This window comes from Eulemur rufifrons, chromosome 5 (genome assembly GCF_041146395.1).
Source record: "Eulemur rufifrons isolate Redbay chromosome 5, OSU_ERuf_1, whole genome shotgun sequence".
Lineage (NCBI taxonomy): Eukaryota > Metazoa > Chordata > Mammalia > Primates > Lemuridae > Eulemur > Eulemur rufifrons.
In genome coordinates this window covers 52645180-52933537 of record NC_090987.1, presented here as the reverse complement: position 1 = coordinate 52933537, position 288358 = coordinate 52645180, and the positions used below count along the sequence as shown (strand labels likewise).

At 39.5% G+C, this 288358-nt stretch overlaps 3 protein-coding genes and 2 pseudogenes across 7 annotated transcripts; 3 read left to right on the top strand and 2 right to left on the bottom strand.

Annotated features, from left to right (window-relative positions):
• Window positions 1-6658: 6658 nt before the first annotated feature.
• Window positions 6659-85383, bottom strand: PTPN2 (protein tyrosine phosphatase non-receptor type 2). Of its 3 annotated transcripts, XM_069468289.1 has the most exons (10): window positions 85216-85383; window positions 67397-67487; window positions 49846-49946; window positions 46076-46174; window positions 41512-41646; window positions 32840-33049; window positions 30528-30680; window positions 19438-19619; window positions 14549-14650; window positions 6692-7024 (listed from the first exon to the last, which is right to left on the bottom strand). In XM_069468289.1, the coding sequence occupies exons 1-10, from the start codon at window positions 85282-85284 to the stop codon at window positions 7003-7005; spliced, it is 1164 nt and encodes a 387-aa protein (XP_069324390.1). In that variant the 5' UTR covers window positions 85285-85383; the 3' UTR covers window positions 6692-7002. The 3 variants fall into 3 exon arrangements, with proteins under 3 accessions (XP_069324391.1, XP_069324390.1, XP_069324389.1); XM_069468290.1 differs by lacking the exon at window positions 14549-14650 and having other exon boundaries at window positions 6659-7024; XM_069468288.1 differs by lacking the exon at window positions 6692-7024 and having other exon boundaries at window positions 14087-14650.
• Window positions 85384-122975: 37592 nt separating this feature from the next.
• On the top strand, window positions 122976-123074 carry LOC138383536 (U6 spliceosomal RNA; annotated as a pseudogene).
• A 14099-nt stretch (window positions 123075-137173) lies between these two features.
• LOC138383493 (nucleoporin SEH1) lies at window positions 137174-287245 on the top strand. 3 transcript variants are annotated; one of them, XM_069468555.1, is made up of 53 exons: window positions 137174-137386; window positions 140686-140736; window positions 145592-145738; window positions 149292-149503; window positions 157267-157365; window positions 162201-162341; window positions 163617-163774; window positions 165116-165266; window positions 172900-173070; window positions 179454-179621; window positions 181665-181787; window positions 187455-187630; window positions 190568-190620; window positions 193449-193569; window positions 195392-195543; window positions 196848-196992; window positions 198188-198315; window positions 208956-209316; window positions 210420-210563; window positions 214217-214281; window positions 215003-215197; window positions 217378-217504; window positions 218173-218303; window positions 225441-226272; window positions 226359-226485; window positions 231857-232025; window positions 234464-235385; window positions 236294-236442; window positions 237769-237999; window positions 246095-246220; window positions 246399-246542; window positions 246675-246738; window positions 247172-247311; window positions 247415-247507; window positions 248056-248174; window positions 249146-249322; window positions 250758-250848; window positions 251018-251194; window positions 254608-254868; window positions 255131-255246; window positions 256784-256893; window positions 260023-260173; window positions 263671-263852; window positions 264377-264500; window positions 265978-266083; window positions 267180-267387; window positions 271452-271531; window positions 272469-272564; window positions 276873-276992; window positions 277409-277530; window positions 279684-279810; window positions 280299-280357; window positions 287032-287245. In XM_069468555.1, exons 1-53 carry the CDS (start codon window positions 137276-137278, stop codon window positions 287168-287170), a joined length of 8892 nt encoding a protein of 2963 aa, XP_069324656.1. In that variant the 5' UTR covers window positions 137174-137275; the 3' UTR covers window positions 287171-287245. The 3 variants fall into 3 exon arrangements, with proteins under 3 accessions (XP_069324656.1, XP_069324658.1, XP_069324657.1); XM_069468557.1 differs by lacking the exons at window positions 172900-173070; window positions 179454-179621; window positions 181665-181787; ... (40 more) ...; window positions 280299-280357; window positions 287032-287245 and adding an exon at window positions 166308-168655; XM_069468556.1 differs by lacking the exons at window positions 172900-173070; window positions 179454-179621; window positions 181665-181787; ... (40 more) ...; window positions 280299-280357; window positions 287032-287245 and adding an exon at window positions 167933-168647.
• Window positions 148390-149004, bottom strand: LOC138383408 (large ribosomal subunit protein eL21-like). Its single transcript, XM_069468287.1, has 2 exons — window positions 148555-149004; window positions 148390-148425 (listed from the first exon to the last, which is right to left on the bottom strand). Exons 1-2 carry the CDS (start codon window positions 148999-149001, stop codon window positions 148390-148392), a joined length of 483 nt encoding a protein of 160 aa, XP_069324388.1. The 5' UTR covers window positions 149002-149004.
• On the top strand, window positions 197624-197747 carry LOC138383572 (U2 spliceosomal RNA; annotated as a pseudogene).
• Window positions 287246-288358: the final 1113 nt, after the last annotated feature.

Sequence of the window (288358 nt, the reverse complement as noted above, 5' to 3'; positions counted from 1 at the left end):
TTGCAACTAAGTGCATGCATGTGGCCAAATTCTGGCAGATGAGATGGAAGTGGAAGTGGAACGCCGACTTCAGGAACACCTGCTTAGCGGAGGCCGACTCGGCCAGGAGGGTGCTGCGCTCCCGGAACGTGAAAGTGATATCACAGCGCCCCAGCAGCTATCCTGAAGCGCGTGTGGCTGAGTGGAAAGACAGATCCAGCACGGGGCCCTGACGTGCTCCATGTTTATCCGAATTTCTACCTCGTGCAGGCCATTCTTTTTTCCAGTGTGCCAGTAGTAGACAGAACGTCCCTAATGATCTATTACGTGATCCTCAGCTATCTCCATGTTTCAGATTAACTAACCTCTACAGTGTAGCAGTCCCAACCCCTTCTACTGTCAGTGCCACGAAAGGCCACTAGTTCCCTGGGGCGAGAAGGCTGCGAGACCCGGGTGTCCCCTCAGGGAGTTCAGCTGACCTCCGCGGGGCACGCGTCATTCAGAGCAGCAGCAGATCTAAACTTGCTTCCTGTCTCTCCACGCGGCGGAGCAGGGCCGGGTACCCCCAGCCACGCCGTTTCCCCGAGCTCCCGCCTGGGCGGGCACGTGGCTGCTCCCAGGACCACTCGCGGATGGTGGTCCCCCATGCCCTGAGCCTCCCGCCACAGGGCCTTTCCCTGCTCTGGTTCACTGTCTCAAGTGCTCCTCATAAAATACTCATTTTCCTGAGTTCCCTAACTTCACACAGTCTTACTAATTAATGCCAATAATCCAACAATTTTCCCTCCCAAAATATGATTGATTTTTCCTGTGCTCAGTAACATTACATTCTCCCACTATCTGTCTTCTAGTGTATATCTCCCACACTTGATGTATCTTTTAAATTCTCTGTCTCCCTATAGAAAGAAGTCCACCTCTTTGTTTTAAAGCTGGGTGACAGATAAAAACTTCACTAACAATCCCTCAGTTTGTATGGATCAATACAAATAATTTTTTGGTAGAAAGTAGTAAAAACTCTTATCTGTGTCACAATGACCTTTTACTACGGGTGGGGTTGCCGCTGCTCCTCAGATCAGAAGCCCTGGGCTCAAGTAACGTCTCCACAGAAATGCAAAATACAGATCTCTCCCACCCACCCCAACCCACTCCAACCCCAAGACTAGTGTCCGATCATCTTTCTGTATCTCAGTCGTCTCCAGTACAGCAAAGACCTCTCCTGAGTTAGGCAGGACTGGCTCAGTTTGTGTCACGAGCCATCCCAGCGTGTCAGTGGGTTCTCACTCACCACACCCCATGAAGGCTGGCAGGACGCCACTCCATACGGTCACCTAGGGAGGCAGGCCGGCAGACTCTGCCTCCTCGGATGACTGGGGAGGGGCAGTGAGGGACAACTGTGCGTGGCTGTGCACACCTCATGCCTCACTGTCAGAGGAAGTCATGTGCCCCACCCAGCAGCTGGGAGCCTGGGAAAAGCAGCGACGGAACGGATACCGTTGTCCCTCAGCATCTGCAGGAGATTGGTCCCAGGACCTCCAGCAGGTATGGAAATCCAAGGATGCTCAAGTCGCTGATATAAAATGGCGTATTTGCTCCATCCTCTTGCATACTTTACATCGCCTCTAGATTTACATCACCTCTTATAATACCTAATATAGTATAAATACCATGTAAATAGTTGTTATACTGCATTTTTTATTGTTTCAGAGACAGGGTCTTGCTCTGTTGCCTGGGCTGGAGTGCACAATCACAGCTCACTGCAGCCTTGAACTCCTGGGCTCAAGTGATCTTCCCACCTCAGCCTCCCAAGTAGCTGGGACTACGGGCGTGTGCCCCCACACCCAGCTGATTTTAAATTTTTTGTAGAGACAGGGTCTCACTATGTTGCCTGGGCTGGCCTTGAACTACTAGGCTCAACTGATCCTCCCACCTCAGTCTCCCAAAGAGCTAGGATTATGGGCATGAGTCACCACACCTGACCTGTACTGTATTCTTTATTTGTATTACTTTTTATTGTTGTATTGTTATTTTTCTTTTCTTGAATATTTTCGGTCCATGGTTGGTTGAATCCAGAGGGCCAACCGTATATGGTGAGGAGTAAAGATCTCTCTGTATGTTCCACACAAAACTAGACCAGTCATATTTGTTAACATTAAAACCAAGTCATCTTGCAGTCATTTGAATAAAGAATTCTTAGTTTGCTACTTTATTACCTGTCTTAATACCAATTTCTTTTCATTTTTCTCATTCATTTAATGTGCACAATTTACAGAGCTCTAGACACAGCTTCTTCCAACCTTATCTGTGGGCGCAGCAAGGTTGGTTCACACACACTAATGTAATTAAAAGTAATTCTGGCCGGGCGCGGTGGCTCACGCCTGTAATCCTAGCACTCTGGGAGGCCGAGGCGGGTGGATCGCTCGAGGTCAGGAGTTCAAGACCAGCCTGAGCAAGAGTGAGACCCCGTCTCTACTAAAAAAATAGAAAGAAATTATATGGACAACTAAAACATATATATATATACAAAAAATTAGCCGGGCATGGTGGCGCGTGCCTGTAGTCCCAGCTACTCGGGAGGCTGAGGCAGTAGGATCGCTTGAGCCCAGGAGTTTGAGGTTGCTGTGAGCTAGGCTGACGCCATGGCACTCACTCTAGCCCGGGCAACAAAGTGAGACTCTGTCTCAAAAAAAAAAAAAAAAAAAAAAAAAAAAAAAAAAAAAAAAAAGTAATTCTGAGCCAGGCGTGGTGGCATGTGCCTGTGGTCCCAGCTACTCAGGAGGCTGAGGCAGGAGGATTGCTTGAGCCCAGGAGCTTGAGGCTGCAGTGAGCTGTGATCCAGCCACTGCACTCCAGCCTGGGTGGAGTGTCTCTAAAATATATATTTTTTAATTTTTAAAAGTAATTCTGATCCTCCCCCTGCCCCCGGCAGTCTGCTTCTGTAGCCCGTGGCGCAGTTTTCTCCCTGGTAAGGCAAGTTACCACATTCCCTGACCCCACTCTCTCCCTTCCACACCTAACAGCAGTCATTTGACTTCAGCTGGATGCAACTGTATGTCGGCTAGCGAGGGTGTCCCGGTGGCCTCCCCTATTTCACCAATCACCTTTTTGGGGGAAACCTAAGTGTTCCCACTGCCTTGATTAGTGGAAGGCTGATGTGAGGGATGCCCAGATAGCTGGCAAAGCATTAGTTATTGTCAAGGCTTCAGGAGGCGCTGAGCCCGTCCTCTTCAGCCGAAGGGGAAACGCGGGTGGCTTGGCATTTGATTAGAGAGACTGTGCTGCCCCAGGTGTGTCTGGGAGGGTGTTTGTGGGGGACATGGGATGAGTCTGCGGACTGAGTAGGGAAGATCCACCCTCAGCAAGGGTGGGCACCGCCCAATCAGCTGGACACCTAGATGGAACAAAAAGGCAGAGAAAGGTGAATTCTTGCTTTTCAGGAGCAGGGACACCCGTCTTCCCCTGTCCCTGGACAAGTCCAGGTTGTGGACTCTGGGACTCTCACCAGCAGCCCTCAGGGTCCCAGGCCTTCCACCTCAAACTCAGAGGAAGCCGTGCGCTTCCCCGGCTCTGAGGCCTTCGGACTTGGACTGAACCACCCTGCCGGTTTCCCTGGCCCTCCAGCTTGCAGGTGGCCTGCCGTGGGACTGCTCTACACCGGTAACCAAGTGGCCAGTTCCTCAGCCCCTTCTCATCTCTATGTATTAATATATATTCTACTGGCTCTGTCTCTCTGGAGAACTCTGACTAAAGCACCAGGGAATCGCGCTGGGCTACCTTGCTTTCATCTCAGCTTCCTTAAACAGTCCACCAGGCCACTGAGAAGCACGAGAACAGTCGGTGAGCTCTGCTGTTAGTCTGCTTTTAGAAGGTCCCTCAGCCTCCCAGGCATCTCAAGCCACGCGCGGTCTGGTCTCCATCTGGTAGGCGTCAGCTCAGCGCTCACTCCTTCAGTTCCCCAACTCTACTTCCAAAGTCCAACCACGGTGGTTGGGGTTTTTCACACCAATCCCATTTTGATAATAGCTGCATTTCAAGAGTCTAAGAATCATTGGGAAGAGATCACCCAAACACCAACAAGATTACATTTTCTGGCCGGGCGAGGTGGCTCACACCTGTAATCCTAGCACTCTGGGAGGCCGAGGTGGGTGGATAGCTCGAGGTCAGGAGTTCGAGACCAGCCTGAGCAAGAGTGAGACCCCCCGCCTCTACTAAAAATAGAAAGGGGGGGGGCAAGGGCAATATACGTAACCTAAACTTTTGTACCCCCACAATATGCTGAAATAAAAATAAAAAAAATAAAAAAATAAAAGGAATGATCTAAAAATATATTATATAGAGAAAAAAAAATTAGCCGGGCATGGTGGCACATGCCTGTAGTCCCAGCTACTCGGGAGGCTGAGGCAGGAGGATCGCTTGAGCCCAGGAGTTTGAGGTTGCTGTGAGGTAGGCTGATGCCACGGCCCTCTAGCCTGGGCAACAGAGCGAGACTCTGTCTCAAAAAAAAAGAAAAAAAAGATTACAATTTCTGAATCTGTTGGTAAAGATAAACTTTTATCAAAAGGTGATCACGCAGGGCAGTGGCAGGCCTGCTTACCTCAGAGGAGCCACCCCAGGAGTGCACACCAGCGCACCCTGCAGCCCACAGGCTGGCTTTGTGTTAGATCCGGACAGCTTAATTTTTGCCTTGCCATCCCCCTTTCCAAACTGAGGGCCTACGCTGTCATTCCAAAAGAACATTTACTGCCCAAGTATTCCTATCTCTGCTTCTGATTTCGTAAGTTCTGGAAAGCTCATTCTCCACATCTAGATAGTAGGTACATCTGTTCATTTCCGTCACAGCACTTTAACTGCATATTTGCTTATTTACACGCTTACTGTTTAACCCTCCTAGGACTGTGGTAGCCTACAATCGTGTTTTTCTCCATCACTGGATAACCAGTGTCTTGTATACTGCCGAGCACGAGTGTTTAATAAATATTCATTAAAACAAAAGAGCAATGTTGCAGGAATTCTAAATGGCTCGGTGCAGCTGCAGCTTGAGGTGCCCCCTGAGGAGGAAAGGCAGGTAAGAGCCAGAAGACGAAGGGTGCACACAGCATGCTGAAGCTTTGGGTTGCAAAGGAAGGCAAAGTTGACTGAAATGCCATTAGAGAATTTTAAGGAAGGTGACAGAGCTGTGCAGAGTGGACTGGCACGAACAGGTGCACACTAGGCAGGAAGACTGCTGCTGTGACCCACACACGTAGGAAAGCTTAAATCGCTGCAGGGCAGTGGGAGCGACAGTGTGCAGAATTAACAGGACCTTGTGACCAACTGGATGTGGAGCCCACGTGGAGGCGGGGGGTGCTACCCAGTCAGCTGGAATACAGGGGGAAGATGCGATGGAATGAAGGGCTGAGGGTGACGAATTTTGCAATGACCACTTAAGGGAACTGGACTAGATATGTGGTTTATAACCCTGAAGTGAGACCTGGCCTGGAGTTGAAGAAGTTGCATGTAATCAGCTCGGTATTAAAGATTCGTGCAAAGATGAGATCATCCAAGGTTAAGTGTGTTAAAATCAAAGGAAGGCCCAAAGATGGAGTCCTTGGAAACGCCAATATACAAGAGTCAGGCAGAAGAACTGACATGAAGAAAACCCAGAGAAAGGTCTTACAGAGTTGGAGGAGAAAGCTTCAAAGACAGAGTTCTCAACATTGCAGCCAAGAAGTCATGTAAGGTAAGCATTGAAGAGTGTTAGCTTTATTTGGCTACAGTACCAGCTAAAATGACCTTCTGGGTCGATTTGGGAGGGGTACAGAAGAAAAGTCAGGTAATGGTGGGGTAAAGAGTACAAGGAAAGTGAGGAAACAGAGGTAGCTGAGTGTACAACGCTTTCCAGGAGCTTTGCTGACACATGGGAAGATATCTTCCTGTGCTGCTTTGTATTAAATGGTATAATAAACTCTTCAAGTATCCTTTAGGAAAGATCTAGCAGGAATTAATAAAGTTTACTTACTCCTAAAACAGATGCAGAGAACCTGGCATATAAGGCAAAAAGGAACATTAAGTCATTTAAATTTTTAAAAGATGAAATACATATATTTATGAATGGCGTAAGAATTTCACAGTTGGCAAAACAAACAAATTATGAGTTGTTAATACCCTTAAAATGCTGCTCATGATGCAGAGGCTCGAGTGTCTCTGGACAACAAGAATATTACCATAATCTGGCAAGTGGATACACAGCCCAAACCCATCACTTGACTGGGACACGAGATGGCAAATACACTGAAAGCCTCACTCAGGAAGGAACTTCTGGCTTTCTCATAACAGAAAATACTTGAGGAAAGCATAACATCCAACACAGAAATAACACTGTGATTTTTAAAAACTGCATTGCTGTACTTATTTGAAATTAATTTTGACCTTAAGGCAATACCATTACCTATATTAATATTTTTCCAAGTAAGAAAAGGAACTTTATAACTGTTCTATTGTTGCTTTTACCTAACCAATACTATTAGGATAGAAAGACTACAGAGGGGTAACTAAAAAACCCTAAAAAGCAAGTGGCCGACATTTTGAACCAATTACAATTTAAATATCAATTGCTAGTTATAGAAATTTGAGAGTAAACCCATAAGAAAATATCCACTCGGAGTAGGGCTGTCCTAAGATAATGCACACAAACCAACATAGTCTATTTAATAAAAATATTTAATGCTGCCAAAAAGTATAAAAATACAGTAGGAATGGCAGTACAATACAAAGTCTCTCCTAATTTATTTCTTATACATCTTTCTACATTTCATACACGTATTAAAAAACACTTAACAACACATCAAATTAAAGGTTCTGCAAAGTCTTCTGCTGGTGGGTGCTCTTCATCCCCTGGATGTAAGTTTACTTTGTAAACACACAACTGTGAGGCAACCTACAGGGTCAGCAAGCCTCACTTCAGTTTCCGGAGTGGGCTTCGGGTCTTGCTTTGCACATCAATGGTTCAAAATTTATAGCTGCAGAATATTCTCAAGTCATGAATATTTAGGTGTCTGTCAATCTTGGCCTAAAACATAAAATAAGAAGTCATCTATTCAATTCATATTTACCAAACACGCAGACACACATAGATACACACAACATAGAAGGACGAACAATGAACTAAAAAGGCAACCGAAAATCATTCCAACATATCACATTCAGCCACACTAAGTGCTTCACTGTTATTTTGGTAAAACTGCCGAAATGCTCGATTTTCAAACAGAACTGGTGGTATGAGGTAGACTCATGTTAAAGCACTGTAACTCGTATTCTTCAAGAATTACTATCAACTTTTTAGGTCATCCTGTTTTACTCAAGAAATGACCTCTATGTGAGATACTGACAGACAAACAGGTTAAAAAAAAATGTACCCATAAGGATTTACGAAGACTATAGGGCATATGCTAAACTTACCAACACTTTGGAATTCAATGCAAAAGTATAATCCCATTTGGACCTCCACTGTTTAATACTGATAAAAATATTATCAATGTAATGCTTGAACATGAAGTTGGTTTATATTTTTAAATCACAGACTGTTAGACAGTTTTTGTCTTGAAGGATAATATAGCTACAGAACTGAAATGGCACGATACTTAAGTTACTTACTATCAATATAAAAGAAAACAAAGACATAAAATAATTAACAGATTTATTGTGTTTTAATGCCAAAAAGTAAGACTAAATGAAGAGTTGAAACAAGCAATAGACACATGGAATAACTACTGTAAGGGCAGTTGAGGTTTTGATGTTATTGCACAATATTTGCAAATAACTGAACTTTGGGGAGGTTGATGGTATTTCTATTCTTCCCCCAATTCCCCTCACTATTGCAAGAAAACCCCAAATCTAAATATTTGTCAGTATTTTATCTCCACATATAAAAATAGGAAATATAAACCACATCCACACATTTAGTCCAAACCCCCAAAATACTGAGAATTGGGCTTCTTCCTGTCTACTGGCTCCCTCTTCTAAAGGCAGGCACCTTGGACCAAGCACCTTGGTGTTCTGAAGTCCTTTCTTCTCTGATTTTCCAACGCTTATGGAGAAATGTCAAGTCATCAAGAAACATTCACATCAGATGTCTGTGAGTCAGAAAACGACTATGGAAGCTTATTGCATGAATCTTCAGAACCCTGAACCAAAGTTGATAAAGTAAGGAAAGGTACTTTTTATCAATTCTGACTGCTGTAAAATATATATTTATCTTCCAAGCATTCAGAGGTCTGTTCTTTAAAACAAGAAACAATTCAATCAAAGCCAGTGAAATAATGATTAGGTCTAGAGAATATTCTGATGTTCCAGTCCAAACTGTTGCACAAAGTTTTTTTTTTTTTATTTGCTCCACTTAAAAAACTAAAGAGGACTACTGCAGCCTCCAGCTCCTGGGCTCAAGTGATCCTCCAGCTTTACCCTCCTGAATAGCTGGGACTACAGGTGCCATCACGCCCATCTAATTTTTTCATTTTTGTAGAGACAGGGTCTATGTTGCCCTGGCTGGTCTTGAACTCCTGGCTTCAAGTGATCCTCCTGCCTAGGCCTCCCGAGATGCTGGGATTGTAAGCATGAGCCACAATGCTCAGCCTACTCTGGATTTTATTTCTTATTTTTACCTTGGTTGTCTGTTTTCCCACTTACATATTTGGTGTAAATACTCCATAAAAACAGAATTAGTGTGACATAATGGAAAAAGTATGAGTTATTGGAATTCTACAGATCAGAGTTTGAATCTCAGCTGTCACGTACTAACTAGCTGTGCAATCTTGGGCAAGTTATTCTTTGACTCTGTTTTCTTATGTGAAAACAGGGCTAATGCTATCTACACCCAGAAGAGGTGTTATGTGGGTTAGATTATGGAGTTAAACTGGTTGGCAGAATTGTAGCTGTTCAACATATACTGTAGTCCCCTGTAGTCTGTTAAAGACCTATTTACCAAGAATGAACTATCATTTATATCCACTAAAAAACGGTGTTTTAAAAAATTCACTCATTGTTCCTTTGTAAATATAATTTGGCGGGGGGGGGGGGGCGGGGAGGAAGAAAATAAGATTAAATCATTGGTTAGCTGTTTTAAGAGACTATTTTAGGCCAGGTGCAGGGGCTCACGCCTATAATATTAATAGCTTAAGCTGAGGAGTTCAAAGCTGCCAGGAGCTATGATCTATGATCACACTACTGCACTCAAGCCTGGGCAACAGAGCAAGACCCTGTCTCTATTAAAAAAAAAAAAAAAAAAAAAAAAAAAAAGACTTTTATTTGCAAGACGAAAAAGACAAATGGGCTTCATTTTAGAAAATGCTAATATATTCACTTGAATGAATTTTTGCTATTTTTATTTAATAAGGCAAAATAGTAAAATGGGTCCAAACAAACCAAATGTAATGAGCTGAACTCAGAAGGTGGCCTCGCAGACTGCTCCATGGTGCACAGGCTGGATACAGTGAGGTGATACAAAGTCAAACTGCACCAAAAGCAGTTTTTGCACCAGATATGCAAACTAAGATTCTACCGAATCAAGGGTCATGACAGACTTTTCCATGGTAAGCACAGCACTGCCTTAAAGACGATTTACCTAGGTTTCCTCTCCTGAATTCACTAAACTCAAAAGTAGAGTTTTTTTAATAGTAGTAATTTGAAATATCAACAGCATTATGTATCTGAAAAATATATGCCAAATTAGAGCAACAATAAATAATTTGATGCTTCTTACAAAAATGGTGTGTAGAAAGAAAAAAAAAATTCCCAAGCAATTCTTGTAGCTCCCCAAAACATACTACATAAGGTAAGACCAGACAGTGTCAGACTCTGTAAGTAACATCCTCACTAAATTGTATAATCCCCATATTCTACTCTAAATTGAAAAAACAAAATGTAAACAGTTCAAAAGGTTTAACTTTTCTATCTCTCAAGAGATTGCTCAGAAATCTTCCAAATGTTTTCATTGTTAGGATGTTACTCATAAAATGTCAGCCTCTCAGACCAGTCACTGCTTACACTTGGCAATGGCTCTGTGCTGGGGTAAACAGCACACAAGAGGAGGCAAGGATCAGCAACAACAGTAAAGACAGTAAAGAAAAACGCTCCCCAAAGGACAATGAGTCTTTCCCAAATCCAGCAGGCAAGGGAGAGAGCCGTGTCTCAGAAAGGTGCTGAGAGAAAGCGCCTGTGCAGAACTGCTCAATGCTGTTACCGGAGCAATCTGAATGTCCTAAATATTCAGAAAATTCCTGCTGCTGAGGGAAAGATAAGAGAACCAAACTCATACCATTTTCCTAGAAGTTTTTACTTTAAGAACACTACCCAAAGAAGAGAGAAAAAAACTTAAATTCCTGAATGTGGATGAACAGCAAAATGGCTGTATTTGGACCAGGCACACAGAATACAGCCAATAAGTGCATAGTAATTAAACTGGAGATTCCTCGGTAGGGCAGGGATTGAGGAGGAGTTTACACAACCTGAGTTTCTTGCCACCAAGGCATGTTACCATTTACATGTATACTCAGTGGAACAAAAAATAGCTGTAATCTCCAGTCTATACACTGTTGTAGGGGCTCTTGGTGATGTCGCCCCATAAACACAGCTTTGAAGGTAGGTACAAGGAAAAATGGAATCCAATCCAAACAAACTGCAAAAAAAGATGAATGAAATAGGTCAACTCCAGAGTAAATCATCCAGGTAATAACCAAGAGCTGTATTTTAAGTTATCAGAAGACAATTCTACTACATGGAAAAATACTACCTTCCTATTTTTCAAAATCTTATTTATAAGATTCTTTGCCCCTAACATCCTGATAAGTCAAAGCCACAGAAGGGATTCTTAGCTGTTGATGTATAAATGAGAATGCAGGACGGGCATTTCTGTTATGCCCTTAGCCCCACACTGTGGATATCTGAGTCAAGTACAGCCAAAGGATGACCCCAGAAACACCCCCTGCCGAGTGTACAGCTGTGCCCTGGCTACATACTGAATATTCACTGAGAACCCATGTGCAGACCCACTAGAAGAAAAAATAAACCAATTTTACCGAAGACTTGAACTCTTGCCTGAACATGGAAAGAAACATACTACATACCTAATGACATTTGGCTTATACTATGACTACATTTTTTAAAAAATCTCTTAAAAGATTTGTAACTGAAAAGTAAAAATGAAGGCAGACTAGATTTTTAAATCTGTACAACCACCAGGCAAGCAGTTGGGAAATGTAGTGGTCAATAAAAACATGTTTAATACCACCAGGTTCTGGGCTGTGACTAGACATAGAATCTGGGCAGTGACATTTTTCTAAGAAGGAAATGAACTGCAGTCTTTCTTTGAGAATTATCTAATTCTAAAATATGCTGTTCATCTGAGACTCTTCAATGATAGTACCATGAAAGGATGTAGAAATGCCATGTCTCAGGCTGATTATGGCTGAACAGTAACACCACCTACCTCATACACTTGTGGTGAGGATTAACTAGATAGTATGTAAAATGTGCTTGGCACAGTGCCTGGCACATAGTAAACGATCAATAATTGGTAGCCATCATCACTTTGAATTGATGCTGAAAGCAAAGAAGGAACTGATATAAAAACTGGAAGACTATTCCATGTCAAAACCAATACATAGCGTTTGATTCATATCATTAATTCTAGTTTAAGACAAAGGGGACAAGCACAAGTGCACATAAAATTAGAGTTATAACCTCTGACATACCTGTTGAGCAGAGCTATTTTAAAAGAAAATGATTAACAAGTTTTTTTAAACTTCCTTTCTCTTTTCTTGTTCATTCCTAGGTAGAAATATTAAAACATAGTGAAATCGACCAAAAAGATAGAAGAGAAAAAGGACCGAGAGGTAGAAAACTTGGCAAATATATAAAATTTCCTCTGAACATGAGAAATGGTCTTTATATTGTTCTAAAGTCCTCTATATACTTATTATATATTCCTCAAAACCTTTAAGAATGCAGAAAATGGGTCTGATTTTCATTTTTCAGATGGAGAAATTAAACATGGAGAATTATATTTTTACATTTTATATATGTGCAAGTATAGATAAAAATCACTAGTAGGCTAACATAAAATAATACTTTGCTGAACTTGGAAAGGAACACATAACCAGTTGGTGGAGTGAGAAAACATGCATTAAACCGAAGGTTATTGTCAATTTATTAGCAGGCATAGACATGAATGGGAATGAATTAAAGATTCCTGAAAATAATAAAGCCAGTTTTTTAAAAAAATCTTTTATATTCCTTAACCTATTCAAAAAGCAACACTCTTTCATTGAAGTCAAACTACACATCTGACTTTTAAAATGTGTTAAAATCAGAAAATGTTATGTAACATGCTGCCATGTATTTTCAATAATTAGTACATGGCACCCACCAAAATTATTACTGCTGGTAAAAACTGAATACCATTTATGGTTTCCACTGTCAACACCGTTCTCAAGGATCTGCTTGGAGAAGGAAAGGTGACTAACCTTGGCAGAAGTACGTCGACATGTTCACTACACTGACTGTGATTTTAAAAACGTATCACACCAAACACCACCCACAAAAACAAAAAACAGACAAAAAGCAAAGCTGAAATGCCAAATCCAATGAAGCACATTCACTTAGCAAAGGGGTGAGGTACGTTCTTATCAGCATGTTTCCTTAAGTTTTTACTTTTTGTTTAAAGCAAGGCTATCTTCAATTGGAAGTTTAATAGGTCCTACCCATATCTGACTTACAGAGGAACATGTTGTCTTTTAGCAAAGATAAACCAGTGCAAACCGGGAAGAAAGATTTTAAGCCAATGATGGCCTAAAATGTAAGGGTCTTGATGCCTCCACACAGGTTTAATGCAGACAGATACAGAAAATGCCCCTCTTACCTCCTCTCCATTTCAAGGTTACAGGACACAGTGATACTGAACTAGGACACAGGCACACGTTATGTAAATCTTATTTAATATGTTGTACCACCTATATCCTGCTTTCAGACTTGCAGCATAATTTAACACATTCAAGAAGGCTACTCAAATCAATTAGAAGTACATATCTATACCAGTGGTTTTCAAACCATTTTTAAATTATAATTGCCCCCTTTAAAATAATGAAACCCTATGCAGAAATCTTATGTGGTATATAAAAAGAGACAGAGCCGAGATGCTGTGGTTGGAAGTAACCTCTTGGTGACTCTCCTGGAAATCCAATGAGCACAGTTTGAAAACCACTGAAATAATGCTTACTATCTATGCCTCCTAGCAATTAAATTTATAACAACTATTTCAAATAAAACAAGTTAAACATTGAATGGCAAGTTGGGATCTGGAGAAAGTTAGTACTCAAATGAGCAGTTAAATTCATTAAACATTATGCTTTGAAAATACTCATTAAAAAGTTAAAATGACAATGTAAGGTTTGCACATCATCATACTATTTATTGAAGTAGAAAGAACTTTGAAAAAAATTTTACTTCAAAGCTTCAGTCAAGTAAACTGATATTGTGGATCATAAAATGCTCTTTCTTACTTTTACTCCCTAAATCATGACCTATCCCAATTATAAATTAGGGTAATGACATTGAAATTTTCATGAAAAGTGAACAATATTAGTAAGGGGCTTTACAAAAACCAATTTCTTTACAAAGCCTTGACCAACTGTTGCCTGACTATCCCAATAAGGAGAACTTTCCTTCAAAGATATTTTTAGGAAAAAATTTTTGTTTCTTTATTTTTCTTTTTGAAATGGGAAAAATTGCAAAACAAAAGAAATGCAAATATATAGTAGAAATTGCTTATTCATAGTTTTAACTGCTCATATCAAACTTCTCTTCAGAAAAATGGAAAATGTGTCCAGTACAATTGAATCAACATACAATTTATTTTTTTATGGTAACAGATTTTTCAAATTGAGCTTTCAAAAAGTACAGTTAACTACAAAATTAAGATTAAATACTTATAAAATATATCTACCCTGAAACGGTTCAGAATATAAAGTGTTGCTGCCCATGTCAACAGTACATTATACATTACACACATTATTTGTCATTTTCTTTCCATTAATAATGTAGATAAAACCACAGTATTTATTGCTTATATCAAGTGCAGGTTAAAATCCAGATAGCCTCCCAAAACAAATCCTAGGATAAAGGATTTCTCAACGTCGGTCAGGTGAAATACTACTTTTGACATGTATGAATACAGTTGAAAATGTACCAGTTTTTAACAAACATGAATGCCTTTATTTTAGACGCTGTTTACAGTGTGGGTTTCAGAGGAACCTGCAGTAAGAGTCCTGAGATGTTGGGCTTCTGACTGTGAATACCACTTATCTGGCTGATGTCTATTCTACTGCACCATTTATAGGACACGAGGCATTTGCTGTGAACAGACAAACCCTTATGATTAACGTAGCACTGTCAGCGACTAGTGCAGAAGCTTGCCAAGCAAAATTAATTGTTTATTTATAGGACATTTTGCTGAAAAAACAGTGTCCAGCCAACAAAAGCGCCAACCAAAATGACTGACACAAACCCCATCTTAGTGAGAATAGGTTGCCAATATAACCACCTTTTTCTTTTTCGTTCAGTCTCATTTAGCCTCTGTTTCATCTGCTGCACCTTCTGAGCCGTGGTAGCTTTTCTGTCCTCTCGAATACGTTTCCGTAGAACACTATGAATAAAGACAAATAAAAGGAAATGCACACCCAAAATGATTTAATTACTCTAACACAGAGGACCAAAATGCAAATAAAACCACACATATCTACATATTTTTTTTTTTATCTCATTCCAACACTGGAATAAAAAAGGAGAAAGCCTCAATATTCTAAATGGTTCATAGACGTACTCTGGCAATAATGTCTGGTACAGTTTTATATTAATAAATACTTTTAGTAGGACCTGAAAATAATAATTTGAAAATAAGGTACCTTCTTTCTTGAAACGTGAACTGATGACTTAGTTTTCTGTCCTTCTGTGCTAGTTTAACCAGCCAGCAGAAGCAAGAGTGGGAAGACAAGGGGTCCCGCTGCCATGTGATCTCCTTTCAAGGTGATATTTGATGTTTCACAAAGGCCCTTGATAGAAGCTATCTACTTAATATTTCCATGAATATTCTGTTGTGGGAGTACCTATTTTCTGTTTGCCCACACATACTTCTAGCTCCTCTTTTCCTTTTCAGTACAGAACTTTAGTTTCAATGGAAGCTCTATGACTCCCAAGATACCTGGTCCTAGTACTACATAAAGAATAATGGTCACCCAGGAAGATGACAGGCAGGAGGATCACTTGAGCCCAGGAGCTCAAGTCCAGCTTGGGCAATATAGTGAGACCCCATCTCTTAAAACAAAAAAATAATGGCCAATGGCAATATACAAGTTACTATTAAAAAAAACTCACAAAATCCATCTCCTCTTTTCATTAGTCTATATTACACCCTAACCAGCTTATCTGCCCTCATATTAAACATTATTGCCATGGTAAGTTTTCTAAAGTGTAGCTCTGAACTTGTAGCTTGATTAAAAATCTTGAATGCTTCTTCAATGCCTACTACATTAAGAGAAAACATTTTTTCTGGCTGAAGTGTTTAACCTGAATCTAACTATGAGAAACAATGATTAAAGCCAGATGGTGGAGTATTCCAAAAGACAACTGGTCTAGAAGCTTCAAAAATACAAATGTCAAGCAAGGGGGGAAGAAGTGGGGAACGGTTCCAAATTAAAGGTGACCAAAGAATCACATCAACCAAGCACAATGTATGGTCCTTGATTAGATCCTGAAGTATTTCTTTTAAACAGAGCTGGGATCATGAAAATGTTCTAACGTTAGATTATGGTGTTGGTAACACAACTCTGTGAATACATTAAAATTCACTGAATTGTATACTTTTGATGAGTGAACTTTATGGTATGTAAATTATATCCCCCCAAAAGCTGTTTATTAAAAAAGCTATAAAGCGGATTTTTTAGACAACTAGAGAAATGTGAATATGGACCATATCAAAATATTTTATTTTATCAATGTTACATTTCTTTGGTACAATGGAACCTTCAGAGGTTGCTGGTGGGAACGTAAAACGGTGCAGCTGCTGTAGATAACTACTTGACAGCTCCTCAAAATGTTAAACACAGAGTTACCATATGACCCAGCAATTCCACTTCTAAACATGTACCCAAAAGAACTGAAAACATATGTTCATACAAACACTTGCCAATATTCTCCTGCTATGCATAACTTTGTTCCTGCCCAAACACTCTTTTGCTGTTCTCCAAATTTGTTCCCCACTAAAATAGAAACCTTCTCTTCTCTCTGGTGTCTCATTTCAATTCTACTCTTCAATTCTCCCTCCTTCCATCCCCTATAGCCCTTCCTTCCATTCTTATCTTATGGCATTTAATTTGTAGTAAGTGATTTATAATTTACTAATAATTTGTTAATCTGGGTACTTGTTTTACCCTCATAATACATTAGCAACTTGAGGACTATGCTTTGCTTATATTTGTGCATCCTATGTGCTTTCTTAAGTCTTTTTCACTTTTACTTATCATATATATATACACACATCCCTGGCTATCTGAACTCTAAATATTTGCTATAATGACCTGAAAAAATTGTTACCCAGAATTTACTCTCTGAGTTGAAAATTCACTATGACAAATATGCACATACCTGCTAGTGAAAATATTCAAGTGTGTTCAAGTGCAGAGAAAGCATATGTAAAATACATAAAAGTACAGAGGGGGTTAGCCTTCCATGGGTCCCTGTAGGTGCTTTGGACAGGAGTCTGGGGACATCAGCAACAAGGCTCCAATTCAGATAAAATCTTTAACATATTATATCATTTTTCGTTTTCATTGCAGTACAGAAGGAAATTATAATTTCTATGTTGTATTTTACACTATTGTGATTTACCATATAAACCCAATAATGAGTTCATTAAGTATTATATGATTATATAATTAGTACTTTAAATGCTATATAGGAGTTTCAAAGGGTTTTTATTGTATTTGGGAATAAATTGGTTATAGCTTTTGGTTGGGCTGGGGACACACAGTTTTTCTCATTTAAAATGACAGAATAGAGGTTTTTGCTTTGCACAAATGCACTATATAATTCAGGAATGGACTAGATACAAATAACAAGACATGCCTTCATTTTAGTTTAAGAATACAATTCCAGAGAAGGATGGACTACTCTCAATTTGTGATATAATACAATTTTTTTTCTTTTCTTTTTTTTTTTTTTACTGTGTTGGGCCTAAGGAAATTATGTCCATGTAATAACCTGCCAAGTGGGACCTGGCCAAGTGTTCTCCTATATTTGTACAATTTAGGTCATAAACCAAGAAGGAATGTCTCCAGTGGAACGTTGCCCATGGAAGAGCATGTGGAATTACTCGTGGTAGCACACATAGCAGGCTACTGCCAATACATGCCATGGCAGGCATACTTTATACTATGTGAATACACAGAAGGAGGGTCTGAATGATCACACCTTTCGTATGTCCAAACTGTTCTCCACTCTCAGCGATCTGGGTTTATGGGGTACACTATAACTGAGAATACCACTTTCAAACAGCCTGCAACCTACAGTAAGAAATATCTTACTGCCTCAACAGAGTAACCATATACATGTATATGTAAATATATAGAATTTATACATAACGTACATATCCAAAAAAGATTAAAATATTCATGGTTACTATTTATGATACTTTGATAATTTCTATTTTACTCTATTCTATTTCTTTCTTTAAAAAATGTTTACAACACAATCAACTGATTTCATGACTATGAGATTTGACCTCTAATTTGAAGAACACTGCTTTGGAGGATATTCAATATTGAAAATGAAGAAAAAGAAGGTATTCTTTTGAAACCTGAAATTATTTTGATAAGATTATTTTATTAGGATCTCTAATGCACACCTATCTATCAGTATTCAAATTTACTGGAACTGAGCAATTCAACTGTTAAAGGCAACCTTAAGTCATGTTCCTGAGCCTACCCCCCAGCTTTTACATTTCTGTAATTTTCCTCTCCCAGTCATGGGCTCTGGGCTTAGCATCCTGACTTTTCTGTTGGGACCCTCCTTCTGTTTTCCAACAGTCTGCTCTATCTTGCAGGGAAAGAAAAAAGGAGAAAGAAGAAAACGACATACGCGAATATATGTACAGGTATGTGTACACTTACACATAACCCATAAAACGATCTTTTGTGATCACTCTCTAACTCCTGAGCGGTTTTGTTAATATACTCTGTATTGCCAAACTTGGACAATGAGTAATTTAACTCATTGCAACTGTGTCTTTAAAAATTAAAACTCAACATTTTTGAAATAGTAAGAACATCAATTCAGTCATTAAGCCTGTTTTTCATTTAATTTAACAGATAGTACTACTCAAAAGGAAAAAAACCCCAATACTAGAAATCTGAAATCTCATTACTAAAAAAGATAAGGCAATTTAAAATAATATTATTTCCTTTTTTAAAAGTATTATATTTAAGGTGGAAAAAGGAACAAATAAACAACTTTATGCTTTCATTTGTAGTCTAAAACTACTGGCACCATAAATTAGGAGTAATATTGCTAAGTCACAATAAATTCTTCCAATATAATATATAATAACACCTGTGCTATATATTACATAGGTGTTTACAAAATTTCAGATATGTAATTTTTATATTAGGAAAATACAGAAGTAAAACTATAATGTATGGCAGACCCTGACTTTTTTCAGGGTACATGCTAAGACCCTAACAAATATGACAACATAAAATTCCCTACAATAAAAAGTGTATTTGACAAAAAGAAAAAAAGTCACTTGGAGATACAGGAGAAATAAAATGAGCTCATTCACTTTGCTAAGTGACTTATACCAGATAGTAGCTTCCTAATGTGTGTGAGATAAGTAGAGCCTTAGTAATGTAGCTTTAATTTAAGATTTTGAATAGTTTACACATTCATGTGGGCTCAAAAATCAAAAAAATATGAAAGGGTATTTTATGTAATTTTTTGGGAAAAGACACTCTTTTATTCCTCCAACAATGGAATTAAGTTTAAATATTTAAATATTTTATAAATTCATTAAAAGCATATTATTACATTATAATAATACACTCTATGATTGTACAAATGGAAGGTATTCATACCATTTACTGTCTGTACCATACTATTAATATATATTTTAGCACCCAAGTATATTGATTTTTACACTCAATTAGTATTATTTTAAACAGTTTTTCAACCAATTTCTAAGTATTGGCTTTTTAATAGGACTGAAAACTCCTTGAGAACAATTATGTCATCAGATGCTACCTGAAAACCCTTAGGTAATAAATAAAAGGTTATATGTTATATTAATTCAATAAACAAAGGGCCTGTATCATTTCACATCCACTGAATTTATTAAAATAAAAAAGCCTCATCTTTTTGAGCATGTAATTGTAGAAAGCTTACCTCTCACTGTTCTCTTCCATGGTATCTTGCATTTTAGAGGAAAGTCCTATGCATCGGTCACCTGTCAGTTTTTCTTCTTCTATACCTATTCTGTTCCCATTGTATTTTTCGGTCATTATTTTGTTTGGTAAATGATCAAAAGCAGGAGATAAATCTTCCTTAGATAGTTCTTTCCACCGTTTCTAGGTAGGGAAGAGAAATGACAGACAAATGCAAACACTGTTAGTCACAGTAATAAGACTTTAACACGTGCACCCAGATCCATGGAACTCAATGACCCCTAACAGATTCAGCCCAAAGATGTTCTCTCCAAGGCACACTATCACCCAACTGTCAAAGACAAAGAGAGATTGCTAAAAGCAGCAAGAGAAAAGTGTCAAAAGTCACCTATAGGGGAATCCCCAGCACATTTCTATCAGACGATTTCTTAGCAGAAACCTTGCAGGCCAGGAGAGAATGGGATGACATATTCAAAGTGCTGAAAGGAAAAAAAAAAACTACCAGGAAAGCTTTCCTTCAGAAACGAAAAAGAAATAAAGTCTTTCCCAGACAAGCAAAAGCTGTAAGAATTTATCACCACTACACTGGCCTTACAAGAAATAATTAAGGGAGTTGCTTCAACTGGAACCAAAAGGACAATGATCACTATCAAGAAAACAATGAAAGGGTCACTTCACTGGTAGAGGTAAATACATTATCAAATTCAGTAAACTCCATTACTGTACTGGTGGTATAATCTTTCAAATCTCTAGTATGATGATTAAAAGTCAAAATGGTCAGTAATAAATATAGCCACAATAAGTTGTTAAGGAACACACAATATAAGAAGATATAAATTAAGCAACAAAATTATAAATTGTGTGGGTAGGGTAAAAGTCTAGAATATCTGTGTAAGACCAAAGTTAAGTTATTATCAGTTTAAAATACTCTATTATTAATCTATAAGATTTTTTTATGTAAGCCACATAGTAACCACAAAGAAAAAAAATTATAGCAGATACACAAATAAGACAGAGAAAGAAATCAAAGCTTGTCACTACAGAAAATCACCAAACCACAAAAGAAAACAACAGGAGATGAAAAAGTGAACAAAGTATATATAAAACAAGCAGAATAAGCCAGGCGTGTAGCTCACGCCTGTAATCCTAGCACTCTGGGAGGCTGAGGCGGGTGGATGGTTTGAGCTCAGGAGTTCGAGACCAGCCTGAGCAACAGCGAGATCCCTTCTCTACTAAAAATAGAAAGAAATTATATGGACAACTAAAAATATATATAGAAAAAAAACTAGCCGGGCATGGTGGTGCATGCCTGTAGTCCCTGCTACTCGGGAGGCTGAGGCAGAAGGATTGCTTGAGCCCAGGAGTTGGACGTTGCTGTGAGCTAGGCTGATGCCACGGCACTCTAGCCCAGGCAACAGAGTGAGACTCTGTCTCAAACCCCCCCCCCCCCAAAAAAAGCACACACACAAGCAGAATACAATGAACAAAATGGCAGAAGTAAGTCCTTACCTATCAATAATACCCTTCAATGTGAATGGATTAAATTCCCCAATTAAAAGATGTATAAGGGCTAAAGAATTAAAAAACAAACAAACAAACAAAAAAAAAACTATACGCTGCCTACAACAAGAGATTCACTTCACCTGTAATGACACACATAGACTAAAAGTGAAGGGATGAAAAATGATGATCCATGCAAATGGAAACCAAAAGAGAGCAAGAGTAGCTATACTTCTATCAGATAAAATAAACTTTTTTGGCAAAAACAGTAAGAGATAAAAAAGGTCATTACGTAATGATAAAGGGGTCAGTTCAGCAAGAGAATATAATGATTGCAAATATATATGCACCCAATACCGGAGCACCCAATATATAAAGCAAATATTAGATCTCAAGGGAGAGATAGACTACAATACAATAATAGAAGGAGACCTCAACAACTCACTTTCAGCAATGGACAGATCATCCAGACAGGAAATCAAAAAGAAACATCAAGCCAAGCACAGTGGTGGCAGGGCCTAGCTGCTATAAAGAAGACATGTTTTAGACAATACTCATGTGTATGGGCAAAAAACTTGAGGACTGTATTTGTGACTAATTGTATAACAGGTCATTTTAGTTTCTGTTCTGTGGAAAGTGTAAAGCATTCCAACAAAGGGTTTTAATGTAGATTTTTTTTTTTTTTTGCACCCATGCTGTTGATTGCTAAATGTAATAGTCTGATCATGACGCTGAATAAATATGTCTTTTTTTTTTTTTTAAATGTGCTGTGTAAAGTTAGTCTACTCTGAAGCCATTTTGGTAAACTTCCCCGAAAGTGTGAAGATAGAATTCCTTCAGGGTGATGCCAGGTTCTATTTGAAATTCATTTACAACCTGGTTGGGTGGAGAAGCCATTATCTTCAGAAACCTTGGTGTAGTTGAACTGATGGTTACTGTTGTGACCTGAAGTTCACCATTAAAAGGGGTCATCCAAGGAAAATCATGGAATTATTGGCCATAAAGATGATTGTTGGCATATCCTATGCAATATATCTAAATTGAATAATGGTACCAGATAAAATTATAGATGGGAATGAAGCTTGTGTATCAACCATTATCATGTGTAATCAATAAATGATTTAATTCTCTTGAAAATAATTAATAAAAATTATTAAAAAAAAAAAAAAAGGAAAGAAACAACAGTTTTAAACTGCACTCTAGGCCAAATGGACCTAACAGACATTTACAGAACATTTCATCTAATAGCCACAGAATACACATTCTTCTCAATAGCACATGAAACCTTAGGCCACAAAACAAGTCTTAATAAATTTTAAAAAACCAAAATCATATCAAGTATTTTTTCTGACCACAATGGAATAAAATGAGAAGTCAATGATAGGAGGAACTTTGGAAATTATACAAATACATGGAAATTAAACATGCTCCTGAACAACCAATGGGGTCAATAAAGAAATTAAAAAGAAAATTTAAAAATTTCTTGAGAAAAATGAAAATGGAAACCCAACCTACCAAAACCTATAATAGGCTACAACAAAAGCAGTTCTAAGAGGGAAGTTTATATTATAGCAACAAATGCCTACATTAAAAAAGTAGAAAGATGTCAAATAACCTAATATTGCACCTCAAGAAATTAGAAAAACAAGAATAACAAAGATGTCCATTTTCACCAATTTTATTGGAAACAATACTGGAAGTCCCAGCCAGAGCAATTAGGCAAGAGAAAGAAATAAGGGGTAAAAAGAAATAATGCCACCTGATTTTTGACAAAGGCACCAAGAATGTACATTGGGGAATGGACAGTCTCTTCAACAAATGGTGCTGCATGTCCGTATGGAGAAGAATGACACTAGGCCTGCACCTCTCACCCTGCACAAAAATAAACTCCAAACGTACCAAAGACCTAAACTAAGACCTCAAACTATAAAAGCACTATAAGAAGAGGAAACACTTCAGGACATTGGTCTGAACAAGGATTTTTTGGACAAGACCTCAAAAGCATAAGCAACAAAAATAAAAATAGACAAATGGGATTATATCAAACTAAAAAGCTTCTGCCCAGCAAAAGAAACAATCAAGAGAGTGAAAAGACAACCTACTGAATGGGAGAAAAATATCTGCATCTGACAAGGAGTTAATATCCAGAATATATAAGTAACTCAAATAATTCAATATCAAAAAACCCAAATAATACAATTTAAAAATGGGTAAAAGTCCTCAACAGACAGACATTTCTCGAAAGACAACATACAGAAGCCCCAGGTCATTCATTCAAAGTGCAAAAAACCAAAAAAAGACAACATACAAACAGCCAATAGGTATATGACAAAATGCACCAACATCACCAATCATCAGAATAATGCAAATCAAAACCACAATGCGATATTCACCTCACCCCAATTAGAATGGCTACTATCAAAAACACAAAAAATAACAAATGCTGCTGTGGATGTGGAGAAAGGCGAATTCTATACATTTAGTGGGAGTGTAAGTTAGTATAGCCATTACGGAAACAATATGGAGGTTACTAAAAAAATTAACAATAGAACTACCATATGACCCAGAAATCCTACTTCTGGGTATTTACCCAAAGGAAATAAAATTAGTTTGTTGAAGAGGTATCTCCATTCCCCTGTTTATTGCAGCACTACCCACTATAGCAAAGATACGAAATCAACCTAAGTATTCACCAATGAGTAAAGAGAGAAAGAAAACATGGTACGTATACACAATGGAATAGTATTCAACCATAAAGAAGAATGAAATTCTGTCAATTGTGGCAAAATGGATAAACCTGGAGGGCATTATGTTACGTGAAATAAGCCGGATACAGAATGACAAATACTGCATGATCTCACTCATGTGTGGAAAGTTAATCTCAGAAGGTAGAGAGTAGAATAATGGTTACCAGAGGCTGGGGAAGGTAGAGAGAAGCGGGAATTGAGGGATTCTAGTCAACAGGTACAAAAAGTTACAGTTATCTAACTGTAGAGGAATAAGTTTGGTGTTCTATTGCACAGTAGAATGACTATGGTTAACAATATTTTATTTTATATTTCAAAATAGCTAAAAGAGATGATTTTGAATACTCTCACCACAAAGAAATGATGGACGTATGTGGTGACTGATACACTAAATGCCCAGATTTGATCACTATATAATATATACATGTATCAAAACATTGCACTGTATCCCATAACCATGTACAATTATTATGTCAATTAAAAACAAAATAAATAAAATTCACATTGAACAATAAAAAAGTAAAAATAAACCAAAAAAGAGAAGATTTTAGCCAAAGTTAGATATTGTTTGCCTCTTAATGCAGTCCTAATCCACTGGTTATGTAACACTGGAACAGTGACCAAGATGGCACTTGAATGTCATCTGGTACCTTCCTGGTCCTTGCCACTGTCTAAGGGAGAATGAACCGTGATAACTCCAAGCAGATACTTATGATACCACAGCACTTTAATGTGGTTGTCCGTACCAGGTACACTTGTAGCTCCAGGTAGCTGGCCCACCACTGAGCTAAGGAAATGTCTGCTAGCATGCCTGGACTTCAGAGTAGATGACAACTAAAAGCAGAATTCAGACCAAGATGAAGAGAAATTTCAATTTGTTCTATCAAAAAGGACATTATCACCTACCTTGAGAGACTGTTGTGGTGATGAATGAGATGGCACGTGAAGAGCCTAGCATCATGTTTGGCAAATATTAAGTTTCCCGTGCCCTCACTACCACCATTCCTAGGGAAAAGGGTAGAGAAAGAAGAGGTACAAAGTATATCTGGGCCCCTGGAGATGAAAGCATGACAGCTGCACAGGCCAGAGAAGGAAAAGACATGTATAACCTACACACTTGGGACTATGTTCTCTAAAGTCCTTCAAGGGCTGGGAACACAGTCACCTTCTATCTACCTGCCAAAAACAACAGTGGTCGAGGTAGCAGCAGTGGGAGCCAATGGTTTTAATTACCTGTGACTCTGACACTGGCCCAAATGACTTAGTATGGACAGGGGTGCCCCCTTTGAAGATACTATCATGGAAGCAAGGAGTCTTGGATCTCATTAATAAGGAACACACCACTTGTTGCCTAAGGAGTTTGATGATTTTGCACAGAGATATAATACTGCAGCTTACACTTCTCTGGAACTTATGGAATAATCATTCCCTGGAGTTACTTTTGTGCAAAATGGTACCCTTAAAAGAAGTGCTTATATGTTTAGATTCTTTTTAAAACACCTTGGGAAATCCATACACTAGATAAACTAGTTTCTAATCTGTCTCATTATCATTATACAATAGAGGAATTAAAAAGAAAATGGCATTTTACCACACTCAGCCTTTCCCAGATATGGCTATTTAAATTAGCCACATAATTAATGTATCTCTTTTTGTTTTATAATAGTTTATATACAAAAGAATTAGATAATGAGAAATTCTATAATCTGTTATATTTGAAGGATAATGAGTAGTACATTTTGATACAATGTGACTGGAGGATGGAAAACATGTAGTGCTTGAGCAGGAGAGATTGAAACTACAGGGGAAGCACACCTCAAGGAAAGGAGTCTCTGGATTTAGTGAGAAGCAGTGAGGTGGAACTGAACAATCCTGAGCCCTAACAAGGTTCACACCATGTCCAGGAAGAATACTGTGCCAATAAACTACTGTATAATGGAAGATAAGATGTTCTCACTTTAGATGACTGTGTCAATTTTTCTTTCTTCCCTTGTTGTATTTTTGTTACTTGGTCCAAATAGATTTTATAGCAAAGACAACATGGAGCACTTTTGACACTCCATGCTATGTTCTGACACTTCAAATGTACCAGCTCTTAATCCTCACAATAATCTTAGGAGAGAGGTACTAATACTACAGAGGAGATGGGTGCAAAAAGTTTACATGACTTGCCCAAAGCTATGTAGCTAATAAATAGTTAAGATCAGAATTTTAACCCACACAGTCTGGGATGACTATTCTGGACCACTTCCCAGAATATGCAACAAATTGAGAATATGCCAATAAGGAAAGTGCTCAGCAAAGAGGAAAAAAAGACATATTTAATGCTAGTGAATTAAAACAAAACAACAAGATTATCATCTTGCCACGTCTGTGTTCGGCAAACTCATTCAATTTTGCCCTCCCCATAACATACAAGTGAGCAGGCACTCCCCAGTCACCTGCCTCAGCCTGTCACTGCTGATTGGCAAGAGCCAAGGATTACATCTCAGTAACCACGACCTCACATAAGCTCTCTCTCTTTTTTTTTTTTTTTTTTTTAGAGATGGGTTTCTGCTGGGCATGGTGGCTCACACCTGTAATCCTAGCACTCTGGGAGGCCGAGGTGGGCGGATCGTTTGAGCTCAGGAGTTCGAGACCAGCCTGAGCAAGAGCGAGACCCCGTCTCTACTAAAAATAGAAAGAAATTAGCTGGACAACTAAAAAAATACATATACAGAAAAAATTAGCCGGGCATGGTGGTGCAACCCTGTAGTCCCAGCTACGCGGGAGGCTGAGGCAGAAGGATCACTTGAGCCCAGGAGTTTGAGGTTGCTGTGAGCTAGGCTGATGCCACGGCACTCTAGCCCGGGCAACAGAGCGAGACTCTGTCTCATAAAAAAAAAAAGAGATGGGGTCTCGCTCTTGCTCAGGCTTGTATTGAACTCCTGACCTCGAGTGATCCACTCGCCTCGGCCTCTCAGAGTGCTAGGATTACAGGCGTGAGCCACCACAGCCAGCCATCACATGAGCTCTTGTTCTGAGGCCTGGTACAGTTTCATCTCTCTTTCTAACTCTATACTCACGCTGAATCACAACCGATGTAGCACATGCTACTAGGAACAATGTTCCACACATTGCCTGAAACCCTAACCCCACTCATTTCTGTTCACTGAAGAAAGCAGTAAAGTGATACAATTAAACTTCGAATTTGCCATAATTTGTTAAACCATTTACATTTAATACTTTATTAGTAGTATCAAATTATCAGCTAGAGATTTTTACAACATCAGGTCTGAACTGCCAAACTAGGTATTTACTCTGAGAGGTTTACTGTCGTCATTGATACTGGGGGTTTGCTAATAAATATGTGGTAATAACAGCAATTACTTTATGTATTTATGTCTGACCTTGTGCCAAGACGCAACTACAAATTATCTGTATTTATCTAGGAAGGTCAAGGCCATTGGAAGTGTTCTGTAAATGAATACATACTATATGAATATAATCACATATATGTATTTACTGACTTAAAATGTAATCACTGTAGATGTATAATATTAATAGCTCTCCTTTGTCCCTACAGGGCCTAAATCACTTTATATCCATATGTGCAAAAAATCTTCACAGAAAAACTAACATATAACTGTATCCAATATTGAAAATACCACTCACATCATATAAATCTAAAATAAGACTGAGGGTGAAGGCAGATGTCCCTTTTAGGAAAAAGTACCAGAGGTGAGGAAAAATTACATGGGTTGAGTACCACTGAGCAGGAAGACAGTTCCCCTAAGAAAGGAGAGAAAATGGAATCATACAAAATGCTCAACTAAAACCACAAAAGGCATAAAAGAGCAGAATATAAAAACAAAGAGCAAAGAGAACAACAAATATAGTAAACATTAGTCCAACTTTATCAGTAACCACTTTGAGTGTCAATGGTCTAAATGCAACAATAAAAAAAGATTCTCAAAGCAGATCAAAAAAACAAGACATCTATAAGAAACCCATTTAAAAACACATATAGACTAAAAAATATACCATGCGACACTAATCAAAAGAAATCAAGAGTAGCTATACTAATTACAGACAGCACAGACTTTAAGGAAAGTTATTAGAGAAAAAGAGCATTACATAATGACAAACAGGTTGATTCTCTAAGACACAAAAATCCTTAACATGTATGCACGTAACAACAGAGCCACAAACTACATGAGTCAAAAACAGACAGAACTGCAAGGAGTAATAGATGAATCCACTTTTACAGCTGGGGACTTCAACATTCCTCTATCAGAAATCGACAGATCCCGGAGGCAGAAAATCAGTAGGGACAGTTGAACTCAACAACACCATCAATCAAATGGATGTAACTGAGGTCTATGTGGATGTATACATAGTATCTATAGATGTGTCTAGGTAGATGTATATGTCTATGTGTTCTCAGACCACAATGGAGTTAAACTAGAAATCAGTAACAGAGAGATAACTGGAAAAATCTCAAAATACACTGAGATTAAACAACACACTTCTAAACAGCACATGGATCAAGGAAAGAAATCTCAAGAGAAATTTTAAAATATTTTAAACCAAATCAAAATGAAAACACAACTTATCAAAAGTTGTGGGATGCAGCAAAAGCAGGGTTTACAGTGAAATTTATAGCTTTTAATATATATTACTAGAAAAGAAGTATCTAGGCTGGGTATGGCAGCTCGTGCCTGTAATCCTAGCACTTTGGGAGTTTGAGGTGGGAGGACTGCTTGAACCCACGAGTTAGAGACCTGCCTGAGCAAGAGTAATTCCACATCTCTAACAAAAAAAAAATAAATAAATAAAAGAGAAAAATTAGTCGGGTGTGGTGATGTGGTGGTATGTGCCTGTGGTCCCAGCTACATGGGAGGCTGAGGCAGGAGAATTGCTTGAGCCCAGGAGCTTAAGGTTGCAGTGAGCTATGATGATGCCACTGCACTGTAGCCTGGAAGACAGAGCAAGATCCTGTCCAACTCCCCAAAAAGAAAATATCTAAAATCAATAATCTAAGTTTCCACCTAAAGAAACTAGAAAAAGAACCAATTAAAACCAAAGTTAGCAGAAGAAAATAAATAATAAGAAAAATAGGAAATCAATAGAGAAAATGAAGGAAACCAAAAGCTTATTCTTTGAAAAGATCAATACAATTAATGAACCTGTAGCCAGGCTAAGAAAAAAAGAGGACATAAATAACCAATATCATAAATGAAAGAGGGGACCATCACTACAGATCCCATGGACATTAAAAGAATAATAAAGGAATATTATTATTATTTTTTTTGTTTGAGACAGAGTCTTGCTCTGTTGCCCGGGCTAGAGTGCCATGGCGTCAGCCTAGCTCACAGCAACCTCAGACTCCTGGGCTCAAGCAATCCTCCTGCCTCAGCCTCCCTAGTAGCTGGGACTACAGGCATGCACCACCATGCCCGGCTAATTTTTTCTATATATATTTTAGTTGTCCATATAATTTCTTTCTATTTTTAGTAGAGACGGGGTCTCGCTCTTGCTCAGGCTGGTCTCGAACTCCTGACCTGGAGCAATCCACCCGCCTCGGCCTCCCAGAGTGTTAGGATTACGGGCGTGAGCCACCACGCCCGGCCATAAAGAATATTACTAACAACTCTATGCCGTTAAATTTGATAACCTAGATGAAATGAAGCAATTCCTTGAAAGACACACTTTGCCAAAATTCACACAGGAAGAAACAATCTGAATAGGCCTATGCCTATTTACAGATTTAATCACTAATTAATAACCTTCCAAAACAAAAAGCACCAAGCCCAAATAAGTTCATTGGTGAATTCTACCAAACATTTAAGGAAGACACAACAATTATCTAAAATCTCTTTCAGGCGGTAGAAATAGAGGGAGTGCTTACTAACTCATTCTATGAGGCCATAGTAAACTTGTTCATATATGAGAAACATAATGAAAAGAGACCCTATTTACTTATATTATCTATAATAGTATTAAAAAAAATAAGTAATAGTATCAACTTATGTCCAATAATAAAAGTATCTTCATGAGAATAAAGCCACCAACCAGAAAAATATAACATCTTACTGGTATTTCACTGTACCGCCATAAGCATTTAAGTTGCTCACTGATATAAAGGGAAATATTATATAAACTAAATATTCTATAATCCCATGTTAAGTATTTAATGGGGCAAAAGTACCTAAATTTTCTGGTTTATTTTAATAATTAAATGCTTAAACCCCCCTTACATGAAAAATTCAATTTCTTTAATGAAATCTTTTTTTTTTTTTTTGAGACAGAGTCTCACTTTGTTGCCCAGGCTAGAGTGAGTGCCATGGCGTCAGCCTAGCTCACAGCAACCTCAAACTCCTGAGCTCAAGGGATCCTCCTGTCTCAGCCTCCCGAGTAGTTGGGACTACAGGCATGCACCACCATGCCCGGCTAATTTTTTCTATATATATTTTTAGCTGTCCATATAATTTCTTTCTATTTTTAGTAGAGATGGGGTCTCGCTCTTGCTCAGGCTGGTCTCGAACTCCTGAGCTCAAACGATCCGCCCACCTCGGCCTCCCGGAGTGCTAGGATTACAGGCATGAGCCATCGCGCCCGGCCACTTTAATGAAATCTTGTTCCCACTAGGTCTTTTAAGTAACACACAGCATTTAACCTGAGGCTGAATATATTCAAAGAAGTGAACTTAAATTTTACAATTTTAAAACAGCCAGCTGGATTTACTACATTAATTCAAATATACTTTTTGGAAGGGAGAAGACAAGGGCTAAAGTGGAGTACAGTTATTTGATGCTAAGTGTGTTTAACAAACCAGTATTATTCCTCCCCAAGAAAAGTTTACCTGTATATTAGAATCTCCCTTTATATACTTTGCTCCTTCTATTATAGCCATATATGAGAATCTAAGTTGATCTGGTGTCTGTATAAGTCCCATTCGATATTTTCTCATGCTCAATAACACTTGCTTAATGTTAATATCTTCTCCTTTTTCCATCTGCAAGAAAGGTAAAAGACGTCAAATCAAGCCTTTTGTTTTTAGAGTCCAGGAAACAGAAGCAATACAGGATCATTGCTAAGATTTTTGCTACACATTTGCTCCTCTTTAAGAATAATCGAACACTGTAGCTGTTGTGCACACAACTATCTCAATCCACCCATCCTCCCCTGCTCAAGTAGTAGATGAAGGACTTTTGATTCTTTAGCTGATTCACAATTGATTCTAAACCAATCTAGTAATACCATTCATTTTGGCTAGCAATTGATCAAAGGCAGGATTTACAATCACTTCTGGCTAATGTAAGGGTAAATCTGCTGGGATTAGTTTTTATTTTCAATGGTCTTGGTAGGAGTAAACCTTTTTGCCCATTGCCTTCTGCCTTCTTCATGCCTGCACTACAGACATGATATCTAGATGTCTGCCCTCTAACGATGGTGGAAAAGAAAGTCAGAAAAAGCCTAGATCCACAATAGCACTGCTGAGCTACCACACCCGCTCTGGACTATTGATCTGATATTAGAACTCCACTCCTCCCTTCCGCCAACCAAAAAAGAAAAATATTGTTGAAGTTATGGTTGGTCGGGAAGAGGTATCATTAACAAAACAGACACCAGAGTTTTTAAACACGACAATGTTCACTTTAATGTAACGATCCAATTTTTGATTGAAGTATACTATATATAAGCAAAGTAATACAGTAAGTGTGTTAAGACTCAACGTTTCCTAATTCCCAGCTTTCACTAGACATGCACTATCCAAAATGTTCTACCAAGAGGACCACTTCATTGATCAAGCTCCCTGTTAAAGTACATGTGTTTGCAATGAAAAACATCGTATTTCTTCATCTGATAATCTACTTTGTGCTAGCGGTCATGCTAGAAAGCTTGAGAATGCTGAGATAAGTGCAATGAAGTATAGCTAAGTTGTACAGGACAGAGAAGAGACTAACACAGGAAGGTAGGACTACACAAGGCCTTAAAGTAAAGGTTGAAAACACCAGTCTGCTAAATTGCCCAGGTTGCTGATAATCTTTTTTTTTTTTTTTTTTGAGACAGAGTCTCGCTTTGTTGCCCGGGCTAGAGTGAGTGCCGTGGCGTCAGCCTAGCTCACAGCAACCTCAGACTCCTGGGCTTAAGCGATCCTACTGCCCCAGCCTCTCGAGTAGCTGGGACTATAGGCATGTGCCACCATGCCCAGCTAATTTTTTCTATATATATTTTAGTTGGCCAGATAATTTCTTTCTATTTTTAGTAGAGACGGGGTCTCGCTCTTGCTCAGGCTGGTCTCGAACTCCTGACCTTGAGCGATCCACCCGCCTCGGCCTCCCAGAGTGCTAGGATTACAGGCATGAGCCACTGCGCTCGGCCGCTGATAATCTTAAAACAAGCTCAGGAAAGTAGAAATTAAACTACAGGGAATACTGAAGGAGTAGATGGTATGGAAATCAAGGCAGAAGGTTTTACTTATGGGTTTGATTCTATAATATAATACAAGGAGGGAGAAAGAAGACAGAAGTTGGAAGGGGCATGAGGGTAAACAGAAGCCCCCATTTCCAAGTAAGGAAAAATAAAGGCCCTAAGAAGCGAAGAGAAGGCCTAGGCTGTCTCAGGGCTGGGTATCGGGGTATCAGTGAAGAAAGCAGCAGCCCCTGGCGGGCAGAGATACGAATCTCAGGAGAATAACAATGACACTAACATTTATGGAATGCTTAGGAAACACCAAGGACTCTTCCAAGTGTCCTAAATGTATTAATTCATTGAATTCTCACAGCAGTACTGAGGTAAATCTATCATTATCCCTAGTTTTTAAATAAAGAAAAAGAGATAAAGTGCTTGTCTGAAGAACAAATTCAATATTACATATAATTTTGTATTTGGGGAAAAAAAGGGAGGGGTCTATTATTTCTGTAATCTAAAGATATCAGGAAGAAAAAAGTCTCCTTGGGGCTCTCTAGAATCATCTCGGACACATCCCCACCAGTCATGAACAAGAGGCAGTTGAAAGGGTAGAAACGAGATTTTTAGGTTTTTCCAAAGGAAGGCAGCAGTTTGAGAAACCCAGTTCTGGGATATGACATCAGGGCTTACTCCTTGCCAGTGGAAACAATAAGAAAATCAATGAGACTAAAATGAGATAGTAAGAAGAGAAGCACTTACCAGAACAAGACAGGTATCTACCAGAGAGAAGGTGCCAGAGCGCCCAATCCCTGCACTACAGTGGATCACCGCAGGCCCATGGTCAGGGTTCAAGGAGCCAGATTCTCTCACTTTAAACAAGAAATTGAGAAATGAAGCTGGTGATTCGGGGACTCCGAAATCGGGCCAGGTAGTATAATGAAAGTGAGATATTGTTCTGGTTTCACCACTCTAAAAAGTAAAAATGAAGGGAGAAGAAGTTAGTTCTAATTTTTTTCTTTTAAAATTAAAAACTACTTCAGAAAGATCATGTGTTTTGCATAACGCTTTTAATCCTTATGGACTGTTCATATGATTTTTTCCATTTGGTTTTTGATAGTCACATTCATACAAATTAGGGAAGATTTTCTTTAGAGGAATTTGAAATATATTACTATTATATACTATACTATAATTATTACTATTATATATTACTTACTATTTTGGAGGTCTGGTCTAAGTTCTTTACTTATTAACCCAATCCACACAAGAATCCTATTAAAACCTATTTTCCAGATGAGAAAACTGAAGCAAAGGCTAAGTAATCTGCTCATGGTCACATAGCTAGCAAATGGAAGAGCCAGGATTTGAAGAAGCAGTCCAGTGTAGCATCTGGGTTCTTAACTATCAGCCTATATATCATGCAAGTTACCAATATTTTCTTTAATTCGTACATGATGAGTGGATTCTTTTTTTCTATTTTTAAAAATTCCTGGGCTGGGCGCGGTGGCTCACGCCTGTAATCCTAGCACCCTGGGAGGCCGAGGTGGGCGGATCGTTTGAGCTCAGGAGTTCGAGACCAGCCTGAGCAAGAGCGAGACCCCATCTCTACTAAAAATAGAAAGAAATTATATGGACAGCTAAAAATATATATATAGAAAAAATTAGCCGGGCATGGTGGTGCATGCCTGTAGTCCCAGCTACTCGGGAGGCTGAGACAGGAGGATCGCTTGAGCTCAGGAGTTTGAGGTTGCTGTGAGCTAGGCTAACGCCACGGCACTCACTCTAGCCTGGGCAACAGAGTGAGACTCTGTCTCAAAAAAAAAAAAAAAAAAAAAAAAAAAAATTCCTACCAGTGTAATTTTACATTTTTAATGCCTTCCTGTTTAAGAATTACAGAGTTTATTTTTAAAATATAACCTTCCCTTTATGTGATTTATCTGATAGATTCTACTACAAAGGCACAGAGGAGCAACTCAAGAATTAATTTAAAGGAACAATCTTTATGTTTTTAATCGAAATTGCTCCTCTAATTATTGCCTCTCCCCATGGTAATAATTGCCAATCTGAACGCTGTTCATATGCCTTTGCTGATGTGCTAAAGTGGTTTACCAACATGCTAAATGTTTCCTGTCTTCTAAGCCTGCCTGGCATTCACTACCACTTCCTGGATATGCCTGATGATCTTTATTTCTGACAAACTCATTATAAAAATGTTCCTTAGCCTTTGCCAATTGCCTTTTGCCCCAAGGAGCACTTCTCTGCTTTATACTCTTCATTTCTGTAAATGAAGCAGTGATCTTCTACAAATAGGTCTCTGTACAATTTTTTTAGTTTTAGCATAGGACCTTTTTTGGAGGAGGCATAGAAGCAATATATTTTTTTTTGTTTTTTTTTTGTTGAGACAGAGTCTCACTTTGTTGCCCAGGCTAGAGTGAGTGTCGTGGCGTCAGCTTAGCTCACAGCAACCTCAGACTCCTCGGCTTATGCGATCCTACTGCCTCAGCCTCCCGAGTAGCTGGGACTACAGGCATGCGCCACCATGCCCGGCCAATTTTTTCTATATAGATTTTTAGTTGTCCATATAATGTCTTTCTATTTTTTAGTAGAGACGGGGTCTCGCTCAGGCTGGTCTCGAACTCCTGACCTTGAGCGATCCACCCGCCTCGGCCTCCCAGAGTGTTAGGATTACAGGCGTGAGCCACCGCGCCCGGCCTAGAAGCAATATATTGATGTTTGATGGTTCACAGCTAAAGATTATGATCACAACATCCTCCTCCCAATAAAAATTTTCAAAATTAGAACTTTTATTTTTAAAAATAAATTTTCCTATTTTTCAGTAGAAATTAAGATTCCTAATCCTAGACTCAGTCACAGGAGTCATAACACTGATAAAATATAGTCTAAATTTTTTTTAATTTATGTACTTTTAGGGACCATTTTTTAAAAAACACCCAGCTTTAATAATTTCAAATACATTGTGATGCACAGGTTCTCAATGTACTGAAGGCAGTAGAAGATTTCCCCATTACTAATTAAAATGACAATCATGATTCCTAGATTTTCAAAATATTTCCCTTTAGAGTCTAAATTAATTACGTTAAGTGAACAAAGCCAGACTAAAGGTTATATACTAGATGATTCCATTTATAAGACATTCTGGAAAAGGCAAAATTATAGAAACAGAAACCAGATCGGTGGTTGCTGGGGGCAGAGGATAGGGCTGACTATAAACAGGCAGCATGAGAAAATTTTGGGGAGTGATGGAATCATTCTGTATTTTTATTGTGGGGGACGGTCACACAACTCAATGCATTGTCATAAGTCATACAACTGTACACCATAAAGAGTCAATCTGGGCCAGGCACAGTGGCTCACACCTGTAATCCTAGCGCTTTGGGAGGCTGAGGCTGGAGTATCACTTGAGGTCAGGAACTTGAGACCAGCCTGAGCAAGAGAAAAACCCCTGTCTCCACAAAAAAAAGGAAGAAAAAAGAAAAAAAAGAAAAAAATCAGTGGGGTGTGGTGGCAAACACCTGCAGTCCCAGCTACTCGGGAGGCTGGGGCAAGGGGATCACTTGAGCCCAGGAGTTTGAGGTTGCACTGAGCTATGATGTTGGCACCACTGCACTCCAGCCTAGGTGACAGAGACTCTGTCTCAAAACAAACAAACAAAAAAAGAGTCAGTCTTGCTACAAGTTAAAAAAAGGTGAATTATATTTACTGTATTAAAATAGGGAATTTGAAACATTCCAAATTAAGAAGGCTAAACTATAGTTTCCTTTTACAAAGCAGTAAGTGGGCAGTTAAGAAGGCAATATCCACAAAGGAATGGAGGTTGGTCCTTGATTAGCCCGGGGAATTAGTTAACTCAACGTCATGTTTTCCTTTTAATGGGGTGTAAGATTCCAGTAGGTGTTTTCAACCCCATTTTTTCCTCACTGACAACTGCTCTGCTATGGCCATCAACAGGGTCAGACTCAGTCCTCATGAGCCTAAATCAGGTCCAGCCAAACCCCCAGGCCCCTGCTGCTATGTGAGCGTGTGGGCTCTGCTTGCCAGGCTGTGGCTCAGAACTCCCAGTGTTGTATGCTCCATTACTGCAGCACATCCTGGCGTAAAACGTGTGGTCACCCCACAATCCTGAGCGACTGATTGCTGTTTCTTTGCTTATATGATTTTGGCTCAAGACTAGTGGTCTCTTGATTTTTTTTTCAAATTCAGGTCATGCTGTCTGGGATAGTGGAAGTCAGTTCCCAGAAATACTCATGACTATTTGTATAATATAGTCTTCCCCACTAAAAAGATTTTTGAAAATCAGTGTTTTTCCTTTCCCTACAGAACCAGACTAAAAGACTTTTGAGAGGTTAATTTTGATTAACTTACCCTAAGGAAATAAGATTCAAAGAACATAGCTTTAAAAAATCACATAATTCATGATTACAAAGGAATGAGACCCATATGTTTACTACTCTGGTACAGAACAGTTCATATGTATGACTAGACCCCTTTTCCTCTTTTTCATGTTGGGGAAAAAAATGAGAGGGAAAAAAGGGTTGCTAATGGATAGAGAGCTAAAACAAAACTCATCTTTATTTCAAACAAGCTATATATTTAGACTTTACACTTTTTGGCAAACTCCTTATTTCAAAACTGTGGAAGCATCCTTTCCTTCTCCTCAGTCACCAAGTCATGCTGCTGCTCCTGTGATCCCCAGCCCATGCCTCCCACTGCTTCACCCTGCTCGCCATGCACACCCGGGTGGCACCCACAATTATAGGGCTGTCCCCATCTGCAGCTGTTCCACACACGTCTGCCAAGTTTTCCTTGTAAAACTTTGCATCATGTGTACCACATTCTGCACAAAAATGCCAGTCAGTGATTTAATGTTCTTTTTAAGGCAAAATCCCATTTACATTTTTTGAAAGAAGAGTCTACATTTAAAGTCTTTGAATAAGGATGTCAAACTTGTTATAGATGGAGGCCAGGAAGATAATCTGTGAGTTGAGTAGGTGTAAGACAATGGGGAGTCATTAGGCCTACAGCAATTTAAGGGTATGTCCCATCTAAAGCCAATCAATTTCAAGTTAATAATTATTAAAAATATATAAGATTATAAATTTTCTAATTATCATAAAATCTATAGAGCTCTATGGCCCCAGGCCCAATTATTTTCACACTTTAGGTATATATAGAAGGTATCAAGATGGTTCTAAAAGACTTTCACTAAGTCCCAGTTTTGTCATCTATAAATGTCATTTATAATTTTTACCTTATAAAGCTGTTGTGAGGAATAAATGAAATAATGAATATAAAGTACCTGCCATATGCCCACACATGGTAAATGCTTAACAGATACTGGCTATTTCTAAAGCAATTATACTCACTAACTGCTTATATTATAGCCCCTAAAAAGCTCCAATCCATCATAAAACTCAACACATTTTCAGCCTCTTCAGTGAACATTTCCTCCATACCTAAAGAGTGATAAAGTTTGTTACCTCTATCTCCTAACCTGATGTCAAATCTGTACCCTCACTGTCACTGCCCTAGTTCATCAGTTTTTGCCATTCTGTTGGTGATAAATATTTACAGATTGCAACTCATTTTGAAAGATGGACAGAACATACCAGATCAGGAAGACAGTGGCAGGAATAGCTAGGCACAGACTTGCATTCTACACAGAGAGATCCATATGCAAAGGCTCAGCCTGTAGGAATGAACTATTTGAGAAGTCTGTCTGTGAGCATGAACCAATCCTGCTCCTGAGGGAGAGAAAGGCAGAGGCCAGGACCAAGCTGGGCCGGGTCATGGACTTCTCCACTAGACAGAGACTTTCTTTTGTAACTGATGGGAGCCAAAAAAGGATTTTAGAGCATGGTGGAAGGTCATACCTGTGTTTACAGCAATCACTCAGGTGTAATGTGCTTAAAAATGTACTCGATGTGATGGCAGAGGCGAGCTCCAAGGCAGCAGATAAGGAAGCTACCCATGGGAGTTAAAAACCTTGTTATGGAGTTTAAAAAGTATATATGTGTGTGTGCACACACACGCACACACAAGTATTGAACAAGCCAGTAAAATGATAAAATTTAAATTACATAAAGAAGTGTAAGAACTGTAGCTGCTAGGAATAAGTGAGTCCAGGCATGTTAGAAATGGGCACAAAGGGGCACTGAAGGAAGGCGTGCAGGCAGAGGCAGAGAAGAGAGGAGAACATTCTAGGTGGAATAAATTGTTTAAACTATTTTGAACCAAATCCCAGCTGAGCATCATGATAATTAGACTCTCATCCTGCTCTCAGTAAATCTATAGGGACAGGGAAATAGAAGACAGTCAGCATTATAACAGTATTCCTGGAACTGGCTAAACGTAAAGCTGGCCAACAATATTACAGAAAACAGTGAAGGGCAACTAAATAGAGAAATCTGAACGACAAACAGGTACTTTAGATGATCTTTTATTTTAAAAACTCTTCAAAACTATCTCCATAGCTTAAGCCACAGGCCACTTTGAAAGCAGAGTTGGAATCTCTTCACTCGGGGGCAAGAGTTCAAACTTTTAGCTCCAAGTAAGACACTGAAAAAGGTTCCTGGTATATAGTTTTGCTGTTCTATTAAAAGGTCTCTAAAAGGGCAGGGCCTGCTTAGACACGATCTTTGGCCCCGGACATGTTAACAGATACAAGTCAGACTCCTTTAGAAGCAAAATGGTTCTCTGCAGCCCAGGTACCTCAACAGCCAAAGATCTATAGGTTGAGGCTGGCCATCATTCCCCTACTTCCTCATCGTTTTCTCTAGCTCCCTTGTTCTTTCTTTCTCCCTACACTTATTCTGTTCAACTACCTCTTGCTCCTGTTGTCCCTCTCAATTTATTACTAGTGCAAAGGAAACAGATAAACATAACAAAAAGGTAATCATTGTGTATTATGTCTTAGGCACTGCCATGGTATCAACTCACTTGATGCTTGTAGCAATCCTATTAAGTATGTCATACCCTCATTCATGATAAAACTGAGGCACAGAAGTGAAGTAATGTGATCCAAGTCATTCAGCCAGAGTGGCAGAGTCAGGATTTAAACTCAGACAATCTGGTTCTGGAGTCTATGTGCTTAACTAAATGTAATTCTGCCTCTAAAACGGAAATTCTACTTTATGCTTCTAACATTCCTAATTCTTACTAAATATTATAAAGTAGAACATAAACAAATTATTACTATTTTATTTATGGCAGATTCTAAACCCAGGCCAATGAGAAATCTAGTGATCATTTCATTACACCACACAATTGCTAGCAACTAAAACACAGTGGCTGGCTAACTCCAGGATGGCCTCAACTCCAGAAAGACGCTTTAGAATCAAGAAATCTGCCCATTCTACTAAATGAAGTATCCCAAGAATGGAAAAACAAGCACCACATGTACTCACCATCAAATTGGCATCAACTGATCAACACTTAAGTGCATATTTGTAGTAACATTCATTGGGTGTCGGGCAGATGGGAGGGGCGAGGAGGGCATGGGTATATACACATGTAATGGGTGCGGTGCGCACCGTCTAGGGGATGGACACACTTGAAGATCTGACTCGGGTGGGGCAAGGGTAATATACGTAACCTAAACATTTGTACCCCCATAATATGCTGAAATGAAAAAAAAAAAAAAATCAAGAATCTGCTTTTACAACAATTAGCATCTTTTTAAAAAGACTCATCCCTGTGTCAGAAATTAGAGGACCTGGATTTGAGTTTAGCCTGTGGCTTATTAGCCAAGCAACGTATCTATACAAAAATTCCCATAACCTAATGCATTTTAAGGTTGTTCTTTTAAGAAAATATGGAATATGGGGAGAATAAGAATATTTAGGCTGCCCACATAAAAGGAATACTGTGGGTCTAATGATATGTGAAAATGCTTTGCAACCTGATAAAATATGAAAGTCATTTTATGTTTTTATTATTTGAGGTATAATCAATTCTCAGTTAGGATTATTTCAAAAACAGAGAAACACATTTTACCCTTCATCTAAAGAAATTTTAATGCCATAAGCAGATCAGTCACCTGGAGTAAATACCAAGAAAAGATGATTCAGAGAACTGTAAGAAGCTTGTGGAAATACAGTTCTGTTTCTGGGAATAAGTACGATCCAGTGTCAAATAGTTATTGACGTATCTCGATGCAGTACATGACATATGTAAATGGGACAGTAGGGACAAATACACTAGTGGGAATATATAAATAAATCTAGGCATTATAATTCCTAACCTTGAGCCTCTTCAGGTGACCCAAAAGATCACATAATAAGCTTATTTATGTCATGGGAAGCTGGACAAAAGGAAAATCAGAACCTGGGCCATAAGCACATAGCATGCACCCACGCTTACTCTATGCAGGAAAAACAGACAGTTCTTCCAGAAGATCAACTGTAAAAAGGCATTTTCCACACATCTGAAAAGCGTGTGTGTGTGTGTGTGTATACATATCTCCCTTCTCCTTAAAGCCTTTTTGTGTTGTTAGTGATCGCATGTTAATCACTTAATTCAATTAATGGCTAACTAAAGCAGTGTTCACTTTATAAACTAGATACATTCCTGAAGTCATATTTGGCCAAACATTTTCCTATCTTCTAGCCATCCCAGTTTCTATTAGCATCTCAGAATTACTCTTTTCATATTTTCTAGCTTATTCTAATTATAACACAAAGGCAAAAGAGGCGAGTGGGAAAAGGGGGAGAAATGCCTTGATCACTAGCCTAGCAACAGCAGGTTCATAATCTACCTGAACCAAGGACCAATTCATAGATTTCTGGGGGGAAAATCCAAGTAAATGTTCTTAAGACCATATGCTACATTTATTTCACTGTTTTTCCAACTCAATAAGGACAAATTTCTGTGCTGTGAATGACGTGAGTTAACAATAGTAAGTTCTTTTCATGACTATTTCGCTATTCTCAACAGTAATAAGTACCAGGAGCTATTTATTGGTTACTGGGCATCTATTCTGCATTAGGTGCTTTGCATACACATCTTCATTTGGTCTCTGTGACAGCCCCAGAAGGGAGGTATGAAAACCTCTATTTTAGCTCAGGGAGACTGAGGAACAAATCCAAAGCACGTATCTACTAAGTGCAGAGCTGGGATTTGAACCTAGGTTTGCCTGATTTGAAAGTCCTCCTCTTAATCTCTAACTATTTTTAATAATTAATTTTCAATCCCCAAATATCAACCTCAACTTTGAAATTTGTAGTTAATAGGCTTTCTTGGGAGTCCTCAGAGAACTACTACATATAGGAACATAATCTGAAAACAATGATTATGACTAGATACTATTATGGCTATTATCCAAATGTATGTGCTGCATCAAACTTCAAATCTAATAATGAAGAATTCTTAAACTGTCATATAAAGTCAAAAGTTTTGGGCAAGAAAAATCTTACATTGATATTTTCTAATTGTAGTAGATGTACTGTATAATATGACTTCACATCTTCTGACAGAAGCTTCACACTGAATCCTGTTTCTTTAAACAGCATCTCGCGGTCATCTGTTGGCCAGTACTGTGCACATTTAACCTAAATTTTAAAATATGTATTTTTTTTTAGTTTATAGACATTATGAAACCATAAAAAGTTGAAAAATACAAACAAACCACACACATATTTGCTATAATTTTTTCAACTACCCAACCTAAGAACAGTCACCACTATATTCAACATTTAATGTATTTTAACAGGATTGACATTTTATAAAATAGCTTTTAAAATGTTCCTATAACTTATAAACTAAACAAGCCATAAACAGATATTCATAAAATAAAAATAAATTTATTATTTTTAAAGCATAACCTATACTTTAAACATCACATGGCATTCATTGTTTCTAAAAAAGTATGAAATTCTTGCAAGAATCTTATCTTCAAACAGTATTGAAAAAGCTTTATTTTATAAATACCTATAAATCTGCTACTAAGTACTCCATCTAGAAATAACATTGTATATTTACTTACTCAAGTTAAATCAAGAGAGAGAATTAGAATATAAGCCCCCTTTACCTAGAGTTGTTAACACTTGGCAGAACTACTGAAACAGAATTCAAATTTGTGGCAATAAAAGCATCTTCCCAAAGCCAAATTATGAAGCCAGCAGATTGAGGCAAGGTGAAAAAGAGTCACTACAAAAAAAATCCTTTAAAAATGGCCATTACTATTTTTCCAAATCACAAAAAGCTACAACAATTAAAATGCCTCCAAAACTAATACTAATGAATACTATGAGCTAATACTTCAAAAGGTGCCAAAGGACATTTTAAAAATGATATAAGATAGTATAAATAAGAATTGGAACAACTCAGAAACAAGGCAATGGAAGATAGAAAAGAATTACAAATAACAGAACACATCATTTCAGAAAGGAGTAAACTAGAAGGAAAGAGGAATGAATAAACACAACAGATAATGTCTTAAGAAGAAAAGGAAGAAATTTTTAAAGTAAAAAAGAAATGAAGAGAGAGAGAAATAGGTTTAGAGATAATATGACAAATATAAAAGATATGCAAAGAAAATCCAACGTATGTATAATAGGAAGACCCAAAGAAGAACACCAAAGCAAACAAGGCACAACAAATACTAAGAACTATAATTCAATAAATATTTCTTTAAAAAAAGAAAAAGTAGAGCCAGGTATGATGGCTCACACATGGTGATCCCAGCACTTTGGGAGGCCAAGGTGGGAGGATCACTAGAGGTCAGGAATTCAGGACCAGCCTGAACAACACAGTGAGACCCGTCTCTCTACAAAAAAAAAGTTTTAAAAATTAGCTGTGCGTGGTGGCACGTGCCTATAGTCGTAGGTATTTGGGAAGCTGAGGCAGGATGATCCTTTGAGCCCAGGAGTTTGAGGTTACAGTGAGCTATAATGACACCACTGCCCTCTAGCCCAGGCAACAGAATGAGACCTTGTCTCAAAAAAAAAAAAAAAAAAAAAAAGAGAGAGAGAAGAAAAAGAAAAATACTTAAAAAAAAAAAAAAAACCCAAAAAAGTTATTTCATATAGGAAAAGTAGTTTTCAAAATAGAGTTGATTCCCTAGTGTCCTCAACAGGTGACCAATTAGGGGTATTTTTTGGTGAGGAGTGGCAGGAAGGGTTGATTACTATGGATTTAAACATATTTGATTCATTTTACTCCTTTACAGTTATTCTTACTATTGGTCAAATTAGCTAGGCTAATTTCGGTATTTCGAAACCAAATATCAAAAGAGCACGTCATGTAGCTGCAAAAAACTGACCCAGAATGACCAACCACTAAGAAAAATTTTGATAAAATTAATGATATTTGAAGGAAAAGGGAAAAAAAAATCCTTTGGATAATGTAGGTAAAAAGAACAAGAGACTTACAAAGGAAAAAAAATAAGATGTCCATTTGACTGTGATAGAATGCCAGAAGGAAATGGAGTAATATATTTAAGTTGCTCTAAAAAAAGACATGTGAGCCAAAGATTTTATATCCTGCCAAACTGACTTTCAAGTAGTAAGACAGCAGATAAGCCATCACTGACATGTAAGAAACCAAAGAGTCCTTCCTTAGGATCCACTAGAAAATGAGCTTTAGTCAGAACTATTGGAGAGACATCAACAAAGACTAGCGATGAATATTAAATACATATTTACATGTAAAACTAACTTAAAAAGAGATGTGCAGGAGAGGCTATAGTTTGTTATATCCTCTGACAATGTAAATAAAGTAGAGTAACAATAAAAAAAACCACACACTGGGAAGAAAATGAAAAAAAACGTACATAGATATTAAAAAACTTTAAACCATTTTCAATAATTATTTTGGTGGTAGAGTTGATATTGTTATTATGACTATGTTTTGTGTGTCATCTGGGATGAAGCAATTGAGTCATTAGTAAGATATTCTACATCCCTGAGGTCCCTGAGAACCAGGATTCTTGGTATGGAAAAACGATGCAGCAGATACATGATAGAAGGGGTTAAGCCAACCTCTACAGTTCCAAATTTGAACTGGAAATATCAGTAAGAACTCTTGAAGTATGTTATCTTTTTTTTTTTTTTTGAGACAGAGTCTCACTCTGTTGCCCAGGCTAGAGTGAGTGCCGTGGTGTCAGCCTAGCTCACAGCAACCTCAAACTCCTGAGCTCGAGCGATCCTCCTGTCTCAGCCTCCCGAGTAGCTGGGACTACAGGCATGCACCACCATGCCCGGCTAATTTTTTCTATATATATTTTTAGCTGTCCATATAATTTCTTTCTATTTTTAGTAGAGATGGGGTCTCGCTCTTGCTCAGGCTGGTCTCGAACTCCTGAGCTCAAACGATCCGCCCACCTCGGCCTCCCAGAGTGCTAGGATTACAGGCGTGAGCCATCGCGCCCGGCCTTGAAGTATGTTATCTTAACATGTATTTTTCCTTAGCTCTCTCCACTGGAAAGCCCTAAAAACAATGACCAACTCAGTAGCAATAAATATCCCTATTTTTGTTGTGATCTTGAAATATCATTACCCATTAAAAGAAACCAAGGCTTCCTAGAGAAATGGCTGATTCCAGGTCTGGGGCAGCAAGAATTTAAGATGAGCCTGCAATATTAGTCATTCCAGATAGCAAGAAAGTTACTAAAGGTTTGTGTTCAAAGGACTCAGGACCCAATCTGAAGAGATGCCTGCTAGCCAATGAAGGAATGATTTCACCAACAGTAAAAATAACTGTAAAGGAGTGAAATGAATCAAATATGTTTAAATCGATAGTAATCAACCCCTCCTGCCACTCCTCACTAAAAAATACCCCTAACCGGTCACCTGTTGAGGACACTAGGGAATCAACTCTATTTTGAAAACTGCTTTTCCTATGTAAAAATGGTCAACTAACTAGAATGGGAAATTTCTTTTTATAGAAGTATTCCAACAAAAACTGAAGAAGGAAAGATAGAATATCATCATTTGTAACCCCTAATGAATTAAGGAGCTAAGCACTGACCAATAACAGCTGCTAATATCATAAAACGAAAGATAATGAGACATTATGGGTCTCTTGATGAAGAATATACCACCACCCATGAAGTAATCATCCCCAAAATAACGAAACCTGAATCTTATTAAGCATCCAGATCTAATCCCATAAATAGGATTTCTAAATTCTGGTAGCAGTCTTATCTTATTAACACAGTAATTATACTCCCAAATGAAAGGGATAAAACTTGCAAATCATCTAGTTTGCAATGCTGCTCAAACTGACAATCACTTCATTTTTAAGTGATACTGGAGACCACAAAAAACTACCGTAAATGACTATGCTGACACTGTTGGAAATTCTGGTACATCAATGCCACTTCAGATTAGAAATAGATCAGAACATTTTCACCATCATTGAAAACCAACAACTATTTAGAAAAAAGAACTGGGAATCTGAAGAACCACAGATCTTAAACCTAGAAGAGACCTTATTGACAATAATGTCTAATTTGCTTGCTTGATACATAAGGAATCTTTTAAAGCTGCAGAAGCTAAAAGACTTATCCAAAGGTATACCTCTAACTGGCATTGTGTAATTACATTCTAACTTAAAATTTCAATAAATTTATACTTGCACATATTTATTATCTCATGACCTCTGAGCCAACTATCATTTATAAAGATGAAAAAAAGACTGTTTTAACCAAGTGGAAAATATCCATATTTTTGATAATAATAAATTATGATGATTCTAATAAAGCTTAGGGATTCCAAAGATTTGTGTATCACTACTTGTCAGCATCTGTTTGATTATATTTGTATCTTAGAGACTCATGGTCTGCAACTGTTATATAAATACTTAAGGCAAGAAACGAAAAGGATACATTAATTTTTCTGGTCAGAAACACACTGACCACTGGCCTTTAGCAATTAAAGGCCAAAAATAAGGAATAAATATTCCAAAAAAATATGAAAATCTTTATAAGTTAATGATCACATACAGTGTACTAGACTGTAAATATTAAATATTACTCACCGATTCTTTCTCCACGATGCGGTTTAGCATGACAACTGCTTTGGTCTTTTGCTGCCAAACCATGAGCCAGAAGTGGCAGCACGTGTTAGGAAGTGGACCCTGTGAGAACAGAGCAGAAAGAGTAGATGAGGGAAGGGGACAAGAACGAGCAGGGTCCCAGGGAAAGCCTCTCCAAGGCTGCTTCTGGGATGCTAAAAGACAAGCTCAGTAAACCAAGACTTTCAATCTACTTGAATTCAAAAATAGGTCTGTACTAGTTAGAATTTTTGGTTATAAATGATCAAAACTGACCTTTATTTAATTAGGCAAAAAAGGAATTGTTTAAGATATCAGGTGGCTTTCAGAGTTGGGAGCTGGAGAACCAGGCTTGGGTAGGAACCAAGAGTTAAGCACAGACAAGAGTCTGTCCCAAAGAGTCAACTTGGGACACTGCTCCTGATGCTGGCACTACAACATCTTTCTTTTTTTGGCACTGTCATAGGAAGGTGGCTGGAGTATTCATGCTTACTATAAGCAAAGCAGGGTCAAAAATCATGAGTGGGAGTATCTAATAGGTCATGTTCTAGCTGTAAAGAAGGTAGGCAAAGGAAATTTGTGTCCCCTTCATCTTGTATAGCAGAAAACAGGCTCTGCCTCCCATGGATCATGGAAGATCCATGGCAAGAGAGAGTCTGTGCTGTCACTGGCCAGCCAACTAACCTAAGTCGACTATAAAAAGATTTTCCAGAAAAAGCAGAAATCATGGAAGTACCTGAACCCCTAGAAACTGTTAAATCTACAAAAGCACTACTCTCAAGGGCAGAGTTAAAGGGGCAATAGTCCACATTACAATAATGCCATGGGGAAAGCAAATCATCTATCTTATGATAGCATAGGGAAAAAGAAAAGACAATGAAAAGTCCATGTCCAAATTGCAACTAATTTCAAATGAGTGAACATTAAAATGAAGTTTTATTGTACCTAAAATAACTATGAACATGCATCCAACTCATAGGGCAGTGTGGTAGAGTGGTGAGTTAAGGGCAGTCAGGACGCTGGGGGCCAGGGCCTCCAAGAGCTTCAGCCCCTCGTGCAACAAGGGGATGCAAGTGGTTCTAGAACATAGACTAAACACATCTATAGGGCAGATGTACTCCTTGGTATGTAACAGATGCTCCATATGTATTACTTCAGTGAACAAACTCTAAGGTTAAGTTGTAAAAATGCTAGAAATCTGAGAATCATGAGAAAATCGCAATCTAATGTTTGAAGACAGTTTTCCACACTCAATGTATTTAGCTATTGTTTCATCTACTTCAAAAACAAAACATACATTCTAAAGGTAAAAAGCAATGAGAAAATACCCAGTAAAATGAATGCCCTTTTCTTTAATCTAAAAAATGTGGATGTAGCAATTCACCAGTGAGGTCACTCCTTAGTATGTACACACATAACCCAAATCCATTAGTGGTCCTAAAGACTAAATAATAAATAGGAAAACAGTTGCTATGGTATAAAGAACACAGGTTTTTCTTTTTCTTTTTTGGAGACAGGGACTTACTCTTTTTTTTTTTTTTTTGAGACAGCACAGTTCACTGCAGCCTCAAACTCTCAGGCTCAATGGATCTTCCTGCCTCAGCCTCCTGAGTAGCTGGAACTACAGGCATGTACCACCACACCTCGATAATTTTTAAATGTTTTGTAAAGAAAAGGTCTCACTATGTTGCTCAGGCTGGTCTTGAATTCCTAGGCTCAAGCAGTCCTCCCACCTCAGCTTCCCAAAATGCTAGGATTACAGGCATTGAGCCACCATACCTGGCATAGAATACAGGCTTTTTAAAAAAAAAAAAAAAAAAAAAACAATCACAGGGACAGGGATTTATTTCTCAGCTCTTTCACTTAATAGCAATGCTACCAATTTTCTTCATCTGTAAAATGGATATAATATACTACGGAGCAGATTTTTTAAAAAACTAATTCATAAAACTCTGAGGAAAAGGCAATTAAAATAATAAGTAACTAAAGACAATCAGAAAAGCTCAGGTAATAAACATTTAGCATCTTCAGTTTTCTCTGTCCTTCGAAACACTTTGAGTACTTAACTCTGTTCCAAACAACATACCAGGTACAAGGGCAAAAGCAAAACTGAGATGCAGTCTTACCCTCAAAGAGCTTGCAAAGTTGGCAAGAAGTAGTACTTGTACAACTAATGAACACATCAAGTGCTACAAGAGTAAGGATAAACCATCATGTCTTGAGAGTAGGAAGGACACTACAACAGAGCCTTAATAAAAAGAAGAGAGTCTTGATGCAAAGAGGGCACGGGGAAGGACGGGAGGAAGGCAGGGTCCGTCTCAGGCACTCCAAGCATACGGCAAGGTGTGTGAAAGTTTATGTGCACATTTGGGAGAAGACGAATACATCCGTGAGGTGGAAGTGGGAGTATGCACTAGGAAACTACACCTGTATAGTAGGGACAGTGGCAAGGAGAGACTTTAAAAAGCTGCCACATCAGTACAAGTGATATTTAAGAGAGCTCTGAAAAGGGGCAGGGGCAGCAGAAAATGGGAAAGGACTTGGCAGATGATGAGGACAGGAAGGGAGCTGGCTTGGTAAAAAAGGATATGGAATGTGCAGAATTTGAGATCTAGGTGAAAACATCTAGTACAGACCTGGAAAATACAGGGGGGAATTCATGAGAGAAGAAAAAGCTGGAGACAGGCTTCTGAGTTCTTACACTCTAAATGAATAGGACTCCCTCAGGACACACAAAAATGGTTCAACAGGGAAAAGAGGTTTAAAAACAATCACTAGAGTATTAGCCAGGCATTTTCTTTATCATAATGGGATGTAAGATCTTTAAGGATCTTACTAATAAAAGGATTACTATTACCAGTGTTACTACAACTAATAGCACATGGAGGGCCTACCATACTACCCAGGCACTACAGGAGTTTCTCACAACATCTTCCTATAGATGACTGGCAGACAGACAGACAGATTGACTGACTGATTAGATAGGTAGATGGGTAGATTATGCATACATAGGCTTGGGAAGTTAAGTAACTTGTCCAAGGTCACACGGCAATCACAGGTAGTAGAATAGAATGATCAAGGGCAGGAACCATGGAGCCTATGTGGCTTCGAATTTTGGTTTCATCTTACTTATTGTATAACCTTAAGTTATTTAATGTCTCTGGGTCTCTTTAGATTCCTCATGTATAAAATAAGGGTAATAATATTTACCACAGAGGGTTGCCCTGAGGTTCAAATTATACAAAGCACAAATAATAGAGAACAATGCTTACCACCTGGCCTTGGGGCACCTGGTCTCAGCATCCTCCCCAACCCTGAAGATGGCCAGACAGCATGCAAGGCATGGCACTCTGTGAAAGTATGTGTCAAAGGGGTACAGAAGTGCTGTCAAGGGCCTCTGATGATGCTCCAAGGTATGGAAAGAGAAAGGGAAGAAGCTAAGACAGCATTAACAGAAGCTTGTGTCAAGCATAAAGCAAGGAAGAGAATTTTTGCCTGCAAAGAACTGGCCTCCTAAGCCACTTCATAAAATTTTTCCTTCACAGAATGTATAACATTAAAAATAACTTGACTTTTACCTTAAATATTCAAAGCTTCAAAACTTTATAATGTCCATAATTCATTATATCACCAGAAAAAACTGAAATAACGTTTCATTTCCAAAAGAAATCAAGATATACTTTTAGCTTTGTTTTAAAGCAGAACCACCACAAAAACTTCATTTTCAGGCATCTGCTTGATATTATACTACTTGCCTGTGTTAAGACGTAACTCCTTTGTGCCTCTTCTATGTCAACTAAGCTGGCATTAATATAATCATTTTCGGTATTTTGCAGTTTAACACGACTGTGATCATCTGAAAATAGAGAATGACAAACTGTAACTGTCATTTCAAATTTTTATCATTTCTTTTTTCTTAATATGAATGTTCTAGGTATTCATAAAAGGATAGGAGAAATAAAACAAAAATAAATTAGCACCATAGAGGAGTTGAGACACATTCTAACTTATTCCCTGTTTTTTTAGGAAGCATAAAACGGAATCTTGTTTATTACTGTGGTACTGGAAGGGAAGTGCTTCTTCTTCTTCTTCTTCTTCTTTTTTTGTTTTTGTTAATTTAGTCCATCGGTAAGCTGGAAAGGGAAGTGCTTCTGTTTGTAGTACATTAGCTATTATAATGTGAAAGACTGACCAGAGTGAAATATAGTAAAACGAATAAAGTACTTACCTTCCTATAAGTAAAAAGAACATTTAGATTCTTGGTGCCTAAGAATTGGTCTACCTTAAAAAGATAACTGGGCTCAAAGAGATGAGACTACATTTCCAGGAAATTATGTTTCAGTTTCTTTATTTCTGAATAGATATACATTCGACTACATTTAAATAATTTTTAACCCTTAACTATGTTTAGGTTACGTGCTGAAAATATTTAAAGACAGTTGGAATATTCAAACTGTATTCTTTAAAAGACCACTGAAGATAACTTCATTAGATTGTGTTAACAGTTTAGATATATTTCTAGTTTTTAAAAGTAAAAATCTCACAGATTTAGAATTTATGCTAATTTAAATATGTGAAATACAATACTTGATCTCATACATTTAGATGAGGAAGAAAGAGAAACATGCAACAAGGAGAAAAAGCTAGTGGGTAACCACAGAATTCACTGAGAATCCTAAATGCACAACTGTTGGAAACATATTACTGAATTTTAAACTGAAAACATGAGGTTTGACCGTTTAACTCTGGAGAATACATTCTATTATAAGTTATTCCCCTCAAGGAAATCTATACTAAATATTCACTCTCTGTTTGCTTTTAAACTAAAAAAACTGTTTATATTGTCTCCATATGAAAGAAAATGTTAAATGGTTTTAGTTTCACACATCAATTTATCTGAGATGTTTCTGCTGGACCGAACCCAAGACCTCTGTAAATATTACATGTCATTTGCCAACAGGAAAAACTAAGATCTTGTTATAGTAAATCACATATACTAGTGTTCTCGGAAAGATGATGTCAACAAGCACTTTTTTTTTAAACAGTCACTTTTTTTTTTAACAGTTTAATCACCCTTTAACTGTTATATTATGTGAAATAGTAAAAAGATCAGCAACCTAATTAACAAAGACCATATATCCTTAGATAAAAGAATAATGCGTGCTTTTAGAATGCTATACAAGCCTTAAAATTAAAGTTCCACTAAAATATCACACCAAAGGAATGTATTTCCTCATGCTGTAATCACAGAAAGAACACAAACCCAAACGCTACTCGTATCTATTGCACAACTGAAAACAGACATTTGCCCAATGTGCAATAAGAATCCACAAAAACTAGGAAGGTTTGTCTCACAGGCGCTGGAAATCTGGTTACCCTGCATGGTGCCACCGCAGACCACTGCATAGCTATGGAGGAAATAAGCCTGGAAAAAGACCTTCAGCAGTTCGGTTTTAAGAATATTTGATATCCTGCCCTCAGGACTTTGAACTAGAATTCACTGTCGTTTTCTTTCCATTCTTAAAATCTACAACAGGTGTTCCCCCAACACAGTAAGCACACACCAGCATGAAAGCACAGATCCATCCCTTGGAGCCAGTGTGGAGGAGGTGCCATCTAAAAGGCACCTGGAGCCTTGCAGGGCCCAGTCCCAGGCAGTGGCCTTGCTTCCCACCTAATATTAATTTATACGGAGTCAGCAAAAGCAAAGGAAAGCCGTGAATTTACTCAGGAAAACAATTTTTTTTTAATTTTGCTAACAGATAATACTAAAAGAGGAAGTTGATACTTGGGAAAACTCTATGGCTATTTAGAACTGGCTACAAATGTTGGTTGAACCTATATTTTCTTCTCAGTACTGATTAAAAACAAAACTCTTCAATATACACTTTCATTTCTAAACATTTATTTTAATTCTTCTGTTCTATTAAGAAGATTAACAAAAAATTAAAAGTATAGGTAGAACATTTTTATTCAGAAGAGACTGTAGAGAAAAAACAAGAGTGTTTCTGGTGTTAACTAAAACACATCACCTTAAAATAACTATCTAAAAAGACTGCAAATATATGTTTCAGGAAGTGAAACTATCAAAGCCCTTTTTTATGAGAAACTGTGACCTTAAAATTTATATCCTTTGGCGAAGGATAACAAAGCAGGGCACTGCCTCTTCTTCAATCAAGACTCACTTAAAGTAGAGGTTAGTGTCTAGTGAGACCAGACACCAGCCCCCTTACAACCTGACTCACAGGTCTCCTTTTCCCTGCCCTGTTACTATTAGCCCAAAATCTGTGAACTGATCCTTGCAAACCAAACTTTTAACTTCTGAATTTTAAAAACCCAGAAAAATACATGCTCTTTCTTCTTCCATAGGAACTTCTGGAATGAGAGCATCAAAATGACAGTGTCCCATAACCCTTGGGGTATACGGCTTAAATCCCAAAGCCCAAGTACTTTACCAACATTTTAAGTCTATGGTTATCTTCCCCTTTCCTATCTTTTAAAAGAATTCTGTAAAGGGAGAAAAATGAAGACAGTTCAAACTATATAGCATGAGATACCACAAAAGCAACCAAACCACAATTCCACAGGAAATCTTATTTCTCAACCTATAATAACGCCAGCAGCAAACTATCAAGAACAGACACTTTTTTCTATAGGCATCATCTGTTCTTAATTCTTGTCACTGAGTGAATGCAGAAATGCAATACCCACACAGAACTGTGGTTTATAACTTGGATAAAAAGTAAGCCAACTTCTGATGAACAGTCCCTTCACCTCCTACCCTCAAACTGTGTTTTCTGAGAAACAGTTCAATCTCTCAAGAAATGACTAGCTGTGGCCTCAGCTGACAACACAGATTAGCTTCCTCTTTCAATACTGTCATAATAAGTTTTTTTTTTTTAAACCCCACAGGTTTCACCAAATTTATCATTATTATAAAGGTACCTCCTTTTGGAAAGTTTTGCAGGTCAAACAGGAAGGAGGATTCACATCCATCATAACTATCCTCAAAAGGTTACACCACGTCCAAGCTAAAGAAAACTTACCAACCAGGCCAGAAGAAGACCAATTCTATTAGTACAACATTAACAGCTGACTTTCCCTCTTAGATTTTCCTATTTTCAACCAGGGGTAATCAGTAAGTTTTCAAATACTGATGTCCATACCTATATGGCACTTTTCTGCCAAGAACTCAAAGTCTTTTTTTTTTTTTTATAGATATGTCAACCATCTTAAACCCTACAAGTAAAATAGCTGAAGAACAAATATTATGAATTTTCTTCATAAATTGAGCAATGAGCCAAAAGCAAAGCTTGACTAAAATCCAAGTCACAGTAAACACTACCATATTAATGGAGAAGAAATACAAACCTTATATACATTTCTACTGTTTGCTCTGTAAAGAAAGTTCTATTATATTTCATGAAAGGTTTCTCATTGACCACATAATCAACTAGAACCACAGTGTAGGATTATTTAGTGCCCGCGATGTGTCAGGCCTGTATGACATATCTTACTTGGGTTATCTCTCCCAAATCTTCATAACCCTGTGAAGTAGACATTATCACACCCATTTTACTGTCACTCAGGGAATTAAAGTCATCAGTATACGATAACACACTACGGAAGCTCAAAATAGGAATGTAAGTTAGGTTTGTGTGATTTAAGAAACTCTATATTTCTACATTACACTGTCTCTAACACATCCAAGTTGGTGCCTTTACCATCCTTTCCATAAACCCTGAATTCTACCCAGCACCACCTCTCACACCTCACCTCAGGTGTGATTTCCCCCCCAATCTCTCACACAAATCCCACTTCTGTGACGATCCAGCCTGTGACAAATCTTCTCTACACAGCCTCTCTCATGGAAACTTCTCTGTGACAATCTGTTCCTTACGTTTAATGCCTTCAGCACTCATACAATTTCTTGTCAACAAACATATTGTAAGAGCCAGGCAACAGGGCCATAGAGATAAGACATTACTTGTTGGAAGCTTTTTAAAAGGAAAACAATTCTATGAAGTAGTGACTGCAAGTACTGTGCTTCACTGCAGTAAAGACTGTGGAAAGCAGCCTGATCAGCTGCTGCCTGCACGGGCCTAGTGGAAGGAGAGGCTTGGCTACACAGGCCAGGAAGGAAGCGGAATTCTAGCAGAAGGAACATCCATAAAAGGGAATGGCCTATCAGGAAGGAGTGGTAAATTCAGAATGGCCAAAAAGCTTAGCAGATGAGGGAGAGGTCGCAAAACTTGTCGAGAGCAGGTCCTTGTGGGCTGTGCAACAGGCACAGGCACTGGACGGGACCCCAGTGAAGTTCTCTAAAGGACTGGTACGAGCACATACGATTTCAAGAAAATAACTCCCAGCAGCACAGATGGACTGGAACAAGGAGGAAGGCAATTTCACACACTGATACACTGAAGGTTTAATCAAGAGGTGATGAGAGCCAGGCATGGTGGCTCATGCCTGTAATCCTAGCACTCTGGGAGGCTGAGGCTGAGGATCGCTCGAGGTCAGGAGTTCAAGACCAGCCTGAGCAAGAGCGAGACCTCGTCTCTATTAAAAAATTAGAAAAAATTAGCCGGGTGTGGTGGTTTGGCCCTGTAATCCCAGCTGCTTGGAAGGCTGAGGCAGGATCACTGGAGCCCAGGAGTTTGAGGTTGCAGTGAGCTAGGCTGATGCCACTGCACTCTAGCCAGGGCAACAGAGCAAGACTCTGTCTAAAAAAAAAAAAAAAAAAAAAAAAAAAAGAGGTGACCAGGGCTGAACCAAGTAGTTGCAGTGGGAATGGAGAGAGTTCTACTAATCAAGTATTTCAAAGGTACACATGCACCACCACAGCCTTGCTAATAAAGCATATATTGTTTTGGAAACATCTAGTAGGGTTCAACCTTCTCCAAAAAATAGGCTGATTGTCCTTGAAGTCTTCAGTCTCTTTCAATCCATCATAATTTCAAGTTCTTAAACTTGACAGGACAACGTTATTGATTAAATCCTAATTCCACACATCTCCAAACTGAAAAAGCCCTAACCTGTTGCTGAGAGTCCCTGAAATGCAAAAAATGTCTGGGAAAATATCTTTACAAAATACGTAAACTTCATTAATGTGGTTTGGAAAATGGACAGCTTTCTTGTATTCTTGTATAAAATAAGATATACCAATCTTCACTTCAAATAGCAAAATCAGTAAGTCTCTCACCATGTTCTTTGTGGGCACCTCAGCTACTGAGACACTAGCGCCCTGTGATGGTGAGTGCTCCTGGGTCTGTTTTCCTGTAAGATGGAATGGCTGGACTGGAGCCGTCCTTCTTGATTATTTTCACCAACAGATCTCCTTAATACATGGATATTAAAAGTACAAAATTCCTTGACAATTCCTATTTTATCTTAAAAATTTACAGGAATTTCAAAGTTCTATTTCATCATGTATCTGTACTTTAAGATATAAACAACCACATCCTCCCCGCAATTCTGAGTACAACTGGTGGTCCTGGAAGCAAGGCCATGTTTCCCGTGACACAGTACTCTCCCTGTACGCTCCTGCTGCTCTCCTGCTCCAGCGTGAGTGCTCCAGGCCAGAGCTCCCCACAGGAGAGCTGTGGCTCACACCAGGGGCCTCTGTCAAAAGGCTACTGTTAGGCAAGATGCCAACAGGCTCAGCTCAGCAGAGGCAGGCTCAGCGGAGGGCAGAGGCAAGCTCAGCGGAGGGCAGTGGCAGCACCCAGGGCTCCAGCCAGGAGCAGGCTTCTTATCAGAGGTAAGCTCGTTGCAGCCAGAGACCCTGTCGAGTTCACCATGGAGCCCCCACTCCTAGCAGTGTGCTGCCCAGGACCCAGTTCAAGAAGGCCATGAAATTCAGAAGCAAGGAAAGACACTGGTACAATCCTCAGACCTTATTCCAATTTCCCAGTTTTACAGGCATTCATTTGTGTAAGTGTGTGCAGTTCCATTTTATCATGTGTGGATTCGTGCAACCACCACCACAATCAAGACAATTCCATTATCACAAAGGTCCTGTGCTGCCCCTTGGTGGTCACACCCTTCCCCACCCCAGCCCTAACCACGTACCCACTGAGGGACATGTGGATTGTTTCCAATTTGGGGCTATTACAAGCTGCTAAGAACATTCACGTACGTATTTTTATGTGGACATAAGGTTGCCTTTTTCTGGGATAAATGCCCAGGAGTGCAACTGCTGGATCATATACGATAACTGTATGTTCAGTTTTTTAAGAAACTGCCAAACTATTTTCCAGAGTGGCTACACCATTTGATATTCCTACCAGTCAGGAATACCAAACTGTATGAGATCCAGTTTCTCTGCATTCTTAGAGTATTGTGGCCTCTACATTTTAGCTGTTCTAGTAGATGTCTAGTGATACCCCACCACCATTATTTTATTTTGCATTTTCCTAATGGCTAATGATATTTTTCATATGCTCATGTGCTGCTTATCTACCATCTGTGCTCATATCTTTTGCCCATTTTCTAACTGGAGTGGTTTTTACTGTTAATTTTCTTTTTTTTTTTTTGCCCAGAGAATGTCTACCATAGAACACTGTTAAATTTTGAGAGTTCTACATATATTCCAGATATAAGTTCTTTGTTAGATACGTGGTTTGCATTTTCTCCCAGTCTGTATTCATCTTTTCATTTTCTTTTTTTTTTTTTTTGAGACAGGGTCTCACTCTGTTGCCTGGGCTAGAGTGCAGTAGTGTCGTCGTAGCTCACTGCAGCCTTAAACTCCTGGGTTCATGCAGTCTTCCTGCCTCAGCCTCCCAAGTAGCTGAGACTACAGGCACACACCACCATGCCCAGCTAGTTTTTCTACTTTTTTTTTTTTTTTTAAAGAGACCAGTTGTTGCTTTATTGCTCAGGTTGATCTCAAACTCCTGGCCTCAACTGATCCTCCCAAAGTGCTAGGATTACAGGTCTAAACCACTGCACAGGGCCTCATCTTTTCATTCTCTTAACAGGATCTCTTGCAGAGCAAAAATTTTTAATCATAATTAAGTGCAATTTATTAATTTTTTAAAATTTTATGGATTGTGCTTTTGATATCATTTCTAAGAACCTTTCATCTAGCCTTAGATCCTGAATTTTCTCCAGTTTTCTTCTGAAAGCTTTATATTTTACATTTATGATCCATTGTAAGTTAACTTTTGTATAAGGTGTGAGATTTAGGTAGAGATTCCTTTTTGGGGGCTGTGAATGTCCTATATCTTTCTTCCATTAAATTGCTTTGCATCTTTCTCAAAAATCAGTTTGCCATACTTTTATGAGTCTGTTTCTGGATTCTATTCCATTGACTTATGTGTCCATCCCTCTGCCAACAGTCTTGATCACTGGAGTTACACAGGAAGTCTTAATATCAGGTACAGTGATTCCTCTATTTTTCTTTTTCAAAATCATTTTAGCCATTTTGTAGTTCTTTTGCCTTCCCACATAAATTTTAAAATAAGCTTGTTTATATCTACAAAAAATTTTCCTGAGATTTTGATAAAAATTGTGTTAAATCTATAGAACAATTTGGGGAGAACTGACATCTTCACTATGCTGAGTCTTCCAATCCATGAACACGGTAGTTTCTCCATTTATTTAGATCATCCTTTTATCAGTATTTTGGTGCTTTCAACGTACAGGTTCTATACATATTTTGTTAGATTTGTCCCAAAATGTTTCATTTTCTTAGACCAATTATAAACACTGTGTTTTTAATCTTGGTTTCTATGTGTTCACTGGTAATATACAGAAATACAATTGGTTTTTCTTGGGGAGACAATTATTTTTGTATGCTGATCTTGCATACAGCAACTTGGCTTAACTCACTTATTAGTTCTAGGAAGGTTTGGGGGCAGATTCCTTGGGATTTTCTGCATAGACTATCAATCATGTCATTTGCAAACAGGGACAGTTTTATTTCTTCCTTTCCAATCTGTATGCCTTTTATTTCCTTTTCTTAACTCTATGTGCTAAGATTCAGTACCCCAATATATTTTTTAAAATTCATATGTTGAATTTAAAAACCCACAGAGAAATTCCAAGAGAAACACAAAGAACTTTTTCCCGAATCAAGATGCAAATTGTTAACAATACCTCATTACCAAGTATTGTTTATGTGCATTTTATACAATGACACAGCGCAGCCATCAAAACCACAAAATTAACAGTGATGCTTACTGACTCGGACCCCATTAGAGTTTCACCATCTCAATAATGTCCTTAAAATATCCAAAAAAGGATCCTACCTATAATAACACGTTGCATTTAGATGTCTTATTTCTTTAGTCCCCTTCAATCCAGAACCATTCCTCAGTCTTTCCTAGTCTTTTTTAACCTTTTGAAGACCATATGTCAGTTGTTGTACAGTGTCTCTCCATGTGAGTTGTCTGATATTTCTCCACGAATGAGTTCAGTGTGTGTATTTTTCACAGGTTCATCAGAGTGATCCTCTGTGCTCCTTGCACCTTGTCAGGTGGTTCAGGATTTTCATGTGTGATGTGTCCCATTATTGGTCACTTGTTTAAGGTTAGTGTAAGCCAGACTTCTCCACTGTATAATGTTCCCCTCTTTGTATTTAATAAATATTTTGTAAAGGGATACTTTAAGTCTACATAAATACCTCGTTCCTCATCAAATTTTCACTCACCAAGTTTAGCATCCATTTTAACATTTGGTAGTTGGCAACCCATACAAAGCTAGAACTTCCCCTATTGCCTATTTATTCATTCGTTTCTTTATGTCAATATAGGTTCATGGATTCATATTTTATTCAATAGGTTATAATCATTATTTATTCTGATGCTCAAATAAGCCCAGATTTGGGCCAGTGGATTCAAGCTGGCTTTTGTGTCCTTCTGACATGCCTTCATCATTTTTTGAGCATGTCCTTATGTTCTGGCACTACAAGACATTCCACGCTATTCTTATATTTTCCCTATCCTAGCCCTGGATTCAGCCATTTCTTCAAGGAGCCCTATTTTCCACTTAGTGGAGAATAAAATTTGGATATCAAAAGCTAAGCATGCCCAATGATAACATGGTGTCACTGCTCCCAAACTTTCTCAGTGGACAGAGCTGGGGAATATAAGTATGTATGCACACACTTACATTCATATCTATCTGTATATCCATATTCACTGAAAACCATGCATCTACATAGTGATACACTAATGCTAATCCAATACTACAGGGCCCACTCTGGCTTTCCCCCACTCTTCACACACAGGCCCCCCTTCAAGGACGTCACCACCCTTACTTACATCCCTTCCACATGTGGGTCCCCAACCCCAAGGGCTTTTAGACTGAATTATTTAGGCAGAAAGAAGGGGAAGCTTAATGATACCTTTAATACTTCCTTTACTAAAACTATTATTCAGAGATAACAAAAATTATGCATAATTTTTTTTTTAATATCAGTCCACAAAAAAAGCCTGTACCTGTTAAGGAATCAACTGTGTAAGAAGAAAGGTGAATGGGGGAAGGAGGAGAAAGGGACAAACAGGGGCAAGAAATGAAGCATACAAGAAATATTTCAAAGTCATCTGATGTAGACCTATATAATTCATTCACAAATATTCTCTAGAAGGTCTCTGATAATGAGAAAACCACCTACAATAATGAGTGTACTAGTTCAGAGGGTTAGTTTGTATATTTAAACAGCTCTTAGGAGTAAGAAAGATCAGCTCATACTGACATGAAATTCACCAATGGTATTATTCACTCATGAACACTCCAGTTCTGTTTTGGGTTTAACACAGGATAATGAATTCCTTTTTCCACATAAAAGGACAAGTATCTAAAGTCAGCTATCAATCTGCTCTGTTTAGGTTTCCTCTTTTCCTATCTAATCAATTCTAGCTTCTTCACTAAGACTTCTAGTTCTTATTCCTTGGAAACACTCCAGTGCATCAATGGCCTGTAGAAATAAATTATTAAAAGCACAAATCCAAAGACCAAAGTCCTAACAGCTAATGAGAAAAACTTTAAGTAAAAAAACTGTCAAGAATATATTTTAAGGCCGGGCGTGGTGGCTCACGCCTGCAATCCTAGCACTCTGGGAGGCCGAGACGGGAGGATCGCTGGAGGTCAGGAGTCTGAGGTTGCTGTGAGCTAGGCTGATGCCACGGCACTCTAGCCCAGGCTGTCTCAAAAAAAAAAAAAAAAAAGAATAGATTTTGAGAATGTAAAGTACTAAACTGACAAATGGTTTTTATTTTCAAACTTTAGAAGGGATATCAGCAAATATTTACTTAATATTACATTTACCATAAAATTTATGCTAAATCTATACTTATTCTGATAACTATTATAAGACAGTTTTATTTAATCTTACTAAGAAGGGTAACAACTACTTTCTTGTAATGTATAAATGTTTCTTTTAATATTTGAAGGTCTATTGTCTTATAATTCTGAGACTACCAAAATGTTTCTTAACTTTTTGATTTGTCTGCACATTTTTGGGGATTTATCTGTGAAGAAAATCATAGTATGTATAATTGTGGTGGTTTTGAAACATATTCATAATTCTTTGATACTTCTTCCAACAATCCATAGAATATTAATCCTCTCCCCTTGAATACAGAAGGCCTTGGTGACAGTCCTAAGAGACAGAATGTGGTGGAAGTTATGTGTAACTTCTGAGTCTAGGTCACAAAAGGCAATAAAGGCAGGTATGATAGTTTACACCTGTAATCCCAGCACTTTCAGAGGCCAAGGTGGGAGGATTGATGGAGCCAGGAATTCAAGAGTCTGAGCAATATAGCAAGACCTCATCTCTACAGAAAATTTAAAAATTAGCCAGGCATGGTAATGTGCACCTGTAGTCTCCTCTACTCGGGAGGCTGAGGCAGGAGGATCCCTTGAGTCCAGGAGTTCAAGGCTGCAGCGAGCTATGTTGCTACAGCCTGGGTGACAGAATGAGACCCTGACCCTGTCTTTTAGAGGGAAAAAAAAAAAAAAAAAAAAAAGGCCAATACAGCTGTGCCTGGCTTTTTAAGAATGCTCACCCTTGAAACTTAGCTGCCATGTTGTGGTGAACTCCAGGACACATGCAAGATGCCACGTGTAAGTGTTCCAGCTGACAGCCCCAGTTGAGGTGATAGTCAAGAACAGAGTGAAGAAGCCTTCCAGGTGACTCCAGCCCCAGCTGAACTACAACTGAACAAAAGACCTTGAGCAAAAATCACCTATCTGAGCCCAGACACTCCCCCAGATTTGTGAACATAATAAATAATTTTTATTGTTTTAAGCCACTGTTTTGGGGTGGTTTGTTACATAGCAACAGACAAAATGACAGGTTCCTTTCTTTCTAATCCTTATGCCTTTTATTTCTTATTCCTGCTTACTATACTGGCTCAGATCAAAAACATAATATTAAGTAGAAGTGGTACCAGTGGGCATCCTTATTCTATCACGTCATCATTAAGAGTGATGTTGTTGTAGGTATCTATATCTTATTTTAGGTTACAGAAGTTCTCTTCTATTTTCAGTTTTGCTACATGTAGTTTTTATTAATCACCAGCAAGAACATACTTCAAATAATGTTTCTGTATCAACTGAGATAATTATATGGCTTTTTCTCCTTTACTTTGTTACTGTGTTTATGAGATTTTCTATGAAGCCACCCTTTATTCCTAAAATAAAGTTAACATGGACATGACATATTATCTTTTTGATATATTGCTGTATTCAGTGTGCTAAACTTTTGTTAGGATTTTTACACCTATATTCACGAGGAAGATAGGCTTGGAACTCTCATTCCTGTTAATGAACGGTTTGGCTATCAAAGTTCTATAATGGCCTCACAGAAAGAAATGGGAGCATTCTCTCTTTTTTCCTATTATCTTGGAGAATTTGCTTCATTATAAAATACACCTACAAAACCAACTGGCCCAGTTAATTTCTTTAACTGTAACAGGACTTTTCAGAGTCTCCACTGCTACATGAGTCAGTTTTGATAAATTGTATTTTCCTAGGATTTTGCTCCATTTCTCCTAAATGATCACATTTACTACCATAAAATTGCTTGCAGTATTCAATTCACTTAATTCCTTTTACATCTGTGTTTATGTTCCCCTTTTTCTCTTAATATTGTTTATACACATCCTCTCTCTGTTTGATTGTTCTTGCTCAATCTTGCCAGAGCTTAGTAGTCTTATGAAGGAACTAACATTTGGTTTTGCTGGTTCTTTGTATTGTAACTTTTATCCCTATTTCTGCTTTTTGTTTTAAATTATTTCCTTACTGCTTTGTGCTTATTCTGTTATTTTTTTACTCTAAATTAGGTTAGACAGCATAATGTTTGTTTGTTATATAAACATTTAGGGCAATATATTTTCTTGGCAGTATTGTTTTTGCTGCTTTATGCAAGTTTTGGTAAGTAGCTAAGTTTAAGTTTCCATTATGACTTTGTCTTGACCTCCATATTATTTAGAAATGTTAAAATTTCCAAATTTATGGAATTTTTATCTTATTAATAACTGATTAATTGCATTAAGATCAGAGAATATGGCCTGTAATATAGCAATTCTTAAATTTCAAGATTTACTTTATAGCCTAGTTGATGGTCTTTTTTTTTCTCTTTACACATAGTCCATGTAAGTCCTATAAGAATGTGATTTTCTAATTGTTGGATATAGGATTCTCTATATTTTTCTTATTAACAGTGTTGTACAAATATTCTTCTTCTTTTTTTTTTTTTTTTAAGAGACAGGTTTTCATTCTGTCACCCAGCACAATCATTGCTCACTGTAGCCTCAAAGTCCTGGGCTCAAGCCATCCTCCCACCTTAGCATCACAGATAGCTAAGACTTGAAGTGCACACCACCATGCACCACATCCAGCTAATTTTTAAATTTTTCTGTGGAGACACTATGTTGCCCAGGCTGATCTCCAACTGCTAACTAGCCTCAAGGGATCCTCTTGACTCAGCCTTCAAAAGTGCTGGGATTACAGACATTAGCCACGGTGCCTGGCCTGATCTACTTCTTTACAAATACTTTGTCGTCTTAAGAAGCCCATGAACATGGACTTGTCAATTTCTCCCCATAATTCTATTCATTTTTACTTAATACATGCTGAGGCCACTTTATTAGTTACATACAAATCTCAAGGCTACCATCAACATTTAAATTCAAAGTAGCTATGCCATTTGCTGAGATCATTGAGGGGGAGGCAGGAAGCCTAGAAGTTTTTCTTACTTCTTCCATAGCCAGTAACTCATGTAAAAAAGATATTTATTGAGAATCTTCTTGTTTTGTAGCAACAACAAACTATGGACTATATAACCTGACATGCTACTAGAACCATAAGCCTATGTTAATTTCTTTCAAAATCTGGCTGTTTCACGTGGATGAACCTTGAGGATATTATGTCAAGGGACATAAACCAATCACAAAAAGACAAAACTGCATGATTCCACTTATATATTTGGTATCTAAAGTAATCAAACTCTTAGAAAGTAGAATGGTGGTTGCCAGAGGCTGGGGAGCCAGGGGAGAAGAAAATGCTGGAGAGTTGTTATTCAAGGTGTACAGTCATGCAAGATGGAAAAGTTCTAGAAATCCGTTGTATAACAATGCACACACAGTTAATACTGTAATGTACACCTAAATTGTTAGAAGGGTAAATTTGTGTTATGTACTTACCATGCCCTGCCAATACAGAAATTGACTGTCCAGTGAAAAGAGATGACAGTTCACTAAACTACTGCTGGCACTTCCTTTTAGAACAAACAGTAAACTGGGATTTCTACCTGTACATCAAACAGTAAGGAAGATTTCAAAATTTGGCAATAGTCTCTAATAATATAAAGACATTCCCAAAGTGACCATTAAAACCTACTTCTCTCTTTTCAAACAAGCAAGTTCTAGCCCATCTCGTCTATGCTGTCTCATAGCTAACTGAGGCAACTCTGGGTTGTGGCAATTCTAGGACAATTCTGGATTTCTTCAAATTCTTTCTATTTCAAAATCGGCTTTTCCCTTTAAGTTTCTCATATTCAGACTTCCAAATGTAGTTTCCACATGTCAGTCTGAGGACTGGTGCCAATGTGGGTTTAAAAGAATCATGTAAGACTGTTTAAAAATACGGATTTCCAGACCCGCTAAACCCAAACTTAGAAGAGAAAGATCTGGGACTCTGAATTTAAAAAAAAATTTTTTTTCCATTCCCTTTTATCTGACAGGCTACCATTCATTCTCTCAAAGGCCATCCCTGACTCCTTACGCAGAGCTAAGTGCCCCTTCTCAGCTCCAATACACTGTCATATCTAACAGTACCTATAACATAATTATATATTTATCTCCTCAACCATACTGTAAATTGTTAGAGGACAAAGAGCATATATGCATCATTGTAGTCTCAGCACACAGCATAGCATCAGACATACAGCTAGTTTCCTGAAATGTTTTCTGAACCAAACCAACAACTGTAAAGTATCTATTATGTAAAGAAACACAAGTTTAAATGATATGACGACTACCAGTCAGAAAAGGTGTATCAGTATCATCCCAGGAGCTTTTAAAAAACACACATTCCTGGGCTCACCTGGACTTAGTGAAAAAGAACCACCATCTACCATCTATCTCCATGAACTCCTCTATTCGAAGAGACTACCACTCATGGAAAAGTGGTTGTAGAGTTGATATTTGTAGAAGGGGACTTTGATTGAAATGGGTCAAAAGGAGGGAAGGAGAAGAATATTTCAAAAAGGGAATGACATATTTGAAGACACTGAGGTGTTGAAAAAGTCACAATAAAACTCCAAGTAATTCAGTTTTCCTGAAATGAATAATTTATAGGAAAATGGCTAGAAAAAATTTAGAGGTGTGTTCCCAAAAGGTCTAGTATCACAATGCTAAAAAAGTTTAATTTTTTAATAAAAAGTTGTAGAGCACTATTGGAGGGGGGAGAGGAAAACAGACTTGCATTATACAAAGATTACTCTGGATACTGTGACAATGGACTGAAGCAGGAATGGAAGGGACGCAAAATGAAAAGTTTCTTAAAAAATTAAAGGCAACAAAGCAAGATGTACAACCAGAAAATACTATCTTCAAAACTCATGTTAACAGTGTTAACACTAGAGAATTATTCTCTCTAGTTCAGTGATTCTCAGGCAGTGATTTTGAGGGGATAAAGGAGCACCTCAGTGTCAGAGCTACTGCCCACAGCCCCATTCCCTGAACACACCCGCCACAACTGCTGATGTGATGAGCCCCAAGTGTCAGAGGAAGTCTGTCCTATCCTCAAGGTGCAACTGAAGAAAAGTAGAAAACAACTCTTCTAGCTACTTACCTTTACAAATACTTCTAACTGGTAAGGAAAAAAGTATTTAAGAGAAACATAATATTTAATAGTAATTTATAATAAACACGAAATATTTTAAGAGATTGTTTCTCATTTGATTTGTCCAAAATCAGCCAATACATTCTTCATGGAAATGTACTTTGTTGACAAAGAAAAATATTCTATTCATATAAGAATAAAAGTATGGGTTTTTTCCCTAGTAACTGATGGATTTTCAGTGGTATACGCAAACCCTAAACACCTATAATCATGGACTACGATGTATTATATATAAAGGTATACAGTGTGAGGCCTTGAACAGAGTGAAATTATTCAACCTATACAGGAGGATGTTGGCATGCCAGCACCGTACCCTACAGGGGTGGGAGGGAAGCAAAAACCTGAATGTGATCAATTTGATGCTGTTTAAGTCTCTACTAACAAGTAACCCTAAAGAGAAAACCTATATTAAGCCCACTAAAATCAAACAAGGGGAAGCATGCTGAAGTAGGGAGGCAGTCCAATTTAATATATGAATGAGCCATACCTATCAGAACAAAAAGTAAAATCACTTCATGATGAACACATTTAAAATCCCTAGTATTATGATTGTTTACAAAATTTTATATGGGGGGTGTACACATCATGATCTAAATGTCCAACTACAGGGGAACTGTTATGTAAAAGAATGATATATAACCATCCTCATTAGTATAGTGGTTAGTAATATATTAAAAAAAGAAAAAAGTGGCTGGACATAGGTGGCTCACGCCCATAATCCCAGCACTTTGGGAGACTGAGGCAGGAGGACCACTTGAAGCCAGGAGTTTGAGACTAGCCTGGGCCGCATGGCAAGACCCCATCTTTACAAAGAAATTTTTAAAAAGCTGGGCATGGTGGCGTATGCCTGTAGTCCTAGCTACTTGGGAGGCTGAGGCAGGAGGATCACTTCAGCTGAGGCATTTGAGGTTGCAGTGCTCTATGATCATGCCACTGCATTCCAGCTTGGGCAACAGAGCGACACCCTGTCTTTAAAAACATTTAAAAAGAACAAAACAAAACAAACAAAAACAGAATGGTATATCCAAAGTCACTGTCAAAGCCATTAAAAATTATGTTTTTAAGAGGAAAATGTTTACAATATCTTGCTAAGTAGGAAAAGACCTACAAATTACTATGTGCAAGCTTCTAAGCTAGGCACAGTCATATATACTCCCAGCACTTTGGGAGGCCAAGGCAGAAGGATTGCTTGAGACCAGGAGTTCTAGAGCAGCCCAGGCAACACAGAGACACCCTGTCTTGACAAAAAATTTAAAAATTAGCTGGGCATGATGGTGTATTCCTGTTGTCCCAGCTACTCAGGAGGCTGAAGTGGGAGGAATTCCTGAAGCCCAGGAATTTGAGGCTGCAGAAGGCTATGGTGGTATTAATGCTTGAGTAACAGAGGAAAAAAAAATTTTTAAAGATTCTAAATTTGAATATATGTATGTGTTTATTCAGAAAAACACCCAAAGAATATAGATCCAAAAGTTATTGTTTCTAAATCATGAGTTATTTTTCCTTACACTTTTCTATATTTTACAAGTTTTCTGCAGTGAGTATATACTACTTTTGTAATTTGGGGAAGAAACCAAACTTCACCAATAAATATTTTAAACAATACTTATAAAGGCAATAGAATAATATGAAAAGGAAATATATATACGTATATATTATATACACATATATAATATGATTACAATTAAAGGAAAAAAATTATGCATAAGAAAAAAAGGATGATTGGGAAATACACCAAAATAATGGTACTTGTGTTTGAAAGATGAAGTAATTATGGGTAATTATTTTTTCCTAGTCTATGCCTTGAAATTTTTCTTCAAAAAATGTGCATTATGTACCTAGAAAAAGAATTACCACATTTATCAACCCTGACCCCAAACCCTCCTTTACACTGTATCCTGGCTCCTAAAACAAATCAAAAAATATACACATGCACACAAACCCACAAGTACTTACATGGGCTTACATCTCTGTATCTGTTTCGATTTCTGTTTTCTGGAAACTTGGCCACTCTATGAGGATAGTCATGGGACTCATTTCGAATTTCCTTAAAATAACAAAAATATATTTTAATATCCTCTTTTTTTAATACTGCTCTTAAATTTTATACAGCAAAACATATTTTCCCAGCCAGTATAAAATAAAATGTATTAATCCCTTATGATATGCCAAGTACTATGCAAAAGCACATTGTCTACATGGCCTCATTTAATCCTCACAATACTAACAAATGATTCTCCTCCCATTTTATGTGTAAGGGACAACAGGCTTTACAGGCTTTCAGAGGTTAAACAATCTACCAAAGGTCATAAAGCTCAAAAGTGGCAGCTCCCAGGACTAAACCAAGGTCCTTCAGACACTGAAGTCTTGTGCTCTTGATCTGTTTATTTACTGCTAATTAGGCTCTCTATTCAACAGCTATAAGCAAGCATGAACACCTTATGTGGCAGAACCAATGCAACGGAGGTATCTAAGGTTAGCCGCATCATACTCAAATTCTGATTAAAACTCTTACAACGTCAACCTAAATTGTGGAATTTCTACCTTAAAATTCTGACCTATTTCTTCACCTTTCTGCCATATAATTGTTACTTTATTTTGAAAAACTCTAATTACACCATAAAACCAATACACCCAAACTGAGTATCCAAAGTTTATACCGATGTATAAGTGAATGAAATGTTAACAATACTTTTGCAAGATGTAAAACACTGTTATTAGCCTGCAGTCTGGAAGAAGAATTTAATTTTATTCTTTCCAAATAGAGAGTGAATTGATTTAATACCATTTATTGATTTTTTGCATTTATCAGTAACACCTGATCTTAAACCAAGTTTCCACACATGTTGGGTCTGTTTCTAGGTTCTCATTCTATTTCACAGAATCATTTGTTTACTCTTGAGCAGTATGAAACTTTAGTTACTCTAGCTTTGTAATACGTATCTGGAAAGGCATGCTGTCCCCTATTTATTCTGTCCATTTGCATTGTAGTTCACAATATTTTACTTCACTTTATAATTTTCTTCATAAAGATATGCTAAAGGCTAGCATAAACGTACACCAAAAGTTTATTCTTGGAAACCTAATAGGCTTTGTTACTATTCTACATGGGATTTTTTTTTTTTTTTTAATCTACTGGTCATTACTACTTGTGTTAGGAAACATACTGATTTCTTGGGGAGAAGAGTGTAGGACTCCCTCCATTATACCAGCCCTTCCCGACTTCTGTCATACACGTACACCCATTTACCAGTTAAGTCCATCTGTCGGTTGCTAGTTCCTATTTTTAGACTAGAAAAACACATTGGTGTATACCATAACAAATGGTTACTGATGCTGCAAAAGAGGAGGGCCCCAAGTAGATAGGAGGGAAGAGAATTAAAATTTACAAAATACAATAACACAGACAAGTCCTTGGGGTTAAGAAATATTATCCGTTCATAACATAAATATATTTTATTTTCTCAGCTAATAATAAAAAGAACTCTTGAAGTGAGCCTGTTCTCTCAAATATCCAATGTTACCATTTGTTCTCCTTTAATTTCAGTGAATTTAGCAAGAAAAGAAACCCCAATATTTTAAAAAGCAGCTCCCAGAGATGCATACTAGCTGCCTTACTCCAATATCCTCTCTTTCTTACTAAAGGCATCTGATTTTATTTTCTGACTACAATGAGCCCAACTAAAAACCTATTCTCAGCCTCCTTTACAGCTAAGAGTGGTACCCTGACACCGTCTGGCCAATGGGAATAAGCAGAAATCACTGGGTTGGGTTGTAAGAAAACATTTATAAAGAGGACTGGCCCAGTGAACCCTTGTTCCTCTCACTTTCGCCTGCCTGGTATGGTTTGATATCCAGAGGGTGAGGGCCAGGAAAAGACAGGAGCCATCCTGTGACCACAGGTAAAAAGCACATTCCAAGGAAGGCTAAGCAGAAATAGGGGGACTGCATCTATGGAACCACAGTAACAGCCCTGAACTCTTATCTCCAGAATTCTTGTCACATGAGAAACATCATAAACCCTCATTTGTTAAATCAGCTATTGCTTGATTTTCTTTCCTATGCAGCTAAATCAGATCTCTAACTAATATACATGGCATAACCAAATTTCAACAATAACTACATCTAACACTGATGAGGCATTTTTAGTAATATCCAAGACACAAAAATAGGTAATTTTATAAGCACATTGTATAAGCAATACATAGTGTTTGTCCAAATGGCCTTGGGAAAGCAGACAGCTGGGCTATTCACTAGATCTATGATATATGGCAAAATCAGCTCTACTTATGTTCTGGTGCTAAAACTTTCCCCTTCTATAGCAAAGAGAACACATAAACAGCAGACCTAAAATTGTATCTAGAATGTTTCCCATCAGTAGTAAAACCTGTTAATCCAGGGTTTCTCAGCCTCAGCTCTACTGGCATTTTGGGCTGGATAACTTTTTGCTGTGAGGGTTGTCCTGTGCATTGCAGTGTGTTTAGCAGCAGCATCCCTGGCCGCTACCCATTAGATGTCACTGGCACCCCTCCCTCCAGCTGTAGCAATCAAAAATCTCTCCAGACATTGCCAAATATCCCTGGATAGCAAAATCTACCACAAACATGCTCCCACCAACATACAAGTTGAGAACCACTGTTCTAATCCAATATCAAACCATATCTTTAATTAAAGCTAAATGTAAATGGAAAGGATCTTTGTTTTAAACTGTAATTTAACCAAAAATTTTACATTCAATTTCTTTTTAAAATGATTTTTGCTCAAAAAAGGAATCAAGTCATTAGTTACTTCTTACTGGCAATGGTCCAAAATGTAGGCAACTCATAGCACAAAGATATCTTTCACAGAGTTATTTATAATGTTGAAAGACCAGAAGTAATCAAATGACAAAGAAAAGATTGGTTGAAAAAATCATGGTCTATTAAATTGAATATTATGCAGCCATTTAAAAAGCAGAGCCTCATGTCATGTAGAAGCATAACCTGACAATCTCTCGGAAGGATAACCTATGATAAATAAGAATAATAACTCAGTACATGGAATTGAGCCATTATATGCTACTTGGTAGAAAAATTCACTTAGCTCCTTTGCTGTATTTGAAATTTATATAAACATGTAGATTGGCTATATTAAGACTGCCCAGTACATCCTTTTCCAAAGAAGTCTAATTCTGGGAACATTATGGAATGATCCACTCCAATGAATAGCTTGTCTCCAGGCCAATGATTCTAACTTTAAATTCTGAATATATCTTATTTTCAATGTATCTATTTTCTTCTGTTATTTCACCTAAAATTTTCACAAACATAACATTTAATCCCTCTTGAAATTATTTTGATATATGGCTAGAAGTAAGGAACTAAACTGACCCTACTATAGAAACAATTTCACTGGGCTCAAATAATGCTGGACTGAAAGACATTTTCTTATCCATCCAGCTAGTCTTCATTTCATAAGCAGTGATTGTGCCTACATGGTATTATTAATATTTAAGAATTTAGGGATTCTCAAAAATCTCAGGACTTATGCTTAAATTTCAAAAGTGTACTTCACATAAAGTCGTCAGCATAATTTCAGTTTTTCATTGCAACAATTCTTGTCTGAAGGTCACAGAATTCAGAGGTCCTTTCTTAAACATTCACAGAATCCTGAGAACTTGGTTATAGGATGGTCTTTAAAGAAACTCATCCAGGAAGATTTATCTCAATAGTGTTGTTTTTTTTCTCTCTCTCTAAAAGGCAAAAGCTTTAAAAAGAAAAAAAGCAACGCTCAGTACTAAAGCTAACCAAGTCTATCCTGTGAAGGAAAATAGTGCATAAGTCCACCAAAAAAAGACACGTGTTTATAATGGATTAATTCATAATACAAAACCTGAAGGAGAAAAAAACTAAAACGTGCATGAACATGGATAAACTGTAGAATAGTCACACACTGGAATATCACACAGCAATGTGAAAAGAACAATCCTACTGCTACATGCAGCAACAAGGATGAACTAACAACTTCACAGACAAACTATGGAACAAAAAGAAGCCAGACACAAGAGAGAACACACTTGGAAATTTCCATGTATATGAACAAGTAGCAAAATTATTCAATGGTGACAAAAGTTAGAATAGTGGTTACCTCTAGGAAAGGGCATGAGGGAGCCTCTGTGGTGTGGTACGTTTATATTTTGATTTGGGTGGTGATCATATAGATGTATATGTTGTAAGAATTCATTTCAGCTATTTGCTTACAATTTGTGCACTTTGCCTATGTTATGCCTCAAAAAAATAAAGGTTAAAACGGTGTAGCCACTTTGGAAAACAAATGCTTAAAAAAGAGCATGTGAACAAGCTATTCTACTCCAAGGCACAGACTCAAGAGAAATGAACACATATGTGTACACAAAAACCTGTATCCAAATATTCATAACACCACTATTCATAATAGCAAAAAGTAAAAAAAAACCTAAATGTCCATCAACTGATGAATGGATAAACAAAATGTGGTATGTATCTATACAATGGAATCTTATTTATCTATAAGAAGAAATGAAGTAATGATACACATAACACACAGACAAAACTTGAAAACATTATGCTAAGTAAAACAAACCAGACACAAAAGACCACATATTGTATGATTCTGGTTACATAAAACGACAGAATAGGCAAATCCAGTGACAGAAAGTAGATTAGTGAGAGAACTAGGGTGAAGGTGGGAATGGGGAATAACTATTAATGTGTACACAGTCTCTCTTTGGGGCACTGAAAATATTCTAAAACTAAGATTTGTTTGCACAACTGTGAATACACTAAAACTCACTAAACTGTACCCTTTAAATATTTTTATGGTGTGACATACATCTCAATAAAGCTGAAAAAAATTATGGAGTTGAAGTGGATGCTTTGGTAAAGTACTCTATTTCTTTGCGTTTGGATGCTTTCTAGTCTATGGTTCAATAAAAATAAAAAGATAATATTAACAAAAACAAAACAGGTCATCATTCTACAAAATAAGGCTAACATCCTATGCTCCCACCACACCTACATAACCAGATTCACTTGGCTTCTTCATGTGATGAAGACTTAAAAACTTCACAATGCCAGCTGCAGTGCCTCATGCCTATGATCCCAGCATTTCACTTTCTTACACAATCTTCTTAACTGTGATGGGCTAAACTTTCATTCATCTAGCCTTATCAATAAAATATTCTCTTAAACATAAAATTTCCAGATAACCGATCTTTTTTAAAGTGCAAAATATTTAAATTTTAGTAGAAATATTTCTAAAGTGCATTACATATTTGTCTTCTGAAACAAAAATATACTGAGCATAATTTAACCTTTTCATGAGTCATCACACACATTATTAATAATTTAATGTGCTGTAACACAAGTATAGATAGCCTCAGGGGATTGTTCAAGTAAATACAGCTCTTTATATTAAGTAGCCAAAGTGCTTTGAGTTTTTATATGTGATTTACTTGGAGAGAAAAAAAGTACTTTTACTTTTTAATAAACTAATATATATTCATTGTCAGAACTCAGGACTCTATAGATCAGCCAAAAAGAAAATTAATAGAGTCTACTACCACATAATTCAGAGATAACCTAAATTGTCTGGACTCTTTAGTTTATGGATAAGTTGGTGTAAATAAATATATACTTCAATTTTTTAAAAAACATGGGAGTACACAGGCATATTAATTATATACCTACTTTAATTTCTTAAAATATCATATCATAGATATATTTTCCTGTTAATACATTACCATCATCATCTTTAATGACTACTGTCTTTGTCTGTGGTCTGCTCTAACAAAATATCTTAGACTTATAAACAATAGAAATTTACTTCTCACAGTTCTGGGGCTGGGAAGTCCAAGATCAAAGCACCAGCAGATTTGGTGTCTACTCAAAAGATGGTGTCTTCTTGCTGAGTCCCTTACATGGTAGAAGGGGAAGCAGATTCCTTCAAGGATCTTTTATAAGGATACTAATTCCATTCCTGAGGGCAGAGCCTCATGACTTAATGACCTGCCAAAGACCCCCTCCTCTTAATACTATTATATTGGGGATTTAGGTCTCAACATGTGAATTTTGGGGGACACACACATTTAGACAATGGCAACTATGAAATACAAAACCTTTTGTTATAGGATACATCATCATTTATTTTACCCAACTCCCCAGAGCAGATTTCTAAAATTTCACAAGCACTAAAAACAATGTGATGAATATCCTTAAATATGATTATATACACTTTTCAAAGCATTTCTTGATAACCCTCTAAAAATGGAACTCCTGGCCAGGCACGGTGGCTTACGCCTGTAATCCTAGCACTCTGGGAGGCCAAGGCCAGGGAATCGCTTGAGGTCAGGAGTTTGAGATCAGCCTAAGCAAGAGCGAGATCCCTTCTCTATTAAAAATAGAAAAAATTAGCCAGGCATGATGGTACACACCTGTAGTCCCAGCTACTCTGGAGGCTAAGACAGAAGGATTGCCTGAGCTGAGGAATTTGAGGTTGCTGTGAGCTAGGCTGATGCCACAGCACTCTAGCCAGGATGACAGAGTGAGACTCTGCCTCAAAGAAAAGAAAGAAAGAAATAATGGTGATGGCTGCACAAGACTGTAAAGAAGGCTGGGTGCAGTGGCTCACACTTGTAACCCTAGTACTTTGGGAGGCTGAGGCAGGAGGATCGCTTGAGCCCAGGAGTTCAAGACCAGTCTGAGCAACATAACAAGACCCCATCTCTACGGGAAAAAAAAAAAAAAAAAAAATAGAAAAATTTGCTAGGTGTGGTAGCAGCGCCTATAGTCTCAGCTATTTGGGAGACTGGAGCAAGAGGAACACTTGAGTCCAGGAGTTCGAGGTTTCAGTGAGCTATTATGACATCACTGTATTCTAGCCTGGGCAAGAGTGAGACCCTGTCTCAAAAAAAAAAAAAAAAAAAAAAAAGCCAGGTGTGGTGGCTCACCTGGTAGTCCTAGCACTCTGGGAGGTGAGGTGGGAGGATAGCTTGAGGCCAGGAGTTTGAGACTAGCCTAAGTACAAGCAAGACCTCATCTCTACCAAAAAATAGAAAAAAATAAGCCAGGCATGGTGGGGCTTGCCTGTAGTCCCAGCCACTTGTGAGGCTGAGGCGGAAGGATGGGTTGAGCCCAGGAGTTTGAGGTTGCAGTGAGCTATGATAACGCCACTGCATTCTAGCCCAGGCAACACAGTGAGACTGTCTCAAAAAACCAAAATACAAAAAAAAAGTAAATGGAATCAATGACATTGAATTGTACACTTAAAAATGGTTAAAATGGTAAAATTTTTATATATATATGTCTTACTATAAAAAAGATTTAATTGGATGTCTACCTCATTTCTTATACAAAAATAAAGTCCTGGATGAGCAATGATCTAAACATAAAAGAAATGAAACCATAAAACTGTGTAAGAAAACACTGGAAAAAAAGTAAAAATACAATTTTTTTTTTTTTTTTTTTTTGAGACAGAGTCTCACTCTGTTGCCCAGGCTAGAGTGAGTGCCGTGGCGTCAGCCTAGCTCATAGCAACCTCAAACTCCTGAGCTCAAGCGATCCTCCTGTCTCAGCCTCCCAAGTAGCTGGGACTACAGGCATGCACCACCATGCCCGGCTAATTTTTTCTATATATATATATATATTTTAGCTGTCCATATAATTTCTTTCTATTTTTAGTAGAGATGGGGTCTCGCTCTTGCTCAGGCTGGTCTCGAACTCCTGAGCTCAAACGATCCGCCCACCTCGGCCTCCCAGAGTGCTAGGATTACAGGCGTGAGCCACCGCGCCTGGCCAATTTTTTTTAATTAAAAAAAAAGAAAGCACTGGAGAAGATTTTTTGTAATCATAGAATGGAGGCTTTTTTATATCATGTCACAAAAACCTAGAAAAGGCTGATAAATTTGATTTGATAAGTTTTTGACATGAAAATATACCATTAAAGGTCAAAAGATACTCAATAAATTTTTCAAATACTTGCAATATAAGACAAAGGCTTAACTTTAATAAGTAAAGAGCTCCTGCATACCAAAAAGACAAAGGAAATACAAATGGCTTTTAAAAAACAAGAAAAGTTCTTCACTTTCATTAATAACAGAAAAAAAATAAGATCATTTTTCACCTATCAAAGACCAAAGTTTGATAATATAACTGGATAGGTCAAGGTATAGGAAAACAGGCACTTTCTTACTACTCATTTGAGTGTACACTGACATAACTTCTTTGAAAGGTCATTCATGGCAGCATTGGTTATAATGGCCAAGGACCAGAAATACTCTACATGACCATTATAGATGACTGGTTAAATAAATAATACTATTCAACTGTTAAAAAGAACTCATGAGATCTCTATGGAAGTAGTCTCAATATACATTAAGTGAAAAAGGTGCAAAACATTCTGCTAATATCTGTTTTACGAGGGTGGAACAGATGGATAGAGGAAGACAAGCAGGCTTATATATATATAGATAGAAAAACTGGGAAAATACACAAGAAACTGGTTACAGTGATTACCTGAGAGAGAGGACTGGGGGAAAGTGACTTACATTTTTCTTATCCACACTTTTGTACTGTTTAATTTCTGCCATGTTCATGTAATTCTAACCAAATTGTTTATTTATTTATTTAAACACAGGCTCTAAAGTTAAGTCCTGGATTCCTATTTGGATCTGCTAAAATACAATATAAACTTGGAAAACTCCAGTCTGTTTACTCATTTGAAATTACTTCTTAGATAATCCACATAAAGTGTATAGCACATGAGCTCAGTTAAAATGGGCTATTTTATTCCTTAAACTCTCTTCCTCAAAGACAGGAGCTTCTCAAAGAGAAGTATGATGGAGAGAAGAACCTAATCCACGGTCTCTTATCTCCCCAACCAGCAACAGGAATGAAGGACCACAACCAAGCTCGAATATCCTGAAACAATGGTTTTTCAAAGTATGTAAAATACTTCATACTTCACTGTGTCTTTTCACAGTATCTCTATGTAGGGAACATGCACAAACATTTGACTAATAAAAGAAAGTGAATGCTTTCCAACATATAATTTAGGATTCACTTAGGGATTTAAAGTATAAAAAAAGAAATGTAGGTATGTCATCCCATAGGTAGAAACTCATTATCAATTTGGGATTATCTTAAGGTCCTACCTTTCTCTTATAAAATTAATGGAAGATTATTTTTTTCTGATTTCCTCAATTCTTATTTGCCACTCCACCATAACAGTTCAAGGGAGAATATTCTACAGTGCAGGATATAAAGTTTTCTGTACATTACATATAGAACAAAACTATGTACTAAATACTAAATTGTTACTTGATATTATTTAATAAATTGTGTGTGTGAGCATGAGACAGGGTCTCATTCTGTTGCCTGGGCTAGAGTGCAGTGGTGCAATCATAGCCCACTGCAACCTCAAACCCCTGGGCTGAATCGCTCCTCCTGCCTCAGCCTCCCAAGTAGCCGAGACTACAAGTGTGTACCATCATACCTGGCTAATTTTTTTAAATTTTTGTAGAGATGGAGTCTTGCTACCCCTGTCTCTACTAAAAATAGAAATAAATTAGCTGGACAACTACAAATATATAGAAAAATTAGCCGGGCATGGTGGCGCATGCCTGTAGTCCCAGCTACTCAGGAGGCTGAAGCAAGAGGATTGTTTGAGCCCAGGAGTTTGAGGTTGCTGTGAGCTAGGCTGACACTACGGCACTCTAGCCTGGGCAACAGAGTGAGACTCTTATCTCCAAAAAAAAAAAAAAGAAAGAAAGAAATCCATAGATAAAAGCATCTAACCATAAGAAAGAAAGAAAGAAAGAAAGAAATCCATAGATAAAAGCATTTAACCTTAAATCAGTTTCTTGACCACAACTTCTTATCCTGGGGATCACCAACCCCAACAATCTTTAGGGGGGCCTATGAACCCAGTAAAATCACATGCTAAACATGGGGAGATTTTATTTATGTGGACATTTCTCTTATACACACGTTTCATCTTAAAGGTGTCTAAAGATCTTTAAAAGCAAGGCTTTCATTGTTAAGTCAAAACAACTCCCTGAACCATTAGTACTACTGGACCGTAAATAGAACATTAAATTAGCACTACATTTAAAATGGCATTACATTCATTTTTAATAGCTATTTCAGACAATAGTACTGCAAGATAGAGTATCATTCCAATTAACATAACAGAAAAGTCTGGTATTGTATTCAGAAGAGGAGAGTCAGAATTTATATTCTAATTTTTTTTAAAGAGACAGTCACGTAAGCTACAGTGCAGGTGCGTGATCATAGCTCACTGTACCCTCAAACTCCTGGTCTCAAGCAATCCTCCTTAGTAGATGGGACTACAGGCATGTGCCACCACACTTAGCTAATTTTTTTTTCATTTTTTTTTTTAAGAGATGGGATCTCACTATGCTGCCCATGCTGATCTCAAACTCCTGGCCTCAAGATCCTCCAACCTGAGCCTCCCAAAGTTCTGGGATGACACCAGAGAGACAACATATATTCTTTAAAAATTAGCCTGCTGAGGCCGGGCGCGGTGGCTCATGCCTGTAATCCTAGCACTCTGGGAGGCCGAGGCGGGTGGATCGCTCAAGGTCAGGAGTTCGAGACCAGCCTAAGCAAGAGCGAGACCCCGTCTCTACTAAAAATAGAAAGAAATTATATGGACAACTAAAATATATATAGAAAAAAATTAGCCGGGCATGGTGGCGCGTGCCCGTAGTCCCAGCTACTCAGGAGGCTGAGGCAGTAGGATCGCTTGAGCCCAGGAGTTTGAGGTTGCTGTGAGCTAGGCTGACGCCATGGCACTCACTCTAGCCCGGGCAACAAAGTGAGACTCTGTCTCAAAAAAAAAAAAAATAAAAATAAATAAATAAATAAATGCTCACTTAATTATAAAAAAAAAAAATTAGCCTGCTGAATTATATCTCTTCCTCAGTTATCAGCTGCTGTTTTAAACTATATATGCTAAATTGATTTAGATTTAATATATGGCTAATCACACAGGGGTAGGGAGTCTGTAGCCTTCTGATTTCAAGACTTTTCTTTTTTAAGCACCAAAGGAGGCGGTGGGTATTACCAAAAGTTCTAGTTTACTATCCTCTGACTCTTAACAGCTTTTCAATTAAAAAAAAAAAAAAAAACTTTAATGGAGCATTAAGTGAAACTACAACTCAGACAAGGAACAGAGAGCAGAGAATCTAGGTAAGAATTTCCAGGGGAAACAAATCATAGGCACATTTATTTGACAAAGTGAAGAACATGCTTACGTTAATTTTAATTTTGCTTACCTAGACCTTATCTGTCCACATCTCTGGTTTGCCCAGACTATTTTGATGGCCAAAGAGAAGAAAGTAGGGAGAAGAGAGCAAGCTGATTAAGAGAACAAAGGTGAAGCAGCTAAGAGAACGCAGGAGACTGAGAGCTGTAATGGTTCTCCAAGTGGGAATCCAGAATTCTCTGCATTGTAAGGATCTGGGAGAAGTCAAAAAAGGGCTTTTAAGATTCTGGTTAAAATCAAGAAATCAAACAAGAGGCAACTGGAAAAGCTAAGGGACAAATGCAACTATCCGGATTTCCATAAATATAGGTATCAATAATCTGTAGAACATCTGTCAAAGGCAAAACTATGATTTCTAGGTTTATATTCTCCATTGGGGCACCCTTCCCAAGGCTGCTTTCTGTTCAAGCAGTGGTCTCTACCTTTTGAGGAGTTGCAAAAGATCCATTAAGAATCTGATAAAAGCTATGGAATCATCTAGAAACTAAATACCTGGGTACACACACACATATAATTTAGCATACAATTTCAGGGAGTTTGCAAATCCCTTTCAAGTCTGATCCATGGATCCCAGATACTGTTTTAAAGGCCTCAAGTCCCCAAATGATCCTATCTATTATAACACATTCCACTCCCTCCTCACCACCAAAAATTAGGATAAATTCCCTCAGTGCCATTAATCTCAAATAAATTAGAGGAAAGCAATACAGGTAGACATATTGGCAAATTAGGGCAGTGCTGAAATGAGAATCAGAAGGACTAGATTTGGCTCTCAGGTGTCAATAATGGATGTTGTAACATTTCATAAATCACAACCTTGTCCTGGACCAGTGTTTCCTCAGACATAAATTAAGGGTTTAGAATAAACCAAGGTGTTGACAATTTAAAATGGGAGTTTTCCTGTATCTAGTAAATACTTACTGAACATCTAACATGTTACAGGTTCTATAGCTAAGTGGAGGAAAAATAGAAAACAGGACCACCCTCAAGGAGCTAGACAGACAAGCAGACAGTTACAAAACAATGTGATTCATATTCTAATAAAAGAATATGGAGGGCTTAGGAATCAGAGAAGGAGCATACAGTTTTGCCTAAGGAGACTGAAGTCTGGTCTTGAAAAGATGTTTCCCAGATAGATAAGGTAGGCAGAGTATATCCAACATGTGCGAAGACTTCAAGGTGTGAGAAAGCAGCCAATTTTCAAGGAAATTCAAAGAGTTTGTTTAACCATGTAAAAGCACTGAGATTAGACAATAGATAAGAGAATGTGTAACTAGTAGGCAAGGGAAGTGTTTTACGATAAGACAGCTTTGATTCACCTGCCTAACTGGCTGCCCCACTATAAATATAAGAACGGAGTGCACTTATCTATCTGACTTCTGAAAATTAGATGACTCACAAATGGTAAAAACTGCTCTCACTCTGACAATATCTGAACTATGAATTTCTAATAAAGAAAAATGATCGGTTGAGTTCCACTGTTCATAAACCCTGATTAATCAACCAAATTCCCTCTGAGCCATTACTTACTAGAAACATTTCATGACTTAGCTTTGCCATTTCCCCACAGTTTTACTCCCTTTCCCCAACAGGCTCACAAGACTCCATTCCTCTTCTCTGCCCTTCTCACGCCCCAGCCTGATTTGGACAACAATCAGCAGTGACTAAAGCAACGGAGATCTTAAACACCACTCAAAAAGCCAAAACTAACCTCAGACTACATTAATGTCATTAGTTTGTCAATCAAACCAAATTAAACTTTTCCAGAAACCTGACTTCTGCCAACTGTGCCCTTTCAAGGCCAATTCTTCCACCTGTGTGCTCTTAATTCCATCAACTCCTGCTTTCTGAGATTTCTGGCTCTAACAATATCCCTTCTATTTCTTCAATCTCCACCTCTCTCCTTTGGTTAATCCTGACACTCGTGTCAATATACTAAATTGCTCTTTTCTCCTAAGAAGTCATACATTCGACAAATATTTATCAAGTGCTTACTAAGTGCCTGGTACTGTTCAAAGCACTGGCACTGCCTTCATGAGGCTCTGATGAGGTAATGAAGATGATTAACTAATAGAGTCTGTTCTACTCCAACCCAAGAATTCATTCCCAAGAAACTTCCTGTTATCAAAGTCATGTTATAAAAGCAACTGTTCAAAGGAGGTGAAAGGAGTAAGGGGCCAGAGAGTTTCAAACTCAAAATATTAAATTATTTTTTCCCTGCAAGAATTTCAATTAGGTGTAAAGTAAAAGTTCTCATACCACTAACCAAGTCTGGCTTTTAGTTAGACCTAGTTTTTGCTCAAGAACAAAGCCTTTCCTTTCCTAGCCCCACTAGCACTATCAAAAAAAGCACAACTCTTCGCAAACATTACCATAAAAGTCACCCATTGGCCAGGCGTGGTGGCTCACGCCTATAATCCTAGCACTCTGGGAGGCCGAGGCGGTAAGATCGCTCGAGGTCAGGAGTTCGAGACCGGCCTGAGCAAGAGTAAGACCCCCCCCATCTCTATTAAAAATAGAAAGAAATTATATGGACAGCTAAAAATATATATATAGAAAAATTAGCCAGGCATGGTGGCACATGCTTGTAGTCCCAGCTACTCGGGAGGCTGAGGCAGAAGGACTGCTTAAGCCCAGGAGTTTGAGGTTGCTGTGAGCTAGGCTGAGGCCACGGCACTCTAGCCCAGGCAACAGAGCGAGACTCTGTCTCAAAAAAAAAAAAAAAGAAAGAAAAAGAAAAGTCGCCCATTGTTGTGAAGCCACCTTAAACTCAAGCAGTTTTTTCTACTCAAGCAGCAGTTACTTTCAGTAGTGGTTTGCATAATGCAAATTGTGTTCCCGAAATATGTCCAATTCCTGCTATGGAAGGGGAAGTCTTGGGATGCTCTAGAAATATGTAACAGGGACTTATACCAAGCATGGGCAGGCAGGAAGGCCGGACAAAGAAGTGGGACTTCTGGGATGAGTAGGAGGTGGTTAAGCAACAGGGGAAAGAAAAGGGGAGAAAGTTGTGCCAACGCAAAGAGAACTACATTTACAAAGTCCCTAAGGGAAGAACAGACACAGTGGAAAAGAGCTGGAGGGAAATGAGCTGGAGGAGAGGTTGAACTTTACATTGTGAGCAATGGGAAGCCATTAAAGGGTTTATAGAGAAGTCACCTAATCATGCTTCATTTTAGTCACTTCTCCCTACTTCTTCAAGTTCAGTTTCTTCAAAGAACAATCTGCACTTGCTAGTTTGCACTTCTTGCTTCTTCCTCAACTCCCAGCATCTGTCTTCTGTAGTCCACTGAAAGTGCTCTCTTTTGAGGTATCTGTTGATCTAGCTGCTCAATTCAGTGCCCTTTCAATCTTGACCTTATCTGTCCCATCCTCAGCACGTGGCCCTGCCAGTTTCTCTTCCACTGCTTTTCTCCCACTTCTATGGCTATTCCTTGCCAGTCTTTTTTGCAAGCTCCTCTTTCCCCACCTACCCTCTTCAATGTTGCTGTCTGTCAAGATTCTGTCCTTGGCCTTTGGCAATTCTAAACCCTTTTTATCTTCTTTGGGTGGTCTCAACCTCTAGGACCTCAAACACCACCTAGATGCTCATGATTTCCAAAATTGTATTGACAGCTCAGACCTCTCTCCTGAACTCCAAATATATACATTCAACTATTTCCATTTAATGTCTCACAGGCACCTCAAATAGAACTAAACCATTTCAAAACCAAACACATCTACCCCTTTAACATTTCATTTTAAATCTGTATCTCGCCTCCAACCTTTCTGCCACTGCCAAAGCTCAGGAGCTCGGGTTTCTCTTCAGGTTTACTCCAACAGACGACTGCCCTGTGTCGCATGCCCCATCCAGCCCACTAGCAGTCAGAATGATCTTGCTAAAAAGTAAATATTGTGGTATTTCTGGGCCTAAAATTTCTCAGTGAGTTCCTATCAATGGGTTAAATTCCTTAGTCTGACCTCCCAGGGCTTTCCAGGGCCTGCCTTATTCTCTGGCACCTCAAATCCACACCAGACTCTAGGCTAACCTGTGGTGGTGCCCTCAGCATTCTACCCTCAGTGCCTTTGTGCACAGCACACTGCTTCCTCCCCCTGTCCTCTTCACCTGTCCAACGTGTCCTTCAAGACTCCAGGAAGCTTCACTGTAATTCTCAGGTGCACCCCTTTTTAGGAAATACAGGACTCCTAAGTACTCACTCCCACAGCACCTTGTGCTTAACACTAGTGTTACATTCATCACTCTAATGTTTTCATCTGCTAACCTGTCTACTGCTCCCTATAAGGATGGATCTTTAAGAGCAAGGACTCTGTCTTAGGTATCCTCAGTGCCTAACACTGGCACATAACAAGCAAGTTTTCACTTAATGAATGAAAATATGGAATTGCAATGAGGCCCCAAGAGAACAAGTCCCAGAATGTGAGTAGGAACCTGTCAATGGCATTCTCTGCAGAACCCCTAAGGTCCAGGGCAAAAGCCAGAGTCATTGAAGATCAGTACATATTTTTGTAGAATGGCTGAATGGATCTTCAAAGGCCACAGGAAAACACTTAGCCCAAACTCTTCCTGAATTTGCTTTCCATTAATAATTTTCTTGATTTGTGACCTACTTTTACTGTAACACCAGTGTGCAAGGCATAGTTTCTACTGACCAAAATAATGGTCCTGTTCTTCCATTAAGAAAGAATAATAATATGAGCACTGACCAATCAAGTAAACTACAAGATTCCTCAGTATGAGTCCATGGAAGGGATGTGAAATATGCAGTGGATGCAAGTTTATGTGTATTTTTCTGGCAAGAGGAATCACAATTTTAATTGAATTTTCAAGAATATTAAGGAAGCCAAAAAAAAAAAAAAAAAACAACCCAGCTTAACCAAAATGTTAGGCGGAATTAAGTTGTAGCATTCACTTTTCTCTTCTCAAATCTGTATTTCAACATATCACTTATACCTTAGAGACAGTAGCAGCCTCTGCTAAAACAAATGTAACTGGAGAAGATGCAGCTGGCAGGCTCTCACATAAAGATTCCTAGTAGAATTTGCATTTCAGATTGTCTATAATTGGAGTGTCCTTACCAGCATTCTTTAAAAGTTAGTGCTCTAGTCTAACATATTCAGTATCATGTGAATCTGGGTACTTATCTTACTGCCTAATGTGTTCAAGAAGAAAACGTTACACTTCAAACATAACGACAGTGGAAAATATTTTTTACTGTCATCTAATTAAACGGAATAGGGAAAAACCCAGGATCATCCAGATTTACAGGAAAGCTCTTTTTTTCCTTTTACTATACACAGAGTGAACCAAACATCAGAAGCAGCATTTAACTCACCAACAAATTCAATCTTGGGAAAAATATGCTAATAATTAAACAGAAGATAAGCAATTAAATCATTTTTAAAGAGATATAATTGAATTAAAAGGTAGTATAGTTGATATAAAAAAAAAAAAAACTAGTTAAGGGAAATCTATACCGTGAACACTTATGTGACTTGAAGAGGCAAGATTATTCTATGGTGATGGGCATCAGAACAGCGGAGGCCAACAGGGCGGGGGAGGTGACATGATGACACTTTCCGGGGTGACAGAAAGGTTACTTTGATTTGAGCGGTGCTAGCCTCCGTGTATACATTTGAAACTCGTTTGAATGCATACATAAGATCCGTGTGTTTGACTGGATGTAAAGCACGCCTCAGTAAAGAAAATTAGAGAAAGATACTTTATCACTGAACTAATACAACCAAAGCCTCCTTTCGTTCCGGGAAGGCTTTGGCGCCTTCCCGGGCGACCCACGCGCCAAGAAACACTGTGCCCTCTGAGAAAATTAGGGTTGGTGACCCCCGGAGCTCCTATCGCCGCTACTGTTTAGGCATGGCCAGCGCCACGACTTCAATTTCAGAAACCGGGGCTCGGCTGCCCAGGGCCGCCTGCTCCGACCCCGACCCCGACGCAGACCCCGACCCCGGCGGCCTCCCGGCCTGCCCCCGCCCCCCGCACTTTCCAGGAACGCCGGCCGCCCTCTCGGCCACAGAACATCAGGCTGGCGAAAACGGTGTCCCCGAGCAAGAGCCACGCACAGGGAAGCGACCCCGAGGCTGCAACCCGGGGTGCGCGGCCGGACGCCCAACCCCGGTTCCCGTCGGCGACCACGAGGATTCCCCGCGGAACCCCCACCCCGCACCGAGCGGGTGTCAGAGGCCAGTCCCCGCCCGCCACAAGGCGCCGCTGTGGCGCCGCCTTCCAGAACTAAGTCTGCGCTTGCGCCAACAACGAGGCCTCTCATCCAAAGTCTTTTTTTTTTTTTTTTTTTTCTCCAAAGAAGCAAGAGAGTGGTCGGCGCAGGCGCGCCCCTGACGCGAGCCGCGCTGCCACTTCCGCCCGAGCTAGAGGCTGGGGAGCCGGGAGGGTGCTGGTGGGCACGGGCCCGGGTCTCGGAGGAGGATGGCGGCCGCCGTGCGGGCCAGCGACTCACCAAATACAGCGGCTGCCAGCGACACTGAGCGTCCAACTCCTCGAACTCCCGCTCGATGGTGGTGGGCATGGCGACGGGAGCCAGCTAGGGCGAGCGGAGCCTGCGCCGGCGGAGAGGCTCAGGCCCCGCACGATCCGGGGAGCGCGCTAGCGCATGCGGCGCATGCGCGCTCTGCGCCCCGCCCCGCCCTCACGCCGAGCCCGGCGGGCCGTGGGGAAAGTACCTGGAGCGTCTCACGTCAGCGCGCCGACTCGGCGCCGGAGCGCCGCACGGGGTCTGACGGCGGCGGGGCGGGGCCGGAGCGCGCCCAGGTGGGAGGGGCGGGGCCAGGGCACCACACCGAGGCTGCGGTGGCGGCGCTCGGCAGGGGACGGCCCGCCCCCTGGACTCGCTGGCTGGCCGGAGGCGGGAGGTGGGCCACGTCGTGCTGCAATGGGAGCGGTCGAGGAAGTCAACAGCATGCTTCGCCTTCTTTCTTGCTGTCCCGTTTTTCTTTTCTTACTCTTTTTTTAAAATGCGGTATTTGAATTTTATTTTAAACATCATCTAGCTCCGTTTAGCGGCCTGTGTCCAACTTTGAAACAGATTTCTCAGCCCTAGCATCAGCTCCTGTGCATCTGCAGGTTTTGTGTCAAATAAACCGCTGCAGCAAAAGGAAAGGCAACTCCTCCTGGAATTTGGGAGAGTATATCTTGTTAAGAAAACCTTCCACACCTTAAGAATTATCGTTACCTGTATGTGAAAAAAGCAAATCCTCTTTTACCAAACAAACATCCTGGTTATCAAAATCGTCTTGCTTCAGATTAAGATAGTTCATTGTTAATGAACTCATGTACACATAATATCTTACTATATCATCTTCATAAGAGTTAGGAAAAGTTTGGTTGTGCTGTCCAATATTGAAATTTAAATTTTAACTAACATTAAGAATTCAGTTTCAAATGCTCCATAGACATTCTTGGCTAGTGGCTGCTGCATCACAGAGCACACATGTAGAACATTTCTATCATCAAAGAAAGTTCTTTTGGACAGATCTGCTAGAGAGAGTTAAAATACTTGGAGCAGAAAAGTGTCTTTAATCACGTAAAATAATGAAAACCCTAACCAGAAAAAAACAGTAGGCTATGGGATGTAGAAGAAATCGTATTAACAAAAAATTAAGCAGTCAACAAGCCTTTTCCACTTGTACAGTGTAATTTACGGCCCAAGAAACTACTAAAACAAAGTTTGAGAACTATTGGTCTTGAAGAATGCATATTCAAGGCTGTACTAAAGCCCAGGGATACAAAGAAAACAGAGATTAACTGGCTTCTAAGATACCTTAAGTATAAGATATGTCTTGTTCTCTCTGGAATATGATCCCCAACCCAACTAGTTCCTAGCTTGCCATTTATGAATGACCCCAAATCTCGGCCTTTGCCCCTTTTGAAATCAAGATCAGAAGTTCCAAGATTTTAAAGTGTCAGCTTTCCCTTTTGCCTCCAACTTGTTGAAGTTCCCTTGATAGTAGCTGTACTTTTATGCACCTACTATTTAATGTTTGAGGAAATTCATAATGAACAGTTTTTTAATCTAGCAATTCTTTTAAATGGATTGTGTTTTTAAAAGCAATATATGTATTTTAAAATAATAGTACATATACGTATGAGATACTTGTTCATGTTACAGATGATGCTTGGTGGATTGTATATTTGGATTCATTGCAATGTCTTCAACTTACTCCTTGGCCCCTTCAACTCCTACAGCCCACGGTTGGGAACTGCTAATCTAAACCAAAGGAAATGAGGTATAGAAAGAGTTTAGGGTCCCTTCTTTAACAGGAATAATGTCTGCCTTCTGAATTTCAGTGTCCTATCTAAGAAGCTCCTCTGCCCCAAATGAATAATTTATACCCCTTTCAGGGAAAACTCTACTTACTACCCATAGCTCCTGCTATGGTATAAATGACAACATCCCCTCCAAAATTCATGTTGAAACTTAATCCCCATGGCGGTGGTATTAAGAGGTGGAGGCTTTGAGGGAAGTGATTGAGTCATGAGTACTCTGCCCTCATGAATTGATTAGTGCCTTATGAAAGGGCTGGAGCAAACTGGTTTAGACCCTTTTGGCCCTTTGGTCCATTCTGCCACGTGAAGACACCTAGGTGGCACCATCTGTGAGGAATGGGCCTTCCCCAGACAAGGAACCTACTGGTGCCTTGATTTTGGAATTCCCAGCCTCCAGAACTGTGAGAAATAAATTTCTATTTATGAATTACACAGTCTCAGATATTTTGTTATAGCAGCACAAACCAAGACAGCCAAGACAGACCAAGACAGCCCCTATAGATAGAATTTCAAAGGGACAAATACCAAAATACAATCAAAAAGCCTACCGTCTACAAGAGTTAGGCAGACATTTCTTATGTTGTGCAGATTCCAGTGGGAATGGAACTTCAGTTAAGAACATATATATTTTTAAAAATAAACCTTTTATTGAAAAATATATACAGAAACGTACACAGATCACTACCACAATTTATTTGTTCTAAATTTGTTTACAGTTTGGGGTTATCATAAAGAGTACTGTTAAGAACATGCTTGTACTTGTCACGTGGTAGACACATACACTCTTTTCTCTTAGGTGTATATGTAGAAGTGGGATTGCTGGATCGCAGTGTATAAGTATGTTCAGCTTTACTATATATTGCTGAACAGTTTTCTGAGTGATTTTACCACCCCTTGAGATTGGACACAGGACAAGAATGCCCACTAACATCACTTCTATTCAACATTGTATAGCCACAGCAACACGTAAGAAAAATTAAGAAATAGTATAATGATTGGAAAGGATGAAACAAAGTTGATATAGTCAATTTATTGTACACATAGAAAATCCAAAGTAATCTATAGGTAAACTAATTATTAGATTAATAAGTGAATTTAGCAACATCACTGAATCCAAAGTCAATATAAGAAAAACATTTGTATTTCTGTATAGCTGCAAAAAATAGAAAATTTTAAAATTTGTAAATATAAATTATGAAAAATTTTAACAAAAGATTAGCAAGACCCATAGGCTGAGAACCATAAAACTGTGACTGAGAAAAATCTAAGGAAGAACTAAATAAATGGAAGGATATATGAGGTTAATGGCTTGGAAACTTTACTATTGTAAAGTTACCAGGACTCCTCAAAGTAGTATGCGGATTCAGTGCAATCTCAATCAAAATCCCACCAGATTTTTTTGGTGGAAATTGACAAGCTGAATCTAACATTTATATAAAAATGCAAGGGGCCAAGAATAGCCAAGATAATCTTAAGGAAGAGGAAACTGGAAGTTTTACTCCACCAGATATTAAGACTTACTCTAAAGCTACGGTAATTAAAACTGTATGTTCTTAGTATGAAGATAGACAAATAGAAGAATGGAACAGAATAGAGTCTAGAAACAAACTCAAGGCTACAAATAGCCAAGAAGAACAGATCTGGGGGCCGGGGGCGGTGGCTCACGCCTGTAATCCTAGCATTCTGGGAGGCCGAGGCGGGTGGATTGTTTGAGCTCAGGGGTTCGAGACCAGCCTGAGCAAGAGCGAGACCCTGTCTCTACTAAAATTAGAAAGAAATTATCTGGCCAACTAAAAAATATATATAGAAAAAATTAGCCGGGCATAGTGGCTCATGCCTGTAGTCCCAGCTACTCGGGAGGCTGAGGCAGGAGGATTGCTTAAGCCCAGGAGTTTGAGGTTGCTGTGAGCTAGGCTGATGCCACAGCACTCACTCTAGCAACAAAGCGAGACTCTGTCTCAGGAAAAAAAAAAAAAAAAAAGAAAGGAAAAAAAAAAGAACAGATCTGGAGGGCTTTATCCCTCCAGATATCAAGATCTATTATAAAGACAGTATGGTATTGATGCAAGGATAGGCAATCCGACCAGTGGAACTAAACAGAAAGTCCAGAAACAGGCTCCCACGTGTACAGTCATCTGGTATGTGTGTGTGTATTTCACAAAGGCTGACACTGGTACGGTGGGAAAATACTAGTGATGCTGGATCTGAAAGAGCATGCACTGTGTTTCCATTCACATGAAGTTTAAAAACAGGCAACTGAAAAGCAATTGCTTCTGAGGGCAGCGCAGGCGGGGTGAGGGTGTTGACTGGGAAGGAGCATGAGGGAAACTTCTGAGGTCCTGGAAATAGTCTGTATCTTGCTCTGGATGATGGTACACTGTCATACATAGTATACACATCTTTGTGTATATATAGTAAAAAGTCATTGCTACATTTCAGATTTTCGTACTTCATTATATGTATGCTAACCTCAATAAAATTTTAAAATTTAAATAAAAATAAATGGTGCTATTTCATTTAGAAATGGAAACCACACACATTATCTCACATGGTGTTTAATAAGCTAACATCAGCTAGTAAATATAGCAAGAGACTATATGTAGCTTCCAAAGCCACACGACGAACATAGATTCTCTAAAATAGCTGGCAATTACAAACTATGGATATGAACACCATGGGATTGAGATGGGGATTCACTCATTCCATAGTTTGAAGCCATAAAGTATATCTGCTGCCTAGGTTTGTACCAAATGCAATTAATGTATCTAATCCTAATATTTATTCAACTTCAATGCACAACCTCCAAAAAATGGCTTTCCAAAAAGCCCAAATAAATTATGGTTTTAAAAAAATTTTCAAAAATAACTGACCCAACTGCACAGAATATGTGGTAGGCTTTCAAATGAACTATCATGGTATCTGAGTATGGCGGTTATCAATTTGTTCACCTCAAGTTCCTACTTCTCCTTTTTTACCTTCTCTGCGAGAATGGATCTGGGCCCTTTCAATTTTTTTCCTTTGCCGGCTGACACGAGGTTAAGCTGTGTCAATGGGGGGCAGTGGAGAGACCCTGCAGGAGGGCGGGCTTGCTGGCTGCTGTGCTTGTCGCAGCCCAGGAGGCGCCCCCGGCTGGTCGGGTGCCGCAGCAGATCCCTCCAGGGCGACGTCTCCCCGGGGACAGCTCCCCACACGCCCTACAGGCCTGATTTCCAGCAAGCTCCAGAGGGCAGTGAAATGGGTTGAATGGTGGCCCCCCAAACATGAATGGGACCATCTGTGGAAACAGGGTATCTGCAGACGTAATTAAGCTAAGGAACTTAAGGTGAGAGCTTCCTGGATTATCAGGGTGGGCGCTAAGTCCAATGACAACCGTCCTAAGAGAAGGGCAGAGAAAGATTGAAGACAGAGGAAAAGATCCTGTGAGGACGGAGGGAGAGATCAGGTCATGAGCCACAAGGAACACCCGGCGCCACCAGAAGCCAGAAGAAACAAGGAAAGTTTCTCCCCTAAATCCTTCAGAGGGACCATAGCCCTACAGACGCCTTGATCTTGGACTTCTGGCCTCTAAAACTGTGAGAGAACAAATTGCTGCTGTCTTAAGCCACCAAGTTTGTGGTGGTTTGTTACCCAGCCAGCTGTTCAAGAGTTCCAGCAAGTTCCACCAGCGCAGCGCCAAGGGGACTTCTCTGCCCTGGGGGACCCAGGGGCCGCACCTTCTTCTCCAGGGAGGTCCAGCCCGCAGCTCTGCAGGGCAGGGGAGCTTCTCCCTGTACTCTAACTCCACTGCAGGGCCATTGGCCTTTACCCGCTATTCCTCTATCTTTTAGAGCTCTCTGTACAATTGCTAGTAAATCCCTCCTTATTCTAACCTGTTAAAGTTGGAATAATTCTTTTTTTTTTTTTTTTTTGAGACAGAGTCTCGCTCTGTTGCCCGGGCTAGAGTGCCATGGCGTCAGCCTAGCTCACAGCCACCTCAGATTCCTGGGCTCAAGCAATCCTTCTGCCTCAGCCTCCTGAGTAGCTGGGACTACAGGCATGTGCCACCATGCCCGGCTAATTTTTTTTTTCTATATATATCTTTTAGCTGTCCAGATCATTTCTTTCTATTTTTAGTAGAGACAGGGGTCTAGCTCTTGCTCAGGCTGGTCTTGAACTTTGGATCTTGAGCGATCCTCCTGCCTCGGCCTCCTAGAGTGCTAGGATTACAGGCGTGAGCCACCGTGCCCAGCCTGGAGTAATTCTTTATATCAAATTTTCTCTCTTCAAATTATTGTGTGGTTTCACTCTTCTAATTAGACCCAAACACGAAATCTCCCAGGAAAAAAAGACTTATGAGAATATTTTTACAACCTTTTTATTTTTTTTAATTTTTATTTTTTTAACAGAGAGATTTTAAACATTTTATTGGATAGTGTCAATGCAAAAGGACATGGGGGAAAGATGACACATGTTATTAAAAGGAACTCAATGTCACCAAGATGATACCTCTCACGAATATTTATAGAGTTCCTTGAATCCCACAGACCTTTAAGAAGTCAGCAAAAATTACTTCACTAAACCTAATAGAAGTATCAAATGTCTAATTTACAACCTTTTTAATAGGACACAAAAAGCACTAAATATTTTAAAAAATCATATATTGAATTACTTTAAAATTAAGGATTTCTGTTCAGTAAATGACAGCATTAATAAAGGGAAATTGGGCCAGGCATGGTGGCTCACGTCTGTAATCCAAGCACTTTGAGAGGCTGAGGTGGGAGGATTGCTTACAATCAGGAGGTTTAGACCACCCTGGGTAACATAGCAAGACATTGTCTGTACACAAAATAATTTTTTAAAAAGCTGGATGTGGTGTGCATGCCCGTAGTCCCAGCTACTTGGGCAGGAGGCTGAGGCAGGACATTTGCTTGAGCCCAGAAGTTCAAGGCTGCATGCAGTGAGCTATGATCACACCACTGCACTCCAGCCTTGGTGACAGAACAAGACCCTGTCTCTTAAAAAATAAAAATAAAAACTACAATGAGGGCCGGGCGCGGTGGCTCATGCCTGTAATCCTAGCACTCTGGGAGGCTGAGGCAGGTGGATTGTTTGAGTTCAGGAGTTCGCGACCAGCCTGAGCAAGAATGAGACCCCATCACTATATATAAAAATAAATAAATATTAAAAAAAAAAAACTACAGTGAGATAATTCCTCACCCCAACCAAAAGACAAGAACTGCAGTTCTTATACCTGCTGGATAAGTATATTTTGACTGGGGGGAAGTAAGGTCCTAGCAAGTCAAGCCACACTGAACCATTCCAGAAAACAACAGGTGGCATAAAAATCTGGTGGAAGAGAACTTGCCAGAGAGGGACAAATATGCAATTTGCCACATTGTTATGATAAATGTCATAATATTGCCTTGATCAGTCTTGGAAGGAAGAGAAAATCATGGGTAAAGGAAGACAAAAACTAGGTGACTTTGATCAGTATTCTAAAATGATTAGTTTTTGAATACTTTTTAAACTCATGTTCTTTTGTATGTGTTAGATGGTTCTCAAGTCTCCTTAATTCTTGAAATCTAAGACTTTTTATTTATTTTGATAATTCTAATTTTATATCCACCAGTGTCCCAGTAGGAAATAGGTACACTAAAAATGGTCATTAAAGAGAGTTTGAGGACAGAACAATTTACAAAGTTGTGGACAAGATTAAAAGAAATCACTAAAGCAAGGTGAAACACCTTGGGTTAGCAATGGTGGAGAAACTCTACCAGCCATAGGTCTGAAGGCGCAAGGGACAGAGCAGTCACCCAAACCCAGAGAGAGGGCAGGGGGCACTGTGGCTTTCTTTAGAGGAACACAGCCACTGCCAGTCCCTGACTTCTGCAGGGATACACACTATCAGTTTCCTGTTGCTGCTGTGACAAAGTACCACAAACTTCATGGCTTAAAACAACACAGTTTTATTACCTTACAGTTCTGGAGGTCAGAAGGCTTAAAATGGGTCTTACTGGTTAAATGCAGGCATTGGCAGGGCTGTGTTCCTTTTGGAGGCTCCAAGGGAGAACCCGATCCTTGCCTTTTCCAGGTCCCGGAGGCTGCTGCGTTCCTTGGCTGGGGGCCCCTTCCAGCAACTGCATCACTCCGACCTCTGTCACAGTTCCTCTTGGACTCTAATCTTTTGCCTCCCTCTTCCATCTTTTTAAGGATTCTTGTGATAACAACGCACCCACCCAGATAATCACCTCTTAAAATCTTTATCCACATCTACAAAGTCCCTTTGCCATGTCAGAATCATTTTCACAAGTGCCTTCCCTCTAAACTTTTCTAGGTCTGGTTTCTATAATCTACCACTTCTTCAGAAGACAAAGGCAACACTCAGAGAAGGCCACAGCTGAGGGATCCAGAGAAACAGCACCAGAGTCCCTGGATTAGGTAGACCAGAGTCTGCCCCTCTGTTGGACTTTGAGCTGGGTGAGCTAAAACATTTTCTTCCTGTTTAAGCCAGTTCAGTTTAGGTTTTCTGTTATGTGCGGCCCAAAGCATGCTGATTGATACAGTGCTCTAACACCTACTTACAGATCAAGACTCTAAACCTCACCTACCAAGGGAACAGTCAAGGCAGAGATAAACCACACTCTCCAAGCAGCACCATTGACTTCCTTCCGTGGGGGAGATGCTCTGTCGCTGGCTGCATCAGGACCGGAGATCTCTCTGCCTGCCCTGAGTGGCTGTTGAGACCTGAAGTCCCGTGGGGTCTTTCCGCTGTCAGACAAGTCAATGGCACACGAGAGGGAGCAGGTCACAGAGGGGAACTGAACAGAAAGAGAGGCACAGTGGTGAGAGATGTGTGGATGAGAGACAATGGGAAGTATTTTTATGACAGAGAGACTGAAGAGGGAGGAACAACGTTCACAGAGGATTCCTGGAAATATTTCTAGGGTATATGTTGTATAAACTCCTGGAACAAGGCTTTACAAAAACCTACAAGAAAGACCAAAAGTATTCTTCAAGGCTTCTATAGTTGAATGAAACATTCCTTGTAAAGTAAACTTCGCATAGACAAGGGTGCAGGGGCCCTGGGTTCCATTCAAGAGGATCGGGGCCATGGAAGTTGAGTAATGTTGAAGCAATCTATGTTAAAGCTTCTCCAATGCAGCTTATCTGAATCTGAATTCAAGACCTTATCTATAAAATGTTCTTCTTTCCCTGCGTTCTCTAACACGGCTAATGTGATCACTCATTCACCTACACCACAAACCTGGAAGTCATCTTCGGCATGCTTCTGTCCTTTATCTTCTGAGGGGTCAGTGTTCTGTTGAATCTTGCCTTCTAAGAAATCTCAAATCTACGCTCTGCTCTCTGTCTCCCCCTGCTGCTGCCTTAGTTCAGGTGTTATCTTCACGTCTGTTCCCCTCTGTGTCTGTAAGGAGGGTATGACATTCCAGTAGGTATCTTGACACCACTAGCGTGCCCAGAAATGCAAAATGAATGTGATTGAAAGAATAGTAATGAATCTTTGTTGGACATTTCTATTCTTTCCAATTTTCCTACTATATAAAAATGCCATAATATCTTTTTTGGACATAACTCCTCCCTTTTCTTTTTAAGGATTATTTCCTTTGTATAAATACCCAGAAGTAGAATTATTATTGGTCCAAAAGGTTATTACGGTTATCTCTGAGTTTCCCAGAAGCAAACCCTGAGATGGAGATTTTAGCTTAAGAATTTCATGGTGGAGCTGATGCCAGGAAGCACTGGAGGGGGGAGGGAGGGAGCCACTAATGGGCTTGTTAACAACCAGTCACCACCGTGGGCAACAGGACCTCAGTGCCAGTGGAGGACTCTGAGAAGCAGTACAGAACATACTGTCAAATTTTCCAAACCAAAGGGCAAGGAAGCTTGGGTATTACCCACCAATTCCTTGGCTGTCATGGTTTGAGGAATGTTTCTAGAGCGTATTAGCTCTCTGGCACTCCCACCTTGCCCTCTGTGTGAGCTGAGCTTGCTTCCATGGCCAAAAAAAAGAAAAATTAAACCAGAAAATAGCCTCTGAGTGTAGAGGGGAATGCTGAGGGTATATGGGAAAGGCACCTACAGCATCCACTACAGATATTTTTATAGCGTTGAAATCCACCGTTAATTTGCTGTATGAAAGAATAGAACCAATATAATACTATGGGCATCAATTTAAAACTATCTGAGTTTGCCCGTATCACTCTGAACCTTGGTAATTATTATTATTATTAACAAAGAGGATATTTGAATGTATTTCATTGATTTTCTTTTTCTTTTTTTTTTTTTGAGACAGAGTCTCGCTTTGTTGCCCGGGCTAGAGTGAGTGCCGTGGCGTCAGTCTAGCTCACAGCAACCTCAAACTCCTGGACTTAAGCGATCCTCCTGCCTCAGCCTCCCGAGTAGCTGGGACTACAGGCATGTGCCACCATGCCCGGCTAATTTTTTGTATATATATATTTTAGTTGTCCGTATAATTTCTTTCTATTTTTAGTAGAGACGGGGTCTCGCTCTTGCTCAGGCTGGTCTCGAACTCCTGACCTCGAGCGATCCACCCACCTCGGCCTCCCAGAGTGCTAGGATTACAGGCGTGAGCCACCGCGCCCGGCCTATTTCATTGATTTTCTTTTGCTTTCTTTTTATCTACAACTATTCCTCACTTCTATTTTATGCTTGTGTGTATATTGGGCTACTTCTAAAGTGAAATACTGCTGTATTAATATAAAAACACAAAAGAATTGATGTTGCAAAGACACATTTTCTGCTAGGTGGAGCAGAGACTCTAGACAGTTTTAATTAATATTTATCTTACTAGAAAAATGTGTATAAAGTATATTCTTGTTATGGGAAGACACACTTAAATCCCCAAATCTTAATCAGTGCATAGCCATATGAATGATAATCTCCGAGCACCTTTCACTTCCTGCTCTGGGGCGTCTGTGATGCTGTAGCATGCGACACCTAAAGGAACACACTATTCATTCAAACATGATAACTCAGATGTGCAGGGAATTTAGCGGCAGTGGTGCCACCTTAACCAATGCTGGTTTCCCTTTTCTTCCCCCAGGCAGACAATTCCGAGATGCATTTCTTATGGCTCCTTAGAAAGTACCAGTGGGAATGAGCGCCATTTGTGCATCCTGATGGGCAGCATCAGACCTTCTTGTATTGGCTTCTCCTCCTTACCTCTGTATCCCCCAGCCCTGCACTGCTGCTGTCTAGAAGCACTCTCCCAAATAAAGTATTTGCACAAGAGCCTTCGTCTCCGACAAAGGTTCCCTTCTGCGTTCAGGGAACTCAACCTAAGGTATTTAGTCTCAGAAGTGGCCCTAGGAAGCAGACTGTCACAGTGGGATTTTGGAGCTGAGTCACAGCAGCAGGGAACACATTGCTGGTGGTAAGCGGCATCCAGTCACATCACCGTTGCTAAGGATCACACCTGCGTGGGATGAGGTGTAGGTGGAAGATACAGCGTTGGCCATGGGGCAGTTCTAGCACCAAAGTGGTATTAGACAAGGGTAATCACAAAGACTTTGGAGGTTGCTGGTGTTTGTCAAATGCTCTGGAAGCCTTGAAAAAAAGTCAAACAGGTTTTGTTCTTTCAGCTGTCAACTTGAGGCAGGTTGTGGAAGCAAAGGGGCCCCGTGACGGTGATCGAGGAGACACTTATCTTCCTAGTCACAGAGTGTGGCAGATGAAAATCAGACACAACGACACTGAGCTGTAAGGAAAACAAGATACAAAGGATGAATGAATGCAGTCACAAAAGCTCTCGTCATCAAAATCATTGACCTCAGAAACATCAGGGTGGACTTGGACTACCTTGAGAATCTCGCAACCCCAGACGCTCTCGGACCCTCCAGGCTGGCAGATGCACACCCCTCCTTACCAAATTCACTGAAGCCCTCACCTGAGAAGTGTCTCCAATGATGCTGTACTTCTCAAGATGGACCCCTGTCGCCACTCATTACCTCTAGACTGAGAATCAGGGTCTGATCTCAGCACAGCTGGAGTGGGGGAAAAGCCCCAGGAAGAAAGCTAATTCATCCAAAGAATCGTACGATCTGGCTAATACGAACCAACAAGAAGGAGAAGACAATGGGCGATTATAAATCTTAAGGTGTTGGACCAAGGAAAAGGCAAACATAAGGATGGGGAGGCCAGGCGTGGTGGCTCACGCCTGTAATCCTGGCACTCTGGGAGGTCGAGGCGGGCGGATTTTTTGAGCTCAGGAGTTCAAGACCAGCCTGAGCAAGAGCGAGATCCCGTCTCTCCTAAAAATAGAAAGAAATTAGCTGGCCAACTAAAATATATATAGAAAAAATTAGCCAGGCATGGTGGCACATGCCGTAGTCCCAGCTGCTCAGGAGGCTGAGGCAGGAGGATTGCTTGAGCCCAGGAGTTTGAAGTTGCTGTGAGCTAGGCTGACGCCATGGCACTCTAGCCCGGGCAACAGACTGAGACTCTGTCTCAAACAACAACAACAACAACAACAACAGCAAAAGGATGGGGAGAGGAGAACTTACTGATAGAGGAATACATTCCATTGATTCAGGAGTCCTAGTGAGGGCATCTGAATCACTTCTCATTCTCTGCTGGAAGAGCTTCCTGAAGCGTGGACAGGTCAATGACCTACAGCGAATGAGGTGGAGATTCTTGGATTCCCTTGGCAAAGTACTGGAAGGGCTCCGGGAGGTTAGAAAGTTACAATGGACTTACTGTGTGTGTGGGATCAGAGAGCCCACCCCTGGCCGTGTTCCTTGGGAGAACTTAGAGGAGACTCTTCACAAAGCATAAGGAACGCTATGGTGAGGGAGGCACGGGCACCTTGGAGAAGACTGGTAGGAAGCGTCCTTTGTGGGCCAGCCTGGCCAGGGGGAGATGTTGCCAATGGGATGCCAAACAGCAATGCGGGATAGGAGGCAGCAGCCAAAGGGAATGAAGTCACCGATATGGGCAGCAAGGCCAGAAGGGCAATTAGGTCACCTTGACCTGCCAAGATCATCCGTGGTTCTTTTTTTTTTTTTTCCTGAGACAGAGTCTCCCTCTGTTGCCCAGGCTAGAGTGCTGTGGCGTCAGCCTAGCTCACAGCAATCTCAGACTCCTAGGCTCAAGCAATCCTCCTGCCTCAGCCTCCCGAGTAGCTGGGACTACTGGCATGTGCCACCAGGCCTGGCTAATTTTTTCTATATATATTTTTAGTTGTCCATATAATTTCTTTCTATTTTTTTAGTAGAGACAGGGATCTCACTTTTGCTCAGGCTGGTCTCAAACTCCTGAGCTCAAGTGATCCTCCTGCCTCGGCCTCCCAGAATGCTAGGATTACAGGCGTGAGCCACTGCGCCTGGCCAAGGTCTGTGTTCTGACTAGTGGATCATGGTGCTCCGTTCCAGGGGGTGAGATAGATGGGCTGATAATTACAATGTGACTTGACTTGGATAATTTGAAAAAAAAAATCAAGTGCTGGAAAGCTGAGGTTTGAAATTAGCCACTGCAATGGAAAATTACAATCCTTCTTTCAATTTCCACAGCTAAGTCAGTTCACAGACCTAAAGCACATTGATTGAAGGGAAGGCTGCCAGTTCTCCATGATGAAAGACTCTGCAATACCACCAAAAGTACAAATGATAAATATTACTGCAGTCCTTCACCAAAGGAACCTACAGCCATGTAGCAGCGTAATGATGCCTAAGGAAATGGATAGAAAATCTGAGTTCATACCTTAGAAACCACAGGACCTTAAATCCCATCATCTAGCCGGGCATGGTGGTTCACACCTGTAGTCTCAGCTACTCAGGAGGCTGAGGCAGGAGGATCGCTTGAGCCCAGGAGTTTGAGGTTGCTGTGAGCTACGATGATGCCACTGCACTCTAGCCCCAACAACAGAGGGAGACCCTGTCCTAAAAAGAAAAGAAAACAAACAAACAAAATCCTATTATGTTCCTCTGGTTAGAGTCGGGGCTTATGAAGGGAGTTCTGACCCAGGTACACCCAGCAATGGATCCACTGGGTCCATGAACCTGCCCTGTGGTTATTTGTTCAGTTCCTACATGTATAATTAGAATAGATGTATACTTCGTAGTTGGCAGAACCCTTACAGCAATTTCCTGACGTGTATGAGACATAGGGGAGAAGTCCTTGAAACTGCCCCCAACCCAGCCAAGATAAAAATCAGAAGCAACACTAGAAGGAACTGCAGAGATTAGTGCCATCATAAGCAACTTCCAGGATGCAGGGTGGTGGCCTCAATTTACCTGAGTGGCCCTTACAAAAATCCCAGGGATCATGGCAGGTAAGGGGGTACTACTGTAAACCTGACTAAGTAGTAGCCATGTCCCTTGTGGTATGGCCTGAACAATCAATACAATTTCCAGAACTTGTCATGTGGCTGCTGAACCACTAATATCATTCTCCTCAATGTCCGTCAATAAAGAAGATCAAAAGTAGTTAGTGGCTGGGTGCAGTAGTGTTAAACACATTCGCAATCTTGTACAACCATCACCATTATTTCCAGATTTTTTATCACCCAGAACAAAAACCCTGTACTTTAAATTATTTTGAAAATAAACAAATTATAACAGTTAATTTTTTTAAAAGATGGGGTCTCACTATACTGCCCAGGCTAGACTCAAACTCCTGGGCTCAAGCCATCCTCCTGCCTCAGCGTCCCAAGTAGAATAAGTATTTTTTTAAAAACCAAAACTGGAACAGATTTTTTAAAAAGAATGCTAACAAGGTAGCAAAATCACCAACGTAGAATGCTCAGGAAAGATGTGCAGCAGGCAGGGACACTGCGGTGCCACTTTCAAGTCCCCTCGTGGCCTGACTCCCACTGACTGACTGAAGTCTGAGCCCCTGAGCGAATTCCTACTTCTCCCCGTCACCTGGCTGACTCGCCTCATCCCACAGGTCGCCCTGGGAACACCGTTTCCTCTGGGAAGTGTTTCTTGTTCCTTCACACTGAGTTGCTCTTTCCTCCCCTATTCCTGAAAAGTTAAAGTGCTACCTTGTAACATCTATCACTGTTATAATTTCTTGTCTGTCCCTCTCACCTCCTGCACTATTAACCCTGTGAGGGCAGGAGCTGTGTGGCATACATCTGCGAGGTCCGCCTGGCACGGTTCCCAGCACTTGGCACATGCTTCAGCAATTTTTGCTTGAATCTCACAGGTTCTTGGCCAGACAGGGCCCTGCAGCGGGGATCTGCGCTGGCAGAGGGCCGAGTGACGGCGCTGAGTGTGTGGAGACGCCAGTAGGAAGTAGCCAAGACAGCCACCCACTAGAAATCCTGTTGCCTTATGCTGATTCTCGTGGAAGAAAGTAGACTCACTTCATTGTAATTAAAAAAAATGCAATAGCAGATTTTCAGGCTTCAGTTTATTGTAATAGGTCCATTTAAATGTCCCAATACAATGTCTTTATTCAGTCCTCTATTGTTAGACATTTAGATTATTTCTAGCTTTTCACTATTATAAATAACAGGAAAGAGCATTTGGATATATGTTGTCCAGTTTCCCGCTGGAGACACTGTGCTAATCCCCTTCCCGCCAGCAGTGTGCTTGTGTCACTGGGGCAACTGGGCGCAGAAATGCACATCTGCGTGGAAAACCAGGCCTGCCCCTGGTATGTGCAGTGTCCTGGACAAATGTACATAACTTGCTCCAAAACAAATGCATACACAATTTTAAAAATGTATTGCAAAATATACAGCCCACGTACTGTGTGCAATATATCGATTTATTGGTAAAGATTGAGTACAATGGGTGCAGAAGGGGTATTTGTGTATTTATCTGTCATCCAGTCAGTGCACGTGACGGTTCTCTGCGGTGTCCAGGACCATCTCTTCCCGTTCTTTACTGTCAAGCGCGCCATTCGTGGCTACAGTCATTTCTCCTGGAGAAATCGATAGCAAAGCTGCCATCACTGACCACGCCGTGGCTCTCGGGAACCTGTTTGACTGAGACAACGTAGACTTGGGACGGTTTGTGCACCGCTGGCCCCACTGTCACTCGCGAGGCTGCAGCGTCCCCCTGCTGTCGTGATTGCTGGCTCCTGCTGACTCTCTCGAGGCTGCTGCTGTGCTTCGTTGCTGATGATCACAGACGCCAGTCTTACCTGGACTGTGCAGGAACGGACAAAGGCTAACTCATCTTCTGGCTATGGTAAATTTACCGCGTGGGATTTTGTAGCATAAAGATAGAACAACGATCTTCCCATCACGTCTTTTCTGGAACTCTAGGCCGTAATGGCTGCAGTCTCCATGGGGACCCCACCCCTGCAGTCACACCCAACCACTGGGGGAGGCGGGGAGGCAAGGAGCCCAGGGGCTGAGCGAGGAGCTCATCCTGAAGGACTTGAAACTGACCCGATCACATTGATTGGAGGTGGAAGAGGACATGTGCAGGCCAGCACTGGATAGCCAAGGTCACTCAGGCCCTCAAAGGAGACAGCATGTGGGCTACAGAGGGGCTGAGGTTACCACTTAGGGTGCCAGAGGCGGGCATAGGGTAATGGACACTCCTGCCACGGCTGCTGCCTCAGGGGCTGCGGACTGCAGGCAGATCAGCCCAGATGGGCCGTGTTGGTCCACACACCCCGACTATCAGTAACTCAGAGCTCCGAACTGGCCATGTGCCTGAGGCAATTGAGAGTCACCAAAACCAGTGTGTTGGCCCCACTCTAGTGGCTCGATCTCTTGAGATTCTGTGGAAGAAGTACTGTACCAGTAAGGGATAGCAATGTGCTCACTGCCCTCCTGGAACCGCAGTGGCCACAGGACCCTGGAATGGCCTCACAGACAGGGAGGCCTCTCCCACCCTCCTGCTGCCCCTCCAGCCCTTGCCAGCTCTTTCAGACGGGAGCTGTACTCAGGGTGGGAAGTAGAGGATCAGAGAAACGAGTACTGAGACCCCTGAGGGACCTGGTTTGGGCCTGGGCCTGGCCCCAGTTGGAGACTTAGAAAATGTTGAAGAAGGCAGCACAAAGTGGGCTTTTGACCCAGCACCTGGGTCTACAGGCAGAGTTGCGCCCACCATCCACAGTAAGAACTGAATGCGACTCTTGCAGTATACTCACCAAGAGCAAGGAGTTATTTTTATTCCTACTCTTGGTGGTGGGTCCAATACCAGCAGGGAGCAAATGTGGAAAGTCTTACGCCTTCCAGCCAGGGGTACCCTAGCACTCTGTTTAGCCAGATTGTTGGCAAGCGTACGGCAATGGCTTCTAGAATAAAGAAGGGGAAATGTGGGAACACACAGTTCTCATCAACTAAAAATAACTTCTAACGTTTATTTTTTCAGTAATCCTCTTTCAGCTATAAATTTGCTTCATAGTCTGTTGGGTCCCTGACTCTCCTTAGTTAACCTCTGAGACTAACTTCTGTTAAAGTGCTGTTGCAAGGAAGGCTAATGTTTTCATAGGGCTTGTCAAAATAGATAGGGATGACTTGTTTAAAATAATAGTTCCAGGAAATATATAATGGCTTTTATTTAAACTAAGAATTCATAACCTGGATTTGTGACAAATGCTGTATTGATGCTCCATATAACATTTTTGGGGACTCTTTTAAAACAAAAGGAATGGTTTAATTAACAAAAATAAGTGGTTGAAAGGATTGTGGTGTTAGAATTTTTTAAAAGCAATTTTTGATCTTTTACAGGCTAGTAAGCGATTTTCCTTACATTATGAGAGTGAGCAGTAATTGTTTCCTTATTACAGAGATTTTAAACTTGGTAAAATTTTAAGTCTTTAACCAGCCTGGGTTTTTAGGCTCTAGCAGCAGCTTTCAAACAAAAACTTTATGTGAGCAGTTTGCCCTTCTAATTTTCTTCCAAGGAAGGAAGAAAGAAAGGAGGGAGGGAGGGAGAAGGGGTAGAAGAGAAGAGAGAAACAAAAGACAAAGAGAGAGAAAAAGGGAGAGAAATAAAATAGAAATTTCTGGGTTTGTGGTTACGGACCATCTCTCTAGGCATACCCTTCATGTCTGTGTTTAAAGGACATGACAAGCAGAGTCCTTTCAGCCTGAATTTGCAGTAATGCCTCCTTGCAAAGACGACCTGTGTGCTGCTTTCTGGCTGGCACGTCTACGTCGTTTAGGGGCAGGAGGTGGTGAGAATTAATCTGGAAAACTGACCTCTCACTCAGACATGGCTTTTTTGGAGCAGGGTATGTTCAGAACATTTATAGGCAGCATAATATAGCTGATGTCGCAGAGGTAAACCCCGCACTGCCGGGCGGCTTAGTTCCCCCGTTAAACACTGCTCTGATGTCCACAGCCCGCGCCAGGAGGACTGCCAGGGCCGTGTCGCACTCACAGAGACTTCTCACTGCCCCAGGAATGCCACTTTTCCCTAATCTTAATTTCAAATAATAACTTATTCTTTCTCCTAATTGACATTTGACTTCCTTGAGATTTGAAATTTCAACTAAAACTTTTAAATGTGAGTCCATTTCACACGGTTGGGCCTGATCCTTTCACTACCCCAATGCCATGGAGAGTCAGGGATGGGGAAAGACACGAAGCTGTGGTTTTTGTGTGTTTGCTACACGTTTGTCCCAGGCAGTATGTTACTGAGAAATACAGAGAAATCAACAATATTGGTATTCTGTACGAATACATATTCCTCATCTCAGCAAGATCTGAAAAAACTATCTAATCTCCTTATATTTCTGGTCCTCAGTTTCAACATCTTTTGGATATAAAATGGCATTTTTTTCTGGAAGATCTTGAAGATGTCTTATAGCTCTATTAATCTAAGAACTGTCATTGTTTCATCAAAGGAGAGAAGAATTCATGCTTGGACAAAGGAGAGAAATTAGTGGCCAAGAAAGGCCTCACTACTAACACTCTTATCCGCATTGCATTGCAACACCGTCTGGGAGGGGCGAGTGTGCGGGCTGAGAAGGTGCTGTGCTCCTATGAGGATGAAGAATTAATCAACTTCCAGAAATCACCCTACTCACATCTCTATTAACTATAAAACAGAAGGCCCCCGTGGCTGGGATTCCGAAGAGAAGTTAGCGCGGGGACCGTTTTTAGAGCTGTGGGCAGGGTCCAGGGCCCCCACAGGGGATGTCGAGGCAGCCAGGACTAGCAATAGCAGAACGCCAGTGTTACTGGAGCCCAGGGAGTTGGTCCTGTCCCAAGCTACAGTTGACACAGACAGGGCGGACAACTTTTGCCCAGGAAGAACCCATCCACAAGCTCAGCTAAGCCAGCTGGATGTTCATCCTCAAGAAATTGAGTTTGGCCACCAGAGACGCAACCAGTCATATGGTCTAAGACCATAGAGCCATGAGATTGGGCGCAGCTGCAACTGGTCAGGAAGAGCCACACGTGAGCAGAGTGGTAGAGCGTCACCGAGGAGTCTGACCTGGAGAGAGGAGGACAGATACTGAGAAAGTAGAAATTAAAGCCCATATGACCCCAGGAGCATAGACAGAAAGGAATGGCCTCTTTGAGATCTTTGAATCCTCACTGTGGCCCAGCCTAGTCCTTTTCAGTCCTTAACCATCAGGGAGTTACAGAGCAACCAAAATTTTCCTGAGATACCATTAAATATTTAATATTATACTTTGTAATAACTGCAACACAGTCCATTTTATGAATCAAATAAAACACAGCTTATTTAATACTTTCCCATTGTTTCCAATATTTTGCATTACAAACATGCTTGTAAGGAAATCTGAGTGCATCTATGATTTTTTTCTAAAGATGAATTTCAAGAAGTGGAATTGCTGGCTAAGTGGATATTTTGATGTGTTTTGTTTATTGCCTTTGGTTTGACCAGTTATACTTGGACAAGCAGTGTATGGCAGCCCCAGTTTCTACTGATCCTTTAAATATTGCAATTCTTTTTTTTTTTTTTTTTTTTTTTGAGACAGAGTCTCACGCTGTTGCCCGGGCTAGAGTGAGTGCCGTGGCGTTAGCCTAGCTCACAGCAACCTCAAACTCCTGGGCTTAAGCGATCCTACTGCCTCAGCCTCCTGAGTGGCTTGGGACTACAGACATGTGCCACCATGCCCGGCTAATTTTTTGTATATATATATTTTAGTTGTCCATATAATTTCTTTCTATTTTTAGTAGAGACAGGGTCTCACTCTTGCTCAGGCTGGTCTCGAACTCCTGACCTCGAGCGATCCACCCGCCTCGGCCTCCCAGAGTGCTAGGATTACAGGCGTGAGCCACCGCGCCCGGCCTGCAATTCTTATTATTTTCTTATCTATGCCAATATGTCACGTTGAAAACAAGTACTTCATTGTTAATTTGCGTTTCACTGACTGAACTTTTCCCCAAACGTTGGCGGGCACTTACATTTGTGTGATGTTTCAAGTTTAAGACCTTTGCTTATTTTCTATTGCTGTGGTCAACGTTTTCTTATTGATTCGTGAGAGATTTTCAAATTAGTCCATTATCTGTCATCATGGTTTAAACTCTTTTCTGGTTTATTGTTTGATTTTTTTCATTTCGTGTTTTTGACACAGAGAAATTTCACGATTTTTCCTCTTATTCTTTTTACAATTAGGGAAATAATACCTCATCATTAAAAAACAAAACCAAAAAGTATGTAAGTAAAAAAAATTAGACCCCACTCACACATCCCCGCCCCGGCCCCAGAGGCGCCTCCCTTCCCACCATTTTCCAGGCAAATACAAACATACGCTTTTTAAGTTTTAAAAACAAAAATGAGATCATGTATATTATTCTACAACTTATTTTTTATCCTAAAATACACTATGGACAACTTTCTAAGTCAGTAATATGCATCTACTTCATTTTTCAAAATGTATGACATAATAAGGATATACCATGTGCTTAAACAACCACTCCCCCATTGATAAACATTTAGAATTTTTTTTCTCTAGAGAAAGGGTCTTGCTCCGTCACCCAGGCTGGAGTGCAGTGGTGTGACCATAGCTCCCTGCAATCCTCCGGCCTTGGCCTCCCAAAGCATTGGTATTACAGGTGTGAGCCACTGCACCCCGCCTAGATTGTGTTTGATATTATAAACAACACAGCAACAATCATAATTATACAAATACCCTTGTATTATTATGCAAGTATTTCTACAGAGTAGATTCCAGAGGAAATTTCTAGATCAATGGGTACATTTAAACTTTTGATAGTTACTGTCAAACTGTCCTTTTCCAACTTACATTTCCTTTACTAACAGTGAATAAAAGAACCCATTTCCCTCAATAGTTATTACCAACCTTTTTACTTGTGATGAATCTAGTTGGTGGAAATAGTACCTCGATGTTTTACTTTGAATATATGGGTCATTAGTGAGGTGAGCATATTTTCACAATTTTAGTTGCCACTTTTATTTCATCTTCTGTGACAATTTTCTACTTGGTTGTCTTTTTCTTATTGATTTGTGAAATATGTTGTAAATATGCCCTTACAAACTGAGGTGCTTTGGATGATGGCTTGTGCTGCACACGTGTTTCAACATTCTACAAAGCCCTGGATACACACGTTTGCTCTCATGCCTGCGATGTCATGGTTAGAAAGGCTTCCCTCGGGAACTGGCAACATTCACAAAAATAAAAAATACAATATCCTTTGTAACAAAGTATGTCAGTTTCCTATCCAATATTGATTTCCCCTTTCTTTCATATTAACAGAAATCTGATTTCATTTAGACGTATATCCTTAGCTCAGTGGTAAATCCTGTTTATCAAAACCACTCACAGTGATCCCGCCTCCCTTCCCTATTTTGGCCAGTGCAGGCGTGAGGCCTGCCGGGGGCACTTCTGAACAAGGGTTCTTTACTCTTAAGAACGAAGCCCTGAAGAGACAGTCTTTACTCCTGGAGAGCACTGTCATGTCTGGCTGTGGTGCTGCTGATCTTGAGCGGAGCAAATCTGAGGCCAGGTGCTTGTCCTCTGAAGCCACAACTGGAGAGGCAGCAATGTGGCCCTCGCTAACACTGCTGAGGAGCTGAGTGGACCAATTCACAAGCCAGTTGCTTCTTGATGTTTTGTTATGTGAAATATCACATATCATTTAATCTAAAACACCATTGATTATAAGATGAAACATTATTTTTGCATCAATAAGAAAAGAAAATGCTGCCAATTAAACCATGGTGTGTCATCAATTGTAAGACTTCTCCTGATTTCAGGAATTTTATTTTATTCATTTATTATTATTATTATTTTTGAGACAGAGTCTTGCTCTGTTGCCCGGGCTAGAGTGCCGTGGCATCAGCCTAGCTCACAGCAACCTCAGACTCCTGGGCTCAAGCGATCCTCCTGCCTCAGCCTCCCGAGTAGCTGGGACTACAGGCATGCACCACCATGCCCGGCTAATATTTTCTATATATTTTTATATTTATTTTATATGCACCTCTAGCCTATTTCCTGGGACCGGCTAATATTTTCTATATATTTTTAGTTGTCGGGCTAATTTCTTTCTATTTTTAGTAGAGACAGGGTCTCACTCTTGCTCAGGCTGGTCTTGAACTCCCCACATTGAGCGATCCTCCAGACTAAGCTGCCCAGAGTGCTAGGATTACAGGCATGAGCCACTGTGCCCGGCCCTAGGGATTTTAAAATGAAAAAAAATCTAGATCTTAGAATCAATGAAACATGATCATACATTTCCTCATTGTTTAAATCAAATTGTTAGTGGCCTTCAGCTCATGGTTTTTCTAGGTTCTTAGTAATCCTGGGGAGAAAAGAATTTCAGGTCACACCATGTAAGTCAAGCAAGCGCTTTTTACTGAAAGGTGGAAAGTGAAAGTGCGCTCTCACGGGAAGAGAGAGGGGAGGCTTGGAAAGGGCAGTTGCACTGGGAAGTGGTTTTTGGTCTTTTGAAGTCTTACTAATTGAAGGGAGGAATGTTCAAGGATAAGAGGTTGGCTTTTACTAAGAATTTGGGCAGTGATTCCTAGAATTGGGTTCCCTCCTGTTTTCGTACTTTATATAGTTGTTTTGGAACTGTCATGGTGATATCAAGGGCGGAGAAATTTTTTTTTTTTTTTTTGAGACAGAGTCTCACTCTGTCTCCTGGGTAGAGTGCAGTGGTGTGATCAGAGCTCACTGAAATCTCAAACTCCTGGGCTCAAGTGATCCTCCTGCCTCAGCCTCCTGAGGAGCTGGGACTACAGGCTGTAAGGTTTTGGATGGTCAGCACCAGAGAAAGAAAGACAAGCAGAATAGAAAGGCGTAAGCAATAAGGCTTTATGTGAGCACTCCCTGGCGAGGGTAACAGGTCCCAAGAGAGGGGCCCAGGCCAGGTTCACGGGTCCCGAGAAGTCGCGCTGCCAAGTTTTGAGTAGGCTTATATATGTTTTAGAGCTGGGGGATGGGATTTTTCGGCACGAAGAGTTAGGAATTTTCTGTTATGGTTTTAGGGTGGGTATTGAGAACTAGGAGGGGCTGGTGGTATGTATGGATTCCAGGAACCAAGACCCTTACCAGGATAACCATCCAGATATGGCTATTCTTTAACTTAACTGGGCCCTGCAGGCATTGTTTTTGGCAGATCTTGTGGGCTTCTTCTTTTTCTTCATTAGGGAGGGGAGGGGTGCCCGCCACCAGCCTTACACAGGCAAGTGCCAAAAAGCCTGGCTAATTTTTCTATATTTAGTAGAGATGGGGTCTCACTCTTGCTCAGCTAGTCTGGTCTGGAACTCTTGAGCTCAAGCAATCCTCCCACCTCAGCCTCAAAGTGCTAGGATTACAGGCATGAGCCACTGCACCTAGCCCAAGAGCGGAGAAAATTTAAAACCACAATGTAAATGACATTATAATTAGCCAAAGTTCATATAAGGTGACAGAGACAGCTAACAAGCCCGTAGAAGCTGGTTCTTGCCTGTGGTTGGTTATCAGACCCCTAGTTAGCTTCTGCCTAAGACTTGTTTACTTTAACACCTTCACCCACCCTGCAAGCCCCTGCACCAGTCTCAGCCTGTCTCCTAGTCTCCGACTCTAATAAAATGGGCAGGGATTTCTGTTACTTGCAGTTGTAAGCATCCTACCTAATACATTCCAGACATCTCTAACTCTAGGAGTCTATCTCTGCACTAGCACGTATGTGTAAAGATATATGACAAAAAATTCACTAAAATATTATTTGTACTAGCAAAATATGGGCAAAATTAAATGTCTATCAATAGGGAACAGCCTAAACAATGAAAAAACATGCAATGAAATATTCAGCAGAGGCCGTGCGCAGTGGCTCACGCCTGTAATCCTAGCACTCTGGGAGGCCGAGGCGGGAGGATTGCTCAAGGTCAGGAGTTCGAGACCAGCCTGAGCAAGAGCGAGACTCCATCTCTACTAAAAATAGAAAGAAATTGGCCGGGCGCGGTGGCTCACGCCTGTAATCCTAGCACTCTGGGAGGCCGAGGCGGGTGGATTGCTCAAGGTCAGGAGTTCGAGACCAGCCTGAGCGAGACCCCGTCTCTACTAAAAATAGAAAGACATTATATGGACACCTAAAAATCTATATAGAAAAAATTAGCCGGGCATAGTGGCGCATGCCTGTAGTCCCAGCTACTCGGGAGGCTGAGGCAGTAGGATCGCTTGAGCTCAGGAGTTTGAGGTTGCTGTGAGCTAAGCTGACGCCACGGCACTCACTCTAGCCTGGGCAACAAAGTGAGACTCTGTCTCAACAAAAAAAAAAAAAAAAAAAGAAAGAAAGAAAGAAATTATCTGGCCAACTAAAAATATATATACAAAAAATTAGCCGGGCATGGTGGCATATGCCTGTAGTCCCAGCTACTCGGGAAGCTGAGGCAGTAGGATCGCTTCAGCCCAGGAGTTTGAGGTTGCTGTGAGCTAGGCTGATGCCACGGCACTCACTCTAGCCCAGGCAACAGAGCAAGACTCTGTCTAAAAAAAAAAAAAAAAAAAAAAAAAAAAAAAAAAAATATATATATATATATATATATTCAGCAGAAATCAAAATGAAAGAAGGAAAGCTAAGGGATATTGCTGTGGAACAGTTTTCTAAGATATATTGTGAAATGAAAGAAACATATTTTGGTTTTGTTTGTTTTTGTTTCTTTGTTTAGTTTTTAGAGACAAGGTCTTGCTCTGTTGCCCAGACTGAAGTGCAGTGGCAGCATCACAGCTTACTATAGCCTCAAACTTCTGGGCTCAAACAATCCTCTTGCCTCAGCCTCCCCATTAGCTAGGAATACAGGCACAGGCCATCACACCTGGCTAATTTTTTTTTTTAAGAGATGGAGTCTCACTACATTGGCCAGGCTGGTGTTAAACTCCTGACCTCAAGCAATACTCCTGCTTTGCCTTCCAAAGTGCTGGGTTTACAGGCATGAGCCATTGTGTCCCACAAAAAACATACTTTGTATATGGAGAAGTGTGTATGGTATGCCACCATTTGTATAACTACATATGCTTTTGTGCATATATATGCTTTCACATATATATCTGTTATACATAATATATGTCTGTATCAAATGGTACTCAGGAACTATAACAGTAAACATGATTGCCTCCCAGGAAAGGAACCAAGGAACTGGGAGATTAGGGAGGGAGAGTTAATTTTTATTATATACACTTTTGTGCTATGTGGCTCCTAACATATGAGTAAGTCTTTTTTTTTTTTTTTTTGAGACAGAGCCTCACTCTGTTGCCCGGGTTAGAGTGCTATGTTGTCAGCCTAGCTCACAGCAACCTCAAACTCCTGGGCTCAAGCGATCCTCCTGCCTCAGCCTCCCGAGTAGCACTCGGCACTACAGGCATGCGCCACCATGCCCAGCTAACTTTTTCTGCATATTTTTAGTTGTCCAGTTAATTTCTTTCTATTTTTTTTTTTTAGTAGAGACGGGGTCTCGCTCTTGCTTAGGCTGGTCTTGAACTCCTGAGCCCGAGCGATCCACCCGCCTCGGCCGCCCAGAGTGCTAGGATTACAGGCATGAGCCACCGTGCCCGGCCGAGTATGTCTTACTTATATAAAATTGTGTACATTAAAAAGAAAAGCTCTTCCTCATGCCAAGATTACATACTATATTTATTCTGTAAAATTACACTCTGGTTTTCTGCCACTTTCAATACTACTCTTTTTTACTCTCTAAATGCCCTCGGGGCTAGTCTGGGGCCCTCTTTATATCTGTCTGTACTTAACCCATTAGTGATTTGGCTTAAATGCATGGTGTTACATACTATTTATATGACATGAGCACTCAAATTTCTATCTTTCACAACTGTCCTTTCCTCTGAACTCCAGACTCAAATATCCAGCGGCATAGTTGACATTTCCACTGGGGTGTCCAAACGGCATCTCAAAGTTAACACTTCTGTATCTGATAGGGTGCTTCTGGCTAAATGTAATATAAAATCCAACTCTGGTATTTATTGACTTATGTAAGTGAAGAAGTCCTGTGGCAGCTTGTGAATAAGCAGCAGTTTAATGAGCTGCATGACTCTTAGCTCTGCCCTCCTGTGAGTCTGGCTCCCTCCTCCAGCTGGAGTCAAGATATGCCAGGACACCAGCCTTGCCTCCACATACTGCAGTGTCCACAGGAAAAGGGACATCATCTTTTGGTGAATCAGTCTTAAAGACAAAGATACTTTGTTCTCATAAGCCTCCAGTAAACTTCTCCTCACCTGAACCCATTCCTGAACTTTCCTTCTGGCCAAAGGAAGGACCTACACTGACTGGCTTAGGCCAAGATTCCCGAATTAGTTTATAACAAGTTGAGATGCAATTACCTTTAGGCCAATTAGGCCAACTCTGGAGAAGACGAAATCAGCTTCCTCTGAATGATTTGGGGCATATGAGAAACTGGTAACTATATGAAAGACATCACAGTGTATTGTAACGGAGGGAATGGCCTGGGAAAGGGTAAAATGTATTACAAGCTGTCTTTTTAAAATTCCCCAACTCTTTTTCAGAATTAAAACCTGCATGCCTAAGGCTGGCGTGGTGGCTCACGCCTATACTCCTAGCACTCTGGGAGGCCAAGGTGGGTGGATTGCTCAAGGTCAGGAGTTCGAGACCAGCCTGAGCAAGAGCGAGACCCCGTCTCTACTAAAAATAGAAAGAAATGATCTGGCCAACTAAAAATATATATAGAAAAAATTAGCCGGGCATGGTGGCACATGCCTGTAGTCCCAGCTACTTGGGAGGCTGAGGCAGTAGGATCCCTTGAGCCCAGGAGTTGGAGGTTGCTGTGAGCTAGGCTGACGCCATGGCACTCTAGCCTGGCCAACAGAGTGAGACTCTGTCTCAAACAAACAAAAGAACACTCTACTTGTCACTCACCAATCCTACACGTGCACTGGTTTTCTTACTTTCCCATCACACCAAGGTCTTTCTTTTTGCTCTCCACCTGCTGGCCTTGGCCTTGCTGTTATTTGCTGGGAAAGTTCTCCCAGATCGTCACAACTTTTGGCTCTCAGATTTATCCTTCACAATTTCCCTGTTCCTCTCTGTATTGCATGATATGGAAATCTGCAAACGGATTTCCTGAGGGGCCCTGGCCCACTGTGTTTTGGAGAGGTTCAGCCAACAAGAGGCACTTGCAAGAGATAAAAAGTTGGGAGGAGGGGAGAATTCATGGCATTCCCCTCACCTCTCTGCTTCAGGAAATATCTTCAGCAGTGATTACATCTTTTTTCTTTTTTAATTTTCTTATCTAGTTTGCTAGATATCCCTGAAAATGACTGCATCTCCTCTGTGGTTCCAGCTCTCATCAGACAGTCCCTGCCATGGGCTCTGGTAATAATACCTCTTTGTCTCTCTTGCAATTAAGACTGATTTCCTTCCTGTGCATCTTTGGGATGCCATACCATACCCTGTTGACATTATAGCTCTTTCAACATTCATATTAAGGTGCCTCTATTTAACTACCTGGTCTAAGTGGGTTTTTTCCAGATGGTATGTGGCTACATGTCATCATTCAGCTCCGATCTAAGATAGTATCTCTACAGAGGATATTCCCTGACCACTCTATTTATAGTCGTTTCCTAGCAGCTTGTATCATGTCACGCTTTCTTCCTTGTGTGTCTTCTCTCAACAGAATACAGGCTTTAAGAGAGCCCAGACATGGTAAGTCTTATTTAGTGCTGTTTCCCTGAGCCTAGAATGGTGTCTGGAACAGAGTAACACCTCAACAAGTATTTATGGAACAAATGAAAAAAATTTTTCTAGAACTTTTATGGTTTTAAACTCATTTAACATTTTAAACCATCTAAGTAAGCAATTTATTTTTGAATAAGATATAAAGTATAGGTATAACTTCTTTGTTAAAAAGCCACTGGTGCAAACCCATTTATTAAAAAATTATTCCTTCCACAATGATTTGTACTGATCCCTTTCTTACATACTGAATCTTTAAACATAATTGTACTTATATTTGTTACTGGACTTTCTATTCTGTTTAATTTTTCAACCCATGCAAGTAATGCACTGTTTTAATTATTACATATTTATAATACATTGTAATAACTGATGGATCTAATCTTCCCCTCAATATTATTTTTTAAAAATCCTAGCTAATGTATAAAATTGTATTGATCTATACACACTTTAGAATAAATTTTAAAGGTCCTTTTTATACAATATTTTCTTCAAAAAATTTTAAAGGTCTACCTTGTTGGTTAAAATGATTTAAATATATAGATTAATTTGGAGGAAAATTGACTTTACAATATTGAATCTTCTCATTGGAAAAATGGTGTTTCTTTTCATTTGTTTAAATCATTTAGGTATAGTACAGTGCTTCAGTAAAGGTTTAGAGCTCACTTCCTATAAATCCCACATAACTTTTCTTCTTAATAATAACAACTAATACTAATTGAACTCTTACTATATGTCAGGAACTGTTTTCAGTACTTTAAATGTATTAACATAATTAATCCATACGACAACCCTACAGATAGATACATCTATTAATATTATTCTTAAATAATTTATATTTTTGTTGCTATGTTGAATGGGATAATTCTTTGAATTTTCTTTCTTTTTTTTGTTTTTTTGTTTATTTTTCTCTGCAACAACTGAAGGAATCTTCTTTGAATTTTCTAACTGGCTGATGCTGATATATAGGAAAGCTATGGATTTTTGTAAATATATTTTGTAACTGGTATATATCTGGTTTTTTTAAACAAGTTAAAGAAATTACCAGCTCAGCAACCACTTAAGAATGCTGCTCCATGATAAATAACATGATTATACACACGTTAGCAGAGACTTTTTAGTAAACTTCGTTGGAATGTAGTCATTTGTCGCATAGCGAGGTCTGGATCAACAGCAGACCACAGGCCGGGCGCGGTGGCTCACGCCTATAATCCTAGCACTTTGCGAGGCCGAGGCGGGTGGATCGTTTGAGCGCAGCAGTTCGAGACCAGCCTGAGCAAGAGTGAGACCTCGTCTCTACTAAAAATAGAAAGAAATTATCTGGACAACTAAAAATATATACAGAAAAAATTAGCTGGGCATGGTGGCACATGCCTGTAGTCCCAGCTACTTGGGAGGCTGAGGCAGGAGGATCCCTTGAACCCAGGAGTCTGAGGTTGCTGTGAGCTAGGCTGACGCCATGGCACTCTAGCCCGGGCAACAGAGTGAGACTCTGTCTCAAACAAACAAACAAACCCCCCCCCCCCCCAGCAGACCACATATACGATGGTGGGGCCATGAGATTTTAATGGAGTTGAAAATTCCCATCACCTAGTGACATCTCGATGATTTAGATCCTGTGTGTTTGTGTTTTAGTTTTGAACAAAAAGCATGCAAAGTAAAAAGAATTAAAAATTTCAAAATAGAAAAAGACTTACAGAATAAGGATCTAAAGAAAGAAAGTATTTTTGTACAGATGTTTTTAGGTGTTATTACAAAAGAGTCAAAGCCTTTTAAAAATCTTAAAAGTTTATAAAGTAAAAAAGTTACAGTAAGCTAAGGTTAATTTATTAGTGAAGAATGAAAAAAATTTTAAATAAATTTAGTGTAGCCTAAGTGTACAGTGTTTATAACGTCTACAGTGGTGCAGGGTAATGCCAAGGACTTCACATTTACTCAACGCTCACTCACGCAATTCCAGTCCTGCAGGTGCCCCATGCAGGTGTGACATTTTTAATCTTTTATACTATATTTCTGCTGTGTCTTTTCTGTGTTTAGATGTGTTAGATACACAAATAGACATTGTGCTCCAATTGCCTATAGTATTCAGTATAGTCACATGTAGTGCAGGTTTGTAGCCTAGGGGCAATAGGCTACACCACACAGCCCACGTGTGTAGTAGGCTCTACCATCTAGGTTTGTTTAAGTACATTCTGTGACGTTTGCACAAGGATAAAATCGCCTAAGGACGTATTTCTCAGAATGTATCTCTGTCGTTAAGCAATGCATGACTGTATTTGTCAAAGTAATTTCTCTAAGATCACACATTTCTACTCTGCTGTTTTAACTTAACTTGTAAACATCTACTACCTGTTCTCATTTTTAAATATTAATCCTACAAGACTATAATTACACTTCGATAGTCTAAGATAAAAAGAAGTGAAAAGAGTCCAACATGGGATACATTTCTGTAGCACTGTACGCTTAAAACCTGGTTTTAGACTGAGAGTCTTCCTTTATGTGTCATTTTACTACAGTTTGAAACAGGGAGATGTGACATCTGAAGGTGGCTTCTGAGTCCATGAACTTATGAATGACTTATTTGATTCTCAAAAATCTTTAATTTCTCAGTGTGGTGAAAAACAATTCTCAAAATAACATGATACGGACCACTTCCCAGTCTGAAAAGTATTTGCCTTTACTTTTTTTTTTTTTTTCCTCTGAGACAGGGTCTTGCTCTGTTGCCCGGGGTAGAGAGCACTGTCATCATCATAGCTCACTGCAACCTCAAACTCCTGGGCTCAAGCCATCCTCCTACCTCAGCCTCCCAAAGTGTGAGGATTACAGGTGTGAGCCACCAGGCCCACTACCTTGACTTTTAAGTCTATTTTAAGGCACACAATAAAGGTTAATTTTACTGAATTCAGGCAGATCATTTTGTTGGATCAAAAGCCTGGATCTAGCCAATGGTATTTCCAACCCAATTCTGTTGAGAATTAGTTAATAACCTTCAGCTTAGTGTAATGCTTTTAAAATTTATTAGATTTTGATAAATAAATTGAAGAGAACTCTTTGGTTTGGAAATTCACACATATACACCCAACTAATGTAGAGAAAGGTGGAATGAACTGTGATTTTGTAAAATGTTACATTAAAGAATCATTATTTTATAAATGTAGTGGCTTTTAATAAAAGCTCCCAAGATTATTCAGACTCCTTCATAATGAAAGAGGTACTATGTCCCTCGTGCCCGTTTGCAAGCTTTGTGCCAAACTAAATGTTAACAAGAGCCTCAAAGAAAAGTTTCACCACCAAACCACAAACCGAGCTCTGAAAGTGCAAAAAAGCAAAGTAAAAAGTCAAACAAAAACAAACAAGCCTAAGGCTCTGTGAAGCCAGAATAAACCAGGCCCACAAAGAAAAACACAACTTTCCCATTTGTGGTCTCAGCATCTTACTCAGGGACTGTCGTGAGAGTGAGGCTACTGGGCGCAACAGTAAGCTGCCACACAGGGCCTAAGCCCCGTCACTTCAGCCCTCTGCGCAGCACAGCGGAGCACGCTGAGCAAGGACAGAGGGTGCACTCCACCGTCAGCATTCTTATGTTGACTTTCCTCTCTATGTTGGCACCAAACAGTCTCCCTGTTGGCTTCAGTGGTCTCTGTATGGGCAAGTGACCCAAGGAACTATCTATTCAACCAGTTTTGCCCAAGTCACATTTACAAGGCACTTGATGCGAAACACATTTATTATTTTCCAAGCAGGCAGCATTGATTAGTAAAGGAGGAAATGAGTCCATTTGTACTACTAAGCTGCCCCTTTTAAAATAAACTTTTAGATATTTTAACAGCAAAATAGGTACTTACCAAAAAGCTTTTGTAAGCACATGAAATTCCACATTTAGCTGCTGAAGGAAAAAAAAATTTAACTACGAGACATTTCCATGAACAATAAATATTTTAACGACTCATTGTCAGAAGTGAATGTATCATTCAAGGGAATGAAGTTTGGCATTATAGAGTTCAGGCTCACATACAAAAATCTGTACTTAAATTAACCTCAAATGAAGAATAGTATGTCAATAAACTTAAAGAAGCATTCACTGAAAAAAATACATCTCTAGAAAATGAAGTCTAAAAATTCTTACTCAGTATTGCATTGTTTATAATAGCAACAAATTGGAACCCAAACGCCCATCAACAGGAACACCGGTTAAGATTCCTGGCACGCAGTAAATGCGAAATGCTTACTGGATGAATGGACGCTGCAGCTTCCATCGCAGTGTCTGGAAAAGCGCCCTCACTTCCGCCGGTTTGCCAGTCAGGTCCTCCAGCCTCTGCTTGACTCTGAGTCCCAATAGCTCTTCAATAAATTTTGCGTATGTTTATGATTGCAACCAAAAAACCTGACAGATAAATACATTAAATGTGGTAAAAAAATCAAATTATTTTTATACTGAATTCCATTCTATGGCACACAGTATTATGTTTCAGTTTCAGTATAATTATAAAAGTATAGCTTTTGAATTAAGTTGGTCATTTGCTGATATACCAAATCCCACTCCAGTCCAGAGGGGTTTGGAAATAAAGTGAGATATCAGAATGGATGTCGGAATGGAGCACCAGTAATTAGGAAGGTTTCTTGGAGATTATCGGCTTCAACCGACAGAGAGATGTCCCAAGCGGTCACAGAATGAATGAAGGTACTCCGATGGCAATCAGTAAGGCGCACAAGGCGGGGAGAGGCATATTTATACAGCTGCAAGGCAAGTCAGCCAACAGGACCATGAAGAAATCCAGCGGTCATGGCAAGCAGTTCTTTAGCGTAGGCCTAGCACATAACATGTAGTAGAGAAACTGAGCAGACTATACCATTCAGAACCCGGGACCCGAAGGAGAGGACTGGTGGGCAGAGCAGTTCTGTGCATGACCTCACACCTCACAGACACTGTCATCTAAATGTCTGTAGTATATCTTCAAAGTAACCTTATGAGGAAAGTATAATATTATTCCCATTTTGAACATGGGGAAACAAACCTCAAGCAAAGGTATGTATTTGTCTCAGTTTGAAAGGCTCAGAAAGCAGAGCCTGAAGCTCTAATTTATTTCTAATAAAATGTGTTCTATTTTATTAGGGAGTGCAATCCCAGGGAGCAGCAGAAAGGCCAAGGGGAACAAAAGGGAAGGCGGAAGAGCCAATTTGAGATGCTGGTCTTTGAGTCGGCCATTCCGCATCCTGCTGGACAGAAGGTCACGCACCGGGAGTTAATGCCCACACTCCTGGGCTGCGAGCGTGCGCACTGAGAGGCTAAGTCTGCCCTTTCCAGCCTCCTTGTCAACGGAGAATCCTGGGCAGAAGGGCAGACAGAGGCAGGGTGCTGTGAGGGTGCACCTGTGTGAGGTGCACTGGAGCCACGCAGCGCTGACCCCTGCAGAGGCGGCTGGAACCAGACACGAGCATGTGGGGAAGACCAGAAGTGGTGCCCAGGTGGTGCCTGACCTGGTGCTGTTATGTCTGGACAGTGTCTGGACAATGCACAAGTATGCAAAGGTAAAGGAAGTGGTGGTCAGCTGAAATCCCAGGCTGTAGATAGTCCGAGGCCCTAGGAGAGTTAAGTAGTTGAGGAGAATCTCATGAATATTTTTAGTATGATGCAGGACTTTCCATAGTTTTACAGTTTCTGTTTTACAGGCAGAAACTATGTAAATTGTTCACATATACAAGCACAATTAAAAATTTTAGGATAAAAGAACAAATGAGACTGACATTCATTCATTTATCATTTGAACAAATACATTTGCATTTGCCAAAATGTATTAATCACACATTCTAACTGGACAAAACCATGATCCAGGTGTAATGAGTCATGAAAAATGGCAGCAATCACCTTCATGTTGCCCAGAGGTGGAAAATTTGTCTCTGGGTGGGAGTTCCTCATTCTAGATGCTCACCTGGAAGTAAACTTCAGTGGATAATCAAATCTCTCCCTTGCCCCCATCTTCCACCCATGTGTAAATAAGGCTCCCACACTAAAAACACCCTTAATTTAATGTGAGAAATGGAATCAGTATAACGAAGGATGAATCACAAAAATATATTTAGACTAAGACTTCCTTTTGAATTTAATTGCATTAGTACTGCAGATTACTCAATGAATACTGAGTTATTATTAGCAAGTTATATAAGCTACCTGGAAAACGTCCATCACAAGGCGCTGCTGCCACTAACGGGCAGGAATAGGAGATGCACCCAGGACATTGTTCTCCTCAACGGAGAAGGAGGACTGTGTGGTAATTAACTGCAAAGGCCTGGACTCTACGTGGACTTTATAAATAACAATGTCAGCACATCAATTCATCACGAAGAGTGGCTAATATATATTTTTCATGCAACATTCTAAGAATTAAAATTTATTCATACAGAAAAATATCTGCCATTTATTCTTGTTGGAATTCTAATTTATAATCATGAAAATCAATAATTTGAATTTACTCGCTTTTCTTACCATCATCTAAATCATCATTAAATGAAACCAAATGATATGCTTCTCTTCATCTCTAAGTGGAAGGGCACATTCAACTTATTTTAAAACATTTTGCAAAGCAACATCACTTTCGGAAAACATTTCATAATTGCCGGGCAAGGTATCCTCTATGGCTCAGTGCCAGTCTTGTATTCAGGAGCATGTTGATGCAGGCTAACCTCAGGGGACTGAATAAGCAACATCTTCCCATTTCTGAAGGTGGGTCAAAGGGAGAGCAGCCCAGATTCCTTCTTAATCTCTATCCTGAAACTTTGCCATTAAAATTGCTACATTTAGCCGCCCTGACTCTCCACCTGCTAGTGGCTTTGTTTGTTCCCATCTTTCTGTTGCACTCAGGAGCTGAACGTCCCCTTTCGTACGCAGCATAGACACGGAGGTGGAGAGGTACGTTGGGAGACAGGAGGGTCCCAGGTTTCTGTGTCTTCTGTAGGGCCTGGGCTCAAAATGGCTCTTCCTGGTTTAACACCAGAACTATTTGCCCTTCTTCTGTGTCCCCAAACTGAGAGGAGATATTAAAAATACATAAGGGCCAGGATAGCAAGGGCACTGACAAATGAGAACAGACACCCATCAGCAGACTGAACTGGGACTTCCTAGCTAATGGTCAGTCCTGCTCGGACCCTCGTCTGCCTCCTTAGCGGTCCATCCACCCCACACTTGGTGGGATTTCTAGATACCAACGAGTAGCCAAAACATGTCAGGAGACATGGCCTAGGCCAAGAAGTGTGGGGCCAGTGTTCTGGTCTGGGCAAACGGCAGGGTAGGATAAGCCTCAAGGAAGATGGCAGGAGAGAGAGACGTGCCAAAGAAAGTGTCAGAAGAAAAGACAAGACACACACACCACACTCCCCTGACACACTGATCCATGCTGGTGGGCCAGGCCTCAGGGACTCCCGTGGTCTGCTCTGGCTCCTGCCAGACAGCTGGGAGTTGGTCGGACTCACCCGGCTGGCAGTGAGCGTGAGAGAGAGCGCTGCTGTTCACACATTTGTACAGTCCTAGCAACAGGCAGGCGTGGTGAAGACAGGTAAAATGTTCATGCCTGACAATGCCCTCTGCCGTGGGGGCATTTTCCTTGGCAGCTGCATATCCCTGGGAAGATTTTGGGCACGCAGGAACCCGCATGTCCCGCTGGGAGGATGCCACACGGCTTCCTCCTTGATATAGACTTCTCAGTGTGGACAAGTGTCTGTGTCCATTGCCTTTAGAGACACCTTCTGCTGTTGCACTGTTTGCACCTTGTTGGTTGCTCCCTGTTGTGACACCAACACAAATCCTTGCACATTTGTGGATTCCAGAATGGGAGTGGTAATCTCCAGTCCACAACACTGCTCCATTCCCCGGCTCTAAATCCCGTTTTCTATATTATTTCTTCTTTCCTCCAAGACAGATCTCCTGTGAGGAATAAAGCTGACTCACAACCATTTCTCCAATTATATCTCTTGAAGAACATTAGGATAAGATTTTTCGGGTGCAAGGAGCTTTGTTTAACCTGGATGCTCTATCTTCAGCTCCATCTCCTGTAGTTATTCCTAGGAAAGGAGGAGCACATCTAAGGAGAACACACTGTGCTTGGGCTGACCAGTGGGACTCGCCCCTGGAGGAGGGTACCTCGCTGAAAGTCAACCTCTAAATGATTTTTGTTCCGAGGTCAGCAGTGTATAATGACAATTATTGAAGAATGAGACCTGTGGCTACTCGATTCATTAAAATGGGTGTAGTGTAGCTCCCGGCCAAAGTACCATCCTTGAATCTGCATCAGCATCACCTGAAGCTTATCAGGAATACGAGAACTTAGTCCCATCTCCAATCTACTGCAGGAGAATCTGCATTTTAACAAGAGCCCCTGGTGAGTCATAGAAGCACGTCACAGCTTGAGAAGCCCTGGCATGGTGGGCACAGGCGCCAGACTTGGAGTTGGAAGGTCTGACTTCTTGCTCCAGCTCTGCGTCTTCCTGACCACGTGCCCTTGGAGCCTCAGCTTCTCTATCTGCAAACTGGAGACGATCCTGCTAATTCCTTCCATTCTTTCCTTACAAGGTCATTATAAAGTAAATTAGCCTAAAGGGAATATATAAAAACACTCTGTAAACTGTGCATCACTCTTATTAAAGCATTATGCTAATAAGGCCACATACGTTTAATGTGGATTCAATTCCTGAGTTGATGTCACCTACATCTGCATGTTGTCACAGGCTTAGTTGCCTTGCAGACGTGAGCCTTGTTTTCCAAAGAATCCAGGCATGAGAGTGAACTGACTTAGTACTGCTGAACATGTGACGTACCTGTGCCAATTTCAGTCTCTAAAATTTGCATTTAGAATACCTGCAATGCCAGACTCCGTGCCATGCCAGCCCACACTGCCCACACTCTCCTTTTTTTTTTTTTTTTTTTTTTTTTTTGAGACAGAGTCTTGTTCTGTCAGCCTGGCTAGAGTGCTGTGGCATCATCACAGCTCACTGCAACCTCAAATTCCTGAGCTCAAGCCCGGGCAAGAGAGTGAGATTCTGTCTCAAAAAAAAAAAAAAAATATATATATATATATATATATATATGAATGGCCAATAAGCACATGAAAAGATGCTTAACATCATTTGTAATCAATGGACTGAACATAATATGACAATGAGATGTCCGTTCACACCCACTGAGAGGGCGAACATCAAAAAGACGGATAACATTAATCAGCAAAGATGTAGGGCCACTGAAACTCTCATCTGTGGCTGTTGGGAGTGTAAAATAGTACAACCAATTGGAGAATGATGGCAAATATGTATAACTGAACATTAATCTTCACCCTAGCAATTTCAGTCCTACGTATTTAATGGGGAGAGAAATGAATAGGTTCCCAAAAGAGATGTCTTCAAGAATGCTCACAGCAACATTGTTCCAGTTATCCAGTGTGACTTAAAAAAAAAGCCTCCCCCAAGTCAGTGGCATACAATCATTGTTTTTCAAGCTCACAGATTCCTTGCTCAGGAACCGAGAAGGGGCACAGCGGAGCAGCTCTTAGATAATGACCACTGGTGTCTGGCCCAGCTGGTGCCCAGTGGCTTGCTCTCACTCGTCTGGAGTCTGGACTGGGATAGCTGGAGGATGGGCTCAGCCAGGACTTTCAACCAGAGTGCTTACAGTGGCCCCCCGGCATGCTGGTCTCAGGGCAGCCGACTTCTTCCATGGTGTTTCAGGGCGCTAAAGCAAGTGTTCCCAGAGAAGCCTCAGCTCTGGGTTGCTACGTGGCCTTTTGATTTGCATGGTGTTTATACTGTAGCCTCACAAGTAACATAGTGTTTGTATTCCTCTGCTGGGGCTGCCATAACACAATACCACAGACTGGGTGGCTTAAACAACAGATAGTGTGCTCGCTTCGGCAGCACATATACTAAAATTGGAACGATACAGAGAAGATTAGCATGAAAAACAAAACAAAACAAAACAAAACAACAGATAGTTATTTTCTCACAGTTTTGGGGGCTAGAAGTCCAAGATCAAGGTGCCAGCAGGCCTAGGTTCTGCTGAGGCCTCTCTTCCTGGCCTGTGGACGGCCACCTTCTTGCTGTGTGCTCACATGGCCTTTCCTCTGTGCAGGTGCAGGGAGGGAGAGAGCAAGCACTTGTGTCTCTTTCTATGAGGACACACCAGGCCTATCAAATCAGGGCCATACCCTTATGATGTCATTTAACTTTAATGGCCTCCCTAAAAGCTCTATCTCCAAACACAGTCATATTGGGGGTTAGGGCTTCAACATATGAATCTCAAGGGACAAATTTAGTCCATAACAATGTCACTTCTACTACTCTCTATTAGTCGGGGCAATCACAAGCCTGCCAGGCTCCAGCAGCTCACATAGAAACCATTTCTGATGAAGGAGCGTCAAAGACTGCGGCTGTGTTTTAAAACCCCTCCACAGCCTTGGGTTGGAACTCATTGCAAAGGGACATTGTATAACTTTCTGTTGTGATGGAAATATTCTGTATGTTGTTTTGGATGGTGGTTACACTAGTGTATACAATTGTCAAAACTCTTTGAACACCTAAGATGTGTACATTTTATTGTCATGTGGATTATTTCTCTATTTACAAATAATAATAATGATGCCTAAATCCTACTCCCAGAGATTCGGATTCAGTTAGTCTGGGGCGGATCCTGGGCGGAAGGATCTTCAAAAGTTCCCCACAGGGTTCCAGTGTGAAGTGAAGTGAAGAACCACTGCATCAGGCCAGCACGAGGGTCTCAGGTTGAGGGGAAGCCTAAAACATCCTTTGTCACAACCTAGTGCTTGTGTGTAGTAAATACCACAAAATTAGCTTAAAACAGCCCTGATTTATTCTTACAGTTCTGGAGGTCAGAAATTCAAAAGTGGTCTTAAGGGGCTAAAACCAAGGTGTTGGCAGGGCTGTGTTTTTCTGGAGCCTTCAGGAGAATATTCATTCCGTTCTAGCCCATTCGGGCTGCTACAACACAATACGGTAAGTTCAGTGGCTTATAAACAACAGAAATTTATTTCTACAGCTCTGGAAGCTGGGAAGTCCAGGATGAAGGTGGATTCAGTATCTGGTAAGGGTCCGTCTTCTCACTGTGGCCTCCCGTGGAAGGAGCCAGCTAGCTCTCTGCAGGGGGTCTCTTTATAAGGCCCAAATTCCATCCATAGGGCTCCACCCTCATGACCTAATTGCTCCCATCACCTTGGGGATTAGAATTGAACACATGAATTTGGGGGGACACAAACATTCAGACCATAGCACCTCCCTTGCCCCTTCCAGCTTCTAGAGGCCGTCCACATTGTTGGGCTCACGGCCACATCACCTCCTCTGACTCTGACTCTCCTGGACCCCTTATTAAGGACAGTTGTGTTACAGAGGGCACACCCAGATAAGCCAGAATAATCCTCCCGTTTCAAGATCCTTAACCCAAGCGCGTGTGCACAGTTGCTTTACCACGTACAGTCACCTATTCACAGGTTCTGGGGATTAGGACGTAGACACACTTGGGAAGCCCTTATTTAGCCTACCGCACTGTACTGTTCAAAATGAACTTTTTTAGACATCAGGGAGAGGACTAAGTCCTCACCTAGAATACTGGAGCCCAAAGGGCTTAGAAAGTTTCCACAGCCATCTCAAACTATTTCTTAAAAGTGACCTACAAAAAATTTTCCATTTCTCTCTAGACTATAGCATTACACATCAGCTGTCCCAAATAACTGGGCCCTGGGGCAGTGATCAAATTAACTGAAAACTCAATTTCCTTCTGCAGGTCCCAGGACAACAAGCCCCATTACACAGTGAGAACTTGGGAAGAGTAACTGGCCCCTGTTACAAGGGGGAGAGGAGGTGCAGATGTTAGTTACAACAGCAGTGAGGAGTACTTGAAGAGGCGTGTACCCTCATCCTCATCTCTCCTTTTACGTAAAGATTAAAAGTGGATACCAGCTGACTCTCAGAACAATTTGTGTTGGTAGGCCCCATCACGAAGCATTCTCTCTCTCTCTCTCCCCCGCTCCAAACATTTTTGAGAGCTTACCGTGTGTCAGAGAATGCTTGGCAAGAACCTGTTCTTCCTTCCTTCCCTACTCTCTCATTCATTCTTCCAGGGCCCTTCAGTTGCCCACTCCTTCCGCTCAGCTGCAGCTGCTATCAGTTGTTTCTCTGCTTATGGACTGTCAGTAGTTCTCCTCTGCTTACAGGATGAAGTCCAGGGTCTCCAGAATGGCACTTGGGGTCTTGTCTTGTCTGTGCAGCATTCTCCCCTGGGACTCACAACGTGAATCTCACAGTCCAGTCAAACCAATCTACATAGTGACACCTAACTGTTCTTTATTGTGTTGCTTAAGTATAAATTCTTGCCATAAAACATCGTAAAGTAGGCCGGGCGCGGTGGCTCACGCCTGTAATCCTAGCACTCTGGGAGGCCGAGGCGGGTGGATTGCTCAAGGTCAGGAGTTCGAGACCAGCCTGAGCGAGACCCCGTCTCTACTAAAAATAGAAAGACATTATATGGACACCTAAAAATCTATATAGAAAAAATTAGCCGGGCATAGTGGCGCATGCCTGTAGTCCCAGCTACTCGGGAGGCTGAGGCAGTAGGATCGCTTGAGCCCAGGAGTTTGAGGTTGCTGTGAGCTAAGCTGACGCCACGGCACTCACTCTAGCCTGGACAACAAAGTGAGACTCTGTCTCAACAACAACAAAAAAAAAAAAAAAAAAAAAAAACAAACAAACAAACATCGTAAAGTGTCCTTCCTGCAGGTTACAGTTGAGAATACTGAGGCTGCCGGATCCCATGGTCACTGCTGTTGCCACCACGCTGCACACTGGCTCAAGGACACCCCCCTTGCACGGCACCTCGGCAGCTCATTCCTCATCCGGCTCAAGGGCTGCTTCGTTACCCAGCCACACTGTCCATGCCCGGCCACACGAACCGACCTCTTCTTGCCCAAATTCCCACAACTGGTCTGTTCTATTACTTAATAGTCTCCTGGGAATGACTTGATCCCCAGTTAAATGACAAACTTCTAGAGAATCAAATGTGTCACATTAGGAAAAGGCTGGACGCCCGAAACCCATCCATGGAACCTGGAGCAATCCCAGTAGCTTGGTTAAGAAACTATTGGAAGAGGTCATCTCTGAAGTTCTTCCTACAAAAATCTGATGTTCTGTAATTTCACTCCTTTTATACCTAATTTATGTCCTTTTAATACCTAATACAAATTCTAATGGAAGTAAAGACCCAGAGAAGTAAGCAAGGAAGACCAGCCCTTCCCTTATTCCCAGCCACTGCAGGCATCGCAGGCCTGAAACACACACCCTTCTCGGCCGATCAATCCGAAAATGCCCTCTGACCCCTTCACAGGAAAGAGATTGAGTCCTTCATCCCTGCCCCACATGTTGCTGCTTGTACACTGACAGAGAGGCTAGAATAGCAAGGGTTCCCCCTGCAGGCTGTGAGTGTTGACCTTGCAGGAAGATGGCCTTCCTGGCCTTCTGCCACCTCCCCTGCCCTCCCCAGCCCCTCTGCTGCCTTTGCAAGCGCCATGGCAACATCTCTCTCCTGCCTCAATCAGAAAGGAAAACATGGCCTAGGGGTTGCTCCTGGTTTAGACAGGCTCTCCCTCCAGAGCTCAGGAGCAAGAAGCAAAGGATGTTGGCAAGACAGTCTTCTCCAGGACCTGCTTCAGGAGACAAGAGGGAGAACACTTCCCAAAGGCTCCAGGGGAACGCCACAGACCCCAGGCAGTCCACTACTGCCAGGGTTGCAGCTTCCTGGCCCAGAGGATGATGCTAATCCTCAGAAAGCTTAGAGAGGCCATTCTGCAGCCACCTTCTCCATCCTAGAGATGCATCTCTTTCTCCCCCACAAAACCTCACAGGGGAAGAGGACCTCCTCATCCTCCACACTCCTACTGTAACATGGGTCTCCCTGGGTGTCTCATGTTTATAGGTGTCTTGCAAGCCAGGCACTGGCTTCTCTTTTCAAGAATGTCTGCATAGTGAACCACCTTAGAAGACAAGCAATTGTGTATTTCTCCAAAGCAAAGGGCAGTTTGCTTTATGCCCTTGGAAGCCACAGTATTTCCCTCCAGGGCAAATGAGTAGCAGGTTTACTGCCCATTATCAAATATTCAGGCTCCCCAAGCTCAGAGATCATCCTGAATTGCAAGCCACTGCTTGTGCTGGTGTCACCTGGCCCCACCATGTCAAGGCTTAAGGAAACAGGGCAAGAAAATGTGGGAACGCAGGCCACAGCTATAGCTGTGAATAATAATACGGCTTCTGCCAACATCCACAGGTCTGTGACAGCCAAACCTGTTAGCTGGCAAGTAGGGTAAAATCGAAGAGGGGTCCAGGTCGTTAACACTCCCTAGCGCTGGACACAGGGCAAAGCAACCTCCCCTTACTTCTGTCAAGGCCTCCTGTGTCCTTTCCCACTGACCTTAATCACAGAGCACTTCAAGTTTATTGAGTCAATTAGCATCGAATTTAGAAATGTGAAGATGTTATTTCCAATTTGACAATACGTCTGCTGTGTTATAGGGATGGAAAATTTCAGAAGTTGCTGACACCTAGGAATTTACAGTTACAGGGCATTTCCAAGTTCCATATGAGATGTTTTAGTGCCACCTACTGGCTCCTGCCTAACAAGGACTCCAGGCGTGCAGAGGGCCAGTTCTACCCCGCAGTTCATCCACAGCTGACGGCTGCACCTAAGAAGAGAGGGAGGAATCTCACGAATATACTGTAGGGCAAGAGCAGCTGGGTGGCAAAAAGTCCACACCGTGTAGTTTCATGCACAGGAAGTAGAAAACTGAGTGAAACCAATTGTACCGGTCAGGGCTTTCCAGAGAAACAGAACTAACTGGAGAGACATAGATATAGATACATTTTTAAGGGACTTATTTAAAGGAATTGGCTCATTTGATTGTGGGGATGGTAAGTCTGTAATCTGTAGGGCAGGCCAGCAAGCTGGAAACTTTGGCCAGATTTCTGTGCTATATAGTCTTGAAGCCGAATTCCTTCTTTTTTTCCCCAGGAAACTTGTCTTTGCTCTTAAGGCCTTCATCTGAATGGATGAGGCCCACTATCTCATTTACTTAAAGGCAACTGATTACAGATGTTAATCACATCTACAAAATACCTCCACAGCAACATCTAGACTAGTGTTTGAGCAAGCAACTGGACACTATAGCCTGGCCCTGGTGACACTGAAATTACCCATTGCAGTCAGCCCCTTCACACTATACATATCTCCTTAAACCACACTTAATCTCCAAATAACAATAATAAAATCATACTTACACTTAACCTGATATGACTATCCTGGGTATAACCAGAAACACACTAATTCTTGGGTGCTTGGGTGATGTTTCCTCTTTTCTTTGATATCCTATATCTTAAATACTATGATACATCTTATGTTGTACAAGGGAATAAAAGAAGGAAGAAAACAAAGATATTTGCTATACACGCACACACAGACACAACATATTTGTAACCAAATAAGGAAGAAATACTCATTATAATTACAGTCCTCAACTCTGTAAGTGGCCATGTGGTTGCAGTTGGTATTTTTAACTACCTTCTTCCACTGCTCATCCCCTTTGCCTTTCACTACTCAACCAGCAAGCATCTCAGCTGGTTGAGGTTCTTTACCTGGTGTGATGACCCAAACCTTCATTCCTGAAGAGTCTGGGCCCGTTAGCAGTCCTGCCTGAATTAGGTTATTGTAGTTTTCCATTGACCTTAATTTCAGGGCATGGTTAATACTAAGAGATGCCCTCGGGGGTCTTCTGTACTCCAGACGCCCTCTTCCTTACCTCCACTGCAGAGTAGCAACCCAAGTTCCCCTGGGTGGCCAGGATCAGTCATCCCAGCCCACACTGTGACTTTGCCTACTGACTCAGAGGCATGTGGAGCCCACAGTGGCAGGGTGGCAGTCTAAACTTCCAGCTAGTGGAATCATCGTGTCTTCTGATGGCAACATTCCTCTCTCAGGAACTAAGACCTCTAGGCCAGAAGAGCATGAAGTCACAGAAACAGGAGGCAAAAATGTTGCTAATGGATCATGATCAGTGACACACCATGATCAAATAGCCAATGCCAAGGGTCTCTGCAAGTCAGACTATTCCGACTACAGCTTTGACTGTGGCGACTGTGCTGTCTATTATAGTAACCATGCTTACCTTGCCTTTGGCAATTAAGTGCTGCCACTTGTCTCCTGCCATCCCAGGACCCAACTATTCCCCCTGCATTTAAGGATCCCCAGTCAGTGGCAGCAGTTCCCAGTGTAATTTCTGACCCACAAGGAAGAGCAACCGCAGGAGCTCTTCAGGGACGCTGGGGCTCCCCCCACAAGCTATTTCTCAGCGATGGTGAGATGTGTGCCCTCTAGGCCCTCCTGGGCTGGACGAGCAGGTCTTACATGTTATATCTGCTCTAACATTCCAATCTCCCCAAGCCTTTGGATACCTTCCTCCATAGTGTACCAGGGCAGGTCTGGCATTTCTACTTACTTAGTGTAGGCCACTTTTTAGACCATGTTCCAGCTAAACAACCAACCAACCAACCAACCAGTTAGAGTCCTTTCTAACCCCTCAAGCTATAGCACTGAATCCAGAATCTCTTAGTGGGTCTGCCCCAATAAATACAGCCTGATCCAACTTAATGTTCCTTCCACCATTATCCCACACCTCAATATCCATTCCCACACATATTGTCCAGATTTGTCTGTATAAATCAGAAAAACCACGTAGTTCTTCTGGAGCATACTGCACCACCTAATGGGTCAGATTTGCATCTCACCTTTTGGGGCCTGCAGGGCCTTAGATCTCATTATAGTTCTAGGAGTAAAAGAGGGGTGCCTAGGGTAGGTCCTGAGAAGGCTCAGCAATGTCATGTAAGGCAGCTACCTCACAAGAGGCCACTATGGGCTCCTCAGGGACAGCAGGGTTAACGTCCTTGGATGGGGTGGAAGGGTTGCTTCTACTGGCAGCAAAGACAACAGAATTTAGGGGTCCACTGTCCCCAGCTTCATCAGGATCTGCCCATATGTCCCCCGTCAAATTTTCAGGACCCTGTTCTCTGCCCTTACTTTAACAGCAGAGGTTCCCTGAGGGGCTGGGAATTCACTTTGTGTTGTAATTCAACCACTTGTAGGATGAGACTCTGGATTTGGCTTTCAGAAACCTCAGCTCTGTGGCTATACAAGGTAAGTGTTTTTTCCAGGGCAAATATAAACTTAATAGTCAGTTGTGTGGTGGCTGAGCTGGGAATCTGAAGCCCTGGGTTCACCCCTTTTTTCCCTGCCTACTTGGCCGAGCACAATTAAGAGCAAACAGCCAATTCCATTATAGTCATTAGTTTGACAAAAATGTTCTAAGGTATCAAATACATGGCTACCTAGATTCTTGCTTCTCATAAGCATTTAAGTAGGAGCATTCAATGGTGATATTTTGAGTATCGCTGTTGCCATATCACACCAGGGACTATTTGGTGCTCCCTTTACTACTGGGAATAGAGTCATTAGTGCCTTTAAATCTAACCAGATTAGAACCATTTCCAGAAACCATGGAACAGATTCAAAAATTCATCCTTAAGATTCTGTTCCCCTAGAATCACTCTCAGTGCAAAATCTGTGTCAGGGTTTTCCAGAGACGTGAGATTATACATGTATGTTTAATTAATGGGTATTTAAAAGGGATTTATTTTAAGGAATTGGCTATTGTGGGGGCTCAGTCTAAGACTACAATCCTTAGGACAGACTGGTGGGCTGGAAACAGGCGGGAGGTGATCTTGCAGTCTTGAGTCTCTAATTTGTAGGGCAGGCAGGCGGGTTGGCGGGTTAGGAACTCCGGAAGGATTTCTGTGTTACTGTCTTGAGGCCAAATCCCTTCTTTTTCTTGAGGGGGTGGGAAACAGTCTTTGATCTTAAGGCCTTTAACTGAATGGATGAGGCCCATTCACATTATCAAGGGTAATCTCCTTTACTTAAAGGGGAATGACTGCAGATGTTAATCACATCTACAAAACACCTTCATAGAAACATTTAGACTACTGTTAGGAGCAGAATGTGGGAGACAGAGAGAGAGCCCTTTCCCGCTCCCTGTGAAGGCATCTCAGATAGTTGCAGTAGAAGTGGCAAAGGGTGAGTCTGGTTTCCTGCTCAGGAGGAGATCTTGCTGCACCACTCAGCTCTGGCCCCACCAGCAGTAGCAGAGGCTCCAGGAATCTCAGCTGTGGGGTACTTATGGGCCCCTGCACCTTTAGCTGTTGCTAATGTCGGACACCTACAGTGTAAGCTAGAGTACTGGTTCCTGGCTTCCTGCCTGTTGGCGGCAAATGTTCCAACATTAGCAGCCTCAGAGGCTCAGGGATGGTAGGCCCTGGGTAAAATTATCTTCTTTTATTCTTCAAGCCCAAAGAATAGGAACAGTTTCCTGTAGTTATTAATCTCTGGGTAATCTTTTTGCTCTTAATTAAGCCCTCCAATATATTTGTATCCAATTTCCTACGTTAAATTCTCTATTTGAAATAACTAGAGAGGATACTGTTTTTGTGATTGGATATTGACTGATACAAAGTATACATATAATATTAATGGCAGTTGATATGATTTTTAAAATCTATATATCCAAGAGAAGTAATATAGAAGTTAAAGGAACTGAGTTCAATAAGAAAACAGATTTAAAAAATACAAAAATACCTTTCTCCATAACAATATAGAAAAAAGCTCATTCACAATATATAAAAACAATAACAAGTTTTAATAAACCTCATGAGAAACATGTAAAACTATATGAAGAAAACTTTAGAAATACAATGAAGTACATATAATAAAAGCTATATAAATGAAAAAATAAAGCATGCCCATGGTGATCTTTGCATGTTAGCAGATTAGCAAGGGAATCATTAAATAAATCACAATACGTCCCTATTTTCTAACGTATTGGTTAAAAAGAATAAAAAATTGAACTAGACCTACATGGAAGTATCTCCAAGACATAGTGGATTTTTATTTTATTTATTTTATTTTATTTTATTTTATTTTATTTTTTGAGACAGAGTCTTTGCTGCCTGGGCTAGAGTGAGTGCCGTGATGTCAGCCTAGCTCACAGCAACCTCAAACTCCTGGGCTCAAGCGATCCTCCTGGCTCAGCCTTCCAAGTAGCTGGGACTCCAGGCGCAAGCCACCACACCCAGCTAATTTTTTGTTTCTATTTCTAGTTGACTGGCTAATTTTTTTCTATTTTTAGTAGAGATGGGGTCTTGCTCTTGCTCAGGCTGGTCTTGAATTCCTGACCTCGAATGATCTTCCCACCTGAGCCTCCCAGAGTGCAAGGATTACAGGCATGAGCCACTGCGCCTGACCAACACAGTGGATCTCTTTTTGAGACCCAGTCTTGCTTTGTTGCCCAGGCAAGAGCGCCGTGGCATCAGCCTAGCACACAGCAACCTCAAATTCCTGGGCTCAAGCCATTTTCCTGCCTCAGCCTCCTGAGAAGCTGGGACTACAGGTGCACACCACCATGCTCAGCTTATTTTTTCTATTTTTAGTAGAGATGGGGTCTCACTCTTGCTCAGGCTGGTCTTGAACTCCTGAGTTAAAGCAATCCTCCTGCCTCTGCCTCCCAGAGTGCTGGGAGTACAGGTGTGAGCCACAGAGCCTGGCCACAGTGGATATTTTTTTAAAAAGCAAAAACAGGTATAGTATTTTAAATTTTACTTTTACAAATTCAAATAAAATTTCTACTTGCTACACATACATATACATTTTGTATTAAGTACATCCATACAATAAGGTGTTGAGGGGTACACAGTAACAATTATGCTTGCGAAGAAAGGTTAAATTGTAGGATGAAAGGAACATAATTTTTTTTTACCCTGTATGCACTTTTATTTTAAAACAGGTCTTATAATAATGATGTAATTTAACAAAACTGGTCAAGAGAATGAGAAGATCGTGTTTGTAATCCTACAACTCTGGGAGGCCAAGTCGTCAGGAGTTCAAGACCAGCCTGAGCAAGAGTGAGACCTTGTCTCTACTAAAAATAGAAAAAATTAGCCAAGCATGGTGGTGTGTGCCTGTAGTCTGAGCTACTTGGGAGGCTGAGGTAGGAGGATCATTTAAGCCTGGAAGTTTGAGGTTGCAGTGAGCTAGGCTGATGCCAAGGCACTCTATCCCAGGGTGACAGAGTGAGACTCTGTCAAAAAAAAAAAATAAAATAAAATAAAACCCAACAAAGAAAGCACATAAAGATGAGAAGACAAGCCAGACTGGGAGAAAAATATTTGCGATGTATCTGATAAAGAATTGTTATCCAAAATACATAAAGAACTCTTAAAACTCAACATGAAAACCCAAGTAAAAAATGGGCAAAAGATCTGAACAGACACATCATAGAAGATATACAGACGGCAAATCATCATATGAAAAGATGCTCAACATCATGTTATCAGGGCAGTGCAAATTATTAAAACTGCCGGGAATTCCCCAGCCAATAGGGTCAAAGACAGGGTGTCGTGCAGGAATAAGAAAGGAGACAGTAGAGGAGAAAGAGTGTGGTCAGGGGACTCAAGGCTTTCCAGACCAAGAGCCCCGAGAGTAATTCCTCACTCATATTTATTCAGCCCGAGAACAAAGGATCATCGTAAATCATACAAACATGTTGTAAAGACATCCCACAGGCAAACAATGTTCTATATATTTCCATTACATATCAAAGCTATTTCTAGCCTAAAGCTAAACAAGATCAATTTGGGACTGCCGCCAGGCTAGTTTTCGAGCAGGTTGGGCATTCCTGGTAGCGTCCTGGAGCAGTTTTCCACCCCAGGAGAGAAACTGTTTTCAGTTCCTCCAGCCCTTAGAATGTCTTTATCATTTGGAAAACAGCCACACCTATGCAGACCGTCACATCTGCAGAGGTTCTTATGCCAGCAATATCCCTAGGTCACCCTAACATTTATAAGCTACCCCAACATAAAACCATAATAAGAACACCACACACCAATTAGAATGGCCAAAATCCAGAACACAGACAACACAAAATGCTGTCCAGGATGTGGAGCAACAGGAACTCTCATTCATTGTTAGTGGCAATGCAAAACATACAATCACTTTGGAAGACAGTTTGTCAGTTTCTTACAAAACTAAACATACACTTCTCATACATCAGGCAATCATGCTCCTTGGTATTTACCCACAGGAGTTGAAAACTTCCGTCCACACAAAAACCTGCACACAGATGTTTACAGCAGCTTTATTCATAATTGCCAAAATTTGGAAGCAACCAAGATGGTGCTTTAGTAGGTGAATGAATAAACATCGTTACATCCTGACAATGGAGCATTATTCAGCGCTAAAAGAAAATGAGCTACCAGCCATGAAAAGACACAGAGGAACTTTAAATGCATATTACTTCTTTTTTTTTTTTTTTTTTTTTTTTTTGAGACAGAGTCTCACTCTGTTGCCCAGGCTAGAGTGAGTGCCGTGGCGTCAGCCTAGCTCACAGCAACCTCAAACTCCTGAGCTCAAGCGATCCTCCTGCCTCAGCCTCCCGAGTGGCTTGGGACTACAGACATGTGCCACCATGCCCGGCTAATTTTTTGTATATATATATATTTTAGTTGTCCATATAATTTCTTTCTATTTTTAGTAGAGACAGGGTCTCACTCTTGCTCAGGCTGGTCTCGAACTCCTGACCTCGAGCGATCCACCCGCCTCGGCCTCCCAGAGTGCTAGGATTACAGGCGTGAGCCACCGCGCCCGGCCCATATTACTTCTTTCACAGAAGCCAGTCTGAATAGGCTACATACTCTATGATTCCAACTATGTGACATTCTGGAAAAGGCAAAACCGTGGAGACAGTGGAAGATCAGTGGTTGCGTATTGCGGGGAGAAAGGGATGAATAGGAGCACAGAGGATTTTAGGGCAGCAAAACTAGATAAATGGGCAGTATGTTACTATTAATATAATGGTAGATACATGTCATTATGTATCTATCAAAACCCATAGGATGTACAACATCAAGAGTATACACTAGGCCGGGCGAGGTGGCTCACGCCTGTAATCCTCGCACTCTGGGAGGCCGAGGTGGGAGGATCACTCGAGGTCAGGAGTTCGAGACCAGCCTGAGCAAGAGCGAGACCCTGTTTCTACTAAAAAAAATAGGAAGAAATTAGCTGGACAACAATTAGCTGGACCACAATATATAGAAAAAAAACTAGCCGGGCATGGTGGTGCATGCCTGTAGTCCCACTACTTGGGAGGCTGAGGCAAGAAGATCGCTTGAGCACAGGAGTTGGAGGTTGCTGTAAGCTAGGCTGATGCCACGGCACTCTAGTCCAGGCAACAGAGTGAGACTCTGTCTCCAAAAATAAAAAAAAGAGTATACACTAATGTAAACTCTGAACTTTGGGTGATAATGACACATCAGTGTAGGGTCATTGATCATAACAAATGTGCCACTCTGGTATGGGATGCTGACGGTGGAAGAAGGCAGTGCATGTGTGGAGGTAGGGGTGTACATGGGAACTCTGTATTTTCTGCTCAATTTTGCTGTGAACCTGAAAGTGCTCTAAAAACTATCAAAAAAAAAAAATCCTCTGTGTTTTACCTATTTAACATTCCATCCCCACTAATAATCTCTGGCAACCATTGATCTGTTTACCAGGTATTCATAAAATTAATTTAAATAATTCTAAAATAAAAAATATTTTTAAAAAGTTTTGGTGTTCTTATAGATTGGACTTTTATTTATTTTCTTCTTTTTAAAAAAGTTCAATAGATTTAGGCTGTACAAGTGTTTGTTACATGGATGTAATGTATAGTGGTGAAGCTGATTGAACTTTTATAGTGAGTACTTTCTTTGCAAATCAGTGTCTCTGACCTTGAAGAAGTTATAATTGTTATCAATTATCGTACCTGCAACTCCGGAACTTGGGACCCACCTCCTAAAGTAGCCATAAAATCTTATTTTTAGTTAAAAAAGAACAGGTCATTCCTTTCCGACTTTGCAGGTTTCTGTACAATCAATCCATCAGGGGACAGCTGGAACTAATTATCTTGAAAACTTTCTAGCCTGCTAATCTTATCATGCCTTACATTCTTCTAATTTCTGGCCATAATCCAAAATGCAAGCCCCTTCTGCAGCCTCGTTTTTTTTTTTTCTGTATTTTCACCCCACTGACCCAATTTTCCCTATTTCCCATACTAACTTTACCACCAAGCCCTCTAGAATGTCTTATCCTGGTAAGTAAAACCTCCTAAATCGTTAACCTCTTTGGAGAAAGTTCCTCCACTTCCCGGTTTTGACGGAATCCTTGATCTAAGGACTCCTATTCACAGGCTTCCCTCTCCAGGGTTTTTTTTGCTCACTTCACTGATTTCTCCATTGAGGACTCTGGCTCCAGGCTAGTAAGTCTTCCAAAGGTGAGTTAAGTTTCTACAGGCGAACACTCTTAATTCCTAACGCCTTATTCCCTTACCCCCACCTTGATTCTTAGCATTTCAAAACCTGTTCTACCTGTGAAATGTTCAAACATTTTGACCATTACTTCCGATCCTTTCCTTTTTTTCGGCCCCCAGAACCCCTCAACTCCACCCCGCGACCCCTGCCTTCGCATTCCGGCTACGGAGCCCGGCCTCCTGGAGTGATCTCCTCCGGCGTCTCTGCAGCCCCCTCCCGCAGTCGTCCCCGCAGAGTTCCGTCCCTGATCAAATCCCCGGTGCGACTTCTCCACTCGCTGCGCACCTCCCACGTGTCTGGGGAAAGGCACACCCAGATGCTGACGGTACTGATTCAGGGCCGAGAACTGCGCGTCGCATTTTTAACTCTCATTTTTCTTAACGTCCGCACTTCATCTACTTCCTTCGCTTACCGCTTTCCGCACAGCGTTGCTAAGCCCGGCCTTAGAACTGGGCTGTGCCCGCCGCCCCGGCTCGCCGAGGAGGCCCAGGCGCCAGCCTCGCGGGGCATGACGGGCCGGGCCGGCTCGGGGCGGGGCGTGACGGGCGGCTCGGGGCGGGGCGTGACGGGCCGGGGCGGGGCGGCGCAGGGGCGCGGGCAGGACGCGCCGTGCGCGCCCGGGCGGCTGGGCCCGGTAGGCTGCGGGCCGCGTGCCGCCGCCGCCACTGCCCTCTTCGGAGGCGCGGGCCCGGCCGGAGCCATGTTTGTAGCGCGCAGCATCGCCGCAGACCATAAGGATCTCATCCACGATGTCTCTTTCGACTTCCACGGGCGGCGGATGGCGACCTGCTCCAGCGATCAGAGCGTTAAGGTGCGCTCTGCGTCTGCGGGCAGGGCCGCGTCTGGAAGGGAGACTGGGTGGGCGGCGCGGGGAAAGCGGACTTGTCCTGATTTTAGTGCATGCCGCCGGGCACGAGGCCTGGAGCCCATGGGTGGCAGGCAAGTCGCGGCCGCACAGTCAGTGCTACCCGGGCGTGGCGAGACCGCTCCCCACCCTCGTATTGTGGGGTCACGGCGGCCTCTCGGGGCCGCCCTCTCGTGCGCCTGCGCGGGGCTGGCCTCCGGCCGCGTGCGCGCTCCCGCCGGCCGTGGGCTAGGGCGCCCGCCGTGGGCCTGGATCGGAGCCGCGCTGCTGGTCCTAGGTGGGCGCGCTTCCGCCCTCGCGGTGGCAGGGTGTCGTCGGGCTCGCACCACATGTGTTCAGCCAAAGCGCCTTGCAGAGGTACTTGTCGGGAAGACTGACTTAGCAGGCTCTGTGTGACTCAGGTGCTGTATGCCTCACCTGTGTTGTTCTCTCACCTGAGAAGATTTTTTACGTGGGTTCAGATGAGCTCACTTTATTTCAAGAAGAAAGAAAAATAAAAACTATTTACATCCAGTGAGTTTTCTATTTGCTATCTAGGAATTAAGAGTGTTTCTTAAAGTTCCTGTAAACGCCTGTTCTCTATTCTGACAAGCAGATTCTTTTTTTTTTTTTTGAGACAGAGTCTCGCATTGTTGCCCGGGCTAGAGTGAGTGCCGTGGCGTCAGCCTAGCTCACAGCAACCTCAAACTCCTGGGCTCAAGCGATCCTCCTGCCTCAGCCTCCCGAGTAGCTGGGACTACAGGAATGAGCCACCATGCCCGGCTAATTTTTTCTCTATATTTTTAGTTGTCCAGCTAATTTCTTTCTGTTTTTTAGTAGAGACGGGGTCTTGCTCTTGCTCAGGCTGGTCTCGAACTCCTGAGCTCAAAGGATCCACCCGCCTCGGCCTCCCAGAGTGCTAGGATTACAGGCGTGAGCCACCACGCCTGGCCTTTTCCTTCTTTTTCACATTCAAGTTTGATAACCAGTAATCTCTCAAAGATACAGTTTTTATTATATCAAGTTACCCATCGAATAACCATAGTGCTACAATTGTTATAAAAAAAAGTTTAGTATCACTTTTTTAAAAAATCATTTTTATTGGGGTAAACTACATAACCGTTTTAAAATGTACAGTTTCTTTGCATTAAGCACAACATTCACATAGTTGTGTAGCCATCACCACTACCCATCTCCAGAACCTTTTTATCCTAAACTGAAACTCTACCCAGTAGTAGCTCACTATTGCCTCCACCCCAATCCCCTGGTGAACCTCTGCTCTACTTTCTATGAATTTGCATATTCTAGGTATTTCATGTAAACACAATCACAGAATATTTGTCCTTTTGTGTTTGGTTTATTTCTCTTAGCATAATATTTTCAAGGTTCATCCATATTGTAGCATGTATCAGAATTTCATTCTTTTTTTTTAAGACCGAATAATATTTCATTGTGTGTATTTACCAGATTTTGCTTAGCCATTCATCCATCCTTCTTTGGCCTATTGTGAATAATTCCGCTGTAAACATTGGTGTACAAATATCTCTCTGCCTTCCTATTGGGGAAACATTTCTCTCGTATAATTGTCCTAGGTTGGCTGGCATGAATAGTCTAGATATGTTGATGAAATATATATTGAATTTATATTCTGTATGATGGCTTTAGATCAGTTCTATTGATTTATAAAGTGGCTGCATGGGAAGCGTGTTTTTTCCAGAAAGAGTTTTTAGTTGAGAATAATAATGAATTATAGGCGTTCATATTGTTTTAGTATTTTTTTCATTATTGTGTTCCCTTATGTCTATTTCTTCCAGAGTACTTTTTCTTACTGAAGAGCCATGTATTTATTTATTTGTGTACACGCTTATGTGCACACACTTTTTTTAAATTTGTGCAAGTTATGTAGTTTTTTTTTTTTCTTTTTAGAAACTGAAAAATTACGTATAGGCTCATTGCTATCTTAACATTCACTGTTAATATTTATTGATGTCTTGTTATTTTTCCTTTAACATTTTAAATAATTGTCCTGGTAGCATATGCATATATGTAAGCTTGTAACCTTTGAGTGCAAGATTTTATGTTTCTCCCATTGACACTATTGCTGCATGGTCTTTTTTTCTTTTTTTTCTTTTTTTATGAGACAGGGTCTTGCTCTGTTGCCCAGGCTAGAGTGCGGTGGCGTCATCATAGTTTACTACAACCTCAAACTCCTGAGTGTGAGTGATCCTCCTGCCTCAGCCTCTTGAGCAACTGGGACTACAGGCAGGTGTGAGCACGCCTGGCTAATTTTTCTGTTTTTTTGGTAGAGATGGGGGTCTTGCTCTTGCTCAGGCTGATCTTGAACTCCTGACCTCACGTGGTCAAACCTGCCTCAGACTCTCAAAGTGCTAAGATACAGGCATGAGCTTCTGCGCCCGGCCTCATTACATTTTTAACAGGCTAAACTGGCACCTTGTTTCATTGTAATCTCTATTTTTTGTAGATAGTAAGTTTCTTTTTTTGTTCTGTTTTGTTTTTGAGACAAGGTCTCACTGTGTTGCCCAGGCTGGAGTGCAGTGGCTGTTCACAGGTTATGCAGTCATAATACACTATAGTTCAAGTGATCCTCCCGCCTCAGCCTTTCCTTCAGTAGCTGGGAGGGTAGGAGTGCTTCGCCCTGCCAGCTTTCAATATTTTGCTTTAACATTTGTTAGCTATACAGTTGATCCTCATTATCTGTAGATTCTGTATTTGTGCATTTGTCTACTTGCTAAAATTTATTTGTACCCCCAAAGTCAGTATTGGTGGTGCTTTGGCAGTCATTTGCCCACGTGTGGGGAATATTGAACAGTTTGAGTCCCCAGACACAACGCTCCCAGCTGAGGCGGAACAAGTCACGTATTCATTGCTTGATGAAAATGTTAGCCCAGAGGCTCACAGCAACCTAACCTTGTATTTCTCCTAGGAGCAATGTTTCAGTAGTCAAGCAGCTATTTTATAGAATAAAACTGCCTTATAATGAGTTGACTGTAACTATAATTGCCGCTATTACCTGTTAGAGAGAGCTCTGCTTCCTGGATCCCTCAGTGCTAGGCGCCCAGTAGCTGACACATTCAAGGTTCCCAGTAAATACTTGATTGAATGAATGGATGTTTACTTAATGGTTGTATTCTTTTGTCAGTGTTATGTTCTCCTCTTTGCCTGTACACCTGATTCAATCTCACAGTTTTTTTGTATCAATTTGTAGGAATTATTGATATAAATATCTGCCTTTTGTTTTCTTACAGGTCTGGGATAAAAGTGAAAGTGGGGATTGGCATTGTACTGCTAGCTGGAAGGTTAGTATTTATTTTTACAGGGATAAAAAAATAGAAATATTTACTATTTGGTAGTATCAATGGTTTACTGTTCAGCTTTGAGAAAATTATAAAAATTGTATAGTAGTTCTTTTCATGGAAGATATTTTACATTTTTTTACTATTAAAGTAATAGAAATAGATTTCAGATATTCTGAGAGTAAGAAAATCTATAATTCTTTAACATTCTAACATAACTATCTTAGCATTTCAGCATATTCCTTTTTCCTTTACTTTTTTTTTTTTTTTTTGAGACAGAGTCTTGCTCTGTTGCCCCAGCTAGAGTGCAGTCAGTGGTTTGTCATCGTAGCTCACAGCAACCTCAAACTCCTGGGCTCAAGTGATCCTCCTGCCTCAGCCTCCCCAGTAGCTGGGATTACAGGCGCGCAACAGCTAATTTTTATGTTTTTTTGTAGAGATGGGGTCTCACTCTTGTTCAGGCAGGTCTGGAACTTCTGACCTCAAGAGATCCTCCTGCCTCTGCCTCCCAGAGTGTTAGGATTACTGGGCTGAGCCATCGTGCATGGGCCCCCTTAAAAGTCATCAGTTTTAAATGTGCAATTCAGTGAGTTTTAGTAAACTGACACAGTTATGCAATCATCACCATACTCTAGTTTTAGAACACTTACATCAACTCAGGAATTCCTCTTGTGCCCTATTCCCACCCCAAGCCCTAGGCAACCTCTGATCCATTTTCTGTCTGTATAGGTGTATTCTTTTCTAGAAATTTCATATAAATGGAATCCTGAAATGTGTGGTCCTTTACTTTCCCTTAGCATGTTTTTTTTTCGTGAATGTAAAATGGTAATTTTATTTAAACAGTTGTAGTTCCTTGGGTCTTTTCTGGCTCCCTTAGCGTGTTTTTGAGGTTCATTCTTGTATAATGTGTCAGTAGTTTCTTTGTAATCCTGAGTAGTCCATTATATAGAAATGTCACATTTTGTTTATCCACTTACCAGTTGATAGACATTTGAATTGTTTCAAGTTTTTGGCTGTTTTAATAATGTTGTTAAGAACATGCCATATGGGCCGGGCGCGGTGGCTCACGCCTGTAATCCTAGCACTCTGGGAGGCCGAGGTGGGCGGATCGTTTGAGCTCAGGAGTTCGAGACCAGCCTGAGCAAGAGCGAGACCCCATCTCTACTAAAAATAGAAAGAAATTATAGGGACAGCTAAAAATATATATAGGAAAAATTAGCCGGGCATGGTGGTGCATGCCTGTAGTCCCAGCTACTCGGGAGGCTGAGACAGGAGGATCACTTGAGCCCAGGAGTTTGAGGTTGCTGTGAGCTAGGCTGACGCCACGGCACTCACTCTAGCCTGGGCAACAGAGTGAGACTCTGTCTCAAAAAAAAAAAAAAAAAAAAAGAACATGCCATATAAATCTTTGTGTGGACATGTTTTCATTTCTCTTGGTTAGATACCTAGGAGTGGAATTACTGGGTTTTATGTGTTTTAAGCTTCTAAGAAACTGCCAAACTCTTTTCCAAAGTGCCATATTATAGCCATTTTAGTGGTTATGAAGTGACCACAAAATCATTGGAATTTGATTTGTATTTTCTTAATAACTAATGTTGATTATCCTTTCATGTGCTTATTTCCCATTCATATATCTTCTTTGGTAAAGGATCTATGCACGTTTTTTGCCCTTTTTAAAAATTGAGGTGAGGTTAACATATCCTAGAATTAATTATTTTAAAATAAACAAGTGGCATTTGCTTCATTCACAGTGTTATGCAACTACTACCTCTTTCTAGTTGGAAAACATTTTGTCAATTCAGAAGGAAACCCCAATCTCTTGCTTTTTATTCTAACAACATATTTCATAAGTACTTTGGTATATCATTAAAGCAGCAGTCCCCAACCTTTTTGGCATCAAGGACCATTTTCTTTTTTTTTTTTTGAGACAGAGTCTCACTCTGTTGCCCAGGCTAGAGTGCCGTGGGGTCAGCCTAGCTCACAGCAACCTCAAACTCCTGGGCTCAAGCGATCCTCCTGCCTCAGCCTCCCTGGTAGCTGGGATTACAGGCACGTGCCACCATGCCCGGCTAATTTTTTCTGTATATAATTTTAGTTGTCCAGCTAATTTCTTTCTATTTTTAGTAGAGATGGGGTCTGGCTCTTGCTCAGGCTGGTTTCGAACTCCTGACCTCGAGCGATCCTCCCGCCTCGGCCTCCCAGAGTGCTAGGATTATAGGTGTGAGCCACCGCACCCGGCCTGGGGACCGTTTTCATGGAAGACAATTTTTCCATGGATAGGGGCTGGGGAATGATTTTGGTATTGGGATGATTCAAGCATGTTACATTTATTGTGTACTTTATTTGTATTATTATTACATTATAATATGTAATGAAATAATTATAAAACTCACCATAGATTGGGGACCCCTGCTTTAAGGGTTCTTTATAAGCATCCAATAGATATACCATGTTTTGCTTACCTAATGTATATTTTAGTTGTTTCCATTTTATTGTGATGAGCATCTTTGTGCAAGCCTTATTCTTTAGTTAGATTGTGCTTTACTGGGAATCTAACATTTAATGAAACCTCTCTGCTTTAGTGTATTTTTTACTTCATAGTGCCAGGTAAGAATTGAAGATGATAAAGAAAAGACTGGACAAAACAAAGGGTAAAAAATAGGAGTGCAAAGTTTATCTTTGGTTGGTGACAATTTGTTAGAGTGTAAGTTTCGTGCCGAAAAATCATTAACCTGCCATTCTGCTTCTGTAAACCTGCTTACTACCCCCAGCACAGAAATTCGTGACTACAACACCCATGTTCTACGTAAAACAATTACAGCACCCATGTTCTGAATGAAGCCATTACAACCTCCATGTTTTGCATGCAGAAGATATGGCCCAGAGCCCAAACTGCCCAGATCCTGTTACACCAAAGATAAGAAAATGATGTAATGCTTACTCAAGGCTTTTTGTACACGTGCTTGCTCTATCTTAATAATTTTCCACCTGCAAACTTACAATATAAAAACTTTCCGTTTCAAAGGCTGACTGCTGCTCTCTGTGCCACCTTTGGTGGTGCGGAGGGTAGTCGCTGGCCAGCTAATAAAGACTCCTGATTTGGCTCAATTTGGTTTTTAGGTGGTCATTTCTCACGTCTCAGACCATAACACGTTGTTACCAGGTAGACTTTATTGGGTTAAGAAAGTGTTCTTGGCTGGGCGTGGTGACTCGGGTCTGTAACCCTAAAATTAGCTGGGCATTGTGGCGCATGCCTGTAGTCCCTGCTACCCGGGAGGCTGAGGCAGGAGGATCGCTTGAGCCCAGGAGTTTGAAGTTGTCTGTGAGCTAGGCTGCCGCCATGGCACTCTACCCAGGGCAACAGAATGAGACTCTGTCTCAAAAAAAAAAAAAAAAAAAAAAAAAGTGTTCTTATGTTGTTGAATGTAAAAAATATTAGATATACAAAATTGTGACACAAATTTTCTATGTTTATCTTCGCCTGGTGTTTTTGCTTGGACACACCTAGCAAATTGTTTTGGTTGTGCTTTAAAAACTTTCCATCCTTTTTTTTTGGTGGTGAGTCAACATGAAGGGTTGTAGAATAATTGACATTTTTCAAATATAAAGATAATGATACTGAGCTTTAAATGATTTCCTCTGGGTGTAAGGATTTGGGCTTCTCTATATTTGCGTGCTCAGTGCCTCTTCCAGAATAGTCTGTTATCTAACCTGATACCAGTGAGAATCGTTTAAGGATTTTGTTGCTATAGTCTCTGTATTGTTAAGCTTTTGAAGCAAATAATTTCCTTATAAAACAGAATGCTTTTTTTATTGAGCTATAATTTACATACCATAATATTCACCCATCTGAAGTGTACAATTTAGTGATTTTAGGTATATTCATTCACAAAGTCGGCAACTCTCACCACTATCTAGTTGAAGAATATTTTTATCACTGCAAAAGGAAACCTTGTACCCATTTAGCAGTCACTTCTAAATCTTCCTTTTCCAGCTCCTGGTATCCATGAATCTACTTTCTGTTTATGGATTTTGAAGCAAATAATTTTGATTAACCTTATTTTATTTATTTTGTTAGGTGAGTTTTTCCTGTAGAAAGAATTTGCAAGTGAAAAAATAGTGGACTCGTAGAATCTGTTTTCAAAGCTTGGTTAGGCTGAACTCTGAAGCAAGTATCCAACTATTAGCACTGAAAGTAGCCAACTTTATCAAACTGGGTTTTTCTTTATTAGTAAAATGTTAGAAGAACTTGACTCTAAAAGGGCTGCGATCCTAAATATAGAATGTCTTTTAAAGGTTACAAAGTTCTAAAACTTAACTTTTTTTTTTAATTTTTTTTTTTTTTTTTTTTGAGACAGAGTCTCACTCTGTTGCCCAGGCTAGAGTGAGTGCCGTGGCGTCAGCCTAGCTCACAGCAACCTCAAACTCCTGAGCTCAAGTGATCCTCCTGTCTCAGCCTCCCGAGTAGCTGGGACTACAGGCATGCGCCACCATGCCCGGCTAATTTTTTTTTCTATATATATTTTTAGCTGTCCATATAATTTCTTTCTATTTTTAGTAGAGGTGGGGTCTCGCTCTTGCTCAGGCTGGTCTCGAACTCCTGAGCTCAAACGATCCGCCCACCTCGGCCTCCCAGAGTGCTAGGATTACAGGCGTGAGCCACCGCGCCCGGCCTAAAACTTAACTTTTTACTTAAATGTTACATTGATCACCTTTCTCTTTTTGTTGAAGTAAAAATATCTGTTTTAGTTTCCTCAAGTAAAATCCAATGTGTGAAATATGAATAAACTAATTTTTTTTAAAGAAAAAAAAGGCCTGGGATACTGAATATCTCTTGCTTTTCTTTTTAATTCCCCAGACACATAGTGGATCTGTGTGGCGTGTGACGTGGGCCCATCCTGAATTTGGACAGGTTTTAGCTTCCTGTTCTTTTGACCGAACAGCTGCTGTGTGGGAAGAAATAGTAGGAGAATCAAATGATAAACTTCGAGGCCAGAGTCACTGGGTGAGACATTTGTTAGTATTCGGGGGGCCAGCAGGGAGAAGGAGCAGCCAAGGAGTGTTGGTCCTAAGAATACCTCAGACACTGGTGAAATGCTGCCTCTCTCCTCTGTATTTCCCAGTTTCACTTTTCTTTCTTCTGTAATAGTTTTTTTCTTACTTGTCTGTTTAATTCTGTCTTGGGCCTGAGGTGGTACAAAGGAGCACTCCATGGCATTAATTATAACTTTCACAATGAATCCAGAGTATTTTTTATATAATTTCATATATTAGTATATTTTATATGATATTGGTATATGATTTTAGAGTATTCTCTAGAATTGTTTAAAAATTATTTTTCTGTATTGTGGTTTATTTTGTTTTCTTACAAAATATGCTCTCCTTTAACTGCGTCTACTTCTGCCCTGATTGGATATTTGGATTTGGGTAAGAACATAATCTGTGTGCTGCTCAAGTTCCTTATCTATAAAGTGAGAGAATTGAACCCTTCCAATGTTTTCATTTTACGGTTTTGTCATCTGTAGACATTTTTTACCCATCTATACTTTTTTGTAATTGATAGTGACGCACACGGTATAATATCCAAAAGGAACAAAAGGGTGTATGCAGTAAGAATGTCCTCTTTTCCTTGTCACCTGCTTCTCTCCCTAAGGCAACCCCTACTGTAGGTTTTTATGTCTCCTTGTGGATATGCTCCATTCCTTTACAGGGACATAAACAGCGTGTTCTCCATTCCTACCACACCGCTAGGCCCAATGTAATACTTGCTTGTTATTGATACTACTTTTTCCTGATGCATTTTTATTATGATAAAATATATATAACATATTTACCATTTTAACTATTAGTAAATGGTCCAGTTCAGTGGAATTTATTATGTTCATAATGCTGTATACCCATTGCTGTTATCTATGACCTAAACTATTTATCATTCCCAAAATAAACTCTGTACCATTAAATGATGCTTCCTGCTTCCCCTTCCCTACATCCCCTGGTAACCTCTGATTTAATTTCTGCAGTACTATATGTACCTCATATAAGTACAATCATATGGTATTTGTCCTTTTTTGAGTGGCTTATTTCACTAAGCAAAATTTTTTCAAGATCTGTTCATATTGTAGCATATATCACATTTATTTCTTTTTATGGCTGAATAGTATTTCATCATGTATATATAAATCACATTTATCCATTCATTTGTAGATGGACATATGGGAAGTTCTACTTTGAGGCCATTGTGAATAATACCACCATGAGCTGTCTCTGTTTGAGACCCTGCTTTCAGTAATCTTTTGTCTATATACCTAGGAGTAGAATTGCTGACTCATATGGTAGTTCTATGTTTAACTTTTTGAGGAATTAACCAAACTGTTTTCTATAGTGGCTGCACCATTTTGCATTCTCAACAGCAATGCAAGAGGGTTCCAATTTTCTCACATAGCCATCTTAATGGGGGTGAAGTATCTCATTGTGGTTCTGCTTTGCATTTCTCTAATGATTATTGATATTGAGTATCTTTTCATGTGCTTGTTGGCCAATTATATCTTCTCAGCGAAAGAGCCATTCAAGTCTTTGCTTATATTTTGATTGGGTTGCTCTTTTGTTTTGTTGTTGAGTTGTGGGAGTTCTTTTGATGCTCTGGATACTAATCCCTTATCAGATACAGGTTGAGTGTCCCTTATCCAAAATGGTTGTGACCAAAAATGTTTCAGATTTTGGATTTTTTTGGGTTTTGGAATGTTTGCCTTGTATGCTTACTGGTTGAACGTCCTAAATCCAAAAGCTCAAAATTCAAAATGCTGCAATGAACATTTCTTTTGTATGTCATGTCAATGCTCAAAATGTTTTGGATTTTGGAACATTTTGGATTTTGGATTTTTGGATTCAGGATGCTCAAACTGTATATGATTTGCAAATATTTTCTCCCATTCTGTGGGTTTGCCTTTTCACTCTTAGTGATAGTGGGTTTTTTTTTTTTTCTTTTTGAGACAAGGTCTCACTCTGTCATGCAGGGTAGAGTACAGTGGTGTCATCATAGCTCACTGCAGCCTCAAATTCCTGGGCTCAAGTGATCCTCCTGTCTCAGCCTCCCAAGTAGCTGGCATGCCTGGCTAATTTTTATATTTTTTGTAGAGACAGGTCTCACTCTACTAAAAATAGAAAGAAATTAGCTGGAAAATTAAAAAAAAAATGTATAGAAAAAATTAGCCAGGCATGGTGGCACATGCCTGTAGTCCCAGCTACTCGGGAGGCTGAGGCAGGAGGATCGCTTGAGCCTAGGAGTTTGAGGTTGCTGTAAGCTAGGTTGACGCCACAGCACTCTAGCCCAGGTGACAGAGGAAGACTCTGTCTCAAAAAAAAAAAGATTAAAAAAAGAAAGTGGATGATAGTGGTCCAAGTAGGATTAGTTGACCTGTATGCTTGAGAGAAGAAATTGCATGCCTTCCATTTACTATTGAAGTATCTTAATTCATTTAATTTATTGCTTGTAGCATGCTTGGCATGACAAAACCACCTATATGAAAATTGTAACATTTTCTGGGTTTTTGTGACCAAGTCTGCTTAAGAGAGTTTACCTGTATAAAGTTAGGCTTTCTAAGGCAGATGTTCTTTTTTTTTTTTTTTGAGTCTAGTGGCTTTTATTAGTTTTGTCTCCTATGCCATGAACTCACAGGGCATAGGTTCCAGCAAGGCTCAAGGTCCTTTTCTTATGCTTCTTACAAAGTGTGCTATGCACAGATCCGGTCCCAGCACCTCAGGCTCCTCTCCACTGCTTCTCACAAAGTTTGAGACATCTGTTATGCCATGAATTCATAGCAGCTCGGGCTCCTTTCCGTTGGTTCTCACAAAGTGTGCTTCTCTGGGTGGAGCAGGCTGGCGCTTCAGTTGAACCCAGGTACCTTTCTCTTTGGCTTCCTTCTTTTTCTGATCATTTTCCTTCACTTGTTTCAGGAAGCTATCTTGGCTCTTAGAGTGCTTAATGTGCTCAATATGCACTTTAATCCTTTTGGCAAGAATCTTGCCCTTCACTTGTTTGTTTACAACAATTCCAACAGCATGCTGGGTAACATTGTAGACTCTTCCAGTTTTACCGTGGAAACATTTGTGGGGCATGCCTTTTTGAACAGTACCCATTCCCTTGATGTCTGCAGTATCACCTTTCTTGTAGATTCGCATGTATGTGGCCAAAGGAACAACTCCATGTTTTCTAAAAGGCCTAGACAACATGTATCGGGTACCTCTCCTCTTTCCCTTTGTGTTCATCATTTTGGCAAATTACTGGAAGATGGCGGCTCCCTAAGGGAGATGTTCTTTTGCCTTAAAGGGAGTAATTAATTGTAGTTCACTAATTTGTTAGTGATTGCTAACTATATATGCAATATTTTGCCATGTGCTTTGTAGGAAATTAATGCCTAGATAGGTCTTATTATAACTTATTTGAGGTTATATACCTAGTAAATGGCAGAGGAGTGTCTATGATTCTAGAGCCTGTATTCTTTCTACTCTACCAATGTTTTCTTTTTGTATATAATTTAAATTAACTTTTTTTTTTTCAGGTTAAAAGGACAACTCTAGTGGATAGTAGAACGTCTGTTACCGATGTGAAATTTGCTCCCAAGCATATGGGTCTTATGTTAGCAACCTGTTCAGCAGATGGTATTGTAAGAATATATGAGGCACCAGATGTTATGAATCTCAGCCAGTGGTCTCTACAGCATGAGATCTCGTGTAAGCTGAGCTGTAGTTGTATTTCTTGGAACCCTTCAAGGTAAGCTTGCGTATCAAACCTCTGCTAATATAATCATAGTAAAACAAACTAGCAGTTTTTAAGCTTAGAATTTGGCAGTTTATTTTCTCAAAAATGCTTTTCCTTAATAAGATATATTATGTAGAGTATAAATTCTCCCTTTTTCATCCAGACATGATTCTTGTCCTTAGGTTTCCACTCTACACAAGAAGCCAGCCTTTGTTAATATTTCGGTGTTATTTACTAACGTAGGTAGACACAGAAGACACAGACATATATAAACGCTCTGAAGGCCTAGACAGGTCTTACTATAACTTATTCAGGGTTATATACCCAGTAAATGGCAGAGAGTGTCTGTGTGATTCTAGAGCCTGTATTCTTTCCACTCTACCAATGCATTTAAATTTACAATTTGCTTTTGTCACTTACAAATACATTGTGGGCATTATTCCATATATTAGTATATCTAGCCAAACTTCATTCCTTTTTAACTGCTATATAGAGTGTGACTTAAACTTTTTTTCATTAAACTCTTTTCAAAACAAGTTTTTTCCTTGGTAAGGAAAAAATTCAAATAATCTGGAAGTGTACAAAATGAAAGCTAAAGGTTCCGTTACCCCTAAAAACAAAAACAAATTATGTTAATAGTTGTTTTTTTTTTTTTTTTCTGGGACAGACTCTCGCTCTGTTGCCTGGGCTAGAGTGCCGTGGTGTCAGCCTAGCTCACAGGAACCTCAAACTCCTGGGCTCAAGCAATCCTTCTGCGTCAGCCTCCTGAGTAGCTCAGCTAATTGTTTCTATTTTTAGTTGTTTGGCTAATTTCTTTCTATTTTTAGTAGAGACAGGGTCTCACTCTCGCTCAGGCTGGTCTCAAACTCCTGGCCTCAAGTGATCCTCTGGCCTTGGTCTCCCAAAGTGTTAGGATTATAGGTTTGAGCCTCCGTGCCCGGCCTCTTGCTGTGTTATTTTGAAACAGATCCATGCTCATTGATATGAAAGGTGAATAGAGCACATTTATAAAACTTTCCCCCTCCCAAGATGTGACTATATAGATATTTTTGGTAATGTTGATAGTTGTTTTAGTTTTGTTGGTAATCATCTTAATTTCAAATAATACATTTATAGTTTCACTTACTGATTTATTGACACTCCTCTTAAAAATGAGGATATTAGCTTATTTTGCTTTTTCCTCATATTGCCCCTTCCATTGCTTAATTCTTGTTATATTGCTTATAAGCTGGCAAGCTTATATGATATTTATATTTACATTTTGTAAACATTTAATACATATATGAGTATTTTGTCTTTTGACTACAGGTTGATTCTAAAAATTAAGTGGCAGCTAGATTTGTAATATTAGATTATGTAAATATTGAAATAGATACAAATATCTATTTCATGAAAACTTTGTTCATGCAGAATAATCTGGTGTTATCTTCTGACAGATTCTCTGTTTTTCATGATTCTTTTACTGCTGTCACAATTTTTCTGTCACATGTTGTCTTTAGATGTTTTTTCATTTTGGTGGCATACTTAATTTTTGTCTAAATGGGGTGGATGGCATACTCTTTGAATTCTAGTATAGTTGATAATGTCTTAATTTTATCCCATGCTTAATTAATAGCTTGGCTAGTTTTAGAGTTTTCAATGTGAGAACTTCAAGGATACTGTTCTCCTGCCTTTTTAATTTTAGGTTTTGTTACTGAGAAGCCTGAGGTCAGTCTGATGCTGGTTCTTTTGTAGATAGCTTGTACTTTCTGGAAGTTTTTAGGATTTTGTCTTATTTGAGCTCTGTTGCAAGTATATTCTCCTAGTTTATGGTGTGTCATTTTGACAGGTTTTATCATGGCTTTCGGTAGTTAGTAGAAATGAATTTTAATTTAGCCACACTTACCAGTCTTCTTTTATTGTTAAAGTGCTTTTCGTGTTTTATTTGAGCAATTTATCCCCACCTTGAGGTTGTCAGGTATATTCTGAAAGGTTTTTGGTTTTGCCTTTCACATATAGGTTATTGAACCTCCTGGAATTGCTTGATATGGTTTGAAGTAGTAGAATTCTAGGTTTGTTTGTTTTTTTTTTTTTTTGAGACAGAGTCTCACTCTGTTGCCCAGGCTAGAGTGAGTGCCGTGGCGTCAGCCTAGCTCACAGCAACCTCAAACTCCTGAGCTCAGGCGATCCTCCTGTCTCAGCCTCCCGAGTAGCTGGGACTACAGGCATGCGCCACCATGCCCGGCTAATTTTTTATATATATATTTTTAGCTGTCCATATAATTTCTTTCTATTTTTAGTAGAGATGGGGTCTCGCTCTTGCTCTGGCTGGTCTCGAACTCCTGAGCTCAAACAATCCGCCCACCTCGGCCTCCCAGAGTGCTAGGATTACAGGCGCGAGCCACCGTGCCCGGCCGAATTCTAGGTTTTTTGTTTTGTTTTTTTCTAATTAGGGAAAATTTCAGACTCACCAAAAGTAAGTGACGGAAGTACAATGAACAGACCCTCACATATCCATCACCCAGCTGCAGTAACTCAGAGCTTCTCATGTTTTATCTAGGTATACTTTTCCTCATTCCCCTTCTCTAAAAAAAAAAAAAAAAAAAAAACAACAACAACTCTAAACCTGGGTTATTTTGAAACAAATCTGGACGTGTACTATTAGGTTTTGATCTTTTTTGATTAGTTCTGCTTAATACTTAGTGGTCCCTTTCAAAATGAATTTTCTTGTCTCCAATTGGGAATATTTTATGACTCTTTGATAATTTCTTTTTCTTCTGTTGTCTATGTTCTTTCTGGGACTCATATTTTATTATTCCTGGATGTATTCTCCATTTTGTTAAAATTGAAGATTTACTACACTGTTTTCCAGATCTTGAGTTTGTTCTCAGGTGTACATTTTATCCCATCGTTGAATTTTTAGGTGAAATGGCAATCATTTTTTTTTTTTCTTTTTTTTTGAGACAGAGTGTCGCTTTATTGCCTGGACTAGAGTGAGTGCTGTGGCGTCAGCCTAGCTCACAGCAACCTCAAACTCCTCGGCTTAAGCGATCCTCCTGCCTCAGCCTCCCGAGTAGCTGGGACTACAGGCATGAGCCACTATGCCCGGCTAATTTTTTCTAGTATATTTTTAGTTTTCCATATAATTTCTTTCTATTTTTAGTAGAGACAGGGGTCTCTCTCTTGCTCAGGCTGGTCTCGAACTCCTGACCTCAAGCGATCCACCTGCCTCAGCCTCCGAGAGTGCTGGGATTATAGGCGTGAGCCACTGCACCCAGCCGATGGCAATCATTTTTAATTGCTAAGACTTTGTTTTTTCTCTGATTATTTTTTAAAAATACCAGTCAGTTTTTGTCACATGGGTACAATATTTCCCTGAGGTTCCTAATTAAAATTTTTTATAATTTGCATTTTCCCCCTAAATTATAGTCAGATCTCATTATTTGCAGTAGGCATGTTTTATAAAGTTGCCATGAACTCTGAATTAGCCAATAGTGAATACCAAATTGCTCCTAGGGGAAATACAGGGTTAGGTTGATCACAGCATTTATAACATTCTTGTGTGTGTGTTTCTGTTTAAAGGCAAATATTTAGTGTATATTGTTAATTCATTAACATTGAACTCACAGCCATTAGCACTATTACTCAGGCCTGAATGAAGCTTTTTGAATACATGTATTTTCTCTGTGAGGCACATCACAGTCACATAGTGGCACTTCAGCACCACACATGGGGCCATTTCAGACTGTGAAATCACCAAAAATGCAAAAATGTGAAAAACATGACAGTAATTAGACTGCGAGAAGAACACTCAGGTATGGGAGCTGAAGGAAAAGGCAGAGTGTACTCTCTTACCCCAGCTGGGAGTGTGTGCATCAAGCAACTCTGTTTTTTTTTTTGCAGAGATGCTCTACTCGTGTTGATGAATGACCATGAAAGCCTGGGAGTATTGGATTTTATGGTCACAAATAAATTTTTGCCAATTTACAAATACAGAATCTCTAAATAATGAGGATCGGCATATCTGTTTTCTCAAAAATCAGTTCTTCCTGTATGCCTTGGTCTTTGTCTTCTATGCCCCTTGTTTTCTTTAAGTGCCTGCTAGTCTTTGATTATCTATGTTTATGAGCAAGGGACTGTTATGGCTAGTGGAAAAAACTGGTATGACATTTTTCTCCTGTCTGGTGCTCCATTGTTTTAACAGCTCACTCTCAACTAGGGAGGCTGACTGAGTTTTATCTAAGTAGGTGGAATGGGTTGGCAGAAGGCTTCCTTGTAGCATGTGGACCAAGAGCAAGCTGGCAGACTGGCATATCCCCAAATTGCCAAAGTAAGGATGTTACTTTGGGAATTGAGCACTTTATTTTTTTTAATTTTTTTTCTTGCCTAAATTGATTCCAAGAGCACTTTAATGTGTTTTGTTCTTCCTTGTCCCTTTTCCTGCCTATTTTGGAGTACTGCTTTATTGAATTTCTTATCTCTTTCTCTCCGTTTTCTTATTCTGATCATTTCACTAAGAAAGACCCTTCCTTGGACATTTTCTAACCTAACCACTTCATGATTGCTCCTTGACTTCTATTCTTTACATTTACTAATTGGAGGTTGGAGCTTCTTGCATTTACTACTTACTTAGGGTGATAAGGACTCTTTTTCCTTTTGTATTTGCTTTCTCAGTCTGATCTCCTCCTCCTTCCTGACTTCCTGAAAATTTTCCAAATTTCTTGATTTCCGATGGCATGCTTTCTTGATTTCTAGTACTGTCATGGTATTATTCTTTCATCATTTCATTGGAACCTGGAGATACAGGTGACCTGTCTACACTACTCAGTCAGAGAGCTGGTGTTGGGAAAATAGGCTAAGAGACGTGAAAAGATTTCAGGGGTTTTTAGGGCTTTGCTTTGAAGGAATCTGTGGACGTGATAGAATAGAATAGAAGCTGCTCCCAACAATGGAGGCATCATCAGAGGACGCAACGTTTTTTTCTTTGCTGCCTGCCATCCCTTTGAGCTTTTTTGCAAGGCAGAAGTTCAGTTTGGGTCCTTGGTGGAGAAGTTGATTAAAATGCCTACCCAGCAGTTAATGTGCACCTGGAACTATCCTAAACTTCAAGGCTATTCCTGCTTCAGTCCTGATCACATGTCTGTGTGTTTAGAAGAAGTAGATTAGTACACAGACTCAGTGTTCTCACTTTATATATTTTATCTTTAATTTGTATGCTCAGCTAGGTCTGTTTCTAACTTAGGGCTTCACATGTTTATCTTAGAAAAATTTTATAACTGTCTATTCTTGTAGACAGAATTAGGTAAGGGTCCCCTGGAAACCTCAAAGAATGAACTGTACACATAATTCTTTAACCAAGGACAGCTATTTGCTGTAACAATAAATACTGATGTGGGATTTCACTCGGGACCTCACAGCACATGGGAATGCTGGAGGACCCCTCCTCATTCCCTCATCACTTTAAACTGCACTTTGTCTCCGTCTTACTTATTTCTCTGCCTATATTATTTCTCTATTTCTATTATTTCCAAATCTCTTGCGACGATCCTTCCTTGCAACCTGTCTTGCTGGGAGAGTAGCTAACTCCCAGCAAGCTGGATGGTTTTTCTCACTGTTCAGTTGTGAATCATATTTAGAAAGTGGCTTAAATGTGAACTTCTTATTTCTGGTTATACAAATGAAGTCATTCTTTTTTTTTTTTTTGAGACATAGTCTCACTCTATTGCCTGGGCTAGAGTGCCGTGGCGTCAGCCTAGCTCACAGCAACCTCAAACTCTCTGGGCTCAAGCGATCCTCCTGCTTCAGCCTTCCGAGTAGCTGGGACAACAGGCATGCGCCACCATGCCCGGCTAATTTTTCTATATATATTTTTAGCTGTCCAAATCATTTCTTTCTATTTTTAGTAGAGACGAGGTCTGGCTCTTGCTCAGGCTGGTCTGGAACTCCTGAGCTCAAACCATCCACCCGCCTCGGCCTCCCAGAGTGCTAGGATTACAGGCGTGAGCCACTGCGCCTGGCATGAAGTAATTCTTTTTTTTTTTTTTTTTTTTTTGAGACAGAGTCTCACTCTGTTGCCCAGGCTAGAGTGAGTGCCGTGGCGTCAGCCTAGCTCACAGCAACCTCAAACTCCTGGGCTTAAGCGATCCTCCTGTCTCAGCCTCCCGAGTAGCTGGGACTACAGGCATGCACCACCATGCCCGGCTAATTTTTTCTATATATATTTTTAGCTGTCCATATAATTTCTTTCTATTTTTAGTAGAGATGGGGTCTCGCTCTTGCTCAGGCTGGTCTCGAACTCCTGAGCTCAAACGATCCGCCCACCACGGCCTCCCAGAGTGCTAGGATTACAGGCGTGAGCCACCGCGCCCGGCCATGAAGTAATTCTTAATTCAGGTTGCTATCTGGATATTTCATAATTTGATTTAAAATATTTTAAAAATTTTATTTTTTGGAATTTTTGAATGTTACTATATACTTTTGGTCCTCATTCAAATTATTACTATAAAATCAAAACTTACATTTGTATAACAGAAAAAAGAAAGTTTGTGAAATATAGAAACTAATGTGGAATTTACATCTATTCGAACAACTATTATAAATAATTGGCAATTGTCTTTTATTAGTATAGCACTTTGCAGTTTACCTGGTAATTGATTAGAAATTTGGTAAAATTACCTGAAGCTTTAGTATTAAAGCTTTAGTAATAAAGAAGTAAAACTATTCTTTTTTTGAGACAGAGTCTCATTCTGTTGCCCAGGCTAGAGTGCCGTGGCGTCAGCCTAGCTAACAGCAACCTCAAACTCCTTGGCTCAAGCAATCCTCCTGCCTCAGCCTCCCGAGTAGCTGGGATTACAGGCATGCACCACCATGCCCTGCTAATTTTTTCTATATGTATTTTTAGTTGTCCATACAATTTCTTTCTATTTTTAGTAGAGACGGGGTCTCACTCTTGCTCAGGCTGGTCTCGAACTCCTGAGCTCAAATGATCCACCCGCCTTGGCCTCCAGAGTGCTAGGATTATTGGCATGAGCCACTGTGCCCGGCCAAAACTTTTTTTTAATCACCATATTTTGTTTCCTGCTTTAAGAAGTCAGTAGATCACTATACTGAGGTCAAAGTATAAGTAAGGGTGCCAGGTTCACAGAGATACTACTTAATCTGGAAGAGGGAGGCAAAGGAATACGATATTTAGGTGATGAGGCATAGAAAGGAAAAAAGTCATTTACCTTACATTTCACTTCAGTAAAGCCATCCTTTTATTGCTTATCTTTTGCCTTTTTCAAAGTGAGGTTGACCACAACAGAGTCCAGAATGAATGATGTGGGCATCTTGTTGTCTCTCCTACTTTCCTTTTTCTCTCTGTTTCTTTTTTTTTTGTACAAAGCACTTAAAACCTTTCTGTCATGGAGTTGGTCACAATAGGGTTACTTTTCATTTCATAGTTAATGACTAAATTTTTCAGGAGGAAAAATTGCTGAGGCCTCTCAGGTATCTTTTTTAATCTATCGAATGCTTAAAACCTTTTCGTTTGGGAAAAGAGATCCTTTCTATCTAAGCCATAAGAATACATGGTTTAGAAACAGTCCAGAAGGATGGTGTCCTCAGTTCTTGTGAGTAACATTCTCAAGCACATGCTTGCAGAATGTGGCCGTGTCAGATGTGTGGCAGAGATCTGGATGTCACAAGGAGGGACAGGCTGACTTGTACGTTGTCTTGACTCCAGTTTTTTAGTTCACTGAATTAAATGTGTATGAATTTCATTGTTATATAAAATGTTTCCTACTCTCCATTTCTAGCTCTCGGGCTCATTCTCCCATGATAGCTGTAGGAAGTGATGACAGTAGTCCGAATACAATGGCCAAGGTTCAGATTTTTGAATATAATGAAAACACCAGGTCAGTACTGCTTTGATTTTAATTACTGTTCAGAATTGCATTTAATTTTTAAAAATGTTTCTGTTTCATTCCTAAAGTGAATTATGCATCATTCATTACATATCTACCAATTTTCTGTGATAATGCCACAGCTCTGATAATGTAGGGTGGAATGGTAAAGAGGGGAAGGTAATTGATCTCCCAGTATATACCATCTTGCAGGGAATACAAAATAATAGTAAAAGAGGGTGATGGATGTTATGAACTGGGAAAATCAGGGTGCTAAAGAGTTTACACCTTGGGAAACTAATCTAGTTTGAGGGCCAGGAAGGTTCACCTAGAAGACCTATAGAAGTTAGACAAAGGGGCAGAAGCACTCCAAGTGGAGAGAAATGCATGTGGTAAGGCCCATGAACAAGAAACAGGTAACTTACTGATACTGTGGTTGGAACATACTTGGCAAAAGGGAGTGTGGTGAGAAATAGGCAAGACTCATCTGCAAGACATAGTGTCCATCGTTTTGATTTTATCTTATGAGTAATGTGAATGGGGACTAAAAGGTAAGATGATTTGACTCTTAAAGAGGTGTGGAAAGTATTTTGGAGAGGAAGTGGGTGGATTCAGGTCAAGGATGCTGTTATGACAGTCCAGGTGAGAAGATCATAGTGGCTTTGGAATAGGGTAGTGGCAGTGGGGATGGAGAGAAGTGACAATTTGAAAATAATTTAAGAAGTGATATTAATAGGATCTGGTGATTGATTGGATGTGGGAGGTAAGGAAGAAGGGGGAAGGTGGCTAGATGATTTCCAAGCTTCTGGCTTAATAGTTCAGTGAATAGTGTGTAATTGTTTGAGATAAGGAACTCTGGAAACGGTGGGTTTGGGTAGAGTGTGGCAGCATATGAAGGTAAATTAATTTTGGTCATGTTGAGATACAGGTATCTGCAAAATTCTCTGAGAGCCAAAAGCACTGTGTCAGAGGTGTACTGCTCAGTCTTATGGCAGAAAAGAATACCTGTCAGGTGATCAGGTGGGCTTTGTAGGTGCTAGACAAAATTCTCTGGTCTAGTGGTGAGATACTGGGCAGGGCAAGAAGCAGAGGAGAGGAACTATTCTCATTCCCATGCGCTCTGTAGTTCTGAATGTTACCACTTAGGTTGCCAAGGGGTTCTTACACCTTCTGTCTTCCTAGATTCTCGATTTCTTCAGAGAGGCTCTATCTACAACAGTGCTGTTCAATAGAACTTTCTGCAATGATGGGAAATGGTCTACATCTGTGCCATCTAATGCAGTGGGCATTAGCTTCATGTAACTATTGAAACTTGAAATGTGACTAATGGAACTGAGAAACTGAATTTGTTAATTTTTATCAAATTTAAATAGGCACATACGGCTAGCGGCTGCTGTATTGGCTACATAGTTCTAGAATATAGGAACCTTCTAGAACTCTATTTCATAGCCTCTTAAGTTATCAAAGCTATGAACCATATTAATAGTACATTTTGTAGAGGCTTTATGAAGAGTTAGTGATGTTGAAGTACTTTTCAACCTTAGCTGAGCAGAATGAATATGGGTGGAGTCATAAATCCAAAACTTGCAAGGTGGACCACTTCTAAAACATAGGAAAATAAAAAGTATTTCATAAATAAGATTTGATTAAAAGGATAAAGAACTTGTAGTTAGTTCTGAAAGAAAATACAGGCAAATAGAAATTACCTAGATGCTTAAAATAATCCAGTGTTAAAAGTAATCTGAAGTTGCATGAATTTCCCAGCAGATTAAATCTAGGTTAGGGGCTGGGTCCTGTGTATTATCTCAGGTAACGAGGGCCTCGGGGTAGAGCAGTTCTGGGGTTAGTTAAGATACTCAGTTGCTCAATGATGACATCAAGGACTTACGCTGGTGACAGCTCCCTCTTACGATTACAGGAGAGACTGTAGCAGTTTCAGGTTTTACATGCAGATGTAAAGAAAGGTACTTCCTGTCTTGTGTCTTTTTATGTCAGGGAGATCAAAACCTTTTCTAGAAGTATCTTGGCTTCTCATCAGATCCTGCTGGCCAGAATTGGGTCATCCCACTGTGCTTTAGCTGTAAGCTAGTCAGATGGCAAGTGTCTGGGATTTTCAGCATCTAAAATGAGGGGGAACGGGTGTTGGGTGGGCAACAGTGTCTGTATGTGAGTGTTGGGGGGGTTGATTTAGGATCTAATCAGACCTTTTGAATTCAGCACTTTTTGGATTTCTTGGTGCTGATTCTTTTGAGGTAAAAGTTGTTTGAAAGTTCTTATTTAGATTCAATGTGTTTATGAGGAAGGTATGTGATAGAGGACTACGTAGCATCTAGTTTATGCCTGTTTTTATAAGTAGTATCACCATTTAGTACACAGAAACCATTTGCCAAATTCGTTATTGGATATATTCACTTTTTATTTGTGAGTGAAAATGTTAATAATAAGATCTGGACTTGATAGTGATACTACAAGCGCCATGCATTTATATAGGTTACAGGGCAATTTCATATATATTATGAAATTTGAATCGTAACAACCACCTTATGAGTAGGGTAAGTACTTATGAGTAGGAAGATAAAAACATGAATATAATACAGTCCTGTACATAAGGAGCTCACAGCATCTAGGATATGGATCAGTACAGTAAACTGCTATAGATACTATGATAGTAGCATGTGCCATGCACAATAGAGTAGAAAGGTCACTTCTGCCTGACAGGGCTGGGAGAAGTTTTGGGCAGGAGTTGATGTCTGCACATCAGGCTTGAAAGATGGAGGGTATTCTGCAGACAGAGAGCAAGCAGGAGCAAAGGTGGAGAGTGATTCAGCCTGGGGAGGCCTTAGGTTGGGAGGCTAGGGCAGAGGAGAGGCAGGCCAGGCGGATTTTGGAAAGTGCTGCTTGCTGCCACCCCTGGTCTCCATTCTATCAGCATTTGGACATTGGAGGGTCCAGTAGAGTTAAGAGGTTATATTTACCTTTTACAAAGATGACTGTGGCTGCTATGTGGAAGTGAGGCTGGGAGCAGGGAACTCGGGAATTAATGCAGAAGGCCATGGGATGAACAAGAGAGGACTAAGAAGGCTTGTCTAGGAGGTGGAGTTGACGTGACTGAGGCTCTAGTTGTAGGTTGGGTGAGTCTGGGTGTCTGACTTGGCTGACAGTAGTGCCATTCATGAGATGGGGACTGCCTGAAGAGGAGTGAACATGAAAGGAGAGACAATTTGCTTCGGACTTAGTTGGTTTGAGGTACTTTTGGGAATATCTAGATACAATAGCTAAGATTAGTTATCTCTTGCTACCTAATGATACTATCACAAACTTAGGGGCTTAACCAGCACACATGTATTATCTCTGTTTCTGTGGATTAAGAGTCAGGCCAGAGTGGGGCTCACTGGTTGTTGGCAGCACTTGTGTGTTCCTGCCACCGGCCTCTCTCCTGCGGTGGCTCACAGCGTGGCAGCTGCTGCATCAAGGCCTGTACCAGAAGAGCTTCTCATAAGGCCAGCACCGAAAACTTGTGTACTGTGATTGCACAAGTGTCATCCTCCCACCTTTGCCACATTCCCACCTCTATTAAAAAACAAGCTGTGGGTCCCATTCACACTCACGGGGAGGAGCCTCCACAAGGACATGACCACCGGGCGAGACTCTGTCTGCCACGTTACTGCTGTTATTCCCACTTTACAGAGAACAACTTACTGAAGGTCGGGTTACAGCCAGTGATGGATTTGGCCTGGATTTAAGTACATTCTGACAGCAGTGTGTATGTGTGCTCTTAGCTACCCCTCCTATGTCTGGCCTTTGGCAGAAGGGAGTGGACTGGGTGGAGGTGATAGATTTAGAAATTACTGATTTGCAGGTAGTGAAATCATGGGTGTAGAAATGTTAATGTCCGTGTGAGCCATCTGGGGATCTTGTTAAAATGCATGTTCCAATTCTGTAGGCATCAGGTGGGGACTGAGAGTCTGCATTTCTGAGAAGCTCCCAGGCTGCTGCAGACCACACAGAAGAAGCAGGGACGCAGATGAGATTGCTTAGGGTGACTGTTTAGGGTGAGAAGAGGTCAAGGAGAGAACTTCAGGATGAAAAGAAGATCAAGAACAGAATGCTAGAAACACCATTGTTTTAGAGGAGGGCAGTAGAAAGAAGTGATGGGAAGATCTCTCCACTCCCTCTCCTACAGGCATGTTAGATGCTTCAGTTCTGCCCAAGATATTTAGTGGAAGACATAGAAGAACCTAGTCGAAAACTCTGATCATTATCCTTTATTCTATATTAGTTTTCTAGGGCTGCCACAACAAATTACCACAAACTGGATGGCTTAACACAACAGAAATTTGCTCAATTACAGTTCCAGAGGCCAGGAATCCGAAGTCAGGGTGGTAGTGGGGCCGTGCTTCCTCTGAAATCTGTCCTTGCCTCTTGCAGCATCTGGGGGCTCTAGGAGTTCCTTGCTATGGGGCAGTGTCACTCAAGCCTCTGCCTCTGTTTACGTGGCCTTCTTCTCTGTGTCTTTGTGTTTTTCCTCTTCTGTCTTTTGTGAGGATACTGGACATTGGATTTAGGACCCACCCTAAATCCCGATCTAATTAAGAATCTCAGGATGAGATCTCATCCTGAGATTCTTAATTAGATCTGCAAAACTCCTTTTCTAATGATTAGGGTCACATTGACAGGTTATGGGGGTCAAGACTTGGACATATTCTTTTGATGGCCACTGTTTAGCCCAGTACAGTGGTAAGCACAACTTGATTGTGAACGGTATGAAAAAATTTAGGTGCAAGTGATGTGTGGACATTTACTAATTTTATTTCTAAAGTTTTTAATGTAAATTGTTTTTTCATTAGGAAATACGCAAAAGCTGAAACTCTTATGACAGTCACTGATCCTGTACATGATATTGCATTTGCTCCAAATTTGGGAAGATCTTTCCATATTCTAGCGATAGCAACCAAAGACGTGAGAATTTTTACATTAAAGCCTGTGAGGTGAGTTTTAGAAATAGTTACAAATTTGAAAATACTCTTGCCTCCTGATTATTTGTGGAGGAGAGAGTAGAGGTAACTATTAACCAAAGAATGGATTCCCTTGTTTTTGTTCTTGCTCTGTTATAGTGGTGTCATCATAGCTACTGCAACCTCAGATTCCTGGGCTCAAGTGATCCTCCTGCCTCCTGAGTAACTAGGACTAGAGGTGCATGTCACCATGCCTGGTTAATTTTTTACAATTTTTTGTAGAAACGAGGTCTCAAATTTCTGGCCTCAAGTGAACCTCCCACCTCGACCTCCCAGAGTGCTAAGATTACAGGTGTGAACCACTGTGCCTGGCCCAAGAATGGATTCTTTATTGAACATTTTATGTGTAAAATGACTTTTTGGGATGGGAATCGAATAAAGAGGAGATTTATATTAATCGTGTTTTTTGTTTTGTTTCTTTCTTGAGACAGAGTGTCTCTCTGTCACCCTGGCTAGAGTGCAGTGTCATGGTCATAGCTCACTGCAACTTCAAACTAAAGGGCTTGAGTGATCCTCCTGCCTCAGCCTCCTGCGTAGCTGGAACTACAGGCATGTGCCACCACACCCAGCTATTTTTTTAATTTTTTGTAGAGATAGGTCTTGCTTTTGCTCAGGCTGGTCTCAAACTCCTGAGCTCAAGCAGTCTTCCCGCCTGGGCCTCCCAGAGTGCTAGGATTACAGGCATGAGCCACTGTGCCCAGTCTTAGTTGTGTTTTATTTAGGCTGATACTAACAGTGAATTGGATTCTCTGAATATAATTGGTACTGTGTATATTTTTAAATGAATGAGAAGTGGTAGTCTACTTAGGGAAAACTAAATTAGCATTGAGATATTCTTGTGAAGAAATATTTACCATTAATTTTAAATTGTGAGTTTTAGCTCTTTTTCTTCTTTTTTCCCCCCTTCTTTCCATTCTTCTGTTCTTTCCTTTGAAAATTAATTATCAATTTTATTTTTCAACATTGGGGAAATAAAATCACTTTTGTTGTTTCTTTCTTCCATGAAACAGTCACTGAATATCATTTCTGTGTGCTGGGATCACTCCAGGTCCTGGGAAGTCAAATGAAAATGACATTGGCCCAGCCCAAGGGCCAAGGGGTGGGGGGGATACAAATGTGCACATTATTATAAAATAATGTGGTAAATATGTGAGACCATTTGTAATTTTTATTTAGAACACTATATATATACACACACTTTTTGAAAACTTTTCTCAGAATTTCTCAGAAATATTTTTTTATTAACAGGAAAGAACTTACTTCCTCTGGTGGGCCAACAAAATTTGAAATCCATATCGTGGCTCAATTTGATAATCATAATTCCCAGGTCTGGCGAGTGAGTTGGAATATAACAGGAACAGTGCTAGCATCTTCAGGAGATGATGGCTGTGTAAGATTGTGGAAAGGTAAGATTTCAGTGAAGGGATAATTGCTGCTTTTTATTTCTGCTTCAAAATGGGAACTTTGATATATTTTGAAAAAAGTTATCTTCTACAGCTACTTTTAAATTAGTATGTTATATAATTTGCTATTTTTAATCGGTTTACCTAGTTCATAGCAGTTAATGATGAATTGTTTTTTAAATTTCTATGTGGAACAGAAAGAACATTTTTAAAACTAGAGTAAATATCATAGAATATGTAATATCTCCAATAAAAAGATACTGTTTGTCATATATGTAACCTGTTTGACTGCTTTACAAACTCAGGATAGAACTACAATCATCTCATTAAATAATTGCTTTAGATAAACAGTCCTTTAGTAGGAGAAAATTCAGTATTTTCCCTACTTCCTCTACAACACCCAAAAGTTTAAGAACCTTGGGCCCCTGATTCTAACAGCTTCTTACAAGTGCCAAACTGAGAGGGAACTTGGTCTGGTCAGTTGACGCTGACTGCAGTCTCTGTAGCTTTGTTCTGCTCTTTTCCATGGTTGCTTATCCGCTGGGCAGAGATGTCCCTGATTTACATACCACCATAATGGGTGGTGTCCCATACTTAGTACTCAAAATTATAGCTGTCTTTGTTCATTTATCCTGAGCAGTTACTGTTTCTCAAAGTGCAGTCTGGCTAAGCTTTGAGGGCCTATGTTCAGTTTTAGGCTTTGAGAGAATCAGCTCAGACCTTCCTTTCCTCATTGTAATTTGATTTCAAGGGCTTTGCTCTCCTTGTCTGCCTCTGGGCCGTAGTCAGGACCACCCAGCTGTGCACCCCAGCAGGCTCCTGAACTTGGGTTTCTTGGGTTCATTTTCTTCATTGGCCAATTTTGCATTCAATAAGCCACTCAAATACCAAAGGTTTTGTTACTTACATCTGTCTCAGAAGACATTAGGTACCCACATAACTTTTACTTGCATAACCAAGAAGACAATTCCATTACCTTACATATATGTGTAAGTGAAATTCATCATAATGGAGACAAAGATTTTATGTTGATGTTAGCTTCATAATGTGGTAGCTTAGGGAATTCTCTCTGCTAATACTTATCTTGTAAGGAAGGGAAGTGGGTGATGAAAGCTTTATGTTTTTAAATTAGTATTAAGAATTCTTTGAAAACTTAAAAATATTATTAAAACTGAAATAACATGTATTTCATTTTTCAAACATCTTTAATGTTTATCCTGAAAGAAATGTAGTCCATGGATTCTCTCTTGTTTCTTTAACTGTAGTTTAAGGATATGAGCACAGGTTTGTGCCCTTGTGTATAGGTATTAATCATGTTAATGTATTTGGCTGTTTTCCTTTCAGCTAATTATATGGACAATTGGAAGTGTACTGGTATTTTGAAAGGTAATGGGAGCCCAGTCAATGGGAGTTCTCAGCAGGGAAACTCAAATCCTTCCCTAGGTTCAAATATTCCAAATCTTCAAAATTCATTAAATGGATCTTCTGCTGGCAGGTAGGCTATTTTATGGGAAAACTAGAAATTATCTTCTTTTTAAGTCATTCTGGTAGCTATACTAAAGGCAGGTTATTTGACGAGTTATAAGATGGAATGAAGAAATTTGCATGTAATTATGACATTAGAATTTAAAAATTTATTTTGTTAGCTGTGTTTGGCGTACTTGGTCAAACATTTACAGGTAGGTTATGAGGCCACCAAACTAAATTATATTCTGAAGTTTAGTGATCTATCAGTAGAAATGCTTATGGTTCTAAGATTTTATTTTCTGCAATAGTGAGGAGTAGCAACTATGGTTTAATAGTGAGAGGTTTAGTCCTAGATGTACCATAGTGTTTTTTAGTGCTTGTAGTGTGGCCATTGCATCAGGTCAAGCTGAAGTTTTAAATAATAATACGTTAATTAAGGCTTTGTAGAAGAGAGTACGTTAAATGATTTGGCTTTTGTGTTTAAAACTTTAATGGAGATTATAAGAGGAAATGATAAAATCTGAGATCTTGATTTTTACAATATTTAGATTCTTGTTTATCATAATAAGGAATATTTGATGTGATCTAAAGTCTTCATATTTAAATTTCAAATACATGAACTTGTAAGATACCACTATTTTAATATGCTTTTGTGAATAATTTGGAATAGAATTCAGGAAACTTTAAAACATAGCTTTAATGAATTGTCCTGTGGTTATCTTTATCCTAAATGAAAGAAAAATGATTGTATTTAAAATTTCTTCAACTATTTTTATGTTATAGTTTTATAAAGAAGTCCTATTTGACTTTGACGTTTTAAGTATTTGCATCAAAACAATTTCAGGTTGTCATAGAAGATACCAGATTATAAAGATGATTTCATTAAGCAAAGAATACTAGAGTTAATTTTTTTTTTTTAAGGTCTGGTGTTTGGTCACTGTCTGTACTGCATATTTTCCTTTGTAAATAGCTTTGACATTTTGATCTGTATTCTTATTGTGCCAATAACCATCTGTGTCAGATCTATGATGCATTTTCCCTTCTCCATTTGTATTATGTCCTTTAACAGAAAGCACAGCTGAGTACAAGCTAACTGGAGTAACTTTGCTGTCTTGCTGCTTGTTGCATGCACACAGGAATGGAAAGCAAGCTCCTTTTCCCCTTCCCCAGCACCATTTGACCTCTCCCAAGATACACCAGCAGCCTGCTTACTACTAAATGCAGTCCAAAAGGCCTTTAAAAATACAGTGTATATCATTTTTGTGTACTAGTCAGTTTATTGACACTATTTGAAACTTTTAAAATATAAATGGAGAGGCTTTTTGTTGAGACATTGTCACCAAAACAGTTTTTTGAAATGTTCCTGAAACTAACTTGGGTTTAAAAATTAAAAAGATTGTTACCATTCTTATGTAAGTAGTTGGGAGGAGGAAAAATATCACTCTATTTCATTTGGAGAATATTGGCATATTTCTTTTGTTTGCTAAAACAGTAAACTTTAAATGATGAATTTTTATACTTTTAATTTCAAAATTGAATAAATATTTTTTATAAAGATTGTTTTGAGTGCTAATTTGTTTACTTTTTGAAGACTTTCTTAATACATGATATTCAGTACAACTCTGTCATTTCTTTGTAATATTTAAAAAATATTAACAGGAGTGAATTAGTAAAGTATTAATAGCAAAATGAAAGTAATTTGTACAGTTTGTGGCTAAGTTAAGCATGTGGTATTGTTTCATTTATAATTTGCTAGTAAAATGGAAACACCTTTATAAGTTTTCAATTCATATTCACTAAATGTTTCTAATATGCATTTGTATATTTTTATTATGTGATTCCATGGCTTAGTTTCGTTCAAATCAAAATTTGCACACATACTATAAGAGAGAAGCAGTTAAAATTCTACTAAAATTGTGCATGTAAATTAACTTCAACATTTCGTGTCTCAGGATTTTCTTAATTTGGTTGACTGTTTCAGTTAGTTCTTATCTTGTAAACCTCTGACTTGATGACAAAGCTGTAAAACTTTTAAGTTTGCTAAAATGTATAAGTGTTACGGGTAAGTTATAAAATGACAGAAGAATAACAGAAGGGCATAATAATTCTTTGAACCCTTTCACTTATCAAAATTCTGTAGTTATTCAAGGTTTTTGCAGAAAAATAAGTATATTCAATGATTGTATTTCTTCAAAAGTATGTTGCAGTAGCCAGGCATACTATGTGAAAATGTATTTGAATTTGTCCTCAGTATCATGTATACACCAAAAAAATTGTGCTTACTGCTGCTACAAATGAAGCATTGCTTAAAATAAGAAGCTTATTAGATTTGTAAATTTATGAACTAGCATCAGATGTTTCTTCAGAGATTAGAAAATGTTTTAAATTTCTAGAATTAATGTATTTCTTTGTAACATTCATACTGATAAATTTTTTTGACATTTTAAGTTTAACAAATTGTATTTCTTTCAAGTTTCTATACTTGCTTAAGCAATTTTGATTTGAATAAGGGTCTTGATTTGTGCTATTATGTTCTGTTAGTTTCGGCATGAATATACTAAAGCTTATTGTTTTCCAGTATTTATTTTCTTGAAACTCTTGGTTCTCTTTGTATTTACTACTTTTCTCTTTTTTTCTGTTTTTCCCCCCCTGTTGTTTTGTTCTGGTGTTTTGTTCCTGTCTTCATTGTTTCAGGTATTTCTTTCCCCCTCTGGATTCCCCACAGGCTGGATCAAGATGGTCCAGTTATGCCCAGCTCCTTCCTCCTCCTCCTCCTCCACCTCCCCCTGCTCCTCCTCTGCCTCCTCCAGTAGAGCACTCTTGTGATGCTGACACTGCCAGCCTCCAGTGTCCTCACCCTCACAGAGGATATTTCTCTCGGCCTCTTAATCCCTTACCTGAGAACGAAGGGGTTTAAAACACTGATTTAACATTTAAAGGCCTTATTCAATGCTTGTGAATGCTTTCATTTCTGGCTGCTTTCTGTTTTTCTTCATTTTCTTTCAAATGATTTTTCTAATTTAGGGGACTGTTTTACGTGTATTACAACCAGAACACAGTGTTTGGAACCTAAACCTGTTTGTGTGTCAGCATCAAAGGAACATTTACTTCACTGGTTGATAACCTTTGATGAAATATGTGCAAGTAACATTAACTGTGAAAGTTACACACAGTAGCTGACTTCAAAGTGCCTGTTTTGTAAACTTTATTTTGAACTGTTTCCATAGTCTTAAGTTTCTTATGCTTTGTCATACTGGTTAATGTGAAAACATATCATTATGAAATTCACCATGCCTTTGAGACATATAAAAATGTTTTTAATTTTACAGGCTAATGTTGCATTTGACTAGTATGTAAAATAAATCATTCCTGTGTATAAAGCAGCAAAACATATTATGGACTTTTTGGCCTTTTCTTTTTAAAGGGAAATTGCTTATCACTACTTGAAATTACTTTTTCAAGCTTTTATGATTTTTACCCAAGTAGGTTATTTAATAAAATATATTTTAAAAGATATGAATCTGTTGCCTTATGAAAATTGAATGTATTTTATTTAAGATAGTTGTTAAGGCTTATTCTCCATGTCACAAAAACAAAAAAAACCCAAACAAACAAAGTTAGTAAATGAGCAAACATTACATTTATTTAAAAGGTAGAAAGTCAATATGTAGATTACCATCTAGAACTGACAGATGTTGACTGTTAAGTAAACGTTATTTATTTACTTATTTATTTTCGTAGAGATGGAGTCCCACAGCCCAGGCTGTGTCTTATCAGTTGATCACATAGGTGACATAATTTGTTATAACTATATTATATTCTAATTTTAAAAGACAGCTTTCCTTGAAAGTGTCATTACCCGCCCCCTCCAATTTTATGTGCAAAGGATTAAGAGCTAACAGAATATATTCATTTTAATTTAAGAAACATTTGAGTTTTATCATCTAATTAAAATGTTTTGTCTGTAAAGTTACATGTCCCATGTTAAAAAAATCCTTTTCAAATAATTCTCAAAGGTCTTCCTATTGTTAAAGGAGTTGCTTTAGACTTGTAGATATGTAGGATCACAGCAAGGGGTCTAACTTAAGGCTGAATCTAGCTCAGAATTAAGAATTCATGTCTTTGAGGTTTCAGTCATTACAAGAGATACCTGAGGTTAGAATGGGATAATGAATTGAGACAATTCTGCAATTTAGTGAATATGTGCAAGATACTATGCTAAGCACTATGGGGTATGTACAAAAAATGAAAGGTAGTCTGCACACATACTAGTGAGAGAAGGCATTTCCAGAATTTATGGAAGCTAAGGGGTTCAGCTTCGTAATAAATGTAGAAATTGTATTAGTGGGCATAAAAGAGTAACTTATTTGAGCTGGCAGGATTTGGAAGTTATGTCTGATTTCAACAGGTGGAGTGAGGTAAAGGGACCGTGTGTTCAGGGAATAGGATATAGTCTGATGAAAGAGTAGGGTACATTTAGGAACTAAGGGGTGGGAGACCTGTGGCCTCTGGATCCTTGAGTGCGGCCTTTTCACTGAATCCAAATTTTACAGAACAAATTCTTTTAAAGAAAGTATTTGTTCTGTGAAGTTTGAATATGGTCGAGGGGCCGCACTTGGGGATCTGGAGGGCCACATGTGGCCTTGAGGCTGCAGATTCCCCAGGGTATTGGTGGCTGAGGCTTACCACTTTAAGCAGTTGGTAAAGCGGAGCTATGGGAGATGTCTGACTTTAAAAAACTGGATAGATACAACTTCTAATTCCCTGGGAAGGCATGCTGGCCATGGGGCCTTTGCAGGCTCTGCTCAATGTCTAAGGAGATTTAGAAATCACATTCCTCCTTTCCAGTTGGCAATTAAGTCTAGATATTGAGGTGTAAGATAATAGCTAATATTTTTTGAAGTACTTCCATGTACTAGTAGTTTTCTAGATACCTTACAGGAATTGCTCTAAATCCTCACAACAAGCCTCTGAGTCAAGTGCTCTAGTTAACCCCATTTTACAAATGAGGAAACTGGCAGGTTAAAGCTACTTGCTCAAGGCTACACAGCTAGGAAGAGGGTGGGAGGCAGAGCATGATTCAGATCTAGGCAGCCTGGCATCAGAGTCAGTGCTCTGCTGCCTGCAGGTATTATGGATTGCAGATCTCTCTCACTAGAGGGTCCTATCAGGTTGCTGAGTGTTATGGGGAGAGCTTTGGTGACCTGAGGATGTTTATGAAAGGACATTTATTGAGTAGGTACCAAAGATACAAGGTGAATGACAGTCTGGAACATGTAGACACATTCTAGCAGTTCACCTCTAATGTATGGCCACTGTGTAAAAAAGATGGGTTAAGATACTTGGAGAAAGAAGGATGGCTCATTACACTCAAATACATCTCAGTTCTGGAGGTAAGTATATGGTTTATTTTTTCAGGATTCGGAAAATCTTGAGATTTTCTCCACTGTGCTCGTTGAGTGTGGACAAAGGTAGAATAGGGGTAATTACAGTTTGTAAACTAGCAAGGCTAGACGGTTTCAAGAAGAGATGTCAGGAGAACTGTGGGGACATCACTGAGTTTAACTATTAGGAGGCCATTCCTGATAAATGTTAAAGTGTTCAGAACTAGGCTAGGTAACGTGGAATGACTGAAAATAAGGTGTAAAAGTGGAGGCAATTCAGGGAAGCAGAGAGAATGATGAAGCAGAACCAAGGGGTGTGTGTATGTGTGTGTGTGTGTGTGTGTGTGTGTGTGGTGTGTAGAAAGAGATGCAGTATTTTTACAGGCAGAAAGGAACCTGTGGAGAGGGAGCTGAGCAATGTTTCGGAGGAGGCAGACAGGAAAGTGATCAAATAAAGAGATGTCTTTCCCGACCAGGCTAAACTCAGGAATAGGGACTGTTAAACTGAACTTTGTTTTCCCTTTCTGGCCTCCCAGGTGCACCAGGCATCTTAAACATTCAGTAAGTGCTGAATAATGGAAGTTAAGGCGTTAGCTTTGGTCACTCAGACTATGTGGAAAAAATATTGAGAAAAAGAACTGTATAAAGTGTTTTTTTGAGATAAATTTTTAGTGAAAGGTGTGAAATTGTATTCCTCCATGGTCACAGTGAAGTAAGTAGTAGTAAAGGGCTTGTGCTGAGCAAGGGCGGTGAGATTTGTGGCCTAAGAAGAATGGAGAAAAGCAGGAAGCTAATTAGGGAAGAATTATGTCTAATCTCATTTTTTTCCAATGGAGATCAACCGTACTCCGCCACAAAAAAGCGATTAGATTTAGCGAACAGTCAGGAAACTTAGTTCCCGAGAAATTACTTGCTGATTGGAGGTAAAACATGACATATTTCAGCGAGTAGCAAACGGTGATAGGAAAGGTCTGCATCTGCTCACATAAGGACAAAAACGTGTCGGGTGATTTGCTCGCCGGAAATATTTGTGTGTAAGGTGACTGACGGTGCTTTGGGACCCCAGACTGAATAAGGTAAGCTTCATTTTCAAATTGGCCAAGACTTCCAAGGCAACGCCTTCATTTCAGCTCGAACTGGAAGATCCGTCTCCTCCGAGCGGCGGGACGCGCCACTTCCTCCCTTCAAATCCTGGGACGCACCGCCCTCACCAATCATGGGGCTCCTGCCCTCCCCGTCTCTTGGTGCCGCCCAATCCGAAGCCGGCGCTGGTCCCCGCCCCCTCCCCTCGTGCCGCGAACAGACGTAAACCCCAGGGGCGCGCCTTACGGCTGGTCCGGGCGGTCGCTGGTCGGGGGGCTACGCGCACGCGCGCTGCCAGCGCTCCTGGGCCGCTGCTTCTCTCCGTTGACTTTTCTGTTCTGCTCTTGGCACCCGCAGCGGGGGTCGCGGGCTGGGTGAGGACCGACGCAGGTGTCTTGGCGTGCTCCTTGGCGGGAGGCAGGCGCATCGGCCTTTGGCTTGCCTTTTGGCTTCCGGGCCGGCGGGGCAGTGACGGTTGGGCTGGGCTGGGGGCGCCGGCTCCTGGCGGAGGGCTGTGGGGCGGCGAGGTCGGCGGGGCGCGAGCTGGGCTTGGGCTGCCGCGCTCAGTCCGCGCCTCCGCACCGGCCGGGCCTCGGGGTTCAATTCTGCTCAGTTAGATTAATTGCACGCCTGCCTTTTGGCTTTTGGCCAGGCCTAATGAGGTAGACTTTTAGGGGATCATGTCCTTGTTTGCTTCTCTCCCATTTGCTGACTTCCAGTTCCTGACGGACGGGCGCTCGCTGCTTTGCTCTGGAGTTTGTTTCTTGCAAAATGCTCTTGATTGACCAGTGGTGTTCCTTTATGTGTATTGTGACGGGCGGTTCTCTTTTTCGTTTTTGTCTATAACAAAACAAAAGGGACCCGGGAAATAATCTTTTTTTTATTTTTTTTTATTTTTTTATTAGCCAGTCAAATTTAGCAGTGGGGGGTTGAATACCAACTTTAGTGACTCTAATGTTAATAAGTTCTGATAACCCACTACCATCGGACCAGCCAGTAATCTTTACTTAATGCTCCAGGGGTCGACCGCCTGTGTCACCGGTTTACTCACTTTTGATTTGGTTTCTGCCAGGCTGCGTTCACATTTATTCCTACTACCTTACATTCCTTGCCTATGATTTCATGATGAACATAACGTGAAACGAGACAAGAATGTTTAATATCATTCTACTTTTGCTTTGCTCTTAATTTCAGACTTTGCTTAGTAAAACATGAGGTCCCTTTCGACGCAGTCGTTTGGAGGACAGCTGTTTATATGACAATATTTCCATTTGCTGTTGCTATTTTGAGGTCATTCAGCTGGCTTTTTTACTGCTCCAAAATCAGCTTTTTCTCCAAATTTCAGTTTTGTGGACAAAGTTTATGGTAAGCCTTGAAAAGTAATATACTAAATGCCTACCTAATTTTAAAGTATATCTTAAAAAGTGCCAAGAATAAATGATAAGTGTTGGGGAAGTTTGACTAGGTTTTGGGTTTCATAGAAGGTACTTTTAACTGTGTTTAATTGTATACACAGACCTACAATTAATGACTGCAGTAAATAATCTTTTATATACCCAGGAAAGTGATTAAAGCAATTAAGCATCGGTAAATCCATATGTGAAATTTGAGGTCACTACTTTAAGGAAATAGCAAGAGAAATCACAAAGATGGTTACTCAGTTCAAATATAGTAGAAGGAAGGATAACATTGTCTTCACTGTAGATGATGGAGGAGGGATGGGTAATGCAATAAAGAAGGAAGTTAGGGAAATTTCCTTTCTAGGAAACCTTTAGGAATGTGATATGTCCATGAATGGTTTAGAACAAGTATAATCCTTTCTGGAAAGAAGAGAAACTAGGTATTAGATTATATCTTTTTTTTTTAATTAACAAAGGAAACAGATGAATAGATTACATCTTGAGGAATCTCCCAATGGGTTGTGTTACCATCTCATCCATAGCAAAGCTCTATTGGAGCACTTAACATGGTATAATAATTGATAGGGATTGTGAGCTCCCTTATTAATAAATAAGGGAGCTGCCTTATTTATTTTTGCATTCCTGGTGCCAAGTAGAATATTCTTCATGGTTTGTGTTTGATAATGATTGTTGCGCGAATGATCTTTGTGTAGTATGTGAATTTTCTTTGGATTTGACCCCTTCTAAATAGGGATAATCGTTGAAGAGTTTGGTATGTATTTTAATATTGTTTATATGTCTGTAAATGAATGAATAGCTTAGCAATTACTCAGGCAGGCTAGTTGGGAGACTTGTGCATGAAGTGATTGGCAGCAGACATTGGGAATACAGAAGTGAATCTCAGCTCCAGAGATACATTTGAAGTTAGAAGCATTAGAATTTGGTAACTGAGATAGCAGAAGGGATTGTAATAGTCCTAGGTATGTCTGACTTGTATAGGGATGACTTGTTAAGACTAAAAGGTAACAGGAAGAGTGAATGGAGGAAAGGTAACAAGTTCGTTTTTGTATTTGTTGACTTTGCACTACCTCAGAGGCCTTCAGGGGTAAGGTGGATGTTAAAGAGCTGTTTGGAAATATAGTCATCCCTCAGTTACCAAGGGGAATTGGTTCCAGAACCCTTCCCCTTAGGGATACCAAAATCTGTGGACACTCAAGTTCCTTATATAAAATGCCATAGTATTTGCATATAACTGATGTATATTTTCCCATATACTTTATTTCATTTTAGTTTTTGAGACAAAGTCTCACTCTGTTGCCCAGCCTAGAGTGCAGTGGCATCATCATAGCTCGCTGCAACCTCAAACTCCAGGGCTCAAGCGATCCTCCTTCCTCAGCCTCCCAGGTAGCTGGGACTGTAGCCATGTGCCACAACAGCCAGTAAATTTTTCTGTTTTTTGCAGAGACCAAGTCTTGCTGTGTTGCTCAAGGCCTCCTGGCCTCAAGTGATCCTCCAGTCTTGGCCTCCCAAAGTGCTAAAATTATAGGTGTGAGCCACCATGGCACCATATATTTTAAATCAATTTCTAGGTTATTATAATAACTAGTACAGTATAAATGCTATGTAAATAGTTTTATATTTTTCATTCTTGTATTGTTATTTAAAATTTTTTTTTCCCAAATATTTTTGGTCTGTGATTGGTTGAATCCACAGATGCAGAACCCACAGATAGGGAGGGCTGACTGTATAGGTCTAGGACACAGAGGTACGGGCTGAAGGTGATTTGAAGGTCAGAGCAGTGGCATTAGTGCAGAGGAAAGGATACTCTGGGGCCAGGCTTGCCTGGGTGGGAATCCTCTGCTCTCACTTGCACTTTGTGGTCTGGAAAAATCTCTTAATTCCCTCTCTCGATCTCAGTTTCCTCAATAGTGGGGATAAAATGGCTACCTTACAAATTTGACACAGGGATTAGAAAAATGTATATAAAATACTTAGTACATTACTTGATAATAGCCAGTGAATATCAGCAAGCTAGCTGGGGATTATAGATTATTTCTTTCAATTCATTTTTCTCTACTCCTATTCCGATCTCTATATCAGGTACTGACAATATGTGGGTGAACACATAGACATTTCCCCAAGAAACTGCCTTTCTAAATATATAGGGGTTAAACTTAAAGATAAGGCCACCCACTGAGACTGTCGTCATTCATTCATTTTACAAATATTTATTGAGTACCTACTATGTGGTGGGCATTGTTTTAGGTGTTGAAATGATGAACAGAGAGGCAAGGCCCTTGCTTTTAGTGGGCAGTCATTTCAGTGCAACAAGAAAATCAAATGCAAGAATAAATAAGGATAGATGCTGAAAGGAATTAAAACGGATGTGATAGAGTATGGGCCTACATTTGACTTAATGATAAAGGATAACTGCTCTTAGAAAGTAGTGTTTAAGTTGACCTGAATGTCAGGAAGGAAGGAGCTAGCTATGCAGAGATCTGGGAGAATAATATTCTAGGCTTTAGGAGTGTTATAGGAACAGAAGATCCAGTACGTGGTGTACATGGTGGGTGAGCCTAAGAGGGGTGGGAGAGGGTGACAGGGCTCACAGAGTTTTCACTGGGGGCATGGTACCTTAATGGCCCTTTTGCCTGCTGTGTGGAGAATTAATTATAGGGCGACAAGAATAGAAGCATGGAGAAGGCGAGGAGGCTATTTAGTAGGGTAGAGAAATAGTAGTGGAGAAAGATTTGGAATTGTTTCAGGGTGTGTTTTGGACATAGAGATGGTTTGCCTTCAGGAACAGACTCTACCAGTAGATATGTTTTGTTTGGCAGTAGTGTTTTATTGAATTTAACTGGCTTAATGTGGAGCCTGTAATTTCCAGCTGACCTCAGTCCTTATTGTCCTGTTTCCTGACAATATTTGTGCCTTAGTTTGAGAACCCTAGTGTGTAAGATGTAAATGGCATGATGTAAAGCCTGAGGGCAGAATCCTGGCTAACCCTAGCATTGAGGAGCAGACAGGACAAGGAGGTCAGGTGAGATGTGTGAGTAGTAACTGTGGAGTGTTCTAAGATGCCTGGCTGTGAAGGAAAGATAAGGTGGTGGCAGGAAGTGCAAATGAAGGATCAGGCAGGCTGTTTTCTGCTTCCTCCATCCTAACATGGGAGAGTTTTGAACGTGTTTATGGAAATCAAGAAGAGAGAATAGTTACAATATGGAAGAGAGGAAAGTGCTGGGACATGGTCTGAGAGCAGAGTGCTCAGATAGTTACTGATGGATTTGCTGAATATTGACATAGGTTGAAAACATTCATTCATCCACTCAGCAAATTTATTGAGGGTCTCCTCTGTGCCAGCACAGTTCTGAATAAGAATGCAGTGGTAAACCCAGTGGGTGAAGTCTTGCCCTCATAGAGCTTATGTTCTAATGTGAGAGGAAAAATAGATAAGCAGGTGAATTATATATTAATAGCATGCTAGCTGGTGGTCCGTACTATAGAACAAAGAAAGCAGAGCAGGGAGGTTGAGAGTGCCATGTTCAACTCTGTAGGTTGATGAGGCAAGGCCTGACAGTCAAGTGAACATTTGCACAAAGACCCGAAAGAAGGCAAGGTGTGAGATGTGTGGATCCCTGGTGCATCAGGGGCTGGGCAGAGGTCAGAGGCCAGGGCCAAAGCCCTGGGGCGGAGGCTGCTTAGCATGCTTCAGGGACAGCAGGGAGATTAGGATGGCTGGAATGGCATGAGCAAGGGAGAAGAGTAGCAGGAGTTGAGGTCAGAGATTATCCAGGCCCTGGTTTGCCTTTAACTCTGAGTGTGGTGGGAAACCAGTGGAGGGAGGGTTTGCGGGAAGGAGTGATATCTGACTCATTTTACAGAGCTGACTTCAGTGTGTGGTGAGTAGCCTCCGGGAGGCAGAATGGAGCCATGGAGATGGTTGGAAGGCTGTTGCAGTGGGTGTCAGGAGTGTTGCAGGAGGTGGTGGTGGCCTGACTCAGGTGGGAGTAGAGGGGATAGTGAGGAAGGGCAAGGTTCTGGGCATGTTGTTAAAGCATAGCCATTGGGATTTGCACAGGGATTGCACACGGGGGTGTGTGAGAGGAGTCGGTGATGCCTATGGTTTTGGGCTGAGCACTAGAGGTTGGAGTTGTCATTTTCTCTGGTGGGGAAGACTGAAGAGCAGGCTTTTCTTGGGTGGGTGGGAACAAGGTGGACTGTAGATTCAATTTGTAGGTGCCCGTTAGACATCTAAGTGGAAAAGTCATGTAGGCAGTTGAATATCTGAGGTTCAGAGGAGAGGCCCAGGCTGGAGGTGTAAATTTCATATGATATTTAAAGCTTTGAAATTGAGGGCAGTCACCCAGAGAGGGTGGGTAGATGGAAGAGATCGAGGACCAAGCCCTGGAGTCTTCCGCTGTATGGAGGTCCCACAGATAAGGAGGAACCAGCAAGGGAGAAGGAAAAGAAGCAGTTGGGAAGTTGGGGAACCAGACATCTGTGACTTGGAAACCAAGTGATGAAAGTATTTCCCCAAGGAAGGAATGGTCATCTGAATCTGTTCTGTTAAGTTGATGAGAACTGAACAGTGACCATAGCCTTACAGGGTTTGGCAACAGGGAGACCAGTGCTGATGTTGACGGGCGTTGTTTGGTGGGGCAGTAGGACAGAAGCCGGAGTGGGGTGGGTTCAGGGGAGGACAGGAGTGGAGCTGGGTAGCCAGTTGGGATTTCTCTGGGGAACACGTGGTGAAGGGAGCACAGGCAGGTGTGGTGGCAGCCGAACGGGAGGATGGGGTGTGAGGAAGCCTTTTTTAAAAGATGGGAGAACTAACAACCTGCACAGTGTGAGAAGGGAAGCACAGAGAAGACTTGACGGTGTTAAGAAAGGGGCCGATTGCTAGAGTGAGTGTGAGTGCAGGGGTGAGAGGGGCCGGGACCTAGTGTGAAGGGGAGGGGTGGGCTTCAGACAGGAGCATTGACGCTCCATGCATATCAGGTAAGTTTTACCCCTCTGTAGTGGTTTTAAATTTTTTCTACCTCATAGAGTAATTAAATTAGTCTATGCTATCTAAAATCTATAATCTGTTCTTGACCTTAGTATAGTCCTTTATTCTTACCAACTACAGTAGTTCTTTGAATAGTCCTCCAGGCTTTAAGTCCTCTCCCTTCCTATCCTGTAGGTTGATTGTATCAGTCCTTTCGTTGGCTGCAGAATACAGTTGAAACTTCCCAATATACCATTTAAGAATTTTAGGACCAGGCTCCATTCTGTTACTCTAGTTTCATTTACCATGTTATTTTGTACACCAGTTGTCAAAATACATTGGAGTATTTGCTGTCTTCACACTTGGAGTGGATTTTGGAGTCAGATCTGGGAAAATTTAGCTAATTTAGTCTCTGAGTTTATTTTTCATATGTAAAATGGGATATTACCTACTAAGGTTTTCTATGGATTCAATGAGTTAAGGTAGTAGGTTTCCAATACATTTTAATTATCTTTACCCTTTTCTCATTTATTTGTCATCTTAAAAAAACTCATACTGTCTGTAAAAGTTCTCATTCTTTAAGGTACTATGCCAATAACCCCTCAGTTTTTGAGCATTTCCTAATATATTTATCTTTTTGTCCTCCCCCTCATATTTTCTTCCCTGAATTCTATACAGTGCTTACATGACATGTACTCTGAAAGATTCTTGAGATTGGCTAACATCTCCAGAGCATTGTGGTTAGGATCAAGTTGAACCAAGGGCCAGTGTGGTATAGGTTTTGTACTGGTGTTTTCCAGACTTAGTTATTTGTGTACCACTTTTACCATTTTTGCCCTGTCCATGTGCCAACTATACTTTTTTCTTTGAATGGGCTCACTTTTTAAACTGTATACTCATTCTTCACAACAGTCTCTGAAATCAGGAGCTAAATTTTGCTCATTCTATTTTTTTCTATTTCATATTAAAATGAGTACATAACTGCCAAACTTTTAAATATGCCCTACAATCGTGTGTATATACACCATCAGTGTTATGCCATCTTTGCCGCCTTTACTAGATAAGTCTGTGGTAACTCGTATACCCTTGCTATACCAAGTCAAGGGTAAATTAAATGGTGTTGTATTTCATTATTGTGTTTATTATAAGTTTGTTTGATGTTTATATTCTCAGCTATAAAGTAGCAAAGTATTCTAAGAATTACTTTATCACGGAATATTTGCCGTGTATCTTCTCATAGTGATGTTCCAAAAAAATGATTTTTTCCTAAGATTTATCAGTTTTCTAGGATTTATGAAACTTTTAATCATTTAAAAATGTTTTACTGTATTTGATTTATAAAAGTATTTTTGTTGTTGCAGTGAGATGGAAAATTTTCGAGGGATAGCAGAGGAGTCATTTCCAAGCTTTTTAACTAATTCATTACTTGGTAATAGTGGGACTTTAGAAAATGTCACTCTTTCTTCAAATCTTGGCTTGCCTGTTGCTGTTTCCACGCTTGCTAGAAATAGATCCAGCACTGATGACAGGTAAGACTTGTTTGAGCAGATTTCTTTTCAGGTCCATAAAACCTACAACATACTGATACTTATGTAAAATTTCTCAGTCAAGCTTGAGCATTTATCTGTGAAGCTTTTGTATGCTTTATCTGTGAAGGAGATGGCCAAATATGTAAAATGAATATAGAAAAAGAACTTGCTGTCTTTTCCCCATTCTATTTTCTTATCTTTGGATGGTTTTGGGATTTGAGCACCAGTGACCTTTTTCAGTCTACTAAATATTGTTTTTTCTGTCTGTAATGTTTTGGATTTGTATTAGTTCACTCTTACCAATGGCTGATAATGTAAACTAATCTGTGTTAGCAAAGTTCAAAAGGGAAATTAATTATAAGGGTATAGGAGTATGTCATGAAATCAAGGACAGGAATGCAGAGCTTTGTCAAAACAAGGGACAGAAGTCAGGATCTGGGAAGCCATCAGGACTTAGATTTCTGTCATCTCACTCTACTTCTGTGTAACCCTTTCATTCTTTTCTTCTTTCTTTCTTTTTTTTTTTCTTTGAGACAGAGTCTTACTCTGTTGCCTGGGCTAGAGTGCTGTGGCGTCAGCCTAGCTCACAGCAACCTCAAACTCCTGGGCTTAAGCGATTGTCTTGCTTCAGCCTCCCGAGTAGCTGGGACTACAGGCATGTGCCACCATGCCTGGCTAATTTTTTCTGTATATATTTTTAGTTGTCCAGCTAATTTCTTTCTATTTTTTTTAGTGGAGACAGGGTCTTGCTCTTGCTCAGGCTGGTCTCAAACTCCTGAGCTCAAAGGATCCTCCTGCCTCGGCCTCCCAGAGTGCTAGGATTACAGGCATGAGCCACTACGCCCGGCCTCATTCTCTCTTTCAACACAGAGGTTTATCTGCTTTTCTGTTCCATGTTGCACAACATGGCAACACAAACTCTTGAAAGACATCTGTGGATTACATTTCTAGCTACACAAGGAGACAAATGAACTCTCTCTTAAAATCTTATAAGTTACTGGTCCAGCTTGAGTTAGGTGTCCGTTCCAAATCCAGTCATCTATGTCTAGGGTTTTGGACCACTGAGTGTGTTTAGAGCTATGACAGGGTCTCCCTTTTTAATTGGTTGCAGCCAGGTTCACTGTTTTTTTGTTTTTTTGTTTTTTTTCCGAGACAGAGTCTCTGTTGCCCGGGCTAGAGTGCTGTGGCGTCAGCCTAGCTCACAGCAACCTTAAACTCCTGGATTCAAGCGATCTTCCTGCCTCAGCCTCCTGAGTAGCTGGCACTACAGGCGAGCACCACCACGCCTGGCTAATTTTTTCTATTTTTAGTAGAGACAGGGTCTCACCTTTGCTTATGCTGGTCTCGAACTTCTGAGCTCAAGTAATCCTCCTGCTTTGGCCTCCCAGAGTGCTAGGATTACAGGCATGAGCCACGACGCCTGACCGAGGTTCACTGTTTACTGGACTTACATGGCTGTCTTTCTCTTTCAACCTTTAGTCTGTTGTTACTTCTAAAATAACTTAGCTCTTATTCTGATAACTTTCAGTTCCCAAAGTAAATTTTCTCTCTTAGGAACTAAATTAGCTTTTATTTCTTGACTTACCTTATTTCAGTTTTATAACCAGATAACTATTTGGTTAAATATACCCTATTTTCTATCTCCAAGTGTGATGTATGCAGTTCACACATCCATTACATATAGGGTCTTGAGGAATGTGTAAAGTTTGCCCATGCTTAAATATCTAACTGCTTCCCATCTTTTCTCAGCCTAAACATTTAGTGAATAGCATCATTTTTACCTTTGGGATCAAGAGTTTGGATTAACTTTCTAAGCTCTTTTAGCTTTAATATTTCTGACTGTATTGTTGAATACAGATAAATATCCATTGCTTACTGATCCACAGGTTCTGTGCTTTCCACAGAGGATGATAGTTTTGAATACAGGGGGCCCTGTTTGTTTTACCAGCTGGTGATTGGTTTTACTATCACGCAGCCCTATGTAATGGTGAAATTTAAAGTGCGTAATTTAATTCTTAACAATTAAAGCAATTTTTTGCATAGGTATCCTGATACCCAGGCATCTTACTTAGTAGACGGGAGGTTTTCAGTTCCATCCGGATCATCTCCCAGCAGCCAGAGTGGTGCTGAACCAGAGAGGTTACAGCTTAGCTTCCAAGATGATGAGTAAGTTCATACCTTCATTTGCTTGCACTGTGTTAAAAACAAATCTTTCTCAGTCTTGTGGAAAATGAAAATGTGCTTGTAGCTCTGATTAATTCTAAGAATCTTTAAGAGTTTTCGTTATGTGCTTTAAACACATTTTTAGTCTTTAAAAACATTTTTTCTGATTCTAAAAGTAATATATACTCATTGAAAAAAACATATAGGGACTTATTAGCAAGACAATAAAGGCCTATAATCCCACTAACTAGCAAATAGCTACTGGTTACATTAAAAACAATTTTTTTTTTTACTTTTCTTTTTTTTTAATTAGAGATGGGGTCTCACTATGTTACCCAGGCTGGATTTGAACTCCTGGGCTCAAGTGATCCTCGCGAGTAGCTAGGACTACAGGTGCACACCACTGTACCTTGATACATTTTCATTTACAGTCTTCCAGACTTTTCTTTCTTTTTTTTTTTTTTTTTTTTTTGAGACAGAGTCTCGCTTTGTTGTCTGGGCTAGAGTGAGTGCCGTGGCGTCAGCCTAGCTCACAGCAACCTCAAACTCCCGGGCTTAAGCGATCCTACTGCCTCAGCCTCCCGAGTAGCTGGGACTACAGGCATGTGCCACCATGCCCGGCTAATTTTTTCTGTATATATTTTAGTTGTCCATATAATTTCTTTCTATTTTTAGTAGAGACGGGGTCTCGCTCTTGCTCAGGCTGGTTTCGAACTCCTGACCTCGAGTGATCCACCTGCCTCGGCCTCCCAGAGTGCTAGGATTACAGGCGTGAGCCACCGTGCCCGGCTTTTTTTTTTATTTTTTTATTTTTTTAAATTTATTTTTATTTTATTTTATTTTATTTTATTTTTTTTTAGAGACAGAGTCTCTCTCTGTTGCCTGGGCTAGGGTACCATGGCGTCAAGCTCACAGCAACCTCAAACTCCTGGGCTCAAGCAATCCTTCTGCCTCAGCCTCCTCAGCAGACATGCGCCACCATGCCTGACTAATTTTTTTTTTTTCTATATATATTTTTAGCTGTCCAGATCATTTCTTTCTGTTGTTAGTAGAGACGAGGTCTCACTCTTGCTCAGGCTGGCCTCGAACTCCTGACTGCGAGTGGTCCTCCTGCCTCGGCCTCCCAGAGTGCTAGGATTACAGGCATGAGCCACTGCACCTGGCCTTCCAGACTTTTCTGTGTGCATATATGTTATTTAATTTTTTTTTACAGCATAGGAGTAAACTGTTATACTACTTATTATAACTTATAAAAGTTAATATATGGTATTGTGTTCAGCTTTCAATTATAATTAATATGAATCTATATCATGTTAATGGCTTATACCCAAGTTTTTGGTCATTTAGATTATTGCAATCTTGCTATAATAAATTTAATGAACTTTATACATTTATGGATACATTTTGTACACTTAAGAGATTTTTAAGATAAATTCTTAGGATTTAAATTGCTGCTGAGTTAAAAATATTTTATTTTAAAGACCATTGCAGATTAACACATTGCTCTTTAGAAAACTTGTACCTGTTTATAATCCCACTAGATGTATTTGAGAATGCCTACTTCTCCCAGCCCACCCAGTATTTGATGGTGCTATTTTTAATCTTTGATTTTTAGAGGTAAATATAATTTATATACATACATATATGCAAAGGAGAAAGTCTGGAGGTCTGTAAAACCGAAATGGTAAGGGTGGTATTATAGACAATCTTGTTTTCTGTGTTTAAATTTGTATTGGAGTTCTTATGGGATTGAAAGTACTTTCTGAATATTAAAGATGCCAACCCTTGTATATCCATTCATTCATTGTGTATTTTTGACTGAGTGCCTAGTACATGCCAGGCACTTTTCCAGGTGCTTAGGAAATAGCAGTGAACAAAACAGATGTTAAACAAGACATTAAGATATGCTAGTTTTATCGTATATTAGAAAGGAAAAGTACTAGAAAAAATAGAAAAAAGGGTCATTAGGAAGGCTGAAGGCAGTGGTCAGTGTGGGTCTCTGAGGATGTAAGATATGAGCAAAGACCTGAGGGAGGGACGTGGGGAAGAGGACTTCAGGTGGAGGGTGCACCAAGGTAGGAGCAGACCCAGTGTGTTCACAGAGCAGCAAGGAGGCTGGAGGGGTGTGAGCAGGATCTTGACTCTGACTTTTAGAGAACTAGAAAACCATTAGACGATTCCATCTGAATTATGTTATTTATTTATGTATTTATTTTAGTTGTCCAGTTAATTTCTTTTGATTTTTAGTAGAGACGGGGTCTGGCTCTTATTCAGGCTGGTCTCGAACTCCTGACCTAGAGCGATCCTCCCACCTCGGCCTCCCAGAGTGCTAGGATTACAGGTGTGAGCCACCGCGCCTGGCCTGAATTACCTTTTAAAAGTCTCACTTTGGCTACTTTGTGGAGACTAGACTGTGGGAGACAAGAATGGTTACAGGAAGACCACTCAGGAGGCTGGATTTTCAGGGGCATGAGGTGGATGGAGAGAAGAGCTCCAGGCCTGGCCTTCAGGGCATTGGAGCATTAATAAGTTGGGGACAGGAGGAATAGATAAGGAGACTGAAGATTAGTGCTGACAGGTAGGAGGAAAACGGTGTCTTGGAAGCCATGTCAGGAACTTGTATGAAAGAAGAGACAATTATCCAGCTATGTCAAATGAGAACTAAGAACTGACCATTGGAATTAGCATAGGTTAGATCATTGGTAACCCTAACAAGTAGCTTGGTGGAATTAGGGGAGGGAAGGGGTCTCTTGGGAGTACCCTCTTGACTCCTACTGGCAGGGGAGGTCTTGAAGTTGGTTTTGCTGGTGCTTGTTAAGGGAAGACAGGAGGCCTGGCCACGTGGTCTGAGACGCAGTAGGTGGCCTCACTCCTTGACTCTTGAACGATTTTAAGACCTGGCTTGTTAGTCTGAGTGGAGGTCAACAGCCTGAAGAGGCATGGCCTTAGTCCCCGTGTGAGGGACGGCTTTTTTGACTCCTTCTGGAGGAGAGGGAATTTATTTGTTTCAAATTGTCTTTATTCTAACCTTGGAATTAATACTTTAGCGGAGTATAGAATTTTCAGATGAAAATAATTTTCGCAACATTTTGAAGGCATTGTCATACTGTGTGAGAAGCCTGATGTGATTTTGATACTTGGTGTTTTGCATGTGAACTGTTTTTTCTGTCTGGAAACATTTAGAATCCTCTCTGAGTCCCCTATGGATGGAGATGTTTTCCCCCATTCACCAAATTCTAATTGGCATCAATCTGGAGACTTCTTGTGCCTTAGTTCTAGGTAATTATTATTTCTTTGGAAATTTTCTTCTATTTTTCTCTCTTCTCTTTCTGGAGCTACTATTTTGGATTGCCTGGGTTGATCTGTTTCTACTGTTTTTTCCTTTTTTTTCTGTTTTAGTGCAAAAAGACATTGTTCTAGATAAGTTTCTAATTTACTACTCTTTATTAAATCATTTAACAATCATAATTTTAATGATGAGAACTCTTTTTTTGGTCGTTTGTTTTTTTAATGGCCCCTTTTGTGGTTGTATAGTTGACCCTTGAACAACACAGGTTTAAACTGTGAGGGCGTACTTACATGTGAATTCTTTTCAACCAAATGTGGGTCAAGAACACAGAGTTTCAGGGATGTCAAAACCAAGTATAGGAAGGGCTGACTATGAGAATTGAGTGTGTGCAGATTTTGTTATATGCGGGGGCCCTGGAACCAATCCTTCACATATACTGAGGGACAACTATAATAGTTATTTAAATATTTCTGAGATTCTAAATAGAAAACTTTCAAAGTTCTGTAAATTATTCCTTTTCTCTGGGGTTATTTGTTTAGTTTGTTCATTTTTATCTCTTGAACTGCTACTTTTTTTCCTCATGTCTGATTTGTGGCTGTCTTCTGGTTGCTAACATGGGCATCCTTAGCTGTCATGTATATAGGTCTCATTTTTATTTGGCTTCCATGTGAGTGGGACATTGTTTCTGGATGAATTCGATTTAGAGTAAGCAGATTGGGAGTCTCAGATTTATGCCAGATGTTTAAGCTTTGTTCTACCACCATCACTTTGTTCTCCACAGGCATTTATATACCTTCTCTACAGGAAAGCCCTTCTTTTCCTGCCCTCTTTCCAGGTATTCACTGCCATGGCGACATTGCTGTAATGTTTGTTGGGTTGGGGAGGAGTGGCGGGTGCTGCTGTCACAGCTGCTTGATGGACTTTCAGTTAACCTCTTTCTCCTGCTCTTATCCTGACTCCCTCCTGCCCTTCTGCCTGTACTCACAAAACATCTCTGTGGTTCATCCTGGTAGGATTGTTCTCTGCTCTGCTTCTGATCCCTTCTGTTCTGGTTCTGAATCACAGCTTTCTTTTTTTCTGCATACCCTATCTGCTTTTCAGATTCTAGAATCTGGTCGTCCAGATTGCTTCACCTTTATAAATTTCCTTACTGTCACTTTATTGGACTAATGGAAATTGCTTTTGCCACTTTATCTTGAAGCTTATGACTTCCTTTGGAAATTTTCATGGGCTAATAAAAACGGGATAGTTATAGCTTTGAGGAAGTAGATTTTTTAAGGGGGGTGGTGGTGGTAAATGTAGCGTGGCCTTCCCTCAACTGTCCTGCTGTATCCTAAAGTTCTAATGGTCATAGTGTATGCTTTTGTTGTGGGGGTGGGGGGTGCTTTAAAATCAGGAAGTCAACCTAAATGTCCTGACTTGTTTTTTTTTATTTCCTGTCACCGTCTTGCTGCCCCACCCTTTTTCCTTTCTGTGCCATCTACTCACATGACTTTGTCTTTGTAGTCTTTCCACCTACCCCTACCCTCTCTTGTACTCAGGGTGAAATTTTCCTGTACCTACCCCATGAGTGCACCTTGGGTTTAAGCTAATACCTTTTCACCACTACATCCCCAAAGGAGAGAGAGAAAAACTGGGAAATGAATTGTAATTAGTATTGGAGAGTTGCCTTAGGCACAGAGGGTTGGGATTTGCAGAATATGGAAGGCTATTTTTTTTCATCCATCCTGGCTGAATTTGAGTCTGGCTCTAGGTATCAGTTTGTCAAAGGATGAATTTGTTCCATTTCAAGGCTTTTTCCTGAAGTTCCATCCCCACCCCTCCTCTTTGCTGTGGTGAGCTGCTAGAGATGTTAGAGCTTTTGCAGAGGTTGAAAGGAGAATTGCCTTTAAGGAAAAATATTTTGATCTGTGTATAAAACAGCAGAGGTAGTAGAAAGATAAGGGCAAGAACAGATGCAGGGGGTAAAAGTATAACTTTTAAAATGGTTACTAATTCAGAGATTAGCTATTTTGGCAAATATACCAGTATCATTTAAGTCTGTCTTATTTTTAGAAAGTTGATCTTTTCTCTAGACATGATAGTTACAGGGATACTTACTTGCAAAAGAAAAAAAAAAGCTTTTTATCATTTGAGAGGCAGAGTAGGAATATTCTCTTTGATTTTGGTAGACTGTACATCACTGGACCCAAAATGTTGATTCAGTCCCCAGAATGCCCAATAGTGTTACCAATTGTAGTTTCTGCCTAGACCCAGAAATGTTTCTTTTCACTGTATCCATTTTTTTCTTTTTGAGAGATGAAATACACAACTGATTAATAGATATTTTATGGATTTACCCAAAGTAATGAACATTTTATCATTATTCTCTAATACAAAAGTTCTATCTGTAGGAAAAGGAACTACATGGAAAGTCAGCATTTGTCAAATGCTCTCATAAAGCAGTCAGCTATTCAAAGTGATAAAGCAAGACCAGAGGAAGAGCAAGCTAAACCTACAAAATCCTTTCAAGACCAAGATCTTTTTGATAGGACTTCACCACTGGAACAAGTACAAGGTACTATTAGAAATGATTTTGTAATGTATATATTTTAAGTTTTATTTCCCCATTTTTGGACTTTATATTTTTGTGTGTGTGTTATATGGAAAACTGAAAATACTTTGGTTTGATGTGTACCTATTAATATCATATTTACAGTACTTTTATGGGGAAAAGTCTCTTAACTCAGTGGTCCCCAGTCTTTTTGGCATCAGGGGCTAGTTTCATGGAAGACAGTTTTTCCATGGGGGTTGGGGGAGGAAGAGCTCAGGCGGTGATGCCAGCGATGGGGAACAGCTGTAAATACAGATGAAGCTTTGCTGGCTAACCAGCCCTTGGCTCACCTCCTGCTGTGTGGCCCAGTTCCTGACAGGCCACAGACTGGTACTGGTCCATGGCCTGTGGGTTGGAGACCACAGTTTAACTGTTCTCCTCTTAACTGTCTTGACTGATTTAAGCTGAAATCCCCTTTCCTTTGGAAATCATGCTATTTGATGGCCACAGCACAAAGAGCCCATCTATGTTCCAGATAAAGAGTCTATTTCTTGTGCACTTTTCACTTTTCCTATCAAGAATCATTTTTGTTTATAAACTTATTTTTATATAACTGGTGAATTATAAATTCTAAAATTGTTTCTATCAAAACCAAGTTGAATGCTTTGGAAATACTCAAAGGTTAGTCATTTGAAAAATTGCTAGCATATTAGATGTGGAGAAGAAACTACAAAAATGTGGGGAAAATTGTTTAAAATAAAAAATTTACAGGCTACTTCTGCTTTGTGATTCCTTTTAATACTTTACATTCTCTTTCTTCCTTCAAAGGAATCAAAACTGGAAATTGAAAACTGACTGCTGTAGGCTTTTATAGCAGTGATACTGTGTAACTCCAAACTGTAGTTCAGTACTCAGAAGACCTTGCTTGATTTTATGTTATAAGATTAATGAATGATACACATTTATATGTTTAAGTTAAAAAAAGTTTTAAGGGGTATTTGTGTTTCTCTTGATGAAAAATGTCATATATACAGAAGTAGAATAGCATTAACTTCCATGTTCACAAGCAAGAAAAAAAAAACTTTTCAAGAAGTAAAAAAACAAACCAAAGAATGGGAGAAAATATTAGTAAATTATATAGGTGAAAAGGTGCTAGTATTCAGAATATATAAAGAACTCTTACAACTCATCATTAAAAAGACAAATGAGTAGACTAAGGATTTGAACAGACATTTCTCTGTGTAAGTTATACAAATGTCCAATAAACACTTGAAAAAAATCAATATCTTTAGTCACCAGGGAAATGCAATTCAAAACCGCAGTGACATACCACTTCACACCCATTAGGATAACTATAATCAAAAAGATGGAGAATAATAAGTGTTGGTGAGGATATGGAGAAATTGAAACCTGCATACATTGCTCATGAGAATGTAAAAATGACGCAACCACTTTTCAAAACAATCTGACAATGTTTGTTCCTCAATGTTCCTCAAAACATTTAACATGAAGATACCATATGACCCAGCAATTTCACTCCTAGATGGTACATCTAAGAGAAAGGAAAACATATGTCCACACAAAAATTTGTACATGAATGTTCATAGCAGCATTATTTACAATAGCCAGCAAGTGGAAACAACTCAAATGTCCATTAACTACTGAATGCATAAAATATGGTATGTCCACATGATAGAGTATTATTCTTCCATAAAAGGGAGCAAAGTATCTATATGTGCTGTAATATAGATGAACCTTGAAAACATTATGCTAAGTGAAAGAAGACAAAGTATGTAATTCCATTTATCCATAGGCAAATCTGTAGGTATAGATTAGGCAAATCCATAGAAGGTAGGTTAGTGGCCATCAGGAGCTGGGGAGGGGGAGGTAAGGAGTGATTGCTAAAGGGTGTAGTGTTTCTTTTTGGAATGGTGAAGATAGTGATGGCTGCACAACCTTGTGAACATACTAAAAACCACTGAATTGTACGCTTTAAAAGGGTGAGTTTTATGGAATATAAATTATGTATATCAGCTTTAACAAAACCCATACACCTATCCCTTAGTTTTAGTTAGTATAAGATTTTGTCATACTTGCTTCATCTCACCTTTTTATTATCACTTTTTCTGATATTTAAAAATTCCAGATGTCATTTTATTTGTACGTATTTTAGTATCCTTCTCTAAAAATACGGACATTTTCTTACATAACCACGGTGATATTAATGTAGCTAACAAACTTAATTCGTAGTACACCAGTACATAATGATTTGCTAGAATTAGGGTCTAAGGAAGGATATGTTATGTTGCGGTGCTTTGTTGTATCTCTTATGTCAGTGCCTTGTTGAAATAGGCGAGGGCAGTCACCCTGCAGTTTGTCCCATTATTTGGGTTTGTAACTACAAACCTTACTCAGGGTATCATTTCTCTTATTTCTCCCTTTCCCACATTCCCTACAAAGCAGAAGGTGGCTGTAAAATCTTGATTAGATTCATATTCAAGTTGTTTGGCGTGTGTATACTTTTTTTTAGGATTCCCTGCATAACATTTTTTAGTTTAACCCAGCCATGATGGATTCCTATACCATCATTTAAAAGTGCTTCTATTCTATTTCTTTCTTTCTTTCTATTCTTTTCTATTCTGGGCTCAGGTGATCCAACTGCCTCAGCCCCCGAGTAGCTGGGACTACAGGCATGTGCCACCACGCCCGGCTAATTTTTTCTATATATATATTTTAGTTGGCCAGATAATTTCTATTTTTGGTAGAGACGGGGTCTCGCTCTTGCTCAGGCTGGTCTCGAACTCCTGACCTCGAGTGATCCACCCGCCTCGGCCTCCCAGAGTGCTAGCTTCTATTCTATTTCAATATAAAAATGTTCATTTGCTGTTTTTAGATATTGTTGGGTATTTAGTTGATGGAATAACATTGTCTCTCAGTTTTTGTTTTTAATTTCTTAAACAGACTCACCTATTGATTATCGTTTACAATCGTGGATGAATAATAAGCAACACAAGGTAAACTTTTATATATTCGTTAGTAATTTCTGGAGCATCACAGGGGAGCAGAAGTTCATATTTCACATTATAGGTGTTAATATTTACTTAGATGTATTCTACTTGTTTATAGCAGAACTCCAGCTTACCTAGCTTTAGCAAAATGGGAGTTTATCTCAAATAATCAGAAGGTTCAGTGGTAGTGCTGGCATCTTGGGCTGTGTAGTCTTGGACTTGATGTTGTCATCATAGCTGTCTCCATCTCTTTGCTCTACTTCACTCTGTACTGGCCTCATTTAGAATATTAGCTCCATGAGGGTAAGGATTGCTCTGTTTTTTGTTTTTTTTTTAATTGTATCCTGAGTACTTGGAACAGTTCTTGGCAAGTAGTTGTCACTCAGTAATTTGATAAATGATAGTAAGCTGTCTTCATTTGTAGGTAACCCAAGCCTACACCGTTAACATTCATGATCAAAAAAGAAGAGAAGACCAGGCATGGTGGCTCACACCTGTAATCCTAGCATTCTGGGAGGCAGGGGCAGGAGGATCGCCTGAGCTCAGGAGCTCAAGACCAGCCTAAGCAAGAGCAAGACCCCGTCTCTACTAAAAGCAAGAAAATTAGCTAGGCGTGATGGTGCAAGCCTGCAGTCCCAGCTGCTCGGGAGGCTGAGGCAGGAGAATAGCTTGAGCCCAGGGGTTTGAGGTTGCAGTGAGCCATGATGGTGCCATTGCACTCTAGCTAGGGTGACAGAGCAAGACTCTGTCTCCAAAAAAAAAAGAAGAGAAAAAAGACAACGCTAATGCCCTCCCCTAGAGAAGTCACCATGCCAAGGACTGAGTTGGGATGAGCCTTGATCCTATGTCCACTTCTGTATGTGTGCTTATGCATGTACATGCACAGCTGGAGGAGTTCAACCGGCAACCCCACTGGACCACATGAAGTAAAAAGAGGCTCTTCAAAGGAAGTGGTACTGAGCAGATAAATAGTTTATGCCCAATACAAATACCAAATCTGGATTTCAGGCATGCAGTCTCGTATTTATGAGACTTACTTATAAAATATAAACTAAATACTGTTAAAACTTATAAAAAGGAGATTTAATTTTTGTTTTATAATTACCTTATAAGAATTTTTAAGATCATTTTTATAAAATAATTGCAGAAGGATCTAAAGTAAAAGTTATTCCCCATGCCAGGGATTGGCAAACCACAGCTTCTGGTCCAAATCTAGTCTGCTGCCTTTTTTTGTAAAGTTTTATTGGGACACAGCCATGCCCAGTTGTTTATGTTTTCTTTATGGCTGATTTTGGGCCAAGTGGCAGAGTTGAGAAGTGACAGAGATGTATGGCTCATAAAGCCTGAAATGTTTACTGTCTGGTCCTTTACAGAAAACGATCTGTCCACTTACCCCGTGTGTAAGTTTCAAGGGTGAGAAATGCATTTTAGAGAAGTTTAGGTGTAGTGAAGTTGAAATTACGTCAGAAAGTGTGATTTCTTAACCATTGAATTTAATTCTTACTCTACAACAAGTTACACTTCACTGATATATTTTCAGAACATTTAGAAAAAATTGTTTCTAAAGAGATAGAACATGAATTTTCCCTATGGAAAATAATTGATTTTCTTAATATAGGTGAAGAATTGACTTACAAAAAGTATTAGAGCTATTTAATAATAAAAGAAAGGGACAGTAAAACTGGAAAGTAGCAAAACAAATGTAGAAACATGAGATGCTCGATTAAAAAGGGGAAGAAGTGAGAGCAGCAGAAAATAAATATATTAGAAAACAGAGACTGGAGAGAGCTACTCCTGCATTTGACTTTTCTTTTAGCTTTGCCTCTCCTGGCAGTCACATCAGTGAAGGAAATGTGTTTTTGTAGGTCTCTTTGTCAAACTGTGAAAGCTATGCTGCTTTGTCAGAGTAGAGACGTTTTCCAGGGTCTCTTCAGTTCCGTTGGCCTAAGTGTAAGGGGCATGGCGGAGCACATGGGGTTCTGAATAGCAGAACTGACCCAAAAGGCAGAGACATTTTACACATTGTTCTTTCCCATACAGATTTTTTCACAATTTTTTATTGTGAAAAATTGCAGAACACAGTTTATGTTGCATAAGTGTTAACATTTGCCATATTCTAGGGGAATGTCTAGTTTAAATAACAATAAATCACAAGTAGCCCTTGGTGCCTTAGATATTTATGGGAATACCTCAGCACTGTCTTCTGTAAGTGTAAAATTGCATTGAGATGCCATGTTTTTATCTTTAAAAGTAGTGTGCATTTTGCAATCTAATTCTTAAGGTGGTGTTAATTATTTTAATATATGTTTAAATTATTATGAAATAAAATCAGCACATAGAGGGAAATGTTGCATTTTCATTCTGGGCCTCGAGTGCCCTTGTAAATTGCTGTGTGCCCTTTAGAGTTACATGGTCCCTGGGTTGAGCAGAGAAATTGATTGTTCCCACGTAATGGTAATGAAAAGTTACTTAGGTAAACGTTGCTGAGTCCAACTTTGCTCTTGTCTTCACTTTCTGTGATAAGCCTTGTGTTGCTCAAGTTCAGCTGTGTGAATATTAGTACTCTATACTACTAGGTTCTCCAAATCCGTGCAAACAATTTGAGAGAAGCCTTAAATTTTTAAAGATGTCTTATTGGGTTGGTCAGTGGAGGGAAGTGTCATGGGGGCAGGGAAGAGAGTTATTAATACATGTAGAACACAACTAGCCCTTCATTGCCTAAATGTGATTTGCAGATACTGAGAGGTTGAGAAAATACTCGGTCCTTTTTGTAGCCATGTACTATGCTCTTCGAAGCTGTGAGTATGCTTCTCTTACCATTTTATTTCTTATAGATCGTTGTACTTGATGGTGGAAAACATTTTGAAGATGAGATTCCAAACAGTGACTTAAGCCACACTAGCTTATTAGAAAATGAGAAACTTATGTTACCGACAAGCTTGGAAGATTCTTCTGGTACTGAAGAGACGTGTGTTTTCCTAGTTCCTACCCTGCCACCTCCTTTGCTGCCGTAGTTATTATGCCAAGTTTTTGGGTTTTTGCCACTCCCTTTCCTCCTACCTGCCAGCATACAAACGGACACTTTTATTGAGTGATGGGATTTTAAATTTTATTTCTGTATATCAATCTTGTATGATTATACTTATCCCTCAGTTTAACATCATTAGGGTCCAAAGTAGTCGCTTAAAGGTGCTACTCAGTGTAAAGCATTACGATTAGAAATTGGAGGAACAATGAAATATTTAGCCTCTGCTCTCTAAGAAACCTTAACTAAATGCAGAAAAGAGATGCATAGCCAAACTTCAGATTGTATGAAGTGTATACCTCAACAGTATAAAAATGTGCTTGAGAATCTTGGTGGAGGAGTTGATAAATTGGTTATGATTGAGGAAGGCATCTCTGACGCTTTCTGGAAAGAGCATGGGGCCTGTGCTAGGCCTTAAACATGGGAGGAGTACACGTCAGGATGTAGGCAAAACCAGCAAAGGGCTGTGAGGCATGCATGTCAGGTTTGGGGAGTAGCCAGCGGTTTTGTGTTGCAGGTTGACAGCACCTGTAGGTGGCTACGTTGGTTAAATAAACTCATGAAAGTAGGCTGAGGCCAAATTATGAATGGCTTTGAAGGCCAGGCTGATTACCTGGATGATTTAAATAGAAACTATATACAGCATCACATCCATTCCAGATAGGTCTGTTGCCAAAGGAGTTTTCAGACTTTTTTGGATTATGGAATTGTAAATATAGAGTTATTGATCTGAATTTAACAGATCTTTAATTTTTTTTTTTTTTTTTTTTTTTTTTTTGAGACAGAATTTCTCCCTGTCGCCCTGGTTAGAGTGCAGTGGCGTCATTATAGCTCACTGGAACTTCAAACTCCTGGGCTAAAGCCATCCTCCTCCCTCAGCCTCCCCAGTAGTTGGGACTACAGGCACGCGCCAGCACGCCCAGCTAATTTTTCTATTTTTAGTAGAGATGGGGATCTCACTCTTGCTCAGGCTGGTCTTGAACTCCTGACCTCAAGTGATCCTCTTGCCTCAGCCATCTGGAGTGCTAGGGTTACAGTAAGCCAGGGCACCCAGCCTGATTGTTTTAGTAAGCTAGATTCTTGGAGGTGATATTGGTAAGTCAAAGGTTATGAGTGTTGTTAAGACTCCTAATGTTGCAAAATTAACCTCTGAAAAGGCGCTGCCAACTTACAATACCATTGCTATGATTGAGAGTTTTGTTTTATCTTAGCCAAGCTGGGTGTTGTAACACTGACAACCTCTGCAAGGTCCCTCCTTCTCTCTCTGCCTTTTGACTTCTATGATAGGCTTATCTATTCTTTTTTGATGGAGTTAACCATTTGCCACATCATTTTCTGAATAGTCTGCTCTTTACCCATTGATATGCAATGCCACATTTATCCTGACTTTTGATATAAGACAGGTGTTTCTGTCCTGTCCCCTCAAAGAGGTTAAATATTTAGCTAGTATTAAAATGTTTATAATGACTTATAATTGATACATTACAATAGTTTTCTCATGTCAAATATAAAAACAAAATCATATTTTGACTCATTTGTGTTTTGTTGGCCTTTTTGATTAAAAATTAGCCAGGCGCAGTAGTATGTGCCTGTAGTTCTAGCTACTTGGGAGGCAGGAGTGGGAGGATTGCTTGAGCTTAGGAGTTTGAGGCCAGCCTGGGCAACATAGTGAGACCCCACCTCTAAAAACAATATTTATTGGTTAGTCAGTACTTTAAAGCCTGTTCTATTTTTTCTCCATTTTCCCAATAGATGATGATGATATTGATGATGAAATGTTTTATGACGATCATTTGGTAGCTTATTTTGAACAACTGGCAATGCCGGGAATGATATATGAAGACCTAGAAGGACAAGAACCTCCAGAAAAAGATTTTAAATTACCTATCAGTGATCTCACTCAGGTATGTTGCAGTCTTTATGGTTTTTCAGAAATTTGACATTAGAAAATTACTATTGATCTCATTGGATGTTAATATTAAATTTAAGCTTTGGTTTCCTTTGGACTGTTTCTCCCAGGTATGAATTGATGAGCTATGCCCACCCTTTCCTACCTTCTTTTCCTTACCTTTCTCTCACCTACAGAAAATTAGAAGAATAATTCAATGGACATCTACATACTCTTCATCTAGATTAATAAGTTGCTAATTTTGCCTCCTTTGCATTTTCTTTCTCTCTTCATACATACCTTCTTCCCTGAATCATTTGAAAATAAGTTGCAGATAGTATGACATTTCATCCCAATACTTCAGCATTTATGTCTTGTGAATATGTACATTTTCCAACATAATCACAGTTCTATTATCTATCTTGATACAGTAATTTAAATTTATGTATGATCCATAGTCACATTTACCCAATTGTCCCCAAAATGTTCTTTATTTTTAGTATTTTTGATCTAGAATTTAGTCAAGGATTATACTTGTGTTTGGTTATCATATCTCTTTATTCTCTTTTAATGTGGAGTGGTTCTTTCATGACATGAAACATTTTGTAGGCTGGGTGTGGTGGCCCAAGTCTGTAGTCCCAGCTTCTTGGAAGGCTGAGGCGGGAGGATATGTGAGCCCAGGAGTTCAAGGTTACAGTGAACTATGATGATGCTGCTGTACTCCAGCCTAGGCATCAGTGTGAGACCCTGTCTCTTAAAAAAAAAATTTATAAAGTCTAAGCTCTCTGTTTTGTAGAGTGACCTATAATCTAGATATATCTAATTGCTTTTTTTCTCCTGACTAGATTAAACATTTTGACAAGAATTCAGATTAAACAATTTTCTCATGACTGGATTCAGATTAAACATAGGTGATGTTGTATATTTCTCATTGCCTCACATCAGACGTTTAAGTCTGTCCACTATTGATGATGCTGTGTTTGATGATTTTGATTAACGTAGTGGTGACCAGATGTCTCCTTGTGAATATACCTTTCCCCCTTTGTTATTAATAAGTTATCTGTGGGATGAGACATCAAAGTCATGTGAACATTTTACTCCCCAAGAACCCTTCATGAACTGGATTTAGTATCACTGCTAAAGCCTCCTGGAAATAACTATTACACTAGTGGTCATGATGGTGATTTTTCTAATTCCTTTGACATTTATTACCTGGCATCCTTCAGTAAAGCAGGCATTGTCTTGCTCCCCTTGTTTTCCCCCTCAGAATGTTTAAGTTTAATTTTAAAGATTAATATAGCTAAGGTATTCTTTCAACAGGCAGATGAAAATAGTAGCTTAAACTGTCAATTTCAGTCAGAAAATAACAGCTGTCTGATTTCCCGTGGCTCACACTCTTCGGGAACTTCTGAAACGACTCACAAGGAGTCTGAGGAAGGCCAAGTTGTCTGTCTACCTGGGGCTGGTAAGTATTGAAATATTCCCTTGTTTTTAAATTCTATGATTGACTTTACCTTTTTTAAAAAAAATTATTTCTTTAGTATTATTTAGCATATTAACCTTTTTCTGCCCTCAAGTCTTTATGGTCTAAAATTTTTCTAAAGAGTTTTTAATAATATCTGAGTAAATTGATGTTATTGGAAATATACTGTACTATTAATTTCTTAGATTAAATATTATGAATGATTATATTATCTTCAAACATTAAGAATTAGATATGGCCGGGTGCGGTGGTTTTTGCCTGTAATCCTACCACTCTGGGAGGCCAAGGCGGGAGGATCGCTCGAGGTCAGGAATTTGAGACCAGCCTGAGCAAGAGCGAGACCCCTTTAGTCTCTACTAAAAATAGAAAGAAATGATTTGGACAGCTAAAAAATATATATAGAAAAAAAATTAGCCGGACCTGGTGGTGCATGCCTGTAGTCCCAGCTACTGGGGAGGCTGAGGCAGAAGGATCGCTTGAGCCCAGGAGTTTGAGGTTGCTGTGAGCTAGGCTGACACCATGGCACTCTAGCCCAGGCAACAGAGCGAGACTCTGTCTCAAAAAAAAAAAAAGAATTAGATATGAATTCTCTTGGATTCCACTTATTTATTTTATTGCTTCTCAGCCTTTTGGCTAAGATCAAGTATATTTTATTTGTTTTAATTGTTTTTTTAGAGAAAGGCTCTCGCTCTGGAGTGCAGCAGTGTGATCACGGCTCACTGCTACCTCGACCTCCTGGGCTCAAGCAATTCTTCCATCTCAACTTCCAAGTAGCTAGGACTGCAGACATGCACCACCATGCCTGATTAATTTTTTAAAAAGTTTTTGTAGAGACGGGGTCTCGCTATGTTGCCTGGGATGTTTCAAACTCCTGGCCTTAAGCAATCCTTCTGCCTAGGCCTCCCAACATGCTAAGATTACAGGCATGAGCCACCATACCTAGCCCTGTGAATTCTCTCTGTGTGATAGCAGTTTGTCATGTTTATTATTGCCTCTTACTGTTGCTTATTTTCTCATAAGCAAATTGCTGAATTTGTCATAAAATAGTTTATTTTATGACCTATTTTATGTTTATTTTAGGTTTATATAAAATGATTTCACTATCAAGAAGCAGTTATTACATTAGATTGCTCAGACTTTGACATTGCTTCATTATCTTTTTTTCTTTATTTTTCAGATAATTCTATAGGGACTGGAGATAGTAGAAGGCATATAGATGGTGTCTTACCATTTTCCTCTAGCACTTGGAGAACTGAGAAAGAAAGGGTAGAAAATTTGAAGGGTATTGTTCCAGATCTTAGCAGAGTAAGTTTGTATGTATTTTCTTAAAATTTTCTATGAAAAAAAATAAGGAGTTTTTTTTTTTTGTTTGTATGATATCAGTTTTTTTCAGTGAAACAATTATTGCTGACTTCTGAAAGATATAGAAAAAGTACAAAAATCATTACTGATAATGTTTCCTTGTATGTTTGTATCTTTGATATCGCTAAGATCATATTAGTATACAATTGTGTATACATTTTCTTACATTTGAATATTTAATAACTTACATTTAAATTATTTGAAAAGTTCTTTAATGTCCAATCATTAAATAAAAAAGCCATCTGATCATCTTTTACCTTGCTCAAACGTATTTATTTTTCATTATTTGAGTTTTTTCTGTTTGTTGATGACACCCCATTTCTCCTACGCTTGAAACTTGGTAGTCATTTCTGACTCTCACTATTCTTCAACCCCTTTTTAGTAAATTATGATGGGGATTGTAGAGTGGTTTTAACTATAAATATTTAGAAGTAGTGTGTATGCTCATATATTAATATAAAAAAAGTCATTTTATTCTTACAATAATCTCTTGTGTGTATTAAAGCAGCAGGAGAGATGGGATTGTCATTTTAAGGGAGATGAAATTCAGAAGACCTAAATCCTGTCAGTATGTCTTCAGGCCTGTGTGTTAGATTTGTTCTTTCTTGTTTAATTACACCTATTCAAGTTCAAGGTGTTATTAACCATGTCTGACTTTTTGTCCCATCTACAGTATTTTTACTACTCTGTCATGTTTTTCACCACCAGATTAATCTTGTTACAGTGGTTTTTTTGTATATGATATTCTCTATGTTCCTGTGTTTCAAATTAATAGTTCTTAATTATTAATAGTAGAGTCTGGCTTCATGTTATCTCTCTCTTTTGCATTTTACTTTTTTCTCCTTGTCTTCCCTAATCCAAATTTATGATCGTCTTTCCAGCCTCAGGTCAAGTCCCTAGTTACTTTTTTTTTTTTTTTTTTTGAGACAGAGTCTCACTCTGTTGCCCAGGCTAGAGTGTCGTGGCGTCAGCCTAGCTCACAGCAACCTCAAACTCCTGGGCTCAAGCAATCCTCCTGTCTCAGCCTCCCGAGTAGTTGGGACTACAGGCATGTGCCACCATGCCCGGCTAAGTTTTTATGTATATATTTTTAGATGTCCCTATAATTTCTTTCTACTTTTAGTAGAGACGGGGGTCTCACTCTTGCTCAGGCTGGTCTTGAACTCCTGAGCTCAAACGATCCTCCTGCCTCGGCCTCTCAGAGTGCTCCTAGTTACTTTTTAATAACTCTAGCCTACATTAATCTGTTTGAACTCCTATGACAATAATTGTATTCTACAGTATAGTACTTTATTATATACAGAAATATGCAGAAGTTGCCTATTCAGTAGCTTCAGGAATTTGCAACTCCTCAGAGGAACCAGTTACATACAAATAAAGTACAAAGCCTCTTCTCTCAGATAACCAGAACAGATGCTCCGGAGTCCATGTATTTTTCCTCCTAGGACTGTGTTGTGTTATTATTATGATGTTATTATGCGTAATCATTGGTGCGTATGTGTAGTTCATGATGCAGTTATATAATTTTAGTGTATTTAGTTAATGGATTTCCAGTTCTCAGCAATTAGTGGTAGCAAATTAGGAAGTAAGAAAGAGATGGCATCTGTTAGTTGTCTTGATTTTTGTTAAAATGTGATAGCTGATAAGTTTTATAAACATGTCAATCTCTGGCCATTTAAATTTGGGCCAAGGATCTTGTTCTGTTACAGTGCAGTGATCATTTTACTAATTAGTGACTATATGTCATTTCAAACAAATTTTAATATGGTTCATTACTTACAAATTTCTAGGGAATCTTGGTCAGGTCATTTCAACGACAACTATCAGGGACCCTCTTGGTGATAGGCGTGATGCTGGGTGGTATAGGTCATACACAGTTAATCTTCCTTCATGAAACATAGTGGGAAAATAAAAGAAATACTTAGATTACTTAAAGTAAAGCAGAGTCCTGCTTATTGAATCTCATAGCACCTACTGAAAGAAGTCCCAAGGTTCTGATTGAGTTATGTTCTAAAAGTTTTTGAAGATTGGAATTCTTCCTTTGTAAGTAAATGATAATTTCTGATGATCCATTTCTAGTCCGTTTTCTAAGAAAATATTTATTTAGCCCATAGAATAGTGGTTGCCATGGGTTAATGGACAGTTGTTGTTTAATGGGTACAGAGCTTCAGTTCTGTAAGCTGAAAGGAGTTTGGAGATTGGTTTGCACAGTATACATGTATTTAACTTTACTAACTGTACAGTTAAAATGGTTAAGATGTTACCATGTTACATATATATATGTATATATATATATATTTTTTTTTGCAGGCATATATATGTTTTGATATTATATATATTTTGTCAGAATTTTAAATTAAAATTACAAATATATTTAATATGTGAAATTAGACCAGGTTCTTTCGGAGTCTCTAGGCCTCTGATGCTGGATCCCCTCAGAAGCCATGCCCAAAGGCAGCGAGTTTGGAGACTGGGCTCAGGCTGGCCTCTTGCAGCCGAGGACCAGGACAGGATGTGGGGTGAACACATTCATCAAAGGTTTATTGTTTGCATGGAGCAAAAAATCCCTACTTGTAGGTCAGCCTTATAATACATTATTACATGAAATGTCGATTATTTTTCCCCTATTTTGAGATCATGCAGTTTGTGTTCCTGAAGTAACAATATTGTGTCCTTGATTTGGCAAGATCAGTAGCCCACTTTTCTTATTGAATGACATCTACAGAACTCAGAAACACCAGCTACCATCTTAAGCAAATTTATTTATTTATTGTTAGAATATTGCTGTATATAAGAAATAGAGATTTTTTCCCCCACTAAAGTGTAAACTGGGGATGGGGGGTGGATTTGCAGGTGTATGGATGCCATCTGGTGGTGAAAGCTATCCATACCTAAAAAGGAAAAAACTCAAAAATTTATGAAGGGAATGTTGTTAGTTATCAATTTAATATTTGTGTGAGTTCTTTAATAGCTGAATCGTAAGATTTTAGTCTCTCAGAATTCTCGCATTGTGTTTTATTCTTTATTACATTTATCTTTTATTACCTATTGTTACATAAACATTTTTCACCTATTAGAATCCATCATTGTTCTCTGCTCCAGGACCATCCCTGGTTTTCCCACCAGCCACCATTTTCTTCTAATACTATTACGTAATAATTTTGGTGTGAGTTTTGCATCTGGATTAATTTTTTCTCACTGCCCACTTGTCCAGTATTTATTAAAATAATTTTTGCTTTATTCTGTGCATGTCTATTTTTCACATATTAAATATATTTTTAATTTTAATTTAAAATTCTGATAAAATATATATAACATCAAATTTACCATCTTAACAATTTTAACTGTACAGTTAGTAAAGTTAAATACATGTACATTGTGCAACCAATCTCCAAAGTCCTTTCAGCTTACAGAACTGAAACTCTGTACCCATTAAACAACAATTGTCCATTAACCCATGGCAACCACTATTCTATTTTCTGTTTCTGTGAATTTGACTACTCTAGGTACCTCATGTAAGTGGAATCATACAATACTTGGCCTTCTATGCTTGGTTTAGTTCATTAAGCATAATATTTTCAAGGTCTGTGTATGTTGTAGCATATATCAAAATTTCATTCTTTTTTATGGCTGAATAATATCCCATAGTATTTGCCACATTTTATTTATCTTTTTATCCAGTGGACACTTGAGTGTTTCTGACTTTTGGCTATTGAGAATAATAGTGCTATGAACATTGGTGTACACATACCTGTTCGAGTCCCTGCTTTCATTTCTTTTGGGTATTTACCTAAGAATGAAATTACTGGGTCATGTGGTAGTTCTGTGTTTAATGTTTGGGGAACTGCCATACTGGTTTTCATAGTAGCTGCACCAGTTTACATTCTACCAGCAATATACCAGGGTTGCAATTTCTCTATATCCTAGCCAACACTCCTTATTTTCCTCTCTTTTTGATTATAGTAATCCTAATGGGTGTGAAGTGGTATCTCATTGTGGTTTTGATTTGCATTTCCCTAATGATTAGTGATGTTGAACATCTTTTCATGTGCTTATTGGCCATTTGTATGTCTTTCACAGGGTAAAGTCTTTAGCCCACTTTTTAATTGGGTTGTTTGTGTTTTTGTTGTTGAGTTGTAGGAGTTCTTTATGTCATCTGCAGATTAACTCTTATCAGAGACATGATTTACAAATACTTCTCCCATTCTGTAGGTTGTCTTTTACTTTCTTGTTAGTATTCTTTCATGCACAAAAGTTTTTAATTATGACAGTGTAATCTGTTTTTATTTTTCTACCAGTGGTTTTGGTGTCACATCCATAAAATTGTTGTTAAATTCAATGTCATAGAGATTTTCCCGTTTTCTTCTAAGAGTCTTATAGTTTTAGCTCTTATGTTTAGATCATTGGTCCATTTTGAGTTAATTTTTATATATGGTGTTAGGTAAGAGTCCAACTAACTTCATTCTTTCACATGTAGATATTCAGTTTTCTCAGCACCATTTATTAAAAAGACTGTTTTTACTCCATTGAATGATCTTTGCACTATTGTGGAAAATCAGTTTACTGTATATTTGCGGGTTTAATTTCTGTGTTCTTTATTCTATCTCATTGGTCTATTTGTCTGTCTTTATTTCAGTACTACAGTTTTAATTGCCGTAGCTTTGTAATAAATTTTGAAGTTGGGAGGTGTTATTCCTACAAGTTCATTCTTCTTTTTCAATATTGTTTTGACTATTCAGGGCCCCTTGCAATTCCATATAAATTTCCATTTCTTTGGAAAAGGTTGTTGAAATTTTGAGAGGGATTGTGTTGAATCTACAGGTTGTTTTGGGTAGTAGTGATATCTTAATAATGTTAAGTTTATGTATTCATGAACACAGGATGTCTTTTCATTTATTTAGGTCTTCTTCAACAATGTTTTGTAGTTTTCAGCATGTCTTTCACCTCCATGATTAGATTTATTCCCAAGTACATTATTCTTTTAGATACTATTGTAAGTGGAATTGCTTTCTTAATTTCCACTTTGGATTATTTGTTGCTGGTGCTTAGAAACAACTGCTTTTTGTGTGTTGATCTTGTATCCTTCATTTGCTGAATTTCTTTATTAGCTCTAGTAGCTTTCTTGTGGATTCTTTGGGATTTTATGTACATAGGATCATGCAATCTGAAATACTTTTACATCTTTGCATGCCCTTTGTTTCTTTTTATTCTAATTGCTCTGACTAGAATTTCCAGCACAATGTTCGGTAGCAGCAGTTTAAGTAGTCATCCTTGCCTTGTTCCTGATCTTATGAGGAAAGCTTTCAGCCTTTACCATGAAGTATGATGTTAGCTGTGGGTTTAAACAACAACAACAGTAAAGAAACTTCTATCATGTTGAGAACTTTTCCTTCTATTTTTAGTTTTCTAAGAGTTTATTTTAATGAAAATGTATTGGATTTTGTAAAATGCCTTTTTTATATCAAGATGTTCTGTGGTTTTATTAATGTCATATATTACATTGATGGACACAGAGTGTTGCTCTGTTGCCAGGGCTACAGTGCAGTGGCATCATCATATCTCACAGCAACTTCAAACTCCTGGACTTGAGCTATCCTCCTGCCTCAGTCTCCCAAGCAGCTGGGACTACAAGCGCACACCATAGCGCCTAGCTAATTTTTTATTTTGTTTTTTTTTAGTAGCAACGGGGTCTTGCTCTTGCTCAGGCTGGTCTCGAACTCCTGAGCTCAAGCAATCCTCCCGCCTTGGCCTCCCAGAGTGCTAGGATTATAGACATAAGCCACCGTGGCTGGCCTTGATTGACTTTCTTATGTTAAACCATTCTTACATTCCTGGAATACATCCCACTTGGTTATAGTGGATAATCCTTTTAACATGCATAAGGGATATTGCTCTGTAATTTTCTTTACTTGGGATGTCTTTGTCTGGCTTTGGTATCAGTAATTGTGGCATCATATGGTGAGTTGGGTGGTGTTTTCTCCTCTTCAGTGTATTGGAATAGTTTGAGAAGAGTTGGTTTTAATTCTTTAAATGTTTGGTAAAATTCATCCATCTGGTCCTAGAGTGAGACCCTGTCTCCAAAAAAAAAAAAAAAATTTCCCCTGGGTACTACTTTTACTGCATCCCAAAAGTTTTGATATTTTTTAAAAATTTTCATTTTATCTCTTTTAGGTATTTTCTGATTTTTCTTCTGATTTATCTTTGACCTGTTTAAGATTGTGTTGTTTAATTTGCATGTATTTGTAGGTTTTCTACTTACATTGATTAGCTTCATTCTGTTGTGGTTGGATATCTTTGTATATCTTTGTATACCTTTTAATATTTATTGAGACTTGTTTTGTGGCCTACGATATGGAATATCCCAAAGAATGATCTGTGTGTTTTTGAGAAACATGTGTACGCTGTTGTTGGTGGTGTTCTGTATGTGTCTGTTAGGTCTAGTTGATTTATTGTGTCATTTAAGTCCTCTGTTTCCATAGTTACCTTCTGACTGGTTGTTCTGTCCATTATTGAAAGTAGGGTATTGAAGTTTCCAACTAGTATTAGAGAACTGCCTATTTCTCCCTTTAATTCTGTCAGTTTTTGCTGCATTTGAGAGTCTATAATTAGGTACATCCATGCTCCTGCCTTTCTCTCTCCTCTGGTTTTTCTTCTTTGTTTATTTGGAAGTTCTGTTATCACTTTTCATCAATTCTAAGGTATGCATTTTTGCATATTTCAACACTTCTGAAATCAGTATGTCTTTCAGTTACTAAATGTATGAATTTTTTATTTCTTTGTGATACATACAATAATGGCAAATCTTCAAAATCAGTGAATAGATTCTCTGTTGTATGCTATTGTTCTATTCTTTTGAGGGCATCCTTTCTTTTCCCTCATTCCCTATCAGACACAAATTTCTCACCTTATATTTGAGATAATGCCACCATATTTTCACCAGGGAACATTGTTGCCTGTTTGTCTCCCTCAGACTCCAGTAAGCTGAGATCTTTCAAATACTTTCATCATCTCCTCTCGAAATGCCACTTCCTAGGAGAACTTCAGATTGCTTTTATTTTTTTTCCTTCCCTTCAAATTTCCTAACTCCTAAATTTTATTGAGAGAGTTACACTAAGTATAAATAAAGCCTTATTTTGTGTTTAGATTTAAAAATTGTTAGAGCAACTACATTCTTTTTTTTTTTTTTTTTTTTTTTAACAGACTTCATTTATTTTAGGTTCACAGCAAAATTGAGAAAAGAATTCAGAGATAGCTCATATATCCTGTGCCCCTACGCATGCATAGCCTCCCCGAGTATCAGCATCCTCACTGACACATCATTATTACCACAGTTCACATCAGGGTTCTCTCTTGGTGTGTACATTCTGTGGTTTTGGACAAATGTAAATGACATGTACCCACTAGCGTTTTTCCAGTGTCCTAAGACTAATTTTTTTACATGTGGATATCCAGTTGTTCCAGCACCATTTGTTGAAAAGACTGTCTTTGCTCCATAGTCATCCCTCCCAGGCCCCACATCCTGATGCCCTGGCAACTGCTGATCTTTTTTTTTTTTTAATGGTCTTTTTTACTTTTTTAAGTTTCATTTTTAATTAACAAAATAATTCTATATATTTATGGGGTACGATGTGATATTTTGATATATGTATACTTTATAGAGTGAATAAAGCAAGCTTATTAACATGTTCATCACATCACATACTTATTTTTTTGTGGTGAAACATTTAAAATGTAGTCTTTAGCAATGTTGAAATATACATTATTATTAACCATAGTGACCATGCTGTGCAAGACTTCAGAAGCATATTCTTCCTGTCTAACTAAAACTTTGTACCCTTTGGCCAATGTATCTCCATTTTCTGCCCTCCCCCTCATTCATTTTATTGTCTCCATAATTTTGCTTTTTCTAGAATGTCATATGGTTGGAATCATAGAGTATGTCATCTTTTCAGATTGGCTTCTTTCACTTAGTAATATGGATTTAGGTTTCCTCCACATCTTTTCATGGCTTGATAGCTCATTTCTTTTTAGCATTGAGTACTAGACCATTGTCTAGATGTACCACAGTTTATCTGTTCACCTCTTGAAGGACATCTTAGTTACTTCCAGGTTTGGCAATTATGAAAAAAGCTTCTTATGTGGACATTAGTTTTCAACTCCTTTAGGTAAATACCAAGGAACATGATTGTTGAATTTTATGGTAAAAGTATGTTTTACCATTAAACTATGTTTTAGTTTTGTAAGAAACTGGCAAACTGTCTTCCAAGGTGGCTATACCATTTTGCATTCCCACCAGCAATGAGTTAGAATTCCTGTTGCCCCACAACCTTGCCACAATTTGGTGTTGTTGGTGTTCTGCGTTTTGGCCATTCTGATTGGTGTGTAATGATATCTTATTATTGTTTTAATTTGCATTTCCTTGATAATATGTGGAGTATCTTTTCATAGTCTTGTTTGCCACCTGTATATCTTCTTTCTTTGAAAATACATTTTGTATTTTAGAAGTTTTTAAAATATTTTTGATTGACAACTCATAGGTATGTATCTTTATGGCATACTGCATGATTATTCAATATATGTATTCAGTGTGATGTGATTAAATGAAGTTAATACATCCATCACCTCACTTATCCCTTGTAGTGGTGAGACATTGGAAATTTATTCTCTTAGTTGTTTTGAACTAAGAGAATAATAATACATTCTTATTGACTTCCGTTGCCCTGTTACATAATAGATCTCAAAACTTATTTCTCCTGTTCAACTGAAACTTTGTACCTGTTGACCGATAATTCTCCAGCCCCAGCCTCTAGTAACCATCATTCTACTCTCTACTTCTGAGTTTGACTTTTTTGGATTCCACTTATAAGTGAGATCATGTGGTATTTGTCTTTCTGTGCCTGGCTCATTTCACTTACTGTAATGTCTTCCAGGATCATCCACATTGTTGCAAATGGCAGAATTTCCTTCTTTTTTTAAAGCCAAAGGGTATTCTGTTGTATATATGTGTATGCCACATTTTCTTTATCTATTCATCCTTTGATGGACAGTTGGGTTGATTCCATATCTTGGCTGTTGTGAGTGGTGCTACAGTGTACATGGGAGTGCAGATATCCCTTCAGCATATTGACTTCAATTCCTGTGGATATATACCCATAAGTGGGTTGGTGGATCTGTATATCTTCTTTGTGAGGTGTCTGTTAAGGTCTTTGGCCCATTTTAAAAATCATCTTGTTTTTGTTCTTATTGTTTAGTTTTAAGAAGTCTTTGTATATTTTGGATGACAATCCTTATTCCTGATCTTAGTGGGAAAGCTTCTAGTTTCTCACCATAAGTGTGATGTCAACTGTAGGTTACTCTTTATCAAGTTGAGAAAGTGTCCCTCCGTTCCTAGTGTACTGAGAGGTGTTATCACGAATGGATGTTGGATTATGTCGTATTTTGTTTTGCATCTATTCATATGATCATGTTTTTTCCTCTTTAGCTTGTTGATGTAATGGGTTACATTAAATGATTTTGGTTTTTTTTTTTTTTGAGACAGAGTCTCACTCTGTCAGTCACCCCAGCTAGAGTGCAGTGGTGTCATCATATCTCACTGTAACCTCAAACTCCTGAGCTCAAGTGATCCTCCTGCCTCAGGCTCCTGAGTAGCTGGGACTACAGGTGTACACCACCATACCCAGCTAATGTTTTCTTTATTTAGCAGAGATGGAGTTGTCACTCGTCCTCAGACTGGTCTCGAACTCCTGAGCTCAAGTAATCCTCCCACCTCGGCCTCCCAGAGTGCTAGGATTATAGGCGTGAGCCACCACGCCCGGCCTTGAACCTATGTTTTTTTTTTTTTACAAAGTTAGCATCTTTTCCATTAATTAGAATTACTGCCTTTTAATATTTTAACTTTAAAAATCTTTGCCTGTCAGGTTGTTTTTCTTATTGTTCATCTTATTATAACAGAAAAGACTGCTGTTAATAGGTTTTATTGGCACCTGAGATCATGGTGGTAGCGATGCCTGAAAACAGTATTGCAGGCGCTGGAGCCCCTTTTTAGCAGTTGTTATTTTGGGAAGAAAAGTGTGTTGGAGAACATAGTTTTGAGACACTGCTTTAATTTGCCAAGACCAATGCAGTTGTAACTGGATTCCTCAAGGGTGTTTATAGTGTCTGCTATTTTACTCTTATTAAAAGATAATATCTGTGTTTTTAAGGGTTTTTACCCATATTAATTTTAAGAGGCTGGTCACACTAATGGGCTTACCACCCGTGTAGATACTTTTACTGGTAATTATTAAAGTTAAACTGACATTACTGTCACCCTGTAATATAATGGACACATAGGATCCACTTTGGTATCTTAATCTATGATGTATGTGTCTCCCATGACCACATCATAAAGCTTGGTTTTGGTAAATTGCTTATCATTGGTTCATACACAATCTAAAATACAGTGAATACTATATATTCTGTTCTATAATATGATAAACAATTTTATATCAACCATATAATTTTTCTTATAAATTTTAGAATGAATTATGAAAAACAAAACTTACTGTTGCTTTGTTACTGATTTTTCTTTTCTTTTTTTAAAGGAAAGTGCAAGAGAAGGTGTTTTTGTAAAGATTCTCAGCACTACCAATGGGAAACTTAACCCTGTTCATTTTCATGACACGAATGTCAATAAAGGTGGTTTTGACCTAACTTACCCCATAAAACAAGGGGCAGGGTCTCCTCATCTAAGTAAGCATTTAGCATCAGATTCAGAAGCAGTTTTGCATGAGAATGGATGTTTAGACACTGAGACTCCTACAGTGTCCATTCAAAAAAATGTGGACATAGCATCTTTGAAGCCTATTTATGACAAAGAGATTAATTCCAGTGATATTCTTTGGTCACCAACTTGTGAAAGGCGAACATGTGAATGTCTTGATTCCATTGAGACGAGTAAAGACAGTAAGTGGTCTTTTATAAAAGAATAAAATATTTGTACTTTTGAGTAGGATATATTTCCATGTGGAATTTGCCAATCTTTCATAAAAATATTTAAGTATTTTATAGGTTAAAAAATTTTTAGGCCAGGCGTGGTGGCTCACGCCTGTAATCCTAGCACTCTGGGAGGCCGAGGTGGGCGGATCGTTTGAGCTCAGGAGTTCGAGACCAGCCTGAGCAAGAGCGAGACCCCATCTCTACTAAAAATAGAAAGAAATTATATGGACAGCTAAAAATATATATAGAAAAAATTAGCCGGGCATGGTGGTGCATGCCTGTAGTCCCAGCTACTCGGGAGGCTGAGACAGGAGGATCGCTTGAGCCCAGGAGTTTGAGGTTGCTGTGAGCTAGGCTGATGCCACGGCACTCACTCTAGCCTGGGCAACAGAGTGAGACTCTGTCTCAAAAAAAAAAAAAAAAAAAAAAAATTTTTAATCTAGTACAGGGAGGATTGCTCAGAAATAGCATTTTAAATCAGGGATATAGTGGAAAATGTACCTTCCTAAATCCTAGCATTCTTTTCCTTTATCCCTCATTCTCCATTATAGACTTTATCGTAAGTAATGCTGGCTTATCCACGATCAGAGAGATACTTTTCTTTTGGGGAAATGCATCTTCCTTTTTCTAACTATTTTTGAGCAGACTTCCGTACTGGTTTTTTGTTGTTGTTTTGTTTTTTTATTTGAGACAGAGTCTCTCTCGGTCACCCAGGCTAAAGTGCAGTGTTGTCATCATAGTTCACTGCAACTTCAAACTCCTGGGGTCAAGGGGATCCTCCAGCCTCAGCCTCCTGAGTAGCTGGGACTACAGGTGTATGCCACCATGCCCAGCTAATTTTTCTGTTTTTTGTAGAGACGATGTCTCTCTTGCTCAGGCTGTTCATGAACTCCTGACCTCAGGCAATCCTCCCACCTCCCAGAGTGTTAGAATTACAGGTGTGAGCCACTGTGTCTGGCCAGTACTGTTGATAACTAAGGCAGTTGTCTAAATAAAAAATTATTTGAGAATGTTTTATCATTTTGGTTGCTATATATGTCATTGGATACTTTTGGAATTTTATATTTTAGAAACAGATCTCCCACAGAGTGTGGTCTATCAAAATGAAGAGGGCAGATGGGTCACTGACCTTGCCTACTATACATCTTTTAATAATGAACAAGATTTAAATATGTCTTTAAGTGATGAGGTGAATGAAGACTTCAGATCTGGTTGTAAGTATATGGATAACCACATTTATTGTAGCATTTTCATTGTTTCTCATGGTGTTTCTGAGATTACCCATTTATATTATTCAGCCACGTCAGACCTCTTCTGGCATATCATTGTTTTCTAGAGTTTTTTTCACTTGTTTTCATAGGAACCAAGGCTTGAGTTAGTCAGTCTTAATCATTGCAGAATGAGCTGAGCCAATTCCTTAAGCAAAGATAATGAGTCAGACTAGCACTCTGTTACTTCTATTTAGAACCCATAGTATTGTAGGGCTGAAACGGACTTTAGGCTTTGCTTGATCGTTTTAAAAATTCTGTTCTGAGCAAAAGAAATGTTCTGATAAATAAGCAATTATAAAAGCCAGTCCTGCCCCCAACCCCCCGCTGCCAAAAAAAAAAAAAAAAAAATAGATAAAAAAAAAAAAAAAGAAAAGCCAATGCATTTTGGAGTAAGAGCTAAGAAATGTGGTGGAAATGATAGGAGAAGAGTGACAGAAAACATAAACAAATCTTAAGGGATAAGAGCATTAAAAGAAGCAGTTAGGTTTGTTGATTAGCATAACCTCTGTCAATGTGAAGACATGAGCTGGTTTAGGTCTACAGAATGCTAGATCAGGGCATTTTGAGCCTTAGCCTGTTAAGATGTTGCTGTCTTGCAACCCCTAGTGCCTGAGCACCTCTGTAATGAGAATGAGGAAAGGTGCTCACTGGCCTGTCAAGCCCTGTCTTATTTTTAACAGACTCAGATAGTGCCAGGGGAAGAAGTGATTCTTGCTACTGCTGTACAAATCTCCTAAATGCTGATGATGTGGAAGTTCAGAGATAAATAAGGCATGATTCCAACCCTTAAGAAACTACCAGCTAAGAGGGTAAGACAAGGATACAAAACCCAGTGATCAGCATGATAAGAGACACAAACCAAAAGCTTTTGGAGTTTAGAGGATAAATAACTTTTACATAAGTGGGTAGCAAAAGGATTTCATATATGTCACTTTTGAGGTAGAGGTTCAACAAATAGGTAATCTTTTGGGGGCATGAGAAATTTCAAATGGAAGGAACACCCAATTGAAAGAGGATGAGCTGGTGAAGCGTGGGCCTGTTTGAGAAGGTGAATGGTCCAATGTGGCTAGTAGCATTTATGGCAAGATGAAGGGGGAGCAAGCACTCTGAGACTAAGAGATGAAGCTGAGGTAAGTAGGGCCAGGGAGCGAGTGGATGGAGTTTGGATTACCATGCCAAAGAGCTGGGGCTTGTTTGGTAAGCAGTGGGGTGGTTGCCGCTCCAACTTGCTTTGTGAGTCTTCTCCTGGCACTGGTGGTCACTTGAATTGGGAGAGTTTTTAGGATATTGTAGAAATCTAGGTGTCACAGTGCCAATGAAAAGAAAGTAGCTAATGAAAGACATAGAAGTGGAATGGTTAGGATTTGGTGGCTGGATTTCAGAGGGCAGCAGAGAAACAAGAAAAGAGTGAGGCTTGCCTTCTGAGTTACTGGGGAAGCAGCAATACTGTTTGCTGAGGTAGAGGAAATCAGAAGAAATTGCAGATTTTTTTGGGTGATTGTGCTTTGTGGTGGAGGTAACCACAACTACATTTTCAATAGTTGGAAATACAGGTTACCATTAGGACTTGATCAATGATACCTTGATTTTAAAAGGGCAGTGAAGGTACAGAGTGAACATTGGATTTTGACTTTGTCACTTAAATAGTTGAAGGTCATGGAATTCTCGTGTTGCTGGTGGGAGTGTAAATTGGTACAACCATTTGGGAAACCTGTTTGGCAGTATCTTGTAAAGGTGAATTTTATGAACTTCATACATTATGAGCTAGTAATTCTACACCTGAGTATGTAAAACCCAGCAGACAGGCTGTATATATTCACCAAAAAGACATATTAATATTTTGAGCTCTCTACCCAATGATTTAAAAACCAGGTGGTATTTAACGCATCAAAGTCAATTAAGTTTCTTCTGGTTTACGCTCTTATGGGCTGAGCTTCCACCTTCTCCTCTCTTGGCTATCAGATTTGGTTCACATTTTAGAGCAGTGGCTTTTAACGTACCTTGAGTCATAAATCCTGCAGAGGCTCTTCATAGAAACCTATTTATGTGGAATATGTATTTTTGCGTGTAGTTTTGAGAACTTCATAGTTCTCCCAGTGCTCATTAATAGGATCTATGCTGTAGGTTTGTGGTCCCCAATGCCCAGGATCCCCACCCCTCCACTGTCTGTGGAAAAATTGTCTTCCATGAAACTTAGGAACTGGGCCTCACAGCACAAGGTGAGCAGCGGGGCAAGTGAGCAAAGTTTCATCTGTATTTATAGCCACTCTCCATTGCTTGTATCACTGCCTGAGCTCCACCTCCTCCCCCGCTTTCCATGGAAACACTGTCTTCTGTGAAACCGGTCCCTGGTGCCAGAAAGGTTGGGGACCACGGCTGTAGGTTAAGAGTGTGCGTACATAAGAAATGATCGCTTCACAAGGTAAAGAGTTAGCATTGTTTTGACAGGTAAGAATCCTGAGCTGTCTTTGGTGCTCTCCTCTTCCTGACTGGAGATATTATCCTGTGTCCATTCTCATTTTGTTTCTTAGGTTGTTTTTCGTTTTCGTTTTTTGAAACAGTGTCTTGCCCTGTTGCCCATGCTAGAGTGCCGTGGCGTCAGCCTAGCTCACAGCAACCTCAAATTCCTGGGCTCAAGCCATCCTCCCGCCTCAGCCTCCTGAGTGGCTGGGACTATAGGCGCGCACCATGATGCCTGGCTAGTTTTTCTATTTTTAGTAGAGATGGGATATTGCTGTTGCTCAGGCTGGTCTCGAACTCCTGACCTCAGTCAACCCTCCCACCTCAGCCTCCTGAATTGCTGGGACTATAGGCACACACCACCACACTCAGCTAATTTTTTCTATATCTTAGGTTGTTAATGTGGGACTGTGGTCCCAAAAGGGCAGAGTGGGTCTGATTAGGCCCTGATGGACACAGGAGAGTAGGGACCTTCTCTCTTGTTTGCTCCATGAGTGAACTGGGAGGTATTTTAATGTGTGGCCTTTGGTGGAGAGGTTGATAGTGTGGGAACAGCTGACATTCCTCTCTCCAGGGAGAGCTGAGGTGCTCAGCAGGAGCTCCGAGGGCAGACATTAGGTGACCACCAGTCCCTGTGTGCCCAGACTGGGGTTTCCTGGGACATGGGACTTTCTAAGGCTAGGATAATCCCGGGCAAATGGGTGCTTGGGCACCCTAGCAGACCACCTGCATGATGAGCTTGTAGCGAGGCTTGTCAGTCTGATGGCTCCAGATGAAATTCCACGAGTATTCATGGGCGAGTACCTAAACCCAGGAGTGCAAAACTCTTCAAAGCTAAAATTAATTGGAATCTTCTAAAAATAAAAAGCTTATGTACTAAAGCCCTTAAAGTAAATTTTAGGGAAGTTATTAAGTGATAAAATCAGTCACAGTAAGGTGTTCATTAGAAGTTTGACAACCACAGACTTAAGCGTGTAATACGGATGTATCAGTCATGTGAGTGGAAGCTTTCACATACTTGCGAAAATGTTATTTCCTTAGGTTTTCATTTTCCTAATTAGCTAAGTTGTATTTGTGTGCTAGTGTTTAAATAGTCATTAACATAATGTAATTATATAAACCTATTCTTTTTTAAGCTGAAGCATTTGATTTGATTGCACAAGATGAAGAAGAATTTAATAAAGAGCATCAGTTTATACAGGTTTGTAATTATTTGCTTTACCCAAAGCTTAAAATTTTTCTTGTATTAATTTCAATGTAGACAAAAATGTTCATTTCTTTCTGAATAAGTATGTAGTTGGTATAGAATTATTTCTTATTTTTCTCATTCTTACAAAATTTCTGCTTTTTCCTTCATTCTCTAAATTATTAATTGAAGAATACTGACATACTGCTATCTATATATCTTTAATTCATTTAAAATTGCTTTAATATCCTTCGTGGATGTTTCCATAGTTTTCAAAGCCTGTTTTTTTTTTCTTTCCTCCAATTTTATTTTTTTCTTTTTCCTTTTTTAAAAATTTTAATAGAGTTAGGGGGTACAAGTTGAATTCTGTTACACACGTATATTTTGTAGTGGTAAAGTCTGTGCTCTTAGTGTACTTATCACCTGATAAAATATATTTTAAAATGAAGTAATCCTGTTTGTTTTCTGTGAAGATATATCCCTTTCTAAAGATTCTTATTTATGACTATATTAAGATAATGCATATTATAACTCAATTATTCAAAAATAAAGTTCTATTCCTTTGGACTTCATTAGCTATAGTGGCGACTTGCACTTAATTTGTCCAAATTTTTTTGTCTGGTTTATAAAAAATTACTTTTGAAATTTTCTTAAATTTTTTTAGTTTTTCATATTAGAAGAATAGAAAGGGCAGCTTGCTGGGAGAAAAAAAATGAAACAATAACTTTCTTCCTAGGAAGAAAATGTAGATGCTCAGAACACTTCGATTACACTAGGGGATACGTCCTGGGGAGCTTCAGTTAATTATAATCTTAGCACATCAGATTTGGACAAAGACGATGCCAGTTATTTACGTCTGTCTTTAGGAGAGTTCTTTGCTCAAAGATCTGAAGCTCTTGGTTGCCTTGGTGGTGGTAACAATGTAAAAAGAGTAAGTATGAAATGTGCTAGAAGTGATTAAAGTCACCAGATTTTATATTTTAAATGTCATGATGGTATAGCTCAAGCACAGTAACTTTAAAGCAGAGACAGAATAGAGATGTGATAGAATAGTGGTATAAAACTTAGGTTTTATAATCAGACTCTGACTCTAGTTGTACCTCTACCTTTTTACTAGTTCTATGATGTTGAGCAATTTATTTAACTCCTCTGTGCCTTAATTTCCCCATTTCTAAAATAGCATGCTGTTTCATAGGGTTTTGTAAGATTTAAATGTGATGGTGCATGTAAAGCATTTAGCACCAACCAAGCCCAACATATAGTAAGTATTTAATACTTGTTTGTTCCTATTGTATCATTTATTGGTGGGAAGAATTCTAAAATTGATTATTTTTAACCTATTTTTCTAAGAAGATGTCCGAAATGATGTTTGAAATATAGGAGTCTTTTGATTGACTAAAATATAATACATGTAAAAATTTAAAAATACAAACAATTCAGATAGTGAAAAGTGCTAGCTGGTCAGGGTGACATCTGAGGGGATGACATTGAATTGGCACCTAAGTGGTGAAAAGGAGGCAGTGCCCAAAGATCTAGAGAGTGAATGTTCCCAGGAAAGGGAGACTGTCTGTGGAAGGTCCCAGAGGTAGGAACTAGAGTGGCATATTGGAGGAACAGAAAGCAGGCAGAGAGAGCTAATGTGAGAGGCGGGCAGGGGCAAGGGGGTAGAATGGGATAATGATGGAAGATTACAAGAACCAGATCATGAGGGTTCCTTGTAGGAGTTGAGTTCTATTTCATGAACTGGGAGGAAGTGCTTGGAGGCAGGGGGCAGCTTTGTTGTGGTGCCCCGGCCATCTCTAGGTGCAGCAGGATGCCACCGTTTGTCAGGCGCCTGGGTGGAGAAAGTCAGTGAATCACAGAGGAAGAAAAGCAGTGGGCAGAGGCTTAGTAAATGGAAAGAGAGGAGATGAAGGCTGGGGACTAGGATGATAGACAGACACAGTAAAAAGTATGAGGATTCAAGGTTTATTCTGGAGGTAGAATTAAAGGACTTGTTGATAAATTCCATATAGGGAATTAGGATTATTGGAAGGAATGTTTATTGAAACTGAATTTCACTAGAATATAATTTTGAAATAATAGATGTAGTATTAGAAATCATAAGTTGATTCATAGAACTTAAATTTAAATCTGAACTGTGCTCTTGTCCAGTTTGTACAGTGAATTAAAGAAGGAAAATATTAATAAATATGTGGATTTTTCTGCCTAGATTTAGTGGGATTTTTGAGATTATGACAGAATTCTAAGAGTAACTGAATTCCTTATTAAACAGATGAACAAAGTGCTGGATTATGGAAAAATAGATCTATTATTTGGAATTTTAATTTCAGTATTAGTTGTAAAATTTTACTTGCATTCAAGTTACTGCGTCAAGGGAAGAAATTCCAAAGTGAAGATGGATCAGTGAGTTCACACATCAGGTCTATCATGTGAGGAAGTCGTGTGAGAAAGATAAGTGGGATTTGCCTGCCTTACCAAGCTCCTGGAACATAAACCATTCTGTAGGTTTCATGCACATCAGTAGGAAAATACCTAATCTTAACATGGATTTTCAAGGATGTATTTATTCTATAAAATAGAATACCTGTATGCTGTATAATTCCAGGACACAGGAGTTTTTATCTTTTTTTGGACTGATAATGTCACTGATGATTAAACAGTGCCTAATACATAGGAAGTGCTCAATAATACAGGGTGTCTCAAAAGTCTCCATACAAAGGAAAATTTTGTAGAATTTTATAATGAATATTTTGTAAATAAAAATACATTTAGCTACAATTTCCCATTTTCCCTATGTATGGCGAGTTTTGGGACACCCTGTACTTATTGAAGGAATAAAGTCATTTCTGTGTTGTTTTAATTTGGATTTCTTAGTAAGGGTAACCTGTTTGACCATATTAGTTCTAATGATTAAAAGATAGCTAGCATTAAGGAAATAAAAGGTTCTATCTGGACTTTTAAAGTTCATCTCTAGTAATTTGAGGTTAAGTGGGAAAAGTTTTGTTGAAGTCATTTTTCAGTTGTGTTACCAGTATAAGGTAAAATGGTTCTAGAATACTCAAAGAAGTTGAAAATTAAGGAACTAATTCACACTTAATTATTTTGTAGCCATCATTTGGTTATTTTATTAGATCACCAGAGAAGAGAGAACCTGTTGCTTTAATAAGAAAATCTGATGTATCAAGAAGTAATTTGGAAAAAGAAATGGGTCATCTTAACCATGTTCTGTTTTCAGGTAATGGATCATAGAGAGGTTTTAAGGAATCTTATTTTTTTTTTTTTTTTTTATTTTAAGCCTGTAACTTAGGTGTTGTGTGATTATTTTGAGATTTAGACATTGGTAGTCTAAATGTGATAAATATTTATGATAAATATTTTTACTCAGACTTTCTTGGTCAACTTAAAATTATTGAGCAGGTATTTCTGCTGGTACAGTGTCTTATGCTACATATCATCTAAAGTTGTACAAGATATGTTCCATTTCTTAAAGAGCCTATATTCCAGTAGGGGAGTTGAGATAAAGGGTCTGTGTATATATATGATAGCTCATTTTCTATAATATTATGGTAAAGAAGTACTGACTTCTGATTTCAACTTATTGTATACTTGTGAAATGTTTAAAGCTGAAAAATATTAAATGAATTTATATGTGTATTTGCAAGGGAGAGAGTAAAATTCACAATCTTTCTTGAAAGTTCAGACTTTTCAGAATTGAGCCAGATTAACTCTGCTGTTGTCCTTTGTCCGAGTGACTGTACATTTAAACAGTTACAGTGAGGATGACTATTCGGGGTAAACAGATTTCTTCCTTGGCAGTTAATCATTTTTACTGGTCATTATCCCACAGATTATGTCTATGAGATAATATATACGTATAAGTTGAATATTGTATGTTTCCTGCAGGAGATTTAAATGAACAGTCCCAGGCACAACTAAGTGAAGGATCAGATACACTTCAGGTTGAAGCAGCGGAGAGTATTACACAAGCGGATGAAAACGATGTGACCTTAACTGCGGATAAAGGCAAAACAGGGGTAAGCCTTTCATGAGGGAAATCTAAGATTATCTTGTTATAGTTCTTGTATAAGATGGAGACAAGATCACCTGTGAAAAATATATGCAGTTTAACTGGTTTTTTTTCTCCTGGCTTCAAGTTTTTCACAAATGTCCTTTAAATTAAAAAAAAAAAAAAATTTAATCAATATAAAATACACATACAAAAGAGTTTATGAAATCAGTGAATGAATTATCACAACTTATACACCGGGTATACCCAGGTTAAGAAAGAAAACTTTGCCAATAGCTCAGAAACAATGTTTTTTGTCCCCCTCCAAACACTACTCCTGCCATTACTGTCCTGACTTCTAACACTGCATTAATTTCACCTGTTACTGAACTTTATATAGCAGAAACCATGTAGCAGGTATTCCTTTTCTTTGACTTTTTTTACTTCACCTTTTGTTTGTTAGATGAGTATAATAGCTTATTTTCTTTACTGTATAGTATTCTGTTACATGAATATTCTGCAGCTTATATATATCCATTCACCTGGTGATGAACATTTGGGATATTTCCAGTGATGGGCAATTATAAAATAATGCTCTGTGACCAGCCTAGCACCTGTGTCTTGTTGGCCTTGTGCACACATGCATGTGAGATGTGTACTTGAGAGTGGAATTGCTGGGTCCTAGGGTTTGCATACCTTCACGTCAGTAGTCTTAGCAAAGTTTTCCAGAGTGGTTGTACCAGTGTAGATTTCTAGTAGTGTGTGTTAATTCCTGTTACTACACATCCTCCCCAGCACTTGGTGTTATTAATCATTCTGGAAGGTATGTAGTGATGCCTCCGTGTTTTAATTTGAATTTCCCTGGTTAGTAATGAAGTTGAGTGCTTCTTCATGTTTATTGGTCATTTAGATAGCCAATTTTATGTTGTGCGTGTTCAAGTCTCCTGCTCATTTTTCTAGTGGATTGTTTGTCTTACAGATTTATAGGCATTCTTTACATATTCTGTATTGGAGCCTTTTGCCAGTTATGAGTGTTTCTCTTCTCTTCTAGTCTGTGACTTGCTTTTTCAGCCTTTTAATGATATCTATACTTTATCCATTTCTGCAGAGTGCCAACTGTCATAAATCAAATATCCACAACATTCTGGGTCTTTTTCTAGATTATCTATTGTGTTTCTTTGGTCTGTTTATCTATCTTGTGTCAATGTGATGCTGTTGATTATAATAGCTTTATAGTAAGTCTTGATATCTAATAGAGTAAGTCTTCCCGTTATATTTTTCTTTAAAAAAGTATCTTGGCTATTCTTGGCCCTTTATGTTATCATACATACTTAAAAATCAGATTGTCAGCCTCCATGTATCAACAACCAACTAACCAACCAACAACCCCGTTGGACTCTTATTGGTATTACATTTAATCTATAGAACAGTAAAACTGACATCTTTATAATAGTGAATCCTCTAATCCATAAAAATCATATATCCCTTCATTTATTTGTCTTAATTTCTCTTTGCATTTTATGCTTTTTTGTGCATATTTTTCACATTGTCTTGTTAGAGTTCTTCCTAGTTGTTGAAACATTATTTTAATATTGTCTTTCTTAAATTCATCTTCTGTTTGTTTTGGCTAAACAAAAATATGGTTTTTTTTTTTAGTATACTTGCCCTGTATCCAGCAAATTTACTTATTAACTCTAATAATTATCTGTAGACTCTGGATTTCCTAAACACACAGTTGTGCCATCTGAGAATAGCAGCAGTTTTATTTCTTTATTTCTAATTTTTATACCTTTATTTCTTTGTCTTGCCTTCCTTGACTGGACCTCAGGAACAGTGTTGAAGTGATGATGTTCGGTTTTCCTTACTCAGTGGCAAAGCCTTTTCTAGCATTTTATCTTTAAATTTGATATATGCTGTAAATTTTTATTTATCCTTGGATTAACAAAGTTCCCTCCTAATCATTGTTTGCTTGTTTTTTGTTTTGTTTTGGTTTGTAAGTTGTAAGAGAATTCAATCTTGTCAAGTGCTTTTCTGGATCTATTAAGAAGGATATCAGTTTTCTCCCTTTTTTGGTGCTATGGTGAATTACATTAAATATTTTTTTTCAATATTAAACCATTCATTTGTACTTGGGATAAACCTCATTTGGGTCCTAATGTGCTGTCTTTATATATCATTGGATTTAGTTTGATAATAGTTATTTAGAATTTTGCATCTTTGTAAGACTGAGATGAATTCCCTTTCTTAAATGTCCTTGTCTGGTTTTGGTATCAAGATTTTGCTGGTCTTACTTTTTCTATTTTCTGGAAGAGTTTTTGTAAGAGTGGTACTATTTTTTTTTAATCTCTCTTTTTTTAAGACAGTCTCGCTTTGTTGCCCAGGCTGGAATGCAGAGACAATCGTAGTTCACTGCAGCCCCAAATTCCTGGGCTCAAGTGATCCTCCTGCCTCTAAGGCCCCTAAATAGCTGGAAATACAGGCTTGCGTCACCGTGCCCAGCTGATTTTTAAATATTTTGTAGAGATGAGGTCTTGCTATATTGCTCAGGCTGGTCTTGAACTCCTGGCCTCAAGTGATCCTCCTGCCTTGGCCTTCCAAAGTGCTGGGATTACAGGTGTGAGCCACTGCACCTGGCCCATGTTTTTTTTTAGATTTTGATAGAATACATTGGTGACATCATCTTGGCCTGGTATGTTCTTTTTCTGATGCTTCTTAATTGGAGACTCAATTTCTTTATAGATTATAGGACTATTCTGGCGTTTAAAATTTTTTATGTCAGTTTTAGTAAGTTGCAGTTTTCTAGGGATTAACTTGAAAATTTACCACCATAATCGTGACCATAGTATCCTCTTGTGGTTAGTATCTTAGCTTTGTGAGCTGTGTCTCCCTTGTTATTTCTAAAATTGACTATTTTGACCCACTTTTTCTTGGTCAGTATCACCAGATATTTCTCAGATATTGTTAATTTATCAATTTCATTCTCTGTTTTTCTGTTTTGTATTTTCTGGTCTTCATTTCTTTCCTTCTAGTTTCTCTGGATTTAATTTGTTGTTTTTCTTATTTCTTGAGGTAAGTGCTTAGCTCATTGATTTTTCCGTCTTTCTGCTTTTCTTTTTCTTTTTTCTTTTCTTTTTTGAGACCGGGTCTTGCTCTGTCACCCTGGCTAGAGTGCAGTGGTGTCATCATAGCTCACTGCAACCTCAAACACCTGGGCTTGAGCAATCCTCTTGCCTCAGCTTCCCAAAGTGCTGGGATTATAGGCATGAGTCACTACATCTGGCCAACCTATCTGCTTTTCTACTATAAGCATCTAGTGGTATAAATTTCCCTGAAAGCAGAGCTTTTGTTGCATCTCATGCATTTTTTCTTTTATACCCTATGTTTTGATATGTCGTATTTGTGTTATCATTCAGTTTAATATATTTTCTAATTTCTTTGGTCCATGGGTTTTTAAAAAAGCATATTGGTTAGTTTCTAAACATTTAGGAAATTGTTTAATTTTCAAAATACTGATTTCGGGCCAATCATAGTCAGAGAATTTTTGGTTTTAGTCCTTTGAAATTTGTTGAGACGTGATACATGGCTCAACGTTTGTTCAGTTTTTGAAAATGTTCTCTGTGCACTTGAAGGAAATGTCTGTGATGGGACTGTTGGCTACACTCCTCTGTATGTTTCACTTAGGTAAGATTTATTTAAATCAGGATGCTCAAGCTGCCTGCATTCTTAAAATTACTGTGTTGTTCTTTTGGTTATGTAGGTTTTAAAAATCTCCCGCTGTGATTGTAGAATTGTCTGTTATTCATTATAGGTCTGTCAATACAATATTTGCTTTAAACATTTTGAGGTTGTATTTTTAGGTGCATACAAATTAAAATTGCTCTTTCTGGCAAATCAGGTCATTGGGGATGTCTCCCTCTGTCTCTAGTAATGCTTTTTTGTCTAAGTGTAGCCTGATAATAACATAGTTAACACCAGCTAAAGGTTAATGTTAGGATGTTATATCATTTCCCATTATTTCACTTTTAATCTTTCTATGTCTTTATATTTTAGATGATTCTCTCATAAGGATATAGAGTTGGATTTTATTTTTCAACCCATGTCACAGTCTTTCCAATTACATTTAATAGAATTACTTATATGAGGTAATTCTGCTGTCTTTATTTGCTTCTTGTTTCATCTAGATTTTGTTTTTCTTTTGGCATTGTTTGGGATTGTCTAAATATTTTATATCAATTTCTGCCTGTGTTAATTTGGTAGTCATATGTGTATTTATTTATTTTAATCTTATTTTAGTGATTACCCAAGCAATTATAACCTGTCTCCTTGGCTTACTAATTTTTAATAAAAAAATTTTTTTTTAAACCTCTTATTTGACATTACAAGGATTATAAAACGCTCAATTTACTATACTCTATGCTTAAAGCTTCTATTATTTTGTATTTTGATTTTCTCTGTGTTTAGGTCCCATAAGACATTATGATGATGATGATGATGATTACATACAACCAGTATATATGTTTGACCTTCCAAATCTGAGATTAATTTTCTTCTGCTTGAAAAATAGCCTTACTTTTTTTTTTAGTAAGAGTCTACTAATAATAAATTTTCTGTTGTCACTCTAAAAATGTCTTAATTTCCCTGTTATCCTTGAGGTGTATTTTTGCTTGCTATAGAATTCTAGATTAGCAGCAACTTTCAGCACTTTAACACATTGACTGCCACACTAGAAAAAAATTTTTGTTTCCCTTGGGGCCTTGGTGTTTTATTACAAAAATAGAATAAAAACTTCAAAAACAAAACGATCCTTTCTAATTTAATGAAAAATTTGTTGTTTTTTATTTTTTTCTGGGTGTGAGTTATATACAACTTGAAACATAGTTCACGAGGCTCCCAAGGTAAAGAGACATGTAAGGCCCGGGCTCAAAACTAGTGTAAGTTAAATACAACTCACATGGCAGTTAATGTGTTAAATGTATTATTTCGCATAATTTCATTTTAAAAGTTGGCTGTCAGACTTACTGTTACTTTCTCTTTGTTTGGTTTTGATCCATTTTACTGTGTTCTTAGGTATCTTTTGTTTTTTCCTGCTATTTATAAGAAAAATTATTGAAATAATTTGAGGCCAAGGGAGATAATATCTTCCAGACTGCATTTGTTTGCTTCTGACTGAGCAAGGAACACCAGCAATTGCAGCACACTTAAATTGGGATTGAGCTGGTTGGAACTGAGTTTCAGTCTTTTTTTTTTTTTTTTGAGACAGAGTCTCACTCTGTTGCCCAGGCTAGAGTGAGTGCCGTGGCGTCAGCCTAGCTCACAGCAACCTCAAACTCCTGGGCTTAAGCGATCCTACTGCCTCAGCCTCCCGAGTAGCTGGGACTACAGGCATGCGCCACCATGCCCGGCTAATTTTTTGTGTATATATATTTTAGTTGTCCATATAATTTCTTTCTATTTTTAGTAGAGACGGGGTCTCACTCTTGCTCAGGCTGGTCTCGAACTCCTGACCTCGAGCGATCCACCCGCCTCGGCCTCCCAGAGTGCTAGGATTACAGGCGTGAGCCACCGCGCCCGGCCGAGTTTCAGTCTTTATGAGGGCCACTCTAATGCTGATTTACCTTTACACTCCTAGGGTGTATCCCTTTGTGGTCTCATCCTAAGACATGGATGTTTTACCGTGCTCTCAGTCTCTCTCTCTCTGTTTCTCATACACACACACACACACACACACACACACCCCACCCTCCTAATCCCCTAACCCTAGTCATTCGCAGACTCTGAACTCAATTTTTATATTCTTGTTCCTGCAAGAACAGCTTTGCTTAGCCTCTTTTTGAAGCAGCAGATCACCCTAGGGACGAGCACCCCCACTATTGGGCTTACCTCTCTGGGATACTTTCTTCTCTGAGATTTTTGGCCCCATATAGTTGCACTGCTTTTTTAGATGGCCATTGCTATCAGAGATGTTTTTGAATATGCTGTCCAGTTCTAACTGCTCTCAGCAAGAGGTTGGTTTACATTACCTAGTTTGCTATTACTGAAGGCAGAAGTCTTAACATGCGTTTTTTGTTAAATAGTTTTATATTTCTTAGCTGTTGGACCCATTTCAGTTCCGTGATTCCTATTTATATCTTGCTTGCAAATAATTCTAACAGTTGAATGAAATTACCAAGAAAAATACTTAGAATCACAATGGCTCAGTGGCCTTTCAATCTCAGTATCTTAATTTTTTGGTTTTAAATTATTCTCTGATTCAGTTTTAGCATCTCTTTAATTCCTGAAGATTTTTTAAAAAGCACATGACATTCAGATTTTGTGAATAACCTTGTACTGTATAATTAAAGTTTATAGTAGCTGTCTTTTTCATTAGGATGTTTAACTGGTATACTAGTAGTTTTTTGTTGCTGTTAAATCTTACATAGTGATTATAAATATAGGTTAAATTAATACAGGATACTGGCCCCCAGTCTGTAGTTTTACTTTCCATACTTTGTTATTCACAGTCAACTATGGTCCAAATTATTAAATGGAAAATTCTACAAATAAATAGTTCATATGTTTTAAGTTCTGCGCCGTTTTGAGCACTGTGATGAAATATTTATACAGTCTTGCTCAGTCCCTGGTGGGATGTGAATCCTCTGTTTGTTTAGCTTCTCTACTCTATACTTGCTGTCCGCCCATTAATTACTCAGTAGCCGTGTTCAGATTAACTTGTGTTCAAGTCACCCTTGTTTTACTTTATAATGGCCCTAAATTTCAAGAGTAGTGAGAAGCCACAAAGTGAAAGCTCTCAACTTAATAAGAAAATAAAAGAAATTGTACGTTGAAGTTGCTAAAGACTACTGTAAAAATGAATCTTCTATTTGTGAAATTGTGAAGAAAGAGAAAGATTCATGCTAGCTTTACTGTTGCACTTCAAAATGCAAAAGTTATGGCTACAATGAGTGATAAATGCTTAGTTAAAATGGAAAGGGCATTAAGTTTTTGCGTGGAAGACATGAACAGAAATGTGTTCTGATTGACAGCAGTCAAGTTCAGAACTATCTGAGGTTTCAGGCATCCACTGGGGGTCTTGGAACACATGCCTCAAGGATGAGGGGCAGGTACTGTGTTTACATGTCCATGAAACTGTAGTAAATTTATCTGATGTTAATTTTCTCATTTCTAGGACACTTTCTTCATGAACAGTGAACCCCAAAGTTACAAAGACAAGCTACCTGATAGTAGTGATTCTGTACTTAGAATAAGCACCATTGCTTCAGCCATTGCAGATGCATCAGTTAGTACTGATCCTTCCCAACTTGCTGCCATGATCAAGGCTCTTTCAAATAAAACTAGAGACAAGACTTTTCAAGACGATGACAAACAAAAGCACTGTTCCATTGTGTCTCATTTCTTACCTAATGATTTAGAAAAAAGTAATGGGTCCAGTGCATTTGATATGGAGAAATACCTTAAAAAAACAGAAGTTAGTAGATATGAAGGAGGATTGGAAAACTTTTCAAGAGCTGGGATTTCTGATATTTGGGATTTATCTTTGCCAAAAGAACAAACCACTCAAGACATCCATATAGTGGACTTAAGTGCTACTAATATAAGCGTAAGAGAACCAAAAGAAAACACAGCAGCTATTTTTTATGGTGAAAATGGAGAGAATGAGAACCAAGAATCATTAACAACAATAACCTCTTCAAATTCAGTTGTTACAAATATAAGAGAGAATGAAAATGCAGTAGTTGATGTGAAGACATCTTCCACTGACAGCAAATTCCCAGATACTGGTAACAGTGAAAAAGCTACCTCAGTTTCCCCTCCACCGTCTAGTAGTTGCTCATCAGTAAGGAACCCCAGAATAACATCCCTTTGGCTGTGCGAAGAGTGTGAAGAAATACGAGATAGTAGAGAAAATCAGAAGCAAAATGAATGTGTTACTGAAACAAGCAACAGTGAAAAGCATGTGACTTTTGAAAACCATTGCATAGTTTCATCTAAAAATGTTGGTAAGTATCTGAGCAAGTGATCGCATTCACAAAATTACGCAGTTTTTTTTTTTGTTTTCTTATTGGAAAATACACCTTTCTGATAGATTTGAAAAATACCTCTCCTGAGTGTGGTGATCGTGGCTCAGAGGATGACCAGGAGAGCTTCAGACCTTCCACTTCACCACTGAGTCATTCTTCTCCTAGTGAAGTTTCTGGAACAAGTTTATCAAGGTAAGTGCTCACTTTTTTTTTTTTAAATAATAAAAATATGTACTCAATATTAGGAAAATTGGAAAAATGTGTAAACAAGAAAAATTACCATAGGTTCATCTCTCAAAGGTAATTATTGTAAGTATTTTGTGAATTTCTTTCCTGCCATTTTTCTGTGCAAATTTTTGTACTCTGCTTTTCACTTATTATAAACAATCATTCTCTGTATTTGAAAGAAAATGGGTAATATTACAGATTGCATAATGGATCTCTCTTGGTTTAGTTGATACTTCTGGTGGGTACTTTGTATCTTACCGTGTTTTGCCATTTTAATGATACTGAGTTTAATAACTTTACTCATAAAATTTGTATTTTTTGAAGTTTTCTTTTATGGCTTTATAAGATCTTTTGTATGTTTCTCTACTGAAAGATTTTAATAAATGGAAAAATTTGCCTAACCAATGAAATTATCAGAAATTTTAAATATAATTTAGATTTGTTTTACTTCGTTGAATTTCAAAGATATCTATTAACTATTTCCCAAGTTGCAATTGAGGTTTTTCATATTCTTCTGAAATGTGATGTGGGTCAGCTAGAGCTAAATAGCAATGGAGAGCTTAGTTTTTTCAATGACTCCTTGTAGACGCCTCATTTTGGAACACTTTTTCATATACACAGCCATTTCTTACCTAATAACTTATTTTTTTTTTTTTTCTTTTTTTTTTGAGACAGAGTCTCGCTCTGTTGCCCGGGCTAGAGTGAGTGCCGTGGCGTCAGCCTAGCTCACAGCAACCTCAAATTCCTGGGCTCAAGCAATCCTCCTGCCTCAGCCTCCCGAGTAGCTGGGACTACAGGCATGTGCCACCATGCCCGGCTAATTTTTTCTATATATATATTTAGCTGTCTATATAATTTCTTTCTATTTTTAGTAGAGATGGGGTCTCGATCTTGCTCAGGCTGGTCTCGAACTCCTGAGCTCAAACGATCCGCCCACCTCGGCCTCCCAGAGTGCTAGGCTAATAACTTATTAAAGCACGCTGGACATTCATCTAGCCCAACCAAATTTGAAAGTCATCTGGCTATACCATGTCATAGTGTGTTTAAAATATTTGGCTTACACTTTCTTCCCTTAAGTTTCTCATAGGGATTGCTTTGCTGTCTCTGTGGAATGTTAGAGGGAAATCTCAGACAAGCCTGATTCTTTTTGCCTTGGAATTGACTTGATACTTTTGCAAGGTTTTGCCAAAGATTCTTTATTTTTCAAGTCCAGTAATTTTATTAGGCTATATCTCTGTGTTATCTCTTTATCATTACTTTTCCCTCTCACACAGTATACCCTTTCAATATTTGAATTCAGGCATTCTTTTATGTAAGGAAAGAATTTTTTGAATTATTCCTGAAAATTGGTCCTGCTCCATTTTCTCCCACCCACAAGAACTATAGTGTTGCATATGTGGGATCTATTTTGCTTGACTTCTGCATTTACTTTCTAATTTTTTTTAAAAAAAACCTTTTTATTTTGAAATAGCTAATAGATTCACAGGAAGTTGCAAAGATAGCGTAGAGAGGTCCTGTGTACCCTTCACCGAGTTTCCCCCAGTGGTTGCATCTTCATAATTCTAGTGCAGTATCACCACCAGGAACTTGACATGGGTACCATGGGTGGGTAGAGTTTGGTGTCATTTCCTCACAGCTGTGGATTTATGTATCTGCTCCCGCAATCAGAGATACTGAATTGTCTGCCTCTTCCTTCATTTCTTTTTGATTTTGTTTATATTTCAGATTTCTGATCTCTAGGTTCCTGACAGTGTTTTCTGCATGTCTCTTTTCCCTTTGTGTACTTTCCAATTTTATCTTGTTTTCTTTGATTTTGACACTTTAAACATGTATGTGAATGCATTTAATAAAAACTGTGCTCTATAATGACTTACAGTATCATGATTTTTCTCTTTCAAACTACCCTTTACTGCAAGATACTGGGCTGGAGGGTCAAATTCCTGGACCCATCTGCTTTTTTCACTCTTAAGAAAATACATGTATCTATTAAGTGTAAGTAAACGTGCCTTAGAGGAATACTCAGCTTTCTCATCACTTTCGCATATAGTCAGATATTTTGAATGAGGGCATCTTGTTTAGCTTTCTAAAGTGACCACGAAATTGGGAAGCTCACTCCACATGGATAATCTAGCCAAGCACATGCACCCTCACCTCTCTGCCTGGGGCAAAACCAAGGGACTTAGTGAAAAAAATGTCAGTTTATAAGAGGGTAAGTATGCTCTGAACTGAAATCGCTGGTGAATACAGTATGAGTTGATCTTGTCTTGCTGAGTTGCTTAGCATGTATTTTTTCTGCCATACTCACCACAGCAAATACCTATTGAAATCTCTTGATCTGTGTCTGGCATTTGGATTAATCCGTGAATTCTTCAGGGGTAGGGTTTAGCTTACTAGCAAGCTTATAATCAAATTGTGGCCCACCTCTGACCCAATTTTATGATTTCCCATTATGTTTTTTTGTGTTATATTTTTATTGACATATAATTAGCATACAGTAGCATACAGTAGATCTTAGCATACGACCGTAGGGGTTTCATTCAGTGAGTTTTTGACACTTAGATATACCTATGTAAACACCAACTCCTAAAATATATAAAACATTTTCATCACGCCAGTAAGTACCCGCTGCTTTTGTTTTTTTGTTTTTGAGACAGAGTCTCTCTGTCACCCCAGGTAGAGTGCCATGGCGTCATGATAGCTCACTGCAACCTCACATTCCTGAGCTCAAACAATCTTGCCTCCGCCTCCCAGAGTGCTAGGATTATAGGCTTGAGCCACCACACCCGGCCCCGCCTTTTTCCAGTCAGTTCTCTCCTTCCTCCATCCTGGCACCCACTTTCTGATTTATGTCACCATAGTTTAGTTTTGTTCTTGGATTTCATATAAATAGAATCATACAGAATGTCCTTTTTTTGTGCCTGGCTCCTTTTACTCAACATGATTGTGAGATTCATCCCTGTTGCTGCATGTATCAGTAGCTCATAACGTTTGTTGCTAAGTAGTCCTCGAATGCACAGATATGCCATGTTCTGTTTATCCAGTCTCCTGTTGCATGGCATGCATTTTTGTCCACGTCTGAATTTCTGGCTCCGTTTTATGCTCCTACTATTGTTTTCCCTTATCAACTTCAAAGGAATGTGTCAGTCCTTCAGTTGATTTTTCCTGGAATATGGTAAACTCTGCATGCACAGTTCTTTCTTCTGCTGAGGAAGTTTTATTTTCTGATACCTCTGATCATTGCTGGTGTTCCATGTATTCTCGCCTCCTTTTGAGTACACTGGTTGGCCATTAGTTGATACATCCTTTTCTGGCCATCCACGAATATTTCCTTTTTCCTCATTTTCATTTCTGTCTTCCATCTGTAGTAAGGGATGGTCGTTCTGGTGTTCATCCTCTGCACCACTGATTTTTCTGTAGTATTGACTATGTTCTTCATTGCTACCAACATGGACTTTAATTTTGCATTTATTTATCTTTTTTGAAATCCTTCTTATACTTTTTTTTATTGTAGTGAAAGAGTTTTTTTTTTTTTTGGTTCCTGTCAGCTCATATTCCATTTCCTCCTGATTTTTCTTCATGTCTTCTGTTTCTTCATCTGTCTCTTTCTTGATAATTTATATTTCTGCTTTGTGATCATTGTTCATAGAGGTGATTGTTTCATTAAGTTTTTTTATATTCGTGGTGAAATATTGGTCAGAATTTTCATCTGTTCGGTGGTACCATGTTTCTGGTGAGTACACTTTATCTGGTAAGTTCTGCTGCTCACTAGCATTCCTGCTGGCTGTTCTTTTGGCTTCTAGCTAGTTTCTAGCTGGTCTGTAGAGCTGAGTTAGAGCTTCTAATTCCAGAACTGCCTTTGCATCTCTTTGTGACCAGCACCTTGGCAGTTTGGGATTCCTTTGAAGTCTGACCTCTCGACTGAAATTTCTCTCCTTTTATTTCTACGTGTGTTCTTGCAGTTTATTTTTCATTACTTGGGGTAATTCAACCTAAACACATTTGTGCCTGTCAACTAAAGGAGCCAAGCTAATATAACGCATCATGCAGTAGTGATGCAGAAGTTCTTTCATGCTGTGTCATAGTGTCTGTGTGGGGAGTGAGTGGGAAGTAGGTGTACATACAGGAACCATGTAGGTGCAAGTCATGCAGTAGCTAAGTCAGTGTTACTTTGTCACCATTGGTTAGAAACTTACTAGTATTTTGACAATACTGTCATGATTTGGGACTTTTTAAAAGTCCAGAATTCAAATTTGAATTTTCTCTTTGTGTCCATTGCCTAGCTGAGTATTTTGAACTTTGTACAAAAAAAAAAAAAAAAAAAAGATTTTGTAAAATCCAGTCAAGGTAAGAGCTGAATTCAAGCTAACTGGTAGAGTGTTCAGTAGGTGTGGAAACTGTTTCCAAAGATGGCAATGGCTTGACACGGTTTCCTCTCCCCTGCGCTCTTTGGCACTGTGACTTGGCCACTTCCCCTGGGCAGGTCCATTTCCCCTCCTTGCATCTGGGCCTGTAGCCTTGTGACGGGTCCTGACGAGCAGAGTGAGGTGGAAGTAACACTAGTGTGTATGTGTGTATAAGTAGGTGTGGGATCTTACTATTTATTGCTGGCTAATCTTTTTTTTTTTTTTTTAACTATATCACAAACATCTTTCTGAACCAGAGGATATGCAACAGTATGACTCTTAATGGCCGCATAGTGTTTTATTGTGTATCTGTGCCATAATTCCCATAATCTAATTCCTCGTATGTGACACATGAGATTTCCTACTTTATTACTGATAGCAATGTGATGACATATCCTTTTTGTGAAGTATTTATATTTACCATTAATTTTTTCCCTCAGGATAAATCCCGAGATGTAGGGTATCTGAGCCCAGGGCTTCTGATAACCACGTACCGCTCAGTTGCTCAGCTGGGAGTTGTGCCACTGTACATTCCTATCCGTGGTGTATGACTGTTCCCATTTCTTTGCATTTATCCACATGATTCTTTTTTTCATCTTTGCTCTTTGAGAGCAAGAATTTTTTAATGCTTTTGTTGCTAATTGCTCTCTGTCAGGTAGTCAATAAATTTTTATGGAACGAATAGCTAACATCGCTATATGCCTATATATGGTATTTATTAATGAAGATGTCATGACATCTTTTTGTTACAGTAGTTTACCAGTTACTTCATTCAAGAGGAATATAATTTACAATTTTGGATAATGAAGTATAAACAATGAATCCATGGTTGACTTATTTACAAGACTATAGGAAAGTAGGAATGGTTTTTTGCTAAAATAAATAATGTTAAGGAGTGAACAATTCTAGCCATGAGTCATTCTCTCTTTCAGGTGTGCTTTAGAGTCCTTTGGTTCAACAACTCCTCAGAAGCCTCCCTGTGAGAGTGGGTTGTCTCAGGTGGCGTGTTCCCATGCTGGTGTGAGCAGGCTGACTTACGTGTCTGAACAGGAGAGCACCTATCCTACCACAGCCACAGATTATGGCCTGGAGGACTGCAAGGTGGGCAGCACCTGGAATGTTTTCAGTAAGGCTTACAACTCTGAACTGTTATGGTTGTTGGATTCACACTAAATTTCAAGCCTTTATAACTTCTGTGTTGCTATTTTACCTTTAAAATGAACTTCTGTGCGTATGTATACGTGCGTACATATTAAAAAGCTACTCGTGCTGGGTAGGCACTACAGGCGTTTTAGTACTTGCCCTCACAAAGCTCTCAGTCTGCTGGAGACACACTAACGATGTTCACCGTGATGCACACATGCGATGGGGATGCAGGAGTGACTAGCAGCCCGACTGCAGGGGTGGTTCAGTAGAAGTTTGTGGGAGGGAGAGTGTACTGAAGCTGAGTTTTGCAGGACTACTTGGAGTTAGGCTGGGAAGAAGCAGAGTGACAAACGGGGGAAGGTGTGGGTTGTGAGGAATGCACTGCGGGTGAGGTGCTCCAGGAAGGGTAGGTTGGCTGCAGCGCATCATGTCCGTGAGAAACAGAGATGAGGCTAGAAAAAAATGGAAGGACCAAACCATGAAGAGTGCTGGAGGGAAAATTTGAGAGTTTGAAAGCTTTTAAGCAGGTCACTGACATGATCTGCTTGAATGTTTTAAAAGCTCACTCCATCAGAATGAAAATCTAGAATTGAAAAAAATAAACACTCACTCCATTTGAGCAGTGTGGAGGAGGGATTCGGGGCAAGATCAGAATCAGGGGCTCTTGGTGTGAGGCCACTGCAGTCATCCAGGCCATGGACAGGGCGGGCTTGGGCTGAGGTAGTAGCTGTGGGGATAGGAGAGAGGGAGATGGGGGAGATTTATGCAAGAGAAGCTAGTATTTTGTTGTCTGTGTGTGTCTTTTGTGAATGTGGTAGTGTTCAGTTTTTTAATGTGCTAAATATGACTGTTGTGGGTGTTCTGTAGAGCCATCCTCTGGCAAGCTACTAAATATGTGCACTAGAGTTACTAAATATAAATGAAGTAGTGTTACACAAAACGTTACACCCATTTCATTGAAAGTGTCTTTTTTTTTTTTTTCAGGATATTATGGGGCTACAAACATTTTGATTACATGTTATGACTTTGCCACACCCAAACCATGGTTTGAGGTGTGCCCTTTCTCCCCTACAACTCTCGCTGTGTCCATTAGTTGTGTTTACCCACCCCCAACCCCCCAATCCCTGAAGAATATTACTACCTTGTGAGCACCTTAGTGTTGATCAGTCAGTGCCAATTTTATGGTGAGTACATGTGGAGCCTATTCCTCCATTCTTGTGATACCTCACTTCGGAGGATGGGCTCAAGCTCTATCCAGGAAAATATAAGAGGTGCTAGATCACCGTCGTTATTGAGTAATATTCCATTGTATACATATACCAAATTTTATTAATCCACTCATGGATTAATGGGCACTTGAGTTGTTTCCACAACCTTGCAATAGTGAACTGAAAGCTGTCTTTTTGATGTTAGATGTTGTTAGATCTGTATATTCTTAGTATAGTGGTTAAGAGCAGAGTTAATAGAGTCAGACAACTTCTCTGCTACTTCTTCAGATTATTACTAAACCTCCCTAAACTTGTTTCTTTATCTATAAGGAGGAGTAGTATGTGAGAGCAATACCTGTCCCCTATTAAATCACCTCGAATGCATATGATTTGTTGTTATTAATAACCGGCAAATCTGGTCATTATCAGTGTCTTTTGTTTCTAAAGCTTTGGTTCAGGAGAAATTTTCAAACCAACTACCAAAATCAATCAGTGAGGGTTAAGGATGTCTTTACTTGTGTGTAAATTCCAACTGGACCACCCTGCAGAGCTGTAGGTATCACCCTTCAGGTTATGCATTATGTTTAAAGAAATGAGTATGTGAACATTTCCCAGAACCATTACTTCATACTTAAGAAAATATAACCACATAAGTTTAGAAATGGGAGAAGGCATAGTGCACGTAAAAATTAGCACCTTCAAATCTTCAAGCATATGCAGCAGTGTAGACAAATAGAGGGGGTGGGAGGACCCATGAGCTGGCTTCTTGTTGACTCCTAACTTCATGTCAGTATCATTTGAAAGCTTGCTTGCCCCCTACTTCTTTGGTACTAATTTATTTAGATTTTTATTATAAAGTCTACAAAAACAAATCCCTTAAATTTGCAAAAAATTGCTTGACTCTGGTCCTTTATCTGTGTAATTTTTTTGGATGTAATTGGTGTATACCTCCTGTTTATTTTGTTCATATTATAATTCTTTTTATAGAACAGTGAGTACAAATTTTCTAATATAAGCCTGCATTTCATAGCTGCAAAACTACTCTTCTTTATGTAAACTAAATCTTTTTTTAGAGGGATCATTTGTATAGATCTCTTTATTATATAACTTGAGTTTATACCAACATGACGTGAATTTGTTCAGTTCATGAATTATTTAAATTTTTTTTTTTTTTGTCATACTCAGAGTGATATCACCAGTGAATTGAGCACTACAATTATTCGGGCCAGTCCAGTTCCATCAGAAGAACAGGCTGTGGAAAAGTTGAGAGAAAAAGTTCCATTTCAGAATAGTGGAAAAGAAACATTATCATCTATTATCCAGAACAACTCTGATGTGAAAAAAGTAGCTGAAACTACTTCTCTGTGTAGCAAACCTGAAGACATAAAATCTACCTTTAGATCATGTAAAGATCCTTCCTCCAAAAATGGAGATCTGTTGGAAACCAGTGAGGTATATTTGACATCAGACTCTGAGGAATTGGACCCAGTCAGACTGGCTGTCTTGAGCAAGGCAGGTCTGAGCCATGAGGCTGGGTCAGCCACACCACATCTCCCTGTGTCACACCAGGAGTCTGTGGACAAAGAGCAAAGAATAACTTCTAAAGATATGTCAACTGCCAGCAGTGAGTTCAGTGGCCAGGTTTCTCATTGGACCACCTCTGGACACCAGTATCCTCCTGCTCCCAGCGGCACGGTTCTTGGTTCTGCCACTGAGATGCAGCGTGTGCCTGCCTCAGTGCCTACACTCTTGACCCGACACTCTCTCAGCACAGCGCCCTTTGCCCAACAGTATGTGGGAGCAGTCCCCTCAGCTGGAAGTGTCGCCTTGCCACAGTGCCATACTGGCGGTGCCAATGTCTGTGGGTTCTCAGGAGGCTATCCTTATCCGGCTGTCACGGGAGAGCATGTGCAAAACTCCGTGGCTGTTGGAATTTGTGTAGGACCAAATATCGACTCTGGGTTGACGGGTGCCTCTTCTCTTTGTAACCCGTATTCTAATGCTTTAAATCAGAACCTACTAAATACAGTGAAAGCTTTTCCTGTGAAATCTGTTGGTGCAAATTGTGGAATTGAACCATGGGATTCAGGAATGACATCAGGATTTGGTAAGATGTTTCTTCTCTGTTGTTATTGTTGCTCGCTATTATTTAAAAGTTGAATTACAACATGAAACTGATTTGTTTCAAGGAGATACTAGTTGGCCTGAATTTCTTTTAAGTTTTCTTCTTTGTCCTCCATTGAGAACACCATGATATATTTCCCTGAAGTAGGCTTAGAAAAATACTGACACTTCAGCAGGTAAAAGGTTCCCTATGCCTTTGTCTGTCTTATCTCTTTTTTGCTCTGCATTTAGATTTTTGCTATTCTTTCATCTAGGAAATGTCCAGTTTAGAGTCAAGTCCCAGAATGAGTCATCTTCTACCTTGTAAGTCTTGGAGGTGACTGTTATAATAATGAGAGATGTGCTCTTATGCCCTTATCTGTGGGGGCTGCTTCTCTCTTGCCGACAGTCACTCTGCTCAGCAGAGCCAGGTGTTGTTCCTTTCCTGACACGGCACATGTGGCCTTGAGTGCTGTCTTCTCTGCCCTCCAAGGTAACTGCATGAGGAGGGGGGAAAGATTGGTGCAACATTAAAAATCTGAATAGGTAGGCGTATCTGGAAAATTAGAGCCTTTGTAGTTTCTTTTCAGGTTTTCTTTCAGGTTATGATTTGTGAGAAAAAAAGGAGGAGATAACTAACTGGTAATAACATCAAATAATTGATTAGCTGTAATTGTGAGTTTGATCAATTTTAATTTTTTTTTCCTGGTCTGGATGGAAGCAGGAAAAAATTGTTGGCAGGCGTCTGCTGAGGTTTATACAGTGTCAAGGACTCCTACATCTGGGGCACTTTATACTGTAGCTCTTGGGTATAAACAGGTAGTCTTATATAATAATTGCCATTTAAGCAAATGTGCTTTTAATTAGGTGTTTGCTCTGACTTTTGTGTGACTATGCTGTTTCCTTCCCCAGGGACTGTGAGAGTACCTGAGGAACTGAAGTTTCCTCATGCTTGCTGTGTGGGCATCGCTTCACAGACCCACCTCAGCATGCTCAACCCAACTGACCGCTGGCTCCAGGTCAGCATCGGGCTTCTCAGCGTTAGTGTTAACGGTGGAAAGGTAAGCTTTCCGTGTCTTTCTCTTTTGACTTCACAATTGCATCATGATTGGGTGCTAGATTTTTTCACTCTCCAATTTGTCCCCCACCCCCTTGACCTTGGACACAGTCATTGGATTGGTGTCTTTTTTTGGGTCTCCATTTTGTTGTAGTACTTACAGTGTAAGTAGCGAAATCTGGATGTTTTTCATTTCCATCAGTTATTATTTATGTTTTATTATTTATTTATAAAATCATGTAAATTTGTTTTTAGCACAATTACTTAAATCACTGAAAGCTCTGAGTTTCTGGTCTCTACTTGGCGTTTTTGTTAAATGTGTTCTAATATAAATTACTGTTATTTGTCAAAGAAAGAAAGAAAAAAGTTACTCTTGGGGTCTATGCCTTCATTTAGTAAGAGGAGTGTTTCTAATTTATCTGATCATTTCCTTACATGATCTTTTGAAATACACTTTTAGCATTAACTCTTATAACAAGGGTCTCCCACATGATCAAGTACAGCTCCTGTAATTCTAGACTCTAGATCTCCTTTCTCGATTATGACAACTATTTGAGCATCTATGAGGGAGAGGTGGCAATGTGGGCAATAGCTGCTGTATTGAAATGTCCCAGTTTGCAACTGCTACTTGCAAACCCACATTGGTGGATGGATTTACTCTTCTCTCTTACCCCTTAGTAGCCTTAATTTACCTGGTAATATCAGATTGCCTCTACCCCACCTCTTCCCTTTCCTAGCTTTTTCCTTTAGCCTTCAGATCCTCAGGTTAGATGAACAGCACATGATTAGAGGAAAGAAAGGGTTGAGGGTGGAAGTGAGATTCGAAGACTTTTTGGGAACATCTAGGAGTCTGAATGAAGTAGTGTTGTCTATGGGAGTGGTGAGTAGAAAAGACGACCCTCATTCACAGCGAGGTGGGCAGAGTTGTGGGGCCTGTCGAGGACCTTGGCGGTCAGCCTAACCCCTCCCCCCCATGGCATGTGAAGCCACGGAAACCACATCACAGAGAGGTTTATAGGACTGTGGAGGGGCTCCCATTGGCGCCGTCCTTTTTTAGAAAAGTGAGGGTATAAATAAATGTCTTTGGCTTAAAATAGACTAGGAAAACACAAGTCTTTATGCAGCAAGAAAAATTCAACTTATGAAACATTTTGACTAATTGTACTTTAGAGACAATCAGTTATAAGATTTGGATGTTTTTGAAGAGGTAATAAATGTCTAAATCTGGTAGTTTGAGTGACTAGGAATAGGAATCTTAATCTAGTTGATTCTATCTCTTGATTTTCAATATATTGCCATTTGTAACAAACCATATGGCTCTTTTTTAAAGGTGGATCTTTCAACATATCGTTGTTTAGTTTTCAAGAATAAAGTCATCATAAGACCTCATGCCACAGAAGAGATAAAAGTACTTTTTATACCATCCAATCCTGGGGTTTTCAGATGTACATTCAGTGTTGCTTCCTGGCCGTGTTCTACAGATGCTGAGACAATAGTACAAGCAGAAGCTTTGGCAAGCACAGTCATCCTTAGCGCTATTGCTGAGAGCCCTGTAATCGAGGTAACTCTTTGTAAATACCTGGCAAATTTTTAATGAAGGCTGTTTAACCTCAGGAGTAATATTTGGGGAAAATGACTTTGTAGGCAAATAGGCTGCAAAATTAGTTTCCAGCTAAACATTGGTTCTTATATCTTCTTACTTCAGCATTTAAAATTATTTCTATTGTTTTACAGCAACACAAATATACTTGCTAAGATGTTTACAAAGCAGATTATAACATTAAACCCTATTTTCTAGCTGATTTCCATTGTAATTTGATATATACCTGGGAAGGTGTCAGTGGTTCATATTCTTCTCCCGTTATTACTATATAAAGGAATATGCCAGTGGTTCATATTTTCTCTCTTTTCTGTACCTGAAGATTATTTGCTGGCTGGAAAAGTTTCTCTTCATTAGTCACTCATTTTCTAGAAGTGAAAGAAATTATGTCTAGCCAAATTCGGATAATAAACAGTCATTGGATTATATCCTCATTCGGGACAACGGCACCAAATCATGGCTGCACATTGGAATAACACTAGGGGCTTTTAAATGCACCCCAATATCTGAGTCCCACCCAGACCAACTACATCGGAAACCAGTAATTTTTGAATCTTCCCAGATGATTACAAATTGCAGCTTCAGTTAACAACCACTGCTTTACACGAAGTGTCTCCTTGTAATTGGTAGTGAAATCAGAACTAACATACTGAACAAGATTAAGGAATGGGGTAGGGTACAAAACAGAGGAAAAACAGAAAAGCTCGTCATGGTACAGTCATGCGTCACCTGATAATGTGGATATGTTCTAAGAAATGCATCATTAGGTGATTTTGTCATTGTGCAAACGTTATAGAGTGCATTTACACGAAACTAGAGGGTACAGCCTACTATACACCCAGACTATATGACCTAGCCTATTCCTCCTAGGCTACAAACTTGACAGCTTGTGACTATACTGAATGCTGTGGGCAGTTGTAACACAATGGTGGATATTTGTGTGTCTAAACATCATCTCAGAATAGGAAAGGTACAGTAAAAATATGGTATGAAAGATAAAAAATGGTACCTGTATAGGGCACTTACGTTGAATGGAGCTTGCAGGACTGGAAGCTGCTCTGGGTGAGTCAATGTGAAGGCCTAGGAAATTACTGTACACTACCGTGGGCTTTATGAATACTGTATGTACACTTAAGCTGCACCAAATTTTTAAAAAAATTAGGAAATCGTGCAATGACACTACAAGGGCTACGATATCACTAGGCATTAGGAATTTTTCAGCTCCATTGTAATCTTATGGGACTACTGGTGTATATCCAGTCCATTGTTGACTGAAATGTTGTTAAACAATCAATGACTGTAATTAAAAATTAGTTGATTCCTAATTATTTGAGTCTGATGTCCTATTAAAGTTGATTGTTGTTTCATTCATCACAGCTGTAACTGTGACTCCCAGGTTAGAGGTGGGTATGGGGAGTGAGGAGCAGGACAGCCTCCCTAGGAGGCTGAGAATCATTCAGGAATTTTTCCCCACAGTACACACCTTCTAGGGGGAGTGCTTAGTAACTTAGTTCAACAACAGCAACTTTATTTTCTAGGGAATTGGCCAGGCACAGTGGCGCATGACTATAAATCCCAGCAGTTTGGGAGGCCAAGGTGGGGAGGGTGGGAGGATCGCTCGAGGCCAGGGGTTTAAGGACAGTCTGGGCAATATAGTGAGACCCTGTTTCTACAAAAAATAAAGAATTAGCCAGGTGTGGTGATGCTCGCTTGTAGTCACAGATACTGAGGAGGCTGAGGCAGGAGGATCACTTGAGCCTAGGAGTTTGAGATTACAGTGAGCTGTAATTGTGCCACTGCACTCCAGCCTGGGCGACAGAGTGAGACCCTGTCTCAAAATATTAATATATATATATTTTTTTCCCTAGAGAATGGAGGAGGAAGTAGAGTGTGTAGATGTTCTCATAAACTTTTAATGATCTTTTTTTTTTTTTTTTTTTTTTTTTTGTTGAGACAGAGTCTCACTTTGTTGCCCAGGCTAGAGTGAGTGCCGTGGCGTCAGCTTAGCTCACAGCAACCTCAGACTCCTCGGCTTAAGCGATCCTACTGCCTCAGCCTCCCGAGTAGCTGGGACTACAGGCATGCGCCACTATGCCCGGCTAATTTTTTTCTATACAGATTTTTAGTTGTCCATATAATGTCGTTCTATTTTTAGTAGAGACGGGGTCTCGCTCAGGCTGGTCTCGAACTCCTGACCTTGAGCAATCCACCCGCCTCGGCCTCCCAGAGTGCTAGGATTACAGGCGTGAGCCACCGCGCCCGGCCGATCTTTTTCTTTTTGCTTAAGTGCCGTTTTTTGTACTTTTCAGTCAGCTCTGCTCTGCTTCCCATTCTCTAGGGCATGTTTTTGACCTTTAACATTATTGACATTTTGGGCTAGAAAATTCATAGGGGAGTGAATAGAGGGCCATCTTACGCAGTGTAGGATATTTAGCAGCATCCCTGGCCTCTACCCACTAGATGTCAGCTGTATCCCCTCCCCCAGTTGTGACAACCAATAATGTCTCCAGACATTGTCAGATCACTTCCAATTGGGAACCACTAAGAACTAATGTCATTAATTTTTTGCATTTCAATACAGACCAACATGCTAGACTTTTGTACCTACCCTTAAGCAGCCTACCTTTTTGTAGCAGTCATGAAAATCACATCTAATGCAGTATTTGAAGTTGCCATGTTATGAGTGGCTCCCATAACTGATGAGTGATAGTGTAAGGTAGTGGTTCCCAGCTAGTCAGCTTACTGGGATCACCTGAAGATTTTTAAAAAATACTGATGTCTGTGTCTGAGCCTTGAGTCCAACAGATAAGATTGGGAACCACTGGTATAAGAGAGAATTCAGTGTTAACGTGGCTAAAAGTTGCCTTTCTGGAGGGGTGGAGTGGGGCCCTGAGGGACCAGCAGGATTTGACTAGGAAACAGCATTCCCTATGAGAGATGGTTGAGGAATTTTACATGGAGGCCACAACCATAAAAGCTGTTGGATTACTTGATAAAGGATCTCCTAGGTACCTACAGCAAACATGATATTTTAAGGTTATATGTGCCAAATTTTATTTTACCAAGATATTGCCAAATTTCTCCCTAATTTATGTTCCCAGAAGAGATGTATGAGAGTTGCTATTATTGCTAACCTCTGATATTGGTAGATTTTCAATTGTTTGCTTATTTTAAATTGTTTGCTTATTTCATAGGTGTAAAATAACATGTTTTAATTTACATGCTGAGATTACTAGTGATGTTGAGCATCTTTTTATATGTTTATTAGCCAGTCTAGTTTTCTCTTCTCTGAAATGGTAGTTCACATGCCTGCTTATTTTTCTGTTGTTTTGAATATCACCATCAATTTTTGCAGATGTTCCTTATATTCTAGATTTGCTAATTAAGCATTGCAATTTTCTCCCATTTCTTGGCTTGTTTCAACTTAATGTTGTTTTTGGTTGGGCTGAAATTTTAAATATAACACAGTAAGGTAAGATCCTTGATCACAAATATAAGACAAGGCTCACTTTTCTTCCTCCACAAGAGTATTCCTTAGAAATGATGCAGTAGCTCGATAATGTGTTCTTAAAATTCATTCCTTGGGGATGATGTGGTAGCCTATTATTATTTGAGAGGGCGTTGGTTTGGGGTGTTTGAAAAGTCACTTGACATAATTGTTTTTAAAAAAGGAGACTAAGAAATTTAACCGGATTTAGTGATTATTTCTGGTGCTATAAAAATGTTGGATGCTATATGTTAGCCTTTTAAATGTCACTTAAACAATATGGTAAATGATTAGGTGGGAGAAATCTTGAATATATTTGTACAGAATAAATAAAAATAACTGCCCTATGTTATATGAGTGCTTCAGCTTAGAATGACTTTCAGTGACAGCATCACATATAGTTAAAAAGTGATGTGGGATCAGTTTGGTTACATGTGAAGACTGAGCTTTCTGGACACCTGTCAGACAGCTCAGAAAGCATCTTTAGGCCAGGCATGGTGGGTCACACCTGTTATCCCAGCACTTTGGGAGGCTTAGGTGGGAGCGGCACTTGGGGCCAGGAGTTGGAGACCAACGTGGGCAACACAGTGAGACCCCATCTCTACAAAAAATTTAAAAATTAGCTGGGCATGGTGGCACACACCTATAGTCTCAGCTACTCCCCTTGGGAGGCTGAGGCAGGAGGATCACTTGAGCCCAGGACTTCAAGGCTAACAAAGAGCTATGGTTGCACCACTGTGCTTCAGCCTGGATGACAGAGCAAGACCCCATCTCTAAACAAGTAAAAAAAGTATTCTAGTGATGATGAAAAAGCCACTGGTATTGGAGGTCCTCATCAGAGTTTGAATGCTGTTGTTTTCTGACTGTAATCCTCCTCCCACAGATAAAGGTATGCTTCACTGTCACTTTCTCGGGGCTCTGCTCAGATGTCACTGGACACTACTTATAGAAAGGCAGCCCCCACCTGCCCTCCCACTTCCCTTTGTCCTTTACTTTTCTGTTTAGTACTTTTCTTCATTTGACATGTTAAATATTCACTGTTTATTATTATTGTTTGATCCTCCTTCCCCCATTAAAGTGCAAGTCACTTGTTGGGGAAGCAACTTTTGTCTTTTTTGTTCAGCTCCAGAGCACTCCTTGGCACATAGGGGCTCAATCAATATTTGCTGAATTGTTGATTGAAATTGAAAGTGCAAACAGCAGTATTTCTATGAACTTTTAAGTATTGCATTGTGTGTATATATATGTATCAAAACCAATGAATATAGTCACTTAGCTATTTCATCTACGTTGCTAAAAGTTTATATATTAAAGTTGACCAAAAAGAATTTAAAGTACATTTATAATTTCCAAATGTGTTGGAAGTGTTTTGGCTGTCTTCTTTTTTCTTTTTTTTCACCTTTGTGGTCAGAATAAGGGATGGAGATACATAGATTGATTGATTCTGTAGCCTGCTATGTTTTCAGTTTATATTGATGTTTCTTGTGTGTTCAAAAAGAACAGCTTGGCTGGCGTGGTGGCTCATGCCTGTAATCCTAGCACTCTGGGATGCCGAGGTGGGAGATCGCTTGAGCTCAGGAGTTCAAGACCAGCCTGAGCAAGAGCAAAACCCCATCTCTACTAAAAATAAAAAAGTTAGCCGGGAGCCATGGTGCACGCCTGTAGTCCCAGGTACTCGGGAGGCTGAGTCGGTAGAATCACTTGAGCCCAGGAGTGTAAGGTTGCAGTGAGCTATGATGATGCTACTGCATTTTATCCGGGGCAACAATGCAAGACCCCCCTGTCTCCAGAAAAAAAAAGAAGGGCTCCTTTTTTCTTAGGTGTGGAGTTCTTATATGTGATCTTTAGCTCTGGTTAGTTACTCTGTAGTCCAAATCTATGGTATCATTACTAATAGTTTTTACCAATATTTTTGTTTGCTTAGTCTTTCATCTTCTGAGAGAGGTGGTTATGAATTTGAAATCCTATACAGGGAATTATAAATTCTCTTAGTTTTGTGTTGAGTATTCTGCAAATATATTGTTACATACATGTTGTTTAGATTTATGGTTTTATTTTCTAAGTAAAAAGGTTCCTTTTAAAGTAACAGTTCTCTTTATTTTTGTTATAAAGTCTGTTTTATCTGGTATTAATATTGCTATGTCATCTTTCTTTTTGTTTACTGATTTCCTGATCTGTTTCTTTTTATTTTTCATTCTTCAATATCAGTTTCATTGTAATGTATCTTAAATACCCAGCCCAGTATTTTCTCTTTGTTTTTTCTCACCTTTCCTGACTCCTATTGAATGGATTAAATTTTCTCTTGTTCTTCTTTTGCATTAGCTTGGAAATTATATATTTCTATTTCCATTTGTTCAGATTGGTCACCCAAATCTGAAGTTAATCAGGAGCTCTGTTCTATTCTTAAACAACACAATAAGCTTTGATCATTTGAATGTTCTTTTTTTCCTTCCATATTATCTTTGACTAATATCTTAGATCCACATGGCTTTTAAAATCCCAACATTAAAATTTTTAACAGATTGATCAAGCTATTTATACAGTTTTTTGGCTTACCATTGTGTCATGAAACTTCTCCTTTTCCCTCTGTTATGGATTCTATTATCTGTATTTAAATGGATTTGCAGCTTATTTCAGATTATTTCTAGTTCTTGGGGTACTAATGGTTCTGCTAGTTACTTTTTCTGGGTCTTCCTAATTTTCTTCATGTGGCTTCTAATTTTTTTTTTTTTTTTGAGACGGAGTCTCGTTCTGTCACCTGAGCTAGAGTGCAGTGGGGTCATAGCTCACAGCAACTTCCAACTCCTGGGCTCAAATGATCCTCCTGCCTCAGCCTCTTGAGTAGCTGGGACTACAGGCATGCACCTCCATGCCTTGCTAATTTTTTCTATTTTTAGTAGAGATGGGTCTTGCTCTTGCTCAGACTGGTCTTGAACTCCTGAGCTCAAGCAATCTGCCAGCCTCAGCCTCCTAGAGTGCTAGCATTACAGGTGTGAGCTACCTCGCCAGGCCTAATTTTTTGATATTTAAAATTTTTAACATGAGCTCACATTCATTGAGACTGCCTTTTGCTTTAGGAATGCCATGTGTCCTGGTCTTTGGAAATGTCCCTAGAGAGCACTTTGCAGAAATCCAGGCGTCACTGGAGGCTTTCGTGATTCTCAGGCTGGGGTCCCCGTGGCTGGTGTGTCATAGGCCTAGGCCTTCACATTCCTGCCGATGCTCTTCTGTGCCAGCCCGTCCCTGACAGGTTCCTTGTTATCTCCCTAGACATGTGGGCAGAGTGATTCTAGTTCCCTTTTCCTTTCTGGAAAGCGTACTTTGAATTTCTGGGCTTGATGCATGGAATTCAAATTCCATTCCAGCCTCGCCCTTCCTATAACAAGCTTGAGGTCACATGTTCCATTCTTTGGAGGGTGTTAAAGCTCAGCCTCTTCAGGTGGTTCCAGACTGAATCGGACCCCAGACCTTCTTGGGCCTCCATGGAAGTCAGCTCCCACTTACCAGGTCTGCCTTTGATTTCCCTTCATGTTATGTTTGGCTAGGGTAAAAAAAAGTGTGTATATGTTTACAGTTAGTCTTCTGTATCTGTAGGGTCTGCATCCTTAGATTTAACCAAATTCAAAGCAAAAATAATAGGAAAAACAAAATGAATGTGTGCATTTGTACTGAACATGTACAGACTCTAACGTGTGGATGTGGGGGATCTGTGTTAGGTTGGTCTCCCATGTTTGAAGAAGTCAGTCTGTCATGATAGTTGCCACTTGTTTTAAACTTTTGGTATGTCTATTTTGATGTCATTTTAAGCATTTTCAGTATTGTTAGAAGTTTGGATTAAATCTGAAAATGCCAAGATATTCATGATATTTTTGAAAGGATTTGAAAAGTCAATATTCTAATAATACAACTTATTGAAAGGAGATTCATATATTTTATGAAATTGTCAGTTCATCTTAACATCTAATAGTCTTGGCCAGGCGTCATGGCTCACGCCTGTAATCCTAGCACTCTGGGAGGCCGAGGCAGGTGGATTGCTTGAGGTCAGGAGTTCAAGACCAGACTGAGCTGAGCAAGAGCGAGACCCCCGTCTCTACTAAAAATAGAAAGAAATTATATGGACAACTGAAAATATATATAGAAAAATTAGCCGGGCATGGTGGCGCATGCCTGTAGTCCTGGCTGCTTGGGAGGCTAAGGCAGGAGGATCGCTTGAGCCGAGGAGTCTGAGGTTGCTGTGAGCGAGGCTGATGCCATGGTACTCTAGCCTGGGCAACAGAGTGAGACTCTGTCTCAAAAAAAAAAAAAAAGATCTAATAATCTTTTCAGAGTAGCAGCAGATAAGATATTGCTTAATTCTTAATGGGTATATAAACTACCTCAAAAGCAGAATTTAACACTTATTTTTGAAGAAAATAAGCAATTGTATAATTGCTTGGTAAAACTTAGGTAAGTTTACCTTTAATACTGACTCTTGATTTATGGTTCCAAAAGACAATGATAGGAGCATAAGTTGTGCTATTTGTTAATATATTGCTCTTCATAAATCAGTCCCTTTTTTTTCATAATTAGGTAGAAACAGAAAAGAAAGATGTTCTTGATTTTGGCGACTTGACTTATGGAGGCTGGAAAGCTCTCCCACTGAAATTGATAAACAGGACGCATGCCACTGTACCAGTCAGACTGATTATTAATGCTGTAAGTACTACATACAGTAGGAAACTGCATACAGAATACGTTGATTGGGATTTGTAGACACTGTTAAGATCATTCTTGGTTAATTTCTCTTACGAAAGTAAATTTTTTTTTTTAAGGATTTTGTTAACAAATTTAACATTTCGGCTTTACTGAAACTGATTCTGCTATTTCTGAACAGAATGCTGTAGCCTGGCGCTGTTTCACGTTTTCCAAGGAACCCATGCGTGCTTCTGTGGCAGCTGGTCCTTACGCTGATGTGGGGGCCCAGCTGGCAGGCCCTTCTGTGGTCAGTCACATGATGCCTGCCAGTTATGATAGACAGGTAGGTGGGGTGGGGGGGGATGGAGAACTGGCTTAGATTTAAAGGAAATTCAGTTTCCAAATTGCTTTTCTTTCATTAAAATTTCAATCTTAATATCAGTCTACATCAACAAAATTGTTTTTTATTTTATAGGATCCAGAATTTCTGATAATTTGGGTTCTTTTCCATAGTCCAAAGAAACGAATCGGTTCTTCAGGTATCATGTTTATATTTTGTGGGAATTGCTTTAGTCTTTAGCTAAACAGATTATAAATTTAAAACTTATTTCTTCTGTCAGTAAATGTGAATACTTTGAGTAATTTGTTAAGTATTTTATGTTGTATTGAAAATGGGTCAGATGGCATGCTGTTTTGGGTCCCACCTAAGTGTGGGTAACCAGAGCAGGTACCACTGAAAACCTTTTAGGGTTTTTTTTTTTTCCTTAATTGATCTTATCACACCTGCCAGTTGGATGTTTTCTTTCTTTTTCTGTCTTTCTCTCTGCTCATTTCTACTCCTCTTTTGATTCTTTTGAAAAGCTTCTTGCCTAAATTTTCTTGTTGTCTCTAAGGGCATTATGTTAGACTGCTAATGGCATTTAGATTTAAATAACTCTCTGGTCTCTAAACTAAAAGAATGAACCTTTATAGAGATTCTAGACTCAGCAGAAGAATTCTTGGCAAGAGTTGATGTAGAAGTTGACAGCCCAAACCCCACACCAGTTCTTAGAAGTGTTGGTCTCCGAGCAAGAGCAGGAATAGCTAGGATACATGCGCCTCGGGACTTACAGGTACCCTCAACTCTCCTCTTTGCCATTGTTGTTTTGTGTTCAGGTTGATTTTACTTTAATTATAACAGTTTTTTTTAAATGTCTGTTTTTCCTACTGCTTTAGACTATGCATTTTTTGGCCAGCGTCGCTTCTTCAACAAAGCAACACTTACCTTTGAAAAATGCTGGGAATATTGAAGTTTATTTAGATATCAAGGTGAGAATTTCTGTCAGCATCCTATGAAATAGTCTTTCCTCAGAGAGCTCCTCACCTGAAGGCTGCTGTTCTGCCTACCCTGTCAGAGGGCCTTGAGGATCAAACAAAATCGCTGCGAGTTTTAAAAACTGGATGTTACACTAGTGTGAAATATATGCTGTGGTACTTAAACTTTGAAGGCTAATGTCTTGAATACAAGGACTGGGTTCTATATTAGTTCCTGAAAAATTTGAATGTCATCCTATGGCTAGGTGGAATTTGGGAAGAGTAATCTTCACACGTAGACATTATTTCTGAGGCCTGTGGGTGAGTGAGAAGTTATTAGTGACCGGGAATTGGAGGTGGGTTGGGAGATAAGGTTTGTTATGGAAGAGGAAGAAGAAAAAAATATACTTTCCATGAGAATAAGGCAAGTTGAGACAGTGACAGACAAGGAGCAAGGGACAAATAACCTATGCTAGTAAATGAGAAAGGCACACAAGATGAGTAACGAGTGAAAGCCACATTTGCATAAGTCGGCATTTGATTATGATTATATCACTATTTAGGTCCCGGAACAAGGAAGTCACTTTTCAGTGGACCCAGAGAATCTATTCCTTAAACCTGGAGAAGAACATGAAGTTATAGTTTCATTTACTCCAAAGGATCCCAAAGCCCGTGAGGAAAGGTAATATAAAAATGTTTATTATGACAAGTTTTTACTCATCTCTCAAAACAGCCACTCAGTTATGCTTCAAAATCTATAGCCCAAATGGTAAAGTAAATATATTACTTCACTTAATAAATTATGTAGTTCTACTTAATCTCTTTACTTGAGCTTCAAAGTTTCTTCTTTTTGTTACTAAAAATCTCCTTTTAAGCCAGCTGACTAGAAATGAAGAAATCACTATTTTCAAGTATATTCTGAAAAAAGTAAATAATAGGATATCAGTTTTGATGTTTCTCATTAACTTTTTCTTTCAGGCAAGAAAAAGAAAGACCGTATCAGTTAATTTAAGATAATATTCCCTATCCCTTCTCTAGGCCCGTGACTTTTTGACATTCATAAGTAAATATCAGCGTACAGTCAGAACACCCTTGTCATTAGTATTGAGCTTGCTTGTATAACCCTAGCTTAAAGCACACTCTCCTCTGGGACATATGTGGCTTGTCCCCCTGCCTGTGTCATAGAACGCTTTTGTGTGCTCAGTCTGCTCTTAGGACCTTGCAGAAGAGAGAAGTCTGGCCTGCACCAGTGTGAATACTTGTTCCTGGAATGCTTGCCCTCAGGTTCCTTGGGCTGTGCATTTCATGTAACCAAAATGTTTGTACCCCCATGATATGCTGAATTTAAAAAAAAAAAAAAAAAAAAAAAAAGTTTCTTGGGCTGACTCTTTCTGGGAAGCTTTCCTCGACTCTTCTTGAATTTCTCATAATTAGTATTCCTCTAGCACCATGACTTCTTATATCCCACCATGTAGATGGTATTGTTATCATCTCTGTCATCTGTATTCTTCTCTGGAGTAGAAGCTGAAAGGGTGGGGATAACATTGTATCCTCAGCACTTAGCTCAATCTCTTGAACAAAAGAAGCATGTGGGAAATAGTTGCCAAAATGATTGAATATAGGACATTTAACTTAGATTTCCTTCTTTGTTAGGATCTTGAAAATATTTGTGCAGCCATTTGGACCTCAGTATGAAGTGGTGTTAAAAGGTGAAGTAGTTTCTTCAGAAAGTAAACCTCTGCCACCTGGATCTTGCTGTTCAGATATTCCATCGATTTTGTCCAACAAACAGTTTCTGGCTTGGGGAGGTGTTCCTCTTGGTAGAACACAGTAAGTGTCAAAGATTGACAGATAATCAATTGTTTGTATATGTATTCAAGGAAAATTTTGTCATACAGACACTACTGTTCAGGCTAAATCATACAGAATTGGAAAAGCTTTCCAAATAGGCCGTCTCCTCATTCAGCCTTTCCCTTTAACATATATTCCAATCCCAGTTCTGTCTTAACTGGCTGCAAAAAACCATTACACATTTGACCAACAATGCAGGAGCTACTGAAGAGGGAATGTTACCTCAAACTCACTCCCACTCCATATTTTTCAGAAGCCCAGCTGAGAGGTAGGTTTACAGAGAGCTGTGTAAAGAACATGCAGTCCATCTCTTCTGAGTGACCCAAATTATCTCACTCCAGCAACCACATGGTTTTAGCAAAACCCAGAGAAGTGCTTTTGATGCACCATGCTTGGGTGTCGCTCTTCAGACCATAGGGAAGTGGGGTGGGGGTGGGGGTGGCACATCCTGGGAAATGGGATGCAGTGTTTACTGTTAAATTGCTCTCCTTTGGGACTCATTATGTTATGCAGATTTATCTTTAAAAGGACCTCTGGAAGAAACTTCTGTCAGAAGTCTGTAGGAGGAACAGTTAGACTTCTCTCAAGCAGTAACTAGTTTTTTCCTTAACTTCTGGGCACGGTGGTTCATTTGACTGATGATGCGACTCTCTTTATAGAAACCCAGCCTCTCCCACCCCCACTTGATAACTCTACTACTTGAAAATTATAACCACCACATTCTTTTTAAATTAAAAAAATAAAATGAAAAATTTACAAAATGATGTTTCGTTCTGGTAAGTCTTCCCAGTCAGTGTACCTGTGGAAGGCTTTTCCCACTGGTGCCAGTAGCTGAAGGGATGGGCATAGACCACAGCTTAAGTAATTTCTTAGTTGCTGATCTTCAAAATTTGAGTAAAATAGAGATTTGCTTCTATATTCTCTATTCTCCAATGAAGAGAGGATTCATATACTTTTAAAGATTGAAGTGTTTTCTGTCAGCCAGCTGCTATTCCTATGTCCATTGTACTTGCATTGTAACTTTTTAAAGGTAGGATTAATTCAATATACTTTTTAAAAGACTACTTTGTGCAAATGACCCTCTTAGTCTAGGACCCTTTGTTTCCCTGAAAGCTAGATTGAGCTAAGTATCCCAGTGATATTTTATAAGACAGATAATACCTATACTTGTAATAAGGTCAGTTGCAGAGCTATAATTGGAGATAGATTAAACCAGCCTCTCTGGTAAGTTGAGTCCACATTTTCACTAACATGAGATTTCTAGGACTGTAGAGAGAGAATTCCAGGCTGCTGAGATGGCGGGTGTAGTCAGTCCATTTCTAGACATGGTGGTTGGTTTTAATTGCCTTTGTTTTTATAATTGTAGCAATATCCATGGAGGAAAACCACATTTAAAATATGTAATTGTTTTTAGGCTTCAGAAACTAGCTTTAAGAAATGATTCTATATCTACAACCCAACATCTACGACTGCTTATTAGAGGACAAGATCAGGACTGCTTTCAGGTTTGTGGAGTGCGTGGTCTCTTGTTTTATCTTCTGTTTTGTCTGGGTCCAGAACGCTTACATATGAAGACCATTTGTGTTATTTATCTCTTAAGAGCTTGTGTTAATGGTATGTTTTATTTGTGCTACTGCTGCTTTGTCTTATGCAGTTATTGTTTTTAAATTGTAGCTCCAGAACACTTTTGGTTCTGAAAAGCGATTAACCAGTAACTGTGAGATCAGAATTCACCCAAAAGAAGATATCATCATCTCTGTATTATTTGCACCTACTCGATTATCTTGTATGTTGGCTAAACTAGAAATCAAACAACTTGGAAATCAGTCACAACCGGGCATTAAGTTCACAGTAAGATAATTTTATTGTTTTTTTTTCCCCCTCCCCTCGAGTTTATGACATGTTATAACTATTGGTTTAATGTTGGTAAATTTTATATACTCTGCTTTTTATAAGTGAATATATGTGGTTGTCTGCTTATAAACAAGTTAGGGAGTAATTATAGGCTTTGTAGAATTCTCAAGATATAAAAGCAGCCAGCATAGTAGTCCTATAATTAACAATCTCTTCCAGTGCTTTTAAGTTTCATTGTAGTTTGAGAATTTTGAAATGGACCCACCTTTTCAGGAACATGTGTTTGGGTAAATCCAGATGGAGCTATTTAAGATGTTGACTTTTCATGTAAATTTTATTCTTCCAGTTCAACAAAAATACTGTCTTAGTCATTCAGTTTGCTGCTACAGACTGGGTAATTTATAATAAGCCCAGATTTATTGCTCATGGTTCCGGAGGTTGGGAAGTCCAAGGTCAAGGCACTAGCAGATGAGTGTCTGTGAGGGCTGCTCTCTGTGCTCTCACGCAGTGGGAAGGGACAAGAGCACTGCCTTCAACCTCTTTTGTGAGGGCAGGAATCCCACTCATGAAGGCAGAGCCGTCCTGACTTAATCACTTCCCCAAAGGCTCCACCTTTTAATGTTTCACATTGAGGATTAGGCTTCAACATACGAATTTTGGAGGGACACTAACATTGATACCATATCAAATATCTAATGACAAAGTTTGCTAGACACTATCTTAGATGGTGGGGATAGAAAGACAATAGTTTTGATATATACTTTTTATTGCCAGCATAATTTTTAAAAAGGATTTGAAGCCACGTATGTAGATGCGTCCAGAACAATTAGAGATAAAAGTGGTAAATCACTGAGGAAAGGAGGGGTAAGGGCAAGGTAGATCTAACAAAATGTGAGCTATGTAGAGTACACAGCTGTTCGGCAGTGGGGCTGGACTAAAATTTTGGTTCTATTTCCTAGTGTCAAAGGGGGAATGTGATAAGTTAAAAGATTAACAATATCCAAAAGTTTAAAAAGTTAGATATTTATGGCAAATATAGCTTTATTTGACACTGGAACTTGACATATTTTCTGTGGAATCATGTGATTGGCCCCATGAGCTATGATGGGCAAATTGTTTAAAGATATTAGTAGTCATTCTTACAGCTGGCATCCTTGTATGTGAGCCCAGGTACTAATGCACATGGGTGCACAGCTCTCTGATGATCTGGTTTCATGTAAGGACAAAGCTTGGTTCGTGGAGAGAACTAAATGGGCTATATCTTTCAGACTTCCTGAATCTATTCTGATTAGCGTCAGGTTTGCCAGCCAAAATTTTCAGGTTATTTTTAAGGAAGAATCTCAAGAGAACTAACTCTGGTGATTTAGGGCAGAACTATTTGATTTGACAACCAACCAAACAAAATTTTAGGTCTGACATCTTCTTAAGTCAAATCAGGATCTTAGGGGGATTCCTTCCTATATAGATGGCCACCCCATCCTCTCACAGATGTGGGCAGAATGGGGTTTGTCTGCGAGTCATAGATTAATGTGGTTTTTATTTCACCAGAAGACTTAGACTGTTAACATTGCTGTCTTTGAAAGGATAAAGTAGCCTGGTCGAGTGGTGGCTGAGCACTTAACACTGGGGATAAGAGAGTCCAGGGAACGAGCCTTTTCTCTGTTATACCCACCTTGGATCAGTCACTTCTCTCTCTCATCTGTGAAATGCAGCTACTTGCCAACCCACTTTCCAAATCTGGTTGTGAGGAACAAATGAAGTGATCGGTGCTTTGAATACCATAAGGCATGATGAGACTACAATAGTAAATAAATTTTTATTTGTTGCATGTTGAGTTTGTTCCAGGCACTATCCTTAGGAATCATTGTGTGGGTACTATGGTCTGAATGTGTCCCCCAAAATTCATGTGTTGGAAACTTACTTTCTAATGCCATAGCACTGGGAGGTGGGGCATTTTGGAAAGTGTTCAAGTCATGAGGGCTCTGCCCTCATTAATGGTTTAGTGCCTTTACAAAAGAGCTTGACAGGGAAATTCAAAATGCTCCAAAATCAGAAACTTTCTGAGTACTGACATGATGCTGAAAGCAAATGATCATTGGAGCATTTGGAATTCAGATTTTCAGATTTTTGCTCAACTGGTATGATGCAAATGTTCCAAAATTTGAAATGCCTCTGGTCCCAGGCATTTTGAATAAAATACTCAACCCGTAATTAGGATTGAAAGATAATTTTTAAAGATACACATTTTAAAGAATATGGAGAGTTTCTTTTCTAGCAGGGTGAGTATTTTCCTTACATTGTTATTTATGGGATATATTCCACGCATGTTTGTTTCCTTTGAGCCCTGGGGAAGCAGGAGCAGATGGTATCCCAACACCTGGTCCAGTCTGTTGCTCCCCCGGTTGCCAGTGTATCTGTCCTTGAAGAGTTGTCAGAGTTCTGGTCATCAGTTTAGTCCCTTTTACATGCTTCTGTCTGACACTGGCTAGACCAAACACTAAGAAGATTATATGATAATAGATTTTTTTCACAAAAACATTTTATTATGACAATTTTCAGAATTACTGAGAAATCGAAAGAATTATATAATAAACACCCACATACCCTGTCATTTGGATTCTGCAATTAACATTTTGCTATATTTTGTTTCCCTCATATCTAACCATCCATCAGTTCATCTGGTTTTTTTTTTAATGCATTTCAAAAAAAAATTACAAACATCTGTATATTTCACCCTGAAAACTTCCTAAGCAAGCATATCTAGACTCATCTTTTTACTATTATTTCTCTGTCATCTAAGCTTGGCTTTTATGACAATGAAATAATTATTCATAGCATTATCAGAAGGCAAATAATTTTTTATAGCTCTTTGGTGTGTTTTCCCTTTAAGACCAAGTTCTTAATATAATGCTGGACTGGATGTGGGGTAACTACCAGTCAAAGTATACAAACAGTAGCATTTTTTTTTTTTTTTTGAGACAGAGTCTCACTCTGTTGCTCGGGCTAGAGTGAGTGCCGTGGCGTCAGCCTAGCTCACAGCAACCTCAAACTCCTGGGCTCCAGCGATCCTCCTGCCTCAGCCTCCCGAGTAGCTGGGACTACAGGCATGCACCACTATGCCCGGCTAATTTTTTCTATATATATTTTTAGCTGTCCATATAATTTCTTTCTATTTTTTTTAGTAGAGATGGGGTCTCGCTCTTGCTCAGGCTGGTCTCGAACTCCTGAGCTCAAACGATCCGCCCACCTCGGCCTCCCAGAGTGCTAGGATTACAGGCGTGAGCCACCGCGCCTGGCCAACAGTAGCATTTTTAATTGTATTAAATCTTTCTGTAGTTTCTTCTGACTATAATTCAATTTTCTGCTTTCTACTTACATAAAAATAATTTTGGATGTGTATATTGTTTCAGATACCTTTGTCTGGATATGGAGGAACAAGTAATCTTATTTTAGAAGATGTTAAAAAATTATCTGACAGTTACATGGTAACAGCGAATGACTTAATACCTGGCAAAGAAAGTAGAATTGTTTTTTCTGTCCGCAACACTGGCTCTCGAGCAGCTTTCGTTAAAGCAGTAGGTTTTAAGGATTCTCAGAAAAAGGTTTTGCTGGATCCTAAAATATTGAGGATTATTCCAGATAAATTTGTGCTCAAGGAAAGAACACAAGAAGTAAGTGTAAAAGTCTCTGCACTAAAAACAGGAAATCATTTTTAGATTGGATTAATAATTATATATTTTATGGCCAAAAGCTAAAATGATATTTGAAAGTAATGTAAAAGGGGAAGGGCTTATCTGGTCTTGTTGGAAATGCCATACATATGCACTTGTATCTATATTGAATGTTTAGGTTCATAAGATTTTATTCAGAATGAAATGACTTACTCAAGAAAAATATTTAATATTTAATCTTGACTTTTTTCCTTGGCATCAGGATGTTACTTTAATATATAATCCATCAGACAGAGAGAGCAATTATAAAACTGCAACAGAACTGTCAACTATATACTTCTTTGGTGGAGATGAAATCTCAAGACAGCAGTATCGAAGGTAGATTACTTTTCTTAGACAATGGGGGGAACTATTCAGTAGAAATAATGAGGGTTTAAGTGGTTTGGGGTTTGGAATTTTTAGAACATGTTTCACTGTTAGTGAATTGGTAGATGAAAACCTTGGTAAAATTTGTGTGGCTGATAAGGTACCGTGTGTAATGTGTGGAAGAAATACCTATAGGAAACTCATCTCTTATATTTCCTTACAATATGCTGCCTTTTCCAGACATATGTATTGTGCCTCTTTTCCTTTACTCAATAGGAGTATCATACTTCGTAACAGGACCATGTTCATAATGTACTCTCAAGGGTATATCAAGGAATAGTAGATCGGTTTAGAAAAGATGTAAGAACTACTGAAAGATTATACTGTATCAACACACCTGCATAATTTGGAATATTTCTGGGAATGCTGTGAATTATTTGAAAGGATCAAGTAGTATTTTAGAAATGTGTAAGATGTTTATCTTGTAGCTACTTAAAGCATGTACTTCTATAAAATCTGATAACATCTAGTTTAAATATAGTTTAATATGCTGAACTGTTGGCAAATTTAGGGTTTTGATTTAGGTTTAGGTATGATTTAAACATAAGTTACATTCTTGTGTGTTGAATTCTAGATTCTTTTATTATAAAGTTTGGTTTCCTAAATTAGAAGACCTAAATATAAGTGAAGCTCATGACATTTCATTTGTCAGTAGGAAATCATTAGAAAAGGTGTAGATGAATACATCAGTTTTTCCTTCTTCCAACCCTTCGTGCTCTGCTGTGTTTTATTCTGATACAGAAATTGGTAAATAGTTTTGTTCTTAGTTTGTTGAGGACCATTGGAATGTTTAAAAAGGGGGAGTTTAATGGTGACTTGCTACATGATGTTAGAACAGACCAACTATGAAGAGCTCAACTTTGAACCTGGTTTTGTTTCTTAATTAAATATTTCAGAAATAACTGACATTTGGGGAAATGAGATTACCATGTATTCTGATGTTTTTCTTTGGATATAGAAATCAATGTATTGTTTTAAAACTCTTCTTTGCTGTGACATTACAGTCATTAGATTTTTCTTTGTGGACATCTGAGTATTATAGAGAAATTTACATTTCTGTTTTCTCACTTAAAAGATTCTCTGGAAAAGCCCAGATAAACATAGTCATATGGTAATTTAAATATTTCCCTCTGAGTCATTTTTTTAGCATGTTCTTTTTTTTTTTTTTTTCCAGAGACAAATTTCTAAGTATGACCAAATTATCACAAACATTGAAACTGTCAGACCTGAAAAAAAAATCTGGTTTTAGTCTTCTTTCTACTTTTGTATTAGGAGGTTCTTATTTTGGTGTTAATATTTAACTAAAACTGATGATTTTACTATCATGTGTAATTTTTAAGGGAACTTCCAAAACAAGTTTTCTTTTAGATATGAGATCTGTGTATTAATGTATCATGCTAACATGGGATTTGCCAAATGTATTAATGAAAATCTAATTAAAATCATCTTATATTTAAAATCACTTTTGAATAAAAACCTCTCCTGGCAGAGCCCTGTTGCATAAACCAGGGATTATAAAGCAGATACTTCCAGAACATAGTGTGCTGCAAACCATTAATTTTGCTGAAGCATTTCAAGATGAGCTACTGGTAACTGAAGGTAAGAATTTCAACATGTCTTCATGTCTTAAATATTTTGGGTCATTTATAGTATTATCTAGGTCTGGGGATATAACATAAGAAGGAAAAGTGTTAAGTTAGGATATGATGTCAGGCCGTGTTTGAGCCACAGGTCTGCTGTATGAATTTGAACAAATTACGTCACTGTAATTTAGTTTTCTTATCTGTAAAATAGGAAGGATGATATCTAGCTTTTTATATATATACAGAGATTTTATGAGGATCAAATGAAAAGTCTTTGCTACACAAATGTTAGATGTTATTAACATTTTACTGTGCTTAGTCTCTGGTTAGGCTTATAAACAGGAGAATGGTCATTAAATTCAAATTAGGCTGGGCACAGTGGCTCACGTCTGTAATCCTAGCCCTTTGGGAGGCCTAGGGAGAAGAAACACTTGAGGGCAGGAGTTTGAGACTAGCTTAGATAAGAGTGAGACCTCCATCTCTACAAAAAAATTTAAAAATTAGCTGGATGTGGTGGTGTTTGCCTGTAGTCCCAGCTACTCGGGAGGCTGAGTCAGGAGGATCGCTTGAGCTCAGGAGTTGGAGGCTGCAGTGAGCAATGATGATGCCACTGCACTCTAGCCTGGATGACAGAGCAAGACCCTCTCTCAAAAAAAAAAAAACCACCAAATTAATACTATTTAAGATTTGATTGCAGACTTACACTCAAACTGAAGTTTCTGTGTTATTGTAAGATTTATGTAGGGTATGATAGTGGTAAAAAAAATCCAAAATAAACAGTAATGAAGTGACTCTAACCTAGATGATTATCCTTATTTGAGGTACATGGCTCAAATATTTAATAGTTTTTATTACTCATACCAAATACATGTATGGAGATATACAAATTATGGAAAAATACATGTACAGATTTTCTCCACAGTATGTTTACAATAACAAGAAGTTAGAAGTAACTTTAATGCCCAAGAATAGGGGGTTGTTAAATTATGCAGTAGAATATTTTGAAGCCATTACATCAATGATATGAATCCACATACTAAATGACATGGAAAGCTCTTCATTTATTACAAAAATGTTTTAAAAGCTTGTATAGTAAAATCTCATTTTGGTAAAAATAATTTTTATATGTATGTATTTATATAAGTAAAATCATGGGAGTATATGCACCAAAATATTAAGTGGTTATGTTTGGTGGTAGAATTGCAGGTGGTAGTTTGTTACTCCTATTTTTATTTACTAGTTCTTAAATGATGGAATATATTTTGCTTCTGAAATGATAAAGGAAAGAGTATTTATGCCTTGATAGGGGTGATATAGAGTAGTCTGTAATCTTTCCAGTAAATTAGCAGTCTAGATCATCTGCTGAAACAGAAGGCAGAGATGGGCTAGTTGAAAAGGATAAGCAGACTCAGAATGGACTTGTCAGCAGTGCGCTAAGGGAGCAGAGCAAGGGAAAGAACTTTGGATTCAGGTTGAAACTCAATTCAAGACCCATCTCTACCACCACAGCCCCTCACCTCTTCCTCATAGGAAGGATCCAAATAAAAGTTAGACTGAACTATGCTATGGAGATGGAACACTAACATTTAGTAACTCATTGCAACTGTGGTGAAGACTGTGATTAAAAATCGGTAGCAAGAGTTTTCAGTGGTTTAGAAGTTGGCATAGTTCCAGGATTCAGCAACAGACCATCATTGATTGATGGGTGCATACTGAGGGGACATGGTGCCCATCAGCATGTGGACACTGGGGTTTATGGGCACAGGATGCTGTCCTTGTCTGTGAGGGACTTACTGACTAAGGGGAAGACAGATGATTAAGGTGTGGTATGGAAAGTGCCATGATAGAGCTGTGTGTGGGAATCTGGGAGGGCACAGAGAAAAGGCACCTCATTTAGAATGAGATGAATGTTGAGCTAGATTTGAAGAAAGGGGAGAAGTTGACAAGGTGGAGAAGATGGGACCAGGGTGGGGAAGAATCTTCCAGATGGAGGGAACTGCATGTCCAAAAATTCAAGAAATGTATCATATCTTAATATGTATTGACAAACCCAACCAAGAACTCAACCTGCCAAGATCAACCCTCTAAGATGGGGTTGAGCTGGGACTGAGTTTCATCTCAGGATTTCTTGAGATGGTATAATTATTGTACAGATGAATGGAGGAAACAATTCCACTTTTTTTGTGTTGGTTAGTACCATAGATCACCTATGAGAGTGTCACAGTTGAACTTTTCAGGTGATTATTTTGAATAGCATTTGCTTGAGCATGTTACTGTTACATGTGTTTGTAATGATCTTTGGCAAAATGTGTAATTTGTGGCAGTATTTTAACTGTTGAGTTAAACTTTTATTGTTAGATGTCTTGGTTAAATTAATTTAAATTTAAATGTACAGTTACTGCGTTCTTTTACAATTCCCATTAAAAAATATATGATACTTAAAGATTATCTAATTTTTATGTAGAATACAAGATATTCTGTAAAGTATCATATATACACAAATTTGAGTGTGGCCTAATCTAGAGATGTCATCTGGAAACTATTTTATTAATCTAGAAATAAAGAATAGTGCCTGGTTTCTAGATTTGCTTAAGTTGTATGTCTGTGAGACTGCCACTCATAAAGTGTGTACCCTTAACCTCTTTGTGCTTCAGACTCTTTATCTTTGAAGTGGAGATAATAGTACTTGCCTCACAGAGTTCTGAAAATTAAATGAATATATATATAAAGGGATTAGAATAGTGCCTGGCCCACAGTTAACTTTCTATAAAGGTTTATTCTCATATATATCTTGAAAAACATTCTTATTTTAATGCTCACAACAACACCTGAGATACTATAGATTGTTACTCTAGGCTATAATTGAGGAAACTAAAGCTCAGAGAGGTTAAGGAATTTGCCAAAGGTGACAGGGCTAATGAGTGGCAAGGGCAGGCCCAAATTCAGGCTCAGAGCCTGACCTGCCTGCCGCTGATGCTGAACTGCCTATAATTTCATGCCAGTCAGTAGTGCTAATAATCATATGTCCCTTACCCCAACCTGAGAAAAGAATATTCTGTGGCTATAAATATATAAATGTATCTGTTACTTGGTGGTATGCTTATGTGAAGATTCATGTATTTCGAAACATTGTTTTCTATTTCAGTGTATGATCTTCCCCAACGGCCTAATGATGTTCAGCTTTTTTATGGAAACATGTGTAAAATTATTCTTTCAGTAATTGGAGAATTCAGAGACTGCATTTCTAGCAGAGAATTTCCTCAGTCTTCTTCCAAAGCTAATTTGGAATCTAAAAGGTAAATCAAACAAACAAAAATCTTTCACCAAATCTCAAGATTATTTGATTCATAGTATAGCTCATATTTTTCCCCTGTACTTTATTATTATTTTGTCTCAAAATGTTTATATCATTTTTATTTTCTAGTTTAAGTTGAAATAAGTTTAAACTTTCAGGAAAAATTTAAAAACAGTACAGGAAACTCCATATACCCTGCACTCAGATTCCGTATTGTTAACATTTTACCACATTTACCTTATCATTCTTTATTGGTATATAACTTTTTTCTGAACTGTCTAAGAGTTAGCAGGTATGATAACCGATAAGCCCTAAATTTCTTAAAACACTGTCCTACATAGCCAAGGAAAACCCATCAAAATTAGGACATTCAACATTGATCACTACTACCATTTAGTCCACAGATTCCATTCATATTTTACCAGTTCTTCCAATAACATCCTTTATGGTTAAATCAAACCACAAAACAAAAAACTTCCTCTTTGCCCCTTCCTCTGTGGTCTAGAATCTAATCTAAGGTTGCATTTAGTTAGCCTGTCTGTTTACTCACTTTCAGAATAGAAAGTTCCTCAGCCCTTCTGTATCTTTCATGGCTGAGACAACAGAGGGTTGGATTATCACATCAGATCTACAGGATCAAACATGTTATCCAGAATTAAGCTTTACTGATAATTTTAGATGAAGCCTGAAGAAATCCACGACTGCCAACAGCATCTCCTAGATCCTTCTTACAACGTTAATTCTTGTGCTCTGGTTCAGATTTAACACATGGTCTCTAGGTTATACATGTGGTACATGGCTTACACAAAAGGGGGAACTATTTTGAACATGAAAGTTGTATTTTTTACTTTGATAGTTACATAACTTATGTGATATTTTTTTCAAAGAACTGTACCCCATAGGTTCATTTCAGGTTTCTTTACTACAAATAATTCTAGACAGATCGGGTACATCTTGTTAAAAGCATTCCATAGATAAGGACATTAGTGTGTTTGCTGGGAGATCTGTCATTAGCAAGATTACAGGGAGATTTGACCAAGTCATCTTTATGTTTTTTGAGCATTCCCTAGTAAAAAGGAGAAAATAGGTTGCAGGCCAGCTTCTAACCCTTTTCTTAGCAATGATGTTGATGTTTTTATAGAGTCCAGTCAAGTTACTTTGTAAAATATTCCTCAATTTCAGTTTGCAGATTCAAGTTTACACTTTAGGCAGAACACCGCAGAAATGATGCTGTTTGTTTTCTCAGTGCATCTTCTCAGATGGTGTACCATGCGGATTTGTCTTATTACTAGTAATATTTTTATCACTCACTTTAAAATGGTATCTGCCAGATTTCTCTACTATAAAGTTAATAGGTATCTTATAGGAAATTACTTAAGGATGGTGAATTATCTTGTTCCTCATCAAACTTTTAACATTCATTGATGATTATTGCCTGAATCATACTGTTATCATCATAGTTACCAAGTGGTGATTTTCTATTTCCATCCTTCCGTGTTTATTGGTTGGCTTTGTGCTATGAGGAGGAGATTTACTTTTCCTCCTTTTATGTACTTATTTATATTAGGGTGGACTCATGGATTCAATATTAATTCTTCACTGTCATTATTTGGTCCTGCATTCTGTCTCTTTGATCTTTTTGATGGGTCCCACATCATCCTTTGAGCACTTTCTTACTCATTAACACAACAGGATATTCTGGGCTCGTCTTATACTTTCCCTGCCCAGCCTGAGAATAGCCATTTCTCATAGAAGTCGTAGTTACTTTTGGTAGAGAATGGTATTAGAAACCAGGGTGTGGGCACTAGGTATGCTCATTGCATTTGAGGTGTCATTACTTCTAGGCCCTCAGTGGACAGAGCTAGGGAACGTATGTGTTAATATACAAATCCACACGCATCTGTATCTATTTCTGTTTATAAATATGTTAAAAACCGTGAGTTTACACTGATATCTCCAATTCTAATCTAACAGTGTATTTCTTTCTGAATTTATACCCTTTTCTCCACTACTTTAAATCCTGGTCCCATTGTCCTCAATATATTAACATTTTTACTCAATCCCGCTGTTTTTAACTGATCTTCCCATCACACGGCCATCTCCCTGAGCCCAGTGCTGCCAGCTCATACTGGCTGAGCATCCCCTGCCAGTCCCAGTGCTACCACCCACCCCCACCTCAGTGCCTCCAGTTCCTGCCAGTCTGCTTCCCTTCTGTTGTTGTTGAGACAGGGTCCTGCCGTGTTGCTCAGGCTGGTCTCAAACTCCTGGGCTCAAGTGATCCTCCTGCCTTGGCCTCCCAAGAGTGTGTACCACCGTGCCTGGCTTCTCCTTTACCATTTTTTTTTTTTTTTTTTTTGAGACAGAGTCTCACTCTGTTGCCGGAGGTAGAATGCAGTGGCACCATCATAGCTCACTGCAGCCTCCAACTCCTGGGCTCAAGCGATCCTCCTGCCTCAGCCTCCCGAGTAGCTGGAACTATAGGTGTGCATCATGATGCCCTGCTAGTTTTTCTATTTTTAGTAGAGACGGGTCTCAGTCTTTCTCAGGCTGGTCCCCCTATACTTTTAATGGTGACCTTTTTTCAATGATAGTCAAAGAAATAATTAAATACAGCAGTTACATATGTTAAAATTATCTTGAAAATCACTTAAATTGTGGGAAATTGGTTTTTAGTAAGCAAAAAAGCCAATAATCAACTTCTTTTTTTTTTTCCCAATTGTTTCTGACTTTTGGCTTGTGCCTCTGGGGCAGTGGAGTCCTGATTAGAAAGGGAGGGGTGAGAGGGCAGTGGGTAAGAGGTCAGGACAGGGATCTCACTCTCTTGAGTGTTGACTTGAAATAGACAGAGATGGTAGCTCTACCGTATGGTAGGAGAATTCGGACACTGCACAATTAAACTTCAGTTATGTCCTGTGCTTTGGTGATTATAAAATTCAGTGAATTATAATTTTTTATAATCTAAGGCTTATTAGAAAATACTTTGTTTTGACACTTAATAAAAATTTTCTTAAGCTGTATTAGCACTTCTTACTGTAGCATTTGGCCCAGAACACTATCCTGTTGTAATGTTTTTGGTGTCAGCGTTGTGAAACCAACTATTGTGCAGTTATGAATACACTAAGAGTTTTGTTTTTCTTAAATTCCTGGGTTGTTTTCTAGTCAGTCTTTCAAGAGACTTTAGATGGCATGCTGAAGTCAAGGCAGAAAAAAATTTAAATCACTGAATACTCTAATTAAAGTTTATTATACTATTTGACTATACTATATATTTTATATACTCTTTTAAGTATACACAACATGAAGGATTTTTATTCACTGAAAATACGTGGTATTTAATGCACTTCTAGTTTTGTCCTTAATGTTTTTAGATTTTTTTTTTAATGTTTTTAGATTTATGAAGAATTAATATAAACATGACACAGTCTGAACTTTTATCATTTTTAACTTCTTTTCTCTGTCTCTTTCTCTCTGACTTCCATTTTTAAATAATTTTTCTAGTGACTCAGGAACTTCTGGAAAACATAGTGGCAATGTCTCTTTGGATGTTTTACCAGTGAGAGGTCCTCAAGGTTCACTCCTCTCACCAGCTGCTCACCCACCTCAGGATGAATCAGCCTCTGGAGAGCTGTGGACCTGGACCGTGCAGCCTGAACACCTGATTTTGGTAGCTCCTTCTCCTAGTGAGTGTATTGACAGCGACACCACAGGCTGTGTGCTGGGGTCCGGGAGCGCTCCCTCTGTTTCTGCGGCTCCCATGGGAATCGTGTGGACTCGTGCCTCGCCCAGGGCCTGCCCCCCTACTGGAGCTCACCTTGTCGTGAGGCCACGCTGCTCAGCCAGGGTCCTGAAGAACTCATTCAGCACTTGGCCTCTTGGTACCCTTAACACTTACAGAGTTGGTTCAGGGTTAGAATGAATCTGATACATACATATGTGCCAAAGTTAAGGCCAGGTGGTAACGATTTCCAGAGTCCCATTTTTCCCTAACTTTGCTCGAGATTGTCAGTATCTTTGTAGTTTCCCATAATAAACCAATGGACTTGTTTTACCAGGGATTTGAAATTCCTGTAATTCAGCAATTGGGAGAGCAACATAAGTTAGCATGCTAGCATATTTATTTAGGATTCATTTTTATCATTTGTTAACATTTATGTTTTTCACTGTTGCTAAATGTAAATAACATTTTATTTGTCTGATATAACAGGCGACATGGCAAAAACTGCATGTTTCCAGATTGTAAATAATTCTGCTAGCTTACTGAAATTTGAGCTGTGCTGGCCAGCACATTGTCTTACGGTCACACCACAACATGGATTTGTTGCACCAGAGTAAGTAGGATTTCTGTGTTCTTCTGAGTGTTGTTCAGATGCTATCATGGTGACTTTCTGTGGGTCACATAACATGTTATATTAACTTACTCGCTAAAATTTCGCTCTGTGCTGACTGTACAAAGCATTTGCTTGGTTCTACGGGACAACAGTGAGCTCAGGGTGTGCACCATTTAGTGTAGTAGAGGTCATACACACGGCCAATTATGGTGTAACCTAAGATGGCAGTGGCAGAACAGAGTCCCTGGAGTGGAAGACGTCAGACTGTTGTATGTGTAGTACTGTGCCCACAGAATTACAAAGCAGGGAATAAAACTGGGCATATGTCGAGGGATAGGGACCGTGACGTGTCTGAAGCCCCAACAGCTCTGCCATTCTTTATCTTTGTTTGGATCGTATATTCTCCTGGTGTTGTCCAAAGGACATTTTTTCAGACAAAGCTTCCTGACTTTCAATATGTCCGAGCCATAACCCAGTTTACCATTTTCTACACAGAATATTTTAAGACACAAGGAAGTCTCTTGGTTCCAGCCATTTATACACAGCTGCCCTCTGTACACAGCCTAGTGGTTGACAGGAGGGAAAGCCACAGCTCCACAGCTTTCAGAGACCTCGTCTAGGTCCACACAACTCTCACATCTGGAAGCTGCTTCATATTTGGGATTAGCAACTTTGCAGAACAACGAAATGACGAGTGTGCATTTTAGGGGAGTTTACTTGACTAAGACTGTGAGCTAAGGCATGGTCAGGGGCACTCTGGAGCCATCAGTTAGAATGTACTAAGTGTTTATTATGTGCAACATACCCTTCTCAACTAATGTTTGAAAAGGTAGGGAAATGACAGAACAGGTTTTTCACAAGTAACTTTTTCTGCAGCCCCACGTGTTTAACTATTAGCAGTGGTAAATACTCTTGCCCTGCCATTTCTGTAGCTGGTGATTTCTTTTAAGTTACAAATCTGATCACATTGTCCATTTTAAACTCTTCTTTGGCATCCCATGGCTCTTGAAGAGAACACTGAGCACAGAAAATATTAGCAACTGGGTTGTAACGAAACAAATTATTTTCTTCATTTCTTTTCCGTCTCTCCCTCCTTTTCCTTCAGCTTCTTTTCCAACTACTATTAATACATTCTCTTTGGCTGAGACTGTTTTATAATATTCTTTATTATCAAGTGGATCAAATTTTTATTTTGAATTGCCTTTAAAATGGCATTTCTGTGGCGTGGCTTGTTTTCACGTGAGTTTTGCCCTTGAATGTGGGTTCACGCCACGCGGCGTTTCCTTAGCCAGTGAGTCAGGAGGCAGAGGCGGACGAGCTGCGTGTCAGCACCATGGGCTCTACCCTCTGCTCTCTGCTCTCTCTGAACAGTGAGGACACAGGTGGTCGTTGGCAGATGGTATTTATGACGCTTGTGATTACTGCTATTAAAGTACAGAATATTTTTGATTTTCATCATTAAATTTTTTTTTTTAAGGAGTAAACTACAAATTCTTGTGAGTCCTAATTCCTCCTTATCCACAAAGCAGTCAGTGTTCCCGTGGAGTGGTTTGATTTATGTACACTGTGACAGTGGACAGAAGGTACTTTTAAAAGTGTTGTTTTTTCTTTTTTTTGAGCAAAATTTCTCTTATTTTGTAGCTTCGGTTTCATAATCCTTATTAGCACTTACATTTCAAAAATCATATGAAGGTATAATTGGCCTTCTGTATTCATGGGTTCCAACCTGGTTGGTTCCAACCAACCAACCCAGTATTTGGGGGAAAAAATAATAAATACAAGTAAAAATATAGTATACCAACTATTTACATAGCATTTACATTGTATTAGGTAGTGTAAGTAATCTAGAGATGATTTACAGCCTATGGGAGGATGTGTGTAGTTTATATGCAAATGCTGTAGCTTTTTTTTTTTTTTTTTTTTTTGAGACAGAGTCTCACTCTGTTGCCCAGGCTAGAGTGAGTGCCGTGGCGTCAGCCTAGCTCACAGCAACCTCAAACTCCTGGGCTCAAGCAATCCTCCTGTCTCAGCCTCCCGAGTAGCTGGGACTACAGGCATGCACCACCATGCCCGGCTAATTTTTTTCTATATATATGTTTTTAGCTGTCCATATAATTTCTTTCTATTTTTAGTAGAGATGGGGTCTCGCTCTTGCTCAGGCTGGTCTCGAACTCCTGAGCTCAAACGATCCGCCCACCTCGGCCTCCCAGAGTGCTAGGATTACAGGCGTGAGCCACCGCGCCCGGCCAATGCTGTAGCATTTTATATGAGGGACTTGAGCATTCATGGATTTTAGTGTCCTTGGTCCTACATGGATACTGAGGGGTGACTAGATTTGTTCTTTTAAGCCTAAGTTTATTTCATTAGAGCATTTAATACCAAATTCTTCCATAGTGATCAGAATGATTCTGTTGAGGGATAGGGGTAGGTGCAAAGTTGGGCCATGAAGCCATTGCTAATTCGTAAAATTTACTTTCAAAAAAAGGTGGTGGGGGGAGAGGAGGTAGGTAGAGTCAGAGATCGACTGTGTTTGACATCTGAATAAACCTTAATTTCTAAATTCCTCAGTGTTTCATTTGTTTGGCATTTCTTTTCTCTATTATAATTTAAAAATAGGAATTGTTTCTTTTAAAATGATAGCTACATTTGTATCTTTTTCCTTTATTTGGTTCATTTCAGAAAATTGTAAAAGTTCAAGTTCGAGAAGATCTGACTCAAAAAGAACTTTTAACTCGTTTGGCCTCCAAACCTTTTGGAATTCTTCCCCCAGTATCTGAGCCTTCAGTTAGTCATTTGGCAAAACCAATGACAAAACCACCTTCCACAAAAGTTGAAATAAGAAACAAGACTGTTACTTTTCCTACAACGGAACCTGGTAAAACTTCAGGTATTATATCACAAAATTATGTAATTCAAATGTCTGCTGAGTCTAATGCTCTATTCTTAGCTGACCATAAATTAGTGATAAGTACAAATTTTTCCCCCTACCTGAGGAGAAAAATCAAGTCGTCATTGGCAATCATTTCAGTGAGGGGCTGAATTTGGGACTTACTCTTACATCGTTAAACCTCAGCATTTAATAACTCTATGTATTCCAGCAATCTTAGATTTTATTTGATGGTCAGTACCATCCCTCCCCAGCTCTCACAGATCTTTGATCAGAATTGTTAGTAAGGTAGTAGATGGAGAGAGGAAAGTGGGTGGGTGGAGCCTGGCTTTTGTCACTTACTAATGTGACCTTGAGGCTCTATAGAGGTGAAATAGACTGGCTCAGTTTCCCCATTTGTAAAATGGCCATTTGAATTAACACCTTCCACAGAGGGCTTTGAGGATGAATTCAACAATTCATATACAGATAGTCCTCGACTTAATGATGGTTTGACTTAAGATTTTTGACTTTATGGTGGTATGAAAGCAGTGTGCATTCAGTTGAAACTGTACTTTGAATTTGAATTTTGACCTTTTCCCAGGCCAGTGATTTGTGGTGCGATACTGTCTTGTGATGCTGGGCAGCGGCAGCGAGCGGTGGCCCCTGGTCAGCCCTGGGGGTGAACAGCCTGTGCTGTGTTCCATAAATCACACGAGATAGTCAGCAGTCTATTATAAAACAGGCTTTGTGTTGGAGGATTTTGCCTGACTGCCCAGCTAATGTGAGTGTTCTTAGCGTGTTTAACACATTGCCATACTAGAAAAAAATTTTTTTCCTTGGGGCCACAATGTTTTATTACGAAAATGAAAACTTCAAAAACAAAATGATCCTTTCTAATTTAATGAAGAAATTTTTATTTTTTATTGTTTTCTGTGTGTGAGTTATATGCACCTTAAAAAATAGTAGTTGCTGCTTCCAAAGTGAGTTACATATGCTTTATAAGGCCCTGGGCTCAAAACTAGTGTGAGTTAAGTACAACTCACAAGGCAGTTAAGGTAGGCTGGGCTAAGGTGTGATGTTCAGTAGGTTAGATGTATTAAACGCAGTTTTTTTTTTTTTTGAGACAGAGTCTCACTTTGTTGCCCAGGCTAGAGTGAGTGCCATGGCGTCAGCCTAGCTCACAGCAACCTCAAACCCCTGGGCTCAAGGGATCCTCCTGTCTCAGCCTCCCAAGTAGTTGGGACTACAGGCATGCACCACCATGCCCGGTTAATTTTTTCTATATATATTTTTAGCTGTCCATATAATTTCTTTCTATTTTTTAGTAAAGATGGGGTCTCGCTCTTGCTCAGGCTGGTCTCGAACTCCTGAGCTCAAACGATCCGCCCACCTCGGCCTCCCAGCGTGCTAGGATTACAGGCGTGAGCCACCGCGCCCGGCCTAAATGCAGTTTTGATGTATGATATTTTCAACTTAGGGTGGGTTTATTGGGACATAACCCCCTCATAAGTTGAGGAGCACCTGTGTTCACTAATATATATATATACATGTTACCGAGCAGGCACTCTGCCGTGCTGACACTCCTCCAAGTCCTGAGGAGTATCAGCATCACAAGAGAGCATCGCATCACATATCACTAGCCTGGGAAAAGGTCAAAATTGAAATGTCTTTTCTATACCTGTCTGTGTCTGTCACTGCTGGCTCAGGCTGAATGAGCAGTGTTGTGGTGGGGCCTATTAGGAAAGATTTGGGACCATCTGCCACCTGGCCCTCTAGCTTCTAGTCTCTCCCATTGATTTATCTGCCCTTCAGCCTCAGTTTCCTGCTTCCATGCTCCTCGCCTGGGCTTGTTCACCCCCAGTAGCTACACCACACTTCCCTCAGTTTCCAGCCTGACACTCCTGGCCACCACACCTGTCTCTCCAGGTGAGCTACTCTAGGGATTGCAGCCAGTACTCTGACCTCGCTGAGAACCCCTGTCTGCTGGCCCTGCTACCTTTTTACTCCCCCCCAGCCCCTCATGTCTCTCTCCTCTCATCACCCCCTGGATTCTGGGGTCTGTCATCGTAATCACTGCCTCGCCTATTCCCTTGACTGCCCCCCCCCCATCCCTCTGCCTCTACAATTCCTGCCTGGCAGAATCCCAACCCTGGGTCACCTCGCCGTCTGGCCACTCCATGTCTCCACCCCACAGCAGAGCCTCACTGAGGAAGCTGTGCAGCCCTGCTGATGGACGCAGTGCCCCTCAACACGAGGTTTTTGCCAGAGCTCCTCAGTGTGTTCCACAGCCCTCCCCAGCAGCCGAGTGTCTCTTCTTTCTCTGGGCACTCCTGCCCTCCTTCCCTGCTCTTGCTCTCTCTCTTCCCAACGCTTCCTTGACTTTGCCCCACACATGGAAAATAGAGAGGTCGTGAGACTGAATGCAAGGTTTCTGTTTACATCACAGACTAACCCCTCTGCTTAGAGCCTAGGCCTGTCCACTCCTGCCTCTTGAGGACTACCTCTGGTCCCTGTTCTCTCCTGGGTCATCAGTTCTCCCTCTTTTGTTTTTGTTTTATTTTTTTATTTTAAATTTTAAACTTTTAATTATTATGGGTACATAATAGTTGTATAGGGCACATGTGATTTGTTTTGTTTTGTTTTTTGAGACAGGGTCTCATTCTGTGCCCTGGGGGAGAGTGCCATGGTGTCAGCCTAGATCACTACAACCTGAAACTCCTGGGCTCAAGCAATCCTACTGCCTCAGCCTGCTGAGTAGCTGGGACTACAGGAATGCACCATGACACTCAGCTAATTTTTCTATTTTTTTGTAGAGACAGGTCTCGCTCTTGCTCAGGCTGGTCTCGAACTCCTGAGCTCAAGAGATTCTCCTGCCTTGGCCTCCCAGAGTGCTAGGTTTGCAGGCGTGAGCCACTGCACCTGGCCAGGGTGATGTTTTGATACAGGCATACAGTAAGAATTAATCAAATCCAGGTAATTGGAATATCCATCTTCCTCTTTGTTGATACATTTCTATCAGCACACAGTATGCTCCACCATCACTGGTTTAAGCAGCACCTTCCTTGGCCCCCAGGTCCCCTTCCTTTAGCTGTCCGCTTTCTCGACACCTACACCTCATGTGAAAGTATTCTGCTCCCAGGCCTGGAGCTGCCGTCACCACCATTCCCGGAACCTGCTCCCATTGAGGTCACTCAAGAGCTCCATTTTACCAAATCCAAGGTCCTTTTTGCACATCTTGGTTTATTTGACCTCTCAACACTGTCGACCACTCCTGCCTTAGAACCATCCTTCTTGCAGTTTCTATGGTGCCAACACTCCTAGTGTTTTCCTGCCTCACTTACTCCTTCTCAGGTTCCTTTGCTGACTCTTCTTCCTGCCTTCTAAAGTCTGGCACAGCCCTGGCCCTACCTGTGCCCTTCCTTCTCTCTGTGCTCCCTGAGTGGTCACTGTGGCCTGTGACTCCAGCGACTGCCCCTGTGCTTGGGCCCAGGCAGCATCCTCCAGTGCCCATGTGGCTTCTGCATGTGGGCATCTCACAGGCACATCAGGTGTGACGTGACAGGACCTGCCTCTCTATTCTCACCCTTGTCAATAGGTGGCACCACTGTCTGCCTGTTGGTTGTTACTTTGATTTCTATTCTTCCTCCCATTCAGTCCATCAGCAAGTCCTTTGGGGTCTGTCTTCAAGATAGATGCCATACGTACCCACTTCTTTTCCTCCCCGTTGCTGCTGTCCAAGCCTGCTGCAGCCACCTGCACATCATCTCTCAACCGAGCTACCGTGGTCACGTCTGACCTGGGCTTCCCCGCCCACTTCGGCCCCTCACAATCTCTTTCCACAGCAGCCTGTGACTATTAAAACCGTAAACCCTCTTACTGCTCCCTTGCTTGCATCCTTCAGTATGTTTGCCTTTTGCTTAGAATAAAACCCAAAATAGAGTATCTGGTATGTAGTTCCTGTTGAACTCCTTTAGGGCACTAATGATTGTTTTTCCCCTGCGACGAGGTAATGAGCCTGTCGCAGTAATCAGCTTGTTCACTGACCTCTGTGAGTTGAGTTGTGACACGTGTGTTCCTTTTAGAGAACTGTCTGGAACTCGAGAATCATGGCACCACTGCCGCCAAGTGGCATCTGTCGTCTCTGGCTCCACCTTACGTCAAGGTCAGTCATGATGTTTAAACTTCACGCAGGGTGTTTAAAAAACTGAGTATGAGCATAGGTTATATTATTGGTTATTTGTTCTACTAATTCGTTTGCTTTGTTTTCTCTGTAGATGGGGATGATACATGCCCAGGGTTTTTCAAAGGGTGGTTTTGAGAGTCATGTTAGAGAATATGTATGAAAATACATGTTTGTTACATTTATTTATTTATATATCTTTTTTTTGGCCCCGTAAAGTTCTCTTAGTATGCTTGTTCCATTTAGTGCTGTCTTCTAACTCCGATTTTTATCTGGAATAACTTTATTTTGAAAAATATTTATAAATTTTATTACAGAGCATTGTGTGTACACATGGCATGTTTTTCTCTCCCATGTTCCGAGTGCTGTTATATGTTTCCAGCCCTGGGAAGCTGGTGCAGGAGACAGGCTGAGCGTTCTTTGCCATTCAGTGTTAACCTGGCACCTACTGGGCACTGCCCGAGTTGGGTGGGTTTTTCATTTGTGTTATTCAGAACACTGTGGCCTCTTCGTCATGTATTTTGTATTATGGTAACAGTTTTGAGCTGTTACAAATGTGTTCAAAACGTAGTCGCTGGACTTGCTGCACAGAAATAAAGAGCTGGTATCGCAAAGGCTATTAAAATGCACATTCAACGGGGTCTTCAGGGTCTTTAAGGAAAAGGCAGTCATTTGACATTGTGAACAGCATTATAAGAGCATTGTAGCCAGGGAGATGATAATGATCACCACACGTGGTGGTGACAGCACGGTGGCCTGTGCAGGGCTCAGTCAGCCAGCACCCCCACTCCTGGGAACGCATTGAGCTCTCCTTGTCCCCTGCTGAATAGGTTGCTATGTCCTGGATAGCCATAGAGGCAGTGGCATCCCTGTGGAATTAATCCACTGACTTTTATGTTTTTACATGGTTACTTTGTAGGGAGTGGATGAAAGTGGAGATGTTTTTAGAGCTACCTATGCAGCTTTCAGGTGTTCTCCTATTTCTGGTGTACTGGAAAGCCATGGAATCCAAAAGGTAAGTTTTGGCATTTTTTTCATAGCCAGTTGGTAATAACACAGTGTTAATCATCCAGGAGTGCCTCCTTTGATTCCACCTATTTTAGTTTGTTTATCCATGTCTAGACCTGACGTAGTCCCTTCAATGTCTACTATTAATCCTAGTCATCCACTTGGCCTCAATAATATACTTTTTCATTTTAATTACTGAAACTCATTTAAACTGTAGCTCTTATGTGATATTGGCCCATTTATTCAGGCATTCAGACTTCTAATAAATTCTAGGATAAATAGCTATGAACTTAAAACTAATTGTAGAAGAATCTCGGAGCAGCTATAGTAGTTGTCACAAACTCTGTGCACTTTACTGGGTCTGTATAGCAGGCTTTTGGAGGGGTTCTCACTTTTTTGGAAAGACATATAGTTCTACAAGCATAGTTTATTTCATTTCCCAAACCACAACAGGAGTAAAGTAGTAGAACAGGGAATAGGTATGTTGTTCAGTGAAAATTCGGCATATAAGGAGAGATTGCAGAAAGAAACCCTGCAGGAAAGACACCCTGTGTCACTAGATCAGAAGACTTAATGCTGGAAAGCAGCAGTGCTCCCTAAATTGATCTGCATATTCAACACAGTCCCAGTCAAAACCCCAGATGAATTTTTGTTTGTTTTGTTTTAAAATTGACAGGCTGACCCTAAAATTCATGTGGACATAAAAGGGACGCAGAATAACCAAACAATCTTGAAATAGAACAAAGTTGGAGGATTTATGGTTCCCACTTTCAAAACCTACTACAAAGCTACACTACTCAAAACAGTGTGGTATTAACATAAGGATAGACATACACAGTTTTACAGACATATGGATAGAATTGAGAGTCCCAGAATAAACCATTATGGTCAATTGATTTTTTTGATAAGGGCGCCAAAACAATTAAATGAGAAAAGAATATTTTTTAATAAATGGTACCTGGGACAATTGGATAGACATGTGCAAAAACAATAGGGTAGATCCTTACCTATTCTATATAGTACCATATACAAAAATTAACTCAAAATGGACCATAGACTGTAAATGTAAAAGCTAAAACCTCAAAACCCCTAGAACACAACATAGGAGTAAATCTTCAGGACCTTGGATTAAGCATTTGTTTCTTAAGTATGACACCAATAAAGCACAAGCCACAAAAGAAAAAATAGGTGATTTATTAAAATGAAAAACATTTGTGCATCAGATGCCACTGTCAAGAAGGTGAAAGACTATCCACAGAATGGGAAAAAATGCTTGCAAATCATATATTTGACAAAAATACATATCTAGAATATGTAAAGGATTCTTCCAACTCAATTTAAAAAAGGACTCAATTTTTAAAATGGGCAGAGGATTTGAATAAACATTTTTCCAAAAAAGATACATTATAAAAGTGGCCAATAAATATATGAAAAGATGCTTAGAATTACTAGTCATTAGCAAAATGCAATCAAAACCAGAAACACAGTATCACTTCTCACTCACTAAGATGGCTACGATTTTAAAAAAAAGAAAAAAAAACCAACAAAAAACAGGCCAGGCATGGTGGTTCACACCTGTAATCGCAGCACTTTGGGAGGCCAAGGCAGGAAGATTGCTTGAGGCCAGGAGTTCAAGACCAGCCTGGACAACATAGTGAGACCCAGTCTCTACAAAAAATAGAAAAATTAGCCGGGCATGGTGGCACACACTTGTAGTCCTAGTTACTCAGGAGGCTGAGACAGGAGGATCGCTTGAGCCTGAGAGTTTCAGGTTGCAGTGAGCAATGATGACGCCACTGCACTGTAGCCCCAGCAACAGAGGGAGACCCTGTTTCAAAAAAAAATTGAAGCAGTTGTTCAAACAAAAACTTGTGCACAAATGTTCTTAGCAACATTATTCACAATAGCCAAAATAGGTGGAAATAACCCAAATTTCCATCAACTGATGGATGGATAAACAAAATGTGATACCTCCATACAATGAAATATTTGGCAATAAAAAGGAATGAAGTTACCAGTACATGCTACATCCAGATGGATGGGCCTTGAAAACATGCTGAGTGAAAGAAGACAGTCACAAAAGACCACGTATTGTATGATTTCATTTATGGGAAATGTCTAGGATGGGCAAATCTATAGAGGCAGGAAGTAGATTAGTGGTTGCTAGGGTCTCGTAGTGAGGGTGGAGAGTGGGGAGTGACTGCTAATGGTATCCGATTTCTTCTTGGATTGTTGAAAATATTTTAAGATTAGACTGTAGTGATGGTTGCACAGTTCACTGACTTTATGAACTTGGGATGTGTAAATTTATGTGTTCCTTTATATAATAGTCAGTCAGGTGTGGCCACAAGAGGAGATACAGGAGAGGCATAAGAGCACAAAGTGTTTCACCCTCAAAGGTTCCAGAAAGGAGGTGACTGCACGCCATGCAGGGTCATGGGGAAAACACCAGGGTGGTCAGATGGCTGAAGGCAGGAGCGAGAGGAGAGCTGGGACCACAGCCTTTGTTGGAGTTTCTACGGGAAAGGCAATGCAGGGCAGGGTGAACACTTTAGGATTGGCTAGTTCGAATAATGTTTCGCAGGCTCTAAGCCAAAGGGGTGATCTCTAGTTGCCTGGTACCTGGCCCTGGAATGTGTAATGTGGAGGAACTTTGCCTCCTGGGTATGTGGGCCCATGGGAGAGGTGTGGCTCTGCCCTGGTTGGTTTGAGATCACAGGCATCGTCCTGGTTGAGCCCTTTGCTGTCTCTAAGAGTTGGCTAACCCAGCCAGAAAGGTTTCTTAAGATGTCAAAACATACAGAAAATAATAAATAACATATGGTATGTGAATTGTATCTCGATAAAGCTGTTCTTTAAAAAAGGGTGCAAGACTAGACTGTCTCCCAGGAATTTCTCCTTTTCACACAGCACTTAATGTAGAAGTGTGAGTCCCAAGAGATCTTTCATTTTTGTTATGTTCGTCACTGTATATCTTGCACCAAAGTCATTATTTACCACATCACAGATACTCAGTAAATCTTTGTCAAATGAATTCTAGGTCTGGTTGCTTAATTTGTGTTAGGGAAAAGACAGCAAAGCGTATTATTCTGAGACCATTTAGGAAAGTTTTACCAAATAGCACAATTAGTGATGTATATAGTAGTGACAAGAAGGGGGAAAAAATCAGTTCGTTAGATACTGCCTATTTTTCACTTTATTTTATTTTTTATTTTTTAATCTATTTGTTTCTTTGTAGGCCAGGAACAGCCTATTTTTTAAAGTAAGAGATGTACACAACAGGTTTTTGAAACATCGGTCAGTTTGATATGAGGATTAAATGAGATAATGGACAATGCAGTAATTCTGGCCTTTTCTCTCCTCTGTCTTGTTTTGTTTTTGGTGTTGGAAGGGGTGTATTTGGGGTTTTAGGTACTGCAGTCCCCAGGGGTGGTTTTACCCCTTGCTTCCTTCTGTGTCTGTGTCCTCCTGAGCAGGGGAATCCCTGGTCACGTGTTCTCATCTCCTCCGTAGTCCTGCCTTTGCCTCCAGGCTCTCAGGTTCTGTATGGGCAGAAATTAGGTCACTTAACTGTTTCAATGTTTAAGTCCAGACTGACAGGTACTAATTCATTGTTATCCTGATTGATGATCAGTATTACCAACACTAAATTCTTTGATGAAGCTAAAGCTCATAACGCTGGTAAACGTAAAATACTATTTTTAAATATTATAATTTTCTCATTGAGCTTTTTACAGGTTGTACACATGCAGGGCATGTATACAGCTTTGAGCTGTATAGTCAGGGTTAATGGGCACTGACTGATGTTCTGAAGTTAATCATAATACGAGCCTCGATTATTTGGCATTGTGATGCTTGTCCGGTTCTGCCTCCTGTTCCCCACCCTCCTCACTGTTATCAGTCCTCTAACTGTCGGTGGCTCTTGCCAGCCCTTGTCTTTTTACTGCGTGGCCAGCAGAGGGTTCCATAAGCATTGGGAGGAAAGACTCGACTGCGTTTCTGTGGTTGGACCTTCCTCATGTAGGTCTTGTGCTTGACAGCTTTAGTACTTTTTAATTTTTTTCTCCAAAACATTTACTGTACATTTTAAGGGATATATTATATAAAGCCTTAAGCAAAAATGTGTTTTGGATCTGCTATAGTAACAAGACCACCAGAAATGAAATTGATCCAATTCTTTGAATTAGTGGGAAAACTAGCCAGTGCAAAAGCATTTGTTCGTCTAATTTTTTCATACCAAAACTCTGAATTGGTAATCTAACTACATGTGCCTAATGATCAATGTCTAAATTGCTCTTCTGGATGTGTTTCATAGGTCTCCATTACATTTTTGCCCAGAGATAGAGGGGATTATGCCCAATTTTGGGACGTTGAATGTCACCCTCTTAAAGAGCCTCACATAAAACACACGTTGAGATTTCAACTCTCTGGACAAGTGAGTATTATACTGAATTTAAGTGAATTATTGTGTGTATATTGAAAACAATAAGTGAAATTGACATTAAAAACTGACCTAAAAATGCAGAATATTTTCCTAGTATTATCCCAGTTTCACTAATTCTGCTGTATAGCCCCATAGTCTTAATTTTTTTTGTCTTTTTTATTGATTGGCATGTTTGATGCATGGGACCCAAGTTTGGCTTAATTATGTAAAATACTGTGTATGTGCTTTTGTGTGTTCATGCGGGTATGTGAGAGAGAAACTAAATAGTACACTGTAGAGAGTCTGCAATTTGGGGGACTTAAAAATTATAAGTCTCCTTTAAATAAATTTTAAAGGAAATGGTGGAATTCAAATAGATAAATATCCATGTAATTTCTCCTCCCCCACCCTGTGATTTTTCCATACAGAGCGCCAAAGCAGAAAATGAGCCTGAAAATGCATGCATTTCCACAGATTCTCTCATTAAAATAGATAATTTAGTTAAGCCCCGAAGACAAGCTGTGTCAGAGGCTTCTGCTCTTATACCTGAGTATGTTGTTTTTGTCACTTATGAAATTTTTTCTAGTACTTTACTGAGGTGTGGTTATATGCAGTGAGATGCTTCATGACTTTACCTGTGAGTTCACAGGGGTCACTACCACTCTTGTCAAGATGGAGAATATTTCTCTCACCCCAGAAAATTGTTACGTGTCCCTTTGCAGCCGAGATTTGTTCTGTTCTGATTTCTATCATCATAGATTAATTTTGCTTGAACTTCATATATATATACACTCTTTGTGTCTGGGTTCTTCTCAACATGTTTTTTATATTCATTCATGATGTTGGGTGTACCTATACTTTGTTCCTTTTTATCATTTATTATTCAGTTAAACAAACATTGCAATTTATTCATTTTCCTGTTCACATTTGGGTGTCTTATAATTTGGAGCTTTGAACATTGTTGTATGTGCATTTCTATAGACATATGAATTCATTTCTCTTAGGTAAAAATACCTGGTTTTACATAAAATTGCTGGGTCACATGATAAGCATGTGTTCAACTTTAAAATAAACTGCCAAGTGGTTTTCCCTAAGCAGTTGTACCATTTTACGTTCCCATAAGGAGCGTATGAAAGTAGATTCTTAAAAACGTTAAAATGTAAATTAACTAATAATTAGGTCTAATTTAGTTCTGGAGGAAGATGCCTGGAAGAAAAATATATGTTAAATACCTGCAGAATTTAATGTAAATTTGGCCATTTATTTTCTAATAGGAGCAAATAATGTGTCTTGCTCCTTTTTCTAATAGGAGCAAAGACATTCAAACCCTTTAAAGAATGCGTTTGTAGCACCCTCTCTACGCCATTACTCTTTTGCTCATCTCACACCTGCTGAGCGCTTGCTGCCTGCCAGGCGCTGAGAGTGAGCGGAATTGCCCTGGTCCCGCCCCCATGGCTCCCTCCTGGAGGAAGAGTCATAATCCAGTGACCACACAGGGCATGTTCCATTACAGATGGTGGAAAGGACTGAAGGGAAGTGCATGGGAAATGTGACAGACGCAGCCCGGTCTGTGACATCTGGGAAGAACTTTCCTGAAAAGGGACATTGAAGTCGAGGAGGTTAAGTGGAAATGCCTTAGGTGAAGAGAGTGGGAACAGTGGGCTGAGTAAAGGACATTGTTGGCCCTTGAGAAACCAAAAGACAGCCCCGGGTTGAGAGCACACGTGGAGGGGTGTGGCTAGAGAGGGAGGCGGGCAGAGTGCTGGGCGAAGGAGGTGGGTGCTTTTCTGGAGAGCTATCGGAAACCATGGAGTGACATGATCAGATTTGAGACTTTATAGAAAAATCCACTGGCTGAAGCATGGACTAAGTAGAAGGCGGCAAGGACAGATATGGTAAAACAAGTCAGAGGCTATTTTTAAGTAATCCAAGAGTAAAATAGTGTCAAGGAATATGAAGAGAATGGACAGATTTGAGAAGTATATAGGAAGGAAATTTGAAGACCTCCACGATGGATTGGATAAAAGGGCATGGGAGGCTCAGGAAACACCAGTGAAAGATCAGGTTTGAGGAGAAAGATCCTAGTTCCATATTTGTGGAGACTGAGATGTCTTCAGCTATCCTGAGGCAGACAGTTGTGTTGTGCTTGAATAGAAAAGGCCGTTGCCCAGGGCTGAGTCTTAGCTCCAGCATCCTGGGGGTGAGATGGGGGCTGCAGGGCCACAGAGCGTGAGGGAGTGGAGGCGAGCCTGCCCCACGGAGGAGTGGCCAGAGAGGCGAGAGGGGAGCCACAGCCAGCGGAGCGCTCACCACCATCAGTGGTGCCGAGAGGCTGAGGCTGTGTCCGGGTCTCAGAGTCCTGCGTCCTGTGACAGCAAAGGCAGCGGCAGGCTAGGGTGTGAGCAGTCCAGGTCCAGTGGCTTAGTGAGGCCGGGGAGGTGGGTGGAGGGCCAGGCCGAGAGGATAGTGGGGATGAAGGCAGCGCCATGGAGCACGGCCTAACCCAGCACCCTTTATATGAGCATCCTGCTAGCGTCATCTTATTTTCAAGTAAGTTAGATGTTGCCATCACAAAACGATTTTTTAAAATGAGTTGTGAGAAAAAAACACCAATTAATGTAACACTACATAATTTAACATAAAAAATAATTTAAATTACTGTGCATTTTAAATAGTTAACTTTTAAACCTATTCCCAAAGCAGGCAGCTCGATGTGACCCACCGTGGAGTTTATGCCCCAGAGGATGTGTATAGGTTTCTGCCAACTAGAGTTGGGGAATCAAGGACACTGAAAGTCAATCTGCGAAATAATTCTTTTATAACACACTCGGTAAGCTGGAAATGTTACTGTGCGTTTTGAAAAGGTAAATGTGTTCAACTGTTTGATAATATTTACCTGATGATTAGAAACTTGTTCTATAGATTATATTTCAGTCATAATGAGTTAATTTTCAAAAAATGTCTTAATACTATTGTATTTGGAAAGAAACTCATTGGAAATTCATGACTCTTATTTGAAAGTCAAAAATTTTGTTTTTATATTTTAATTTTTAACTTCCTTTTTCTCTTTTATCTTTCTTCTGTACTATCACACAGACATATTTCTGGATAACATTTGCTTTAGTCAAAATTAGAGAAAATTCATGTTAAAATTCCCTTAAATGTATTTTCATTACATCATCATTTGTTGTCTTACCAAATCTTGTGGTGATATCTAAATTTACAAACGGTATCTTTAAGGAAATGCATAGTATGTTTTATGTATGCTAAAATATCTAATTTATATAACCTTATAAAGTGTTTTCTATTAAATTCCAGCTGAAGTTTTTAAGTCCCAGAGAGCCATTCTACGTCAAACATTCCAAATACTCTTTGAGGTAAGTTTATCTATCATAGATTGCAAGTGTTCTCATTGTGGCGCAGGACTTTGTTCCTTGGGAGTTAGGGCTCGTGAGGACTCCTCTGTTGCAGGTCCCCCCACCATGTTCGTGGCCAGCACCCAAGGGCGTTAAACACATGCATCTTCACACGCAGCGAAAGAGAAAAAGGAGCCTGCAGGGGAGATATCTGGTGACCGTCCACAGTGCATGTGGCAGTGTAGCAGCCCTGCAGTGTTTGGACCTGGTGAATGACTCCCCTTACCCAGATTTTGCCAGCCACACAAATACATAGAGCCTTAATTATCTTGTGATGAACTTACAGAGTAATTCCTGTTTAAAATGTTATTTTCACTGGTATACTGAGAATCAAAGATTTAAATTTTCACTAATTGGGACAGAAACCTTCCCAGATGAGTAGGGAAAACTGGTATTTTCCAGTTGCCATTCTTCAGATACCCTATATTGTTCTTAATCAAGGCCTTATTTTCTTGTCTTTGCTAATTTTCTTTTTCTATATAATGTACATTTAGGTTGAAATCTCAAACTGAATTATCACTGCTATTTAGAATTTAACGGTAGGGTTATGTTGGACTCAATGCCGAAGAATAATTTTAACTTCATCTTTGACTTTTTAATTAAACCACTTAATTATTGTAGATCTCTCATTTTAGCGTTAGGGGACTATTACAGAGACATGATATATTCTGTGAAAATTTGGACCACTGCAAACATTCTAGGACCATGCTGAGTTACTAAGACTAGCAATGCTATACGATTGAAGCTGGGAAGGTGACTTGGCTAAGGGCTGTTCCCTCCACCTCCTACCCTTTCTTTTCACTCTTTTATCTCTTTCACCACCTCTTTCTCATACTATGTACTAGAAAACGTGTTTATATACTTAAGGGCTAAACACTTTCTTTCCCAGGAGACTAACCTAAAGGCACAAACTATAGATTTCAGTTCTGTAAATTTAGCAATGACTATATCTAGAAAATTATCATAGATATAATCACTTTAGGCCTCAATTTCCTTATAAGTAAAATGGAGATGCTAACGCTGTTTACAGCACAGAATTGAGGGATTATAAGAGATGTGTGAGTAATAGTGCCTAGACATAGCAAGCACCAGCAGATATTAGTGTCTTTGTCACCACCGTTAAATCTCTCCTTTAGGTGGTCTTTACTGGCAGAACTCATAATACAAACCCCACAGATTTTGCTAGGAATCACAGTTCACATCAGTGCTTCTTCATTTAATCCCTTGATAGAGTAAAAAGGCACAAGTTTATAAACCAACTAAATCCAAGTTTTCCAACTTGTGGGCTGTGTCTGAGTTCTATTTTCACCCCAGTCTATGTAGCTTCCCAGTTACTGTCTGCTGCCCCGATTGATTTGAGACTAGTGATGTTGTAGTGTGGGTAATGATAGGTTGGTACGAGTAAAATACATGGTAGCACAATTGCAGAAGCAATTAGTTTATTCAAAAAGAGATCATTTAAATTTCTAATTGTAGTAACTATTTTTAGGAACAGTACAAATGATACTGAATAAATTGTCTACCTTGAACACTGTTATTATCTAAACTCAAATTTCATCATAACTGCATTATTCATTGTTTATTTATTCTCAGGCTGGTTCACATACCACATCTTAACCCGCTTTTTGCAGGTGTATATTTTTAAACACAGTGGATCGATGGAATTAATTCTATGTAAACTAGCATACATCTGTCACAAATTAGAAGGACTTTAGGTTTGTATTCCAAAGGGTTCTTTTTGTCTTAAATGATTTTTTTTAAAAAACCTTCTAAAAAATTTTATTAAAAAATTATCTTGAAGAGCCTAGTACCAACTTTTAAAATAACAGTATTTCCATATACCACATCTATAGTTTTGATAAAGAATCATTATTTAAAATAGCTGATTAAATTGCTTGTTAAATTGTTCAGCTTTATGTAGCAGTTTCTATTTTATAGCTAGGGAGGAGGCAGTCAAAACTTGCCTGGAGTTAAACATTCATTTTCCAGCTTCTATCATTGAATACATTGTGGTTTCAAACTGTCTTTTGATGTTATATTCTTTGCTTAATTTGTTTTTGCAGATTTTTAAAAAATTGTATTTCAGCCAAACTTTTTGGACCAAATCAGATACCCTTCTGGACCTTTCCAAAGAAAGAACCTAAACTGTTCCCATTACAATAGTGTTACAAGTGGCAGAGTCTGTTTCTGATATGGAGTGTAGGAACATGACCCAGACAAGTAGAGGAGATATAAGGGGAATTGTGGGGGCCAAATCCTTGCGTCCATTTGGGCTGCTATAACAGAATATCACAGACTGGGTAGTTTGTAAGCAGCAGACATTTATTTCTCACAGTTCCAGAGACTGGGAAGGCCAAGATCAAGGCACAGCAGATTCCATGTCTGGTGAGGGCCCACTTCCTAGCGCACAGCCAGCCATCTTCTCCCTGTGTCCTCGCATGGTGGGAGGGGAGGGTAACTCCCAGAGGCCTCTTTGATGAGGGCACCAGTCCTAATCCTGAGGGCGTTGCCCTTGTGACCTGAGGATTTCAGCAAGTAAATTGGGGGGGAGGGACACAGGCATTTTATAGTGTGTAGTACAGGTAGTTGTCATTTAACATATACAAACTTATAGAATATTGATATTACCTAAATTAAAATATAATTATGACAATTAACATGGCAAGTTATTTTCATGTCAGCCATGTTTATTTTTCATCATTTAAATTTTTAAACAAAATGGTAATTCATCTCTCCTGTGTGGACTTACCTGGATTTAAAGTTATTTTAATTGCTGCTGCTGCTTCCCATGTAGATTTTGTCTTCAGTATTACAGATGTGATGGGAAATGGTGCCTAAAACATTTTTAATGAGAAATTCAAGTTTTATAAATGAGATGACATTTTGCTTAGCTTCAGCTTTTTTTCTAAAAACTTGTTTTGAAATATAAAATGTGTTTGTTGCTAGCCATTTAAAAGTGACATTTTTATAGAGGTGAACTTGTTGACTTTCGATTCCAGTGCTAAAAATTTTAAGCTGTCATAAAGTAGAGCACTGCTGTTGTATGCAGCCTGGGTCATGTTAATGCCATCTAAAAGCACTTAGACACGTGAGAAAATATTTTTAAGTTAAGCAAAATTTGGACAGTTTAGGTAAGCTAGCATTTTAAATAGCATCACAAGATACATTTTGTTTATACTCTTTGAACATTAAATTTAAATCTTTTAAAATTTTTATGCTTAGAAGACAAATTCAACTGATAATTTTATACTTTATTAGTGGCAGATAAGTTATTCTGATCATGAAGAGTTTTCAGAAAGTGTTAACATTAACATGTATGTAATATTTACATTATGTAAATACATAATACTGTAGATTGCAGCATCAGCTTTGATAGTGCAATTCATTGTAAATTTGGTAAAATATGAATAGAAAGTCTTGTGTGAAGGACTAATTTTGTGCTCTATTTAGCCAAATTGAAGTAAACTCTTGGTCATAGGAAACTTTTCTCTTGTGATACATTCATAGGCTTAAATGTGATATAAAGTAAGGTGAAAGATGGCTTCTTTATAACAGAGAATGAGTTGTGCCCACCTTGGAGAAGAAGTAGGGCAATAGAAGCAGATTGTGCAGGAACTTCACTTGACAATTTCTACCCCAGAACTGGAGTAGCGGGTGCTTACTAAGTATTGAGTGTTTTTTATTTGTCCAGATGTTAGGTACTTTGAGGACAAAGGCTCATAACACATAATGGCCAGACAAGCACACCAGTTAGCTCGTCTTGGCAGGTGGAACAAAAATCTCTGTTCTTAGAACCCTGCGAAGCAATTCTGAGCCTTTCGTGAATTACAGTTTTATATGCATCCAGATCACTCTCTGCTCTATGACACCATGAACTGCACGCTTTCAAAGCCACAATATGACTAGTCATCTGTAGGGTACATGAAGTGATAATGACCTTACAAATATGCACCTTTCCCATGGCCACTGGGAGGCTGCTGGGGCTTCTGTAAGCTCCAGCGCTAACACATGAAGTGGCACGTGCCCTGTGGGCTAGAAACTGATGGCAGCTTGCAAAAGCAGAAGCTTCCCCCTCAGAAGTTACAGGGGAGAGCACGAATGTATGTGGGGGATATTTAGCCCCCTTAAAACGACAGATTATAAATAAGGTAATAAGAAAAAGTTGCTGACAGTTTTTCTGTAAAGGTTCTTTTTTTGGGTTCTAGTTGATCCTTTCTTTCTTACATTTATATCTTTTGAAAAAGACTTTGTTCATGTTTCCACTTAGCCCTGAAAAGCATCTTTCCCTTAACCTGTTGTTTTGTGCATGGCTAATCCCCGCTGAGCTGTTGTGGCAAACGGGTTTTACCTCCCCGTGCCCTGGTGTCCTCACACGGCGCGTGCTGCACGGTGCTGGCAAGGTCTGGTCTCAGCTGGCAGGCCCCGTGTGTGCAGGAGTCACAGCCAAGGGGCAGCATCACCCGTGAGCTGTTGTGCCTGCTCACCAGTTCATGGGAACCAAATAGTTTGATACTTTTTTCAATTTCTTTGATAATGGTGGTACCTTGGATATACTAGTGTGCCAGCTTTTTCGTACAGAAAGAGCTCCTTTTAGATTTTCTTCAAAAAGGAAGGAAGAAAAATTACGGTTGCTGGAATTTATAGGCTCCACTAAGCTCCTTCCAGGCAGGTGGGGCCTGTGGTAAGTGGGGCTGAGTGTGCCTGGCCAGGGGCCTCTCTGCTCTATGGACCCGTTTCTGCTCCACCTGCCCTTGCTGTCCAGTTAGTCATTAGCTAGTGAGAGGGTTTGAGCTAGACCACCCCCACGGGGCTCAGCAGACCTCCCTTTTGCCTTTTCTGTGTGTGTGTGTGTGTGTGTGTGTGTGTGCAGAGAGAGAGAGAGAAAAAAAAAGAGATAGATTAAAACAGTTTTTTTTTTAAAAAAAGAAACAGGGTCTTGCTCTGTCATCCAGGCTGGAGTGCAGTAGTACAATCATAGCTCACTGCAGCCTTGAACTCCTGGGCTGAAAAGATCTCTCCACCTCAGCTTCCCAAGTAGCTAGGATTTCAGGTGTGTGCCACCATGCCCGGCTAATTTTTTAATTTTTTGTAGAGGGTCTGGCTATATTGCCGAGGCTGGTCTCAAACTTCTGGCCTGCCTTAAGCAGTTCTCTCACCTTAGCCTTCCAAAGTGTTGTGATTACAGGCATGAGCCACCATGCCCAGCCTAAAGCAGTTTTTAATCATAGTACAAAGTACTGTTTTAAATGCCCTTCTTGCCGGTAGTGTTCTATAGCTATATCAAACTTCATGGTTCTCTCTAAATTGCATTCTAGTTTATCCAAAGTATCTGTAAGTCTGAAGCAGATGATATATTTCATCACAGTACATTTTTAAAAACACTTTTTCAATTGAATATAGAATAATTCTATATTCCATAATGAAATTTGCTAATAATGGACTGTTCTAGAGATTTATTTGGGGATATTTTATTATTTTCAATAATTCATAAAGTATAAAGCCGTCTTAAATTGGCAAATTGTACTACATTCTTCTGAGTATTGACATGTCAACATGAAAGAGAAAGTTGTAGTTAATGCCATGGGCTAGGTTTCATTTTTTAAAAAAGCACATTAGCTTTGACATGGTAAAATACGTATAGTGTATTTGGGTAAATAACCCAGACTTTAAATAAAAATAGACAGATATCTTTGATGCACACACACACACACACACACACACCCTGTAGATATATAAGGATATACATATCTGTGCTATCAGTTAGATCCAAGAAGAGGGCTTCTAAAATGTTTTCTGAATTTCAAGCCTATCATGCTGTTGTGCACCCAAAAGCAGACACCTGTGCTGGGTTTTTATCAGGAAAGACACTGGAAACAAAAGCATGTTTCACTTCCAGTTGCCAAACTGTAAAACATGGAGCTCTAAAATGAGACTAAGGGATGAAGGACCTTCCCTATGAGAAAAGTCAGAAAGCTCTAGACTTTCACTTAAAAACAAGTAAGACTGAAAGTCGATGACATCACACAGGCTATGCATAAAGTGTGTGTAGTCTCCTTCACCACACTAACAAGAATATATTTTGAAGCTCTTGGACATAGTTTTATGGACAAAAACAAACCCCTCCCCCAAATACTACTTTTAAACCTGCCTCTTTTGAAAATAAAGTTTTCAGAAGAGTTTTGATGAAAGTTTCATATGAATTTTAGAGTAAAAACTGCGTAGCCCTGTTAATGAGAGGATGGGACAGCTGGTTTCAGGATTCTTTCCAGTGCATTCCACTGCCAGAATTGCGTGCAGTGGGGTATTCAGGTGCTCTCTGACTCTTTCTTAGGTGGTTGGCTACAAAGCTATACAATAGTCAGACCTCGTATTTCCCTTTTCTGTATTTATGGGATGACCAGGAAAATATATATATATATATATGCAATACTGTTTTAATTCAGTTTTAGATTTTTCTCTCCTTTGTATCAGTTGCTTATTAAGTAATAGCATCAAAGAAATTAGAAGGAAGTTTAAGCTGACCGTAACTTGACTAGGCTCCTTGATCAACACCTCTGCCTGGCGTCGTGCGGACGGTGACAGGAGATCGCTTGGGGCTGTCGCCAGGCCGCTGCTATGTGCCTTTCTCCCCACAGAGCCCAGCACTACATCAACATGCCGGTGCAGTTCAAACCCAGGTCGGCGGGCAGATTCGAAGCTTTGCTTGTCGTTCAAACAGACGAAGGCAAGAGTGTTGCTATTCGACTAATTGGTGAAGCTCTTGGAAAAAATTAACTAGAATACATTTTTTGTAAAGTAAATTACATAAGTTATATTTTGGTAACTTCATTTTTCTACACTACAGTGATGCTTTTTGTATATATTTTGTATGATAAATTGGGTATGTATAACTGTAGATTTTTTGTTTTTCGAAACTAATACTGAAGACTTGACTAAAATATCATGTAGTTAGCCTACAGTATTTTACTTTTATAGGAGAGAAGAGAATTCTATTTTTGCATTGATTATGATATTCTGAATAAATATGACATATTTTAATGTGGTATATACAGACATTTTCCATTGAACTTGTCATTTTCTGTGGTGTCATACAGAAATTAGAATGTCACGTTATTCTGCTAATTATTTTCAAGCTTCTGGGTCTGTTCTATGATTTTTCTCCTCCATTGCAGTTTCCTTTCCCCTAAGAAATTCCTTCTCTGTTGCTTCTGTAGTTTAGTTAGTTGCCCAGAGTAGAAAGGACAACTTACTTTCAAAGTTGTTTTTCTCCACAGTGGGGAGAAAGTCTTGATAATCTATGCAAGTACAGTGGAGAGGTTGATATATTTTTAAATGTCATTTATTATAATTAAAGCTAGACAGGAAAACTGCTCCAGAATCCAGTGTAGAAGGGGTAGGTCCCAGCGGGACACAGGGTGAGGGGAAAAGCAGCAGGGGCCTGAGGGGAGGGACAGCCCTCCTGTGGTGAGGGCTTGGCCCTGGCACGCTGGAAGCAGAGGAAGCCGTGTGCCCCCAGGAGCAGCATGGCGTTTCTGACTGTGCCTGGTGAGCCTCCCAGGGAGGTTTTCTGAGCCCGAGCTAACAGCCTTCCCCTTTGGAGCACAAAAATCCCAGATTTGTGTAGTAGCTTGGGGTGATCATAAGTGGATATTATTGGTGCAGTAGAAAGACCTTGGGGCTTACAAAAAGCTGCCTAGGTGACTAACCCAATTATAGTTTGAGACCAATGATTGTGAACTTGATAGAAAAACAAATCCCTTCTTTTCTCTTCCACTTCATTTTATTTTTGCCTAGAAACTCTTGCTTAGCAATCAAATTTGTGAAAACATTTTTTCCACAACTTAAACAGGTAATACTGTTACTGATACTGCCTGACTCCTGTTCTAGATTTTGTGCATCAAATGTGAGATGACTTCGTGCTTGAGTGTGTATTTGACAACATTCAGCCTCAAAATTTAAAAA

What these genes read in the sequence shown, in the direction of transcription:
- PTPN2 (XM_069468288.1), bottom strand. Translation starts at nt 85,284, where the DNA reads ATGCCCACCACCATCGAGCGGGAGTTCGAGGAGTTGGACGCTCAGTGT. An exon ending in GCTGGCAGCCGCTGTATTTG is followed by an intron (nt 67,488 to 85,215) that starts GTGAGTCGCTGG and finishes TGTTATTTTAAG; the next exon opens with GAAATTCGAAATGAGTCCCA. An exon ending in ATACAGAGATGTAAGCCCAT is followed by an intron (nt 49,947 to 67,396) that starts GTAAGTACTTGT and finishes CTCTATTTTCAG; the next exon opens with ATGATCACAGTCGTGTTAAA.
- LOC138383493 (XM_069468555.1), top strand. Translation starts at nt 137,276, where the DNA reads ATGTTTGTAGCGCGCAGCATCGCCGCAGACCATAAGGATCTCATCCAC. An exon ending in AGATCCAGCACTGATGACAG is followed by an intron (nt 179,622 to 181,664) that starts GTAAGACTTGTT and finishes TTTTTTGCATAG; the next exon opens with GTATCCTGATACCCAGGCAT. An exon ending in TGAAGACTTCAGATCTGGTT is followed by an intron (nt 210,564 to 214,216) that starts GTAAGTATATGG and finishes TTCTTTTTTAAG; the next exon opens with CTGAAGCATTTGATTTGATT.
- LOC138383408 (XM_069468287.1), bottom strand. Translation starts at nt 149,001, where the DNA reads ATGATGAACACAAAGGGAAAGAGGAGAGGTACCCGATACATGTTGTCT. An exon ending in CCAACGGAAAGGAGCCCGAG is followed by an intron (nt 148,426 to 148,554) that starts CTGCTATGAATT and finishes GGACCTTGAGCC; the next exon opens with TTGCTGGAACCTATGCCCTG.